Below are 288,358 nucleotides of genomic sequence, written 5' to 3'. Positions count from 1 at the left end.
ATAAACTGAAAAGAATGTGCAACATTAGTTATCATATCAATTCTATTATTTTATGACAATAGTTAATAAATAGTTGGATGCAAGCAGCCCTGCCATGGTTATCCCTTTATAAGAAGATGGGAGCCCAGGCAGGACATCTCGGCTTCCTCTGGTGGTCCCCCACTCTACTAAAGTAGACAATTGGTTAAGCACTTTGATGATAACAGGAGGTTTAAGGAAGGAAAAACTGACCCATTCAGGTCACCATGGAGTGACAGTCGCAGAGGATAGGGAGCCTTTGGTTCAAGGAACAAGAAGGCATTGTTTTGTTTCTGACTTAGTGACTTGTGAGGGACTGAGATCGGGAAGCAACACCAACCTGCAGTGGAAGGCTGTGGGTGCTGTAGAAGGAACAAAGGGATCAGGACCTGATTTCAGATGTGTCTTTGGGGAGTAAACTAACCTCTCTGTCCCTCAGTTTCATCATTAGTAAAATGAGGATGAGATGGCATCTCATTTTCCAGGAAACAGAATCCTGGAGCACACAATGCTCTACCCCTCTCAAAGTCTTCCGTAGAGATCTAAGCACAGAGGACAAATTCAGGCAAAGAAATCATTATTAGTGTTGACACGTGCCTCCAACTCTGTGTCCTGCTCTAGCTCTGGAGGGCGGGGCTGGATTATGTGTGAGGCATCATGATGACTCTGAGCTCTCCGCCTCAAGGCTTAGGCTAAAAAAAAGTGGAAGGGGACTTCCCTGGTGGCGCAGTGGAAGAGAGTCCGCCTGCCGATGCAGGGGACACGGGTTCGTGTCCCGGTCCGGGAGGATCCCACATGCCGCGGAGCAGCTGAGCCCGTGAGCCATGGCCACTGAGCCTGCACGTCCGGAGCCTGTGCTCCGCAACGGGAGAGGCCACAGCAGTGAGAGGCCCGCGTACCGCAAAAAAAAAAAAAAAAAAAAAATACATAGCAGGTTCTCAACCTCACTGACCACTGCCCATTCTGCACTCCCAGCCTTTGATAAACAACTCTGACAGTGATGATGATGGTGTGGATGCAGATGACAATAATTCTTTGTTATCTTCCTAATTATGTCAATTTTGCCACCTTACTGCTCACAAAGAAAGAATTTTCAAAAACAAGGACTTCTACAAAAAGAGGCAGTTTTGGTGATGAGGCTAACATTTATACCTTTCTCATCCCAAGCTCAGGAAGTACCTTAAGAAAGCATCCAAGTGACACCATGGCCCTCAGCCCTGTAACTATCTGGCTAGCAACTCTGCTCTGAAGCTTCTCCAGATTCTTGCTGTGTGATTTTGCCCTTTTCATCTCACCCTCTTGATGCTTATCTTGGAGAAATGAAAACTTTTGCTTCTCTGGTACTTTCCTATTTTTGCTCTCAGGTATGAAAGGTTCACTTACTACCTCTCTCCTCATTAAACTCATTATTGTCCTGAAAGAATTTGAGGCTGCAGTCTTCAAGACAATTATTACTGCAGAACCTCAGAGTTAGACATTTAGGTTGAGGCTTATTCTACTGCTATTCCCATTGGCACCACCTCTACTACAAACAGTACCATTCCCACTTTCAGTGAGATTCGTGGTGTTTCCCTTCATTTAAATCAAAACTTTCATAGGCTTCCAAAAGTCACATGGTCTACTGCTAAAGGCATGCCCATCAACAAATCACTGGATTACAAAAGATATGGTGTGTATATATACAATGGAATATTACTCAGCCATAAAAAAGAATGAAATACTGCCATTTGCAGCAACATGGATGGACCTAGAGAATATTATGCTTAGTGAAATAAGTCATACAAGAAAAGACAAATACTGTATGATATCACTTTATGTGGACTCTAAAAAATACAAATGAATGTATATACCAAAGGGAAACAGACTCACAGATATAGAAAACAAATTTGTGGTAACAAAAGGAGAGAGAGAAATGGGGAGGGACAAATTCAGGGTATGGAATTAAGAGATACAAACTACTATATATAAAATAGATAAGCAACAAGGATATACTGTACAGCAAAGGAAAGTACACCCATTATCTTATAATTAACCAATGATGGAGTATAATCTGCAAATGTACTGAATCACTATCCTGTACACCTGAAACTAACAATATTATAAATGAACTATACTTCAGTAAAAAATAAAACAAAACCAAACAAAGAGACGTACTTTTAAATTCCAGTCTAAGAACATCACTTGAAAAGATTCCGTCTGTTCATTCACTGACTCAACCTAAGGAATACACTTGAAAATTTTTATTATACTCCACAAATACTCATGGATCATTACAAGTGACAAGACCTATGCTAGGGAATATAAGACATAAATAAAAGACATAAATTGGACAAGATCCCAACCTCAAGTTGCACACATTCTAGCAAGCCACCAAATTGCAGAGATGAACAGAGGCTTATAAACAATACAGAAAAACTCTCTGATTTTCAGTATTAGCAAGTTCACTGCAGAGAAGCAAATTAACTTGTCTCAGGCCACTTATATAATGGATGGTAGAGCCAGGACCAGAACCCAAGCTTAATATCTGTCTAAATTCTTCTGTGCAATCTCTCTCTAAAAATTTCTTTCAATATCCTAATCAGCTCAGCTCTGTATGATTTCACTTTTAGTACCTGTGTTGCCAAAGTGAGCACTGACTTGGCTTTTCATAAGCCACCTCCTCCCGGCAGCATCCCTCCCCATCCAGGACAGATGAGTGATCTTCATCAGTGCCCCTGAGACCCCGGGCTTCCCCTGTCATAGAACTCATCACATGGTTTAGGAGCTATCTGTCTCCCCACCTGACTATAATGTTCCTAAGGGCAGGGGCCAAATCATATTCATCTTTAGCTCTCCATTGCTTGTTAGTGAACTTGGCACAAAGGAAGTACTAAGTCATTTCTGCTGGATGAATAAAGCACATGGATGAAGTAAAGTCATACCAATCCTGAAACCCACTTTGTGCATGTGCACGTGTGTGTATATAAATATAATAAAGATATATGTATATACAGAGAGAGAGAACATATCCATAGATATCCATAGATAGATACTATCTAGATATAGGTATAGAGAAATGTCTACAGATTTATAGATAAATATCTTCCTGCTAGTAATGACTTTACTGACATGGTGATGGAGGGTCCAGATAAAAGAGCTCATCGTATAATGTCTTCAGTTGCAATAAGTATGTGTTCCAGCAGGATCAGGGTTGGTATTATTCCATCCATAGGATAAAAAAATAAGAGCTAAATAAAAAATGTTATAGCCACACCAGGAGGTTTATTTTTAACTTGCTCTGTTTATTTACATCCTGCATCTACTGTAAATGGAATGAAGTGAAGCCTCAAGATGCAAGACTTTGTATTTTATTCTTTCATTTTGCTTTCAAAATGAGGAAGAAAAAAAAAGTGAGGGAAAAAAAGAGAGGCCAGATCTGAGATTATGTATGGCATTTTGATTCCAGCAACTTTACCTGTTATAATAATGATTAAGAAAAGACTAAGTTCGGAGATCAGAAGACCTGGGTTCTATGTTTCACTCTGCTACCAATTTGCTTGATAACGAGCAGGGTATGAATTTCCTCTCTTAGGCCCTCAGTTTCTCAATCTGTCAAATGGACAGATGGGGGCATAGACTAGATCAGATACTTTCTAAATCCCTTATGAGCCCTAAATTTCTAAGCTCTCTTCAGTGCCTTCCTTTTTTAAATCTTTTTTTAATTGAAGTATGTTGATGTCCAATATTACAGTATAATATAGTGAGTCACAATTTTTAAAAGTTATACTCCATTTATAGTTATTATAGAATACTGGCTATATCACCTGTGTTGTACAATATATCGTTGCAGCTTATTTTATACACAGTAGTTTTTACCTCTTAATCCCCTATTCCTATAGTGCCCATCCCCCCTTCCCTCTCCCCACTGGTAACCACTAGTTTGTTCTCTATATCTGTGTCTGTTTCTTTTTTTTTTGTTATATTCACTAATTTGTTATATTTTTTAGATTCCACATATAAGTGATACCATGAAGTATTTGCTTTCTCTATCTGACTTATTTCACTTAGCATAATACCCTTCGATCCATCCATGTTGCTGCAAATGGCAAAATTTCTTTCTTTTTTATGGCTGAGTAGTATTGCATTGTGAATGTGTGTGTGTGTGTGCGCGCACGTGTGTATGTATATATCACATCATCTTTATCCATTCATCTGTCAGTGGACATTTAGGTGGCTTCCATATCTTGGCAGTTGTAAATAATACTGCTATGAACATTGGGGTGCATGTATCTTTTTGAATTGGTGTTTTTGTTTTTGTTTTTCAGATATATACCCAGGAGTGGAAGTGCTGGGTCATATGGTAGTTCTAATTTTAGTTTTTTGAAAAATCTCCATACTGTTTTCCACAGTGGCTGCACCAATTTACATTCCCATCGGCAGTATACAAGGGCTCTCTTTTCTTCACATCCTTGCCAACATTTGTTATTTGTGCTCTCTTTGATGACGGCCATTTTGACAGGTGTGAGGTGATATCTCATTATGATTGTGATTTGCATTTCCCTGATGATTAGTGATGTTGGGCACCTTTTCTATGTGCCTGTTGGCCATCTGCATGTCCTCTCTGGAGAAATGTCTATTCAGGTCTTCTGCCCATTTTTTTTTCTTTTTTGGCTGTGTTGGGTCTTCGTTTCTGTGCGTGGGCTTGCTTTATTTGCGGTGAGTGGGGACCCCTCTTCATCGCGGTGCACGGGCCTCTCACTGTCGCAGCCTCTCTTGTCATGGAGCACAAGCTCCAGATGCACGGGCTCAGTAGTTGTGGCACATGGGCCTAGTTACTCTGTGGCATGTGGGATCTTCCCAGACCAGGGCTCGAACCCGTGTCCCCTGCATTGGCAGGCAGATTCTTAACCACTGAGCCACCAGGGAAGCCCTGCCCATTTTTAATCCATTTGTTTTGGGGTTTTTTTTTTTGATATTTTTAATGAGTTGTTTATATATTTTGAATATTAATCCCTTATCAGTCATTATCATTTGCAAATATTTTCTCCTATTCAGTAGGTTGTCTTTTTGTCGATGGTTTCCTTTGCTGTGCAAAAGCTTTCAAATTTAATTAGGTCCCATTTATTTATTTTTGCTTCTATTTCCTTTGCTTTAGGAGACAGATCCAAAAAAATATTGCTATGATTTACGTTAAAGAGTGTTCTGCCTATATTTTCCTCTAGGAGTTTTATGGTTTCTGGTCTTACATTTAGGTCTTTAATCCATTTTGAGTTTATTTTTGTATGTGGTACTTGAGAATGTTATAATTTCATTCTTTCACATGTAGCTGTCCAGTTTTCCCACCACCACTAATTGAAGAGACTGTCTTTTCTCCATTGTATATTCTTGCCTCCTTTGTTGTAGATTAATTGACCATAAGCACGTGGATTTAGTTCTGGGTTCTCTAGTCTGTTCCAATGCCTTCTCGAAGCTGGAATCACTGGGAGGCAGCAGCCCCTGAGGCCACCCGAGGGGCCAGTAATAATGCCTCTCTTGTTTCTGTTGTGGCCGTTGTGAGTAGCCTTAGAAGGAAAGTCCTCCTGGTTCCTTTGATCTGGTAAAATGAGCAACTTACTTTATTAAAAACAAAAATAGCTACCATTTATTTAGCCCTTCACTTATTGTCAGGCACTACACTAAGTACCTTTTATGCATTATTTTATTTAATCTTCAGAACTACCCCATGAGCTAAACTCTATTTTATTCCCATTGAAGGAGAATTATTCAAATGGGGAAATTAAGACTTGAAGAAGTTAAGTAACTTACCCAAACTCTCAAAGACAGTGTCCAAGCCAGGACTGGAACTCAGTGCTCACTGATGCCACAGCCCTTGCTCTCAACATTGCATTAAATTCTAGGTGTTTGAAGCTGAGTTATCTTTTTAGGGCTACATCTCCTAGCATGGGAACACTTTGTATGTATGTCTTATCCTGGGCAATAGAGGCTCACTCTTTTTTGCCTCCCGTAGTTGGGAACCAGGACATGGAAGATGTGCATGCCAGGTTGAGAAGTTGGGATTTATCTTGACGGAAACAGGGAGCCTCCAGAGTTTCTTAAGATAGCCATATGTCAAGATTTTCTTCTACCTTTACCATTAACAGTGGTCTTCCCAAGAAAGCCATGGAGCTCTTCAACTCTCTACACCCCCATTTTGAGAAATATTGAATTGACTCCCCTTCTCCAGACAGCCCTTGTATTTCACCACCTCTGTCCCTTTGTTTATATTGTCTCCTTCCGTGCTCATCCAAAGCCTACACAAGAGGCCTTCAAGGTCCTCCTCTGTCATCTTCCCCATGAGCCTACCTCGGCTTCACTGAGAAAAACTTACTTCGTGGGCTTCCCGGGTGGCGCAGTGGTTGAGAGTCCGCCTGCCAATGCAGGGGATGCAGGTTCGTGCCCTGGTTTGGGAAGATCCCACGTGCTGCGGAGCCTGCATGTCCGGTGCCTGTGTTCCGCAATGGGAGAGGCCACAACAGTGAGAGGCCTGCGTACCGCAAAAAAAAAAAAAAAAAAAAAAAAACTTACTTCTCTCCTGGGTCCCCACAAAGAAAGAGGGAGAAAATGTTTCGGGTAGGTAGGAAGAAAACTAATCTTCCTCAGTACCTGTTACATGTTGAGCACTATGCCAGGTGCTTGCATTTACTGTACTTTCTTTAATTTTTTAACCACCCTGCAAATAGAAATTATCCCCATATGTGATATGAGACCCAGAGATGATACAATGTGTCCAGGACCATTGAGCCAAATTTACCAGTGGGTTCAAGATTCAAACATGGTTCCATTTGACTCCACACACATATGCCAATGTGTAAACCACACACATATCACATTACATCTACAGATACAATTCATTTCCACCATAACCTCGCAAGGGGAGTGCTTTATTATCTCTATCAATCAGACATGAAAACTTGGATCTGAGAGTTATCTTATCCAGACCTACTCAAGGTAGTAGATTCTATGACTAGTAGGACCAAGCAAGTCAGAAACTAGAAAAGGTTATACTTCTCCTGTTATATACCGGGATGGTATTGGGCATTAAACTCCATGAAGTCCCAGACATTTCCTAGTTTTCTGACCAGACTGTACATTTCTTGAGGGCATGTATGTGCCTCGTTTATCTTGTATCCAGGATATAAAAATCTTAGTAGCCCAATATTTAATACATAATATTCACTTAGTAAATATGAACTGGATTATGAAATGAAAAAAGGGATGCTTCATTCATCACTTTATGTTTGCATGGACTTTTAGGTTCTATGGAGTTTTTCTCAGTTAAAACTCATCAGATCACCTTTCAGGAGCTTCAATTTCCTGATCTGAATGGCAAAGGCAATACCTTCCTGGGTTTCTGCTGGATTAATTGTGCAAAGTGAGTAAGTGCTGGTATATAGTAAATACTCAGCAAGCAACAGGTAATATGAGAATGTGATGAAAAGGATGATTAAAATCCTCACAAATTAATGGCTCAGGCAAGCCCAGAGAGCACAGTCCGCATTTAGAGTGAGGGAAAGGGTCAGAAAGGCTGCCACTTGTAAAGTCTCCCTCCCTTCCCCCCCCCCACTCTCTCTCTCTCTCTCTCTCTCACACACACACACACACACACACACACGTCTGGAAAAGTTGAGTTGCCAACCCAGGATTTTTGATGCACTGAGCTCCTTACTCATCATTCCCCATGTGCTCACAGTACCTTCCACCCAGAAGGTGTGTTTGTTTGCAGTCTTGGGCTAAGGAATCCTGGTGAGGAAGGTGTATAGGGAAAAAAGAACCTCAACCTGTGTGAACAAACCTAAGAATGCAACAGGTGAGCACTTCAGGAAGAGACCAGAAGGCCAGGGCTTCGCATGGGAAGGGAATAAAGGCCCTGGGATGATGGAATACTGAAGACACTGGAAAGCCTTCATCCAGTCTTCACCTGGAAAGTTAGAAACTCTTCTCAAGAGTAGTAAGGAGGTCTCTTTGTGGTGATGGAAGAATACGGGGTATTGCCTCCTCTACCACTTGGCAATGGAATAAGGAGTGCCATTAGCTTGTTTTGACTTGCTGAATGCCTCTTCAAGCCTCCTGAAGGAATGGAAATGGGGACGAGGATGGTTAAAGCATGTGGAGGGTTGAAATAAGTGTCTGTGGTTTAAGAGCTTCCCTGCAGTTTGGTCCTGCCATCAACTGGCTGTGTGCCTTTGAGCAAGTGACAGCTCCTTCTGAAAGTGATGGACAAGATCAGTGTTTCCTTGGGAGGAGTTGAGTGCCTCTGGCGGTGAGTGTGGATAATTTCAGATGTTAAAATCCCTTGACCCATATTAAATTCTCTTTTTTTTCTCCCCCTTTCGGATTATATCAAGGAGGAAGGCTCACTTTGGAGCTACTGTGATTTCAATACCCTTCTATCATGTGGGTACACCCCCTCCTTTGCTTTTTATTTTTTTAAATAAAGAAAGAACAGATATCAGGCTCAAGCTTCAAGCAACTCTATCTGTTGAGTAAGATAATTCTGCTGTTAATGTGTTTATCTTTCATGATAATTGCTTTTTCATTTATTGCAATGATATAACTTAAGTAACAGAAAGTGAGTCATTTTCAATATAATATTAGGTCAATATTATAGATGGAATTTGAATGAATGAAGTTTGGGAAACATGGTGCCAGGTGTTTTTTAAGACCTTGCTGTTCTAAGTATGGTTTGCAAACATGCAGCTCCTGGAAGCTTGTTGGAAATGCACAAAATCAGGCTATTCCCCAGACCTACAGGGTTGAAATCTTCATTTGAACAGTATCCCTGGGTGATTCATGAGCACAGGAAAGTTTGCAAAACAGTACTCTAAAGGCCCTTCTAGTTCTTTCTAATTCTTCCTAAAATGATTCCATCACCATAAAAGAGTCTGAGGGTATCCCCTCACCCAGATTCCTTGTTCCCTTTCTATTTTGTTGAGTGTTCAAAGGAAAATAAATAAGTAAATGGAAATAAAATGGAACTAATTCTATTGTCGCTCTAGGGCACGGGCTTTTGGGTCTAGCCCCTTACTCTGCCACTTAGCAGTCATGTGTCCTTAAGAAATGCACTTCACCTGAGTTTCTTGATTTTAGCTTCATCTATAAAATGGGGGTTGTGATCCTTTATTTTCACTGTGATTGTAGTGCTCATGCACGCATGCGCGCACACACACACACACACACACACACACACACACATAAACACGTAGTTAGTTCTCATAGTACCTGGAAATGTAGCAGGTCCACAAATAGTCACAGAGTCACTTTCCTTCACTTCCCATCTATGCCAGCAGTTCTAGGCCTTTCACCTTGGTGGAAAGGAGCACATCCCTCCCATGCCAGCGAGGTGCCTTGAATCTCTAATTTGGGTTGGGAGTGACAGATAATTTAGTTGACATCAAATCACAGTACTTTTGTGAGTGTGTGTCCCCGTTAGCAGATCAGCTCTCAAAGGGTCCTGGCAGTTCGAGCACTTCTATCTTGTCTGCATCTGTCCAGGTTGCCAGTTCAGTAGGAACCAGTTTCTAGAGGAGGCTGGGCTTGGGTGAGCAGAGGAAAGGGCGGGAAGATGTACAGGACTGCTGGCTGCTTTCACACAGTTCTGGTGGTCCATGCTGCATTTCTTTTATCTTAGCCAGGACCCCGTGGGCCTGCAAACTGAGTCTTCATGCCTTTTTCTCTACTGCCTTGGGCATGAGGAGAGAGTAATAAAGAAAAAGTGAGGTTGGTAGTCACGGAGGCCTGAGTTCCCACCCTGGCTCCCATCCTGAGTTTCCATTTCTTGAGATCTTGGGCAAGTTACTTCAGCTTTCTCTGCATCTCTATTTCCTCAACTAGAAAAGCAGAGACTGTCATCTCGACTTCACCAGGATGTTATGAGGATTAAGTGAGACCCAGTCTGTAAACACAAACACTCCCAGCATGATGCCTGAGGCTTGAATGTCATGGTGAGGATTAAGGGAATGCGAGCAAAACACCTGGCCCTTGGGAGACACAGCACAGGTATTCATGCAGGCAACGTTGAGGTTAGCCCTTAATATTCAAGGAAGTTGAGCTCAAGCCTTACTTCCTCTGTGTGGCCTTTTATAATCCCTCCCCTTTGCTGGATCCTCATTTCCTAAACTTTTGTACTTGTCATTCGCCAGCACAGAACCTCTCCTTTCCCTACACTCCCTCCCAAGGTGAGCTTCTGGAATCCCCTGTTTTAAATGCCATCTACAGCCAATGATTCCCAAATTAAAATCTCTAGCCTGGGACTCTCCCTTGAACTCTAGACTCATAAATCCAAATGCTTGTGTAGTATCTCCACTTGGAAATTATAAAATCATCTTAGATTGACTGTATCCCAAACTGCACTCTAAGTCCTGCCTGCATCAGCACCAGAGGGGCTCTGCTGTCAGTCTTCCCCCTTCTCGGTGTCTCAGGCCGGAATCACTGGAGCCAACTTGGCTTGCCGCTTTCCTTCACACTCCACGTCCAGTCATCAGCAAATTCTGTTGTCTCAGTCTGCAAAGGACAGATATTCCAGAGCTCAGCCACCTCTCACTATCCTAGTTCAAATCAGAATCATCTCTTTCTGACCTTGGTCCCCTATAACCTATCTACAAACCCAGTCGGGAAGGCCCTTTGAAAAAGTAATTTATTTCTGGAAATGCTGCCATTTGAAACTCTCAACATCAATCCAACTCAGAATAAAATCCAAAGTTTTCACCATGACCCACGAGGTCTTACATGGACCAGATCCCCCCATCCCTTTCCCCCCAGCTCCACACTGCCTTTCGGAGGTTGCCTCCTCCCACTTTCCGGCCCTTCTGGCCTCTGCATAGTGCTTTGAACATGCAAGCTCCGTCTCACTCAGGGCTTTTGATTTCCTCCTTGCTCTGCCTAGAATATTCTTCCTCCAGTTATCTGTATGGCCTGCTCCCACATGTCATTTCAATTTCTGCTCCAATGTAATGCAATTAAGAGACTTTCCATGACCACCTTATATAAAAGAGCACTACCACCTCCCTGCACTGGTGTTACCCTCCTTCCAGTAAATTTATCTCCACCCAGTATACTCTAGTCTCTCCATTAGAAGCTCCTTGACAGGAGAGACTTGGTACCTAGCATTGAATACCTAGTAGGTATTCAGTAAATATTTATTGAATGAATGAATTCTAATCCTGTTTTCCTCATCACATGAACACTTTGGCATTTATTACTCATAATTCTACTTCAGTTGTCTACAATTATAGAAAGGCTAATATGCATAAATTGCATTTGTATAGGATTCATAGTTTACCCGGCCTTTTTTGCAACAGTTATTGCAAGTATTACAACTATTACATTCATTGATCCTCATAACAACCCAGTGAGAGAAAGGGGTGTTCCACCATATTTATAGATGATGCAACTGAAGCCTACAGTAGTTAATTTTTTGTGTGTGTGCAGAAAATCACACATATAATATTGAAAAAATCAGGACTTGAACTCAGGTCTTATTAGTCTTGATCCAAGATTTTCTCTATGAAAGGAAGATACCTTGTATTTACTGATTTACACTGTTGCTGCATTGATTCACCTTGAATAATATGTTTCTTTCCTGGATGAAAGGATCAGTTGTATATATTTCTTTGCCTAGGACAAAGTAAAACACATAATAGGAGCTCATGCAATAATTGTTGACTGCAAGTATGAATATACACACCCACACTCAAATGTCATGGAGGTGGTTCTTCCCATAATGTCTCACAGACTCTACCTGGCAGACTTTTATCACTTTGTAGCCACAACTTCAAGGAGGACTTAGTCCTCCAAGAAAAAATATGGTGGAAAATGGAAAAAGACAAGATAAGAAGGGAACAGGCACAAAAAGATTAAACAGATAGGCAACTAAAAATATAAAAGAGTGCTCAAAGGGATGTAGCAAGTCCGGAGTTAATTGAGAAACATCCAGATCTGGGATACGGTTAAGAATTTGGGGTAGGATGAGGCAGTGCAAAGCATGAACAAGCCTTGTACCTGTAGACAAGTGGGTGTCACTCTCCTGACCAAGTAGCCAGTTTGGCTTGGACCAGAACAGTTCCCTGGAGAGCTGTGCCATAAGAAAATGCTGGCTGAGCCAAGCAGGGCATGCTTGTGTCCAGGGTGGGGCTCTATTCCCAGCAAGAGAGCTAGGGTGAAAGTTGGGAACTGAGCCAGAAGCCCAGCCATAGAGCTGAGGGTTTCCCTCATAAGCAGGTCAAGGGCACGCCAAGAAATGCCAGATCACACTCCTCAACATCTATCTCCCTCCCCCAACTCCAGATGGCTTCAGGAAAGACTGAGTAGGTCTGAGCCTACACTCTTTATCTCAGGGGAACCCTACAGAAAAGGCACCGGGCAGGCAGATAGAAGCCTGATTCACTCACCAAGAAGCCTGTCTGCCTCTAAGTCCTCCCTGCCTCCCTACCAGCTGCCATCCAATCTTCTCAATCAACATCCTTCCCTACCTAGCGCTATCAGTTTCCCAGGAGGCAGAGCAGCTCATGCGTGGGCTCATGAGCTTGGCCAGAGCTGCGAGCATCCGCGTCCAGCAATCCGGTCACCAACAAATAACTTCCTGCAGTCCTATTTATCTTCAGTTCCAGCACAGCGGAACCAGGGTCTATAAATTGTAGTTGGGATTCAGGACTATTTTCTAGGTCAGGGGTGCGTTGCATGTCAATAGGGGAGCCAAGTCTCAGCGTGATCTTTTCTGCCCAGAGTCCATTTGTCTGCTGTAGCTTGCTCAGCGGGCAGCGGCCCCTAAGGTGAAGCCGGAGCCCGTAAACCTCCGCAGTGGACGGAACCGCAGAGATCAGAGACAAATGAAGGGCTGCTGAGCGGGTCCAGAGCTTCTTTTACAGGCTCTGAAAGCCTCTGCGTGCAGAGTCGAAGCTGAATTTTGCTAAAGGCAAATCTGGTGCTTATACTTGGCTTGGCGCTGTATTACAAGTATGTTTAAGGATCTGGTGTATAAATTGAACATCGTGGGCTTTCTGGCCCTACACAAACACAGAGGCAGCAAAATCAGAAGCTTCTGGGCTCAGAACTGGTTTTAAATCCCAGCTCTGCCTCTTACTGTGGGACTTAGGGAAATTGTTTAACCTGTTTTCTCATATGTAAAAGGACCCCCATGAGGTAACTTTTATTACATGGATAAAACAAGATGAATCAAAGTGTCTGATATTCAACAATGTGGGGCTTGTTTAAAATTAGAAATACTTGTGTGGAAATGACAAGAAGGATTAGACTGGCAGAATACCATGGGGATTTTAAAGGAGAAATTTGGAATCAGACTCAACCATGTGTGAATCTTAGTTTTTCCATTTATTGTACAGCAACCTTGAGTGTGTTGTTTACTTTTCCATGAATAGGGGATAATAGTGTTGCCCATGTCATAAAGTGGTTGATCTAACTAGAAGATGTGATGCCTTTAAGTACAAAGTGTGGGATCTTTTGCATAGTAAGACCTTAATAAACGTGAGATATTATTATATCTTTACTGGGTAACCAAACTCTTAAACTCAGTTTAATGAGACATATTTTAACAGGCTAACCCGTGTGCATGTAATTTACAGTTGTATATTTATTACTGGGGAAGAATAACATTAAAATAATCTTTGGTTGAATTGTTAATCCAGTTGGGTGGAACCTGGGTTTATTGGCTCTTTATTAGAAGTGTGGGTGCTACATGCTGTGATGGATACAAAGATGATAAGGAAGGAAAATAAAATTGATATACCAAGCACTGTGCTAAGAACTCTCAGACCATCTCATCTGAGCCTTTCATATAATTTATATTAGTTCTGGGAGGAAGAATAATTTACAGTCATTAGGGAAAGGTTGAAAAGAGAAAAAAATATTTTAAGAGAAACCACCCCTGTCATAACCACTGTTAGCGATTTGCTGTATTTCCCTTCTGTCCTTTTTTGGTGCAAAGTTCATGGTCTGTTTAAGCCTTGATTCCCTTATCTGTAAAATAAGAAGAACAGTCCCAACCCCCGGGTAGTTAGAAAACAAATGAGACCCTTTAAGAAAAGGATCTCAGTGCCAGGCATTTGGTAAAGGCTCAATAAATTGCCACATCCTTTAGATTCTATCCTATGTGACTGGTTTCACAGAGCTTTTAAAACGAGCATAGGCACAAGAATATGAAAACATGAGGTGGTCTTTCAGAGGGGTTGCAAAGCCCAGAGATAGATTTGGTGCATCTTTCTAGAGTGCCAGTTTACTCAAAGCGTTTTAGTGGGTGGTCAAAGGTATCATTTTTAAATTAAAAGTCATGTAATTCTTGGGATGCAAAATTCTTCCCAATTTTTTAAGATAAGAGACCACAAAGAAACATGGTACGTGTTTGTGGTAGGCCAGCTCAGACTACCATCCTGGCCCATGGGATGTGTTTCCATTCCGTCGTGATGGACTTTTCCATGGCAAAGTTCAAGAGGCACCGCTAAAGGATCCAGAGTTGTGGAGGGTTTTAAACAGAGAAACTAATGTGGTCTGTGTTAGGTGTTAGATCACTTTGGTGGTTATGTGGAAGATGGGTTGGAGGGAAGAAAAAGCCTGCTATGAAGCTAGTGCCATGGGCTGGGTAGTAAGTGGTGAGCATGAGAACTAGGAAAAGGGCAGTGGGAATGATTGAGGAGAGGATGGAATTGGAATATTTTGAAGACAGAAAAATGAGAAATTCACTGTTGTTCACACGAGGAGAAAATTGGACGAGAAGAATCCTAAGATGATTCCTAGGTTCTCATTGGGTGAATGGTAGACCTGCAGGAACCATGGACTCATAAAACTGATGCAGATACACACAACTATTGGTAGTAAATAGTAGAGATCTAGCTGTTTTGCAGTGAAATTTCTCAGCCACCTTAATTGAAATGAAACTGAATTCTTAATATGTATTCCAAATAAATGAAAAGCCGAAGTTCCTCTTTCTTGAAATGATTCCTGTTTCCGTGGAAATCCTTTGAAGAATTGTACTGTCCTATATAGGCCAGAAGTCAATAATTGCCTACGTTAATCACCAGCTCTTAGGTAAGGAGGAAAGTGTGTGGCTTTGGGGAATCCTTAGGCAAAGACGGCACGTTCTCAGGGCCTCTGTGACAGTGTTTGCTCTTGCTGCAGAAATGAAAGCAGAGCCACATTTTGGGACCAGAGCCCATTGATGTGAGGGCATGTTTTCTCTTTGACAACATCAGGGCAAAAATTCAACATTCATAATGTGGTAATTAAGAGCTGAACAATTTACTCGAAACCAGTAAACTAGATGTTGGTAGTGTGATAGCTCCAGAATGAATCACAGGAAAAACTAACACTGTTCATTAGCTATAAAACTGGACTATGCAGTGAACACTGAACACATTTCCTCTGTTATGACTACAGTTTGGAAAAAGAATGTCCCCCCAAACCCACAGGCGTTTATCCAGAAATCCAGGGCACAACATCCCAATCCCCAGTGATGAGCTGTGTGACCAGGCACAAGTCACTCAACTAATTTGTGCCTCAGTTCCCAAATCTGACACTGGGCATAAGTTCTGTCAATAATGTAATTTCACATCTAAAAGATGACAGTCTGGTCTTCTCACACCAGGCACACAGTAGCCTTGCAGAAAGCCTAATGTTGGATTCTTTCAAGATGTTCACCACTGTGACCACTCTGCAATCATGCTGGTCTGCTTTCCTGTAACACTCTGGTCACTGGGACAAGGGAAAGAAACTATCTGATGAAGCAGATGCATTGGGAAGTCTATCAAACATTATAAATCCACTTAGCAATCTCTGACAATCACAGATACCGTCAGAGTTCCATCACAATCAAAGATAAGTTCAGAGCCCATCAAAATTACAGGTAGAAAGCAGATCGGAGGAAACATAAATGCTTTCCTTTTATCCTTCTGTGAGAACTCCCAAGGTTCCTTTGGTAGGTATGGACCATGTTTGTATACTGCATTCTTTTAATTCACCATCTTGCTTTGAAGCTCCCAAGAGTGTACCTCTTTTGGAACCCAGGTTCTCTGTATATCTGGAAAGTACCCTGTTTGACCATTCACTAGGTGATCCAAGCTGTGCAGCTAAGGTTAAAAGGCAGGCAAGTGCCACCAGTACATGAGTCAAGGAAAGAGACTCGTGCATGAGTCAAGGTCACTGAGCACAGAAAACATGCACAGCTAGCTGAGATGGTATAATGTTTACTTACAGCAGCAGGAGAGAAGGAATGCACACAGTCCAGTCTCTTGCAACGTGTTGGTCCCCCATGGCCAGCAGATCCACTCCTCAGCCAACACAGGAGATGTAGCTACACACAGCCCACTTCACACAGCCGTAGAAAGACCTCAACTCCACCCCTGTGGGGTCTGAAATACAGAAAGCTGGGGGCGTGCCTGAGGGCCAAGTGACACATGCACTTAAGCAGAACAAAGGAGAACATATCAAGTTTGAAGCAGGGACAGACATTCTCACACAAGGCAGAAGCCCAGCACAGGCTGTGTGGGGCTCTTATCTCTTGGTTAGGAGTGTCCCAGACCCAAGGCCCATTCTTATTGCAGCTGAGTGGGTGTTGAAAGGCTGCACGCATGAGACCACCTTTCCCAACATACCCTAAGATCCTACTAGATCTTTTCTACCTTCCCACAAGTAACGCTCAACAAAACTCAGACAGATACAAGATGAGAGCCCTATCTCTCTGGGCTTTGCTCTTCATTCCTGTTCATTGAAAAAGACAGCACTGAAGTCTGGAGTCCTGAAGAAGGGTCCTAAGACAGAACTGCACTGGGCCTCTGCCCTAGAGCATATTCCCTGTGGGTTGCTCTGAGAATTATGTACATAAATACTGTGTTTGGTACCAGTGCTTAACCCAGAGTCAGGGTCAACATATGACATTTATGGAGGTTGTCAGTATTAAAGATTAGATGTTGTAAGGCTAGACAGATGAGTGAGGCTTGGCCCTGCTTCAGGGAACTCAGTCTAGTGGGAGAGACTGGCTAATAAGTGACTAAAACAGAGGGAGGAGTAAAATAAACAGTTTTACACACACAGAAGCAGGGAAAAGCATTCAACTGAAAATGGGTGTGTTTCAATAGATGGAGCTTGAGTGTTGAGCTTTTCTAACCAGACGAAACAGCATGAACAGAGACACTGATGAGCCTGTGGATGTAGTGCTGTGAAAAAGTCAGAAGCCCCTTGTAACTGGAGCATGAAGAAATGTAAAGAAATGGTGAAGGAGAGGGTAGGCGGGCCCAATCCTGGAGTGCCTGAAACACCAAACACCAGACTAAAAGTCTACCATGTCACGAAGAGCCCTTGAGTTTTGGGGAGGAGGGTGAGGGTGTGACCCAGGGAGGTGAATGTAGGTAGAGGTCTCCCTTCAAGATTCCTTCGGGTCATCTTCAAACCTCCCTACTTAGCTCCTCGAATAATCTGCCAGCCTCCCTGCTGGAGTTCTCTTAGCCCAAATGGCACATAGTGTGTGCACAAGAAATATTTATTGAATAAATAGTTGAATAATCATCATTGTCTTTTTTTCTCCTCGGTACATCAGGAAGAAAGAATATCCCATATGCATTAAGTGGTTGGTTTGGGACCGAGAAGGGCGAATTCCAGTTCCAGCTCTGAGTTCTACATCTGCTGTGAGGTCACCTAACCTACCTGGGTCCATTAGCTCTCAGAAATGGAGGAAATAAAGACAACTTACCTGTGAGAGTTTTAGAGTGAGGAAACTAATTAAAATTTGTTTGCAAAATCTAAGGGAAAACACTAAAAGCCAGTTCTCAGGATCCAAGGTCAGATACATTTATATATATATAAGCGTGTGTATAAGTGTGCATATGTATATCAGTCTGGTTGAGATGGCCTAGACTTCTCACCTCATCTGTTTTTGTGCCTGCTCTCTAAGAGAGGGGAGGGAAAGACGCCCTTCTAATGTGTTTCTTGCGTGCTTTTAAAGATTTTATGTATCAAATAACCTGCATTTATTTAGCAATAACTAATTTGTCTCATTATTTTTTGTTAATCAAAGGAACATATCAACCAATCAGAATTTATGATGTACCAGAAATAAATTACCACACATTAATTTGATATATTCCAGCCAAAAGCAAAGCAATTTGTCATTTTAACTAACCTTAATATGAGTAATTGTATTATTTGTTAGCCTTTTTAGAACGTAGAAAATAATTTTCAGTTCCCATTACCGTCTTTAAAAGTTCTAATGTATCTTGGAATTCTCAGTTGAGTGTCAACAGTAAAGGGCTCAGCCATTCTACTTGTACACAGTAGAAGAGAAAGGAACAACCAACTCAACATTGCCACACTTAGCTGAATGTTTTAGTAATAAACAGTGTGCCTCTGCCTTGAAGAACTTAGTGATTTGTTCATTCATTAAGCAAATACTTCTTGTGCATCTGTTGAATGTCAGGTGCTGTGTGCTAGGCACTAGATATCAGAGATAGAAGATGTTCTTTCTATTGTTTAGTGCAATAGTTCCAAACTTCATTCACACAACACAACCAAAGAACATAAAGCACTCTTATCAGCATCACAGACTTCTTACAACAAGAACTCTTGTAGCAGGAACAGAGGGAGAGGTAGCACCCCATCAGGGAATCTCAACAGTGGATTGAGAGAAGAATGGCTCAATTAATTTGTGAAAGTACCCGTACCGCACAGACATATATAATCACCTGAGGTGATTCTGATATGGCCCCAGCATGACAAAGAATCACCAGTTCAGTGTGAAAGATGGTCATAGAAGGACTTTTCCGAGGACATTTGAAATTAATGGGGAGACTAGAAGGGCAGGGTCACTATAATCCAGAGGAAAGGTTCTGTGTCTCTGGCTTATGAGAGTAGGCATGAAAAGGAAAGGACAAATATGAAAGACATTTCTGAGGTAGGATGGAAATAATTTGGGACATGAACGTAGAAGAAAAGAAGGTGGTTTAAAGCCTCGATGTCTGGGAGTTTGATCAGAATTGGGAGTTGCCTTGATCAGGATCCAGATTGGGAGCTTGGGAGAAGGAAGAGAGAGAGGAGGAGATGATGCGTCAATTTTTAGATGTGTTCTGTGATGTAATGGACCTGTCATTTTCTGAGCATGGTTTTTCAAGGCAGAATCAAATCACGATTCTGACTCTACTGTCTGAGTCCTTGAGCAATGTACTCTGCATCCAGCATTCAGATAATGTTCCTTATCCATAAAGTGGGGTCTATAGGTTTTGCCCTGCAAGGGTTCCTATATGCAAGGGTATAACAAGCTTCCACATAGCAGCTGCTCAGCAAACATCTCTTCCCTCCCCCTTGTTACTGTCTTTCTAGATAAGCATGCTTAGAGAATTAACCAATATCTACATGGTTGTACTCCACCAAGACTTCTTGAACTCCTGGCAATTCCCAGCCAGACTTCAGAAAAAACACCATGTTGTTCATGTCTTTGTCTCCAGTCTCTATCCAGCTTCTCTCACAGGAATCACCTGATTGCCCAGCAAGGAATAAGTTATTAAATATCCCCAAAGTTATTTTTTATTATTCCTTTTGGTGCATTTATGGACCTGTCAAAGACAAATGTACCTTCTGCCATTCTAGTCACTAGGAATGTGTCTGAGTTTTGATGGGCCGTTCCAGTAAGTTACCTGCTGTGTCCACTTCCAAATGAGGCCTTGTTGACATAGCTGTTGAATTAAAGAATTTCAAACACCAAACCTAATCCAGGTGGGCTGCAAAGAAACTGGAGAGAAAGGTGTCAGAAGAGTGTTTCTGCAATGACCATATCTGAGGACTTGACAAGAAATAACTATAGGGCTTTGACTTTGAAATTCAGAAGTTTATTGAGATAAGATGAAGTGAGGCAGATCACCTGCTTCATTTTTCCAGTCATCTCCTGCTTTCTCTTGCTCCGTGTCAGCTCAAATATTTCCAACAGTAATGCTATGCTCCTCCTTACACCTTCTTTTTTTTTAAGTTGAAATATAGTTGATGCACAGTATTACATGTTACAGGTATACAATATAGTGAGTCACAATTTTTAAAGTTTATACTCCATTTATAGTTATTATAAAATATTTGCTACATTCCCTGTGTTATACTATATATCCCTGTAGCTTATTTTATACATAATAGTTTGTACCTCTTAATCCTCTACCACCTTATTGCTCTTCCCCCTTCCCTCTCCCCACTGGTAACCACTGATTTGTTCTCTATATCTGTGCGTCCTTACAACTTCTTTTAGTTACATCATAGGTGTTTGGGCTGGATAGTTAAGAAGTTGGTTGTTATTTATATGCAAAAAAATTGGGAATAAAATTGGATTTGGAACTAAATTAGCTTTTCAACTTATTCCCTGCTTGCCCTGGAGCAAGTCACAAAGTCCGCAAGATGAATGGTGTGTTAGCTTTCTCATCTGCAAACTAGGAATAATAACCAAGTCTACTCCCTGAGGTGAGCATACTTGTTATCATACAGTTGTCATACCTATATGATGCTTTATCTATAACTATATCTTAGGTTTCATTCATAATGTTTTATGTGGTGCTTACTTTCTAATTTTCTTGATCAAATCTGGTAGTTCTATTTTATTGATCTTTTTAAGAACTAACTTTGTCTTTCTTATTTTCTTTTCTGGAATATTGTCTTGTCTCATCTCTATCTTTACACTTTCTGATTTTTTTCTACTGTACTTCTCGTAACTTCTAAGGTAGATAGGTAGCTAGTTAATTTTAAGCCTTCTTTTCTAATGTAAATATCTGAGGCCAAAACTATCCCTGTAGTACCAACCTGCAAAATTTTATACATAAGATTTTAATTATTTGTCAATTCTTAATATATAATGTGTTTTATATATTTAAAATTTTTTTCATTTTATCGTCTTTGTCCCATGAGTTATTTAGGAGTGTTCAATTTTTAAATTTCAAATATATGGGGATTTTATGTTTATATACTTCCTTATTGACTTTTAATTTAATTGCGTGGAGGTCAGACACCATGTTCAGTATGACATCAATTACTTTTAATGCAGTAAGATTTGTTTTATATAGTAGTACATGGTCATTTGTTTATCTCAGTACACGGTAAGATTTGTAAATATTTCATGGGTTTTTGAGAAAAACGTATATTTGCTAATAGACTTGATAAAAGAATTTATACATGTCTTTTAAATCAAGGGTTTTAATTATCATTTAGTTCTTCTAAATTTTATTATTTGAGCAGGGTTTCCACCTGATCTATCACTAATCGAGAGAAGTATGTTGAATTCTCTCATAATGGTGGTGGAATTGTCAATTTCTCTGGGTATTTCTACTAAATTTTGCCTTACATATCTAAAATTATTGAGATATATATACAATATTATATATTTTATTATGTGCATACAAGTTTAGGATTTTTATATATAACTGGCAAAGAAGGTTTTGTCATTACATAACCTTCTCTGTTCTTAATATTTCCCCCATAACTTATATTTCATATTTTTTTGGTGTATGTTCATCAAATGTGTTTTCATCCTTTTACTTCAGCCTTTCTGCATTCTAACACTTAATGTCTGTCTCTTAAAAACAACATATAACTGAAAGTTTGATAACTCCAACTTTTACCTTGTTCAGGTTCATTGGGGGTTCTGCTTATTTTACCTTTTTTTTTTTTTCTTTCCATTTGTCCTGCTTTTCAGATCTTCATTTTTTCTTACTTTTGTTCTTTGATTGGAGGACTTTGTTTGTTGCTTTATTTATTTATTTACCTACCCCACTTTCCTCGCCCTCCAATGCTCTGGAACATATATATCTTAAGTAGTCAAATTTTATCGTGAAGATTTAATGCATTGTAATGTTACTATTTAAATCCTCAGGGAAAACAAGAACTGCACAATATTTTATTTTTGATAACCTCCCCAACTCACCTGTTATTATTGTCTACTACTTTACTTTGGCTTTGTATAGCCTCCAAAATCATACTTTATTTTATCCAGACAGTTTTTCTGTTGATATATCTACATATTTAACCATTTATTTGTTTCCATTTCTTCTCACATCTCACACCTTCCCTCTAAAATCATTTTCTTTCCTACTGAATTACAACTTTAGAAGTTCTTTTAGTTAAGGACTGTTGCTCAGCGTTTACTAGCACACTCGGCTCTTGTTTCTCTGAAACTGTCTATTCTAAGGTAGTTTTCCTGGTTACCAATGTCTAGATTGAGGTTTATTTCCTCTTAGCATTTTAAGGTTACTGTTTCACCTGTTCAGGCTTTCATCATGTTTTCCATCTGTCTGTTTGCCATTCCTCTATGGGTGATCTGTCTTTTTTTCTTTAGTTGCCTTAAGATCTTCTCTTGATCTTTGGTGTTATGTTATTTTCATGTCATTATGGCTATAGGTGTGCTTCTTTTTATTTATCCAGCTTGATAAATGTTATACTTCCTATATCTGTGAATTTGTATCTTTCACTAATTCTGTAAAGTCTGGTCATTTTCTCTTCAAATGTTTCTTCTCTATTCTCTTTATTCTTTCCTTCTGGTACTGGGCACATTAGATATACTCATTATGTCTTCCATATGTCTGTACCTCTCTTCATATTTTCTCCTGTGTCTCTCTGCTGCACTCTGGGTAGCTTCCCCAGCAGAGAGAGAACTGGCCGTGGATTAGTTCTCTAGGTGTCTGGTAATCTTCAATTGAGAGCCCACATTTGATTGATCTTAACCTGTGGAAATCTCGGAGGCGTTTGTTGGGAGTATTTTATTGCAGCAAGGATTTGATTTGCTTCTGCTTGGACTACTGGGATCCCTCTGCAAGGTCCCTGGAAGTTACCCTACCTGCCACTGGCCCTAAACAGCACTGTGATTTCAGTAGAGATGAAGTTACAATACTTTGGATTTTGGTTCCCTCAAAGGGAAGAAAAAGGTTGGTGGAGTCTGGGTCTTTCCTCTTTAATTTCTGAGAACCCAGAAATGCCTTTCAGTGGAATATTTTACCTAGCTTCTAGTAGTTTTGAAGTAGGACCTTTGAGGGTATCTGGCCTACCATACAGCCAGGAGCAGAAATCTGAGCTTAGCATTCTTTATATAACCCAGATAAGGCAGCATTTGGGTTCTCCAGGAAAATCTTAACAGTTCTGAGCCATGGTTTTATATTTGTATCCTGACCCCCATGTTCTTTTGAGACTAGATACCCCTGGAGTGTTAATGGGAACAATTGGAAAATGAAATCCAGAACTTCAGTTGGAAAAAAACTTAAAGACCCTCAAAGCGAGTCACAACATGCTTTTTGAACCCCCTCTACAGCACGTTCAAATGGCCTCCTAGCCTCCCCTCCCAGTCATCAGTGACAGGGAACTCACTATTCATGAAGAAGCCCATTTATTCATTTCTTAATTCAGCCATAGCTCACTCACTCTATCTAACTATCTATCCATCTATCTATCTATCTATGGAGAAAGAGATTTATTGCAAGGAATTGGTTTGCCCAGTTATGGGAGCTGGCTAGACAAGGCCAAAATCCATAACACAGGCTATCAGGAAAGGCAGTCTGGGAACTCTCAGGTAGGAGTTAAAGTTTCAGTCCACAAGCAGAATGTCTTCTTCTACAGGGAAACCTCATCTCTGCTCTTAAGGCCTTTCAACTGATTGAATCAGGCACATCCAGATTATCTAGGATGATTGACCTTACTTATAATCAACTGATGATAGGTGTTAATCACATCTACACAATACCTTCACAGCAACACTTCGGTTAGTTTTCAGTTGAATAACTGTGGATGTGGGCCTAGCCAAACTGACACATGAAATTGGCCTTTACAGGTGGCTTCTCTGCCCTAGGAACTATGTTAGGCATTTTTGCATGTTATATCTTTATACCCTGTAATGGTCCTCGAATTAAATATTATTATTCTTATTTTAAGGTTGAGAAAATTGCAAATCAGGAAAATTAAGCAATTTAGTGCTGTCTTTGTTATTATTAATACACATGGGGAAAATAGAGGCATGGAAATATAAAATAACCTGTCTTCAGTATACATGCAAGGCCCCTAGAAAAATGCCTACTACATGATAAACCTCAGTAAATATTGGTTCCCTTACAAAATTGTTCTTGAGTCATCTTCATTTTAAGACAGCTACTAGTAGTTTTGTTTTCCACTGAGAGAGAAATGTTTCACACATTCACTCAGGGTATGCACATCAGTGTGTGTGTGTGTGTGTGTGTGTTTTGGAGGAGGGGGCTTTGCAGGATTAGTGCTGTTGTGATAGCAGCTAGAATGGAAGGCCATATTAGTGCCCTCACCGCAATGCTGTTCCTGTCTTCAGAAGTACTTTGAGTCCTTTGAATTAAAATATATGTTATTGCATTTACTGAATTTTTTGCTGAGAGAAAACTCCTCAGTGACCTTTTTTCTCCCAATACCACGTCATTCTACACATGCATAAATTAAGATAGTTGGACTACCAAATCATAAATTCTGATATCTTGTATGCATGTTCTCTTGAACCCTTGGGACACATGTCAGAGGGCAGCAGGGATGATGCCAGTGTAAGGTTGTGTTAGTATTGGGTTTGAAGGATTACAGGGGCAAGAAGAGAAGGTAGTACAGACATCTCTGTCTTAGCTAGAATCACTTGGGTAAACATGGCCAGACTTAAGTGGGTTTCTTCAGCCCAAGCAACTTATGCAGCTCTGACTGATTACAATTTTCATAATAAAGATGAATATTACAAAATACCTTTGTACATATTGAAATATATAGGCTTTCTGAAATTAGGATCCCCATGGGCCCTGTGATTTATTAGTCTCCATAATAAAATTTTCTTTTTATATAAATTTTGACATAAGCAGTCTTTGAAGGAAAAACCAAAATTGAAACACATGATTCTATAAATATGTGAACAATAATATGAACAACACCTTTTGTATAATACTTGACAGTTTATAAAACATCTGTACAATGTGGTGGAATGGGAAGGACACTATCTTTGGAGCTATACTTGGTGTGGTAGGTTGTATTATTGTTCCTAAGTTTCACTACTTTGCCTGTGGGTGAAATCTACTTGGCCATTTCACTAACCCCACACAGTGATGCAGACTTGGCCAGGTGGCTCGCTCTGGCCTAAGAACTATATGAGGAAGTAAAGCATGTGTGTCTCCATCTTCTGTCTTCTCTTTCTGCCAAGAGACAAGTAAGGGCTGCCCTTCTAACCTGGTGCACAGAATGTGATGTGATCACACAGATGTGATGCTGAACTACAGACAACCTGCAGGGGGCATTAGACTGAGAAAAGCCTTTGTGTGTAAGCCCCTAACTTTGGAGCCATCTTTTACCACAGTATCATTTAGTGTAAACAGAGGGACACATCTGGGTTTGATTTCCAGCTCAGGCACTTATTAGCTGTAAATCTTGAGGAATATATGAAACTCTATAACAATCAATTCCCTCATTTATTTGTATAGATGGTAACTAATACTTTCTGTCCTCAGTAATTGTGAAAAGTAAATGGGAAAATTATGAAAATGGTCTTGAATAATTCCTGCAACATAATAAATAAAAATTAACTTCATGTCTGGCACATAGTAGGTACCCCATCAAAGCTAATATCTTTCTGTCTGGAAAATTCCAGCCATCCTGTGTATGGCTAAACATCTAAAAGACAAAGGATATATTTTTAACTTTCTCTTTCTCATCTTTTTTTTCTGATCCTTTACTTCTTTGAGTAAAACAGAACTTTCTTTAGGGATGGACTAAGCCTAAAGTCAGGTCCTTTAAAAATAGACATTTGGGGCTTCCCAGGTGGCGCAATGGTTGGGAGTCCACCTGCCGATGCAGGGGACACGGGTTTGTGCCCCGGTCCGGGAGGATCCCACATGTCTCGGAGTGGCTGGTCCCGTGAGCCAGGGCTGCTGGGCCTGCACGTCTGGAGCCTGTGCTCCGCAACAGGAGAGGCCACAACAGTGAGAGGCCCACGTACCGCAAAAAATAAAAAAAAAAAAAACCAAAAATAAAAAATAGACATTTGTTCAGAGGTTAAAGTTTTATGAAGGACAATTTTTTGTTTATTTATTTTGTTTTTTTCAGAGAGTAGCACTTTTAAAACATATTAAATAATTAGATCCAAATCTGAAAATTAATGGTACATCAGGTTTAAAATAAGCCACAGGTCAGAGTTTAAATTGAATGATCAAAACCCTCATAATTTTAATTGTGAGATGTTCAGGGTTAAGAAGTAACCTCCCTGGAAGAATAATAAACCCAAGGCTACTGCGTTCTATACATGTTCTCAAGTATGAACTACTCAACCTAAGAACAAGGAAGTGGCAAATTCACGGACATATTACATTATGCAACTCATCTGTTGAGGAACCTGTTATAGAAAACCCAGAGTACCTTGAAAAAGAGCCCACACAAGCTGGACCTGCAGAAGAGAAAGCCAGCTTCTTTCTGCTCTCAGGAAATGCAGAGGAGGGGTTATCATGTTCTGGTTTCCTTGGAGATCCCATTCTGTACTCTTCCTGAGATAAGCTCCTTTGCCACCCACCCTCAGCTAGAGCCTACCATGTGGCCTTGCCCCAGGTCACACAGCTTGCGTACAGCCCCAGGCTTGAGCCTCTGATCCCAAACCCACCTGGAATGGAAGGAGGACACAGGAAGGGACAACTAAGAATGGCCCATGTGCCTTTCCTTCTCTATGTGTGAAATTCTCAAGATTTTTGCTACTTAGACCTCATTTCCCAGAAGAATCTGCATCTTAGAGAGCCCAGGAAACGTTCAAACATATCACAGCTACTGGTTGATCTTTTTAACATTCTTTTACATCTGGGCTTAATTAATGAAAAACAACCACAAAAATTGTCAAGCAGGCAAAATTTAAAAATCCTATTAGCTACTGCTGCTTTAAGCCTTTGCTTCGAATCTGGTATTTTGAAGAAGTAATCTTTAATCTTCACAAGAACCCATCTTACAGATGACAAATCAGAGGCTTAAAGAGGTTAAAGACACTTCCCCAAGGTCACACCGTGAATAAGAACCACAGCCACAGTTCATACCCAGGTCTGCTGTGGCTTCAAAATGAAGGCCCCTTCTTGTATATCCTATGGGGCTGCAAGGCCATCCTATCTGATTAACTACTGCAGGAAGCACTTATGAAACCAGTGAGAGATGAACTTCATTTGTTTTTCCTGAGGTCTGCTAGAGGCAGCAGGTTAAACGAGGATCTAAACACCGTCTCTTGTGAGTTGTTACGCATTTCGTTTTAAATAAAGAATTGGCTTATTTCTGTAAATAGTGTAAAGAAGTATTTTACTTTCGTTATTACTCATTAAATGTTCACTGAAAGGGAGGCTGGAATTCTGAACCTCTTCTCCAGGGAGAAAGAAGGCTGAGCCAGTTCACCCGAGCTCCTACCGTTCAGCCAAATTTTTTTCATTCTGCTCAGACAGGATCTACCCCCATAGTCTCTCTAGTTGCTCCCCGAGGAAAAAGCTGTGCCTGCCTCTGTGCAACATTGATTTAAAGAAGTCACTGAGGGCCTCCCTGGTGGCGCAGTGGTTGAGAGTCCGCCTGCCGGTGCAGGGGATACGGGTTCGTGCCCCGGTCTGGGAGGATCCCACATGCCGCGGAGCGGCTGGGCCCGTGAGCCATGGCCGCTGAGCCTGCGCGTCCGGAGCCTGTGCTCCGCAACGGGAGAGGCCACAGCAGTGAGAGGCCCACATACCGCAAAAAGAAAAAAATAAAAATAAAAAAAATAAAAAATAAAGAAGTCACTGAGTCCTCAGGTCTGGCCCAATGCCAACAGGGCTTACTTTTCAGTAAGCACATTGGATGCCAGTCTTCTTGTCTTAAAATTTCCAAAATACCCTTTTCTTAACTTCTCCAGCAGGTACTTGATCCTGCATCTTGGGAGAATTACAAGGAAAGGTGGACAATCTCCTGTCCTGACTCTGAAGAATCACGGAATCACTTTCACTTGCCCCATCAGCTCCACCCTCGAAGTGCGTGGGACCTCCTGGAGCCCTGGGGTCCCATGAAGCTCGCAGAGGCTGGAGCTGCTGATGGGTTGCCATACTCCTGCCTGCCCTAGTTCAGCTACTGAACACACCCAGTTTTCAGATTGACAATACCCTGTCTTTTGTTCAGGATCCTTGAGGAAGGCAAGGGCCGCAGCTTCCACAGGCACCTTGCTGCTTAAAGTTGATCTGTGCGTGCATTCACAGCATCAGTGTCACCTTTGAGCTCATAAGAAATACAGAATCTCTGGCACCCCTCAGAGGAGCTTAATCAGAATCTGCATTTTGACAAGACACCCAGGTAATCTACATGCACATTCAAGTTTAAGAAGCACTGAGTTAAAGAGCAGTTATTGATTTTGACTGCATGCTGATATAATGGTGTTACCAGGAAGTATTAAGAGTTACTGATACCTGGTTTCCACCCCTAGAGATTCTGATTTAACTGGCCTAGAGTATGGCCTGGGCATTGGGATTTTTGACAGCTCTCTGGGTGACCTTAATGTGTAGTGATGGTTGAAAGCCACAAGTTCCTAAACAGACCAAGCATTGGTATTAATTATTTTTAAAGAGAAAATTATCTGGGGCTGAGTTGGTGCCTGGTCCTTTTTTCCATTGGCAAAAGGGGCTCATGCCATAGGAGAAGTTTGAAAGGGGAGAGAAACTCAAAATCTCCGAGGAAAATTATTCATGTAAGGGGTTCTGATGGTCCAACATCTCCAATCAAAGAAAATCAAAAATAAAGTAATTAAGGAAATGAGGAATAGGAAGGTTGGAGTTGAAACCTACTAGTAAGCTTCCATTCAGTCTTTTCTCATTCCCATGACCAACAGCCAGCCAGCCTTTAATTAAAATATTTCTTCTAGTCTGTAAAATATTCCTCATAGAGAAATTCTTACCATCAAACATTATCATAACAATATTTCTTTTCTTTTCAAAGAAATGCCTGCAATGAGAACAAGTATGTGAGAAATACAGGTTTTTCTGTCATCCAGCCCAAAGTTTAAGACATATAGTACAGCCAAATGGATGCACTAAGGAAGTGAGAGTGAAATGGAGGAAAGGTGACCTGCCTAATTTTGAGGCCCAAGGGGATCCCATAACAGGGAGAAAACAGTAGTGGAATGCCTCTCTGACTGCTTCATTTCCCTTGGACCAACGTTGGCTGGGTGGCCCAGCCCCTTTAACAAATAATCTCCTTGAATACGTTTTTGCTAGAGTAGAATTTGTGCATCAGACTAATTCCAGAATTAACTTGTTGGAAAAGGTATTTAAAAAGGAATGCAAGGGCCTCCCTGGTGGCGCAGTGGTTGAGAGTCCGCCTGCGGATGCAGGGGATACGGGTTCGTGCCCCGGTCTGGGAGGATCCCATATGCCGCGGAGCGGCTGGGCCCGTGAGCCATGGCCACTGGGCCTGCGCGTCCGGAGCCTGTGCTCCGCAACGGGAGAGGCCACGACAGTGAGAGGCCCGCATACCGCAAAAAGAAAAAAAAAAAAAAAAAAAAAAAAAAAAGGAATGCAAAAAAAAGAGAGAAATGTCTTTCCTGTTTATTTGACTGTGTATAGCACTAAAGGGTCCTTCATAATCAACAGGACACCTTTTGGAGACTGCCAAAGACATCTTGGGCTAAGAAAATTTTGAAATCAGGGGGAACTGGATACTCAGATGCAGAGAAGTATAAGCCAAGAGATAGCATGGGGCTGTAAATTTTCCTAAAGTAAGAAGATAATCACCCTCACCTCCCCAACCCTGTCAAGAAGACATATGAGGATGCATTTTTCAGAGGGTTGAACTCTGAAAACTCTTAAGATCTGTTCTCCCTCCTCACATATATGTAGAATTGGGTTCAGTCCTCTATATAGGTTTGAATTTAATGTAATCCTTTTAGGAGTTCATGTATTGTTCTTGCAACTTAACTTTGTAAGTTTAAAATTATTTACAAATAAGAACTTTAAAATCCTAAGTAAATGAATGAAAAGTAAAGTATGACCCCTGCTCTTTCAAAACTATGCTGCATTTTGGCAGATCAAGAACAGCTATAGCCATTCTTACGCTAGAATCTAGAATGACCCTACACTACCACGTGCGCTTAACTTTTTTACATCATTGATGAATTTATCTGAACTTCTACTAGAGTATGAACCTCTCCAGGGCAGGGACCGTGTCTGACTCATTTTGTATCACATGTACGTAGAAGAGAGTCTGGCACAGAATGAGTGTTGTTTATATAATCACCTCCCCCCACCCCCCTACCCTGACACACAAAACATGGGTAGTGGACCAAGGCAAAGAAATCAGAATGGTGACATTCCTGAAATTCTGCTTATGAAGAAATATGCTGAAATTGGAGTTATTCAGGAAACCTGCATACTTTAAACTATTCTATTTATTTAATGATTAATAATTTATTCAGGTTTCTATTGCTTCTTAAGTCAGGTTTAGTAAATTATAATTTTCTAGAAAATTGTTTTCCCTAAATTTTTTAATTTATTGGCATAAAGTAATTTTAAATCATATTATTATGATTTAAAATTTCTCATAAATCCATAATTTTCTTTTATTACTAATCTATTTCTTTGTGTCTTCTCTTGTTTTCTTGATTAATCTTGCCAAATGTTTATTTTGTTGCTCTTTCCAAATAGCAAAATTTGGGCTTTTTAATCCTCTCTATCTTTATTTCCTATTTCATACATTTTTGTTGATGTATTTTATTGTTCTTTCTATTATATGCATTTACTCTCTTGTTTTTGTTTCTTTCCCTAATCACCAAGGTGGTATGCTCAGCTAATTTTCAGTCTTTTTCTTTTCTACTATAAGCATGTAAAGACCATAAATTCCCTCTGAGAACAGCATAAACACTATTAAAATGTATATTAAAATGTATTATTTTCACAGACACCCACTTGTAAATATATTCTAATTTCCACTCTATTTTACCATTAACTCATGAATTAATTAGAAACATGTTTTTTTAATTGCTGGGAATTTCTAATTGTTCTTTGCTATTGACCCCCCTCCCCCGTTTTTTTGTCATTGTGGCAAGAGAATGTGCTCAATGATATTGATTGATTGGTATGTATTGAGATTGCTTTCTTTCCTACCTAATACATGACAACTTTTTGAAATACTGCATGTGCGTTCAGAAAGAAAATATGTTCTCTAGTATACTCAGATCAAACTTGTTAATGTTCATCACTCCTATATTTTAATATCTTTTGATCTTGTATCTATTATAAGAGATAGTTGTGTTAAAATCTATCAACTATAACTGTTGTCACTTTTGCAGTTCTATCAGTTTTTGCTTTACATATTTTAAGGCTATGTTAGTAAATTATACAAATTTGTAATTGGTACAGCTCCTTGAGAAATTATCCTTTTATACATCATATGATGACCCTCTTTTTTCCTAATAATGCTCTTGCCCTGAAGTCTACTTTATTCAGTGTTTTATATCTATACCAGCTTTATTTGATTAGCCTATCTTTTTTCCCAAGTATATCTTTTTCCCACCCCTTTATCTTAGCCTTTTTGGGTCCTTATACTTTAGATGTGTCTCTAGCTAAAAGGCAAGTTTAGACTATTTACATTGATTGTGATTATTAATGATTTATTTGGATTTTATTTCTATCATCTCATTGCTTTATGTCTAACATGCTTTCTCTTCCTATTTTTTTTCTTTTTGCTTATCTTCTATTAAATTAATCAAATTTCCTTTATTCTACACTTTGTGATTCTTCAGTTTTTTAGGAAATTATCATTCTACCTTCTACTAATTTGTTGGCTGCCTTTACATTTTTAAAGCTAATCAATATTGTCATCCTCCTTTCTAGTAACACAAGGTCCTTAAACACTTTTCCCAAGACACCCCCTTCCACATCACCTGTTATTGTCACCGAGTGTTTCAGTTTCATCTTGTTTTCACTCTCCCTGAATTAGATAGTATTATCACAATTTATATAATCAATGTATACTTTAGACTTATCCATGTGTTAACCAGATTCCTTATACACTGCTTCTTCATTCATCCCATGCCTTCATTTTGGGTCCAGCTTTCCTCTTCCTCAAATAGATCCTGTTGTATTTTCAGCTAGATCTCTTAAGTGGTAAATTCCTTCAGTTTATATCTATTTAAAAATCTCTATTTGTCTTCACTATGGGATGATACTTTAGCTGAACACAGAACTCTAGAATGATAGTTTTATTTTCTCAAGCCTTTGAGGATACCATTCTATTGTTCCCTGACCTCTTTGCAGCTAATAAGAAATGTGATTTCAGAAAAGGCGTAATTTCTTTCTAGGTTATCTGTGTTTTCTCCATGCTATTCTAATGATCCTCTTTCTGTTTGGGTATTCTGTAATTTTACTGTGATGTTTCTAAGTCTAGGTTTACTTTGTTTATTCCACACGGAAATCATTGTGATTTTAAACCTGAGGAATTACATTTTTTGGTCCATTTTTTAAATTTCTTGGTAATGATTTCTTTAAATATTGCATCATCCACACTCTCACATTCCTTCTGTTTTATCTTCCCAAACTACTATTAGACATATTTTGGATCTTCTTATTCTATTTTCCATATCTAACCTCTTTTATAGTTTTCATCTCTTTTCTTTAAGTGCTCTATTCTGGATAATTTCCTTAAATATATTTCAGTTCAGTAATTCCTTCTTATGTCTAATATTTTGTTTAACACATTATTTCACTAGTCTTTCATTTCAATTTTTTTCATGTCTAGAAGTTTTTCTTAGTTTTTTTCATCAAAACTGCCTGCTTGTTATTGACTTATATTTTCAACTTATTCTTTTATATTTATAACTATTTAAACGTACTTAATTTCCAACTTTCTCGGGTTCGTCTATTATCAAAGTTCTCAGTTACTGAGAGAGTCTCTCTCCAGAAATGTTTTGCATCTGTTTCTACCAGGCACTTAGGGAGCATCACTAAACTAGAACCAATCTTATATTAATTTCTCAACTTGGAGTTTCCTGATATATAGTTGACCCCTATTTTAAATTTGAACTGCAACTCCATGTGAAGCACAGATCCAAGATTAAAATATTTGTCTTCTTTCCTTAAGCAAAGTTTAGACACAAACTACAACACGAACTTGCATGCAATGTCTTTGCCATCTCCCCCTGATGGAGGAAGATTGTTCTTTTTTTATCCTGTCCTCTGATGATCCTGGATTTATATGGAAGTCTTGGTTAAAACTGCCTGTCTCTTGGGGCTTCCCTGGTGGCGCAGTGGTTGGGAGTCCGCCTGCCGATGCAGAGGACACGGGTTCGTGCCCCAATCTGGGAAGATCCCACATGCCGCGGAGCGGCTGGGCCCGTGAGCCATGGCCGCTGAGCCTGCGCATCCGGAGCCTGTGCTCTGCAACGGGAGAGGCCACAACAGTGAGAGGCCCGCGTACCACCAAAAAAAAAAAAAACTGCCTGTCTCCTGCAGGACCAAGATATCATCTCATGTCTCCAAGTTATGATAAAATATTATAGAAATCGATCTTCATTCTCACCTGTGTCCTGACTCCAGGCAGCTACATTATCAGCTCTCTTAGACTACATGTTTAGTTCCCACTTCATTTCTTGAAACAAAGAATTATCTTTCTTTATTTCAAACTCAGCTTAAGCCTTAAAAAGATTTTTTATTATATTTATTACAGTTGTATAGGTGCCATAACAGGAAGTGCTAATAACAGGACATTCCTCAAATTATATATTTTGCTGTACATATTACCCAAACCAAGAAGGCCTTTGAGTGACTTTGCCATTGTCCTCCACCTGCTCCTGTATTTTGAATGTGGGGAAGGATGGAAATGGAGAAAAGGAGTGGGGGGAGGGAAGAATACCAAACAGGAAATCATTAGCCACACATAACAGTCCTAGCTTTATCTCTACTTTGCCATGTTGCCCTTGGCAAATTCTTTCCTCTTTGAGTCCTGTATTTTCTATCCATAAAATAATGGGTTTAGATAATAAAAGATAATAATGACCCTTGCTGAGTCCTTTTCTGAAGACTCAAGATATGCCCTGCACTCTTCTGTATTCATTATATTATCTACCTTATGTTATATACTCACACAAAAATCCATTAAGAAAAGTATTGTTGCCTCTGTCTTTTAGACAATAAATTGCAAATACGGAAGTTTATATAATTTGGCTAAGATTTCCAAGCTGCAAGTGGCAAAGTGATGATTTGAACACAGGTCTGTGAGTCTAAAGCATGTCTCTTAAGCTCTAAGTTACTTTCCCCCTTATTTTCTGCTTGATGATCATGAAGATTCCTGTCATTTCTAACCTTCTTGGAGTCTCTAATCAGCCTTTAATTCCATATGTATGTTGTAACTTTCATTTCATTTTTCACTCAGCCTTGTTCAGGGTCTCAATGTTCTCATCTCTACAGATCGAATCCACTTCTTGTCCTTCTCACCCCAGGCCACTGACCTGACCTGTATAATTATTGGCTGAATTAGTATTATATGAGTGTTTTATACAAGCTTCTTAAAATATGGTTTCTGTAGGGCTGGAAATAATTCTACATATATTCATACACATATATCACAGCAAGACCAGACATGAGGTACAGGGCTCACTGCCAAGAGCTCCTTTACAAGAAAAGATTTAAGTTGTTTTTTTCATAGGAACTTCCAGGGAATGAGATCAAAGATACATTTAATTTCCTCAGAATGCAAATGGCCCTAGCTCTGTATTTAGATGGTTTGTAATATAGCCCCTTAGGCAGTAAAGTCAAATTGGGCAGAAAAAAGAAAATAAGTAAAGCATATCAGGGCCCTAGTGTTTTTACTGTGTAGGTTCATCAGATTTTTCTAGTTCATTCATTGCTGCAATTCATATATTTATTAAATAAGTAGTTACTGGGCAATCACTTGTTTGCTAATTATTTACTGAGCTTATTATTTACCGGGAGCTTTGCTAAGCATTGAGGATAAATTGATAAATAAAATAGACTGAACACCTGTCTTTGTGGAACTTAGAAACTGATAGAGAGGTGAAGAGTGAACAAATAATCGCTCAAAAAATATATATGTGTACACATTGTCCTGGTGGATGTGAAGAGAAAAATTGGACGGTAGCAGAGGATAGCATTTATTTATTTTTAATTTTTATTTTTTGTGAGTCTGCTTTTTTTTTATTCACTAGTTTGTTGTAAATTTTAGATTCCACATATAAGTGATATCATACAGTATTTATCTTTCTCTGTCTGACTTATTTCACTTAGCATAATGCCCTCCAAGTCCATCCATGTTGCTGCAAGTGCCATTATTTTATTCCTTTTATGGCTGAGTAGTATTCCATTGTATGTGTGTGTGTATATATATATATATATATATACACACACACCACATCTTCTTTATCCCTTCATCTCTTGTTGGACACTTAGGTTGTTTCCATACCTTGGCATTTGTAAATAATGCTGCTATGAATATTGTGGTACATATATCTTTTTGAATTAATGTTTTTGTTTTTTTAGGATATATACCCAGGAGTGGAATTGCTAAGTCATATGGCAGTTCTATTTTTAGTTTTTTGAGAAACCTCCATACTGTTTTCCACAGTGGCTGCATCAATTTACATTCCCACAAACAGTGTACATGGGAAACTTTTCTCAATATCCTTGCCAGGATTTGTAGTGTTTTTATTTTTTGGATTCTGTGACTTGATATTTACTGATAGTTTTGGAGAATTCTTTGCCATTATCTCTTCCACTATTACTACTACCCCATTCTCCTCCTTTTTGGGAACCTTACATTGGAGGCTAGCATTTAGAGTGGGGAAGGGGAGGGAGGGTCTGGGAAGTCTCCTTTGCTGAAATGACTTGTAAGCTGAGCCCTAAGTGTTGTCAACGGTGGGAAGAAGAGTATTTCAGGCAAATGGACAGCAGATGGAAGGTCCTGAGTGGAGGGAGAGAGTGGAGAGTTCCTTAGCACTTTCAAGGAACTGGAGATAAACTCAAGTGTGACCCAAGGTGAGGCTGAGTTGCTAGGTAAGAGCAAGATCACACCCTGGTTCTTTAAGCACCTTAAGGATTTGGGTTTTCACTCTAAGAAGCACCCAATAATAGTTTATGCTGGAGTGGTTTGACCTGTTTTATGTTTGTAAGGACTTCTCAGACTGCTGCACTGAAAATAAACAGGACAATATCAGAGTAGGAGGGAGAACAATTTGTAGATGGCGGCAGTGTGTCAGGAATGGAATGGTGATGGCTCAGACTACAGCAGGGAGTGGTAGGAGTGAAGGGATATGACTAAAGACTATTATGGAGTTAGAGTGGAGAAGAAGGATGCTGGATTGGATGTAGGAGGTAAGGGAGAGGATGCTTTCAAGAATAGGCCCCAAGTTTCTCTTCTAGACAATGGAGCAAATGGAAACACCATCTACTGATGTTAATGCATCAACTGTAGGTCAGACCTTAAGCTCAAAGCAAGTACTAGCAGTTTAGGCTGGCAGTTCTAAAGCAGGGTCTGGGTATTTTAGTTTTGTGTATGCATAGCAATTTTAACAGCTAATATTACTGAGTGCTCACTCCATGCCAGGACTGTTTTAAGCCTTTGTATATGTCAACTCATTTATCCTCATCACAACCATCTGAGGCTGGTAATATTATTATCTCATTTTAAAAGTGAGGAAACTGAGGCACCGATATTCTAGGTATCTTGCCTAAAAATCACTCAACTAATAAATGCAGATGTTGGATCTGAACCCATGTAGTCCTGAGGCAAAGTCCATGTTCCTGGACCTAACTGTTCCTTTTTTTCCCCAAGAATCTCCTAGTCTAGTTTGGAGGAACACACAATAACCAACAATATGAGAATAATGGAAGAAAGGCTATAATAATCATCGCTAACATTTGGTAGTAGAGTATGGGGATTCACAGTGTGCTGAGGGGACACAGAGCAGAGAGGTGTGAGCTTTCATTGAGAAAATGGCATTTAAAGGATACTTTGTAATATAGTAGAAATTTACATGGAACACAGGCTCTTACTTAAGAGTAAATGTCTTTGAGACAGTGTTGTGCTCATCTTTGTAACTCCAGGACCTCACCTTGGCACATGGTAGGTGCACAGTAAATGTTTCATGAAGCCACCTGAAATGAAACACATTGCAAACAAGGACACTACCTCATGACACTTAAACTGCTCTGCTCTTGTCTTTACCAGGAACTTTTACTTTCCCATCCTCCTTTAACAAAGAAGACAAAGACAATGGCTCATACGCAGGAAGAATAACTTTGCCAGGTTGGCCTTTAAGTCACAGTCTTCAGGAATGTGTTTGATCTAAAAGCAAGGACTGTCTGCATTTTCAGTGAATTTGCCTGCAGAAATCTTTAATGAGTTTACCTATAAACTAGCATGGCTTATTACTTGCATTATTAGCCAGATTTCTAAATGCTATTTTAAAAAACAGAGTGCGCACACATATATGTACAAACAATGTCTGTCTCTCCGGTAGTCCCTGCATTTGAATTAGGCTTTCCAGGAATCTCCACTCAAAAGATTTTACATTATCTCTGCCGTGTGGGTGGTCAATTACAGTTCTGCCAAAATCGAAACAGAAACTTCAGGAGAATTACTAGATGTTTGTGTTCTCTCAGTTGATGGTGCCCACTCCCTCTCCAGAAACTCCGGGAGGCCCCCTATGTGAAACTGACATGTTTTGTCACATTGTGGCAGACCTTGGCTGGCATCCCTTACCCTCTGGGCTTCGCTCTACCTCCTCCTTTCTTATTCCCAACTTCCCACTTCTTAAGAGAGGTCTATTGATTTTGCCCCTGAAATGACACAGTCTTACTTTCAAATGTTGGGGATGTCTCTGCAAGTGATGAGCAAGGAGATTGGGGACAAAGTAGAGTGAAATTAGTATTGAATTATTTTGTTCAATCAAAACACAAAACAAAGACATACACTGAGCACCTCAGTGCCTGGAAGTATGCTGGGTGACGGCGATGCAAGGTGAATAAAATACCCTCCTTTTATGGAGCTCTCAGTCTAGTAACATCAATGGCATGAAAACAAACAATTTTATAAACACAATGAAGTGCAGTGCTGGGGTACATGTAGGGTGTTGTGGGCATATGCCAGAGTGCTGGGAATGGTAAAGGCTCTCTGGGAGAGGTGATTCCTGAATTAAGTCAAGAAAAAAGAAAAAAGAGCAAGCAGGAGTTAGGCAGGTGATGAACACATTTCCAGGTGTGGGGTTGAAGGGAACATCATGTTCCAGGCTGAGGGAACATCCAGATACGACAGACAGCAGGATTTACATGGGGGCAGCTCAAGCTGGAGTGTAAGGTGCATGCAGAGGGAGACAATGAGGCTGTAGGTTGGGCTGGTGATTAAGGAGTCTGTCAATTCTGCTAAGGAACTTGAACTCTATCTTGGGGATATTGGGGAGCCATTAAAGGAATTTAAGTAGGGGAGTATTGGGGTCAGATTATTGTGTTTAAATAAGTGCCTCAGGTAATGGTGACTTCTTTACACAAGGCCACAAGGGGCTTCTGAGTCCTCACAGAGATTGGAGCACTGGAAACAGGAAGCCTATGGACTGTCCAGTCAGAGCATTTGGGAAACACAGGAGCCTTATCTACAAGATTTCAGAAGAGGGGAGAAGGAAGACTAGGGAAAGCAACTGCCAGTCTTTAACCTTCTTTTCTTTAGAGCATTTCTAAGTTATTTCTCAGAATAATTGTTATCTCATTCCTATCAATATTTTATGAGTAATAGAGCGATTCCTTGAAAAAATCTCAGGTCTAAAGATATATATTTTTGTCTAAGTTATGTTACATATCTTATGAGTCTACCTATTGGGCCAAACATATCAATATCATGCCAAAGCAATTGCAACATATTTTCCTTATAAAAATCTTTCAGTTTTTCAACAGAGCATCTTTAGTGCCCTTGACAGACATCTAATGGAAACTATCATAATTTATTTTAAAATATATCATGGTATTTCTCACCCTCCATGATCTGAAATGATATTCCCAGAACAAGGACTTAACTTTATGGTTCATATTTTTCTCATTTAAATTCTGTTTACTTTTCATATTGTTATGTATTTTTTACTATTCCTCCACTGGCGCATTGTAATAACTGACCATATTTGCTTAGCAGGAGAGTAAATGTTCATTTGCATATGTCTTGTTCCTGCTAGAAGCTCAAAGGTGGCCTTGCCCTTTTGCAAGCTGCTTGGTTACTGTTGTCCAAATGAGTATATGTTAGGGAGTAAAGGGCAGTGTCCTGAAGATGCAAAACTTGTCTTAATCTTCATTCTCAACTCCATTCCCAACCAGGTTTCTAGAGCTATAATCGAAATAAATGTAGGACAGGGTGGGGGATGAGACATTTACTCTTACTTTAAGTACTGATTACATTTTTTCATTATAGGAAAATCTTTCTAAAATGGCCTCAGGCCAACATTTGATAGGGATATATCCTGGCTTTGGGGAGAATAGGGAAGTAAAATTCCCCTAAGTCCTTCTGGAAGTCTACTTTACTAAACCGTGAAAAAAGGCAAACCAGGAAATTTCTTTATGCATCTTCACATTTTAAGATGTAAAAATGCCTGATAGGCATGGCAGACCTGTTAGCTTTGGAAGTTAGAGCCATTATTCTATTCTTAATTCAGGTAATAAAAGTGCATTGCTGGGCCTCCCTGGTGGCGCAGTGGTTGAGAGTCCGCCTGCCGATGCAGGGGATACGGGTTCGTGCCCCGGTCTGGGAGGATCCCATATGCCGCGGAGCGGCTGGGCCCGTGAGCCATGGCTGCTGGGCCTGCGCATCCGGAGCCTGTGCTCTGCAACGGGAGAGGCCACAACAGTGAGAGGCCCGCATACCGCAAAAAAAGGAAAAAAAAAAAAAAGTGCATTGCTTTGGGATATATCCTTATCTATCTATAAAATACATATGTGTGTACGTGTGTGTGAGTGTGTGTGTATACATACATATATATATATATATATATATGGCAGAAGTGGAAATCCTTCTTTTCCTGTTTAATTGCTAATTAACACTGTATATAAGTATGAATTTGGGAATTTGTGAAATTTAATTTTTCACACTGGTGGTAAAGCCTGGAACAACCTTGTGCAAAAAGATAAGAGAGCATTTTCATGCTGAGTATTTGACTGGTTTTAATACCATTCAAGGCATGTATGTCTGTTTTGAATTGCCCACTTATTTCATTTTACATCCAAGTGTACAACATGCTCACCAGCAAATGATAATAAGGTAACAAAATAGAAATAAGCTGTGGTCATTCGTCATTGTTTTATATCTCCACTTGGATTTCTAATAGTCATCTCAAACATAAGTTGATTCTACTATCTTTCCCAAGGCTGTTCTCCAACCTATCTCTCCCTAGTCTTTTCCATCCCAGTAAATGGTATCACCACCCACCCAGTTGCTCAAAATAGAAATCCTCCCTCAGGCCAGCCTTGACTCCTCTCTCACCTTTCATCCAACCATGGATAAGCTTCATCAATTTTACCTTCAAAAGAATTTTGACACCATCATCATTTCTTCATCCCCATGGCCATTGCTTTATCATTTTTTAGTGCTTGTCTACTGCCCTTAAACTAACATCCAAAGTCCTCCCAAAGGCTCTATGTGAATCTCATCTGCCACTCACCCTGTTCTAACTCTGAATAGGTCAAGATCTTCCCAGTATCATGGGCTTCGTTCATGCTTTTCCCTCCTCTTGAAATGTTTGTCCCTTGAACTTGGCTCTTTCTCATCCTTCCAGTCTTAGCTTAGAAGCCACAAGCTATGCTCCCTCTACTCACCCTATCCCATTATAGGTTCCTTATCAAACAGCACTTATATTAGTTTGTAATTGCTTTTTTTTTTAACTTGTGAGTTTTCTGTTTCCCCTGATAAACTATCAGCATCATAGGGTAGGGATGATGTTTATCTTGCTCCCCAGAGCATGTCCCACACTGTATGTTGTACCTAGCAAATAGCAAAACTCAAGAAAAATTTGATTGAATACATGGAATATGCTAAAACTGAAGATAAAAGAAAGAACAGGACACAGTCCCTGCCCTCATAGAGCTTGCATTCTAATAGGAAAGGCAGAAAAAAATCAGATAATTACAATATCTAGAGATAAGTGCTCTATAGGAGCTAGGTACAAAGCACAGTGATGGGGGAAAGGACTGTATGAATGGTGTAAAGATTTTGGCTAGATAAACTTGGTAGAATCTTCAATTATCATCAAAATTTTTTTACCATTAAATAGCTCTGATGATTTAGACAGGCTACTTCACACCTCTGATTCTTAGTTTATTCATCTGTTAAAAAAAAAAGAGGTAAGGATGTTTACTACTTCAAAGAGATACTGTGAGGATTAAATGAAATAAGCCATGTAAAATGTTAGTTCCCAGAATAAGAAGGTAACCACTTTAAGTAAGTAGATTCACTACCACCATCGAGTGATGTTAATTAGTCAGTGTATACCTGGAGCTCAGTATGCTGTTGAACTCAAGTCTTTTACTCTCAAACCAGTGCACATGTTCTGCTACATGGAGATTGATATTAAATAACTCAACTCAGATTCCTCCCTCTCCAGAAATTTCCCTAACCATTTCAAGACAGTTCATCACACGCTCCTCTGAGTTATCTTTGTGCCTTATAATTGGGAGCATGTTGATATTTTAAGGGGCCCAAATAACTATCACTGCTCCACTGTGCCCTAATGTGGAACCACATGAAAGGCTGACTGAAGTGGTAGCTTCGTAACTGAGGGAGAAGTTGAGGATGCGGTTCAGTGTGTTAGCCTCACAAATCTCAGAATAAACATGCAAAAGAGGTGCTGAACAGCTGGAGGCCTTTCAAGCTTCTCTAATGGTAGGGAACAGACTAGAGAACAGGTGGATTCAAAAGGAAGAGGAGGGGGAGAATGGCTGAGCTAGGCATTGCACAGTCATTCCACAACCCAGGGGCATGGGTAGGGTATAGGAAGAATCCAAAGATGTTACACTAATTGGCATACCCCCACTTGGAATCACGAAGCCAGTGAAGGGGTTCCTCTCCTCTGCCCCACCACCATCAGAGCCACTCCAGGCTCCAGAGCTAGCAGGCCTGGGTTTAGGCCCTCACTCAACCACCTATAAACAGGAACACTTCAATCTCTTAGGCTTTGTATTCTCAAATGTAATATGAGGGTGATAATAATAGTGTCTACCCCATGGTATGAGGCTAATATGAAAGACTACAGTAAAGTGCTTACCACTGTATTTGGCACATAATAAATGTTCTTTTATCTTGGCTAGGATTTTACTCTCTTTGAAATTGCCATTGCAAGAGATAAGTAGACACATAAATGAATAAATGTATGCCTTAATTAAAACGCAAGAAAATGTCTATCAGGGAAGATGAAACTTGGGCAAGATTTTTAAGAACAAGCATTACTTCTCTATGTGGGCCATGGGCCTTCCAAGAAGAGGAGGGACACAGGGCTGCAGTATAACTTTCATGGTCCCTGGGCACTTTTGCCTTCTTGAGTTTTGTCTTCTGTTTAAAAAAGATATTAAATATTATATTTTATGATTGCATTGCTTTAAAGACAAATATCATCTATGCTGGATTATGTTAAATTTTTTCTTCTAATTTTTTTTCTTCTACTTAAAGCTTTTTTGTTAGTCCCAAAAAAGTAACATGGTTTCTAGACATTATACCTATTGTTCTTGATGGATAAGTCAGAGATGGGGAAAACAAAGGACAGAGACCCAAGGAAGGGCACAACTTAGAATGTTTAGAGAACTATAGAAAGTGTCATGTGATGGAGCCTCAGCAGTTTTTGCAAAACAATCTATGTAAGAAATAGATGTTATAGCAAAGTCAAGATTTATATGTAAAAATACATAAAATTAAGATAAATTTTTAATTATACTTACCTTTACCACTACCTGTGATACACTCCAATATTTTCTATCATGTTTTTTTTTACACTGGTCATAACCCACTAAATTTATTATTTCATAAAAGCTTTCACTTGTCATTTGAAAATCCCTGGTGTAAGAGAAAGAAAGAGGAAGAAGGGTGGAGAAGCAGCCAGGACAGGGGCACAGAGGTCCGGCACTTCATGTCAGCAGGTAAACATATATAATATGCCTAGCACACTGCCTGCATGCAGTGAGACACAGAATAAGTGGAGACTATTATAAAATATATTTTGAAAATTATGTGCTTATCCTATAAGGACATAATTTGGGGGGAAAGGTGGTAAACCCAACATTTTAGTGAAAAAAAAAAAAACCCTCTCTATGACTTTGAATTTGATGGCCTCTCTCTGTCAGGAAACCAAATTGTGTAATTCCTCCCAGCTGGAGGTGTGTGTATGCATGTGTATGTGTGTGTGTGTATGCATGTGTGTGTGTGTGTGAAACATTTCATTAGCTTGGATTCATAATGTTTATACATTCCAGCTCACTTCTATCTCTTCGCCTGACCCTGTTTATAGAATCCTGTACCTTTAAGTCGTCTTCCAGGTCCTGCTTTTTAAAGGTTGCAAAATGTGCCACTATGGATAAGTAGCAAGTACTAGCAACCATTAGACTCTTGAGTTGTTTCTAATTAAATCCTATGGATTTAATGTTTTAGGTTATTTAAAAATCTTCCATCAAGGGCTTCCATGGTGGCGCAGTGGTTGAGAGTCCGCCTGCCGATGCAGGGGACACGGGTTCGTGCCCCAGTCCGGGAAGATCCCACATGCCGTGGAGCGGCTGGGCCCGTGAGCCATGGCCGCTGAGCCTGCACGTCTGGAGCCTGTGCTCCACAACGGGAAAGGCCGCAACAGTGAGAGGCCCACGTACCACAAAAAAAAAAAAAAAAAAAAAAAAAATCTTCCATCAGGTTCTCCTGAATTTCTTTTGATCCCTTTTATCCTTCTATTTTACTATTTTTATGAAGAGAAGGACAGGGGTGTGCATACATACATCCAAAGTCTTTGAAATGTCTACCATCTTCCTAGGGCTCCGAGTAGTGTGGTAATGAATGGCTTTGAGGTTATCTGACTGTCTTGTTATGAGAGATCAAACCTGAAAGTATGTGTTTGCTTCCAATTAACACCAACTGTTGGGATTTGAAAATCATGTATTTCATTCATTAACCTTCAGAATGGCATTCAGAGAGGAGACTGTTTGAATTTACAACCTACAAGTTATAAATTTATCAAAAGCAATAACATTATTGTAATGCTCATGTTAAGGACCATTCGTATTCTTAGTCTCTACAGTAGATCATGAGGAGACCGTGTCTACCCTGAGGACATATTCTCTAATAACAAGAATCTTTCATCCTCTGCAGTAGAGAGAGATATCGACATGACTTTTCTCTTGTCATCTTCACCATAACCCTGGAAGAAAATAGGCCAGAGGTTATTATTCTTATTTGTTGGATGAAAAAGCTGAGTCTCAAAGAGATCAAGGGACTTGCCCAAAGTGACACTTTACAAAATGGTAAAGCCAGAACTTGAAATCATAATTTTTTCTTCTTAGTCCTCTGCTCTTTCCATCTCCCCAGGTTGTTTTCCCCAGTATTGAGATGCACAAAATAAAGAAGGCCATTGTCAGGTCAAAGTGTGAAGTAGGCAATTTTATTTCATGGCCCACCGCCTCTTAGACATTGCTTTCCCTCCCCAGGACACATCCACCAATGTTCCAGGGACACACATGTCTGACCCTTCTTTGTCCTTCAGCTTCACCATTGCACAGACCAATGGGAAGCAGCAGATACATGGGGTGGGAGGGTGGGCAGCACTGTAGCATATTTTAGGAGATCTGAGATTTCAACATCAGACACATAAAAGTTCAAATCCCAAATCTGAAACTTTCTACATTTGTGGCCTTGGACACGTTAAATTATTTGTTCCTTAGTTTTGTCATCTGTGAATGACCACAATACCTGTTTGTGAGAAGGTATCATCTAGAATGATTTCATTTTGAAAATGATAGAATGATAGATGATAGAATATGTGACTAAATGTGACTTCAACAATAAGAAACTTTCATTATCTCACTTAACTCCAAAAGGAAGCTTTTCCAGGTTGATTAACCAAGCTGCTCAAGGATATCCAGGTTCTGGGCCAGCTTCTTACCCAAAGCAAGAAAGAAAGTGTTGGGCATTCTCCTTATGCATCCTTCACTCTCTTTTTATCATGGCAGAGAGGAGGAGTCTTTTCCAGAAGCAAACTTCTCTTTCACTTGGTTTGCCAAACTGGATCACATGCCCATTTCTACACAGGCAAGACAACTGCCGGGTTGACCAGCTGTCCCAGCTGACTTGGGCCTTGGCAAAAGAGAATGGGGTTGTTGTGATGAGTTTAGACTACCCATAGGTTATCCTCTAGGGCTAGGACTGGAGTCCTCCTTCCTTAAGCACATCGCAACTTACATATGAGAAAAAAAATATGTGGGATCCATGAGAAAGCTAGAGGGTGGGTTGGTGACTCCTGAGAAGGTACCCAGTTGGTCTGCCACAGAAGGTTTTGTGTTTTGTGATCATTAGAAAAGTTGAAAGTAAAAAGCCTAGCATAGCACCTGGCACATGAAATATCTCAGTGAATGTCTTCACATTGTTACCAAATTTGCAAGTTACCAGCATCCACTCATTTTTTAATTTGGGACATGCCACTTAACCACTGAAAGCTGGTTTCCTTTTCTTCAAATTGAGGATAAGTATTGCTACTCTAAAGGGTTGTTGAAAAGGTTAAAAATAAAATAATATCTGGGAAAGAGTTTTTAAGCTGTTAAGTACTATGCAAATGTAAAGTATCATACTTACCATTTAGTGTCACATCTGCAAAGTGGCTTACAGCAGGGTCAGACTGCAACATCACGACAGATATTTGTGAAAAGCTTGTAACTGAGTGTAAGTTTTTCATGTGTTTCATGCTGATATATAGAACACCAGTCATTTCATTGTTCTGAACATTTAAAAATAAATTCCAGCTTTTGTTCCAGACCACCTTGTACCTAAATATAGTGCAATGAAATGCAAAAAAAAAATCCAGTGCATTAAAACTGACATACAAAAAAGATTAACTTCTCTACTGCTTTCTTTATCCAAATTCCCCCTCACAACCTAACACCTGAAACTGCTAATGACGTCAGTTGACTCTGTGTTCCCCAAGTCCTTGTGCTGCAAGTCCAAATGAAAAGGCCAAGGTTTCTGATATCCACTTTCTTTTTTTGAATTTCTGACATCTACTTTCAAGAGTACCTACTCTGTCCCAGATGCCTTAAATGCATGCATTTCCTTTAAAATTCGCAACAATTCTACAAGATGCTTATTACATTCCCATTTACCGGGTAGAAAAACCAAGGTTCACTGAGATTAGATAATCTGCTTACATCTCATAGTTACAAATGAGGGAGCCCAGATTTTGACTCGGTTCTCCCCAGCTCTAAAGCTTATGGTATTTCTACTATTTCTCTACTTTACCAGCTTTTCCATGACATCCTTTCCAACTGAAAATCATGAGAGTGAGGTTTTACCTCCTCACTCCTTTTCCTTGCTCATCTATATGACCAATTCTACAAACACTCAGCTTGTTCTAGAATTCCATTCAAGAGAATCTCTAATAGTGTCACCGTCTGAAGCTGGGAACACACTGTAGAACAGCCATGTACACCCATACCCTTGAGGCTTAGGATGTAGAAATATTTATTGGAACATGGTCCCTAGGGCAGAAACACAGAAATCTATCCTATAATGCGATCTTAAAATTAATATAATCAGTCTTTAGTGTTTCTAAGAAATAATAATATCTTACATGCTGAACTATTGCCTTTAATACCCAAAACGCACTGCCCATTTTATAGATTTTAAAAATACAACAATGAAACTCAGAGGTACCGTGTGATATCCCCAGTACCACTCACTTTAAAGAATGTTTTAGTTATCAGTTACCACACTAGTGCAGCCTAACAAAGTAACCTCTAAATCTCAGTGGCATACAATAGTAATTGTTTATCTATCATGTGCCTGGGTCATCTGGGATTGACAAGATGACCTTCCTGAACCTGGCTGGGCCCACTCTATATCCAAGAGTTGGCTGGCTGGTGGCTGATCTAGAAGGAAGTACAAAGTTACATGGGCAAAGGGTGTGCTTATAAAGGAGCATAAAAAATTGGGAACATCGTTGCAATTCACCACTAGAGATTTTTTAAATATCATTAATGTTTTCTACATGATTTTGTGATAGATATACCCCTGCAATAAAAAGCAAGGTCATCTCTCTAGTAATACTCCAAGTTATAAAGACTTTAGTAATGTGACTGCCAGACTACCCTGCGAAGTTTCTGAGAGCTCCAAAGCCTCACATGGGTTTGTGCTCATGATGTCTTTTGCCACAGTGAGACCAGTGGCATCCATCCTGTTGTACCTCTTCTTTAAGCCAGCTAAAGAGCCTCTATTGCTACTGCTGAGCATATGCTTTATCACAACACCTGGGTTTCTGGCACGAGTGCCCTGTCCTGTTGCTCTAAAGATGCCACTCCCAGTTATGTCAGACAGGTGCCAGGGTCTGCCCAGAGGTGACATGAAGGCACACTCTCCAGCTCTGTGCTACACTTCTGGGTCTGCCTAGGACCTTCTGCCTCTCCTTCCTACTCATATGCTGCAAGAATTCCATAAGAAAAAGGGAAAGAGAAAATAAGTAAGCAGCTTCTAACCACAGTTCAAGCTTAAAGACACAGTGTTTGATCCCAAATGCAACAGCTGCTTTCAGGTCTTTGGTAGCTTCAAGCTGTCCCAAGACAAAGGGTGGGTGTCTGCCTCACATCTGCATTACTAAAGGGCCTATTTAATGTGTGGTTTTAAATATAATACCTACCTTGGAAAATCCCAGTTTTAAACCTGATGCATTCTGATAATTTATTGTAAAGCAAAAAGCAAAAAAAAAACCTTGTCCCTGAAGTAGTGTTCCACTTATAGAGACTCAAAACTTCAAATTTCACTTAGCTATTCTATCCTAATATATCTTTATTCCATCTACATTTTTCTTTTTCCCAGTTACATTCATATCAAGTTTTCAAAGTTGTAAGGTTCAATCTTGACTAAGATATCTATTTCTGAATGATAAGAATATTGGTAATATTTTGGAGATGCAAAGCCAAGTTTTCATCATGTCCTTTTGCTTGGAGGTCCTCATGAATTGTATCAGTTGTATTTGTTGCTCTGGCAAGAAGACCGTTAAGAATGTATCTACTGCACTTCTAATTTTCTGCGGCTGAAGGTTTAGAGGTTGACTTTGCTAACCTAAGAAGTTGGAAATGGATGCTGTTGACATTGGTTCAATAGCGTCATGTTGGCCTCTCCTTCAGTATTCCCCAAACTGCTGCTCCAGAATTCAGCATTCCATCCTTATTTAATTCAGGAAGGAAGTGGGGAGGAGGTGCCAGCCATATCTTTCTTTTTTATTAAGACAACCAAAAGCTTTCCTACAATACCCTGGCAAACATCCACCTATGTCTTGGTGACCAAAACTGAATCCCTCAGCTACCTAAGGCTGCAAGGCACTGAGGGAAGGTGAGTAGTTGCCTCACGTGGCCCTTAAATGGAGGCAAAGGAGAAGTTTGTGAGGATTGGATGCTCAGGACACAGGGCCAACATCTTCCTCAAGGACTGATATTACTGAGAACAAAGGGTTCACAGCTTAATTCTGAGTTTCAAACTCAGATTGTTCCAAGTTCTTAACAAGACAATAATCTTCATATTCAGATTTTTTAGAAGTAAAAAAAAAAAAATTATCAAAGTTTTCCATTTCATCCATAGCAATACCAAAGCTTGATCAAGTAAGATAGATGTTTTCAAGGAAATAAATGTCCAAGCAGCAGAAAAGAAATTTAAAGGTTAACCTAATACTCCCAACCCACTGGGCCTTGGCTAAGGTTGCGGGAAGAGAAGAAATGTTGGAAATGGAAATGTTGAGGGAAAGTCTAGATAGGTCAAGGGATAATCCTACACCATCTGAGCTGGTACCTGTAAGTTGGCCCTGTTTAGATGGCTGTACTCCAGCCTTTCTGTGCCTCAAGAGAAATGTCTGTGCAGGCTCCAGCCTGGTCACAAAGACACATGTGCTGGCACTGATGGTGTGGGAAGAAATTGTAGCCAGGACCAGTTGTTAAATGTAGTTAGACTTGTTAAAAGTAGTTTTCACAATCTCATAAGATAATGCTGGGGTTTCAGGGTGGCATAGTGAAGGGTTAAGAGTCTTGGTAAGCTTCTACCTGGGGCTTCTGAACTGGGTTGAATAGTGTCCCCCCAGAATAATTAATGTCTTTCTGGAACCAGAATGTAACCTTCTTCTTTGGAAATAGAGTCCTTGATGATATAATTAAGATGAGGTCATCTTAACCTCATCACGAGGCCCAGTTAAGATGGGCCCTTAATGCAATATGCCTGGTATCCTTGTAAGAAGAGGAGAAGAGACACAGAGAGTGACACCCACAAAGGGAAGTTGATGCGAAGATACACAGGGAGAACACCATGTGATGACAGAGGCAGAGACTGGGGTTATGCAGCAGGAAGCCAGGACTGCTGGCCACCGCCAGAAGCTGGGAAGAAATAAGGAAGAGATTCTTCCCTAGAGTCTTCAATGAGGAGAGCACGGCCCTGCCAATCTTGATTTCAAACTTCTAACTTCTAAACTGTGAGACCTTACATTTCTGTTGTTCCAAGCCACCTTGTTTGGGGTATTTTGTTACGGCAGCTCTAGGAAACTAAGGAAGCTTACTCTCCCTCTCTACTGCAGTTGGCAAACAGTGATCAGTAAGAACTATTGTTTCTACCTCCAGTGTTTCTCTTCTAACTTCCTCCCCCCTCTGCCCTCTGCTATTTCCCCGTTTAAGATCCTCATTTTTTTCTTACTCCTAATGGATCTCACTGACTCAATTCTCACTCCTCCTAAAATGGCCCTCTGCACTATGCCCAGAAAAATCTTTCTATAACAATGTTTTTATCATGTGATGTCCTGGTGCAAAACCCTTCAGTGCCTTCTCATTGGCTTCAGTTCAAATCCAAACACCTTACTTAATCTGAGTCAATTCATCTTCCACAGGAAGGAGACACCAGGAGAGAATTAGAAATGTAAGAGATTGGTGGAAGGAAAAACCTGTGAGGGATAAGAGGAAGAGAAAGTAGCATGGGCTGAGAAAGCTCCAGACTCTGGTGCCAATTTGACACCTGTGTAGGGGGAAGGAAAGAAAGGAGGATTGGGTAGGAAGTACTGGAGACTCTAGGGCAGCTCTGAAAGTCATGGCCAGGCCAACTGGAGAGCCCCAGTGCAAAGACTGCCATTTAGAGGAATCTTGTGCTGGACAGAAATGGCCCAGCTCTTGTACGCCTGCCATGCTCAGACACTGCTGGGAGAATCTCTGGGAGAGGAGGCCTCAGTGTGAACCCCAAAGTGTGGCAGCTGGAGGCTGTCAGCTAGCTAATATTTCCTGCAGAAGGTTCTCTCTTGAAGAGAAAACCGAGTGGCTTGCTCACAGTGTTGCCCCAAAGTCAAACAAGGGTCTCCATCAGCTGGTCCTTACAAATGTCTCCAAACTCACCTCTCTCAGCTCCATGATATGGACCGTGGGTCCAGCTATGAAGCAGCTGGCATGGGTTACATTCTCCTGCTCTGATGTCTGTGTTCATACACTTCTACTCCCCTGGCCACCTAGTTAACCTGGCTAACACTTCCTCCTATATGTCTAGTTCTGTTTACATGTCTATTTCCCACCACTACACTGTAAGTTTCTTGATGGCAGGGGTTTCTTTGTTCATATTTTCATTCCCTACTGAAAACTACAAGTCCTTAAACTTGGCGAGAGTTCAATAAATGATGGATGGGTGGGTGGATGGATGGATGGATGGATGGATGAGTCATTGGGTGGATGCACGGGTGGATGGATGGAAGAGTGGATAAGAAGACATCTTCTGGAATATCATAAAGTCCCAAAGCCAGAGGAAATGTCATAAGTAGCATAGCCGCTAATCTTGGCAGAAAAGCCACTAATCTATTTTGGACAGGTGAGAATTTCTGAAACATTTTAACACTGACAGAGATAAAGATTTCTCCAGTGCTGTCAGTGAGCGTATTTCTTAATGTCTAACTTCAATCTCCACTAATGCTGTTGTGAAGCCTAAGAACCAAATTAAGAATAATGCCAGCAATTTTCAGACAACAACTTATCGCACTCATTCGAAAGCAGGAGATATATCCATTCTCCTTGAAATTCAAGTAAATGGCTGACCAGCATAATTGTATCTGTCTACACAAGTGACAAAATTAAAATTAATGTATCACCATAGCACAACAATTAGCTTAGTGTGAGTAAGCTGGGTTACTTGTATATTTCTGCTGTCAGAGACAATCATCCCTTGTTTCCACAATTGTCTTCTGCCTCCTTTGAAGTCATCAGTGCCATCAGTAGCTAATAATGTGCTAGAAGTTTCAAAGTAGGCTTGCTTTTTGAAACATCAGCCATGCTCCTGCACTGGTATCAGACGCCAATATAAAAGCTAATGAAGGATAATCTTCCTAGATAAACATATAAACAGAATCATGACAAGGAATTTTGTTCATTGTTCTCTGTAAGCATTAGAGGCTATTCCTGAGGACTGTTTCTTCTTTAGCTAGAATCTAGCCCCAGACAGTATGCCGAGGTGAGTGGGATCCGGAGGAGGACAGATGCATAGAGGAGGTCCAGGACTGTGATTGCCTTCGGTTGTGGACACATGGAAGGTACTACTGGGGAACTTCAGAAGTTATGCGGAGCAACTGGGGAGGAGGCCATAGAACTAATGAGATTTCATAAGACCTGGATTTGAGGTAAAAAAGAAACAAACAATAACAACAACTACAACAACAAAATCAGAGTAAAAAAGCGTATCCTTATTTTAGTCCTAAATTGGTGAGATCTGAGTTATGCTTTCAAGACTTCTGGCTGTTTCAAATGCTACAAAACATGAGAGCACATTCTCTCTCAACCCTTATTTTTGCAGATCTTCACCCAGTGATGCCACTGCCAGTGGCCAGATGAATAGGGCAACCCAGAGCTCCACAATTGGGCAAGATGACCAGGAAGGCTTCTTAAGCAATTACGGATGAAAAGTTGGAACAAGTACAAATTGGTATTATGGCATTAGAAGGAAATCAGAAGCACTAGATCTAAGTGAGAGTGCATCTTTTCAAAGGGCCTGCTTTGTGATCAAAGGAAAAATACACAATTCCCTGCTTACAAGTTCTTCAGACACTTTTTTAGATGTTAAATGCATTTCTGTGTTCACCAGTGTCCATGAGAATTTGTTCTATCTGCCTCTTTCTTCCTGCCCTCCCTTCTCTTTCTTTCTTTCCTTTTTTCCCTTTTCCTTCCTCCTTGTCTCATTCCTTTTTCCTTGCTTTCCTCATTCCTCTTCAAAATTCCAAGGCTCTATTATTTTGAAAGTATCAGAAAACCAGCTCTTTTGGTAGAAAATATTTATCAGAATGTATTTCTATAAATGTGTAAATATAGCAATAGACTCCAAGAAGAGGGCTTTGTAGCATCCAGAATAGCCACCAACCAATTGAGCAGCTGTTGGGTATCTGGCCCTGGGCTATGTGCTGGGGCATGGAAATGAGTAAGAGCTAGTCCATGCTCAGATATTTGTATGTGCAGTGAGACGAGGACTATGTTAGAAGTACACACTGCTATGTTGTGTGTATGGGGAAGGACATAAGAGTTCTAAGAATTACCTCTTGGAAGTGATATTTGAGGTAAACCTGGATTTAATTAAGAGTAATTTGCAAACAGAGAAGAGAGAGTCTTGGGCCAATGGAAAAGGTGCAGAGAAAAATAAGTAGTTCAATATAAATAGCTTGGTAAATAAGGAATTGGTAAACCTAGACTGGAAAGGGAGGCGGGGTCCACATCATGAAGATTGTTATGGTTCTCCTTATAGGCTTGAAATATTCAGTAGGCCATGAGGAATCACTGAAGCCTTTTAAAAATAAGAGTGACTTGTCAAGTTATCATTGTAAAAGGATAACTCTGGCAACAGTAGGATGGATGGATGGATGGATGGATGGATGGATGGAGGGGGAAGAGTGTAGCATCTCAGGGGTGCAGTGATACCACTGAAGGAAGTACTGCAGTAGCCCAAGGAGAGATAATGATGTCAGAAAGAAGCAGCAGATAAAGGATGGAAATAATTTGAGAACTTTCCAGGACTTGATGACTAGTGGATGTGGAGCTGAAAGAGGAGAGGGTTCTGGTTTGGGGACTGTTTACCATGATGCGAAATTTGGAGTGAGAAAAGAGGAGGGAGATGAAGAAGTTAAATTTTGTCCATGACAAGTATGAAGGAGGAAGGCCAAGTGGAGAAGTCTAAAAGGCAGTTGTTATTTCAGCAGCTTTTTTCAGCAGCTGAAAAAAGAAGACTAATTAGGAAAAAGAGATTGGGAGTCATCAGTGTATACATGGCCTTGAAGCCCTGAGGATAGATGAGTCACTGTGTATGGAAATCATTGCCTTCTTTCATCTCAGGTTAAACACAAACAATTCCCTCTTTCTCATTTTTGATAATCAGTAACATGTGCCGAGTCCTTAAGAGCCCACAAAGTACTTTCACAAACCCTTATTTTATTTGAATCTTGTCCCTTATACCACTCTCTCGTATGTATTATCCCATTTTGCACACTAGGAAAATGAATTTGAGAGGTCAAGGGGTTTTCTCTGTGTTCACAGCTAGTAAGTGGAAGAGATAGGGCAAAAAAAATCTGGTTCTCTGGCTCTAAATTCTTGACAAGTTTAAGTTTCATTTGTGTTGGTTTCCCTCCTAACACCATAAGTTGGCAGAAGTATCTTGTGTAGCACTGAGTTATGCCTAGCACAATGTCTAGCATATAACAAACACTCAATAAGCAGTCATATCATTTCTTGTCATTTTAAAACTATATCCCTAAGCTAATTTTCTCTACATTTATTTTATATTAAACAGTTTCACAGCTCAAAGGGATAGTAGCCTGAGTTAAACTAGTTGCTTCTTCCTCTATGTGTAGATGACATGTTTTATTTTTTTATTACAGAACTTGACATACTGAATTGTGATTATTTGTCTGTGTTTCTGCATTAAACTGTGAGCTTCTGGAAGGCAAGGGGACAATACATTAATAATTCAATTGACCTCTCATTTGTTTAGTTAAGGGATTGTCAATGGCCATGCACCTCCTTCACCCATTCCTGTCCACAGCCACTCTGATACTCTCTTCTGAAACTTGTATAAGCCTCTATTGCAGTAATTAGATATTAGAGTATAACTGTCTGCTTGCACCTCCCCTACAGGACTGTGAGCTCCTCAAGACAGAGATCTTGCCATTTTATATCTATGTCTCCAGTGCTGAGGTGTAAACAAACAACTATATGGCAGCAAGTTAATTACTGCCATGAACACCTATGCCTGGGATGAAATCAACACTTATTCATTGAATAAATGAATGAGCAAATACAAGATACATTTAGTTCTAAAATATCAGAATGAGGGCTTTAGAAACTATTTTGTTCCTCTTCTTCATTTGAGATGAGGAATATATGACCTAGCAAAGATAAGAAGATAATGTTGCAAGGTCCCTAACATCTGGTCAGTGGCTCCAACACTCTTCCCCCTGCAGTATGTAGAGAGTGAACCGAGGCATAAGAAACTGAAAGGGAAGAAGTGCATATTAAAAATGTTCTATCTCTGCAGCACCTCACAGGGCATACAGAGAAGGGAGGAAAAGCTAATATAAAGTGTGGCCATTATTGTCAATTAAGCCAAGGTGAATGAATAAAGGAATTCATCATTTTATGTTGAGGCAGGCTTGGGCTGAAAGAGTGGCTTGAGGCTTTAAAAGCATCTCCAAGATGTATATCATTATAGCAACAACAACAACAAAACCCAAACAGCTTTCAGTGTTTACATTTCAACATAGAATTAGAGGGAATATTTAAATATTGCAAGTACCAGCAATGCCAGCAGCAATTACAGGCTGGCTTTCTTGCCTCATCCTTGAGGCTCTTGGGAAGTGGAACATCCAGAGCCAGAAAAATTAATAACAGTAGCCCTCAAAACAGTGCATTAAGTGCTCAGTACATGCCAAGCAGCATCACTAATTCAACCTTACAGAGACCTGATGGAATAATATTATCTCTATTTCATACATGAAGGAACTAAGAGCCAGTTTACCCTTGGTCACACAGTTGGTAAATGTGGAGCAACAGGATTTACTCCTAAATATTTCTGCTTTCAAACCCACACTGTAAACCACCCTAATGATGCTGAGGACTAACCATTCCTGCCTGCCAGAAACCCAGTTCATTGGCAGAAATGCCTTCCTTGAGTCATCCCAGCTTCTTTCTTTTTGCAAAGGGAACATTGATATATGTTTCAAGTTTCTGGGAATGGCACTAGGCAGTTTGGACATAGAAACATTTCAGGTATATTAGAAAAGGGAAGAGAAAAGAATGAAAAATGATCCACAAGTCATATATATATATATATGTCTCTGGTAATTAAGAACAAGGTAATAATTAACTTTTAGTGGAGAACTTTGCAGCCTCTGAAGGAAGGACTATCCAAGTTAGAATCCCATTTCATCCTCACAGCGAACTGGGAAGAAGAGAGAATGGGTCTTCTTTCCCCATTCCAGATAAGAGAAACCTGAAGTTAGTGGATTTAAAATCTTGCCTAGCTTGAGTTAATATAAATGGGACTTGACCTCAAGTCTTCTGGACCCACAGCCCATACTCACTCATTTCTGCTACCCAGAGCATTCCCTTCCTAGTGTTAAGGAAAGAAAAAGAAAAATTAGTGTATATTGAATATCATTTATCTGACAAGGGCTTGACTGACCCACATTCCATAGGGTATCCCATGGAATGATCTCAAGTCTCTTATTGTCCCTGTCTTATGGATGAGGAAACAGCTCATAGCCACTGCACTCTGCTTCTCCAGCAGTCAGCTTCTCCTTTCCATCAAAAGAATGCACAGCAGGTGGCTGTTCACTTCTCACGGGAAACACCCAGGACTCTGGAGTTGGGCGTCGTTAATGGAACCATTGGGATTTCCTTCCAGAGCTGTCTTTAGGAACAGTCTGTTCCCTGCTTTTGTCTATACCTTTAAAATTTTATTCTCCTCCTACTTCTTCCATTTCTGCAGATAGTACTTTTAGTATCCCCATTTTATGGAAGATGGAATTAAGGTTCCAAGAGATGAAGTACCTGAACTGAAGATCACTCAGCAGGTGTGCAGCAAAATCAGGGTTCATGCCCCAAAGTCCATGGTTTTTCTTTTATACTATAAAAGCCAAATGATTATCAGAAGAATGCCTAATAACCACAGCAATGGAGCAAGATATTTGAATGCCACTGAAGAAAGTTTTATCCAAGCTTAGAAGGCAATAGAATAATCCTAGTTGCTCTTAATATTTACCTTTTCTGAGTTCAGAAAAATCTACCTTTGCTGAGTTCAGTTTCTTGACTCTCTTCCCAGCTCAGGGTATAATTTATCCTGATGGGATTCTGACATTTCACAATCACTCTACATGCTTAAAAAAAGAAATCAGTGACTAATTTTAGTTAAGACAGTGTAGCTGCTCTAACAGGAACCTCCACATCTTAGGTGCCTAACATAATAGTTTATTTCTCCCATAGGTAACATGCAAAGAGTACTTGACTGGTAAGCAGCTCTCCTCTAAGTGGTGATTCAGGGACTCAGGCTCCTGTTATTTTGTTCAACGTGTGGCTTTCAAGGTCACCATGTCCATTCACCTGAAGCCAGAAGAAGAAGAAAGAACATGGATGATAGGATTTTTATGGTCCAGCTTAGAAGTGGCAGACGCTGCTCTAGGCACATTCCATTGGCTGAAACTCAGTCACATGCCCACATCTAGCTGCAAGGAAGTCTGGGAAATGTAGTCTAGTTGTGTGCTCAGGAATATGAGGCTATGCCCCAGTGACCATAACCTTCCTCAAGCATGTTGAACTTGGGTGAATCTGTTACAGTTTCCTTTCTTCAGTCAAGGTTCAATCAAATTTTCTTGAGGATAAGCTCTCTTCTTCATAAGCCATCTACTAATGCATCGCTTTCCTTCCTGCAGGTCCCTAATCTCACCACCACACTGTTCCCTCCATAATCCATGAGTTCGTCCCTGAAACTTTCTAGTTAGAGAATTTGTGGAAACTTCATGGGCACAAGAAGAAAAAATATTTTTTTAATGTATATGAATAATTTCTTTTATAAAAATTTTATTGAAATATAGTTGACTTACAATGTTATGTTAGTTTCAGTTATGTAGCACAGTGATCCAATTATACATACATATATATATATATATATATTCTTTTTTTACATTCTCTTCCATTATAGGTTATTACAAGATACTGAGTACAGTTCCCTGTGCTATACAGTAGGTCCTTGTTGGTTATCTATTTTTTATATAGTAGTGTGTATATGTTAATCCCAAACTCCTAATTTATCCTTCCCCCCACCTTTCCCCTTTGGTAACCATGAGTTTGTTTTCTATGTCTGTGAGTCTATTTCTGTTTTGTAAATAAGTTAATTTGTATTTTTATATTCCACATATAAGTGATATCATATGATATTTGTCTTTCTCTGTCTGACTTTCTTCACTTAGCATGACGCTCTCTAGGTCGATCCATGTTGCCGCAAATGGTATGATCTCATTCTTTTTTATGGCTAATATTCCATTGTATATACGTACCACATCTTTATCTATTCATCTGTCGATGGGCACTGAGGTTGCTTCCATGTCTTGGCTATTGTGAATAGTGCTGCTGTGAACATTGGGGTGCATGTATGTTTTCAAATTATGGTTTTCTCCAGATATATGCCCAGGAGAAGAATTTTGCTAGTATAAAATGGCAGAAAGTGGGACAGGTGTATTTATTCCACACACTTAACATTTGCCAGAAATGTAAGATTTTCTTTTTTTTTTTTAAGTGATCAGAGCAACCTTTATTACCAAGAGTAACCAGAAGGAAAGATTTTTTTTGGCTGCATTTGGTCTTCGTTGCTATGTGAGGGCTTTCTCTAGTTGCAGCAAGTGGGGACTATTCTTCATTGCTGTGCACTGGCTTCTCATTACGGTGTCTTCTCTTGTTGCAGAGCACAGGCTCTAGGCACGCAGGCTTCAGTAGTTGCAGCACGTGGGTCCTAGAGCACACGGGCTTCAGTAGTTGCAGCACATGGGCTCAGCAGTTGTGGCACACAGGCTCTAGGGTGCACGGGCTTCAGTAGTTGTGGCACACAGGCTCAGTAGTTGTGGCTCACGGGCTCTAGAGCACAGACTCAGTAGTTGTGGTGCATGGGCTTAGTTGCTCCGTGGCATGGGAGATCTTCTTGGACCAGGGATCGAACCCATGTCCCCTGCATTGGCAGGCAGATTGTTAACCACCATACCACCAGGGACGACCCTGTAAGATTTTCTAATGTTAGATTTTTCTAATGTTAGATTAAATGTGACTTTGATGTCATCCCACCACACAGGCAGGAAAGTCAGCCCAGTCATTTTGAGGGTTTCCTCTCCCCTCTCACCTGCTCTCTACTATCTTTACTCTGGACCATTACAGATGCTTTCTAATAGTCTCCTTGCTGGAATCTTGCCATACTTAGGTCCATCTTTTAAACTGCAGCTAGAGGAAGATCCCCTTATCAAAAGCCCTTACCCTCCTTATCTCCCCAGATTATCTCCTGCATCTTCCTGCCTTGCACTTTATGTTCTAGTAATACCTGCTTGTACCCCCCCATCTTCCATGCCTTTGCTCATGCTGTTCCCTCGCTAGGCATGACCTTCCCATATGTCTTCTTTTGCCTAAAGTAAAGACAGTACACCATGGTGACTAGAAATTCTGTCGTCAGATTGCTGGAGTTCAGATTCTGGATCTACCACTTACTAGTTATTTGACCCTAGCTAAACCATTTAACCTTTTCATCCTGTGATTCTATCATCTCTGAAATGAAGGTATAATGCACACTTTTTAATGTTTACATGGCAATTTCATGAGCCAAGACATGTAAAAACACTTAGGTTACAGCTTTGCACACATTTAGTGCTAAATAAACCTGTATGTCAATATTAACTCTTACTCAACCTGCAAGACTATATGAGACATCATCTCATTCAAGAAGTCTTCACTGAATTTTCATCTCCCGGCTCTTATGCCATGCAGCTCTATTAGGTGGTGGAGCCAGGCCTCAATCCCAGATCTGTCTGACTTAAAGCCAGTGCACAGAAGGCTTCCCAAGAACAGAGCTAGGCTGGCCTTAGCGCCCTCTAATGAAGAAGATACTGGCTGCCCAGTGTGTGGAAAAACTAGCCTGGCTTAAAAGCACAAAGTCATGGGCAAAGACTATAGGTTTGGGAACACTGTCTAGAGGTGATGCATGCTTACATCCACATAAACCAGAGGTCACTTCCTGAAGCTAGATTTGACCTAAAAGTGAGTTTTATTTGATTCATAAAGGTTTTTAAATTTATTCATTCACTATTAAACAATCAGGCAATATCACACAAGGTGTTATTTATTTATTTTTTTACATTTTCCTAACTTTATTAGGGAAAAAAACAAAAACAACTGGGTACACTTCAGAGCTGATTTATGTTTATGAGTCTTCCTGGTCTCCTACTTGGTAATGGCAGAAAAGCTCCCAAGACCTAGGTCAGGAAGTAACTGAGATTTGTTCTAATTTTCAGTGATGTTTTCCAACTCCTGGTGTTTTCTATCCCTTTCTTCACTTGACTTTCTTTATTTTTTTATTAATTTTTAAAAACTGAAATACGGTTGATGTATTTAGTTAGTTTATGTTAGTTTCAGGTGTGTTCCATAGTAATCTGACATTTGCATTCCTTATGAAGTGATCACCATGATAAGTCTAGTAATCATCTGTCCACATACAAAGTTATTACAATATTATTGACCCTATTCATTAAGCAAGATCACACAAGGTTTTAGATTTCCAGTGTCTCTTGAGAAAGCCAGAAGGTTTGGCAACACTAAGCCCTCCACTGGTTAGAGCTGAGAAGCAGCTGCCCCTTTGAATAGGGTGTGTTTTCTCCATATCGCTACAGCCCCCTCCATTCCCTCTTGTATCCCCGATTTAGTTCTGCTTGGGTCATTAATACTCCCTGCCTGGCCCTCTTCAGCATTTGAATTTGAGACCCACAGAAATAGACCAATAATACACAGTATATACGAAACACTAAAAAGTCTCCAGGTGTTCCTGCTTCTTAATAAAATGTCTAGTTATGCTGTTTTTACTGTTACACTTCAAAAATGGCTATATATGAATATAAAACACATGCAAAATAAAATGCCAGTTTTAGCTCTGGGGGTTTCAAAAAAAGTGATACATTTTTAACCCAGCACTTTCAAAAATGTCATCAGCTGTTTCAAGGTTCACATACAGTTAAGGCAACCTGTCAAATGCAAGCCCCTCCTTTCACCCTCAGCCCTCCCTGTTCCTCTGACCTCATTTGCTGATAGTATAATTTGTCTTACAACCCTACATAAGTTGACTACATAAGTAATTTTCCCCAAAGGCTATCTTCCCATGAACCATGTGCAAGTAAATTGCTGATTTTCTTTCCCCAATGTAGAGCAGAGGTCACCATGCCTTCCTGTGCAATTTCAAGGCAGAGCAAGTGGTTCTCTCTGTAACTTCCTTAAATGAGAACACAAGTGCTTTTTCCAACTATACTTTAATGTCACCTCTGTCGGCCATTCCCATCCAGTTTACCGGAGCCAGCCATTTATCTGTGACCAGAAGGGGAAACCCATTGGGGTGATGAATCCATGTTCTCAGGTGACCTGTACCCCTGGAGTAGGGTGACCCGCTTCATAGGAGGAAAGGAAGAGACGGGACAACCACCTTTACATTCAGTGAGTGAAGGAGGCATATTGCAGGGAGACATTGGGCTGGGTCATCTCCCAACAAAATTGTGAATCTGATGTATAGTGTCTGTGTGTGTGTGTGTGTGTGTGTGTGTTTATGTTTTTTATACAGCAGGTTCTTATTAGTTCTCTATACATATTAGTGTATATATGTCAATCCCAATCTCCCAATTAATCCCACCACCACCACCACCCACCACTTTCCCCCCTTGGTGTCCATAAGTTTGTTCTCTACATCTGTGTCTCTATTTCTGCCCTGAAAACTGGTTCATCTGTACTATTTTTCTAGAATCCACATATATGCGTTAATATACGATATTTGTTTTTCTCTTTCTGATTTACTTCACTCTGTATGACAGTCTCTAGATCCATCCACATCTTTACAAATGACCCAATTTCGTTCCTTTTTATGGCTGAGTAATATTCCATTGTATATATGTACCACATCTTCTTTATCCATTCGTCTGTCAGTGGGCATTTAGGTTGCTTCCATGACCTGACTATTGTAAATAGTGCTGCAATGAACATTGGGGCACATGTGTCTTTTCGAATTATGGTTCTCTCTGGATATACGCCTAGGAGTGGATTTGCTGGGTCATATGATAGCTCTGTTTTTAGCTTTTTAAGAAACCTCCATACTGTTCTCCATAATGGCTGTATCAATTTACATTCCCACCAACAGTGCAAGAGGGTTCCCTTTTCTCCACACCCTCTCCAGCATTTGTTGTTTGTAGATTTTCTGATGATGCCCATTCTAACTGGTGTGAGGTGGTACCTCATTGTAGTTTTGATTTGCATTTCTCTAATAATTAGTGACGTTGGGCAGATTTTCATGTGCTTCTTGGCCATCTGTATGTCTTCTTTGGGGAAATGTCTATTTAAGTCTTCTGCCCATTTTTGGATTGGGTTGTCTGTTTTTTTAATATTGAGCTGCATGAGCTGTTTATATATTTTGAGATTAATCCTTTGTCTGTTGATTCATTTGCAAATATTTTCTCCCATTCTGAGGGTTGTCTTTTCATCTTGTTTGTAGCTTCCTTTGCTGTGCAAAAGCTTTTAAGTTTCATTAGGTCCCATTTCTTTATTTTTGTTTTTATTTCCATTACTCTAGGAGGTGGATCAAAAAAGATCTTGCTGTGATTTATGTCAAAGAGTGTTCTTCCTATGTTTTCCTCTAAGAGTTTTATAGTGTGCAGTCTTACATTTAGGTCTCTAATCCATTCTGAGTTTATTTTGGGGTATGGTGTTAGGGAGTGTTCTAATTTCATTCTTTTACATGTAGCTGTCCAGTTTTCCCAGCACCACTTATTGAAGAGACTGTCTTTTCTCCATTGTATATCCTTGCCTCCTTTGTCATAGATTAGTTGGCCATAGGAGCATGGGTTTATCTCTGGGCTTTCTATCCTGTTCCCTTGATCTATATTTCTGTTTTTGTGCCAGTACCATATTGTCTTGATTACTGTAGCTTTGTAGTATTGTCTGAAGTCAGGGAGTATGATTCCTCCAGCTCCGTTTTTTTCCCTCAAGACTACTGTGGCTATTCGGGGTCTTTTGTGTCTCCATACAAATTTTAAGATTTTTTGTTCTAGTTCTGTAAAAAATGCCATTGGTAACTTGATAGGGATTGCATTGAATCTGTAGATTGCTTTGGGTAGTATAGTCATTTTCAAAATATTGATTCTTCCAATCCAAGAACATGGTATGTCTCTCCATCTGTTTATATCATCTTTAATTTTTTTCATCAATGTCTTATAGTTTTCTGCATAGAGGTCTTTTGTCTCCCTAGGTAGGTTTATTCCTAGGTATTTTATTATTTTTGTTGAAGTGGTAAATGGGAGTGTTTCCTTAATTTCTCCTTCAGATTTTTCATCATTAGTGTATAGGAATGCAAGAGATTTCTGTGCATTAATTTTGTATCCTGCAAATTTACCAAATTCATTGATTAGCTCTAGTAGTTTTCTGGTGGCATCTTTAGGATTCTCTACGTATAGTATCACGTCATCTGCAAACAGTGACAGTTTTACTTCTTCTTTTCCAATTTGGATTCCTTTTATTTCTTTTTCTTCTCTGACTGCCGTGGCTAGGACTTCCAAAACTATGTTGAATAATAGTGGCAAGAGTGGACATCCTTGTCTTATTCCTGATCTTAGAGGAAATGCTTTCAGTTTATCACCATTGAGAATGATGTTTGCTCTGGGTTTGTCATATATGGTCTTTATTATGTTGAGGTAGCTTCCCTCTATGCCCACTTTCTGGAGAGTTTTTGTCATAAATGGGTGTTGAATTTTGTCAAAAGCTATTTCTGCATCTCTTGAGATTATCATATGGTTTTTATCCTTCAATTTGTTAATATGCTGTATTGCATTGATTGATTTGTGTGTATTGAAGAATCCTTGCATCCCTGGGATAAATCCCACTTGATCATGGTGTATGATCCTTTTAATGTGTTGTTGGATTCTGTTTGCTAGTATTTTGTTGAGGATATTTGCATTATATTCATCATTGATATTGGTCTGTAATTTTCTTTTTTTGTAGTATCTTTGTCTGGTTTTGGTATCAGGGTGATTGTGGCCTCATAGAATGAGTTTGGGAGTGTTCCTTCCTCTGTAATTTTTTGGAAGAGTTTGAGAAGGATGGGTGTTAGCTCTTCTCTAAATGTTTCATAGAATTCACCTGTGAAGCCATCTGGTCCTGGACTTCTGTTTGTTGGAAGATTTTTAATCACGGTTTCAATTTCATTACTTGTGATTGGTCTGTTCATATTTTCTATTTCTTCCTGGTTCAGTCTTGGAAGGTTATACCTTTCTAAGAACTTGTCCATTTCTTCCAGGTTGTCCATTTTATTGGCATAGAGTTGCTTGTAGTAGTCTCTTAGGATGCTTTGTATTTCTGCAGTGTCTGTTGTAACTTCTCCTTTTTCATTTCTAATTTTATTGATTTGAGTCCTCTCCCTCTTTTTCTTGATAAGTCTGGCTAATGGTTTGTCAATTTTGTTTATCTTCTCAAAGAACAAGCTTTTAGTTTTATTGATCTTTGCTATTGTTTTCTTTGTTTGTATTTCATTTATTTCTGCTCTGATCTTTATGATTTCTTTCCTTCTACTAACTGGGTTTTGTTTGTTCTTCTTTCTCTAGTTCTTTTAGGTGTAAGGTTAGATTGTTTATTTGAGATTTTTCTTGTTTCTTGAGGTAGGCTTGTATTGCTCTAAACTTCCCTCTTAGAACTGCTTTTGCTGCATCCCATAGGTTTTGGATCGTCGTGTTTTCATTGTCATTTGTCTCTAGGTATTTTTTGATTTCCTCTTTGATTTCTTCAGTGATCTCTTGGTTATTTAGTGACGTATTGTTTAGCCTCCATGTGTTTGTGTTTTTTATGATTTTTCCCTGTAATTGATTTCCAGTCTCATAGCATTGTGGTCAGAAAAGATGCTTGATATGATTTTAATTTTCTTAAATTTACTGAGGCTTGATTTGTGACACAAGATGTGATGTATCCTGGAGAATGTTCTGTGCGCACTTGAGAAGAAAGTGTAATCTGCTGTTTTTGGATGGAATGTCCTGTAAATATCAATTAAATCTATCTGGTCTATTGTTTCATTTAAAGCTTGTTTCCTTATTAATTTTCTGTTTGGATGATCTGTCCATTGGTGTAAGTGAGCTGTTAAAATCCCCCACTGTTATTGTGTTACTGTTGGTTTCCTCTTTTATAGCTGTTAGCAGATGCCTTATGTATTGAGGTGCTCCTATGTTGGGTGCATATATATTTATAATTGTTTTATCTTCTTCTTGGATTGATCCATTGATCATTATGTAGTGTCCTTCCTTGTCTCTTGTAACATTGTTTATTTTAAAGTCTATTTTATCTGATATGAGTATTGCTATTCCAGCTTTCTTTTGATTTCCATTTGCATGGAATATCTTTTTCCCTCTCCTCACTTTCAGTCTGTTTGTGTCTCTAGGTCTGAAGTGGGTCTCTTGTAGACAGCATATATACAGGTCTTGTTTTTGTATCCATTCAGCAAGACTGTGTCTTTTGGTTGGAGCATTTAATCCATTCACTTTCAAGATAATTATCGATAAGTATGGTCCTATTACCATTTTCTTAATTGTTTTGGGTTTGTTTTTGTAGGTCCTTTTCTTCTCTTGTGTTTCCCACTTAGAGACGTTCCTTCAGCATTTGTTGTAGAGCTGGTTTGGTGGTGCTGAATTCTTTTAGCTTTTGCTTGTCTGTAAAGCTTTTGATTTCTCCATCGAATCTGAATGAGATCCTTGCCAGGTAGAGTAATCTTGGTTGTAGATTTTTCCCTTTCATCACTTTAAATATATCATGCCATTCCCTTCTGGCTTGCAGAGTTTCTGCTGAGAAATCAGCTGTTAACCTTATGGGAGTTCCCTTGTATGTGATTTGTCATTTTTCCCTTGTTGCTTTCAATAATTTTTCTTTGTCTTTAATTTTTGCCAATTTGATTACTATGTGTCTCAGTGTGTTTCTCCTTGGGTTTATCCTGCCTGGGACTCTCTTCACTTCCTGGACTTGGGTGGCTATTTCCTTTCCCATGTTAGGGAAGTTTTTTACTATAATCTCTTCAAATATTTTCTCTGGTCCTTTCTCTCTCTCTTCTCCTCCTGGGACCCCTATAATGCAAATGTTGTTGCATTTAATGTTGTCCCAGAGGTCTCTTAGGCTGTCTTCATTTCTTTTCATTCTTTTTTCTTTATTCTGTTGCACAGCAGTGAATTCCACCATTCTGTCTTCCTGGTCACTTATCCGTTCTTCTGCCTCAGTTATTCTGGTATTGATTCCTTCTAGTGTGTTTTTCATTTCTGTTATTGTATTGTTCATCTCTGTTTGTTTGTTCTTTAATTCTTGTAGGTGTTTGTTCTTTAATTCTTCTAGGTCTTTATTAAACATTTCTTGCATCTTCCCTGATCTTTGCCTCCATTCGTTTTCCAAGGTCCTGGATCATCTTCACTATCATTATTCTGAATTCTTTTTCTGTAAGGTTTCCTATCTCCACTTCATTTAGTTGTTTTTCTGTGGTTTTATCTTGTTCCTTCATCTGGTACATAGCCTTCTGCCTTTTCATCTTGTCTATCTTTCTGTGATTGTGGTTTTTGTTCCACAGGCTCCAGGATTGTACCTCTTCTTGATTCTGCTGTCTGCGCTCTGGTGGATGAGGCTATCTAAGAGGCTTGTGCAAGTTTCCTGATCTGTGTGTGTGTTTTATTCATTCATTTTTTCCTCAGTATTTTTATTTAACATCTACTGTGTGTAAGGGAACATAGCTGGTACTATGCCAAGCCTTTTATGTGTATTAACATTTAATTTTGACAGAAATCTTATGTTATATATTCTCTTATTATTTCAATCTGAAAAAGAGGAAATTAAAACTTAGAGAGGTTAAACAATCTGCCCAAAATCACACAGCTATTAAGTGGTATGAAAGGAATTTGCACACTCGCAAGCTGACATAAATGCCTCCAATCTTAGCCACTCTACTTTCCCTCTCCATTTGTGCCCTGAGGCATTTATAAAAGATAAATGTCCCTGGTCCCTGGTTGCTGGGTGCATTGCCAGTGTACTAAGAGTGTGAGAATTCCTCGCCTCTCCCCTTCTCTCAGGAGACCTTAGGGTCTGTATTCACCTTTTTGTCCCAGTCCCTTTCTCCCCAACCAAAACTTGCCTCTTATCCTGCTCTGAGTACACTGAAAGCTTCCTATGAATCAAAGTTTTGAATGCTGTTGATAAGGTCACTGTTAGCAGCCCATTGGAATTTAATAGAGGATCACGTTAATTCACATCAGCCAAGCACTTTCCTATTCACCCTCGCTTACATTTTTTATTCTTGCGGCCTCTTCGTTAGGTGGGAATTATTATTATTAATATTCTACCAGAAAAGATTTGACATAGAAGTAAAGTGACTTGAAAGACCATGGTACTTGGGGAAGCCACCAGTTTTTAGGTTCAAAGAAAAATATCATCTCATTCAGAAATGATCTTCATGAGAAAGGCTGTCCTTTTACCATCCAATCATTCTCATTTTGATGATCTAATACTTCAGAAGGATAACGGTTTTTCATTCCATGAGCTCAGTAGCTTCTGGGTCACAAGGTGGGCATGTTAGGTACATCAAGGTAATCTCCAAACATGCTGGGGCTTTTCCCTGTTATTTGCCTCCATCTGTCTGCTATTTCTCCTTCTTTCTTTCCTTCGTCCTCCCACCTTCCCTTCCTTTCTCTGACGGAATTCAAAGTCCAACCTTTGCTGAAAGGAACAAGTGTAGTGTTGTAGGAAAGAGCATGAGTTTTTGGATTCAGGTGGGTGCAGGTCTGACTCCTGGTTCGGCTGAGCACTAGCTACAGACACTAACCTCTGAGCCTCTAAGACAGTGGTTCTCAAAGTGTGGTCCCTGACCCAGCAGCAGCATCACCTGGGATCTTGTTAGAGAGGCAAATACATAGGCCCCATGGCACACCTAATGGTCTTGTTAAAAATGAAAATACTGGGCCCTACCTCAGACTTCAAAATCTTCTGGGTGGAGAACTCAGCAATCTATAGATTAACAAGCCCTCCAGGTGTTTGTGATAAACACTAAAATGTGAGAATCACGGCCCTAAGAGATATTCCATCAAATGTGTATAATAATACTTGTATCACAGAGGTTTTTTCTGAGGGTTAAGTAAGATAATGCAAATGATGTGCATGCAAGATACCTGCCCCATAAGAGATGCTAAAATAGTGGTAGTTTTTAGTAGTGGTTGGAATAGACAGGTAATAATGGGACATTAAATGCATTCTATAGGGTGTCAGAGCTCCCAGTACATCATGTGTGTAAGTGAATGTTAGCTCACTTCTTTAAGCCCCCAAACCCACTTCACACTGCTGCCCCAACACAGATGCTCAGAGACCAATGAAAAGTTTGTTTCTTCCCTAAGTTTCTTTTCCTTTTTGATTCTCAGCCCTGCAATTCTATCAGATCCTAGTGACTAGGTCAAGACTCACAATCATCTCCATGTGTGCCTAGTTACTTTGGTTTTGCAAAACATAATCATTAAACAAGGAAAATCTGATTATATCCAGGTGCAAGGAGCCTTGCCAGCAACACCGCATCAGAGAAGAAAATCTAGAACTCTTGTGATGCAGGCCACATATTTCCATGGCATTCACCAAATAAATGGCTTCCCAGGGGAGGACAGAAAAAACAATGAAACAAAGTAACCTGTGGGATTTGAGGGGCACTAGATGAGAAAAATCATACAGTGGATAACATTGCCAATAAAACATGCACAATCTAAATCTTAAGAAATATTTTTAATATTTATATTTTAAGTCTCCTTATGGCCTGATGATCTGCAAAAGATTTTCATAATCCGCATCTCATTGGACTCTCACAGGGTCCAGAAAGGGAGAAATATTCTGTATTAATATTTTACAAAAAAGAAATAAGAGAGAAGATACCTAATTCAACAAAGACCACATGGCTGTCGTAGGGTCAAGAATGAAACAGTTACATCTCTAGGTTCTGTTTGGAATAACCTCTGCAATTATCTCCTGACTCTAGTCTGACTAGATCCTTCAGGAGCAAACTTAAAATTCTACTTCCTCCTCAATACCCCACCTAGTCTATTTAGCACAGGGCATCTGTCTTTCCTCTCAATGTACAGAGGTTTCATTCCCTCTCTTTATGTATTAATTCTTTCATTCCTGCAGCAAATACTTATGGAATGCCAAGTATGACTGAAGTTCTGTTCTAGGCACTGAGGCTGTGTAGAGTTGACATGCTGGTGCAAGAAATGGACATTAAATATGTAATGTACAGAAAATTACATGGCAACGTATGTGATTACAGTACATAGTACGTGCTATGAAGGAGAAGCAACATGCTAGAAAGGGAAGTAATAGAAGTCCACTTGTTTTTAAAAAAATTTTATTGAAGTATAGTTGATTTACAATATTATATTAGTTTCAGGTATACAGAAAAGTGATTCAGATATTTATATTTATATATATATTCTTTTCTCAATTATTTTCCATTATAGGTTATTATAAGATATTCAATATGTGCTATACAGTAAATCCTTGTTGTTTATCTATTTTATATATAGTAGTGTGTATCTGTTAACCCCATACTGCTAATTTAGCCCTCCACTCCCTTTCCTCTTTGGTAACCATAAATTTGTTTTCTATGTCTATGAGCCTGTTTCTGTATTGCAAATAATTTCATTTTACTGTTTTTTAGGTTCCACATATAAGTGATATCATATGATATTTGTCTTTCTCTGTCTGACTTACTTCACTTAGTATGATAATCTCTGGATCCATCCATGTTGCTACAATGTCATGATCTCATTCTTTTTTATGGCTGAGTAGTATTCCATTGTATATGTGTATATCACATCTTCTTTATCCATTCATCTGTTGAGCACTTAGGTTGTTTCCATGTCTTGGCTATTGTAAATAGTGCTGCTATGAACATTGAGGTACATGTATCTTTTTGAATTAGAGTTTTTGTCTTTTCTGGATGTATGCCCAGGAGTGACATTGCTGGGTCATATGGTAACTCTGTTTTTAGTATTTTAAGGACCCTCCATACTGTTCTCCATAGTGGCTGCAGCAATTTACATTCCCACCAGCAGTGTAGGAGGGTTCCCTTTTCTCCATACCCTCTCCAGCATTTATTATTTGTAGAATTTTTGACGAGGGCCATTCTAACAGATCTGAGGTGATATCTCACTGTAGTTTTGATTTCCATTTCTCTAATAATTAACAATGTTGAGCATCTTTTCATGTGCCTGTTGGTCATCTGGATATCTATATTTAACATGGGAGCTAGGGAGCTCTCCTTGGAGAAAGAACATTCTAGCTGAGAAATGATGAACATGTAGCAGTCATCCAGGTAGCTACTGCTGGCAAAGAATTCAAGGCAGAGGGAATAGCCCTTGGAAGTCCATGAGGTACATGAAAGGAGCCAGAAGAAGTGGGGGCTGGGGAACAATGATTAAGAGTGACAGGTAAGCCAGTGGCTTATAGTGTGCACTAATGGGTGCAATGAGGTATCACTAAAGATTCTTAAGCAAAAGGGAGACATAATCTGATCTGTATTTTAGCAAACTCACAGTGCTCAGGGTGTGAAAAATGGGCTAGAAGGAGCAAGAATGGGAATGGGGATACCAGTTGAGAAGTTATTGAAGGAAGTATGGACAAGAAGCTTAACTTGGGTTGGGAGACAGAAGGAGGAAAGTGGATGACTCTGAGGCATGTTTTGGAGGTCAGATAGGCAGTACTTGGTGATAGATGTGATACAAGGGTGGGAGGAAAGGAAGAAATCGAGAATGACCACAGCATTTGGCCCTAAGCTAGTGTGTGAATGGATAGAAGTCCTTGTACCCACATGGGGGAAACTTGGGGAGAAGGGAGCTATGAGGAAGACACTTAACTATTCCTCCCTATGGTGCTAATCAGAGAACATTTTCTATGTTATTTATATAAATGTATATTTTATGTTTTTATAATATCCTAGAGGACTGAGTCTGGATGGGCTTTATTCATAACTTATCTAGCCACCAAAATGCCTAACACAGTCACTGGGCCATGATATGAGTTCAAGGAATATGTATCGGTTGGTTGGTTGGTTGGTTAAATAAATGAATTCAAAAAGTATTCAGCTTAATGCCTGGAAAACGACAAATGCTTAGTGAATGCTAACTATTGTTATTTCACAATAACAAAATGCTTTTTACAAACTGACCCTGTCTCCCAAAAGCTTCCAGAAAGCTTAAATGCAAGATGGTTTAGTGTATAACCAAATCCCCAGGTCCTGACATATTTACAGTTTAACAAAACACTGGAGCTCCTAATTAAAAAATAATAAGCCTGTCTATTATGGCGACACAAGCGTGACGGAGCAGTGGTATGTGCTACAGCTGTTACCCTGCTCTGCAAGCTTGGCCCTCAGAGCTTTCAGTTAAAAGCAGCACTGAACTCGCTCCTCACGCTATATGCAGATCCTCAAAGCCTTTTCTTCTTTCTTTGTGAAATGTTAAATGAAAGACAGAGTAGAAAAGGAACACACACACACACACACACACACACACACACACCACATTCAGTAGCCAGGAGTTTATAACCCCTCCTTTCTACCACTCTGTTCACCTTGGCCCTCGATTTGCTGTGTGACCTTGAACAACTTACCTGATATTTTTGCACTTCTGTGTGTAACTAAAAACAAAAATAAACAACAACAACAACAAAAACAGTGCAAAAACTGGTGTCAACCTGCCTGACTGAGATTGGGTTTAAAGTAGTAAACGCTATTCCCTAACACTTCCAAAGTAGCATGCTGAATGTAACTTTCAAGTCTTTACTAACTATACAGCAAATTGAATGCCACAGTAAGTTAATAAATTTAATCCTATCACACCACCAAACACTTGCAAGTTTTCTAATAGAGACCATTCTACCCTGAGGAATACAAGAAGCAAATTCTATATTAACTCTGTAATGCAGGTTTATGGTTATTCCAGAGAGTATGCTGATTGTATATTTCTATAACTTGAGTAGTCCTATAAATGGGGCTAAACCAATCTAACATGGTTTGAGAGGTCCTGGGTCCTACCCTACTCTTGAGAGCACTCTTTACCACAGCTTGTCATACCGTCCTAAGGTCTGCCTTTAGAAATTTGAGTTGACATTGTGAAAGGACTGTGTACCATCTACTTCTATTAGCAAATGTCACACAGAAATGTCATTGCTCATTTCCATGACAGTCTCAGGAGATTTTAAGCTCCATGAAGTCATGGACAGTATCTGATTTGTCTCACATCATATCTCCAGCAGTCAGTGAAATACTTGCCACATAGTAGATCCTCAATAAAATGCTGTTAAATGAGTCAGTGCATTCATGAATGAGCATGACAGGTGGAGTTGACAGGTGTGACTTCAAATCCCAACTCTACCACTAACTGGTCATGTGACCTTGACCAAATGACTTATTCTACCTGGAATGTACTTTTTGAATCTGGGTTGAATATCATTCTCAAAGGTCTGGAGGATCAAATAAGAGAACATGTGTGTCAAGCATACCATATGCAGGTAGTAAACTGCCTCCCTTCTACCCACTCATCTGATTGTGGTTCAGTCAGAACCAGTTGAGGAGATAAGTTATAAACATGAGATTTTTAAATCCTTACTGCCCACAAACTCAGAGAAGAGAGGACTTTGACCCAGGCTATGTACTAGGAGAGTCCTGCTCTGGCCCTCATCTGGCTATGCCCTTCCTCAAAGGGTGAGGATTCTGTGAGGCCAAGGGGACATACATGCCCAGAACCCATGTCCAGCTTCTAGCCCATGCTCTGTGTAATCCAAACCCCAAACTTACTTGCCAACACAGCCTAAAACTTTCTTCCTGGGCCTGTGCGGGCCTCTTCTGGTATATCTTCTTGAGTCAAGACTGCATGTCAGTTGTGTGGACCCCTTCAGTATGAAAGATGGTCAAGGGACAGGAATTTTCAGAGGATATGGTAGGGCTTGGGCCTGCAGGCTGAGTTGTCCGAGCATAGGCACGCTCATGCAGGGCCCTCTCCTTGAAAGGGTTATGTAAGATAATGATTATGAAGTTTAAATACAGAGGACGGTACACTGTAGGAATTCGATAAAATTGTAGACAAGATTAAAGATGGAGTGTTCTTATCAAGTAAAATCCAGAAGAATGGAAAGGAGCAAGAGGTGGTGGTGAGGAGGTGGCATTTGAGAGCTGGGGAGACTTTGGACTTATGGAGATGGGGAAATGAGCAATCCAAGTTAGATGTTCAGGCAAAATACAAGAATCTAAAAATGATACAGCATTGGAAGAAGAGTGTACAATATGTTCTGGGTAGATACCCTAGAAGATAAATTTGGAAAAGCAAGTTGGGGTAAGTTGTATTCATTTCCTATGTTGCTATAACAAATTACTACAACCTAGTGACTTAAAATGACACAAATTTATTCCGCTACAGTTCTGGAAGCCAGAAGTCTGAAGTGAGTCTTACAGGGCTCAAATCAGAGTACAGACAGGGGTTCCTCCTGAAGCCTCCAGGAAAGAACGTGTTCCTTGCCTATTTCAGCTTCTAGAAGCTACCAGTATTCCTTGGGTTGTGGCCTCATAAGTCCAATCTCTGCTTCCACCATCGCATCTCTTCTCTGATCTGTGTTCTTCCTGCCTCCCTCTTAGAAGGACCTTTGTGCTTACCCTGGGCCCATTCAGAATACAGGATAATATCCATATCTCAAAACTCTTAATGCAATCATAGCTACAAAATACCTTCTGCTGTGTAAAGGAATCCATTCACAGCTTCTGGGGATAAGGGCATGGACATAGTGTGAGGATATTATTTAGTTTTCACAATTGTCAGTCCTCAAACACCAATTAAGAAGTCTGGATTTCATTCTTAAGAGAGACATTTCAATCTCACTAGTAGCAATCAGCCTGTGAGTGAAAAGTTTGCCAGTGAATGCACACACGCCTCCATCGTGTGGGGAGGGACTCTGATGGCTTCAAGGGCACACCGATCACTTACAGAGCCCCACATTACTTCCAGCTGATTGTTGCTATTTGGGACTTTTGGTATAGTGGCATCATATTTTCTGATTTTTCAAATCTAGAAATATGGATCTTTACAATCAACTTCCCAATATTTGAATATTGATTCCAGGTTTGTTCAGGTATTTCTTTGTTTAATTGTTAAACCACAAACAATGCATTTCTGTAAGGTGGGTTTGGTCTGCTGGCCACAAACCCAAGGATTCTGATATGAATAATGCACCCTTAAAGTTCTTTTTTTTAACTTTTTATTTTATATTGGAGGACACTTGATTAACAATCCCTAAATTTCTTAAGTAAGGAGAAGACAAGGTTTTAACTGTGTGTTAGGAAGCCCATTTGGAGGCACCATGAGGATAGACTGAGAATGTCCAGTTAGGAGGCTGTTTAAAGAATCCATATGCACAGGGCTTCCCTGGTGGCGCAGTGGTTGAGAGTCTGCCTGCCGATGCAGGGGACGCGGGTTCGTGCCCCGGTCCGGGAGGATCCCACATGCTGCGGAGCGGCTGGGCCCGTGAGCCATGGCCGCTGAGCCTGCACGTCCAGAGCCTTTGCTCCGCAACGGGAGAGGCCACAACAGTGAGAGGCCCGCGTATTGCAAAAAAAAAAAGAATCCATATGCAGGATGCTGAGCATCTAAAGTATGCCAGTGATGCTAGAGATGGGGCTGAAACAAAGGAGGGTGGGATATGAAAGGGATTAATAAGGTAGAATTAACAAGACTTAAGGGGCTGACTGAATGGAAGACAAATGAAAACATGGGTTGAAGATGACATCGGGGCTGTAAGCCCAGAAGACGGGCTAATTTGATTCCCCTTTTCCTTCTCTTTGGGGGTAGTGTGTTTGGGATCCTTTTCAGGAATAGCATTTGTATGATAGCAAAAATATGGGTGTCCAGGAAACCTAAATCCTGCCTTGTCCCTGCCACCCTTCACTATGTTGAGGTTCCTGGAATAAACAGATGTGTAAAGGCAAAAGAGGACAAAACTCTGCTTTAGTATCATCTGGAGCTTTGGCCTCAAATTTCACATGGCAGAACATAGTAAGCCAAGGCAGACCACAGAGAGAGCTTTTTGTTCCTTGCCTATTTCAGCTTCTGGAAGCTACCAGTATTTCTTAGGTTGTGGCCTCATAAGTCCAACTAGTCTACTGGTTAAGGTTAAATAGCCTTGAAACTAAGCAGACCCTAAACCTGTTCTATTTTCATGCGATGTGTAGACCCAATTATCTGTATAACCAGAGTGAGAGACTAAAAGGCCACATCTACCAACGTTTGAGAAAAAAAGCAAGCAAAGGAGAATAAGGTATTCGTAACATAGTCCAGGGATCCTTTTATCACTTTAGTGATATGGAAGACTCAGCCTTTAGCCATATACCTGGAAGGGACTAGGACAAGGGAGAAAGAGGTTGAGAAAAAAGAGTACAGTCCGTAGCTGTGCTATAACCATTACCACTAACACCTTGAAAGAACCCCTGCAACAACTGTTGACCAAGTCCAGTGTTCTGGGTACCAGAGGAACTTGGCAAACCTATTGAAGATCCTCCCTCCATAGGGTAGAGAAAGAAGTCAGGGCAAGGACAGAGAGACCAGAGGAGTTTTAAGTGCACCCCAGAGATGGTATTTCTTATCTGTCAAACACTGGAAAACCAAGAGGGATAAGGTTCTCTGCTCTCAACAAGGTCAGCCTCATGGAGGAAAGGCCCGCAAGAGTTTTACAACCTAGGCACAGGTAAAGTATGGTGGGAACATTCAACAGTGCATTCTTCTGAGATGTGCCAGTGCAGCTTTCATGTCTGAGTGGGATCTTGAAGGATCTATTGGAATTCTCCAAGGTTCAGATGCCAGGCAGGTAGCACATGGTAGGCACGGAACAATCAAAGAAAACATGGGGAATTTTTAGCAGAAGCTAAATGGTGACTGAAGCTAGAACAGGATCTAGATCACAAAGGACTTGGGGTAGATTGGAGCCCAGAGGCACCAGGAGGCACTGAAAGGGTGTCACTCGCACATGGATAGTTTAGAGAAATGATTCCAGAAGACTTTCACAAACGATAGAGTCAGGTGCTTATTTTTGTCTTTTAGACTGAACTTCTCTTTAGGTAAGCAGTCCCCTCCCATGTCAGCTCTGGTTCTGGGGTTGATATGCAGGATGCCCAGGGGTTCTAAAAGGAATGTTGTACCAGATGGCCAAATTTGGAGAGCCCTGTTCCTCATGAACGGCTCTGCAAGGCCATCTTGCAGAGGTAAGGTCACAACAGTAAGGTCACAACCTTTTTTTGAGCCTTTCCACATGAGCTGGGCTTCAGGAGCCTTGTGTGACCCTGGAGGGAGGATGTGCCCTGTCCACGTGTGCCCCAGGGCTGGGATTGGCTAGCCTTTGAAAGACAGTGCTACAGAGTGGGAGGTGAAGAGGTTCTAAGAGCTTCTGGAGATGAACCTTCAGAATCTGCTGCATTGTTTGAACTTGGTCTTCAGAGCTCAGTCACAAAGAACAGAATGTTCTGCAGCCCTCTCACAGAGAAGCAGTGGGATGGTGGAAGAGCAATGAAAAAATTATGAGGAAGGCTCCACTTGCATATTCTTTCAAAGTAAAATTTGTCCTTGAAATGTATGTTATCTCCTTGTTTTATTTTGCTTCTGATCTACTTCAGAAGGGGGCAATTTAAACATGTTACATTTAACTAAGTAACAAAAATGGAGGTATGAAAAGCAGAGGAAGAGGAGGAGGATAGGTAAAAGAAGAACCAGGGAGAGAGGGAAGGAAGAAGGAAAAGGAAATCAAAGAGAGCAAAGAGCAACATTTATATGGGTCTTGGCACTTTATGAAGTGCTTTTACAGATATTCCTTGATCTTTACATACTTATAAGATGGAAATTTTTCATTTTACAGTCAGGGAAACTAAGGTCCAAAGAAGTTAAGTACTTAGCCAAGATTTCACAGCTAGTAAGTGACAGATCCAGGAGTTAAATTCAGGTCTTTCTTCATTCACCTAATATGTGCCTGGTACTTTTTTCTCTACTGAGTATAAAAAGATAAAAGAGGCAGTGCCTGCTCAACAAGAACTGTCAGGCAGCTGGGGACCAGAGAAGAAAACAGATCATTACTATGCAGTAAGCACTAACACCACAGTGTCTGGTAGATAGTAGGTACTTGACAAATTCATGATGAATTGCAGATAAGTGAAAGATAAATGAAAACATGGGGTTCTATGGAAGGCCAGATAAAGGTGTGGTTTACTACAGCCCCCTTTTACTTTCTCTTCTAAAATTCTAACTCCTAACATCTCCCTGCCTCCCACCCCCAGGGATGAGCACGGAGTCCCTCTAGGGCCTTACTCTTGCACAGAAGTTTAGGTTGCAGCCTGGAATCTCAGCTCTGTCTCCTCTATCTGTTAAACTTTGGGCCAGTTACTTAAACGTTTTGTATCTCAGTTTTATCATCTGTAAAATGCAGATGTAATAGTACCTACAAATTCACTGCCAAACTTTTGAGAGGAAGAGATGAAGCAATACATACAAAGCTCTCAGCACTGATGCCTGCAACATAGTAAGATTTCAGTGGGTGTAGCTATTATGGCTATTTTTATCTGGTGTCATCCCCTCAGCCATTACTGCCAATGCTGAGTCACTACTGAAAGAGTGACCTAGCTCAGGGAGAATTTCTTGCCTTTCCCAGAGACAGCCCTGGGGTCAAAATTGCCTCCCCCCTTTTTTTATGAGAGACTTAATTCTGGTCACTCTGGTGCCTGATAATTAGATCCTAACTTTTTTTTCCTCCCTGCAGACCTGTCTTGATATTCCACAGTTCCTGATGCAGTAGGCAAGCTAGTGTCGCTAAGGTTTCCTGACAAACAAAATAGGAATGGCCTAACACACATCTAAAGCCAAAGTGGTGACCTTTCTTGCTTCTAACTTTTAAAGTCTCCCTTCTTCTTAGGAAGTTTATAAATGAGAAAATTCCTCCTTTTCTTTTTAACAATAAACAAAGTTCTCTAAGCCTGGATTCTTTTTTTAAAATTTATTTTTTAATTGAAGTATAGTTGATTTACAATGTTGTGTTAATTTCTGCTATGCAGCAAAGTGACTCAGTTATACACATATATACATTCTTTTTTATATTCTTTTCCATTACTGACTATATTCAGTATCTTGGGATAAACCATAAGCCTGGATTCTTAAAATATACATTTCACCAAATTTTAGTTTATAGACCCTATGTACCAAGAACGAGTGATAAAAGACTAAAAAGATTTAAGATACCATCTTGATCATACTGTAGAGTTCTACATGTAGTTTTGTCTATTTTGGGAATTTCTATTCTACCCAATTGTTATATCCATCTATTAATGTGCTGATAGCACATGTTTTAATCTTAGACACTTTATGTTTTATCAGGGCTAGTCGGTGAATGGACTTGGGATAAATGGTATTGAGACAACTGGAGAGCCATTGAATAAAGATGAAAATATATCCAATTCTCACACCAAACACAAGAAGAAATTCCAAATGGGTTACATATCTAAATGTAAAACAAGGAAATAAATATTAAGAGAAAACACTAGTGAATAATCTACAATATATGACCTGGTTGTAAGGAAAAGTTCTATAAAAGTGATTCAAAATATGATGCAATAGACTGGTTATTTGAAAAAAAAAGACAAAAATTAAATCATGCATGAATCAAGAAAAAGAAGATGAAAAGGACATGTTCTAAACCCTCACAGTCCATTATAAGAACCTTCCTCTGGGGTGTAATTTCAACTGAAAGATTTACTAGTTCATATTGTGTTTATAATAAGATGTCTCAATTTGGGGGGGGGAAGACAAAATTAATAAATTAATTAATGAGACATAATACAAAAGTGGTTTGAATCACTGGCTTCTTAGTCAGCTGGATCTAGGTTGAAATCCCTACTCCAAAAATAACACATATTACCTTGGGCAAATAGCCTTTTAATCCTCAGTTTCTTTATCTGTAATATGCAGTAATAATACCACCCACAGGATTGTTTTGAGGATTAAATGAGATAATATGCAACTTTAAGACAGCTCAATAGGAACTAGATATATAATTACTATCACAATTATAAACTCATAAATATAAGCTTTAAACAAAAAAATTGCAGTAAAAATCATAATGGAGTCATATGCTACATCCGTAGAAGAGGTTCAGAAATAAAGATTTTGTGTTCTTCATTTAAACAATAGTTAGGACAAGGGCAAGTAGCTCCTCCTCTCTGCAAGTGAGGCAGAAGAATGTGATTCTGGGAAGTCCCAAAGATAGAAATGATGACAGGTATTTGTTCAATTACCACTTTAACTGGGGGACACCTCAATAGACAGGAAATACAGCTGGAAAAACACTGCTACTGTACTAATTGGCTCTCCATCTATCAGTCATGGCTACATATTTTCCTAGGCCCTTGGGGCCAGAAAAACACTTGGAAGAAATTTATTTTCCATTTTCTTACACAATAGAACATGTCCCACTTGGGGATAATCCACTGGCATCTGAGAAGGTGGTCTCCATCACTTCTGGAGATGCTCTGGGTTATATATGCAGATTGAGAGTACATTCTTAGAACTTAGACTCTCAGAATATAAAATAAAATCTAATTATGCACAGATAAACTTTGAAAAAAGTTTATTGAAGAATAATCAAAATATAATAAACTATACTTTTTTAAATTGTACACTTTGATAAGTTTTAGCATGCATAAAAACCCATGAAACCACCATTACAGTTCAGATAATGTACATACTCATCACTACAAAAGTTTCCTTGTGCCCCTTTCTAATTCTTCCCCACTGCTTCTCCCTCCTATTTCTCCATCCCAGGAAACCACTGATTTACTTTCAGACATTATTCAGTTTGTACTCTTTTTGGTCTTTTTTCTTTCACTCAGCATAATTATTTTGAAATTCACCAATGTTGATCCATGTAGCAATGATTAATTTTCCATTAATGGTGAGTAGTATTCCATTGTATGGATATACCACAATTTGTTTATCCATTAATTTGCTGATGGATATTTGGGTGCTTTTTGTTTGGGACTATTACAAATAAGTCTGTTACGAACATTAATGTATAACTGTTTGTATGGATTTATGCTCTCGTGTCTCTTTCTTAAGTACCCTGGAGTAGAATGGCTGGCTCATATGATAGGGGTATATTTATTTATTTGGAGCTGCCAGACTGTTTTCTAAAGTGTTGGTACCATTTTATATCATCACCACTTCCAGTTGATTCACATCATCACCAACCTTTGGTAGGGTCAGTCTTTTAAATTTTAGACATTCTAATATGTATAACCTTGTGGTTTTAATTTGCATTTCCCTAATGAATAATGATGTTGAGTATTTATTCCTGTGTTCATTTGCCATCCATATATCCTATTTGGTGATAGGAATGTATAAATATTTTGCCATTTTAAAAATTTTGGCTGTTTGTTTACTTATTACTGAATTTTGAGAGTTTTTTTCCATATATTCTGTATACAAGTCTTTTACCAAACATACACGATTGTAAATATTTTCTCCCAGTTTTTTTTTTGTGTGGTACGCGGGCCTCCCACTGTTGTGGCCTCTCCCACTGTGGAGCACAGGCTCCAGAAGTGCAGGCTCAGCGGCCATGGCTCATGGGCCCAGCCGCTCCATGGCATGTGGGATCTTCCCAGACGGGGGCACGAACCCGTGTCCTCTGCATCCGCAGGCGGACTCTCAACCACTGCGCCACCAGGGAAGCCCCTTTCTCCCAGTTTTGTCTTCTCTTTTCCTTCACTTAAGAGTGTCTTTCAAATAGCAGAAGTTTTTAATATTAATGAAGTCCAGTTTAGCATTTTTTTCTTTTATGAATTGTGCTTTTGATGACTTAAGAACTCTTTACCAAACCAAGGTCATAAAGTTTTTTTTTCCTTTTAGAAGTATAATCTAAATATAATAAACTGCACATATTTGTTCCCAATAATTTTTTAGCATTTTTATGTTTTACCTCTTAAATTTAGATCTATAATCCATTTTGAGATAATTTTTATGTGATGTGAGGAATGGAACAAAGTTTAATTTTTTGCATATGGTTATGTATCATTTGTTGATGAAACTCTCTTCTCTCCACTTAATTGCCTTTGCATTTTTGTCAAAAATCAATTGACCATATGTGTGTGAGTCAATTTCTGGATTATCTTCCAATTCATTGATTTATTTGTATATCTTGATGCCAGTACCACACTGCATTCATTGTACTGATTTACATTGCTTTATAATAAGTCTTGAAATCAAGTAGTGGAACTCCTCCAACTGTGTTCTTTTTCAAATATGTTTTGGCTATAATTGGTATTATGTATTTCTGTATAGATTTTATAATTATCTTATCAATGTCTACAAAAGATTCTGTTGAGGTTTTGATTGGAATTATGTTTCATCTGTAGATCAATTTGATATCTTAACAACTGAGTTATCTAATCTATGAGCATAATGTTGCCCTTCATTTATTTAGATCTTCTTCAACTTCTGCAATGTTTTATAGTTTTCATTATATATTTATAGTTTTCATTATATAGGTTTTAGACATATCCTTAAGCCTTTTATATTTTTGATACTTTTTGAAATAAAATAAAATATTTTAAATTTATATTTCTTTTTAATTGTCAATATACAGAAACAAAATTGACTTTTATATTGATAATGTACCCTTCAACTTTCACTAAATTCATTTATTAGTTCTCATATCTTTTTATAGATTCCAACAGATATTCTACATACAGAGATGATCATGTCTTCTTCAAATAAGACAGGGTAACTATGTATTCTCAAACCTGGATGCCTTTTATTTATTTAATTTTTATCTTATTGCATAGGCTAGAACCTCTATTACAGTGTTGAATGGAAGTGGTGAGAGTAGACATCTTTGTCTTGTTCCTGGTCGTAGGGGGAAAGCATTTAGTCTTCACCATTAAGTATGAGGTAGTCTTAGGTTTTATTTAGAAGTCTTCTGCCTGTTTGAGGAAGTTCCCTGACTCTGAATCTACAATCTGTTCCACTTATCATTCTCTAAATGATTCCAACTGCTAAAGCATATTCTCTTCCTTTTGAAGGCACCACCTTCTTAAAGTACACAGGACAGTACCTGGAATATACAGAAATTTGTTGTGCCTCCATCTTTCTCAGGGAAATGAGTAGAGGGAGAAGAAGGTTGAAACTTACCCTAGAGTTAGAAAACCCCAGTTCCCAAAGAGATTAAACCTTTTTCTCTTTTTGTCTCCTCATATTCTGATCACATCTTCAACATTTCCCCCAATCTCTTCCTCGCTAGCCCCACCCCTCAAAAACACATGTATCCAGTTGATCACTCTCAGGTCCTAGTATCAATATTTTACTTACTATCTCTCTCTCAGTTCCCTCTGCTTCTCTCTGTCCTGCCACATCCCTTATTGTAGCTGTCGTCGTCTCCTACCTGGATTGTGCAACAGGCTCCTTACTGGTCTCCCTACTTTTTGCCTGCCTCCCTCCAGTCTTCCATCCTGCAAAGTCAATAATATTTCAGGAAAGAAAACTTGACCTTGCCACTCCCCTGCTTCAACTTTCATTGGCTCCTCCTTAGAATAAAGCCCAGCATCTTCACTGCAGTTCTTAAGGTAACACCCAGTCCGGTTTCAGCCTCAGTGGAGAACTATTTCCTTTACCAGTACTGTCTGCCTTGATGTGTACTTCTCTCAATAGGAGACCCATCCTATCAGCAGCTTAGTACAGTAGAGAGAGCTGTGGGCCCTGGAGTCACACTGCTTAGGTCCAAAGCTTTGATCCACCAAGCCATGTGATGTTGAGCCCTTTCTTAAGCTTTTCATCAGTAACCTCGTTTATTTAAAAAGGATAAAAATAGGGCATAACTGACAAGGCTGTGTGAATTACATGAGATTGGTCACATAAAGCCCTTAAAGCAGGGCCTGGCACATAGTCAGAGCACTGTTTATTTAAGTTGTTACTATATTTATTCTTTTAGTGTTCATCTCAGATGGGCTCCAGGAAAAGGTGTGAGAATTAAATAAGGCAATGTAGACAAAATTTCTAGCGTTCTGGAATGAGGTTGGCCCTCTCTAAAGGGCATTTTCTTTCTTTCCTGTCTGCACTCATCTCCACCACAGGGCCCTATTTTTGCCCCAAAATTAAACAGTTCCTTTCTGCAGTCACGCTCACTTCTTTCAAAAGCACAGATCAAGGATCACGAGTTTGAGAAAGTAGTAACTTCATCGGAGTTTGTCACTGTGAATTTTATTATAAGTTGGCACTTTTATTTCTAAAGTAGAACCTCTGTTTGGTTGTTGTTTTTCCCCTATTCTCAGTCTCTTTTCTGTGCAATTGCAGCTCTTAAAGGCTTAATTAGAGTGATTAAAAAAATATCAATTTTTCCTTTTCCCCCTTTTTAATAACAAGTAAAAGTTGAAAGCCAGCTGTGAGTGAATGCTATTTGAAAGCTGCTACCAATCTGAAGTTTCATTTTTCGCTGCTTCGAGGCACATTTGAAAATTAATGCTGACATGTGCAAATGAGTTTGTGATGAAGGGAAAAATATATAGATATAGCACAAGGTGCTCTGAAGGCTATTGTGAGGAATAAGATGACTTGTGGGGGAGTTTCTGCTTCTTGTCTGGAGGGTGAATAAAAATCCTGATTCTCTTATCAGTTTTTCTACTCGAGGGACTATGACATTTCTTAGGAGAGAACCCCTAGCTGTTTGGAGTCTTCCTTGTTGCTGTCCTATAGCGCTCTGGCCAGTGCAGGCCTCCACATCTTTCACACAGTGGGTGTCTTCCTCGCTGGTAATCTTTAGTGGAGTGTTAACATGGAGCTGAAATTTTGCCAGTTTAGATAACGTCCTGAAGTAGGTCTGCAGAGTGTTTTCTTCCTTAAAGTTAAAATAAAAACTTAAAACTTTTCAACAGAAACAGACTCACAGATGTAGAAAACAAATTTGTGGTCATCAAAGGGGAGAGGGAAGTGGGGGACAAGTTAGGGGTATGAGATTAACAGACACAAACTACCATGTATAATGTAGATAAGCAACAAGAATATATTACATAGCACAGGGAATTATAGTCATTGTCTTGTAATAACTTATAATGGAGTATAATCTGCAAAAATACTGAAACACTATGCTGTATACTTAAAAATAATGTAACATTGCAAATAAACTATACTTCAATAAAAAAATTAAAACTTTTCAAACTTTTGCTTCAACTCTCTCGGGTGAAGAAGTATCACCAGCAATTGGAGTCATGAGACATATGCATTTTTAGAGACACTCGAAAGAAATGGAGTCCAGCCAAGGAAGGGTGACAGAGATGGAGAAGAAACTGGAAACTGCCAGAGAGGTAAAAGGGAGGAATTGGGGATGTGAAATGTAGAAAAGAGAAGAATGGAAAAGGTCACTTCAAGCTGACATTGAAGGAATGTGTTAGTGAAGGCCTCAGGCCTTTCTGTCTGGCAGCTCCTGGGCCCCCTCCCAAATCCAGGCACCTCTCCAGCCTCCCTATTGGTGTCTGCAGCAGGAATTCCATCTGCCATCATCCTCTCCCATGGCTGCCCCCATCCTCCCCCCACCTCTCTACTCTCCCAAGCCCTAACGCCCCATACACTGCAACAGTGCGGTAGTTAAGAGCAACAGCTTCCATGTCTCATGGTTCAAGGCTATGCTCCACCACTTACTGCAGAGGGACCTTGGACAGTCCCTCCATTTACCCATTTATTTAGTCATACGTTCATTCAATTAACAACTGTTTATGTAATCTTGCTTTGTGCCAGTCACTTACTGTCTCTTAATCTCATGTTCATCTAGGGGTAATGATAGTCCCAATCTCACCTGTTGATATAAGGGCTAGAACTAAACCATGGGAAGAACTAAGCATCATGATTGGCACATGAGAGGTGCTCCTGAAATGGCAGCTATTATTTATGTTATTATTGTCATCACTATTATTTTTTCTGTTTCCAAAGAGGGGCATATACGTCCCATGTGTTTTATAGGTTTTAGACATGATCCTTCCTAAGAATGGATGAGATGTGATAAAGCAAGTGAATTACTCAGCCAAATGAGCAATAATGTGAAGGAGGGAAAAAAGATTTGGTGGAAATGCAAGGAAATTGAGGGGGCAGGGAGGCAGAGGCAGGCACCCCAGGCAGCTAAGGACACGCTAAAGCTGGAGCTCTTCATCTCATGGTGCTCCAAGTTTTTGCTTTGTTGTGTTTATTTTTGGCATGGTGGAAATTTTTACCATTTGTGTAAGAGTTACAGAACAAATCGGCCTGTGGATTTTGTTTTGGAGTTACTGACTTTGATCTTATATCCTTTTAGTGGTCTGGTGATCTTTCCGTAGTGGCCCTTTCCCTGTCTGAAGCACTGTGATGTGACATCGGATGTCAGGGCATTCCACCCACCTAACCCCACACCAATCTCTTTCTATTGTCACATGTGTCTTTCCATGACACCCTGGTCCCTCACATCACAGGTCTGCCCTATTTTATAGTAACTTGTACACTTTTCATTGTTCCTCCCCACTCTGAAGCCAAAAGTGTGAGAGCAAAGTCTTCAACCTGTTCATCTCTTCATTATTGCCCAAAGTTTCTATGGTTGCTGTATTAAACTGCAGAGAATCAAATAGGCTAGGAAAGGATAGAATAGTACAGAAAAAATAAAACAGGAAGGTCAGGATAGGATAAGATAGAGTAGGGTGGGGTAGAATGGAACAGAATAAAATCAGAACTGGCAGATATCTATAAAGTAGAGCATAATGATATTGAAAACTAAAGTTTGCATTAAAAAGCTTTGCAAAAGTTTTAAGTGGATTACTTATTGGATTGGAACTGGTGAAAATTCTAACAGAAAAATAACTATATTGAAAACAGGAGTTTGGTTTGTTCTGTTGTGTTTTTGTTTTTGGCATCCATAGGTTTGAGGTGGTGGTGGGATTTTTTAAAGCATTTGTGTGAGCCTATGTAAACACCTAGACAGTATCTAAACAGCCAAAGAGAATATGGATTTTGTAATGGACAAGCTGCTAACCAATATTGCCCTTTAGCCATGCATTCATTTTATTAGAACGTAATAAGCTCAACTAAAAATCTTTTAACATGTCTGCATTACTTAACAGCCTGGGAATAATTCTAATTATTACTGAGTTTATCATTGTGACTATGGTGCACTCTTTCTTTGAATTCCTGGAGACTATTTAAGATGCAAATGATGCTAGCTTTATGAATAATTGTTGGGATAGAAGATTCATAATTAATTTGACCCCTCCCTGCCAAACACACACACACACACACACACACACACACATCATAAAACAAAATAATTTCTTAAAAAGGCAAAATGATTTACGTGGACATGGAATGAATACTGTAATACTTAGCAAAATCAGTATTGGCAACTGTGCAAAGCATGCTGGGTGAACACAGAGTTTGGCCTCACAGAGGCAGCTGGGCAGATGAATGCTCAGTGCCCACTGAAGGGTGTCATTGAGAAAACTGTCTATATACAAGAAAGATTAATCACAAGAAGGGGACAGAGGCAGGAAGAGGAGGGGGAGACCATAGGTTGAACAGCAGTCTAAGCAGCAGGTGGTAAGTGAGGCCAGGAGGATAACAGCAGATCTTAAGCAGATCTCCAGACAGTAAGTAAGATGCCTGTTTCTAAGCAGCACAGGATCTAGCAGGTTCCAGCTCTGGGAGTGGGAGTTACAAGGACCTAAGAAACAAGTAAGTTGGGTCTCAGGGTAGAGGCAGTTCTAGGAGAAACCGGAAGTGTTAGAGAGGAGAGGGAAAGTCCTGTGCTACCTGAGCCATAACCCAGGTATTATTCAAGCCTGAGATCTGATGGGGTCAAGGTTCTGGCTCATGAACTCTATGCAGGGTGGAACTTGCTTGCATGTAGTTGTATCAGAATGGGGAGATGTGAGAGAGGGCCTTGTAGAAGGCAACAGCTGGTATGAACTTGAAACCCTTATGTCTAGTCATTCAGCAATTCCCAGATCTAGTTGATCAAAATGACCACACTTAGTCCCTTGGTCTTTAAAATGTTCCTCTCAGATGATGCTACTGATCAGCCAGGTTTGCAGTCCCTGCCCAAGGGGAAAACCCATCCTTGTTACCTAACATCTGGTGGGTAGCGGGGCCAACAAGTTTGTTTCCACATCTGCCGGTGAATCCTACAGTTATTTTACTCTTAGGAAATGTTACAAGAGGGAAATAATCTGAGCAGCATAAAGTTTTGTCGAGCAGCATTCTTTTTTTTTTATTGAGGTATAGTTAATTTACAGTGTGTTAATTTCAAGTGTACAGCAAAGTGATTCAGTTGTACATACATAGATATACATATATATGTATATATATTCTTTTTCAGATTATTTTCCATTATAGGTTATTACAAAATATTAAATAGAGTTTCCTGTTCTATACAGTAGCACCTTGTTGTTTACCTATTTTATATATTTTATAGTAGTGTGTATGAGTATCATTCCTAAATGCATCAAAGGTACATAGAATCAGAATTCCTAGAGATGGGGCTCAGGAATTTTTTTTTTAATTTATTTATTTACTTTTTGGCTGTGTTGGGTCTTCGTTTCTGTGCGAGGGCTTTCTCCAGTTGTGGCAAGCGGGGGCCACTCTTCATCGCGGTGCATGGGCCTCTCACTATCACGGCCTCTCGTTGCAGAACACAGGCTCCAGATGCGCAGGCTCAGTAGTTGTGGCTCACGGGCCTAGTTGCTCCGCGGCATGTGGGATCCTCCCAGACCAGGGCTCGAACCCGTGTCCCCTGCATTAGCAGGCAGACTCTCAACCACTGTGCCACCAGGGAAGCCCGGGGCTCAGGAATTTGAATGCTGAAACTCCCCATGTGATTCCTACTGAAAATCATGGTCCAGAGTACGAACTTTTTGGACATGGCAGGAACTTCCCTATAGCACCTAGCACATGTAGATGCAAATATCAGTTTAATTGATTTTATGTATTGTATTTTACCTTGTTTATAATGATTCATTATTTATATTTTATATTTGAAAGCTTACATAAAAGAGTTCAGAGAGAGAGAGAGAGCTGGGACCCAACATGCACATGATGTCTATAATATGCCTGAGACTGAACTGGGTGATTTATATACATTCTTACCACTAAACTTTCATCAACATGTCCAAGACAATGCCTGGCATGTAGAGGACCTCACTGATGTCTGGGTGATAAGCTTACCTAGACAGTAAAAACCATATAATTAGCCATAGCACTTCCTCTAGTATGGTTAGTTTTAATTCAATAAATAATCAATAACATAAGCACTTACTATTATTTCTAGGCATCACACTAGATGCTGGGGATAAGACAGTGCATCGTGTAATCGTGAGCTTCAGTCCACTAGGGAGACAGACATAAATCAATCATTGCACAATTAATCAACTAAAATTATGACAGTGCTACAAAGAGAATGCACACTGTGCTTTGAGAACACAGACTAGGTGTACTGACCTAGTCCAGAGATGGTCAGGGAAGGTTTCCATCAGGAAATGACATTAAACAAATGCCATTGTTTATTATAATTAGGAAAGGAAAATCCATGTTCTGACAGCGTTTAAGAGAAGATACTGAAAAGAATGTTCATTTTCATTTGATTTCAACATTTTCCCACCTAGAAAGGGGCCAAACAATGGTTCTTTTAACATACTTCCTCTATTGAAGAGGTTATTTTTACAGTAACGTTTTCCTGGTCTATTCTCCCACAACTCCTGGGTACCCCCATGACTGTAATAAAGGAGACTTCCGTCTTGCTCACTTGCCTCCCCAGCTTCTCTGGGGTCTCATCCCAACCCACCTTCACATTCCCAACAGCATCTGCTGTTTGAACCCCTTCTCTACTTCCTTTATGTCCTTCCCTCCGTGAGGTCATTCTAACTCCATGTCTCAGTTTCTCAGATTCCCATTTCTGCTCAGAAGAAGTTTAATTCCATCCCATTCAGTGCAGCTAATATTTGTGAAGCCCTCCGGTATGCCAGGTTAGGTATACTAAGATAAAAGCATAGTTAAACTCAAAGATTTCCTAGTTTAAGAGAGGATAGATAGATATAAACCAATAAATTACAACACATATGGAAGGTCTAAATATAAGCAATGACTGTGATGGTGATAATTATGATGATAGCCAAAAGGCACTACCTACTTACTCAACAACAGATATTTATTGAGCATCTACTATGGAAATGATTTAAATTGTTGGATAAAACAAAAAAGCTTTATACTCTTGGAGTTTATAAGGGGAGTGAAAGACAAAACAAACAAGCAAATTCATAATTTTAAACTATGGTAAGACAAATGTACAAAACCAATAAGGAGCAGTGGCTAAGAGTAAAGGGGAAGGGATACCTACTCAGGTAGGGCAGTTTCTCTTAGGAATTACAAATCCTAGGTAAAAATTATATATCTGCAACTTCCTAGATATGTAATCTTAAGCAAATTACTTAGAGTCAGTTTCCTCAAAATGGCTATAATAATAATATGTAGGTTTAGTGTAAGAATCAAATGACATAATGATTATAAAATTCTAGAGAATTTCTGGCCAGTAAACACTCAATAAAGCTTGTCATTGTTATTTTTTATATTATTACATCATCTGTTAATCTTTCTGAGCTTCCAATGTCTCTTCCCTAATGTGAATTAACAACAAACTCAGAGGACTATGCATATGTTATGCATGATATCAGCTGTTACATCTGTTAATATGATTATGAAGGTATTCATATGACTATCATTATAATTCTTGATGTTGTTTAAACTCAAAGTTGTCTTACCCATAGCAAGTAAACTGTGAATGAAATATATTATAAACGTATATTTCTTCTTTAGGAATAAATTCACATAAGGCTGTGGTATCCAGTACAGTGGCTGCTAGCCACATGCATCAGATAGCATAAACAAGGCAGATATAGAATATTTCCATCATCACAGAAAGTTCTATTGGACAGAAAGAATATAGGAATTCCAGACATCAAAGAAATACATTGAAAAGAAGAATTCTATACACCAGATATCAGGAGTCAGATAGGCCATTGAGGGCCAGGTAGATCATTCCTCTGGAATATGTAATATTAACAACCCCTCACATTTGAGCAGCATCTGCAGGCTTCAAATCACTTTCACATCCATTTTTTCATTTATCCTTACAAGTACCCCTAAAGCAGGCGGGAAGGATTATCTTCCACTTCCACTTCCACTTCCATATTATCTCCACTTTACACTGGGGAGAAATAATTAACAGGAGTAGTAGTAGTGGCTGCTGACACGAAAGTTCACCTATGATTGTATATTGAATAAAGCTAAGTGCTTTAGTGTTTTTAATGAAATCATGGAACTCAGAGAGGTGAGGTGACTTACCTGTAGACATTCAGTAAATCGGGGATGTGTTTTCCAAATCTAGACCAGTGCTTTCCACCACCCCTCTCTATTTCTTCTTGCGCAGGTTGAGTTCCAGTTCTCTATTATTGCAGAGACAAAGTTCTCCCAGTCACTAAGTTGTCAGAGCAGGATGTGCAGGGCACGTCTCATTGATCATCCTTTCTGTGCAACTTACAAATGGCTGACGCTCTCTGCTGCTGAAACAATGCAACGCATGAAGATGAACTTTAATTCACATTCAGCCTCTGTGTTCTTACCAACAGCTGCAGGAACAGCTGTTCCCCTCTTGGTGCTACCCTCTCCCCCTTTTCCCCAGCTAATTGCTTCCAATTAGTGGAGTAGAGATGATATTGTAGGCCTGGTCCTCTTCAATGGCCTCTCTCCACCTGTTATTATTCCAGGCCCTTCTTGTTCAAGGATTCAGGATTGTTCTGTTAGGATGATTAATTCTAGAATCTAACTTTTGCCTATTTCACAACCCCATCCAACACACAAGTCACTGTTTTATATATAACTCAAAGCCCTACTAAGCAGATATAAGCCTTAAAAATAGTAACAAATAATCAAAATATGTTTATTGAAGGTCTATTATGTGCCTAGTCCTATACTGGGCACCAGGTTGACCCTGAATTTTCAGGCTCTGTGGGAGGCTTAGCCCCGATGGAGGACCACATATCCTATGGCTAAATACTTGTAGGTTATAAAAATCAAGCTGTTAAATATGTTCTATCCTCCACCTGTAACAAATCTAAGTTCACAAAAACCCAGATGGCCAGGTTCCACCTTAGAATCCTTGGGCTTCTCAGAGTTCCATGCTGGACTGTGGCTGTGTAGACCCAGCACCCAGCATACACAGTCTCTTATCCATGTTGCAAGGGGACTCAGTTCACAATCACATGGACACCTCCACCCACATGTCCAAGCTCATCCACATTTCACAGGAAGAGACTCCCACGACCACTCCTTCAGCCTAGGGAGTATCCAGCAGGGGCTCATCTTCCACTCTCGAACGGATGGATATGGGAGTCACGTGAGCAGGGAAATGTGGATCTATGTAATGCCCAGCAGGACATCAGGTATATAGCAAGACAGCAGTCAATAATAGCTATTATTCCTACTATCATACATGGAATGAACTACGTAAAGTTCATTTAAAGAACTACATAAACCATAGTATGTACAACAAAGAGAAAATAATACATCATGTGGGTCTGACATTACCTCAGTACCTTCTCACTAAGGACCTAGAAAAATCCTTACCCGGGAATAGCCAAGTCATTAGTCCCTTTTCTCTTTTTCGTTACCCTTGTGCTATCTTGATCCTTTATTATAGTTGATCTTCCTCTCTGGTCCTTGCCTGTGAACATCTCTTTCCTTACCTCCGTGGACTGGTCCCATTCTGGCATTAAAGTTGTACACCAGTTACAGCTAATTCTCTTTCCTGTTTTCAATTGCCCACGTTTTCACTTTAAATAACAAAGCCTTTCTCATGTGCACTAATACAGCTCTAGCTAATACTGTTTCCCATAGCACGAGTGCTGGGCTGGAGGATGAGAAGTCCAGCTCCGCTCAATGCTCACTGCCACCCCAGGCATTTTCTGTTTCTTTAGAATGCATCATGAAAGTAGGTTGTCCGTATTTATATATTACAGCTGTAATTACACATGGTGGGAGGTGTGGGGAGGTAAAGGTTATTTTTCTCTAACCTCTTAACCATTCTCAACAAAATATTTTTTTCTGTGGTAAATGTTCCAGTCTTAGCGAACTTTTGTTTTAAAGAATAGAAACACGTTCAAATCTTGTTTTAAAAGTCCTTTATTTGTTTTTAATAGATAGAGAGGGATTTCCTGGAACCTAGGTATAGAAAATCTCTCCCCTCCTCTCCCCTCCTCTCCCCTCCTCTCCCCGCCCCTCCCCTCCCCTACCCTCTCCCCTCCTCTCCCCTCCCCCTCCCCTCCTCTCCTCTCCTCTCCCCTCCCCTCCCCTCCTCTCCTCCATTCTTCTTCTCCCCAGGCAAGACTGTTAACCCCTGGTTCCTAGAATATCAGCCTTCACGAGGCTTTGGGTTGAAGAACCGACTGGGGCCCCATCTTAACAGTACTGTTTCAGTGCCCAACACCTTCCAGCTCCAAGTTCTTGAAAGAGAGGATCTCATTGGCCTGGTTCACAGGTTCAGACATCCAGCTATGATCTGATCAGCTCGGGTCATGCCAACTCTTCAACTGTGACTGTATGGTTTTAGAGAAGGGACTTGACCTTGTAGAATGAAGCCACCTTTCTTATATGTGAAGTAAAAATAATCATTCTTAGCTGTAGCAAGGCAATGGGATTGATAATGTTATCCTTTTCCTTTGCTATGCTATTCAGCTATTCATTCATTTATTTTATCCAGAAAAATGGATATTCATCATCTGCTTTTCTTAGATTGTACTTAAACTATTTTTTCTCAAATTTTATAATACTTTTTGGAAAACTAAAAATATTAAACCACAATATTCCAAGAAAAGTATAACTATGAATGATTTTATAATTGTAAATTAGCTGAGGAAGAGAGTAATTGTAATTATTAAATTAAACAATCATTAATAATTTGACTTAATTGTAGGTCCTTTAATTTTCTTATGGGAAAGCTTATTTTAACAATTTCAAACTCTTTTCTGTATGGTAAAACACACATGAACTACAAAATCATATGACTTTTTTGTCAGCATCTCTTGGTGTATCCCAAGACCTTGAATCAGTGGGGGAAAGAAGACCAGTGTTTTTCTAAAACCTAACATGTTCTCAGCCCCAGTCCATAAATGCTACACCTGCCATCAACTTTAATCCTCTCAGCAGCCTGGGAAGGAAGGCAGAGAGTTAGAATCCTTGTGAAAGATGATGAAACCAATGCTTCTAAAAATAGAATCCTTGTGAAAGATGATGAAACCAATGCTTCTAAAAGTTCAGCTTTCTGTCCAAGGTCACATCCCTTGTGAATGGCCAGGCAGGAACTGGGATCTAGCTCTGTCTGCCCATGAAAAACTGGCTGTGATATCGTACGGCATCGCTACTTAGAAGTTCTTTGTGATACTCTCATCTTCCTTTTCAAATGGGTTATTTGGTATCAGTTAAGTCATGGAGGTATAGCAATGACAGAAATTATCTGAATAAAAAATTTAGATTTTTCTTTCATAAAGGCTAGATTTTACCTTATTCCATGCTTTAAAGTTAATCTGTTCTAATATAAGAAAAAGGAGAGAATCCTCTAGAATACGGGGAGGTGACTAAAAAAATATGACTTAATGCAGTCTGAAATGGCCACTGCACCTACACCTAGAAATGAGACATCGAATCATGCTTCGTCCTTTACTCTTCTGGAAAAAAAATCTAAACATTGAATTTACAGCTTTTCACGGAGTACCTTCTCCCTGCCAAATGCTGTGCCCGCCATGAAGTAAGCCCTGAACCCATGGTCTTGCGTCCAAGCATTTGCTTGAATAATGAGAACTAACTCTGGATCATTTTCTCTCTTTTGCTGATGAAGTTCTACAATTTACAGAATTTATTAACATTCTTTACAAGTCTCAGGAGGATAAGAAAGTGGAGTTCAATGCAGAATAAATAGCCCCGCTCTGCAATATTAAAAAATGATTTCCAGATTTATTCGTGCTGTGAAAAAGTGGTGGTAAAGGGGCAGTAAATGTTACTTACTGAGCACTCTTTGCATGTAAGTGCTTCTCCCGCACTACAGAGTAATGCCCACACAGCCCTGGCAGCACCTGAGAGTGTTAATTACTATTTTGAAGTCTCTGGGTGGGGATTCTGAAATGGGGAAGGGGAGGAGTGGGGTAGTTAGTAGATACAGGCAATGTGGTTACTTGATTTACTCCAGACTCCAATCCTGGAGACAAGTTCTCAGGCTGGGCCTGAAACTGTCATTCTTTTCCCCTCAAATCAATATTTTTGTTTGTTTGTTTGTTTAAAAAAAATACCCACAGGCAATGTTGATATCTTCACTGCAGTCATCCTAGTACATGTTGTATCTGAGACAAGTAAAGCAGAGCCATTATAGTTTTCTTCTTTTCATGCTGAGGCTTTAAAGAGAAGGAGGTAAAGAATTAAATGCACTGTTGATCCCAGAGCACCTACCAGACATCATTCTTCAAACACAGGCACTGCCTAAAGACTCAAGTGCAGGAAGTGGCTGGGGTGACTGCCAGTTATTTGCTGTGTGACTTTGGACAAGTCTTGCACCCTCTCTGAGCATCTGTCTTTTCATCTGTAAAGCTATGAAACTGTCTTGATATAGGAAGAGGGAGGATGTGAACAGAGGTGAGACTTAAAAGATTTAACAGTTCATGAAGCATGAGAACTGAGTAATCAGAAAGGATCGGGACTTTAGCCCTAGAGCAGGGTCCAAACGCATCTGCCATGCCATGTGTCAACACTCTGGGTGCTGAATCAAGGAGAGGTTAGGGGGTCCTAAAGAAGAAACAGGGGGCCAGGAAAAGGGGTAGCAATCAGCTGTCTTGGAGCAACAGCTATTTACCCATCTCAGTAGAATTATTTGAGTATCTTAACAACCAATACTGCTATTTCTGTACATACCAGCTAAATAGTCTGGGTTTGAAGATTACATTAGCTCATCTGTGTAAAGTGTTTAGCATTTGGCCCCTGCTCAGAGAAGTAGGCACCCAGCAGATGTAGCTTGCGTCTTTCCTCTCCCTCCCTCTAACTGTCCATCTCCCAGCCCCCATGGCTCCCCTCTGCTATACAGCATGATCATTCCGCAGACCCTGGGCTACATAGCCTGTCTCCCTTCAAAATGGATTTTTGTAGGCAAGAAAAGTTTCAGGTTGATTCTCAAAATGTCTGAGTCAAAGTTCTTTTCCATGCCTTTGCAATTACAGTTCCACACGGGCTTTGGAATTGGTGGTGTGGTTGAGATTGTCTGAGACCAGAATTCCCAGGGTGTGTTGTGGCTCTGAGATGGTAGGGAGCAAAAACCACAGGCATCACAGACCTCAGTTTGTACATGATGATGAGGCTTTGGTCAAGCTGGTTCCCCACTGAGCCTCAGCTACTCATGTGAATAGAAGGTGAGGGGTGGGGAGGGCCGGGGGGAGGGGAGGGGGTTGACTGAGATCAGTGGTTTTCGACTTTGGCTGTACATAGAACCACCTGGAAGATTTAGAATACACTGTCTGTGTGCCACTCACAGAGACTCTGATTTAAGTAGTTTAGGGTAAAGTCTGGACTTGGGGATTTTAAAAAGCCCTGGGCTATTCTAACGTGCAGCAAAAATTGAGAAAAACTTCAACAAGATGATCTTTAAGCTCCAATCCTGCTCAATTAGCCCCTGATTCTGTATGTCCTTAAAGCCCATCAGAAAACTGCATTCCTGTAGTGTTTTTCTTAATGATCAGGCAATAAAAGCCTGAGAGCTGATGAATAAGACAGCTTTAGTGTTTACTATATTGATACCTTCTGCTGTATTATCACCAGAATTTATTTGTGTTTGTGTTCGGGATTTTGGTTGTTTTGTCTTATTTTGTTGACATTTTGTGAAAGCAGACAATTTCTCATACTGAAACTAAAATGATGATTTAGAGTGATTCCAACATCTCCAAGGAATGACCAAGAAAGAGCAAAGTTAAATTACTATGTGCAGTTGGCCTGACAAAATTGTCTTCTCTTGGATAAACTGTTCTCGTTAACTCCAGCTATTGCTGATTCCAGGGTTGTGCAAGGCTTTTTAAACAGAATTAAATAGAAATTCTTGTGCCTGGTGGATAATTATAGAGGGAAATGGTGAGATATTAAGACTGTAAGGCAAGCTGGTCTCTGATGATATTAAGTTCAACATGTGTTGGTTTCTCAAGTGACTTTTATGAACTACTAACCAGCAGGGTGGTAAAGGACAAGGGCCAGGTTCCGATGCATCTCTGCATTTGCTGTTCTGAAAGCAAAGGACCTGCCCAGTGCTAGTCTATCCTTTGATGTTACAATTAACACATCAGAAAATATGAAACAGCAGCCATGAGAAACAGGAAGAATCTCAGAAGAGGAGACGGAAAGGCTTAGACAGGAATCTCATTTGGTCCTCTCCTTTCAAAGACAAGGAAGCTGCACCCAAGGAGTGGAAATGACTTTTACAGTGTTACACAGCTAGTTACCAGGCTGAGCTTGAACTCAACCCAAGGTCAACTGGCACCCAGCCCAGGGCTCTCTCCTGATATCACAACAAGCCAAACGGAATTGGGATTGAATTAGCTGCAAGAAAACCCCTGCTGCAGTGGCTTAAACAAGTCAGAGATTTGCCTTCTGAATGTAACCTGATCAAGGTGTCAGGGGCTGCTTTTGGCACCCGGTAATGCTATCAGGGACCCAGACTCTTCTCATTTTCTGCTCTGCCATCCTTGGCATGGGTCTTGGAGCCCAACTACCTGGTTTCAAATTCTGCCTTTATCACTTAACTATGGAACCTTGTACAACACTTCATCTTTCTATACCTCAGTCTTCATTTTATTCAGCCCTTGACCCCAAAAGGTGATGAATGGTAAGGATATGAGATAATGGTGTTCCAGATGAAGGGACAGGGATAGATATAACTCATTGCACAGTGAGAAAAAGCAGGTTATCCCAAGATGCCAAATTCCACCTGAACCTTCTCCTCACACCAGGTGTCTTCCTGTGGCTACCGAAGGGAAAATCTTGTGTGCAGAGGGTCAGGGCGGACCAGCCAACATTGTGAGCAGTGGTACAATGGGAAATTATCATCATATCTTTTTGTGAGACCCATTAAATTAGGATTTGTTCTGTAACTCTTCAAAGCATAGGAAATGGCCTTATCCTCACTGAAAAGAGCAAAAGATTCTCATTTTCTGACAGTCAAAATGATGAGTGAGTGATGCTATGGGATATGTATAAATATGTCAACAAGTCTCTGAATAGTTTCATGTAAGCATGTTTTACATTACTCGTGAGCATAAACTATCAGTGTTTACCTATTTCTTCTCACTGTGTCTATTTCACTAATATATGTGTGTGTGTGCATAAGAACTTGTAATCCTACAGTCAAATTATTTTCAAACATTATTAAATCCAATTCTCAATATTTAACTATCAGAATTCTGTTACTGAGCCATAAACTGAGTGTTGCTTGCCTGGGACATAATGACTTCCCCATCACTAGAGGAATTCAAGCAGTATCTGAAAATCTACTTGATGGAGCCATGGTTGAAGCAATTCAAGTTTCAGAGGCTGAAAAGGGGTGAGGAATTGGGGAAGAACTAGATTAAATAACCTTAAAGAGGATTTTAAATTTTTGAATGTGTAAATGTGTGAAATACCATCTCTCTTTATCATATAGATATAGATAAAGGTCTAGAATTTTCATTTAGTTATTTTATAGAGTTTTCAATTTTCTGCTGAAATTCTTACTACTATTTTTTTATTTCCTTGAATGCATTAAGCATAGCTGTTTTATTTTTTTAATTTTTAAAAATTTTTATTGGAGTATAGTTGCTTTACAATGTTGTGCTAGTTTCTACTGTACAGCAAAGTGAATCAGCTATATGTATACATATATCCCCTCTTTTTTGGATTTCCTTCCCATTTGGGTCACCACAGAGCATTGAGTAGAGCTCCCTGTGTACAGTAGGTTCTCATTAGTTATCTATTTTATACATAGTATCAATAGTGTATATATGTCAATCCCATTCTGCCAATTCATCCCAACCCCCCCTTCCCCCTTGGTATCCATATGTTTTTTCTCTGCATCTGTGTCTCTATTTCTGCTTTGTAATTAAGAACATCTATACACATTTTTTCAGATTCCACATATATGTGTTAATATACAATATTTATTTTTCTCTTTCTGACTTACTTCACTCTGTCGATAGTCTCTAGGTCCATCCACATCTCTACAAATGACCCAATTCTGTTCTTTTTTATGGCTGAGTAATATTCCATTGTATATATGTACCACATCTTCTTTATCCATTCCTCTGTTGATGGACATTAGGTTGTTTCCATGTCCTGGCTATTGTAAAGAGTGCTGCAATGAACATTAGGGTGAGTGTAAACAAACAGCTCATGCAGGTCAATATCAAAAAAACAAACAACCTAATCAAAAAATGGGCAGAAGACCTAAACAGACATTTCTCCAAAGAAGACATGCAGATGGTCAACAAACACATGAAAAAATGCTCAACATCACTCATTATTAGAGAAATGCAAATCAAAACTACAATGAAATGTCACCTCACACCGGTCAGATTCCATTCTCTTTCCCCTCCAGTCCAATCTTTATATTATGGATGCATACATTTATAAATAATAAAATCTGATCATGTCACTTCCCTCTTTAGAAATGTTTTGGCTCCCCACTGACAAAGGATGCTTACGTTTGCGCAGGCTAGCACTTCCTCTACTCTGTGCTATCTCCCAGCCCCATCTCCTGTACAACTCTACTGATACCCTACTAGCCATATTCAGGTTTTTCTAAATACGCCATGCTTTGCCACACCTTGGCACCTTTTCAGATTCTCCTCCTTCTCTCTGGAATTCCCTTTCATCTTTTACATACACAGGAAAAGGTTAACTCCAACGTCTTGCTCTCAGGTTGCACATTAACTCTTTTGAGAAACTTTCTCCTACACGCTTTACCACCCCCCACACAAACCCCATACGCAGGATGCATAGTCAATTAGCCCTTTGTTTACATCACTATTATTCCTTATAAATACCTCTCAAGTAGCCCTTAGAATACTGTGCATTATAAACTTGTAAATCTGTCTTCCCCACCATTGAATTATGAGTTTGTTCAGGGCAGGAACTATGTCTTAATCATACTCCCCACTCCTATGCCCAGCAGAATACCTGGCACAGAGATAGTGCTCAAAAATAATTTTTCAAAGAGTAAGTTCAGTACATGTTACCTCTGCAAAAATGCTCCCATTACAAGTGTTTTCAAAACAACCTCCAAGTCCCCAGGACTGGGAATTCTTTAAGAAAGTTCCGTTTGGCCTAGATTTAGCATTCAAATTTCAGACTTAGCATACTGAAACTCAAGGGGGAAACAATAGAAGTTTGAGTTATTTGATGGAATTTATAGTTTGGGCAACAGTTTTCCCTTCAATACCTAAAGCCATTTGTGTTCTTCAGTATATGACTTCAATGAAAATTAGACGTTACTGGGAATTTAGGCCCCTGAGCTCTTCACAAAACGTGTACATTTTGGTAAGCTGATTAGACAGCTCCCATCAAAACAGGCAAATGTTTTGCACTGAGTTTGACCCCTGGTATGGGGCCTTTCATGTGTTTACTCTTCATACAGTCCCTCTGAAAAACTATACTTATTTTTAGACAGAATTTTGGCAGACAGGATTCTAACCCTGCTAATAGAAAACCTAGAAGAAGAAAAGTGCAAGTGATTTATTTGTTTTAGGCAAATGAATCTGCATGCTTACCAAGGAATATTTTATCACCCCAAGTAGATATTATTTTCAGCTATTTCAATGCCATGTAGCACAGGACCTGGGAGACTGTAACTACACCAGCTACGATTGTAATCTGTGACTCATCTTCTCCCCTAAGGGGCTCTGGTTTGCTATACCCCAGTGGCTTGTCCATTTGGAGCCTACTGTGATTGGATTCTATTCCCAACTAGATGTTCCCATCTAAACAGCAAAGACAACATCCATCTCCTCACATGGCTAGAGACACGATAATGCCTATGGTAAATATGATTTTAGTGTTATTCATCTGAATTCAATGCAGCTCTCAGAATCAGAGGGGCCTGGAATGGCAGAAACTTAAAGACCTTAACAGTTGTTGAATTTTCTCTACAACATCCCCATCAAGCGGTCATGCCACCTTTATTGGAGCATCTCCCATGATGGGCAGCTTACCATCTTCCCTGATGTAATTTCAGAAGTTCTTTCCTTATATCATTTAGGAATAAACATGTTTATTGGTTGTCTCTACATAGGGACCCTAGGAGGAAATTTAATCTTCCTGGGGGTTCCTATCTTCCTTTTGCTCCTTCCTTTTTAAATACTTGAAGAGTTCTCTCTTACATGTGCTGAATCATTCATCATTCATGCTCCTGTCTAAAATGTCCATGCTTTTAAATTCCCCTCAAAGAGCGTGGTTTTGAGTCTTCACCATATTGGTCATTCACTATCTACATTATCCCAACTCTTACCAAAGGGCCCTTTAGATGGATTCCTTGTTGGATGTATAAGAACCAGAAAACAGGAAAGGAGGAAGCAGATTCTTCCATTTTTGCTTCCTAAAATAGCCTTTAATAATAGATTCTTTCTATGCATGCACAGAGATTCCCAAAACCCCTTTATTTACCTCTTCAGAGGGATGACCTTTTCCCTCTACCTTACTATGATCCTACAGAGACTGCTTAAACTTTCAGTCTCTTAAGGGGCTTTCTGTGTGGGTTTCTATGAGCTCTTGAATAATACAAGGGAATTGGGTGACCATGAAGTAAAAATTTCAACAAGCATGGGTTTTGGAAGTTTGGTGTTTTGGTGTCAGTTGGGTCCAAGTTCACGTACTGATTTTGCTTCTCGCCTATTCTGTGTTCTTAGAAACATGACTTTGTCTCTTTCAACAGCAGATTCCTTGTCAACAAAATGGAGGCAATCCTGATTATCATAATGGCTTATTATAAATTAGTGATAATATAGTGTGGAACTTAATTCCTAAAACAGCAGATGCTTAATAAATCGGAAATTTAATTATTTAAAGAATGTTCTTCACCTTGTAACTCGGTTCCAATTCTGGACCTCTTACAAGATGTAAGGTCTTGGAAAAGCCATTTAACACTTATTCCCATTTCTAAAATTGCATAACAATTGGACCTATCTTCTAAGGTTGTTTTGTTTAATTAATTGAGATAACATACTAAAGCACCTCTCACAATTTAATAAATATGATAGCTATTTCAGAAGTGAAAATTCAAGAGGAAGCTCTTTGTTTAATTTAGCCTCATATTCCCACCATGATGTCTGGCACATAGGAAGTATTACTTTCTGTAATACTCTCTCCATTACCCAACTCAAAATGTTAGTAGCCATCTCTCTTTTCATGTCAGCCCACATGCATGAGCAGGATACAGGGTGCAAGTCCAAGGTGAGGGGGGCCTGTGGAGATAGAAGTGGGCATAAGTATGGAAAGTCCCTCCTCCAATACCAGGTCCTGCCTGCAAGGACTTCCCAGTCCAATGGGGGAGACATGTCAATATCTAATTGCATTGCAGTATTAGGATAAGGATATGTGTTAGAGATAGTAGCGTTAGGACAGACATAGTCAGCTCATGGGAGGGAAGCCTGCGGAAGGTAGGAGTGATCAAAGAAAGCATAACGTAAGGTCTTAAAAAATGAATAGGTGTTGGCTAAGCAGATCAAATGAGGAAGGGCGTTTTTAAAAAAAGAAGAGAACTTTGCAAAGACAAGGAGTTGAAGGAAACAACATTATTCATTCTGGGACGAACAGTTTCATAAAATTAAATGTGGGAGAACATGAGGTAACAGATACTTATGGGGCCAGATATGAAGGGACTCATATTCTCTGTTACAGAATTTAGATTTTATCCTGTAAACAGTGGGTTGCTGTCGAAGGCCTTTAGTCAAGAGTGAATGCATCTGATTAGGATTTTCGGAATACTTTGCTAGTGACTTTGTGGAGGATGGAATGAAGCAGTGGTAAAATTAATCACCAGAGGACTTCAATTAGGACTATGTTACTTTACCTCCTTCTGGCTTTTACTCCTTTATGCACCTTAATCATCAGCGCAGAAATACAGAAGGTCAGCCGTTTGGCAGTAAAACTCCAAAAGGAATCAAAATGCCTGGAGAGACCATTGTTGCATTTTCTTTCTTTTTTTTTTTTTTTTTCGCTGCTACTTTGGCAGGCCCCAAATAAATAGAATCCAGACCCTGGAAATCAGTGAGTAGCACCCTTGCCCATTTTCTCCTCTGCCTCTCCTACAATGCTTGCTCTTTTCACTGTAAAGACTGCTGGAGATTCCTGGTAATTAGCCTTGGCTTCATTGTTAGAACACCCCACCAGATTGTGTGCTGTCTCCTTCAAAGCAACTTCTGTGTGTGTGTTCATAGAAGTCTTCCTGCCCAGTTTCCCTGGAATAAAATGTGGGAGTGTGAGAGTTGTTTCCATGGCCACAAACTTCCAAAGCCAAGAATGGCTTATTCCAGGATGTTTCTGGAAAACGAGGTGATCTACATAAGGTGTACAAGTTATGCTTGAGTTGCAAGCTTCGTAAGCATGAGCATTGCAATTGGGCATGTGTGGCAATTCTTGAACAAGGCCCAGAGTTAGTGTACCTGTCGTATGTGATGTAGATGCTGCATTGCATCAGGACCTTTCTCTTGCCAGAAACATGGTTTGTAGTTTAGCAAAAGTTGTCTCTAATGGTCTTTCCTAGAACAGAAGGTTTTTTGTGTACTCATGTTACATGGAAGATAAATTCATCCAGCAAACCTGTTGGAGCCTCCTATGTACTGGAAATATGAAGGTAAATAAGACAATACATTATCCTAAACAATAATGACTAGCCTACATTGAGTGCTTAGTATTTGCCGGTTACTCTAGGAGATGCTTTCTACTTGTTACCACTTCAATCCTTTGAAAAGCTCTATGAAAGAAATTCAATCATTAATGTAATTTCATAGAAGGAAGCTGAGGTATAGAGAAGTTCAATAACTTGACCAAGTTCACACAGCTACTAAGTGTCAGAGCTGGGAATGTACACAAATCCATAGGATTTAAACGTCTGTGTGATTTTCATTAGGTTTCCTGACTTCAGATGCAGTCAGTGAAGTGTGTAAACAGAGAAATACAAGTTTAAGTGATAAATGATGATTCCAAAATGCCAAGAAATCATAGAGGAAGCAGCCTGGGATATCAGAGAAGGCTTTGATGAGGGGAAGATATTTGAGAATTTTACCTAATAAATGACTCTGTAAAAAGAGACAGGGGGTGAGCATTTTGAGAAAAGGTGTGGAAAGAGCTGAAGTTGTGCAAGAACAATGCCTTCTACATGGTGGATGTTCCATTGGATGCTACTAGGAGGAATTGTGAGATGTTCAGGCTGGCAGGAATGTATGCTGTTTGGAAGAGAGTGACCGATGAGACTGGAAAAGTAGTTTGTGGCCAGATTTTGAAGGATTCTATACAAGATGATAATGAATTTAGATTTTATCCTGCAGCCAAAATTTCTCCCATGGATTGGTTGCAGAACCATCTGATAGGCCTTTTAAAAATACAAATATCAGGGCTTCCCTGGTGGTGCAGTGGTTGGGAGTCTGCCTGCCAACGCAGGGGACACGGGTTCGTGCCCCAGTCCGGGAAGATCCCACATGCTGCGGAGCGGCTAGGCCCGTGGGCCATGGCCATTGAGCCTGCACGTCCAGAGCCTGTGCTCCGCAACGGGAGAGGCCACAGCAGTGAGAGGCCTGCGTACCACACACACACACAAAAATACAGATATCAAACCACAACCCAGAACATACTAATTTATTTGGACAGTGATTATCAAATTTCAATAATATTAAGAATCACTTGAAGTGCTATTACAAAAATACAGACATCCTACCTCTTTATTTTTACCAAGTTTTCCAGACATTTCTAATACACTCAAACATTTGAGAACTACTTGTCTAGGATAAGTAAGAATCTCTGTTTTAAAAAGTTCCCCAGGTGATTTTTATATGCTGCCAGATTGGGGTATTTACAGACCATAAACAGCAGAAAACCAATACAAATCTTGCTGTTATAAAAAGTGAAGAGTAAAAGTTATTATGATAAGTCATTAAAATACTAACATCATATTAAGGTTAAAACAGTGTTAAGGTCTGTTGTCAGAGAAAGACTCCCAGAATATCAATGTACCACTGCAGACACCATCTCCTTATTTATAAAATGGAAATAATAATAGGGCCTATCCCGTACAGTTCTTGCAAGGTTAAAAATAGGGCCACACCCCAGACAGTTACAGGTACACTTTCTTTCACTAAAAAAAGTTTGCATTCAGAAAATTTTTAGGGCTCCCCTGGTGACACAGTTGTTAAGAATCTGCCTGCCAATGCAGGGGACACGGGTTCAAGCCCTGGTCCGGGAAGATCCCACATGCCGCAGAGCAACTAAGTCCATGCACCACAACTACTGAGCTTGCACTCTAAAGCCCGCGAGCCACAACTACTGAGCCCGCGCTCCACAAATACTGAAGCCCACGCTCCTAGAGCCCATGGTCCGCAACAAGAGAAGCCGCTGCAATGAGAAGCCCGTGCACCACAATGAAGAGTAGCCCCCGCTCCGTAACTAGAGAAAGCCCGCGCACAGCAATGCAAACCCAACGCAGTCAAAAGTAAATAAATAAATTTATTAAACAAAAATTTTATATAGATGGACTTACATAGAATGTGCTCTTTTTTCAATCTGGCTTCTTTCTCTCAGCTTGGGTGTTCTGAGATTTCTTCTTGTCTGTACATATATTGGCATCATTCCCTTTTGTCAGGAGTGGTATTCCATTGTACAGATTTATGCCAGGGTTTGTTTATCCATTCATGTATTGGTGGACATTTGGGTTGCTTTCATTTGGGGGCTATTTCAAATAAAGTTTCCATGAACATTCATGTAAAAAGGAAAATGACCATATGTGTGTGTGTGTGAGTGTGTGTGTATACGTCCCTGTGTACATGTATGTGCATATATACACAGAGTAGTTGCTCAAAGACTCCTCCTTCTAACGCTTCATACCTACAACAAGTACTAGCCTTTCCTACTTCAGAATTGTCCCCATCCTGCATTGGGAATGGGCCTGCACATTACTATATCTATCTGAACATTTTTAGACTAAAAAATAAAGAATGAAGGAGCCACCACCCTATCTCTAAACTAAGGAAGTCCAACTTTGACTCTCTGGAGGTCATCACCTTCCCTCTGTCTCAGCTTCAAAACCATCGTGACTCAGCTTATTATTTTTTCAAGATCAGATCCACACCCCGTAGCCTGTTTGAGGCCTTCTGTGAGTTGACTTAGTCTGCCCCATGTTTACCACTCACTGAAACGTCCAACCACCCAGCTTCACCGAAATGCTTGCTTTTTCCTGAATGCCCTTCCTATCTGGTCTGCCAGGTGAATGCTTTGCTTGCCCTCCCAATGTCACCTTCCGTGTAGATCCTTACTGACTCCCCAGTATTTATGCACCTGTTCTTCTTTCCTCTTCTGCTGCAGTGCTGATTATGCTGCACTGGGATTGATTGTGATATATCTATCTCCCTCCCTGTCTTTCTCTCTTTGTATTCGCAGAGGCTTGTACAAAATAGAATATAGTCCGTATGCAAATACAAGCTCACTGTCAAATTTCCAGTTAGTTTATAAAACCTCAACTCCATCACAAAGATGTTGCAATCATGCTTAAATTTTGGAAAGAGCTGGAGATTTAATAAAACTAATTGTTGCCAACCTAAGCTGACCTCAGCTTCCTGATCTGAAATTGGTCCCTTTTCCCCTCTTTAGATGATGCTTTAGTTTCACTGGGAGGCCTTTGAGATTTCAAAGGGGGGCTCCCAGCTTGGCAAAGGGCCAATGTATATTTTGGGTGAGTCATCACATTTCTTCCCTCTTGCAGAACTTTTTGCCTTAACCGGGGTTTAGTTGTTCAGGTCAGCATGAAAAATATTTTTAAATCTTTGGCATCCAATTCAAAGGTCACTGAGGTCTTCCCAAACCAACAATTTCAGCAGAGAAAATCTAGGCAGTCAGTCGAGGAATATTTAATTATTAAGAGCCAAGTACTCTTCTAAGCTCTAAAACAACAGAGTAACAGAGGCAGTCCACATTTTCAAGAAACTTCCAAGGTCTGCAAGAGCATAGGTAAGAGATCAGTTAGCAGGTTAATGCCAGGGTCCAGTTGAGGCAAGGAGGTGGCTCTTAGACTAGGACTGTGGCAGTGGAGATGGTGAGAAAGATCTCATTTCAGATGTTTTTTCAAATTTGAGTCAACAGGACTTACGAATAATTAATAATTAGGTCTGCGAAAAAGCAATTGGGAGCGACTTCTAAATATTTTCTTCTGAGCAATTGAATAGATGATGTAGCAATTTACTCAGATGGAGAAGGCTTGAAAGAATCTGTTTTATGTGTTTGGGGGATGTGAAGAATCTCCTTCAGTCATGTTGTCTGAGATGCCTGTGTGACATCCAAGTAGAGATATCGAGTAGGCAAGTGGTAATCAGTGCATGACTGGGATTTAAAGGCATGTATAAAGATGAGATATGAGATAAAGATAAGACAGAGAAAAGAACATCATCTACAACTGAACCCAAGGCCTGCCAACATTTAGAATTCTGGAAGAGAAGGGGGCTCTAGCAAAGAAAAATGAGAAGCAGTGCCTTTGGAGGAGGATGAAAAACCTAAGAGTGTGGTGGCATGGGAGCCAAAGAAGAAACTTTTTTCAAAAATAGAAAAAGGACAACAATGGGAGGAAAGTGCTGCTGCAAATAGAGTAAAATAGAGGATTGACTGTTGACTGTGTAACGTCTAGATCTCTGCTGAATCTCAGTGCCGTAAATAAAAATATGATTTGACATTGTGATAAGAGCTACAAAACAAAAGAACAGTAAGCTATCAGAGGAATTAATGAGGCAAATTGATATTGGAAGAGGGTCAAAAAATTACAGGAGGGCTTCCCTGGTGGTGCAGTGGTTGAGAGTCCGCCTGCCGATGCAGGGGACACGGGTTCGTGCTCCAGTCTGGGAAGATCCCACATGCCGCGGAGTGGCTGGGCCCGTGAGCCATGGCCACTGAGCCTGCACGTCCGGAGCCTGTGCTCCGCAACAGGAGAGGCCACAACAGTGAGAGGCCCGTGTACCGCAAAAAAAAAAAAAAAAAAAAAAATTACAGGAAATAATATACAAAGTGGGATATGAAGCATGAACAGAATTATCCAAGAATATACACCAGATAAGAGGAAGAGCACATGTGAAAGCTACAGATGGGAAAGGGATTGGTATATTCCAAGACTAAAAGCTCAGTATGGCTAGGCTGTTTGCAGCCAGAAGTTAAGTAGAAAGGGATGAGATTCTCAAGATAACAAGAACCAGATCATGTCAATCCTTGTTTGCCACCTTAAGGAGTTTGTCTTTTAATCTAAATGCATTTGATGATTTTTAAGTACAGGAGATACATGGTCTGATGTATAATTTTTAAATATTCTTTTTTAAAGTAGTATTGCTGCTTTGTGGAAAACAGGTTTTTAAGAGGCAAGAATGGAAGTTGGGAAACCAATTAGGAAACTGTATCAGTAGTCTAGACAAGAAATGATGGTGTCCTGGGCCACAGCACTAGTAGAGAAGATGTAGAAAAGAGGAAAGAATCAAATATATTTGAAAGCTGAAATGCAGATAATAATACCAAGCTCACATAGGCCTGTTGAAGAATAAAGGTGATAATATAAAGGCAATCATAGGATCTGATACAAAATAATCATTTAATGAATTATGAAATTTCCTTTCTTAATTCATGTATCCTAACTACGTTCCAAACATTATACAGAGCCTCTGAAGTTCACAGAAAGTGTACAGATAATCGGGGCATATATAAATGTCAATGAAGCAAGATGGCTAAGAGAATAGGTTTGGAAGCCATGCAGATATGAAGTTAAGTCCTGATTCTGCAACTCATTAGCTCTGTACTTAGAAGAGAACCTTGCACATAGCAGATTTACATTAATTTTTTCAATGGCAGTGTGATTATGTGACCTTGGACAAGTTCTACAATCTCCCTAAAACTTAGTATTCTTATCATTAAAATGGAGATAATAATAATAATACTGCCTCATGGAATTATAGTAAGGAATAAATGAGACCAGACATGTGATATTTACTGGAATATTAAATGAGGTAATGTATGAAAAAAACACCTGGCACATAAGTGCCCAAGAAATTAGCAGCAGGTGTTACAACAATTGAGGTTACAACTACTACTGACACTGGTATTAGTATTGATTGGTAGTTAGCAGAGAGAAATGTCACTATAAAAATATGCAGATTCAGATTATGAAGGGTTTTATATGCTATGGTGGAAACTAAAGTCATTGGTGTGGGACTTTCTTTTCTAATATAGGTGTTTACTGCTATAAATTTCCCTGTTAAGTCCTGATTTAGCTGCATTCCATAACCTTTTAATGTTGTATTTACTTTTATTCAGTTAAAATATTTTTACATCATTTTGATATAGTCTTTGACCCATGGGATATTTAGGTGTGTATTATTTAGTTTCCAAATATGGGGGGATTTTCCAGAAGTCTTTATTATTGATTTATAATTTAATCCATTGTACTCATAGAATATACATGGCATGATTTGAATCCTCTTATATTGATTGAGACTTGTAATAGGGTTTAGAATATGGTTGATACTGCAAAAAGTACACTTGAAAAAATGTGTATTCTGCTCGTCACATAGTGAGTCTATAAATGTCAATTAGGTCAAGTTTGTTTACAGTAGGCTGATCTACTAGATCCTTACTGATTTTCTTTCTACTTCTTCTATAAAATACAAAGAGCAGAGTGCTGGAATAGCTGACAATAATTGCAGATTTGTTTATTTCTCCTTGCAATTCTATTAGTTTTTTCCTTCATATATTTTGAAGCTTCATTTCTTAGGTGCATAAATATTTAGGACTCTCATGTCCCGTTGATGAAACAGCCCCTTTATCATTATAAAAAGTCTCAGTCTATCTCTGGTAATCTACTTCTTCTGATATTAGTATATACTATACTTTCACTACAGCATCCTTTTGATTTTTATTAGCATTGCATTTTTTCTATGCCTTAAGTTGTAACGTATTTGTGTTTCTAAATTTAAAGTGTATTTCTTTTAAGCAACATATAGTTGGGCCTCCCTTTTTTATCCAGTTTGATAATCTCTGCCATTTAGTTGACATTTAATGTGATTATTGACCTGGTTAGGTTTAAATCTATTAACTTGCTATTTGTATTCTATTTGTCTAATCTGTTCTTACTCCATTTTTTGTCTTTTTCTGCCTTCTTTTAGATTAATTGAATATTTTGTGATTCCATTTTATTCCTTCACTTAGCTATAACTCTCTCCTGTTATTTTAGTGATTGCTTTGGATTTTACAGTATACATCTTTAAGTTATCAGTCTTTCTTGATGTAATATACCATTTTACCTAGTATAATATATATTACCTTGTATATGATTGATTTATTTATTATTTCTTTATTTTTATGCCTTAAAGGATTTTAAAAGTAGGGAAAAAAGAAAGAGCAAAGCACTTTTTCCAGTGCTCTTCATTGATAGATGCAGATTTCTACTGGGATAGTTTTCCTTTTGTCTGCAAGACTTGCTTTAACATTTCTTATCATGCAGGTCCATTGGCAACAAATTATTTCACCTTCATTATATCAGAAAAAAATAAAACAATATTTATTTTGCCTTCATTTTAGAAAGATATTTTTACTAGATATAGAATTTCAGAATGAGTTTTTCATTTCACTACTTTAAAGATGTTCCATTCTCCTGTGATATCATTCATGTCAGCGTTCACCTGTATGTAATGGTCCCCACTGCAACTCCTTTTAAGATGATCTGTTTATCTTTTGTTTTCAGCAAATTGATTAGGCTACATCTTGGTGTAGTTTTCTTCAAGTTAATTCATTTGGGGATCATTGAACTTCTTGGATCTACGGTCTATAGTTTTCATCAAAGTTGGAAAATTTGAAGGCATTATTTCTTCAAATTTCTTTCTGCCCTGCTCCCTTTCAAGGACTGCAGTTACACATATATCAGGCCACTTGAAATTGTTCCACAGCACTGATGCTTTGTTCATATTACTTTCAGTATTTCTTTCTTTTTGTGTTTCATTTCAGATAGTTCCCATTGCTATGTTTTCAAGTTTACTAATTTTCTTTTCTTCTGAACTGCCTATTTTTCTGTTATTCCCATTCAGAGTGTGTGTGTGTGTGTGTGTGTGTGTGTGTGTGTGTGTTTAAATCTCAGACATTGTTTTACTTGTCTCTAAAAATTATATTTGAGTTTTTTATATCTTCTATGTCTCTCGTTAACATTTTCATGCTTTCTTCTACCTTTTTGAACTCACAGAATATCATTATACTATTTTAACATTTTCTCTACTAATTCTATAGTGTGATTTCTGCAATTTCTGTAATTCTCCTATCATGTGTGTTAGTTTTCATCGATTTTTCTCTTATCATCAGTCCTATTCTCCTGCTTCTTTACAGGCATGTTAATTTTTATTGGTTGCTACTAGTCATTGTGAATTTTGTCTGGTTGGGTGCTGGATGTTTTATATTCCTACAAATATTCTTGAACTTTATTCTGGGATGCAGAATAAAGTTAAATTCCTTGAGCACAAACCTAATACTTTCTAGTTTGCCTAACAAGCAGGACCAGAGGAAGCTTTCGGCTAGTGCTAATTTTATCTCACTACCAAGGCAAAATTCTACCAAGTACTCTACCTGCTATTTTACCGATTATGAGAAATTTTTACTCTAGCTAGTGGGAACAAGAACTCTTTCCAGAACTATGTGAGCTAAAGTGATTATTTCCTATTTTGGGGTAGTACTTCCCCTGTCCCTGGGTAGTTTTCCCACATGCATGTCCTGATCAGTACTCAGATAAAGATTCAAGGACCTTCTGTAACTGTTTGGTACTTTCTCTCTGAGTAGCTTTTTTTCTGATACTCTGCCTTATAAACTCTCTATCAACTCAAGTTGTTCTCGGTCCTTTGCCTTAAGCCCTTTCCCTGTGCTGTGACCTTGAACCTCCCTCCAGACAGTAAAGTCAGGCAATTGTAGGGATTCCCTCTTTTGGATTCTGTCTATCAGGGGTCACTCTTTAGCACTGCCTCCCTGATGTTCAATATCTGAAAACTGTTGTTTCTTATACTTCGGCCAGCTTTTTTTTTTTTTTTTTTTTTTAGTTATTTTGGACAGAATGTTATACTGGTCCCAGTTACTCCACTTTGGCCAGAATCCACAGATTTGAATTTGATAGTCTTAAACACTAAGTGAGGAGTTTACATTTTATCTTTTAACTTTTTAATGCAGTCAATGGAGAGCAGTTGAATATTTTTCAGCTGGGGAGTAAAATATATATCTTAAGAAATGAACCTGGATAATTATGGGGAAGATAGTTTTAAAGGGAGAGAGGCTAGGGGCACAGTGAATATGTATGGTAGATTTTAAGCTTTCTGTGCAAATCTAGGGAATAAGAACTTGGACATGTTAGCTTTACCTTAGAGTGAGGAGGAAAGAATTGTGTTAAGTGCCTTCATTGATTGCCTTCCTTTTGCATGAAAGAGTATGAGAGGAAAAATAAATAAATAAATGAGAACAAATTAATAGAAATAGGCCTGAGGCTAATATGTGTTAAATTCACAGCAGGATAATTTTCCTATTTTAATGAAGATTTTTATTATTATTATTACTTTGAAATATCAGTGGCAATTTCACAAGGGTTATCATCTCTTCTTCCTCCTCCCATCTTGAAAATGTGAGGGGAAAAAAAGCTGGAATTCTGATGTTTACCAAGTTCTGTCTATTTCAGATCACATGTAGCCTCACACTTTCCTTCTGCACACATAATTCTTAAGAAGATCATGGATAGGAAAAAGAATCTACCACACTAATATTTTCTTATTCACGTCTGAGCACTGTTCCCACAGACCTTAAAATTGAGCTGGACAGAGACTAAGAGAAACTGCACTTGTGAACAGGCCTGCCAGGACCCCTGGGGAATAAGCAGCTGATCTATTATTTATACTTTTTACTTACATTATTTGGATTTGCAAGATGAACCCAAATTCAGTGGCCTCTGGGCACTCAAACACAGGAAAAGGCAATGACTTATTGACAAATAATGTTAACAGCACAAAGATAGTGTAGAACAAAGATGGTGATGGAGGTAAATAGACAAACTGCAGACCACTGGGGACAGTGTATTGGGAAAACAGGAACAAATTCAGGTTGTTTTCATTACATACAAACAGAGCGGACACCAGCCTAAGAACAGGGAGTCAAAAATGTGGTATAATTTGGGGAGAAAGAGACAAAGAGCCTTTGAACATCACAATTAGAATACATGTTGTCTAAATCACAGCAGTCATTTACAGATCTCTTTCACATCCATCCCCTCTGCAGAGCCTTACAACATAGGTAAGGAAGTTTTTCCCAGTTGCACAGAAAAGGAAACTGAATTTTATAGATAGTAAGTGACTTGTTCTAGGTCTCATCTGTCTTGTGCTCTGGTACACAGGCCCTTCCCCTTGTGGAGCACAGCCTCACACCTACTATCAAAAACCCCTGGGCTTCCCTGGTGGCGCAGTGGTTGAGAGTCCGCCTGCTGATGCAGGGGACACGGGTTCGTGCCCTGGTCCGGGAAGATCCTACATGCCGCAGAGCGGCTGGGCCCGTGAGCCATGGCCGCTGAGCCTGCGTGTCCGGAGCCTGTGCTCCGCAACGGGAGAGGCCACAACAGTGAGAGGCCCGCGTACCGCAAAAAAAAAAACAGAAAACAAAACCCTATGGTTCTACTCCTAGGGCCATACAGATTCTCTCTGTGGGGTCTCTCATGCTCTATTCCAAACCTTTCTGTTTTATTTCTGAGACTCCAGTTTATGTCCAGATACCTCTACTTGGACTGGCTCTTCAGCAGAGCTGTCTCTTTAATCTGATTTAACCCTGAGCTTACATTCTGACTTTCTGTCCTACAAAGACATCCAACTCACCCCTGTGCTGAGCTCTGACTCTCAAGAGCCCAACCTGGGTTCCGCATGACTACAAAAGGATTCAGATACTTGGAGATATTCTATAAATCTCTACTATATCTGCAGGCTACCAGAATGGACTTCAGAGCCAAGACCAAGCTATGTTTAATCTTGGCTTACTACTTCCTAGCTGTATGTACACCTGGGGCATGTCACTACACCTCTTTGAACCACTAGGCTCCCCTCTGTAAAACAAGGGTGGCATCTACCCAACAATTATTGCAGGGTTACTCAACCCTGGCACTATAGACATCTAGGGCCAGATAATTCTTTGTGATGGCAGCTGTCCAGTGCATTGTAGGATGTTTAGCAACATCTGTGGTCTCTATTCACTAGATGCCAGTAGCCCCACCATACCCCAAACTGTGAAAATCAAATGTCTCCAGACATTGCCCAAAATCCCTTGTATGGCAAAATTGCCCCTGGTTGAAACTAATGGGTTATTGTCAGTATTACAAATAATGTATATAAGATTCCTTGCACATAGTAAGTGCTCAATAAAAGGAAGCGGTTATTATCAACATTATTGTTACCAGGATGATGCAGCTAGGAAATGTCAAGGATGGGTCTCAAAATCATAGTCTCCTGCTTCCTGGTACAGGGCTTCTAAAATGAGGGATACACATCTATTTGATGAAGTCTGCAAAATCAGCAATAAAGTACTGGGCTGGGACAATTGATTCATTTTTTAAAATGGGCAGTTGAAAGATACTTCAAAAAAAAAGACATACAAATGGCCAAGAGGTATTCCAAAAAAAGACATAAATTCCAATGAAAAGGGGCTCAACATCACTAGTCATCAGGGAAATGCAAATCAAAACTACATTGAGATATCACCTCACACCTGTTAGGATGGCTATTATGAAAAAGACGAGATAACAAATGTTGGCGAGGATGTGGAAAAAAGGGGACCCTTATATTTGTTGGTGGGACTGTAAAATGGTACCACCATAATGGAAAACAGTATGGTGGTTTCTCAAAAAATTAAAAATTTAACTACCATATGATCCAGGAATCCCACTACTGGGTATATATACAAAAGAATTAAAATCAGTATACAGAAGAGATATCTGCATACCCATGTACATTGTAGCTCTGTTTAGTGCTATTCACAATAGCCAAGATATGGAAGCAACTGAAATGTCCTTCAGGGAATAATTGGGTAAATAAAATATCTATATACAGAAAAGAATATTATTCAGCCATAGAAAAGAAGGAAAGCCTGCCATTTGAGACAACACGGATGAATCTGGGGAGCACTATGCTAAGTGAAATAAGCCAGAAAGACCAATATTGGATGATATCACTTATATGTGGAATAAAAAGAAAAGAAAAGAAGAACACTGATCTCATAGAAACAGAGAATCGAATGGTGGTTACCAGAGGCTGGGGAAAGGGAAATGGCATGATGAAGGTCAAATGGTACAAATTTTCAGTTACAAGAAGGATAAGTTCTGACGATCTGATGTACAGCATGATGATTCTCTCTGTTGCTTCTCTCCTCTGGGCCACTTACATCTGTTGATGCAACTGAGACCCCTTCAGTTGATTCAGAGAAACTTAAAGGCAAAAAACACTCAGAACCAGAAATTCCTGGTCCAGCTTCCAGACTAGTTTTACTAGTCCAGGAAGGCATATGTGAACGTAGGAAAGGGCCTCTGAGTATATGTGTTCATGCCTGCAGAGACCACCTTCATGAAATATACCCCAGCCTAGAGAAAGCAGCAACCAACATGTGGAAATCACAGTCTGGCTACACAGGGGACAAGGGCTTCCACTGGGTTTGATAGAACAAATGATAAACGCTGCTTTGGACTGTTGCTCAAGCTTTTGTTCATCACTTCAGTTTGGTAGGGAAAGCATGCACCGGGCTCTACAAAAGTGATGATCACACTGAGTAATCCACTGAGTGAATGGAATAAGATGGAGGGTCACCCAGCATTTATAGCACTCCAACATCAGTGGGAGGCCTGGACGGTGCTGCTGCTCTCCTTCACACCCTACCTGCCTGGTCCATCCCACAGCTCATTCTCACACAGCTCCAGAATATAGTGAGGAGCTACTTACCAAGGAGGCCAGCAGCTAACCAGGCAGCAAGCCATCAGGAGCCCTCCCAGGTCAGATTGCAGGATGGATCAACACCCAAACACCATTTGGAAGAGAGATGACGACAGGGGAATGTGGCTTATTTTAAAATGAGGAGGAAAAAGAGAAGAAAGGGAAGCAGTAGCAGCAGCACTGAGCAAAAAATAAATGTTTTTGAACTCTATTGTTTTGATTCACTATATATGTATGAATTTATTGTTCTTCTTTTAATTGAAGTATAGTCAATTTACCGTGTTATATTAGTTTCAGGCATATACATAGGGATTCAATATTTTTATAAATTATACTCCATTTAAAGATATTATAAAATATTGGTTATATTCCCTGTGCTGTACATTACATCCCTGTATCTTATTTATTTTATATCTAGTAGTTTGTATCTCTTAATCCCCTTTCCCTATCTTGCCTCTCCTCCAGCCCCTCTCTCCACTGATAACCACTAGTTTGTTCTCTGTATCTATGAGTCTGTTTTTGTTTTGTTACATTCATTAATTTGTTTTATTTTTTAGATTCCAGTGAGGGAAAACTTACAGTATTTGTCTTTCTCTGTCTGATTTACTTCACTAATCATAATACCATCCAGGTCATCCATGTTGTTGCCAATGGCAAAATTTCCTTCTTTTTTATGGCTGAGTAATATTCTATTGTATATATCTACCATATCTTTTTTATCCATTCATATGTTGATGGATACTTAGGTTTCTTCCTTATCTCAACTATTATAAATAATGCAATAACATTGGGATGCATATACCTTTTTGAATGAGTGTTTTTGTTTTCTTCAGATATACACCTAGGGGTAGAATTTTCTAGGTCATATGGTAGTTCTATTTTTATAGTTTTTTGTGAAACCTCCATCTGTTTTCCATAGTAGCTGCACCAATTTACATTCCCAACAACAGTGTCACTTTTCTCTACATCCTCGCCAATAATTACTATTTGTTGTTTTTTTGATAATAGCCATTCTGACAGGTGTGAGGTGATATCTCATTGTGATTTTGATTTCGTTTCCCTGATGATTAGTGATGTTGAGCATCTTTTCATATTTTCTTTGGAAAAATGTCTATTCAGGTATTCTGCCCATTTTTAAATCAGGGTTTTTTTTTTTAACTATATTGACTTGTATGAGCTCTTTATATATTTTGAAAATTAACCCCTTGTCAGACATGTTTGAAATTATTTTTTTCATATTCAGTAGGTTGTCTTTTCATTTGTTGATGGTTTCCTCTGCTGTGCAAAAGCTTTCAAATTTAGTTAAGTCCCATTTGTTTATTTTCCTTTTTGTTTCCCTTGCCTGAGGAGACAGATCCAAAAAAAAATATTGCTAAGACTTTTGTCAAAGAGTCTACTGCTTATGTTTTCTTCTACATGTTTTATGGTTTGCATTCTTACATTTAGGTCTTTAATCCGTTTTGAGGTTTTCTTTGTATATAGTTTGAGAAAATGTTCTGATTTCATTTTTTACATGTAGCTTTCCAATTTTCTCATCACCACATATTGAAGAGACTATCTTTTCCCCATTATGTACTTTTGCTTCCTTTGTTGGAGATTAATTGACCATGTATGCTTGGTTTTATTTCTGGGCTATCTATTCTGTTCAATTGATCTATGTGTCTGTTTCTGTGCCAATACCATACTGTTTTGATTGCTGTAGCTTTGTAGTCTGAAGGCAAGGAGCCTGATATCTCCAGATTTTTTCTTTTTTCTCAATATTGTTTAGCTATTCAGGGTCTTTTGTGGTTCCACACAAATATTAGGATTATTTGTTCTAGTTTTGTGAAAAATGTCATGAGTATTTTAATAGGGGTTGCATTAAATCTATAGATTGCTTTGGGTAGTATGGACATTTTAACAATATTAATTCTTCCAACCCATGGACACAGAATATCTTTCCATTTATTTGTATCTTCTTCAATTTCCTTCATTGATGTCTTATAGTTTTCAGAATAGTTCGTTCACCTCCCTGGTTAAGTTTATTCCTAGGTATTTTATTCTTTTTGATGCAATTGTAAATGGGATTTATTCTTGCTTTCTCTTTCTTGTAGTTCATTATTAGAGTATAGAAAAGCAACAGATTTCTGTATGTTAATCTTGTATATTGAAACTTTACTGAATTTATTGGGTTGGCCAAAATGTTCATTTGGTTAGTAAATACATTCAATAAAGTTCTTCATGAAAATGAAAAATGTGTCTTTTATTTTTACTTAAAACTGAACAAACTTTTTGGCTAACCCAGTACTTATTCTAGTAGTTTTTTGGTGGATACTACCATGTCATCTGCAAATAGTGCCAGTTTTACTACTTCTCTTCCAACTTGGATAGCTTTTCTTTCTTCCTCCTGTCTGATTGCTGTGGACAGGACTTCCATTACTATGTTAAATAGAAATGGCAAGAGTAGGTATTCTTGTCTTATTCTGATTTTAGAGGAAAAGCTTTCTGTTTTCACCATTGAGTAAAATATTAGCTGTTGGTTTCTCAAAAATGGCCTTTATTATGTGGAGATATGTTCCCTCTATACCAAGTTCATTAAGAGTTTTTATTATGAATGGATGTTAAATTTTTTCAAATGCTCTTTTTGCATCTAATGAAATGATCTTGTGATTTATATCCTTTGCTTTGCTAATGTGATGGATCACATTGATTGATTTGTGTGTATTGAACCACCCTTGCATGCCTGGAATAAATTCCACTTGATCATGGTGTATGATCCTTTTTATATATTGTTGAATGGGGTTTGCTAATATTTTGTTGAAGATTTTTGTATATATATTCATCAGATATATTGACCTGTAATTCTCTTTTTTCATAGTGTTTTTGTCTGGTTTTATTATCAGAGTAATGGTGGCCTTGTAGAATAAATTTGGGAGTGTTCCTTCCTCTTCAGTTTTTTGGAATAGTTTGAGAAAGATAGGTATTAACTCTTCGTCATGTTTGGTAGAATTTTTCTATGAAGCCATTCAGTCCTGTACTTTTGTTTGTTGGGAGTTTTCTTTTTTTATTAGTGATTCAATTTCAATACTAGTAATTGGTCTGTTCATATTATCTATTTCTTCCTCATTTAATCTTGGAAGATTGTATGTTTCTAGGAATGTATCCATTTCTTCTAGGTTATACAAATTTTCAGCATATAGCTGTTCATAGTATTCTCTTATGATTGTTTCTTTTTCTGTGATATGGTTTGTAATTTCTCCTCTTTCATTTCTTATTTTGTTTATTTTGGTCCTCTCTTTTTTTCTTCATAAGCCCAGCTAAAGGTTTATCAATTTTGTTTATCTTTTCAAAAAAACAGCTCTTGGTTTCATTGATCTTTTCTCTTATTCTTGTCTCTATTTTATTTCCTCTGTGGTCTTTATTTTTTCTTCCCTTCTGCTGACTTTGGCCTTTGTTTGTTTTTATTTCTCTAATTCCTTTAGATGGAAGTTTCGATTATTTATTTGATATTTTTCTTGTTTCATGAGATAGGCCTTTATTGCTATAAACTTCCGCCTTAGAACTGCTTTTGCTGAGTCCCATAGATTTTGGAAAATTATGTTTTTGTTTTCATTGGTCCTGTGGTATTTTCTGACTTCCTCTTTGATTTCTTTGTTGACCCATTGGTTTTTTAGTAGCATATTGTTAGCATATTGTTTAGTCTTCGCATATTTGTGTTTTTCCGATCTTACTTCCTGTAATTGATTTCTAGTTTCATACTGTTTAGGTCAGAAAAGATGCTCGATATAATTTCTGTCCTCTTAACTTTGTTGAGACTTGTTTTGTGGCCAAGCATGTGATCTATCCTGAAGAGCATTCCGTGTGCACTTGAAAAAAATGTATATTCTGCTGGTTTTGGATGAAAATGTCATTATCTATTAAATCCAAAGGATCTAATGTGTCATCTAAGATCACGGTTTCCTCACTGATTTTCTCTCTGGATGATCTGTCCATTGATGTAAGTGGTATGTTAAAGCCCCCTACTATTATTGTCTTATTGTCAACTTCTTCATTTATGTCTGTTAATATTTGCTTTATATATTTTGGTGCTCTATGTTAGATGCACATATGTTTACAAATGTTATATCCTCTTCTTTGATTGATTCCTTTTTCATTATATAACTCCCTTCTTTGTCTTTTACTGTATACTTTGTTTTAAAGTCTATTTTCTCTGATATGAGTACTGTTGCACCACCTTTTTTTCATTTGCATTTGCGTAAAATACCTTTTTCCATTCCCTCCCTTTCAATATATGTGTGTCTTTAGCTCTGAAGGGAGCCTCTTGAAGGCAGCATATAGATGGGCCTTTTTTATTCATTTAGTCACCCTATGTCTTTTGACTGGGGCATTTGGTCCATTGACATTTAAAGTGATTATTCATAGTTATGTACTTATTGCCATTTTATTATTTGTTTTCTGATTGTTTTTGTAGTTCTTCCCTGTTCTTTTCTTTTTCTTTTAGTTTCTTCCTTTGGGGTTTCATTATTTTCTTTAGTGTTATATTTGTATTCTTTTCTCTCTGTTTTTGATATATATCTTGTAGGTCTTTGACTTGTGGTTACCATGGAATTCGTATATGTTGACTATAACCATATCTGCTTATTTTAAACTGATAGTCATTTAAGTTCAACACACTCTAAAAGCTGTACACTTTTTACTCCCCTCCTCCATGTTTTGTGTTTTTGATGTCATATTTTATATCTTCATGTCTACCCCTTAACTGTTTATTGTAGTTATAATCAGTTTTATCGTCTTTTGTCTTTTAACATTTGTACTAGCTTATTTAATTGAGTGATCCACAGGCTTTATTATATGTTTGCCTTTACTAGTGGGATTTTTTCCCTTCCTATAATTTCTTGCTTTTTGTTGTAGCCTTTTCTTTTCCACTTAAAGAAGACTCTTTAACACTTCTTGTAAGGATAGTTTAGTATTGATTAATTCTTTTAGTTTTTGCTTGTCTGAGAAGCTCTTTTTCTCTCCTTCAATTCTTAATGATAACCTTGCTGGGTAGAGTATCCTAGGTTGCAGTGGTTCTTTTCTCTCAGTGCTGCAAATATTTCACGCCACTCCCTACTGGCCTGCAAAGTTCCTGCTGAAAAATATACTGATAGCCTTATGGAGGTTCCCTTGTATGTGACTCTTTGTTTTTCTCTTGTTACCTTTAGAATTCTCTCTTTATCTTTAACTTTTTCCATTTTATTATGATATGTCTTGGTGTGGGTCTGTTTGAGGACATCTTGTTTGGGACCCTCTGTGTTCCCTGTACCTGGATATCTGTTTCCTCCTTCAGGCTCAGGAAGTTTTCAGCCATAATTTCATCAAATGCATTTTCTACCCCTTTCTCTCTTCCTCTTATTCTTCTAGGGGCCTTATAGTATAAATGTTATTATACTTGTTAACCTAGAGGTCCCTTAAGCTATTCTCATTTTTTAAAATGTATTGTTCTTTTTGCTGTTCTGAGTGGGTGGTTTCCACTATTCTATCTTCCAGATTGTTTGTGCTTTTTCTGTATCACCTAATCTGATGCTAATTCCCTCTAATGTATTTTTTATTTCAGTTATTTTATTCTTAGGCTCTGACTGGTTCTTCTTTATACTTTTAGTTCTTTGTTAAAATTCTCACTGTTCATCTTTTCTTTTCCTCAGTTCAGTTAGCATTCTTATTGCTTCCAATTCTTTATCAGATAAATTATTTGCCTCTGTTTCATTTAGGGTTTTTCTCATGGCTTTTTCTTATTCTTTTGTTTGAAACATATTCCTCTGTCTTCTCATTGTGTTTAATTTTCTCTTTATGAAATTGGGTGAAACAGTTACCTATCCCAGTCTTGAAGGAATGTCCTTGTGTGGAATCATTCCTGTGTACTCTGTGTGCATCCCTTGGCTTTGACGGGAGAGCTGAATCTGAAGTGAACACAGGCTGCATCTTTCCCCAGAGTGTGCTGGAAGCTACTACCTTGGTGGGAGGTAGGGCTGGAGTTGGAGGGGCCAGAGCCAGGTACAAGCCTGGGTTTTTCCTATGCTCAGTGGACATTATTGCTTTATCACAGGGCAGGACCCAAGGGGCTGGAGCAGGTGCCCTGAGGGAGTTGGGTTTCTCCCAGGTGTTACGGCAGTTCCTGCTTTGGTTTGGGATGTGCTGTGGCTTCAGGGCTTGGAGCTGCATTTCTGTGCTTGGGTCACTTTTTCCCCAGTATGTACACCTTGGCCAGCGGCTGGGTGGAAGTAGAGGAGTTGGTGCCACATCACTGAGCTGGCCCTGCCTCCTGCTAAGTGTGCACAGTGATGCTTGATCTGGAAGTGGCTGTCTCTGTCCTGGAGCTAGCCTCACTCCCTTTCAACTGTGTGTACCACAGCATGGGCTGGCAATGGCTGCCTCTGCCCTGGTCAGAGGCAGGGCCAGGCTCTGAGCCGGCTCCATTCCTTCTAAGTGTACACACTCTTGTTGGCAACAGCAGCCTGCACCTTAGTGGGGAGCAGTGCCAGAGCAAGAGGGGCTGGAGCAGGAACCCGGTGAGGGGTGGGGCATGCGCTGGGGTGGTCCTGGCAGGCCAACCAGAGCCCCAGGCAGTTTCCAATCTGCTGCCTCTGCACTGTGACTGAGAGTAAGCAAGTCTGTGTCTTGTTCTTTAAGAGCAGAATCTTGGTTTCTCACAGCCCTCAGGTAAGTTCTGCTGGTTTTCAAACCAGCTAAGGGAGCTCATCTTCTGGTGTCAGACCCCAGAGCTGGAGTGCCCAATATGGAGCTTTAACCCATCACTCCCCAGGGAGGAACCCTGGGCCTTGTGATATCCCCCTCCTCTTCTGTGTCCCTCACTAGGGATACAGGTCCCAATCAGATTTCTTCTCTTCCCTTCCTATCAGACCCCATGAGGATCTTTCTTTACAGCCTTGACTGTAGAACAACTGTTCTGCTAGTCCCCAGGTCAATTTCAGCAAGAGTTGTTCTATATGTAGTTGTAGTTTTGATGTGTTCGTGAAGGGGGTGAGCCCAGCATCCTCCTACTCCACAATCTTGATTTCTAAACTCTGTTCTTTATAAGTTAAAATATAAGTGTTAATGTCTAACAACATGTATATCTAAAAGCATGTTTTGCACTCAGAAGAATCCTGTTCTTTTCAAGCTGGAAATCATAATCCTCTGACTCAGCCCACTCACTCCACAGATGAGGAAACACAACCAAAGAGATGGTTGACTGAGGTCATGGAGAAGCTTATGGCAGAGCCAACACTGAGACCTGGATTTCCTGAGTACCTATTCAGTGCCCATATGTCCCCAAATACTGGGGAGAGGAGCCTGCTGTAATTGATTTAACTTCTGGTTTATTAAAAGTTGGAATTTTAAAGTGATTTACCCAAGAAAGAGAATGGTTTTTGAAGTCAGGAGACTTTTGGCCAGAAACACTAAAGTAACAAACAGGAAGGCTTCAGGCAGGTTCTTGGTCTCTTGCTTATCAGTTTGTGCATTTGTAAAATGAGAACTCCTACTTGGTGTGCCTTGTGACAGGACACAAGGTTTTAATGGAGGTCATAGAGAGGAAACCTGCCTTGCCTGTCTCTTCCCATGCCGTTTCCCTGGAGGAGCCTCATGAGCCCAGACGGAAGCCGGAAAACTTGAGATGTCAATCATTTCAGAAGCCCCACTGGTACCTTCTATTCCTAGAGAACTTTTGGGTCCTTAAAAAATCTTCCAAGAAGATGCATCTAGACACACACACACACACACACACACACACACACACAATTCCTCTGACCTAAGATAAAATTTCTCACTTGATGATAATTGTGTCACCATTTTAATTCATTGTTTTACTTGCCTTTTTATAGGCTCTGACCTCTTCCCTACTTAACCTCCTGAATGTAGTGATAACAGCTAACATGTGTGCACAGTCCTACATCTCAAAAAGTGCTTTTATACCTGTTATGTTGCATGAACTTGGTAGACAGTCATCTTAGGTCTGGACCCCAAGTTCACTCTTAAATATTATTACCCTCTGAAAGCCTCAGACTCCTCATCTATCAAAACACAGAAAAAAATATAAAAGTTACACTGACCTCAGAAAATGGTTATTAGGATTAAATGAAAACAATATAATAATGACTAACATTTCTTGATAATGTATTCTGTGCTAAGAAGCACCATGCTAAGAATTTAGGGGCTTGGGGTTATCTCTTTAATTTAAATAGGAATCTCTAAAAGTACTCAGCATAAGTACTCAGCACAGTGCTTGGAATGGAGTATGCAATGGACAAAGGTTATCAGCTCATATCTTCTCTACCACTGATAACAATGGAACTATTACGTTACAAGAAGAGTCTGAGGAAGGTGATGATTTTCAGAGGAAGAAACTGATTTTCTGAAAAGTTGCTTGCCAAAACCATGTCTTCTGCAAAAGAATTGAGGGGGATGCCACAGTGCAGGAGAAATGAATAAAGGAAAGGGAACAGGGAGAGAAAAGTTGTACTCCCAAAGAAAAAGTCATGAAGGCCAGCTGACTGGCAAGGAATGAACCTTAGGAGTTCAGCATACCTCGGGTTTACTGTGGGTGATTTCCTTTGTAGGAGCTTTCTCTGTAACCCATGCGGACAGCCTCCCTGTGCTCCTACACACCAGCCCTGTCAGTAAATGTGACAAGAGAAGTTAATTTCATTTATGTCCTCAAATGGCATTGTTAAACACTCAGCTGTGCTGAATTTAACTCTGTTTCCTTGTTGGGACTTTTCCCTTGAAATTAATTGCCCTGCTGAAGAGCTTTTTAGCCTAACACACAAAACCATCTTTTTCTACACTAGATTCATATAACTCTGACTTATTCTTTACACAAATGTTTACCGAACATGAATTGTGTTCCAGATGCTCTGCTGGGCATTAGCTATCAGGAGATCTAGGTCAAGCCCTTGAAGACCTCAGAAGCTTTTAGACAGACATGGGGGCCTATGTAATACAATGGAAAGCACTTTGGCTGCTAACCAAGACATTGGATGTTAATATGGGGCAATAGGAAGCCACAGATTGATTCTAAGTGGGGAATTATAGGGTCCAGTAGCAGGGGTGCCTCTGGAGACATAAGGAGGCTCTGACAGTGATCCAGGCAAGAGAGGACAAGTGAGGAGACAAGGGAGGGACATCTAGGAGAATAAAGCTTGGTGATCAATTGCATCTGTCCAGGAAGGAAGGGGAAATAGTAGAGGAAGTCTGTAAGGAGAATCCCTTGTACCTTCAATGTAGTCATTGAACAGATATTCTCTAAGTACCTACTATGTGCCAGGCCCCTTGCTGGAGGCTAAGAATAGAGCAGTAAAGCTCAAAGACAAATGCCAGGACAGGTAAAGGAATGGGCCATGGAAGCATAAAAGAAGGGTTCCTGCTCCTAAAAGGACATGATATCCAGGAAACATCTGAGGGATGAGTGGAAATGAACTAGCCGAAAAGACAGAGAAAAAAGAGAGTAGTGCAGACAGAGAATACAACATACATACAAAGATCCTGGACCCCGGAGTTCAATGAGTGCTCCAGAGACTGGATGAAGCTCAGTGTGGATCATATGGAAGAAATGGAAAATGAGGATCAGAGGTGTGTCTTAGGGAAGGCAGGGAAGCAGAAAGAGAGAATTACCTCCATTTTCCCCACACCCCTTCCCATGATTGGGGGAGTCTGGTATTCTCAAAGAGAATCTATCTGGGGATGGAGTTGGCTCCCCCCTTCCTCTCTCTCTCTCTCTCTCTCTCTCTCTCTCTCACACACACACACACACACACACACACCATGCTTTTTCTCATCTCTAGGCCTTTGTACCTACTCTTCTCCTTGCCTGCAATGCTGTTTCCCCCTTCTCTGAAATCTTCCCAGACTCTGAACAGTCTGAGTTAAATGCTTTCTCCACTACGTTCTTATAACATGGAATTCCCATTCTATCATAATTCTGGTTTATCTATTGGTTTCTCCCTCTAGACTCAGAATTCCTTGTAGGCAGAGGCTGTGTCTCATATGTCTCTGTATCTTCAGTATCCGACTCAATGCCTCACATAGTTGATGTTTATAAAAATGTCTGTTGATAGAATGAATAAATCCACAACTCATGTTTCTAATAAACATAGAAAATACTCTATTATCTCACATAAGTCTTGAATATCCCAGGGTCACAGGCACTACTAGCTTAGGATATGCTGTTTAACTACCCTAGACTTATACAAGGATAGAGCTTACATTACTGCATGTTTACTGCATGCCAGACAGACTTCTAAGTGCTTTATATTTAACTCATTTAATTCTCACAAGAACTCCATATTCATTTAACAGGTAAGGAAACCAAGGCACAGAGAAGTTAAGTAACTTTTCCAAGGCCACACTAGTAAATGGTAGAGTGAGTAAATGCTGGAGGTAGGATTCAAACCCCAGCAATTTGACTCCAGATCAGTGTAGCCTTATCAAAGCAACTTCATATCCATCATCTGTCCCAATTCATTCATCAGAAAACAACAATACTTATGTCTTTGTTATAGATGAAGAAATCAAGGGTCAAAGAAATTAGGTTTGTTAATTGTGGTGTCCAAAGGAGAGGTAACCAAGATACATCCCCATTCAGCCACCTTCTGCAGCTATGCTTGGTTTCTGTATATGCCTGAAGAAAGCACAACTTCCCCCAAGATTTTAGCCCCAGGTCCTCTCCCACACGCCCTCCTGGCAATCTTCTGGAGGAGGAGATAATGACATCTAATACTTGCTCAATATACAACATAGAGGCAGAACTAGGTGCTCCATTTTCCTTCTTTGGACCCCACCATGGTTCCCTGTTGCTTTCCAAAGTTGGAAGCGGGTAGCATGCTCCAAGAAATTGGTGCACCCCACACATGTACCCTCCCAGCATAGAATAGAAAGAATGAACCATCATAAGCCAAGAATTGTTTTATTTCTGCTGTTAAAAAACTCCATCCATTAGTATGAGAGCTTGGTTATCTCCTTGAGGTCGCCATTTCCTCTAATCCATATGTCTGTTTCTTGAGGATTATTTCTGTTTTGAGGAGGGAGTTTTGAGTGAGCAAAGCATTGCACTGTGACCAATACCATTGATCTCACCAGGGCCCTGCATGTCACCAGACTTCTTGTTCCTCTGAGTACAGTACAGTCTCTTTCTTTCTTTCTTTCTTTCTTTTTCTTTCTTTCTTTCTTTCTTTTTCTTTCTTTCTTTCTTTCTTTCTTTCTTTCTTTCTTTCTTTCTTTCTTTCTTTCTTTCTTTCTTTCTTTCTTTATTGTTTTTGGCTTCCATTGAAATTCATATGAAAAGAGGCAGGGTCAAACTCTTTCCAGATGTAATCATTGGAAAGAAATACTCTTGTCTCAATGTCTTTAAATGTTAACAGAAATATAGTTTTACCATAGAGGAAATTTTGGATTGAGGTGCTAAAAAGGAAAGTAGGGAAATGTAACCAAACATATTCTTCATTTCTATTTGTGACTTGGATATGAGCATTGGCTTCAGGTTGAAACTTGGCAGTACAGAAGTGTTTTAACAAAAAGTAATTTGAAGCAATAAAGAAGGCAGTTTGCCATTTTTATATAAGTAATAGTAATTTTAAAAAGGCAACTAAGAAAAAAATCGAAACATTATTAGTTTGGGGATTTTTATTGTACTCTCATAACTAAAGGAAGAAGAAATTCCATTTTTCAAGGGCAAAATCTCCAAGACAGTTCTAAGCATGAATGGCCACAAAAAAGCCGATAGAAAGATGTAAGATGAATAAGTCTGATTCTCATGTCTGGAGCATGGAGTTAATAGTAAATAATTAAAGCAAATCATGTTCACGTGTTCTAAAACCAGCATGTATTAAGCATTCATAATGCACTAGGTGGTAGAGGACAAGACAAAATATAAAGAGAAAAAAAGAAGATATTACTTTCACTTTCAAAGGAGGATAAAAGCAATACACACAAATAATATAGGGCACAGAAGTAAAAATGAGCAGTGCTAGGTATGGGGGTGGAGTGAAAAGAGTACCAGCTTTGGAGTCAGAGAGGCTTGGCTTAGATTTCCAGCCTGTAATCCTGTATGATGTGGACAAATTATGTTAGATCTCTGAGATTTCACACCTACAAAATGGGATCATGTGCCTGGCAGAGTTGTGAAAAATCAATAATATGAGATACATGTAAAACACCTTTACCTTTGCCTGGCTCACTGCAGGCAGCCAGTAACATTTCTCAACCCTCTGCTCCCCTGTGATCTGAGTATGGAACTAGCTACTACGATGTTCAAATAACGTTCTTCTCCTCCTTGCCATGGTGAAACAGAGGCCAAAAGAGAGAAAATCAGTTTTCAGGGTGGCATGACTCTGTGTCTAATGCACAGTCACACAATAGGTTAATTTCTTAGAAAGAGCTGGGTTGGATTTGAGCCTGTGTTTATCAGAAGGCCTCTCTACATAACAAACAAGGCCTTGATACTCAATATTGTAAGAAACTACCCCCAAATGCCACAGTTAATAGGGAGCAATGAAATATTTGTATTCTTTTTAGTATTTAATATTGTTTTCTAAGCTTTGTATAAACAATACACAAGGCACTACTTTTACTCTTCCTATCAAATGTCATTGTTTACTGAACGGATTCTTTAAGAGAAGGCTTTTTCATGGAATTAAATAGGAAGGGACTGATGAGAGGCCATAAGGAAACACCTGGAGCTTCCCCAGAGACAGCCTGCATCTGAATTCAGGAGTGAGAGTTTACCCAGGAGAAGAGAAAAAACAGAGCTGAGGAAGAATCTCTGAAGCTCAGAGGACACCTAGGTGCCAACACACACTAGAGATCCACAGGAGTCTGCACCATCATGCAGTTTTCCTGCCGAAATGGCCATAAATGATGAATGACATGAAGGTAATCAAAAAAGAGCACTGAGTGTGATTTGCCATGAGGATCATCATTAGGGGAGCCCCGCGGGAATACCTATAACAGCAGCAACTGGTGAGGTGCCAAGCAAGTGCTTTATATAATTTACTGTGTATGTGCCAGGCACATGCATAGTGTCCTGTGAAGCAGGCAGAGAAGAAAACTCGAGAGAGGAAATAGAAGAGGCAGCAGTCAAAAGCCAATTAGACAGATGTGGAATGCGGATGTCTGCTCTGCCACTTTCCATACATGTGAACTTGCTAAGCCTCAGCTTCTTCATTTACAAAAAGAAGATACAGATGATTACACAGCAATACTGATGTAAACATTAGAGATGGTGAATGTCATGTCTAAGACAATCTTTGGTTTGCAATAATGGTAGATGCTCTACAGAGATGCATAGTAGGTAAACTAAAGCTATGGATGGATGGATGGATGGATGGATGGATGGATGGATAGATAGATAGATAGATGGATAGCCAGCTAGACAGAAAGATACTGTAAGTTAGGTAAAATACAAAAGATGGCAGCTGAACGTTCAACTAGGGGGCCTTTCCTTTTTCATTTTACCTTTAAAAGAGCCCTGAAAGAGATATAAGACATATATGATTAATCCCATTTGAAATACAAATCAACCTCAAGCAGGATTTCAAAGAATTTTCCACAAGTTCATTCAGCTAATTTGATAATCCAATGAATACTAATTGAGCACCTACTCTGTGCCAGGTACTGTTATAAGCATTGGGGGTACAGTATGAAAACAGACCAAAAAGAAAAAACCCTCCCCACATTGAGCTTACATTCTACTGGGAGTAGGAAGGAATAGACAACAGACAAAACAATTAATGTATGTACTCGTACCTTGAGGAGCTGGCACAAGGGCAGTCATCCAAATCCCTGAGGCTGCAAGATCACCTTGACTGCCCTGGAATCTAAGACTGTGCTTCCCTACTACCCACAGACACCCAAGTAACAGGATAGAATACCCACAGCTTCAGCAACCACTTTCTGAACCCCATTTCATTTCTCTTAAAATTGCACATTTAACTGTGGCATGCATGTGGCAGGGATGGTACCAAAGAGCAGAGGTCCCCCACTCTGTTAAAGCCTGATCCCTGAAAAGAGCTGACCTCAGGACCTTCAGATCAATGTGAAAACTGAGGTCAGTCTTTGGTCTATTGTGTTACATTAGTTGTGCTGTGGTTTGATAGCTTCAAGGAAGTGAAGCAGACAGAGTCCCTGACCTTGGGTGTTAACAAGCTAAAAAATAAAAAAATATACCCTGGGCTACATGTGGTATCTGGCTAATATCACAGCAGAGTTAAGGGCCTGACCCTGGCCAACATTCAAAAGCAATGACAATATATTTGCACCCATGTCATGATGATGACTCTTCTGTTAAGTGCTTAGTCTACACCCAGGCCTGTAATGAGGGATCCAAACCACAGAGAAAACATGACCTGAACCATCTGTAAACCAAAGATAGACTTAAAATTCTTACCTCCTAATTATCTCTTAATCTGTCCATTTCTCTCTATTCCACAGCCATTACTGTGGAATTCAAACCTCCATAATCTCTCACTTGACTGTTTCCACAGCCCTCTAACTGGTCTCCAGGCTCCCTTCAATGGTTCCCACTGCTCTCCAAAAAAGATTACACCCCCATTAGCATGGTAAACAAAACACTTCACGACCTGACCCCTTCGAGACACCAGCCCCACCACTTGCCTTTCCCCTCTTTGCCCATGCCACAGCCATACTGAACTCCTTGTAACTCCCCCAGATATACCAGGTTCCCTGTAATGGCCAGAGATCTGTGTATGTCGTCTCCTCTATTTGGAATATTCTTCCTCCTACTCTTCAGCTAACCAGCTCATACTCATCCATTCTCTCATCTGAAATGCTACCTCCTAACATTTAATGTTACCTCCTTAAAGTCTCAGACTAGGTTGATGGTTCTTCCCAAGTACTTTCATATAACTTGGCCTTCCCAATCAGTAAACATTAGTTGAATTATTAATTGAATGTACACATATAAATGAATCAGACTGTCACCCAGAGACTCAGTGGCATAGTTGCATCCTAGAACTTATATCACTAATCTCTCTCCTATTCACCCCAAAATTAGATCTGCCCAAGTAGTGAGTGTGCTCACTCACATTTAGGGGTGGTTGGATGGTGCCTTTGCCCTGAGCACTGTGCTACCCACGGGCTTTTCCCTCCTAGGAATTTATTCCCATCCTGGGGTTGTATCTGTACATTTCAGTCAGTAGAGCTGAACCTCTACAGATGATTTCTTGTCCTTTTTGCTCCAACTCACAACTCACAACTAGGGCTTCTCTGTGAATTTTGCTTCCTGGGAAAAATGTTTTGACTCTTTCCTGATAAGTTATAAAAAACACAAGACTCTGTGTCATTTTCCTGGTAAGGGCATCAGGGTAGAAGTCTAAGCAGTCCTCTGCTACTATATGTCTTCTAGACATAGACTTACAAAATCTTAAAGTAGTCATGGTAGAAAGACCCTGAAGTTTATTAAAGTCCATACTCCCTTATTTTACAGATATAAAATTCCTTTCTTCCTTCCTTGTTTTCCTCCTTCATTCCATCCTTCTCTTATTTTTCCTTCCTCCCTACATTACCTATTGTGTATCAGGCAGCGCTCTCAGAATTGGAAATTTAATCAGGCAGAAAAGATCAGTAAGCTTATCTTATGAAGCTTATAGTCCATCCAGGCCTTCCAACAAGAAACCAGACCATCATGACAATGACACTGTGTGCTAGGCGAGAAACTGTTTATTCATTTGGTTAGCCATTTCAGGAAACGCAACATGGGAATAAGAAGTCATGGGCTCCAGTTTTTGTGAAATAGTTGTGCTCTACTGAATGATTTGTCCTCATTTGGAATGTCAATTAAGATTAAGAAAATCAAAGTTTATGCTCAGTAAAGTTAGTATGAGAGAAGTTAATATGTTTTATTACTTGATAGTGTGGCATTGGGTCCAGCAAGTAGTAGATGCTAAATAAATATGTTAGACAATGTCACCTTGTTTTAAACACTATTTCTCACCTTGTTTGTATTTACTAGTCTTTCTTCCAAACACCTTTTGGCTTGACCAAAAACATAAGTGTATCATCACAAGCCAAAAAGAAAGAGAGCAAACATATATTAAGTGGCAGATATTACACCAGGCCTTATGCTACTTACTGTATGTCATTTATTCTCACTAAAATCCTCTAAGTTGCATATACATCATTCTATTTTTCAGATGAAAGAACTTAAGGCCTATAGAGGTCCTGTGACTTTCCTGATGTCACACAGCTGATAATTGTGTAGCCAGCTGGGGTCTGTCTAAAGCACTCTTTAATTGTGTACCATGGGATCTAAACAACCAGTGCTCTGGAATTGTTTTACACAGCTTTACAGGCATAAGAATCCCACCTTTTTAGGTGACCATTTTAATGAGTTGGGGATGATTTTTATGTTTAAATTCTGGCCTTCCTGTTAAAGCAATCAGTCTCATTACTTTGAATGCAAGACCAGTGTGCAAGCCAGTATCTTGAATTATACCTAAAGCTCACCTCAATTTTTTTTGTAAATCTACATCTCTAAGGCTCTTTCTCTTTCTCTGATTAAGAAGGCTCTGGGCCAACTCTCAAATTCTGACAGCCCTTATTTTTTATTACCTCTCATTTTCAGGTTTTCTTTTAACTTACATCAAGTTTGAGCATATGATTTCCCCTTTCACACAGTAACTCTAGTCACCCTCGCTGTGAGACCATTATACTTGGATTTGTTGAGGGGACACCCCTAGTCTCCTTCTCCACCTTCCCATCCCCAGCATATTAGTTTGGCCACTTGATTTTAGATTACAGAAAGCAGCCTGAGGTAGCTTAAGCAAAAGAGTGGGATTTATTATAAGAAAAAAATTCTCTCATGAAAAACAAGGTCAGGATTGGAGGTGAAGCTCAGAACGCTGCCTGGACTTCTTCCATCTCTCATCTCTGCCCCTCTCTACATGGCCACTTTCTTCTTCTCTCCCAACGACTGGCTTTCTCTGGTCTCTGGTCTCTTGTACACATGGAAAAAGACATGGTCATTTCCAGCTTCTAAATGTATATATTACAATACAGCCACCTAAAAAAATCTAATTGTCTTGGTCCACCTTCCAGACTGCTGGAGAAAGAACTCTGAGTAGCAAGATGGCAGCGCTTGGTCCAAGCAACTGTGGCCAGGGAGGTTGTATTCTTATTCAGAGTGGCCTCTACGGGTCTACTCTACAGAAGCAGGAGTGGGCTTAAAGAGAGATCATTGTAAACTGACCAGACGCTGAAATAAGTCTGGTACTTTCCCCACATCAAATTATCCTTTTTTTCTGCAGTCTGCTGACAATGAGGAAGGTGAAGCCAGAATCAGACTTAAAGATCATAGTGATCATTTGCAGAAACTGACAAGGGGAGTTTGCAGTAACTACCATGAGGGCGGGGACCACACCCATGTTCATAGCTGTGTTCTGAGTGCCAAACGTGGTGCCTGGAACTCAGTGCAAATGGGAGATCTACTAATTAAAGGATGCAGAAACTTCAAGGGGAAAGTATTATTCATTGCACACCCAAACTGGTACAAAAAGAAGAGTAAGAAATGAAGGAAAGGAAATGAGGGAAAATATTTCCCAGGTTAACATATCAGAGATAGCACAGGAGGATATTCTCTGCCAGTCTTGCTCCAGTGAGGGATAGATAAGCATTTTCAGTGTCCAGGATTTTGAAAGTGGTACTAGTGCTTGGAGAAATCTTTTTAAAGATTTTGAGGCAAATCCTGCACATAATCCAAGAAGTTGTGCATATTTTAAAATATATGTGTTTGCAATGGAATAGCCTTTCTCATATAGGCAAGCTTGAAAAGCTGAGCAATTCCACAAGCTTTAAATAATTAAGACTATTCTCTATATAGAAATCTTCATATTCTAAAAATCCACACCCCTTTGATTATTTCCTCTAGTAATCTAAATCATTGAAATGGAAATATTTTCAAAATATATCTACTTGGGAGATATTTTTTTGTTTTGTAGAGGTTCTTAATTTGTTTTATTTTCTGTTATGTTTTAATCACTGTGTTTATTTGGAACGTATACACATTACTCACCTGGACTTTATGTGCCTCATTAAATGGACAGAGATAGTAGTTCTGGCAGGGGGTGGGTAGAAAAGGAAAGTCATAAAAACATCCTTTGGATTGAAGTCTGGTGCATGAGTTCTCCTGCTAAGTTGCTATTTGTTCCCAGTCAAGTGACTACTTATAATGAGAGGTTGGATTCAGTGATATCTAAAATGTGCTTATATTCTATTATCTTACAATTTTTCAACCAAAAATTATTTATTGATGAAGAATAATTATCTGGGAAGAAAATCTTTAAAATAGTTCTAAGAATGAGAGTTATGGGGGGGGAGTAATCTTTCTGTGGTATTGTCTAAGATAGAAGAAATATAGAAATAACCTAAATATCCAATATCAGAACACTGACCACATAAATGGATGGTCTTTCCCAGAGATAATATGGTAACATGATCTAAAATTATGATGTGAGAACCATGTAAAAACCTGGAACTTATAAGTAACCATGCATTGAAAGGCTGTAAGCAAGGGCATGACATCAGGCGTAATGTAACATTTGACTCAGTAAAGCGCAGTATCTGAAAGTAGGAAGGAGGTAGTGCCACTCTGTCTTGGGGCAAACCACACTGGAAATAGGAACCAACTGGATTATATTCAGAGAAGGCACAAAGGATGGTGAGGGAACCAGAAATAGCATCACACGAGGAAAATCTAGAGGAACTGGGGATGTCCAACTGGAAGAAGAAGAAGAAACTCAGGGATTCAAACTTCTCAAGGGTTGCCATGAAGAAAGGGAGTAGACTGGTGTGTAGGGTCACATGGAAAGAGTTAGGACCAATGAATGGAAGATGCTAGAGGATCAATCTTAACATGAGATGTCAAAGAATGTTTTTTATAACTCAGGAACAGAATGTGTTACCTCTGGAGAAAGTGGGTGCCCATTGTTAGAGATGTGTGGTATGAGTCTGCAGAGATGGAGATGCAGAAGAGTCTGAAGGACTGGATAGGGGCGATCAAGGGAGAACCAAGGAACTTTAAAGTTCCTTGCAGCCAGCCGTGAGGCTTGGTGGTCTCAAGAACTCTGGGCAAAGCAGGCTAAAGGCAGGAAGTCAAAGGAGAAGAACTCACATGACTCTTTTTTCATAGGGTAACTCTCAATGACTGGTTTAACCTCATGGTCTTCCTATTCTAGACCTACTAAAGCCACCAATGCAATCTAGAAGCTATCTGCTTCCCCTGATAGTTTTATTTGTACGACCAGAGTTTCTGTTCACCCTTATATTTTTACCATCTCCCTTTACAGAGAAATTCATGAAAAAGAGTCTATAACCTCCATAAAGAGCTCAAATGAGTAGATAGACCTAGGACAAATGGGTAAAAGTCTTTACATGTTTCTTTTTTTTCACTTATAACTAAAGAAAAACATTAAAAAGTCTAGAAAAATAAAAAGGTTTTTTTTAAAGTCTATAATTCAAATATACCAGTGACCAAAGAAAGTTAACATTTGGGATTTTCCTTCTTGTCTTGTTCTTTGCTTTTGTAGCATAGAGATTCAGTTTAACATAAGAGAGATCTTTCTGTGTTAGATCTTCCAATAAATAATTAAACAATTTAAAAACTTCTCTTCAGTGAAAAGACTGAATAACCATGTCTCAGGAAGGTTGTAGAGGGAGGTGCCATCTTTAGATGAGAAGATATTCTAGATCAGGAGGTGACAGACGTTTCATGTAAAGGGCCAGATAGTAAATATTTTAGACTCTGCGGGTCATACGGTCTCTGTTCCAACTACTCAACTCTGCTGTTGTAGCACAAACTCAGCCATAGGCAATATGTAAACAAATGGGTATGGCTGTGAGCCAATAAAACCTTATTTATCAAAAGAGGCAGTGAGCTGGATTTACCCCATGGGCTATAGTTTGTCAACCTCTTAAACTAAACCAGATGGCCTAACTAAACCAAATAGCCTATTGGGCTTTAATAGCTTCAAAGCTCTTATCTTAAGAAAAGAACCGAAAGCCTCATTCAAAACTAAGAAGAGTTCTGGCAGACCCTCAGAGTCAAGTTCAAGAAAGTCCACTAAGACAGGTCTCCTCAGGCAAACTCCAGATTTGGTAGTTAAGCCAGGAACCCAAGCTAGAAGGCTGAATAACAAACAGTCTTGAGTATAGAATAGGTTTAGAGAATCAAGACAAATCATTTGTACCATTTGAAGACAGAATCTAGGCAAAAAAAGAGGGAATATATGTAATGAATTTAGCTCAGTACCTCATATATAAGTACTTGATAAATAGTGACTAAATTATTTACTTGTCATATGTTTATTCATTCAGTCTGTATAGTTATGCATCAGACACATATTGAGCACTTGTTATATGCTAGGAACTCTGCTAGGTACTGACAGTATGACAATAAGTAAGATATATAACAGTACAAAACAATAAAGACCAGATTCTTTGATAAATCCTCACAATCTATGCTGTTAAATGCTAAGGTAGAATTAGAAATAAGGTGGTGTAGGAACAATGGTAAGTGTGCCCTTGAATCAGCTTTAGGTGGTCAGGAGAGGCTTTCCGGAGATGATAACTGAATGAGTTCTGAGCGTGAATGAGGTCAGGCTGGTAAGAGGTTTTATGGGAACTGGGGAGGCATGTTTTTCAAGGCAGAGGGATCCTCATACTCAGAGGCCTATGGGTGAGGGTGATTGCTTGACTTTCTAAAGATACAAATGAGTTAGTAAGGCTGGGAAGGAGACAGCAAGCTGGGAAGGCAAGGAGGCTAAAATCAGGTCCTGAAGGACCCTATAAATCCTGGTGAGGAGTTTTGCCCGGACCCTCAAAGTGGGAAGCTATTTTAAGCAGAGAAGTACCTTGATGATATCTGCATTTTAGAAAGACCAGCAAAAGTGCATTTAATGGTACATTAAGAAGGTATTAATCAAAACCTTGCTAGTTACTTCTTGCTGAGGGTTGGAACTGGCTTCAATATGTGGGCCAGAGGGATGTACAGTAGACATATGGGGTTTGGGTTGAAGAAGTAGCAGGAAGGCAGTTCTAATATTCGGTCTCCCTTTCCTTCCCATCATGTACCCAAGTCTGCCTTGCAATATGGCTCCGTCAAAATGTGGTCAACTGTATTCCTTGCTCATAGATGTCTCCACTTCTACAGAAGTGATAACACTCCTTTCCTCTTTCTCTTTACAGGACTGTCATTGATAGAGCTTGGATTTGTCACGGGGTCCTTCTACCCAGATAACAGTGGTGTTGGTGAGTTATATGGTTCTTTACTTCCCATTGGTCACCTTTGGTCATGAGCTAAGTTGTGGTCAAAGCTTGACTTAAATGGTACTTTTTATTCTTGAGTCCTTTTGTATTCATGATTCTCAAACCTCCCAGGCTTGTAGCTTGGATACTCTGCTAGGCATATAGGTATTCTATACACCTTTAGAGGTAAACTTTCTTTAGGCCACCGGTGCATTGCTGAAGAGTTGTGTTTTTATCTGAAAAATTTTTCAGATAAAAAACAATTTTTATCTGAAAAATTAAACAATCACTCCTTTTTTGTCTTCTTCAACAAGCGATAATTTATTCACACTGGAAGTGTATCTTCTGTTCAACAATGAAACTTTGCTGTCTTGGTTTGGTTTGATATGTTGTTGATATATCTGATATAACTTGATATATGTTGATATATTTGATATAACTGCTTTGGTTTGATATGTTGTTGAAATATTGATGACAAGATACAGAGTTTGCCCCAGATTGAGAAAAATCAAAGGGTAGATATTAAAATGAGATATTTCAAAACTGCTTGAAAAGAATTCTGACCTTTACATTAGCTACATTCCCATGGAAGAGCAGAATATATTTCCAGACATGTTATCTATTTTGGTCTTTTCTTCAGAGCATGTTTTATAGTTTTTGAACGATTGGGATATTGTTCTAGTTTTTTGTTCTTTTTTTTGTTCTTTTTTTTTTTGAGGGAGGTTGATTTGCAGTTTTGTTTATTGGGAGGCACCTAGAGGTGTGTGATAAGAAGCTTGACTTGTTCCTATAAAGAAAAGGGTTCATTCTGGAGACTAAGTTGTTTCTTGCTTTTTGTGCAAGATATTTTTTTGATGCGTGAATTGGGAATAATAAATGTACTCAGAAGGCACAGTTAACATAACACATTTTTTTATACCCACACATTTTGCCTGTACTACTAGCAATAATTTGGGGAAAACAGAAACAGATTTGAAGAATCTAATTCACTTTACAATAATTGGTTCTTTTTGTGGTTTTCTTTCCCTGTATTAAGACTTTGTCAATGTTTCACTACTTCTTCATGCACTCCTAAAGCAACAATATTTGGATTTTCTGGGGCAGCCATAACTTTCTATCCTTGATCTCACTGATATATTTGGAGTCTTAGACCTTGCGTTTTGATTTTTGGTTCAGAAAATAAAATCATTATATTCCTTCTACCAACCTGATCATATATTCCTCCATCCCTTCCTCCATTCCCATCACCACATGTCACAAATGCCTTACTCTTTTTACTTTTGGTTCTAAGCCAATTCCATTTCTATTTTCCCATCCAAGTACAATATAATCACTTTTGGATTGTTGGCACATTGTTGAAAACATTGGCGTACTTGAAACTTTTTCTTTTTTTTTCTTTTTTTTTTTTTTTTTGCAGTACGCGGGCCTCTCACTGTTGTAGCCTCTCCCGTTGTGGAGCACAGGTTCCGGACATGCAGGCTCAGCAGCCATGGCTCACGGGCCTAGCTACTCTGCGGCATGTGGGATCGTCCCAGACCGGTGCACGAACCTGTGTCCCCTGCATTGGCAGGCGGACTCTCAACCACTGCACCACCAGGGAAGCCCAACTTTTTCATTTTTTAACATCATAAAAAACAAAATCAGAATTTCAATTACATTTGAAAAACATGTTGTGTGCATCTTAAAATCCCAAAATGCCATTGCAAGGAACTTTTCTGGTGTGTCCCTCAACACACCTGTAGGGAATTATTTTCATCTCTACAATACTATTGAATCCAGTTCAGTTGCTAACATTAATATAGGACAGAGCATCAAATGTTTTAGTGTAAATATTTATGTAACAGGGAAATAATATTGTACATTAACCTCATCTGAAGTCAGTTTTTACTTTTAGGGCAAGTTGGATAGAATGATTTGTTCAAAATCGCAACAAAAATATTTCTGTAAATATTCTATGAAACAATAGAAAGATAATAGTACCACAAGAATTATTACCCTTTTCGATGATGTGTTTAGGCCTTTTTCCTCAGGTTTTTCAGTGTTCTGGTGGATTCTAACTTTCCCATGCAAGACTCTTAAAATCTAAGAGAAATCATCTAAAAAGAACAGTCAGTGAATATTTTGTTTCACTTTCGGACTAAAGTTTACTAACTTGGGATTAAGGACAAATAAATCTTTTCTCATCTGGCATTTACCTTTAATGTTAAATGTTACAGTAGCTACTCAATTGGCCTAATATTTTAAATTTGTACTGATGCAACATGAATGCTACCAAAATTAAATTATCCTAAAATATTCTGCCATGGTGTTGCTATCATACTCAATATATTTTTCTTAGTTCAGACACCTTGAACCACCGGTATCTAGCTTTAAAATGTATACCAATAGGGCTTCCCTGGTGGTGCAGTGGTTGAGAGTCCGCCTGCCCATGCAGGGGTCACGGGTTCGTGCCCCGGTCCGGGAAGATCCCACACGCTGTGGAGCAGCTGGGCCCGTGAGCCATGGCCGCTGAGCCTGTGCGTCCGGAGCCTGTGCTCTGCAACAGGAGAGGCCACAACAGTGAAAGGCCCGCATACTGAAAAAAAAAAAAAAAAAAAAAAATTTGCATACCAATGTCAGGGATACAAATTTTTCATCTCAGAGATAAACCCAGTTCTTGGTCAGGTAGGTCTCAGCTCTAGAAGACATAGGGTTCTAATTACTACTCTTGTGTCTTTAAGTGATTCCCACCAGAGTAGGCAACTTGAGTTTAACCATTTGTTAATGGAGTCACCAGAGACCAGGATTAAGGCAGGTGTGGAGGTGGCAACTATCTTTTTTTTTTTAACTTTAAAACAGAATCAACTAGGAAATAGACCATTAATTCAGGTACAGTGTTTGGGGGTAGTTATTGGTATACAGGGAGTGCACACTTATTTATGTGCAAATTAACTTTAGAAAACATAATAACAACATCAATTTATCTACTCATATACACACCATTTATTTTAAGTGTCATTGTGAAAATGGGAGTCCAAACCTTCTTAACACTTGGCAATTCTTTGGAATATTTTGGCCATGAGCAGTCATGTGTTGCATCATGGGGCAAGCCTAGCTTTCGTCCTTTTTTTTTTTTTAGAAGATGTTGGGGGTAGGAGTTTATTAATTAATTTATTTATTTTTGCTGTGTTGGGTCTTCGTTTCTGTGCCAGGGCTTTCTCTACTTGTGGCAAGCGGGGGCCACTCTTCATCGCAGGCTTTCGTCCTTTTTAACACCTTTGCAAAGGACAGTGTGATTTCACAGCAAATGGAAAGAGACTACTGTTTGATCTACATCAGCTGTATGGTTAAATTCATAGCTTTTTTTTTTTTTATTGCTTAATTGAACTAATTATCTCTAGAGATTCCTCTTAAAAGTCAGCCTTAGCCTCTGAGAGATAGACAACAGGCACCTAAGTGGTAGGTCTTCTTGAAACATGACTTGTCAACATCTACCTCTATTAGATTTGAAAATTCTGTGAATCACTTGAAGAGGTTTGGTGATTTCCACTGCCTTTAATTGCACTGCCTGGAAAGTGCAGATCATTCTCTGCATGTTGTAACTTTTTGTTATAATATGACATTGGAGTACAACCATTCTGGGGACATTTGAAACAATTAGTATATATCAAAATTCAAAATGGGGTGCTACCACTGCAAATATCTCACCCAAGATGTCAGTCTGAACAGATGTACCTTTTACCCGCTGCTGAGTTCATACGCATACAGGCAATGACAACTCTGTCACAAATTGTTCCTCTTCCTAGGAGCAGTGAAAAAGTTCTTTCTGGCTTCCCTTGTAATTAATACACATTCAGATTTCAGAATCATTAAAATACGAAAAAGTGTCCCTCTTAGATTTAAGGAAATAGAGCATTTAACATTCCAAAGGACAAATTTCTTCTGTATAAACATAGAAAAAGACCTATGCTGTGAGCATTCCCTCCAGTACCTGTAGAGGCAATTACCTACAATGTCTCTCTCTTCTTTCTCTTCCTCCCTTTTCCTCTCACCCTCCTGTATAGTTTTATGTGTATGACTCTCTCCCTCTATTTATCTTTCTCTCTGGAAGAAAATAAGTTTATTACTGTTTGTGTGATGATTTGTATTACAAACTGTAATGGGACAGCTTGGGGTTAGAGTATCTATTCACTGTGAGTCTATGACTAGGGCAACCATACATCCAGCCCCAAACAACATGTGTGTGCCTCTTGTCCCCATGTAACTATTAACAGGTCTCTGTTTAGCTTGCAGAAGTATCCAGGTTTGACTGATAAATTGTATGAATGAATAAGGAACCCCGATCAAATCATAAAAGGCTGCTTCTGAGCAAGTGCCTGTAAACTCTGTATGTCCATGAATGCAGGTGACTGAGGACTGTGGAAGAGTCATTTTCTTCATGACAGAAAGAGAAAAGGAAAGTGGGTACAAGTTACTCAAGGCAACTAAAGATGGGGATTTGGAGACCTCAATCGGGAAGGTGATGTGGACTCTTGCAGACAGACCTGAGGGGCAAGAGATAAAGTGATGGTGGCAGGAGAGGCAGACCTGGAGCGGAGAAGGCAGGAAGCCAGGCCAGAGTCCCTGGGTGTCCCTGGGCTTCCCTCCTGCAGAGGCAGAAATCTGTGTGTTGTAAATATAACAGTGGCTCTGGTGCCCCTATTTGCCTCTGGGGTTTCCGTGAGTGCTTGGCAGTGTTAATATGAGAGATGTCATGTGCTCCACTACACAGCTACACACAGGCTTTTCTCTACTCTGAGGCTAGGTTTCAAAAGCAGAACATTATACTCTTGGGAACCAGGATCACCCCAGGGGCATCAGGGATCAAAACCCACAGGGGAGGAAAAACTCACCAGGACACAGTCCTGGCCATTTAGATACTTTAAAACTGAGCCAGATTCCATGCATTGTTTAATGAGCAGAATATTCCCTTACGGTCCTTCCCTCTACATGTGCTTTCCCTCCCCCTACTCTCTCCTCCACATTTTTTCTATTTCATTTTCCAGCCTCATCCATTCTCCTACAAGCCCTCTTTCTCCGCTAATTGCAATACATCGTACATAGAATTTGATGGCCCTCTCTTAATTTTAAAGATAAGAAACTTGAGTATCTTAAATTTTCTCTAGATGGAATCAGAGGGAAAATGATGTTGATTTTGAGCTCAAATATTTAAAATTTATTTTACTTTAAATTCATGTCACTAACTCTCTACATAAAACTTACTTCTGTTCTGGTGTATAGGCCTATAGTGATTATCTCTCTCTCTCTCTCTCTCTCTCTCTCATAAATTGGCTACAATCTCTAAGCATGAAGCTTGACAGCCAAGCTCCTTACAGAGGAGGTAGCCAGGCAAGATGTTGGCTACTCGGTATGTGCTGCATATTGTAATGGGGGTGGTGTTCAGATGGGCAGCAGGTTGTCCTAGAGACCATTCAATCATCTCTTCAACAAATATTTACAAGGTGTCTACTGGGAACCAGAAGCTGCTGGTCCCTGGGTGTTCAATGATGAAAAAGATGATTAGGCAGAACTCCAGGTTGGCGCTTGAAAATCAGTGAACAACGCAGGTGTGGGAGATGGAGAAATCGGGCTTCAGAGCCTGACTCTGCCATTTACTTGTGTAATCTTAGAGTGGCTTCATTGCTCTGATCCCCCACTTCCCTAGCAGGGAAGCACGTGGCTACTCAGGGAGAGTTAAATGATTCATTTGAAATAATGTTGTATATCGTGAGAAGTAAGGATGGAGGGTCACAGTGGGTTTTTTGTTTTTTACAGACATCTAGTTTTTCTAGCACATTTGTTTAAAATGTTTCCTTTCTGGTGCCTATGTGACCAGCTCCCAGTAAAAACCTTGGGTGCTGAGTCTCTAATGGGCTTCCCTAGGCAAAAACGTTGCACATATGTTGCTGCATTTTCAATGCTGAGGGAGAGGTGTGCTCTGTGTGTCCCTTCAAGGAAGGGAGAGAACATAAGGAAACCTACACGTGGATTCCTCCAGACCCTGCCTGCCTGCCCTTTCCCTTACGATCCAGCTGTGTGTCCTTTGTCACTATAATAAGTCTTAGCCATGGGTACAACTAAAAAATAAAAATAAAAATTTTCTTTCTGACTACTAACTGGTGAGGATGTAGAGAAATTAGAACCCTTGTGCACTGTTGGTGGGAATGTAAAATAGTGCACTGTGGGGAAACAGTATGACTATTCTTCAAAAAATTAAAAATAGGTTACCATAGAATTCAGCAATTGCACTTCTTGATATATGCTCAAGAGAATTGAAAGTAGGATCTTAAAGGGATATTTCTATACCTAGGTTCATAGCAGCATTATTCACAGTATCTAAAATATAGAAACAAGTGTCCATTAATAGATGAATGAATAAGCAAAATGTGGTATACATACCATGGAATATTATCCAGCCTCAAAAAGGAAGGGAATTCTTTTTCTTTTATTTATTTATTTGTTTGTTTGTTTATGGCTGCGTTGGGTCTTTGTTGATGCGCATGGGCTTTCTCTAGTTGCGGCAAGTGAGGGCTACTCTTCGTTGCGGTGCACAGGCTTCTCATTGCAGTGGCTTCTCTTGTTGCGGAGCACGGGCTCTAGGCACATGGGCTTCAGTAATTGTGGCACATGGGCTCAGTAATTGTGGCTCATGGGATCTAGAGAACAGGCTCAGTAGTTGTGGTGCACAGGTTTAGTTGCTCCACAGCATGTGGGATCTTCCCTGACCAGGGCTCAAACCCGTGTCCCCTGCATTGGCAGGTGGATTCTTAACCACTGCGCCACCAGGGAAGTCCCAAGGAAGGGAATTCTGACACATGCTACAACATGGATGAACCTTGAGGACACTGTGCTAAGTGATATAAGCCAGTCCAAAACAAAAAAATTACCCTATGATTCCATTTATATGAGGTACTTAGAGTAGTCAAATCCATAAAGACAGAAGTAGAATAGTGGCAGCCAGGAGCTGGGGGGAAGAGAGAAGAAGTTCACATTTAATGGGTACTGAGTTTAAATTTTGCAAGATGAAAAGAGTTCTGGAGACGGATGGTAGTGACGGTTACACAACAGTATGAATGTACTTAATACCACTGAACTGTCACTTAGAAATGCTTACAATAGAGCTTACCTGGTGGCACAGTGGTTGAGAGTCTGCCTGCCGATGCAGGGGACGCGGGTTTGTGCCCTGGTCTGGGAGGATCCCACATGCCGTGGAGTGGCTAGGCCCGTGAGCCATGGCCGCTGAGCCTGCGCGTCCAGAGCCTGTGCTCTGCAACGGGAGAGGCCACAACAGTGAGAGGCCCACGTACTGTGGAAAAAAAAAAATGCTTACGATAGTAAATGTTTTGTGTATTTTACCACACATTTTTAAAACTTGGGTAAAAGTCTTTTCCCTATTGGACTGAGTTGAGGTCTTTGTTGAAAAATAAAATGACAGTACAAATGGGAGTCTATTTCCATCTCTCTATTCTGTTCTATTGATCTATTTCTTGATCTCTATGTCAAAACCATATTATCTTGAATACTGTAGCTTTGAGCAAGTCTTGAAGTGAGGTAATGTTAGCTCTCCAACTTTGTTCTTTCAAAATTGCTTTGGATATCTTTGCATTTCTATATAAATTTTAGAATCAGCTTGTGAAAGTCTACCCAAAAAATAATCCTCTTGGGATTTTGACTGGGATTGTGTTGAATCTATAGATCAATTTAAGATGAGTTTACATCTTAAGTAACTGAACATGGTATATTCCTCCACTTATTTAGATCTACTTTAATTTCTCTCAACAATGTTTTATAGTTTTCTGCATAGAGATTTCCCACATATTTTGTTAAATTTATTCCAAAATGCTTTATGTTTTATAAACACTGTTTTAAATGAAATCTTTTACATATTAGCTATAAGGATATATGACTACAAGTAATTTAGGCATATTAATATGATACCCTACTATCTTATTAACTACATTTATTAGGGCTGATATATGTATTGTAGTTTCCTTTGGATTTTCAATGTAAATGATTATATTATGTGAAAATACAATCAGTTGTACTCTACTGCAATCATCTTCCTTCCTTCCTCCCTCCCTCCCTTCCTTCCTTCCCTCCTTTCTTTCTTTCTTTCATTTCTTTTGCCTTGTTCCTTACCAGTGTATCTCTATTACTCTCTATTAGGTATGAAGTTTGCTGTAGGATATCTGTAGGAGTGCTTCATCAGGTTACAGAAATTCTCAACTATTCCTAGTTTTCCAAGAATTTTTCCTTATCATGAGTGGGTTTTGAAATTTGTAAATTTCTTTTTCTGCATCTATTAAAGTGATTATGTAGTTTATCTCCTATACTGTGTTAATATGGCAAATAACATTAATTGATTTTTAAATGTTAAAACAGACTTCCATGATTCAATTTGCTAATCCCTCATTCAGTATTTTTGCATCTATGTGCAACAGTGGTTAGTCTAATTTTTTTTAATATTTTGTCAAGTTTGGGTACTATAGTCATTCTGACTTCATAAAACAAGTGGGAAGTTTTTTCTTCTCTGTTTTCTGAAATAATTTATCTAAAACTGGCTTAACTTCTTTCTTTCATTTCTGATAGGATATTATTTCTTCCTTTGGTATCTGATAGGATTCCCCAGTCAGAACTTGTAGGTCTAGAATTTTCTCTGGGGGAGTATTTGATAATGAATTCAAATTTATTAGATATAGGACTATTCAAATGATCTGTTTTTTCTCAAGTCAGTTTTGCTAAGTTGTATTTTTCAAGAAATTTGTTGAATTCTTAAGTTATGGATAATCCTTCGAATGTCCTTTAAATGTGTGCAGCATCTGTAGTAATTATCCCTCATTTATGACTAATATTGGTAATTTCCATTCTCTCCCTTTTCCTTGATCCATCTAGCTAGACTTTTACTAAGTTTCTCAGGCTCTTCAAAGAATGGATTTTGGATTTTGTTAACTTTCTTTATTGCTTACCAATCTTCTATTTCCTTGATTGCTACACTTATTTTTAAATTTTTTTTCTATTTACTTTGAATTTACTTTGCTATTCTTTTTGTGGCTTCTTAAGGTTAAATAAGAGATCATTGATTTTTTTAAGCTTTCTTTTTTTTTTGAATACAAGCATTTATATCAACAGTTCCCTCTAAACACAGCTTTAGTTCCATCCTAAAATTTTTGATATATTGTATCTTTGTTAGCATTCAGATCAAAATATTTTCTAATTTCTTCTTTGGTCCATATACTATTTAGAAGTATATTAATTATCAAATATTTTAGATATTCCTAGATATTGTGTTGTTACTGACCTCAATTTAATTCCACTGAAGTCAGAGAACAGCTCTATGTGATTTTGATCCTTTTCAATTATGGCCTATCTTGATGAACACGTGCACTTGAAAAAAATAGCATTTTGCAGTTGTATAGTGTTCTACAGCTATCAGTTAGGTCAAGGTGGTTGACAGTGCTGTTCAGAACATTTATGTCTTCACTTTTTCTTTTTTTCTAGTTTCTGAGGGAAGGGTGTTAAAGTCTCCAGCTATAATTGGAATTACCTATTTATTTCTTTAATTCTCTCAATTTTAAATGTCTTCTCACCAGTGTCCTTTTATCATTACAAAGGGTCTTTCTATCCTTGATAAAGCTCTTTGTCTTGAAGTCTGTATCAGGCAGGGTCCTGAGATCACACAGCATTTGAAGAGCAAGTTTCATGTAAAGAATTATTAATTAGTAACAGAGGATTCATCACTAAGGGGAAAAGCGACCTCTAAGGAACACAATAATAGCTGATGCAGGGAGCAGCCACTACCTCTGGGGCAGAGGAATAGTACTCAAGGAAGAGGACCCTAAGCAAGAGACTCAGACCTTGTTGGAAAGTGTGTGATTTGACAAACTGGTGGCAGAGAAAGTCAATGAGGTGCCACAGACCGCAGCTCTCATGTAGGAAAGAACACACTAGTGAGCTGATGAAATTCACTAGGAAATTATCTACTGAGGTATCACTGAGACTCACTGAAAGCTACCTTCTGAGGCACCAAATGAATGCTCCCGGAAGACACAGGCTGCTTCTGAAACTCACGGGGAAGGTGCCTAGGAGGCACCTGCAGGAGTCACTGGATTGCCAGCTCGGGTGCTGGTGTCAACTTGCTAAGAAGCCACCCACAAGGATGCCACTGACAGTCCATGGGGAGTGAGCATCACTGGAGGTCCTGCACACACACTGGACCACCACATGCCCTGGGAGAGAGTAAGGAGAAAAGCACACCAATCAGGGAGAGAAGCCTTTTCCTCCTGCAGTGGCCCTACAGCGCCCTCTACTGACAAAAGTTAACAGAACCGGCAAAGGTGAAATATTTACAGGGTCCACCTCCAACATCACAAAGCAGGCCAAGGAGGATGGATTTGGAGATGAGAAACAATAAATTATTTACTGGCAAAAGGTGTAATTTGTTTGATATCAAATCAAGCAAGTCCTGCCTCTTTATGTTTACTATTTGCATGGTTTATCTTTTTCTGTCCAAATACTTTCAACCAATCTGCATCTTTATATTTAAAATGCATTTCTTTTAGACAGCATCTATAGTTGGTCCTTGTCTTTTTTTTTTTTTTTTTTTTTTTTTTTTCTTTTTGCGGTATGCGGGCCTCTCACTCTTGTGGCCTCTCCCGTTGCAGAGCACAGGCTCCGGATGCGCAGGCCCAGCGGCCATGGCTCACGGGCCCAGCCGCTCCGCGGCATATGGGATCCTCCCAGACCGGGGCACGAACCCGTATCCCCTGCATCGGCAGGCGGACTCTCAACCACTGCGCCACCAGGGAGGCCCGGTCCTTGTCTTTTTTTAATCCTTCTGTCAAGTTTCTGATTTTTAATTGGAGTGTTTACTTCATACACATTTATTGTAACTATTGATATGGTTGGTTTTAGCTCTACTAGTTTATTTTATTTTATTTTTTTTCCATTTGCCTCCTCTGTTTTTGTTTCTTTCTTCTTTACGAACTTCTTTGGAATGTTTTTTAGAATTCAATTTTTATTTTCTCTCTTGACCTTTTAATATATCTCTTTGCATTTTTAAAAGTGACCACTCTATTGATTACAATATACATTCTTAAATTTCCTCTCTGCTTAGAGTTAATCTTGCAACATTTGTCATAAAATGTAGAACTCTTGCAACCCCATAGGTCCATATATCTCTTCTCACCTTCCTTTGGGTTATAATTGCCCTGTTATTACAACTACATACATTATAATTCCCACAAGACAATATTACAGTTTTTGCTTTAATGAGTCCTATATATATGTGTGTGTGTTAAATAAGAGATTTAATAGAAAAATCTAGTCTATTATATTTACCCAGATACTTACAACTCCCAGTACCTTTTCTTCCCTCCCAAAGACTCAAGTCTCCACCTGGTGTAACTTCCCTTCAGCCTGAAGCCCCTCCTTTTATTAGTTCATGTAGCACAGATCTTCAATCAATAAATTCTCTCAGTTTTGTTTTATTTTAAAGTATCTTTATTTCAGCTTTATTCTTGAAAGAAAATATCAGTTGATATTCTTATTCTGGGTTGTTTTTCTTTTTAGCACTTTAAAAATATTTGCACCACTTTCTGGACTTCATGGTTACTGATGAGAAGTCAGCAATATTCTGCATGGTTATTGCCCTTTATGTAATGTGTCATTTTCCTTAAGGTGCTTTAAAGGTTTCTCTTCATCTTTGGTTTTCAGCAGTTTGATTATGATTTCCTTAGATGTGATTTTCTTTATATCTATCATGCTTGCAGTTCTCTGAATTCTTGAATTTGTAAATTTATGTCTTTCTCAAAGTTTGGAAAAGTTCAGCTGTCTTAGGGTTCTCCAGAAAAGCAGAACCAATAGGATAGAGAGAGAGAGGTATAAAAAAGGGGAAATTTATTATAGGAATTGGCTCACGTGATTACAGAAGCTGAGAAGTCCCGTGATGTGCCATCTGTAAGCTGGAGAGCCAGGAAATAACGGTGGTATAATTCAGTACATAGGAATCAAGGAACTGATGTCTGTGGGCAAGAAAAGATGGATGTCTCAGCTGAGGGAAGAAGTACAAATTCACCCTTCCTCCACCTTTTACTTTTATTCAAGTTCTCAGCAGATGGGACAATGCCCACCCTCATTGTGGAGGGTGATCTTCTTTCCTTAGTCAACCCATTCAAATGCTAATCTCTTCTGAAAATACTCTCACAGACATACCCAGAAATAATGTTTTACAGTTATCTGGTCATCCTTTAGCCCAGTCAAGTTGACACATGGTATTAACCACCCCATGAGCCATTATATCTTTAAGTAATTTTTCTGCCTATTTCTTTCCCCTCCTTCTGGATATTCAGAAGGAAACCTTTTGTTATTGTCCTAGTTCCTTTGAGTCTCCTTTCATTTATTTCAATATTTTTTCCTCCCTACTCTCAGTTCAGATAATATCTAGACTCTTTCCTCCATCATCTCCATTCTGTTAAGTCCACCCAGGGAATTTTTATTTCACAGATTGTATTTTTCACTTTGAGAATTTCCATTTGTTTATTAGATTCATTTCCTTCTTTATTGAGATTGTGTGTCTTTTCATTCACCACAACCATATTTTCTCCACTTCACTAAGCATAGTTAAAATGGCTTCTTTAAAACCCTTGTCTGCTAATTCCAACCCTTGGGTCATCTTAGAGTTGATTTCAGTGGGTTGTCTTTCCTCTTGCAACTGGGCTACAATTTTCTGGTTCTTGGTACATCAAGTCATTTTGGATTTTATTCTGGTCATTGTGATTATTATGTTGTGGAACCTCTAGATTCATTACAGTTCTGAAGAGTGCTGATATTTTTGTTTTAGCAATTAACTTGGGGTCTCAGTCAGGGTTCTCCCAAGAAACAGAACCAATACATATGATTATAATAAAAGAGATGTATTTTAAGGAATTAGGTCACAAAATTACAGGGTTGGCAAATCTGAAATCTGGAGGCTGGAGGCTGGAAACTCAGGCGGGATCTGATGTGCAGTCTTGAGGCAGAATTCCTTCCTCTCCATGAAAACTCAGTTTTTGCTCTGAAGGCCTTCAGCTGATGGGATGAGGCCCACCAGCATTATCAAGTGTAATCCCCTTTAGCTTAAGTCGATCCATTGTAGATATTAACCATGTCTACAAAATACTTTCACAGCAGCACCTAGATTAGTATTTGATTAAGTAACTGCAAACTATAACTTAGCCTAATTGACATCTAAGACTAACCATCACACTTGGTTAGACTCACACTGCAAAGCTGCACACTTGTAGTAGATGTACATTCTTTAAGCCTTAAGTACAAGCTACTTTCAGCTTGCCCCACACATGTAGGAATAAGCCGGAGACTTGGAAAGAGTTTATAAACACACTTTGGCTCTCTTTTCTGAGATTCCTCTCTCACTTTTCGGGGGCTGTGGTCGCCCTGAACTCTTTTACTTTGTTCTTCAAGCTGGAAGGACTGGGTGTTTTGTATCATAGGTTTACCCACTCAGCATAACATCAGTTTGGCTTGTCCTCAGGTTAAATGCCATAAAAATGAAAAACATACCCCAGACTACACCCTTATTTCAAATTTTTTGTTTCCCTCCAGAATCCACCTGCTATTTTGTCACTTTCTAGTGCCTGGACATCATTGTTTTGATTTTTGTTTTTGCTTTTGCATTTAGCCCACAGTTTACAGATGTGACCTGTGGAAGGGTAGGATCTGGTAGGAGTTTACTTGGCGATACTGAAAGCAGAAACCTCACAGACATTGTGACTATTAAATGAGACAATGAAAGAAAAAGCGCAGCACATTTCTGGCACGTGGTGAGTGATCAATAAATGATAGCTATTATTATTTATTAGGATGAGCAGCTAACAGAGTAGTTGTTCTCGTTAAACATTTGGTTCAAAGCCAAACTCTAGATGGCTCTAAAGGTTCAGGGGGCAGCAAATCTCCAGATTCCTCAGGAGGTTTGCTGAGGAAAATTAAGAACAAGGCAGTGTGTCAGGGTCATAGCCAAAGTTATTTTCCAAGGCTGTTTCCAGCTCCTTCCAGGAACTAGTGCTAATTGGGGAACTGAGGCAACCATCCCACTGTAAAACTGAAACTAATCCAGAAATTTTTCTAAAAGCAATAAGAGAAAACTGGGGCTTGGCAAGCACTCAAGACTAGACTATGCGCCCACTACTATAATGCAAACTTCATCAGGACAAAGATTTTTGTCTGGTTTATTAATGTATGTATTTCCCAGAGTCCAGCCCAGTGCTTGGAACATAGTGAGCACTCCATAAACGGTCGAAGGAATGGATGAAAATTCAGAGAGCAAGACTTCTTTGAACTTCTACTGGATGAGTTTGAATGTGCTCTTCTGAAGGAAGATGTGCTCAGAGAAGAAGAAAGCTGAGTCTGTGGGTAGGACATACCACGCTGAAAGGGCAGATAAAACCCTTCTCCACAGATCCTCCCTCAATCTGCTCAGCCAAAGGAGTGACCTTCCATCTCAGTCTGTCCTGGGTCTGCAAAACATTAAGACCGAATGAGTGGCCTGTGTACAACCTCTATTTGAGGTTTCATCAACATCTTGAAGCAGTTTTTGATCATTTAGGGTTTGGCACCCATCAAAACACGGGCTCTGCCAAACCCTCACTTTCTTTTACGTTTCAGCTCTAACACCCTGAAAACAATCTTGAGCCTGTTGATTCTACTTCTTCAGTTTCACTGTGTCATCAAAACATTCACTTTAAACATGTCACTGGCAGTCAAAGGAATCTTCAGCTATTGGTCGGGGCAATGAGTCAGCTAGATCCGGACTGTCTTCCCAGCCATGCCCTGATCCTTCTGTCATTGTCACATCCCTCAGTCTGTCCCAGCCACAAAAATCTTTGCACTGAGCCAGCAGCATTCACTATTCTTTAAAGGAAGCTAATTTTTAAAAAAAATATATATATATGGGCTTATTGGAAGATATCAGGGGAATTCAGATTAATATAGATCAATCTAAGGAAAATTAGATCTCTGACCACCCAGAGACAAGCACAGTGAACACGAATCCTTCCATTCCGTAGTTTTTCTCTGCCGTATATCTTATGCAATTGGGATGATGGCATAGCATAATTCTCTACCATTTCACTTATAGAAAGGGAAATTTCATGTTATTAAATATTATGCATCTATACAATTATAACGCCTATACGTATCCATTCAATCAAGAAATGTTTATTGAACATCTGCCAGATACCTAGTAGAGAAGACAAAGGCCCTGGCTTCAGGGAGCTTGCCGTGTTGTGGAGGAGACACACAATAAGAGAATCACTTAAGTTGTAAGGGCAGTAAGGGAGACTGAGTCAGGGTAGGGGGCTAGCGTGCTGTCTGAGGGGAAGTCTGTCTGAGGAGATGCAATTAAGCAAAGATCTGGTTAAAGTGAGCCTCCATAATACTCCATGAGATGAATGAACAATAATAATTCACAGAACCACACACCTGATATTAAACATGTAGTTGCTGAAAATATCTCATGATCAAAATGTCACTGCTGAACGCTTTGAAGTCAGCGAGCATTCTGAGCTGAGCCCACTCATGGCAACTAAAGCTACCAGAATGAATGAATGGAGTTAAACAGAGGAGAAAAGGAAGAAGGAAGGGAACAGTTCCTCAGGGTTATCTGAGAGGCTGTCTCCTGGGTTATAGTCTTCAGTAAGGTCCCCAAATAAAACTGAAACTCACTGCTGGAAAAAAAAAAAAAGAAAAACAGGAAGAAGGAAAAGAAAAGAGCAAGTCACAGGGAACAGGAGGAATACAGAGAAGACAGAGGGGAGGAGATGATGTACATGCATGTGTGTTCGTGTGTGTGTGATGAGATAGTTACTATGGCCATAGGTAACACCAGATAAGAGAATGGAGAGAAGACGGTTTTCTACGTGACCAGAAGTATCAGCAGAAAATCCTATTTTATTGGCCAATAGAGGACTAAACGTAAAGGAATAGGGCTTTCTGATAACAGCCTAACATTTATCTCTGGTAAATGTTCTATTTTCACCAATATTGCCCTCTTGGTGGCCACTGGCTAGCCAGAAGCAATTACACCCTTCTTAAATTCCCATAGAATTTTATCTGTGCCAAGCATAGTGCATGGTAATTAGAAGGGGTGAAAAAAACTACTTCCTGAATGGAAAAAACACCTTAAGAATGGCACTTAATATAGCCTATCCCATGTTATAGTTACAGACAATTTTGTCCCTGAGCTGTTGTCAGGTCCCTAGGAAATAGTCCTTCATCTTATATATTTACAGTATTTGGTGCAGTAAAGAATATGCTGTTGGGCTTCCCTGGTGGCGCAGTGGTTGAGAGTCCGCCTGCCGATGCAGGGGACACGGGTTCATGCCCCTGTCCGGGAAGATCCCACATGCTGCAGAGCGGCTGGGCCCGTGAGCCATGGCCGCTGAGCCTGCGCGTCCAGAGCCTGTGCTCCGCAGTGGGAGAGGCCACACCAGTGAGAGGCCCGTGTACCGCAAAAAAAAAGAATATTCTGTTAAGGAAGATAGGAAGAAAGGAGGTAGGTAGAAGACTCAGTAAAAGCAGGAAAAGCAATTAAACAAAAGCCATTGCAACAGGGACCAGGAATTCCAGAGGAGCCAAAAAAGGAAATGAAAAGGTAAGACAAAAAAAAAAAAAAAAAGGAGGAATTGGGCAAGAGGGAAGAAGCAGGGGCAGCCACACTCGTAGTAGACAAACCTTAATCTCAAGCCATCCTCTGAGCCAACCAGAAGCAACTTGTCCACTCTTACTAGGCCAGCCATGTGACTTGGCAAGTTTGAATTGGATTCAGAAAAAAAAAAAAAATGCCAAGGCCTGTCTGGTTCCAGTGCAAAAGACATAAGCATTACAAAAGTAACAGTAAAACAGCAACAACTACTACCCACAGCATTTCCACCGTCTTTGAGTACCTACTATGGGTATATCAGGGGTTTGACAATTTTTATCTTATTTAATTCTCACCACAGGATGGGGCATGATTATTCCTTATTTCAAAGTGAGGAAAATAAGGCACAGAAAGTTTAAGTAGCAAGACCAGAATCGCAGAGAAAAAAAGCTGCAAGGCATAATTCGAACTCAGGTCAGTTTCAATATGAAGTCATGCTGTAAACTAGCCCATGGAAATGCCTTTCTGTAGAGTAACTGATACCTGTCTAGTGCTTCAGAAGTTGTTGTATGCTCTTAACCCCCCTCCCTGCAATCAGAAGCCCTCTCAGGTGGCCACAGTCTCCCTGGGGCCCCGCAGCAACAGACACCCTAAGGAGTATCTGATCAGCTTCATTTGCTGCCTGGCTTGTACAGTCCAGGCAAAAAGCTGGGCTGCATCTCAAGGTTTATCTCTGCTCAGCAGCTGCTCGGGGCTGTGTGACCCCCCAGCCCACACTTTCCTCTGTTCTGTGCCACCATCATGGGAGAGTAATGCGCCATCATGTATGTACTGCTGGCACTCCTTATTCAGTGCATGTTCAGATAGGCTTGAACACTTCTGGGTGGAGGGATGACCTAGAAGGGGATTCTAGGCATGTGATTTTAAAGAGCTAATGTGGACTACACACAAAATTTGTCAGTGCTTATTTATAAACTGCTTCTGCTATTTTGTATGAGTTTCTCTTTAGGCTTCTTACTGAATCTCAGAGAGGCAATTCCATGGACTAGTCTATAGCATGGGCTTCCCATTGAAACAGGCCTGGGATTGAATTATGTCTTTGTAGCTTCTCTGCTCTGTGAGTCTAGGCTAGTTACTTAACCTCTCTATGCCTTCTTTTTTTTCTTTAATTGTTTTTATTGAGATATAATTGACATATAGCATTATATTAGTTTCAGGTGTGTAACATGATGAGTCAATATATGTGTATATTGCTAAATGATCACCACAATAAGTCCAGTTAACATCCATCACCACACAGAATTACGCATTTTTTTCGTGCAGTGAGAACATTTAAGATCTACTCTCTTAGCAACTTTCAATTATACAATGCAATATTATTAACTGGAGTCACCATGCTGTACATTACATCCTCAGGACTTATTTGTTTTAGAACTGTAAGTTTGTACCCCTTCACCCATTTTGCCCAACCCCTATCCCCTACCTGTGGCAACCACAAATCTGTTGTTCTCTGTGCCTTTTTTAAAATTCCACATATAAATAAGATCATGCGAGATTTGTCTTTCTCTCTCTGACCTATTTCACTTAGCATAATGCCCTCAAGGTCTATCCATGTTGTTGCAAATGGCAAGATTTCATTTGTTTTTATGGCTGAGTAACATTCCATTGTGTGTGTATGTGTGTGTATACATATATATGTGTATGTGCGTATACATACACATATATATGTATATATTTCTCACATTTTCTTTATCCAATCATCCATCAATGAACACTTAGATTGTTTCCCTATCTTGGCTATTATAAATAATGCTGCAGTGAATGTGTGGGTGCAGGTATATTTTTGAGCTAGTGTTTCATTCCTTTCAGATGAATACCCAGAGTGGAATTGCTGGATTATATGGTAATTCTATTTTTAAATTTTTGAAGAACCTCCATACTGTTTTGCATAATGGCTGCATCAATTAACATTCCTACCCAACAGAGCACAAGGGTTCTCTTTTCTCCATGTCTTTGCCAACACTTGTTATTTCTTATCTTTTTGATGATAGCCATTCTAACAGGTGTGAGGTGACATCTCATCGTGGTTTTGATTTGCATTTCCCTGATGATTAATGATACGAGTACATTTTCATGTGTCTGTTGGCCATCTGTATGTCTTCTTTGGAAAAATATCTATTCAATTCCTCTGCCCATTTTTTAATTGGATTGTTTGAGTTTTTGTCATTGAGTTATACAAGTTCTTTCTTTATTTTGGATATTAACTCCTCTGTGCCTTATTTTCCTCATTTTGAAGTGAGGGATAATAATGCCCCATCCCGTGGTGAGAATTAAATAAGATGAAAATTATAAAACCCCTAACATACCCATAATAGGTACTCGGTAAATGATGGAAATTGTGGCAGTAGTGGTTGTTGCTGGGGTTTTTTTGTTTTTGTTTTTGTTTGCAGTATGCAGGCCTCTCACTGTTGTGGCCTCTCCCATTGAGGAGCACAGGCTCCGGATGCACAGGCTCAGCGGCCATGGCTCACAGGCCCAGCCACTCCGTGGCATGTGGGATCTTCCTGGACCGGGGCACGAACCCATGTCCCCTGCATCAGCAGGCGGACTCTCAACCACTGTGCCACCAGGGAAGCCCCTGTTGCTGTTTTTATTGTTACTTCTAAAGTTCTTATATCGTTTGCCCTGGAACCAGACAGGCCTTGGCTTTTTTTCCTTCTGCATAATATAAATCTTCAGTTCCTTAATAAGCTTCCACCATCATCTTATTTATTCTTCAAAATAACTCTGAAAGGAGTTGAGAAGAAGATATTAGCTCTTGATTTGGAGAGAGACAGAAGGTCTTTCTGGAAGAGGTGGCCTTTCAGCCAGGCTGTAAAGGAAGGTTTGATTCCATATCAGGGCAAAGTAAGACGAGCAGGCCAAAATGTTGGTTGCTGTGGAGGTCCCTTCAAAGTCTCCACGAGCACTGCCTAGGAATACAGTTTGCATACTGATCTTCATCTTGGGAGATCAGCAAGCTTGGGGAGGGTCATTAATGCCCTTAGAAATATGGTGTACTTGAGCACATTATAAAGTTCATATAAAGGGTCTACAACAAGCTGGTGATGGCAGGAGAGTTTAAGGATGATAAAGATTGGTTTGAAGTAAGGTAACTAGAGGTTTGTGGGCTGCAGGATGCATTAGTAATGTTTTGGGTGGAAGCACCGTTAGTCACAAGCTACAGCTGTACATCTTTACAGTACTTAACAAGCGTTCTCCTAATGGGACTTCACCTTAGAATCAGCAACTTTTTTATGGTCCAAACCATCTGCCTCTTAGGCATGCTATGTATCACACACACACACACACACACACACACACACACACACACACACACACACACACACACACACACACACACACACACACACACACACACACACACACACACACACACACACACACACGATCAGGCCTCAACATCAAGCGACTTCTTAATACTTGACTTTTTCTGATAGCCCCAACTGAACTCGTGTACCTTCCTTCCAATTGAATGGGAGTGTCCAACAAAAATCCATATATTTCTAAGGTAGAACAGTCAAATCCTCAGCAAGTCAACTGAACTTTGCTCTGGCTGGTACTCTGATTTCTGCTTATGAAAGCTTAATTCATTTGCAAGTATGTATTAAGGGTAATGTATGGCAACTCACAATTAAAGGCATGCTAGGGGAGTGCCTCTCTCCAAATATTTGTTTTAAATTAAATGAACCATGTTTATTTATCTGAAGTTTCTTATCTTTTATACTAGAAAACATGGAAATATTTTTGCCACACATGCAAAGCAATAGCAGATATTTGTGCATCCTTTGGGTTCATAAATCTGATTGTTAATGGTTTTATACCAAATGAAGATGGTAGAGGCAAATAAAAAAAGCTTTGGATTGAGAACAATGAGAGTAAACATGAGCAAAACCCTTATAATCTGTTGAATGATGGTTGGCAGTAATAATGGTTAATATAACTATTTTATTTTTAAGCTAATGTTACCCATGGCAAAAAATTTAAAAATCTAATGAGGGTAGAATAAAATGAAAATTAGCTGTCTCTCTCTTTACCCACTTTCCAAACCCTACTGCCCAGAAAAAGCCATTTTTAATTGTTTCATTTTCAGAGCTTTGGCAATTACCACCATATTGCTAAATAATACCGTTATGTTTTTACTTTTTGATTCATCCACTGCAGACTATATCTTGGGCTCCTTTCTTTAAAAGAAGCATTTGGTACCCTTTTATGACTTCCCTCCTGCCCTGCCAGCCTCCTGGGGGTTTTATTATTATTACTATACTTTCCTGATCAGTTTTTCTACTGGTTATCTTTATAACTGCAGATACTAAATTTAAACCTCTGTTTCTTTAACCCTCACTCTAGGTGGTATCAACTGGTTTGCTGCTCTGTGAGATAAGAAAACCAGCTCCTCTATACTTTCCTCAACCTTTCCTTCTGGCTTTAATCATCCATTATTTTTATTTTGTCAAAGTTTTAGGCTTGCCAGGTAAAATTCAGGACAGCCAGTTAAATGTGAATTTTGGGTACATAATGAAAAACATTTAGTATAACTACATCCCAAATATTGCGTGGGACATAGTCATACTAAGGAAATATGTGTTGCTTGTCTGAAATTCTACTTTAACTGAACACCCTAAATTTTTATTTGCTAAATCTGGAAACTCTACATTTCCATTCTCTTCTGAAACTGAACACAGTGATTTCCTGATTTATCTTCAGATTGGTTTTAAAAAACTCAGCACCATCATATTTCACGATGTTGCTTTCCACTCCATGATAAGGAGTTCAGCTCAGGGCATAGAATCCCAGGACTGCTAAGGCAGAATATAGCTTGCATATGGTTTAGTTGATTTACTTCATTTTAGTGAAGAAAAATCTCAGACCCAAAGGGATAATGAGCTTACACAAACCCAAAACAGAAATTGGAGGTAGATATTTTATTCTTCTTTTTCTCTTTCCCACCATTTCTTCCCTTACCCCAAATCTAATTTTTCTGTCCACATTGGTATCTAAAGGCTCTGAATCAGGGTCTTTACTTTGCAGAAAGGGAGATGATATTAACAACTTGCATGCATTTCTCGTCCTACAATGATGGATCTGCTGTCCTCAGTAGTGTACTCACTAATGCGGAAGGCTTTAGAGCTGGACAGACTGGAGTTCAAATCACAATTTCACACTTACTAACGCTGTCACCTTGAGCAAATCCCTAAACTCTCTAAACCTCAGGGCCAATAAAACCTGCTTTGTAGTTGTTATAAAGATGGACTGAAACGGCATATGTGGTACCCTGAGCATCATGCACGATGAACCATAACAGCAGCTCCACAATTTGGAGTGGCGGTTCTTAAGGAGAGGATGAGTCAAATCACTAACCCCTGCCTTACACCTGCCTGGGCATGAGACTGACACTAGCACCACGGAAAGCTAACCGACAACATTTTCATAGTCCCTCTGACTAGACGCTCACCCTCGCTCTGTACTTCCTTGTTTCTCATGTCTTTATGCATTTATTCCATCGAGTATGTGCACTTCAAATTCTACGAGGTGCTGGAGTATTTAACACATCTTACTTTTGTCTCTTAAATTTTTGTTTAAGACACTCATTCATTCTCGGCCTATTCCCTGTTTCTTTCTCTGAATATGTGCTGGGGCATCTGGTGGGACGCATGGGTAACCAGCTTGGGCTGGGGTACAGACTGTTCTCTTGGATGAAACCTGAGGAAGAGCTCACAGTCTCTCTCAGGTGGTTGCAGCAGCCGCCTGACTTGTCCCTTTGCCTCCTGTCTCTGAGCTCCCGGGCCAGCCTCCCACAGTCCCCTACCACTCCCAGGGAGATGCGTCAACAGTGCAGATGCTACCAAACCACCTCTCTGCATAAATCAGCCACAACTCAGCAAGTCCCACTACGAGGGTCCAGATTCCCTGGCCCAGCATTCAAATGGCCCAAAGGGCCCTCAAACCTCACCTCCACCCCGCCCCTGACCTCACTCCTCACTCCCTCACACCATGCTTTGCTCCAGCCACATTATCACCCTTCTCCGAGGGTGTCAGCTTCACACTTGCTCTGCCCAGAAAGCCCTCACTTCTCTTCCCCACAAGAGGAGCCTCTCTAAATACTTTATACCCTATTTAAATAATACATCTTCTGGGGCAGGGTTAGTAACTCCCTTTTCTACAGCTTTCTGCTAATACATTCAGATACTCAACGGTGCCTCTGAGATATCATTCATCAGGTATGCATCGTGGCTGTTAAAAGTCACTCAGGGCCAAAAAATGGGCTTCCGGGACTTCTTCTGGATCCAAGTATCATCAGCTTACTTCAGTTGTGGATGCTCAGTGCTCTTCCATCCCCTGTACACAGATTACAGCATATTCCACCCAAATCCAGTCTTCAGCCTCTGCTGCTTCCCTACCATCACCATCCAGAGTGAACCAGGCGCCTTACTCTACAGATCCACTACTAATTCTGAATTCCATCCTGCCAGGTACCACACATACCTCTTTTGTTTCACTTACCACTTTAAAAATTTATCTTCTTTCCACCCTTGCTTTGCCTACTAGACTGAGAAGTCCTCAAGATCAAGGATTGAATAGAAACGTATTTTTTTATCCAGTAAATGCCTAGCAGAATGCTAGGTTCACAACAGAAATGCATAGTTGAGTGAATGAATGTATGAATGAATGCATATGTAAAGGTTATGGAAGGTCTGACCAAATATCCAATACATCATAGTGACACACCACGCAAGCCTAAGTCAGCAGTTACACGTCCCCAGGCAAAAGAAACAAGAACGTTGTTTCATGTCATAATAAGTAGAGCATGTCAGAACTATAATCTGTCTTTTCTACTAAAAAAAAAAATCTTTAATAAAGAATTTTCAGAGCTGTCTGTCAGAAAGGTGACCCTCCTGATAGGTAATGAGAGAGCAGTGGCACAGTTGTCAAGGTGTCAGCCCCGGAGTACTGGGCACCAGAAGGACTGGAGGCCCTTGCAAAGCCTCGGTAACCAGCACAGGGTGATGCCTGACAGGCGGTGTCACTCAATGAACAAAGCAACTGTGGATGGTGGGGCCTGGTGAAGCCCGAGGCTCCTTCACAGGCTTATGCCGGGGGACCCGACAAAACACACGAAGGCTGGGTTGGCCTTGAGAGTCTCTTGGCTTACATATGGGGGTTAAGGACTGTATGTTGCCCAGTCATCAAGAGCAATCGGAGACGCTGATAGAGCTATGGTTTTTGAGTGTCTGCTGTGTACATCATTTCATGTCCTCCTTGCAATGACTGCTCCCCAAAGATCAGTATGATTTGTCCCATTTCACAGCTGAATGGATTACCCAAACTATTCAAAGCTGAGCTTCCATGTTATCTGAACATGCTACATGCATGTGATGGTGCACAAGAGTTGAATGCAGGAGAACAGTGTCCTAAACTTGGGCTGCTGTTTACCAGCTGAGTGATCCAAGGTCTCTGAGCCTCAGTTTGTCCACCTGTAAAATAAGATTGCATTAATAATACTTATAAACCGGTCCTTTTGAAAATCAAATGAAATTTTATATATATATATATATATATATATATATATATATATATATGGAATTTCTTCATAAATGAGTAGATGTTGTCATTGTTATCAGCCTTATAACTCAGCATCCACATTTTGGAACCTGTAGAGTTGAAAGAGATCAGACGTGTACAGGAAAATGCCTGACACATAATGGCTGTTATTTACCTCGCCAGAGTTTCTCAGCCTTGGCATTGTTGACGTCTTGAGACAGATAATTCTTTATTATGGGAGGCTGTCCTGTGGATCGTAGGATGTATAACAGCATCCCTGACATCTACCCACTAGATGCCAGTAGTACCTACTGCCCCCAATCCTACAGTTGGGACAATGTCTCGGACATTGCCAAATGTCTGCTGGGCAGCAAAATCACCCTCTATTGAGGACTACCAGTGTAAGTATTCATTATGTGTCAGATTGTGCTAATAATTTTATATGTGTATCCACTTAAGCATCATACCACTCCTAAGAGTTAATATAAAGTAAACAGTACTATTTTCAGTTGATAAGTGAAATGAAATTTCAGATGTTGTAATGAACGTATCCAAGTTCATGCAGAAGATGAGGAGGATAGGTCTGGGCCAGGGCTCTGGGACCCTCAAGTCTATGACCTTCACTGTGCTCTACTGAAAAGGACGGAAGCCCGGCTTGGGTGGCTTTGGGTGAGCTAGCTGACAGACAAAAGAGATGCCAAGTGTTAAAACTGGCCAGCCCCTTGCAGCGCAAATAAATTTCACTACTAGCTGATAATAGGGCTTACTCTTATTCTGACACATTCCTCCCACGATCAGGCTTCAGCTCATGAGGATGACGATATTTATAGCGCTGACCTTTAGGCATATCCTGGTCTTCTGGACCCCAGACACTGTGGCAAGAGTTTCAGAACCAGCAAATGGGATTCAAGCCCTCCTATGTTGACAAAACCCAATTTTTTACCCACCACAGATGGCTCTTGACTATTTAACATTTGACTTTTTAGCAACCAGGACTTTTCCACTTCATGTGCTGCTGTCATTCGGTTGGTGAAATAAACACTGTGAACACGGACACGCTGACCCCTAGACAACAACAGTGTCCCCTCCCTCATCTGTGACAAGAATAACAGCAAGGACAGTTATAATAGCTAAGTGACAGCTACAGGAAGTGAAACCGGTCTTGTTACCTTAATACAACTGAGTCAAGGACGGCAAATGTTGACTGTCCAAAAAGTAAACTCCGGCCTCAGTTGGACGCATTTTAGGCTGAAACTGTCCAGCTTGTGTTCATTTGTGCAAGAGAAGAGCCAAATTAACAATTATGTATGAAATGAGCGGACTATATGTCAACTGTTATGTCTAAAAAGTAAGATAAGTTAGTGAATGTTTAATGACTTTTAGCTTTTAAGGGAATGTCCTTATTCTACAAGTTTTTTGATTGACGTTCTCCTGCTGCAGGTTTCATACACATTTTCAAGGACACACAAGTGAAAGTAGGGTATGCCATTCTCTCAAGCAGCCTTCCATCACATCTGGTTTAAAAGTCAGAGATGCAAGTCTCATACTCCCTTGGCTTCCTTGGTTAGTCATTCTCCCTCTCTCTCTTTACCCCTCTCCCCATCTCTCCTCCCATCTGACCTAAAAAGTGGTCAGCCAGCAGAAGACTTGGGAAAGGCTCTCGTGCTGACATCCAGAATGCATGTGTGATGAAATGACATCAGTCTGGTAACAGAGTCAGACTCTGCCTGCAGCTATGCAGAGATATTACATCTGTCAATAGGAGGAAAACTCAGTGATGATGGTATCGAGAATGGACAAAAATAGTCTGTGTCCCATAGAGAGGAAGGGAAGGAATGGCGGGCGAGCCAGAGAGATTGTGCCTCGGGCTCTGCATGAGAGAAAAACACACTTTACAAACCCAGACGTGGACAGTGTGACTCCATGCTTTGGGAGGCCCTCTTGTTTTGGAAGAAAAGAACATTCAAGCATGTGGCCTCCTGGTGCCAGGGCCTCTTTCAGTCAATGCCTCTCTGTTAGTCAGCCATGGCCTACTTCTCTTTGATGGTCAGACTGAATTTTAATTGGCTGCCCCTCCACCCCTCCTACGCCACCTCTTTTGGGAAGCTGGCAAAGAGGTTAAATTAATTCACCAAGGAAGTGACTGGTTTTACTGGAAAGCAGAGCCCCTGACCTGTTGAAATGCCCTCTGGATGGACCCTTCCTTCTCTTTCCCGGACTCTCTCCTCCTGGCCCACGCTTGTCCTCTTTACTTTGGAGATGCCATTTCAGCCTAGCAGTCTCCATCTGTAAACAGGGGGAGGTGGGAACAAATATTGATTCAAGGGATTAGACCCACAAAAAAAGAAAAGAGTCCCCTTGCTGCCAGCCAAACAGGGCATCATCTAAATACATCTGCCAGCAGAATAAGGTATAGCTTGTACCCAGTCAAGAGAGATAATGGTCGGGGTCTTTGTCATGCCACAGAGGAGGCGGCTTTGCGTCCCTGGGTCACCCTCTGTTAAGTGTGCTTGAATAAGCAATGGCAAGAGGTTGCTGAGTGGTGGGCAGAGTGCTGACTGTTGTGCCAGCTGATGCTAATGAACTCACTTCCAACAGAACGGCAGCAGGAATACACCGTGGAAAACATCCCTTCAATTCCGTGAAATTGACTAAGCATTGCGTGGTGCCAGACCCTGTGCTGGGTGCTAACCGCCTAATAGCAATGGCACCTTCTTCCTGCCTCAGAAGAGCCCACATTCTATTCCAAGAACCAGGGATAGGATGCAAGGGAAGGAGAAAAAAACCAGAGCGTGGGCACTTATTCATTCAACAAACACGAAATGAGTACCTCCCTGGGCCAGGCGCTAATGTGTACCCCAGGGATAGAGAAATGAACAATACAGGAACATGTAGAGTTTATTCTTTGCCTGGTACTCGTCTGAGCCTTCCAATGGTCCCTATAACATGCCTATGAAACCATTATTATTATTAGCCCCATTTTACACATGAGGAAAGTGAGGGAAGAGAATTAAGTAACTTACCCACACTCATAAGTGGCAGAGTTGGAATTTGAACTTGGACAACCTGGGCCCAAAGCTTAAAGAAGGGAGTAGGGTGGAGGGGTGGGATATTAGATCCAGGCCATTCTCAAGAGAGAATATTCGAGCTGAGAACCTGAATAACCAGAACGAGGCAGCTGCTGACCACGAACGAGATCTGTGCTGGGAACTTTAAATGTTCTCCCCCTTTATTCCCACAACAGCCCTAACAGACAGGTCATAGCACCCTCACTTCCAAAGAGGAAATGGAGGCTCACAGTTAGGTAAATCACACCAGGATGCATGACTTTGACGTGGCAGGGTTGGGATTTGGGGCCAGATATTTCCAACTCTAAAGTCTATGCTTTATCCGCCAGCCATGCTGTGCCACCAGATGGAAAATATTGCTATAATTATATCTAGAAAATTGGAAAGCTCATGGGTATGGATATGTCTCACCTGGGATGGACTTCATGGGGGAAAAGTTACTGTAACAGAGACCTACAGGATGAGTTGGCCAGTTTTATGAAAAGAGGCGGGGCTGGGGTGTAGGAATTCTCGGAAGCAGCACAAGCAGAGGTACAGAGCAACTAAACACCAGGGCGTATTCAGGAAACAGTACTCGGGTGTGATTAGATATGTGCAAGAGCTGGAATGTTAAGAGAAGAAACTGGAAGGCAAGTTTGGGGCAAGTTTTGAAGAGCGTGGGTTGTTATATTAAATTGAGTGACATGCAGAATAAGCTATATTAAAATCATAAAATCTCACTATAACATGAGACCATGGAATGCATTTCAACCGGCATTTATTAAGCACCTCCTACATTAAGGTTCTAAATACGGAGCTCTGGTTAAAACAAATGGCTTTTGCTATCAATTCTTGTCGCAAAATCTCTGTAATGTGTATCAATCTGCTTTCTGGACCTGGAAGGTATGTTGCACCAGGCCTGACTCAGGCATTGTTTTCTGGTTGAGGATCCTGCCTTGGGGTCACCAGCTTGAGCATCAATTTTCATTTCAGAGCCTGTGGATCTAGGAGGAGAGAAGATTGGAATGAAAATCTGTATTGACCTCAGAGCAGTCTTTGGAAGGTGCTTTTCTAAAAAAAATTTGATATCAGCTCATTTTATTCTGCTTTGCCTTTTTTCTCAGGAAAAGAACAAAATGAAGCAAGTGCAGGGAACACATCCTGTAAATAGCAGGCTCTCTGGTTAGCTAGTTTCTGACCACCCAATTGCAGGTGTCTGTCTGTAGGCAGCAGCCAAGTACCCCAAGAGGCTTGTCCTTAGTCTCAGCCTCAGTTTCCTCATCTGCAACAAAGGGATAATAACAGAGGCTACATCACAAAAATAAATAATGTATGTAACATACTGGCATGTAAAGTATATGAGCAAGCACTCAGCATGTGTTGGAGTGGATTATAATTATCAGTAATAATAATTCTACCAAGTATTACTTTTAAAGTGAGAAGTTGGAAGGAAAATTTGTTGATTGGGGAATAAAGAGTCCCCTTATTGAGGCAAATGAACCACATTTCAAGCCCCTATCTAAGCCCCTACACACAGTGATTGCAGTTATTTCTCAAACAGCACTGAGAGGGAAGGATTATTAACCCATCTCAAAGATGAAAAACCCGAGATTGGGAAATTAAAGAACACCTGGGGATAGGCATTGTTTGACACTTGATTAGTACACGACATATTCACCTCTCATCTAACAAAATATTTTTGAGTGATTATAATCTTTCCTGCGCTGTGCTAGGCTCTGCTTGGTGTACAATCAACAAAGTTGACATGGAGGTTCGTCTAGTGGAACTCAAAGCCTAGTGACTTGCTTACAAAGAGGTAGTAACGGGCGGGGCTCATTTAGAATGGGAAGGTAACTTAGGGGGAAAGGGATCCGGGCAAATGAAATAGAATGCTTGAAGGACATGAAACTGGAAAGATTTTAGTATTTTCTTGGAAATTATAAAGGGTCAAGAGGGTGAAGCCAAATGCATGAGGCAGAGTGATAACAACACTCTGAGAAAACAGGGAGTGGCCAGACCATGTTAGCCTCACTAAGAAATGTGTACTCTGATTTAGAAAACTTACTTGTGGAACTTCTTCACTACCTTTTTGGTTGCTGTTGAATGTGAGGATCTAGTTTGGGGACTAAGTGGATGAAAGATGCCATCTCAATCAGGACTGTATTCATTTCTCATTTGCATAAAATCAGGTTTATAGCACTTAAGCAAATCATATAACCAGATTTTAAAATCACATAAGCAGAAATTTGTAGATAGGTCGGTGCAAGAATTGTCAAGGCCAGACTTTTCATAAATTTCTTAGCCTTTTCCTCATGCCCAGCATATGGCTGCTATAGCTCCAGCATCACATCTGCATTCAAGTCAGGAGAACTGGGGAGAATCATATAGATAGGTTCAACAATAATGGTGATATTTGAATCTGTAAGTAGGATTGTAGCTTAATGGTTATTCATTTTATTATCATGCTTTATAACTTATACATACTTTATTTATAGTCCTTTATTATATGTCTAATAGTATGTAATAAAAATTTTTAAGAGAAAGCAAGTTATCAAACAGCATGAATAAATAATATGAAACCATTTAAAATTTCTAAGTATGGAGATAGGGATATATGCAAGCATATAAAATACTGCATGTAAATTAATGGTAGTTTATGTATTCTTCTTCTGAGGCTTTCTATAATATTATTTTGGTAGCAGAAAATAGAAAAGAATTATTATCGAAAAATTTTAAAGCATGATTGTTTAGTTCATTGGTTATAAAAGGTGACAATTCCCATTCAGTTGTCACTGAATTTCTTGAAGTGGGCATTGACAAATATCCCTGAAAGTTAACAAATTTCTTTTAATCTGTTTAGTGGCTCCCCAGACATGTTATTCCATAGCTTTAATTCTCCCCCCAATCTCTTTCATCCATTAGAGGAAGGAAGTTTCTAAAATATTTTGGAGTGATGATAATAGATTACGATGGGTAAAAGTGAGAGCAAATAATGTTTTGTCTGGTTAAAAAAAAAAAAAGATCTTATTGCCTCTACACACTTTAAACACTTTCAGGCTCTTCTCATAGTATGGGGCGTGTGTTTATGTCATGGATGCTGTCTGTGGAGAAGGAAATAAATTAGAAAACTAGGAAACATGTTCATTGACTTTTTCCAGATATTTCCTACATCGGTGTTCATAACTATGGTTAACAAAGCCCTTCCTATCTGCAGGTGAGAAAAACTGCATGTTCTTGCTTCCTGCATCAGATCCACAGCCTTCAGAGGCAAAACCAAGGCTTGAGGCTCAGTGATTTCCGATTTTCCCAAGAACAAGAGCTTCTTTCTAGAGTCAGAGTATGACACACCAAATAATTTTATTATCTTTTGATTGGAAAAGAGTCAAAATATACATACCAATTTCAAGAGTGATTTGAGAGTCTTATATTTTATCAATTATAAGCACAGCTCCATATATGTGAAGACATAATTCAGATACGCACCAGAGATACCAGTTTTTTAGACATCCAACAGTGTTTGTTACCCTTGTGGATTCCAGATCCCTTGCAATGGCACCCTGAAATGTGGAACCATGCATACAAGTTGGCATTCACTCTTCTAGTCCAAACCATTCATTCTGAGGACGTGAGGCTTAGAGAAAGGAAGTGACTTGTAAAAGGCAGCCCCACTAGTCAGTGGTGGGGCTGGGATGGAAACTCAGGTTTTTTTATTTCCAATCATGCATCCCCAAGGTATCACAAGACCTGCATAAACATCTCAGCGGCTTCCCTCTCTGTTTCTGCAGGCATATTGAATGACTTCCTATGTGATTTATAAAAAATAACACTGCATGATTCCTCTTGCGTGAGATATCTAAAATAGTCAAACTCATAGAAGCAGAGAATAGAATGGTGGTTGCCAGGGGCTGGAGGAAGGGGAAATGGAGAGTCACTGTTCAACAGGTGAAACGTTTCACTTAACCTAGATGAGCAAATTCTAGAGATCTGTTGTATAACATAATGCCCACAGTTAACAACACTCTATTCACACTTAAAAATTTGTTAAGTATAAGAGGGTAAATCTCATGTTAAGTGTTCTTACCACAGAAAACAATAATTAAAAAAGAGACATAGGCATAAAGAAAGTTTGGGTGGTATTGGTTATGTCATTGATTGTGCTAATGATATCATGGGTGTTTGCATATGTCCAAGCTCATCAAATTATACATCTTCAATATGTGCATTTTTTTTTGTAGATCAATTATACCCCTAGAAAACTGTTAAAAAAAAAAAAAGGCGGTCTTTGCAGCTAAGCATGAACTGTCTCCCGTTGACTGTGGGAAACAAAATGGCGGTTATGAAAACGAGTGCCATCTCTACTCCTTCCTTCAACAAACATTTATCACACACTGGAGGTGGAACTGCCTTGGTGACTGAAACTGTCTTGAGGAGCTAGCAGTCTAGAAAGGGAAAGAGAAATATGCAAATAATGACCATATAAAGTGATATGGGACAATTGGTACAATTGGTACAAATTCCGTGGGACCCCAGTAGAAGGGATGAAGAACTCTTCCCTGAAACAAAGGCCACCAGATGAAGTGATAGCTGAAAATGGCCAAGTTCCTCTGAGGCTCCTTTTCTTCAGAGAAAACTTCCCTTAATTTCTTCCTTACGAACTTGGTTTCCAGAGTCTCCTCTAAAGGTGATCCAGTTTGTCTACACCTCTAACAGGAAATAGACCTCTTATGTTCTGGCCTGAGTCTAGGAAAGAGAAATGGTCATCTCTCTGATTCTAGATACACCCTTTTATCAGTGAGGAATTAATAAATACAATTTAAAAGATGAATCAAAGTTCACAGGAAAAAGGTCAGTGCAAGCAGAAGGACTATTTTTCCTTGCTGCTGGCATTCCTGAGCCACTTCTGGCCCCAGCCCTACCTCCAAGGTGAATGTCCAGTCATACCCTAGTCCGTGATGAGTCAGGGTTCCAGTAGGAAGCAGAGGGCATAGTCAAAATGGAATGACGGAGGGGAGTTGAATAAGGGGGTAATTTTGAAGGTACAGGCAGAGTGAGAGATCTAACAAGGGCTGGGGAAGTGTCCCAGGGTGAGTCTGAAGGGGCAGTATGAGCAGTGGTTCTCAAAGCTGGAAACCTGTGGGGTTCCTGAGTCTCTGTTAGAAGTCCACAAGGTCAAAACCATTTTTCCAGTAATACTAACATATTTTTTGCCTCCTTTGCTCTTATCCTGTCATGAGCGCTCAGTGTAGTTTTCCAGAGGCTACATGACTTGTGATGGTGTCCTCACTCTGATGGCTTACTGGAATGTATGCTTGTGGATTCTTGTGTTTGAGAATTTCTCAGTTTTAATTTCTAACGTGGTAAGCACTGAGAGAGAAACAAAAGCTCTTTGGGGGATCCTCAACAATTTTTACGAGTCTAAAGGGGTCCTGAATCAAAACATTTGTGAACTGTTGGGTGACTGCAATTTGGAGAGAGTCACTGTGAAGATGGCCACCTGGCAGGACCTGGAAAACCACCACTGCAACCTGGCAGCGACCCAAGGTCATCCTCTCCCTCCCTCCAATCTGCCACCAGGTCCTCCCATTGGCCAAACAACACTCAAAGCCAGAGTGCAAGGGTGGCTGTTCTCTGAGGCACAGATCAGGGTAGAAAAGAGTGAATATGAAGGAGCCAATGGAAAACATGCACACATTCGGATATTGGAAGGAAATTTAAAAGACAAAACAGAGGGGAAGCAGGGATCCTTCAGAATGGGATCCAGAGAGAAAACCTCCAAACAGCTCCTGATCTCTTTTTTTTTAATTGGAGCATAATTGCTTTACAATATTGTGTTAATTTATACTGTACAGCAAAGTGAATCAGCTATACCTATATCCCCTCTTTTTTGGATTTCCTTTCCGTTTAGGTCACCACAGAGCACTGAGTAGAGTTCCCTGTGCTATACAGTAGGTTCTCATTAGTTATCTATTTTATACATGGTATCAATAGTGTATATATGTCAATCCCAATCTCCAAATTCATCCCACCACCCCCTTCCCCCTTGGTATCCATATGCTTGCTCTCTACATCTGTGTCTCTATTTCTGCTTTGTAAATAAGATTGCCTATACCAATTTTTTCAGATTCCACATATATGTTTTAATACATAACATTTGTTTTTCTCTTTCTGACTTACTTCACTCTGTATGATAGTATGACCCAGCAATCCCACTACTGGGCATATACCCAGAGAAAACCATAATTCAAAAAGACACATGCACCCCGATGTTCACTGTAGCACTATTTTACAATAGCCAGGTCATTGAAGCAACCTAAATGTCCATCGACAGAGGAATCGATAAAGAAGATGTGGTACATATATACAATGGAATATTACTCAGCTGTTAAAAGGAATGAAATCGGGTCATTTGTAGAGACATGGATGGACCTAGAGACTGTCCTGAGCACTTTTTTCCATCCACTTAGCTGGCTAATGAGGAAGGATCTGAATTGAAATCCTAACTATGATTTTCTAAATATGAGCAAGTTAGTGGATCTCTCTGGGCTCAGTTTCCTCATCTCTAATATGGGATAACAATACCTAGCTTACAATGCAGATGGTAGGATTGACTGAGTTAATAGATACACAGTACCTAGTTTAGATCCTTCACTAGCATCTATTTCCCTTTGCCCCTTCTGTGCAAACTCCTGGGAAGAGGATCCAGTAACTACTACCTTGGACCTCATGAGGGGTTCAGTTTTAAACCACAAACTGGGACTCTGATCACTTTCCTCTCTTGCTGAGGGTTTACTGGCAGGTTCACTATTCAGAGCAGTTAGACATTTGGATGGAAAGAAAAAGGACACTCATAATAAAATGTCGTATAAAAGCTAATTATGTCTTATGAGAATTAGTCCTTTAAAACAATCAACTCTTAGAATCCTAAGATTTCATTGAGACCAAAAAACAAAAAAAACAAAAAAGAATTTCTGCAGGATTGCTGATCTGTATGCCTTCCACTACGTTTCTATCGCCTCCCTCCGAAGTTCGTGACAGTCTGCGCTGCTTGCGGGGAAGAGAGATTTGTTTAAGCCAGAGCAGACTGAAGCTGTAGTTGCTCTGCCCTGGTTTTTCTGCCCCTTTTTCTGGATGTTTCTATTTGTAGAGTCCCTCCACCAAGCTCCAGTCACTACAGCCCTTTGATTCTTCCATGGGATGTTCAACATTAACACATGTTTGAAACCTGATGGGAGCATAAGCCCTGCTTAATAGAAATAAAGGTGTGATAAAGGAGATAATCTGGTTACTGTCAGTCACATTTTGCAAAGTTATTACCTGGTTGCAAAACTGTAAGTTTTAGGGGCTTCACTTTTTTTTTTTTTTTTTTAATGAACATTCATTGCCTGTGGCCCCAAGTGAAAGAATTTTATTTTCCCATTCTAATTAGTGGTGTTCATGTCTGTGGTTTCACCCCTTCACTCTCTCTCTTCCCCGGCCCGTGACATTGCTCTCTCTCTCCACCACACACCGTCCTCCTCTCCAAACACACACACGCTACTATGTGGACATAACATAGATTTAAAATTGGAAACGCTTTAGTAAAGAAGCAAATCCCCCCTGCCCCCCTCCATGAAAAACAAGCTCTAGGCCAAACTGCAAATTTATGTTGATAACATGCAGTTATTCATTTAAAGATCAGATGGAAACCGGGCAGCCAATTTATCATTCACATTGATGGATGGGATAAGAAACGGCTGGACCATTGTCGAAATGCAAATGACTTTTAACAGAGCACTTGGGGAGAATGAGATTGATTATGAAGCTGGTTTTTCCTCCCATTACTCAAATGGGTAAATAGATGATAGATAAGGGGGATGGGGCTGGAGAGTGTCTGGGTGGAGATTTCCACAGGAGCTGCTGTCTTCTTGTCACAGAAGGCAGTTAGCAAATGAGTCTTTTTTATTCTGAGAACGCAGGTCTAACAGAGACTTAGGCTCTCCTACTGTATTTGGGGTTTTTTGTTGTTGATGATGAAAATGACAAATCAAGGGGGGAGGGTGACTGCAGAGGGGAAGGGGAGATATACATTCCTCAATCCATGATGAACTTGGATTCATCAGAGCTAGGATTGTTATCTCGACTCAGAGATCCCTTCTGCCACCCCCAGCATAGGCCCCCACTGCCACACACACACACACACACACACACACACACACACACACACAATGTAACCCCAAAGTTAGTGGTCAGAATTTGCACCCCCTGACACTTGCTCTCCCATGAGCTTTCCGCAGGTCTCTAAGAAAACTCAAATCACATTCTCCCCAAGACTGCTCCAGTGAACCATGCACTGCAGTGTAGTAAAAAGACAAGGGCTTGAGGGTTAGTGATGTCATCAACTCTGACAGGGAAGTCAGGAAGAAGAGCCAGATGTGGGAGGAAGACCATGACTTCAGCGTTAAAGCCACATGGGCATGTCAACCATAGTAAAAGTCAAGGGTTTGGGGTGCGGGGCACCCTCGATCTCAGGGCACTAACTACAGTTGTGGTTAATTACCTGCTCAGGGTCTGTCTTCTCTGACAAATATGAACCTGTCTATTCACCCTCATATCCTCAATTCCTGGCTCAGTAAATTGCGAGAAGGAGGGAAGAGAGGGAGAGGGGGATAAGGAGGAAAGGAAGAGAAATTGATGACCACGCAGGCATTCGTGATCATCAGCTTCTAGGCTATGGGCGTAAACTATAAATCACTTTCTCAGATTATTTTACAAATCCTTACCACAAAAGAAGCAAAAGGAAAGAAACTTAACACGTATTAAGTATCCACCGTGTGTCAGGGAGAATGAAGTCCTAGGATTTCTGCCTTCCTCTCCTATATCCACCAGGTATTGTCCAGCAGTTGCTAAAGATGCCTCACCTTGCTGGAATATGTTGGCCGCTCCATCTTCACTCCTTAGCAGATATAGGTGACTAAACGGAGTGTTCTAACTTGCTTCCCCCTGTTGCTTTACATTTCCCCTCTCATCTTCTGCTCTGAAGCTGGTGTGTCTCCTGTTTGTTTCTAAATAGATTACAGCACACACCTTCCTTCCTCTTCCCTATAAACAAACTCTCTCCGTTGTCCTGTCCTAACTACACTGAGAAGCCTCTTACGTTGTTCTGATGAGTCTCCACACGTTCACTGGTCGATCAGACTTAAAAATATGACTGACGACAAATAGGAGCCAGGCTGAGCTATCTCTGCCTGTGGGTCTAATATGGTCAGAAAATTGTTAAGTGGTGCAATGTAGCTTGACTTTGGAATTGTGCTTAAAATACTGGCAGGGAAGACCATTTGCAGGGGCTCACCAGGTAGCAGCCCCTCTGCCAGACACTTCTTACAGCTCACGCCTTGTGTGACCATACTGTGCAGTTTCCTCAAGACGGCACCAGTTTACCCTTCTTGTCCCAGCATAATTCTCAGCAGGACTCTCCCCACACACTGTCCCCGTTTGAACAATACATTTTACATGCACCCTAGTCACACGTCATTTATAGTCTCTCATTATCATCCTCTGAGTTGGTATCTCCAATAATCCCATCTGTAGACAACTGAGGCTCAGTGAGGTCACATCACTGGCCTGAAGTCTGACAACTTGTGTGTTAGAATCTAGATCCCAAGTTGGGAATGACTGGTTCTAAAGCAGGCTTTCCAACACACCGTGAGTAATTCAGTATGAATTGAGAATACGGTGGCCAAAGTTCTTGGTTTCCAAGCGAAGAACTTCTGGTGATCATAGCCCAATAATTCCCACTCTGCAAATAAAATGAACCTACGCAGGAATGTTTTCCTCTCTTATTGATGTACACCTGGCAGGATTTTGGTCAGGATCCGCCCATAATAGGATTGGCAAGGGTAGAAAATCTGGCTTTCCTGCCTGCCTGAACTTCTCTATTCATTCTCCCTCCACTCCCCTAATCCCATACTGCTCCATCTCCTCTCCAGCAAAACCCAAGGAAACATGACTCTGTCAGCACAGAGATTTGAATGCAAATTCCAGAGCCAGCGTACAGCTGTGTCAATGCAAACAAGTCCTATGACCTCTCTGTGCCTCAGTTTCCTCCTCTTTAAAATGAGTAACACTGTCTACTTTGTAGGGTGATAGTAAAAGATTAAAGCTGAGGACATAAGAAGTACTCCCGCAGGGCCAACTCACGATAGGTACTCCGCAAATACCAGTCCCCTTCCTGATCAGCAAAGATCGGATATTCTACCCCAATTCAAGGGAACAGGACTGTCTTCCTGGGTGTTTCCTAGCACTTACATCAAACGGTGAATAGAAAGACATGTCAAATATCCCGGACTAGTAGGATCTATGGGTGCTTGGGAAAGGGGTCCTTTAAGTGATTCACTTGTAAGATTATCTGCTGTTGTTAGTGCTATTTTTCACTTGTTGGTTTCCCCCCAGAGATTATAAACTCCGGGAATGCATGCTCGGATCATGTCATATACCCCCTGAGGGTGCCATTTGTAATGAGTCTGGATGAATCAATAGGCGTTTATCCAGCGAAGAACAAGAAAAAGAGTGATGTGTGATGGGCGGGTGCAAAGTTGTGGAGTGTGGAAGAAACCCAGGGAACAACTCAGAGAGGCTGCACTGCTGAGGAACTGAGATGAGACGAGTCAACCTACTGAGCACACACCCTCTGTTCCGCACGGCGCTCACCGCTTTACTCGGATTAACTCAGTTCAGCTTCCCAGTCACTCAGTATGAGGGATACTCTTACTATTCCATTTTGTGCATGGTGGATGAAGGCACGGAGGGATTGTTAGCAAGTAGCAGAACAAGAATCTTAACCCAGCCATTCTTTTTTTCAAATTTGTTTTATTGAATTATAGTTGATTTACAATGTTGTCCTAATTTCTACCATACGGCAAAGTGATTCAGTTATACATATATATATATATATATATATATATATATATATATACACATTATTTTTCATATTCTTTTCCATTATGGTTTATTACAGGATATTGAATACAGTTCCCTGTGCTATACAGTAGGACCTTGTTGTTTATCCATCCTATACATAATAGTTTGCATCTACTAACCCCAAACTCCCAATCCATCCCTCCCCCTCCCCACCCCCCAACAACCACAAATCTGTTTTCTCTGTCTGTGAGTCTGTTTCTATTTCATAGATATGTTCATGTGTGTTGTATTTTAGATTCCACATATAAATGATATCGTATGGTATTTGTCTTTCTCCTTCTGACTTACTTCACTTAGTAGGATAATCTCTAGGTCCATCCATGTTGCTGCAAATGGCATTATTTCATTCTTTTTATGGCTGAGTAATATTCCATGGTATATATATACCACATTTTCTTTATCCATTCATCTGTCAATGGACATTAAGTTGCTTCCACATCTTGGCTATTGTAAGTAGTGCTGCAGTGAACACTGGGGTGCACGTATCTTTTCGAATTATAGTTTTGTTTGGATATATGCCCAGGAGTAGGATTGCTGGATCATACAGCAACTCTGTTTTTAGTTTTTTGAGGAACCTCCATACTGTTCTCCATAGTGGCTGCACCAGTTTACATTCCCACCAAAAGTATAGGAGGATGAACCCAGGCATTCTGATCGCAGAGCCCAGACTCTCCACGAGGGGTTGAAAACAAAGCTGATCTTGAGTGTTGGGCTCAGCCTGGGGGGTTACCTGTGAACCAGAGGAGAGGGTTGACTTTCACTCTGGAGACCTAGGTGGTAGAAGTCTCCCCAGGTGCTGAGCTGAAGCAGGGAGAGTGTAGACAATTGTTGAGGTTAAAAATGAGTGAATTTCCTCGTTGATCTGAGCCATTCCTCTTTCTGGCTTTGTGGTATTTGCCAGTGCTTCTCCAGTTACTTCAAGAGCTGTTGTGAAATGCTTAATGTAATCTCCAAAGAAAATCAATTTAAAAACACATATTTGTTAAGTGAATTATTCATGAACGTTAATATACTTAACTATATATGCATTTAAATCAGTCTTACTTGGAATTTTTTACATACACAAGTTATTCACAAGTTATCTGTTCAATATTTATTGAGGTCCTACTATATGGTAGAAGGCATGTTAGGTGTCTCCCTTGAGACTAATAGCATGGTTAGTAATGATAATAACAAAATAATAATATTCCATTGGATGCATGCCACACACTGTTCTATATGCTTTCCATATATTAAATCATGTATTCCCCATAATACCTCTTTTACTACCATTATCCCTATTTGAAAGATAAAGAAACTGAGAAAATTGTCCCATGAAGCCCAAACAGTTTGTCCTCAGAGCAGATGCTATTAATCCTGATGGTACACATAGATCGTCATCACATGTTTGTAGTAAGTAGATTCTTACTTCATACTTGTTGAATGACTAGACCAAACATTGGAAGTACAAAATAATAATAAGACCTAACTTTTTGTAAGATTGTGCCAAATGCTTTTCATGCACAATCTCATTTAGAAATAATATATGTAAAGGCGCTTAGTTTCTATGAGAAGAGGTAAGATACAAACACCGACAACAAATTATTACGTAGTATTTGAAAATGTAATTTAAAAAATAGAAACCTAAGGTGCTTCAAACAGAAATTTAAAGAGGAGAGATTCATTGTACATGGAGGGATGGAGATGGTCCGTGGAGGAGGTGGCACTAGACTGAGGCTGGGAAGACTTATGCACACAGAGATGGGGGTTGGGGACACAGAGCAGGGCAGGAAGGCTCCATTTAGGGAGATTCCTGTAAGAGAAAGCACAGAAGGAGGGAAACACAGAGCCTATATGAAAAACATGGAACAGTTTCCTTAGCTGAAAGGTTGCTGCTCGAAACCACCTAGTGACTTTTTCTGCTGTCTTTCCCTTACTTCTTATATCAGTTAGGCCAACATTCGCTACAAGTACACAGAAAACCCAAATACAGTGACTTGGACATAAGGGTTTATTTTCCTCACAGGACAAAAACTCTGGATAAATGAATAGCTGTTGGCACTGGTGTACACTGGCAGCTCCCCAGCATTGGGCTGGCTGGCATCTTTGTCATTCTCTTAGCCTTTTCTTCATGGTTGTGAGTTAGCAGTCCCAGCCTCAGACATCATCACTGAATTTAAAGCAGGAATCAGGGGCAGAGGGGTGTTGGACCATCCTGACTGGGTCTCTTCTGTTAATCTTGGAAGTAAAAGCATTCCCAGGATCCCCCCAGCAGACATGTGCTCATGTCTTATTGACCAGAACTCAGTCACATGGGTACCCTAGCTGCAAAGGAAGCTGGTAAAAAGAGTATTTAGCATTTGTAGCTTCTATCATGTGAGAGGAAAAGAGGGAAAGGGGTGGGAATGGAAGTCGGGTCAGCAACCAGCAGTGTCCACGATGCACTAATAATGCTGATGATAACAACTCCCTCCTACCTGAGGACTTCCTCTGGGCCCATCACTTAACATACATTTCTCCCAGTGGATTTAAAGTTCATTACAACAGACCTGTGAGAACCATTATTATCTCCATTTCACCTAGTTCTCCTAGCTTCAGTTTCGCTCAAGTTCAGACAGCTGACAAGGGACAGCAGAGCAATGCTTCCAGCCCAGGTCTTAGCCAGGATGTCCTCTGTCGCCTATGAAGCTGATCACTAACTGATCACCTACCGTGTGACTACCTTTGTGTTTTTGTTGTTTCTGCTGATTTTCACAAAAGCCTATGAGTGCTCAACAGGATTACCACTTGACAGATGAAGAAACTGAATCTCAGTGAGTTTATATGACTTGCCAAAGTCACATGCCTGCAGGTGGCTGAGCTGACATTCAAAACTGAGCCTGCCTCATTCCAGAGCCCATATCCCTGCTTCTGTGTTTTGCCACCTTCTTTCAAGATTCCACTAGGGAAATAACTCTAGTTTACCCATCCGAAATACCTCCTGTCTCTCCCTCCTCTCCAGTCCACAGCCACTTCCCTGGCTCAGGCTCTGATCACCATATAATTAGACTACGCTAAGAGTCTACTATGGAGTCGTAAAAGTGAAAACACTTTTACTTTCTCCTACCAGATTTACATTCCCAAAACATAAGTCCTTTCATGTAGCCCACCCCTCTGCTCCATGGCTCCCCACCACTCAACAAAGGGAGTGCAAATTTCTTAACTAAACATGGCCCTCACCAACGTCCCTATTTTGCCTCCAATTATTAGTTATCCTTTACTTTTGACTCTTCCTCTACTATTTATTGCATGAAAGCTGGTCTCACACCAAGGTAAAAATTGGCATTAATTCAATTCAGTCAGTCCATAGGCCCAATCAAGTCAGATCTTGAAGGAAGGAAGGAAGCCTAGTTATAAGTGTGGAGAAAGGGCGTTCCAAGTGGGAAACATGACAGAAGTAAAGGCATGGGGGTGAGAGGATGAAGGGTTTTATTCAGTGTTCTCATTAGTCACATATGGCTGCAGGAAGGAAGGTTGCAGTAGAAAATCACAGTGGAAAGTTTTGCCAATTAATGTGTTCATATTCCAAACTGGGAGATGAAAAAAGAATCATAATCAGCCCTCTATTAGTATGTACCAATCTCAAAAGTGATTCTTTGGGTTGCTGTCATAATCAAATGATTTTGACTAATTCTCTAAGAAAATCACTCCTCTAGTGATTTTCAGCCTCTGCTTTCCAAGTCCCCCCCCCCCCAGTTAGAGAAGGAATCCAGTGTGGGCATAATGGAAAGTCTTTAGCATCAGAACAAACATGGATTTGAACCCTGGCTATGTGTGGCCTTGGGCATGTAACTCACTCCATCTTTTCAAGCTTCAGGGTCCTCATCTGTCAGTAGCAGATAACTGAGCTTCTATCTCAGTGTTGTCACAAGGCCTTGAGAAGTCCGAGGGAGGAAGAGTGGGAAGATCAGTGGGCAAGCACACCCAGCTCTAATCACTCTAAAGCCACATGGTTTTTGTTGGAGAAATTGCTGGAGACCAGCCTTTGCCAACCTGAAAATTGTTAGGGCAGGAGTCACAACCAGACTGGAAAGGCAGTTAAAAGATGCAGTTTTTTTCATCTGGCTTCATTTTGTCTAAACAGGGAGGGCACTCACATGACTAGGACACCAAACTGCTTGTGCGTGGCAGGATGTGGAATTAGTCAGTAAGAGTTACCTAATAGGACCAGGAATATGCTACACAATCGTCTCAATTGAGTGCCAGCCTTAGACAGCTGAGAACAAACAGTCCAGGTTCTAGGCTTAGCTTGGCTGTTAACTGGCTCTGTGACCTTGTACAGGTCATGGCAAGCTCTCTGCCTTCTGCACAGCATCTATAAAATGGACACAAAAAAAGAGAGGATGACTATGAGAATAAAAATGTGAAAATAATTTTAAAACAATATTCCATTTTCGTTATTTTGCCATAAAATCATTTTAAAATGTGAGGCAGATTATTGATGCTGTTATGTTGGTCCTTCACATGAGAGCCAAAGTCATGGAAAGGCCCTTCATAAATATTTCTGTCCTCAGAAACTCACATTCTAGGGGGGAGAGGCTGATCTGTGCATAAATCACTCTAATACAAGGTAAATAGTAGTAAGTACCGCAGGAAAGGTACAAGCCAAAGGCCCTGGGGACATGGGAGCTGAGAGATTAATTTCTAAGAGGGGGATCTGGGAAGGTTTCGTGAAGGAGACAGGATTTGGACTGGGCCCTGAAAGCTTGGGAGAGCTATGATTTATGCCCTCCTGTCTTGTGGCTCATGGAGCACACAGAGCTTTCCCCCCTCAGTCAACTCTGAACTCCTGAAGGGGGAGGACGTTGACTTTCATCTCCCATGGCCAGCTCCCAAGCATAGGATCTGGCTGCCAGCCAATGCTCCAAAAATATTGTTTGAGTCCAGTTAATAATGCTGATAAAAGGAGGCGGAGTCATACTCATTATGTTAGTAGTGTTTATTCTTTATCAAGTTCATGTTCTGTTTCAGATGATTTAATGCATCAACTCATCTGACCCTCCCAGCAACCCCTGAGCAAGGGGTTACCATCACACACCCTGCTCCCCAGCCTCTGTTTGATAGGTAAGGGGACTGAGGCCCAGTGGGAGCCCTGCCCACACTAGTAAGCAGCAGGGCTGGAGTCGCACTCAGGTTGCTTGAGTCCCGAACTCATGACCATGAGGTAACATAGCCAGAGAGTGAAGACAGCATTCCTGGAAAAAGTCTAACAACAATGAATTTTATGACATTTCTGGTGGAAGAATCTTTGAATCTAACAGACATATCAGTCAGCGCTTTCCAGAGAAACAGAACCAATAGGCCAGTTTCCATGTGAATCTTGAGGCAGAATTCCTTCTTCTCTAGGAAACTTCAGTCTTGGCTCTTAAGACCTTCAACTGATTGGATGAGGCCCACCCACATTATGGAGGGTAGTCTGGTTTACTTAAAGTCAACAGATTACAACTGCTATTCATAACCTAAAAATATCTTCATGGCAGCATCTAGACTAGTATTTGACCAACAACTGGGCACTCTAGCCTCACCAAGTTGACACATAAAATTAACCATCATAAGATATAGATAAACAGGGACCCCAGAAAGTTTTCATATTTACACCACTGCAGCCACCCCAATTTTTGTGGTTCTTAATTACATTTTAGAAAAAAATGCATGCAAACAACAAGAAGAGTTTGGAATTCTATGCATCTATGAAGGGAAAATATACTTTTATCATAAAGTGAAGAGTATTTTTAAAAATTCATACAAGGATAAAAGGATAACGAGAATAGAAAATGCCAAGGTTTGATTTAAACATCAAAATATTTTATGTGTGTTTAATTTTAGAGTTTGCTACATAAGGAAGAGTATTTGACTCTTCTGGTCTATGCATGCTGACCTGTTTCAAATAGATTTCTAGAAAGTCAGCGCTGGGAGAATATCTGGGGTGTCATTTGGTGCACCTTCTGGTGTTCCACATGGGAACCTGGGGACCCAGAAAGGGCATTCCAGGGGCACAGCTTGGCACCTCTAGCAAGTGCTAGAACGAGGACTCCTGACCAGTCTCTGGAGGCGCTTCATTCATCAGGCTCATTATCCAGTTTTACTGTCTACAGAGAAAAGAAAAATAAACACACACAAAGCCCACATTCTCTGCCACAGACTTGGGTGAGCTGTACCTCGGCCAGCTGTGAGCCAGATGTCTGCCCTCCCCAAAGGGGCTGCCAGGGATTCCCTGGCTTGCAATGAGCAGATGAGGGAGAAGATGCAGACTGCGGGATGAGGGGAGTCCCAGCCCCCTCGGGGACAGGCTGAGCTGTGGAATGTATTCAGTGCCACCTGGAGTGAGGGAGACTTGTCCCTGGAGAAGATCAGGCAGGCCACAAAGGGCTTGGAAAGAAAGAGGTCAGAGTTCTGAGTTCTCATCCTTGCTCCACCTTCTATTACCTGTGAGTTGGCTTCTCGGGGCCTCAGTCTTCCTCTGTATAAAATGGGGGAAATCACGACCTAACAATATGAAGGCAGATAAATCCAAAGACCCAGGTTTGAATCCTGCCTTTGCCACTTAACAACTGATTTCTCTTTGGGCGATTCACATAGCCTCACAAACCTCAACTCATACAGAGGGGTAATAACTCCTGGGTAGGATCTAAAAGAAGTAACTCATGTGAAGTGCCAACCACAATGTCTGTGCCACAGAGTCAGTACTCGATTCCTCCCCAATTCTCCCTTTTCCCTCTCCAAACCCAAATCCTGGAGACCTCTGCCTTCCCAAGCTCTCCAGTCATGCTCTTTCAGACCCCTCCATAATCCTCACTTTACCACCTCTCTGGCAGTCATTCAACAACTGTTTATTAAGGGACCACGGCAGTCAGGGACTCTGCAAGCCTTGTCCCTGCCTTCACAGAGCCTACACACACCAAGCCACCCACTCAGCCATGACCCACAGACTGGCTGTCCCCTGGAGATGCCATGTTTTAGCTTCACCTTGACGGCATTGCTGACATCATTTCCTGCCCCCAGCCCCCAGCCTGGGAGAACCTGCCAACATTCTCTGGTGGGAAGACCCTGAGCCTTGCAAGGAGGGGTGGAGGGGAAGCCCGGGGCGGGGTCCTGACAGCTGGTGCTACTGAAGTATTGATGACATCCATCCGCCCACACTCTGGAATCTAGGCGTGGCCACCTTTGTGTCTCTCTCCCAAAGAGTAACAGAGCTCCCCTCCTTTTCCTCTGTTGAGGGACCCAGGAGGTGAGTTTTTTTAAGATCTTCATTTCTGTTGGGTGAACTGGCAGTGGTCTCGGGGAGGCCCCAAGAACGTCTAGAATCCAGTACCCAGCTGGTCCCAGTGGGGGCCTGAGCCACACCTGTGCACTGTGTTTGCCCATGGAAACCCAGACAGGAGACAGAGAGCTTCCTCTGGAGCAGGCAGGCCTCACGTGCACAGGGACCTACAAAGGAGCCGATTATAATCTGCTGTCTGAGGCCTGGCAGCCCCAATGCTCTTTTGTGAGTCACTCTCAAGTCTGAGCTCATCCGAGGCATTTGTTTGCAGCGGGGTAAGGCAGGGAAATGAAATCACACCTGAAGTGTGAGCTGGGAGGGGGCTGAGGAATTGCCTAAACCCACCTCCTATCGTAGGAGCCTCTGGAAATTTCTACTGCTCAGCTCAGGGTCCTGCCCAGGCCTAGGTCAGCAATTGGCTTCCTTCCTGTCCCTCTCACGAGCCCCAGGGCCTCCTTCGGCTTCCTTCCCTCTTTATAGCACTACCACAGCCCCCTCCACCCCTGAGGGCCCGCCTCACCTGAGCCTGGCAGTAGAAGGTTTCAAGCAGTAGGGTCCCAGCGCCTACACGTCAACCAGCCCCAAACAGATAGACTACAAAGGCATCTACAGGTTCCCCAAGTGGGACACAAACTCAGGTAACCAGGAAACCACTGAAGGAAGCACCCGAGGCCTGTGGTTCCCAGCACCCTCCCTGTAAGGTACAAGGTCAGGGACACTGTCTCATTTTCACTTGGGAAGGATGAGGGCACCAAAGCTTCTCCCATCCTATGGACCTAAAATGACCTCTCTTTGCAGGACTAACTAGGTGAGAGGATGCCGTCCAGGTCAGAGAAGTGGTAACCTCTGACCTCCAGACAGACCTTAGCCTTCACAGTAATTATCACCTCTGAGCATCTTCTCACACCCCTGTTTTATATATATGACAAACTGAGGCCAAGTGGGCTTAAGAGGTTTGCCAAGGTCACACATTCTGTGGGTGCATAGCCCAGAATAGAACCATGGCCTTCTTCCTGCCCCCACCCCCACCCCTGTTTGCTTACAAGCAACTTCTCAGCCTGAGGAATCTCCAGAATCTATCTTGGTTATTTTCACTCAGTGCCCTAAGAAGACATCAACAATTTTGTTTGGCTTGGGGGATAAAAATCCCAAATACACTTTCCAGCATGGGGCAAAACACTGTCAAACCATTTAAGCGTAAACTCCCTTTGATCTCCTTTGAGTGCAGAATGACTAATTCTCAATATTCTTATTGTTCTGGAACCTCCAGATTGAACCAGTCTTGTCTAAACAAGCTGCTGGAACACAAACAGGGTCCAACCCTCAGAGGCATCCAGATACATCTAGCTCTCTCTGTTGGGCTCTAGGATCACAGAGATAGTGCCATTTATGAAAAACTGGTAGTGGGATAAGAGGACAGGGAATGCTTTTTGCAATTAAGTATGAACGTAAAGCTTGGCTGACCCTGGGAAAGTTACCTAATCTCTCTGAGCCTCCGTGTGCCCCTCTGTAAAATGGTGATAATACTACTTACCTCTCGGGATTATTGTGAGGATTTAGGAGGTAATGGAGGCAAAGCACCCAGCACCCTCTATGCACTAAACAAGTATTTCCTTACTTAGTTTTCCCCAACTACCCCTCTGTGGTTTTTTTCAAACAGTAATAACCTATTTACAAAGCTCACTTTGCTCTGTATGTGTGGTCTACACACAGCTATTAAAGGGGTACAGACGGCCTCAACAAAAAAGCCAGGCAGCTTGGCAGCAAGATCCCCACCCTTCAGATCAGAAACCCTGATTCCATCTGCCTCCTACCAGCTGCTTTCTCTACTGCAAGTCACTTACATGTCTACCCTTCAATGTCATCGTGTATAAAATGCAAATCATACTGCCTTCCGCACTTCCTGCTCTAACAGAATGTAAACTATGAGATAACATGCACCGGGAAGGGGTTATTATTTTCTAGAGCAGCACTTCTCAAAGGGTGTAGGGATAATGCAAAAAGTTTGGTTCCTTAACCAAATAAGTTTAGGAAATACCTGGCCAGAGAGGTTTCCTATTGCAGAATTCCCTGTGCCTTTAATCTGCCAATATGCATTAGGGGTCTCCAAGATTCAGATAGAGTGTGCCGTGTTTCCCAAGAATATTCAATCGCTAAACTTACCTTTCGAAGCCACGATCATGGGCCGAGTGTTCTATTGGAAATGCTTTGGGAAGCGCTCAGCAGACCTGCTTCAAACTACTTCCACGACCAGGGGAATAAGAAGTTTAATTGTCCCGCCATCTTACCTGGATGCAAGATGTGATAGAAAGAGGCACTTTAGTCACATAAAGGATAGCTTTTAAGTGCAATTCCTTCTGGTAGCAAGAGCCAGAGAGGGCAGGTACCAGGCTTTAAGACCCTGGAGCCCACTGTAATGGCATTAAATGAAGGTGCCATTGGGAGACCCCATGTGCCCCAGACAATTATGGGAGGTTTCAGGTTAGAGGTGGCACCCCCAGGGCAGCTAAGAAGCAATGGTTATGAAATGGCTGGATTTTTTTTCTTCTTCTTCTTCTTCTTCTCCTCCTCCTCCTTCCTCTTCTTTTTAAATGCTTAGCAGCAAGGGGGGAAAATGTGAAAGTCGGAACTTTTGAAACTATGGATGACTTGGCATGGAAGGCTGGTCAGGAAGATAAGTAGATAAGCTCAGCAACTTCTATGCAGAAAGAATCCCTCTGAAAGCCATTGTCCCCCCAGGAACACATGTGGCTGTGGAATGTGGGCCCTGTCACAGCCCTGGAATTTTGCACCAGCTATTTCCTCACCTGAAATATCCTTCCCCTTTATTCAGGTTTTGGGGACCGCTACACCCCAATACCCTGTTTCATTTACTTTGTTTTTTAAATTCAGCCAGTATGACAAAACCAAGTGTACTCCAAGTGTCTATTGTCTGTTCCTTCTCCTCTTAGCCCTGAACACCTGCTTCACCCCCACCACCAAATAAATACACTGTACGTAAATGTCAGGAACAATGTGAAATTTACTGAAGCATCCACAAACAAAACAATGGAGAGAATTTACGTGGCACTTCCACAGAAGACTGCTTAAAAGTTTGTTTGAAATTTCTTAAGTACCCTAGGTCCTCTCTCTGCCATGTCTTTTTGGGGACCCCTATTTTACCTTTTTATGCAGGATGCAGCCTAGCCATCACCTGTTTTTCATTCCCAGATCTTAGAGATTTAAACGCAGAGCTAGAGGCAATACGGAAGTGTGGAAGAAGCATAATTACTGAAGTCAATGCAGAACTCAGTTCATATCCTTGCTTTGCAACTCCCTGATTAAAAGATCTTGGTCAAGTCACTTCCTTTTCCTAAGACTCCATTTCCTTTGGGGGTATCTGGGGAAGACAATACTGTACTTCATGGCTGTCTCGTGAATGGGAGAAGAGGAATATGAAACACATAGCACAGTGCCCAGCCCAGAGCAGGCACTCAAATTGTAGGAACAATGATGCAGAGAGGAATTGAGAAGCGTCTAAACCCAGTTGGTGGCTGTTAGGATGGGAGAGGAGAGACAGGTGCATGAGACATTATGTCTCAACATAGACTGGGGCTGCACCGGAGTGAAAGAAAGTGATGACAGGTCTCCTTTAAAGAGATTAAGTGCTTGGCCTTGCATGAAGCTCATACTGCCGGTCGTGATGTGGCTTGACAGCTGAACATCAGGGACCGCTGTGAAAATAAGCCAGGTGTCTCCCAGGGCCTGTCCTGGGGATAAAGGGTTGAATTAATTAATTAAAACAATAGTTGCCAACCTGCTTGATGTCCAAGCAGATAAATGACAGGGCCACCTAACTGGTGAATGTAGATGGCACTGTTAATAAATGGCTTTTTGATTGTAGGTTCTAAAACACCTTTTAAAAAGTCATGGTTTTTTTAGATTTTGTTTGCAGATATGTGTGTGTTTCATGTTGCTTTATAGAGTGACCACTGAGGCATAAAGTTGATGTGCCTTGCTCTAAGTTTCAACCTGGCCACAAGTGACAAAGGACAGCATGTTGTAATACCTGGTTCCTCCAGAAAGCAGAACATGTCAGAAGAGTTGAAGGTCTTGGGTGCTAGCTAGCCAGTGCTTTGTACTAAAAAGACCTAGCCTTCAAAGTTAAGCAAAGAATGGTCGAAAGAAGACCCTCAAGAGTTTGAGTTTGGCCATATTATTTAACCTCCCTGAGCCTCAATTTTCTCATCTATATAATGGGTATGAAAATTCCTGCCTCTCTTAGTTGCTCTGAGGTGTACTTAAGACAGTATGAGGGAAAGTGGTGCTTGGCGTATGGCTGATGCTCCACGCGTGTTAATTCTCCTTCCTTAAAGATTGGATTTACAGGATATACGTTAGTGCAAAGATGGAGGAGACAAGAGACAAGTTTCTGTTCGGTACCTTATGTATGGCTTCAGCTGTCTACGCTTTGTTATTGTGAGTAGGGGAAGGAAACAAAGAAAACTTAAGAGTGTATACCAGGAACTCACATACCACTTGAAGGCTTTGGTGGGCTTGGTTGAATGACTGTAATATAACAGTGGAAAGAGATATGCTATTAAAAAAAAGAAGAAGAGAAAAAAAATAATAACTCTAATGAGGGGAGAGATGAAGGCTTTGGACTATCAAGCTGGACATCTACACAGTGTGGTGGAAATGTGAGCTAAAGCATTTAGGCTGTGGGTAAAAGAAAAGAAAGACACAGAATTGATATTGTCTCGGGAGTGAGCTGCCAACCATACACCCTGCTCACCTACAGGTAACTCTAATATGGAACCCAGAAATGGTTCACGCTTGAGCCATAGCAGACTCCCCAGAAGTTTCTTGGATGCAGGAAGGACCACCCACACATTCTTTTTCTTGACCATTTTATATTCAAAACGGAGGAGCCACAAGAAGCATTGCTCCTAGGCACCCTCCTCAGGGCTGAGTGGTACTGAATCATTGATGGTGAGGTCCATGAGACATAAGTTTTGGTAACAACAAACTGCCATATTGGAGTAAAACTAGGTTGAGATTTCCAGCTTAATCTAGCATTAGCCCTCATGCCTTCTCGACTTTGGGAAAACAGATTTCCAGAACTTCAGCATGACCCCTAGCCTCTGAGAAAACTGACTCAGGTTTCCAAAAGGGGGGATTCCAATGGTGCCATCTTAAATAGCCCAATAAGGCAGGAAAGTCTGCATGGATATGTGCATGGTCGCACAGAAAGCCCAGCTGCTGAGCTCATGACCTCGGAAATGTTGCTGTCATGGAAACAGCAGAGACTTCAGAGCTGCACATGCCTGGGTTTGAATTTTAGGCCCATCGCTATGAGCTAAGTAAGTTCTGGCAAGTTCTTTAAGTTTTCTGAGTTTGTTTCCTTATGCATCAAAAAGAAACACTACTACATATATTGCAGTGTTGATATAGGGTTGAATGATGTAATATATGCAGAAGAGGCTACCTGTTCCTGGAACATAGAAGCTGCCCGAGGTAAAATATGAGGCTCCTTCCCTTTGGCTAGGATTGTTTGACAGGTAGATTGGAGGAAAGCCAGGGAGAGTCAGATTTCAGAAGTGACCCTGAAAACTTTCCCCTGCCCTGTGGGCAAGAGGCTGGAAGAACAGCTCTTTATCCCAGAGAAGTATCTTGAATGGTAGAATTGGCCGTCTGTCTGGGGAGATTATTTTGGATATGTTAGACAGAAAAGGAATTTTTCCAATCACCCCATGCAGACAGCCACCAGTCTTGCTGGCCAGCGGCTGAGGTCCTGCCATGAAGGATAATCGAAGGCCTGCAATGGGGAGATGTCAGCAGGGCCAGAAGGACCCTCACTTGCTCATCAGGGAAAACTTACAGGGGGCCCAGATCTCTACTCTGACAGGCCCACCAGCCACTCTTCATAAAGCCTTGGCTTGGATATCCCTTTCACAAACAACATTGCTTTGGCAGAGAGAGGCCTCGCTGCATTTTATGCGTTTTGTCAGTCCCTTTAAGGAATTGGGAAAGCTTTGGCACTAAGTCTACAAATGCAACCTGGAAACCTAGAGCCCATGAAAATTTTGGCCTGAAAAGGCAGCCACTGGAGAAGGAGCCAGGGGCCCAGAAACTAGTCCTAATTCTACCAGCTTCTTAGCTCTGTGGTCTGTGCAAGTGGCTAGAAATCTCTGGTCCGTACTCTCCTCATCTGAAAAATGGGGGAGTACCTATCTTAATTCAGACTTTTGTGAAAGCCTATTCAAATGGGAGAAATCATGAATTACCAGCATGGCAAAGTTGAACCACTAGATAAAATGTATTGAATAGCAACCATGTGCCAGATATTATTCAAAGCCCTTTATGTTTTTACATCTTCAACCTTCGCCTCCCCATGAAGGAAATGTCATTATTATTCCCATTTCACAGGTGGGAACACTAAAACACAGAGCGCTTACATAACTTATCCAAGGCTGAGAGAGCTGCACAGAGCTGGCAGGTGCCAGAGCCAGAATCTGAACCTAGTCACTGGCTTCAGAGCCTTCAGTCTCTGCCACTGGTCTCTGCTTTGGAGTTGGGTGGGCCTGGTCATAATTGAGGTCCCCTCACTCATGATCTGTGTTGCACCAGTCATTCCCTTTAACTGCTCTGGCCTCAATGGCCTCATTTACAAAGTAGCCATGCTGTGTCCTACCTCAGCCTGCTGTTGCAAGCAGTAAGTCAGGACCCTATAGGTAGGAGGGTAAATGAATAGGAAATATGTTGGTGTTCCTCCAGGAAAGAGAAGCTAGCTATGTTTTCATAAGTCTTGGCTCTCCTAAAAGTAGACAACAAACCAAAGGAAAATAAACTAGTTAAAAAAAAAATGAATGAAGAAAATAGTTGTGGATTATGATATACACTAGGAAGATGTAATAGAGAAGAACAAGGTTATCTATTTGAAGAGGTGGTGGGTAAAGCTACGCTGAGGAGGAGATAAATCAGATGAAATACAGTGAGGATTGTTTTAATCATGTGGAGGGGTTGGGAGGGCCTATGATAATGACTGAGGCAGCTGGGAGCTCTGGAAAGATTTCACTGGAGAGAAAGAATGGAATGATGATGGCATTTCTTTTGCCTGAGGGTGGCAAGGCCAAGCATGCCATGTACATTTCCTGTGTAGAGCTTAGCACCATGAGTAGAACGTGATATGTCCAAACACATCTGGTCTCTTTGCCTCTCTCTTGTTATCATCTCCTACTATGTGGTAGCAGCCAAGGTAGGGCTAGAGGATTAAAACGTTCTCCCATCATTGGAAAAAAGAAATATGCCAGTGATGCAATTAGAATCAACACTTAGCTTTCTCCCTTCCCACCCAAAAAAAAAAAAAAAAAAAGGGGGGCTTTAATTTTAACATCAAAATTTGATGAGCCGAATATGCAGCATTGCCTGGGTCGATATCTACATTTCAAATGCATTTACTATCATTACTGAAAGAATCTCCACTCGGTGAACCATTAAGACCAAGCACTGAGTAAATGAGCTAAATCATACCTAGTGTAACCTCTCTGCAAGCCTTGTTGAGAAAAGATTCTCTTCCTGCAAGTGAGGATTGGTAAAGAAATGTTTCTGGGAAATGACCCTTCTAGGAAGGAGGAAGTGCTAATCAGAACACTAAATGGAGGCAAGGAAGGGGGAGCATAGCAAATATATTGGAATGTGAATAAACAGAGCCAAGTGAGCCTTGCCTCTGTGTCCCCAACCAGCTGTGTGACCATTTAGTCCACAGACAGTTGTTGAGCACCTACTATGTGCAAGACAGTGTTCTAGGCACTGAGGATTTAGTAGTTAACAGATGAAATAAACAGATAAACCCTTGCCCAGCTGGGGCTTGCAATCAGGTAGTAGGAGATTGTTACAGACTAAATGTTTGTGTCCTTCCCAAATTCATATGTGGAAGCCCTAAACCAGATGGTGTTTATACATGGGGTCTTTTTTTTTTTTTTTTGCTTTATAACAAATTTAATCAGTTATACATATACATATGTTTCCATATCCCCTCCCTTTTGCGTCTCCCTCCCACCCTCCCTATCCCACCCCTCCAGGCGGTCACAAAGCACCGAGCTGATCTCCCTGTGCTATGCGGCTGCTTCCCACTAGCTATCTACCTTACGTTTGGTAGTGTATATATGTCCATGCCGCTCTTTCACTTTGTCACAGCTTACCCTTCCCCCTCTACATGGGGTCTTTGAGAGGTAGAGTTGGATGAGGTCATGAGGTGGGGCCCTCATGATGGGATTAGTGCCCTTATGAGAAGAGATACCAGAGGCCATGGGCTCTCTCCTGCACACGTGCGCTCTCTCTCTCTCTCTCTCTCTGGCTCCCGTGCATGCAGGAAAAGACCTCACACTAGAACCCAATCATGCTAGCACCCTGATCTCAGACTTCAGCCTCAAGAACTGTGAGAAAATTAATTCCTATTGCTTAAGCTATCCAGTCATTTGTATTTTGTTATAGCAGCCCAAGCTAAGAGAAGGATGAACAGTAAATAAATACTTAAAAGTGTGTAGCATGCCAGCTGGTGGGAAATGCTCTGGAGTAAAGGGGCAGGAGGTTGTAATGCTGGCAATAGATGGTAGGAGGGGAGGAGCTGTGATTTTTAAATCAGGTGGCCAGGAGAGGCCTCCCTGAGCAAAGGGTGTTCAGAGCATAGAAGTTAAAAGCACAAGCTTATTAATTTTTTCAACTGTCACTCATGTGGTTCTAAATCTTAGCACCACCCATTACCAGCTGCATATTAGGCCATTGTTTCACAAACTGCCTTGCATAGAGTAGGTGCTCAATAAGTCAAATTTTAACATGCATCAGAATTGTTTGGAGGGCTTTAAACTCATATTTCTGAGTCCACCACCAGAATTTCTGATTCAATTAGGTCTGGGGTCAGCTGGAGATTCTGCACTTCTCCCAAGTTTCCAGCCAGTGCTGTAGGACTGGGGACTATACTAAGAGCTGTCACTCATCACCTTAGCTTCCTCAGCTGTAAACTGGAGATGAGAATGCCTCCATCACTAGGGGGCTGTCAGTGCCAGACACACGGTTAGTTCTCAGTAAGTGATGCTGCTCCTGGTGTTCTCATTCTTATTAGCAAAGGGTCAGCTCTGCAAAGGCTCAGTGAGGGGACCCCCACCTGTCTTGAGGGTTGGAGGGTCACAGAAAGATTACCAGAGATGATGCTTGAGTCTCAATGGGTATCTGTGCATTAGCTGAGATGAAGGATGGAGAGGATGACCTTGGGGAAGACCTTCTGAGCAGGGGTCCTGCAGAGGCCTGGCAGTGAGGAAAAGCACTGCATGTTCAGGGAGCCATGAATGTGATGTACGTGTTGAGGCCCACAGAGAGATGAAGCGCTTATGTGAGGCTTGGCAAAGCAGCTCGGTTTTACCCTGAAACCATGAGGCCCCAGTCAGGGTTTGAGCAGGAAGGCGTGTGACTATCAGATTCAGTGTGAGAGTGATTTCCTGGAAGGGTGTGGAGGAAGGTCTGGAATGGAATAGCTGTGTCTGGTGGCTGGGAGACCAGTGAGGAAGACAGGGCCACAGCTGATGTTGGGGCAGGTTGTACAGTATGCTAGAGTGCCTACCTCGGGGGAGTTGAGGGTCAAAATCAAGCCCCTGGTCCAGTCACAGAGGAAAGTCAGCTCTTTCTAATTCATATGCCCAGATGAATCACCATTTTCTAATTTGTACATGAACTAGCTGTGGAGGCTTGGCAGTTGTCTTAGTCTGTTCAGGCTGCTATAACAGAACATCATAGACTAGATAGCTTCTGAACAGCAGAAATTTATTTCTCACAGTTCTGGAGGCTGGGAAGTCCAACCAAGATCAAAGCACCAGCAGATTCGAGCCCACTTCTTGGTTCATAGACGGGCTGTCTTCCTGCTGTGTCCTCATATGGTGGAAGGAGGGGGGAAGGGGGCTCACTGGGGTCTCTTTTATAAGGGTATTAATCCCATTTATGAGGGCTCTGCCTTCATGATCAAATCACCTTCCAAAAGGGCCTCCCTTCCAAATACATTTGAATGGAGGGGACATAAACATTTAGTCAACAGCAGCAGTTTTTACCCGAAAGAGGCTAAATTAATTCATTAGCAGTGGAAATTGAAAGGAGAGCACTTAGCTGGGGAAGAGTAGAAATGACTGGACCAACCTCTTTTTTTAACAGATGAAGAGTCAAGGCCCAGAGATGCTAAGTAATTAAGATGACATCACACAGCTCACAAGTGACAGAGCCAGGATTAGAACTCAAGCCTCCTCTCTCTAGGTTCTAGATTCTTTCTATAAAGCCCAGACAACCTAACACAACTCCTCACAGGGTCTGAGCCACAATATTGATAATCCTCATTATCAATGAAGCCGATGCTGGGCCTCATTAAGACCTCTCCAAAATGACACCAGACTAGCCCCACAGGAATCGGCTTGCCCACTGTCATTTAATACCGTAATGATGATGGCAGACTAGAAAGAAAAAAAAATCACAGCCCTACTGTGTGCCAGGCACTGTATTGAGACGAATCATTGAATAAGAGAGACATAACCACGGGCTTCATTGCTCTTGATGTCTGGAAATCAAAGCCATCTTGAACAGGTAATTTCCAGTATTTACACTGTACAGTAAGTCCCCTACATGCAAACCTTCAAATTGTGAACTTTCAAAGATGTGAACATGCATTCATATGTCCCATCACTTAAGTTAGTTCACGTGTCTGGCGTACATTGTCACGTGCCTGCATCCTCTACAAGTGGTTGTGCTTTTGTGTACTTTACTGTACAGTACTGTATAGAGTACAGTAGTACAGTACCTTTATTTCAAGCCCAGGATGTCTGGAAGCAAGCTTAAAGCAGCGGTATATAGCCAATTGTGTTAGTTGAGTACCTAGGCTAACTTTGTTGGACTTACGAACAAATTGAACTTATAAACGCACTTTCGGAACAGAACTCGTTCGTATGCAGGGGACTTAACGATATCATAAACTCTCCAAGGAGAGGAGTCTTCATTTGTTTTGTTCACTGATATACAAGGGCAGAAGGGACCCATGAGGAGACACTTACTATGGTGAACATAGCTGAGTAAATGTGGAAAAACTAACCTCGCTGCACCTTTGTTGGCACAGAGTACTTACCTAATAAACATTTGTTTTTTAAAATAAATGAAAAGAAGAAATAACATGCAATTGGCATTTCAAACGGGGACATTCAGGGGACACACATATGAGAGCACAGAGCTGGGCATTTAACCTAGTCTTGTTTGATATTAAATGCGTTTTGATGTCTTCGAGGCTTGTACCACCAAAGGTCAGCTCTTGTAAACTCAGCAAACGAAAAATCAATCAGCCCTGCGAAATGTGTTGTGAACTTCACAAGCCTGGGTTTCAGCCACACTTCCCCAAATACTTCACACTCTTTTCGCCCGCATGCCCTTGAAATGGCCCCTTCCAGCTCCTGGTGTAAGTAAGTCTCCACCATCGCCTGTCCTGGGAGTCTCAGATTTATTCCTCTAGCCCCAGCCAATCAGTGCTTTCTCTGGGGAGCCTTCTGTGAGTCCTGCTCGCCACATTTGTTGTTTCCTTCTCTGGGTTTTCTCAACATCTCTCTATTGCTTTAGGTGTATTGTAACCTAATTTACCTGCTCATGTGCCCATAGCTCTCTATCCATCTCTGTATACACAGTGGCTAGAAGTGAGCCTGCCAGTAATGATTGGTTGCATAGATTGAGTGGATGGGTCAGTGGGTGGGTAAGTAGATGGATGGATAAAGCGTTTGCTTTGTGGTCAAAAAGAGAGCCATGCTGCTATACCCAGCAGGCCTTGAACATTTGCATGAAGAAGGTTCGAGGTGTCCACAAGCTCAGACCAAATCCCTGGGATTTGGTCACACCTTCCTCAGCCTCCTCCTCAGTCCTCAGTTCCCACCCTACTCTTCCCTCGCCTGTACCAGTCCTGTTCTACTCTCCTGGGAGGTCCACCTGGCTCCAGAATGCAGCGAGACACACCCCATTGTCTATCAAAGCACAATCTGATGCCCTGGACCAAAATGAACAGTGACACCCCTTCCACTATGGAAGCAAGACTGGACAAAGGAAGCACGAGAGAAAAGCCTACCGATACCAGCTCCCGCTTCTCCACACCACCGTGTCCCTGAGTCCTTCCCCAGCAGAAGTGCATTAACTAGATCAGCAGTCCCCAACCTTTTTGGCACCAGGGACCAGTTTCGTGGAAGACAATTTTTCCATGGACAGTGGTAGGGGCAGGGAATGGTTCAGGCGGAAATGCGAGCGTTGGGGAGCGGCAGATGAAGCTTTGCTCCGCTCGCCCGCCACTCAGTTCCTGACAGGCCGCAGACTGGTACCGGTCCATGGCCAGGAGGTTGGGCACCCCTGAACTAGATGATAAACTGGTTGCATAGGACAAGCATTCTTCTTAAAACCCCAGGAACTCAAGAATTCTGAGCAAGACTTGTTCTTCCCAAACACAGTGCGTTTGATAGCAATAGACCCAAATTAGTAGAATCACAAAAAATTTATCTTTGCAAGGACATGTAGAGACCAGTTCTAAAGTTTTGGACTGCATCAAAAGTGTTCATATGTTTGCTCACTTTCAATAAATAAATACTCAGTGGTCTCTACTAAGGGCTGAAAATACAGATACCAGCTCATTGAGTGGAGTCAACAGATCTAGCAACATGACTAAAGTGAGACAATGAGATTTACACTCCTAGGAACTCAGTAAATGTGTTGAATAAATTCATAAATTAATAAACAGTAAACAAACCAAATGAAATTCCAATATCTTTCTATAACATCACTGCTGTTTGACAGAATACATTGACTATTTTCTCTCACCCAACCAATAAAAATTCTTTTTTCTTTATGGAACACATCCTGGTGTCTTTGCCCCAAGACTTTTAGGCTCTTTCCTCCTCCTTACCACTGACCTGGTACATTCCTCCCATGCTCCAGTCACCTTACTCTACAGTAAGCGCTTGCTAACATGTGTCTTTTCCACTAGACTCTGAATTTGTTGAAAAGAGGGTTGGTCTCATTCATCCATCTAAGCGACTCCATGTTCTTACACAGGGCCTGGTCTAGGGCAGGCACTCAGAAAATGTTTTAAATTACTGTTGGATTTTTAACTCTCCTAAAGTATTAGGGAGGGAGGGAAGTGTTTGTTATTATTCCTAACATGGACATGAAAATACTAAGATGCAAACATCTCCAGGAGCATTTCCACCCAATTGCCTTGTGGTAGAGCAAGAAGCAGAATCCCAGTCCTGAGGCTGCGTCCAGAGGTCTCCACCCCTCCTCCCTGCTCGAGCCTGGGATCCCATCTCACAGAACACAGCTCTTTTGTTCAGGAAAGCTTGCAAATAGACCTTCTGAGGTGGAAACACACAAGTTCCAGAGCTTGCTTTTAGGTGGTCAGTGAGAGCCAAGTTGCTGTGCATGACAAAGTAACAGGATTTTTTACTTTTCTCTCCAGTGGTTAAGGAAAATAGGAAGTGGGGGATCTCAGGGGCTAAAAGGAAAATTGGAGATGGTGCAGAAGGAGGCTGGCTCCAAGGTACACTGACTCTGAGCAAAAGTGAGCCAAACCTCTGCTCCCCAGGTATACTAGACTAGTGCACATTGGATGCTCCCCAGCTACAGGCAGCCTGCAGCTGTATGTGTTCAGGCACAATGCACACAGGGAGAGGTTACATAAAATCCAGATTGCAGGCTCGTCTCAAAAGAGCAGAAGTTGTGACAACCCAGGTCTGCTGCACTGAAGCAGGGCTGTTGCTGCCGCCTTTTGTCTGTATGAGGCCTGCACTCTCGAGTTTGCAGCATCACTCCCTACCATTTCCTCATGCTACCCTGGCTCACTTGACTCATTTGCGCTGCCTACCTGACACCTGGAGGCCTTTGAGTTCACAACCTCTGCACCAGCGGCAAATGATGATCCCTGAAAGCAAAGGACAGAAACTTTAGTTTCTGCTCTCCTAGGGGCAGACATCTAGCCAGGCGGCAAATGTCGTTGCAACCTGTGAGGTCAGAGGAGGACAGATTATTATCCCATTTCTAAGGTTAATGAAACTGAGGCTCAGATAGGGTATATCTCATGACCATGGTAACAAAGCAAGTAAATGGTACAGCCAGGATTCAAATCCTGGTTGATCTGATTTCAAACTGTGTTCTCTGTCTGAAACTCCTCAAAGGGCATAGGGTTAATTCCTTCCCCACCCCCCACCTTGAATACTGACCCAGAAGATCTAACTCATTTGCATATTAATTGAATGTGGTCTGAGAGAAGGGTCACTGGTTCCCCTGTGCAGTCTAACGTCACATTTTTAAAATCCTAGATAAACCAATGTGTCATTTGCTGGTTCTTCTTGGTTAAGGGAAGGAGAAGGGGAAATAATGAAGTTACCTGGGTGCTTGGACTTCGATGTTCAGACTACTAATTTTTCAAGGCAGGGAACTGATCACAGAGGGGCAGGAGTGATGCTTTAGTACATGAAAACCCCCTGCTTGTTGCAGACATGACAGGGGAAGTTATATCTAAAGAGGAGGATGTGTATAATTAAATGTCAAAACGTATTGTGAAAAATGGTTTTTAACTCCTCAAATCTCCCGGCAGGATAAAAAAGAGAAACTCTCTAATAAAGCTGGTTCCGCCTCACAGGAGGCCAGGAAGTCGTTCCTGGCAGCTGAGACCTGAGGACAAGCAGCCTAACTGCTGGCAGCCTGTGCTTCTCCTTCCCAGCACATGAGAACAGCCAAAGGCAATGAGGCCTCACCACGTGTCAGGCTCACAAATGCATGTCCATACTCGGTCTTTGCAGTCACTATTCAATAGGTGATTTACTTCCATTTTACAGATGAAGAAAACTGAGGTTCAGAGAGCTTTAGTAGCCTACCATTTCCATTCCCTTCCCTCAACTCTCTGCTTTTGCCAATAGCCAGCTACTTCCTACACAGATCCCATAAGTCACAGTGGGGGTTGGGGGAAGGTTTAGAAAGAAACAAAACTGTAAACTGTGAAGACTTCCATAGACATGGGTTCAAGTCCTGGCACTCCAGAGGTGGACGCTTGGGCCATTTTCTCCAGCCTCTTTGGGACTCATCTTCCCCATCTGTAGAGCAGAAAGCTGGACTTTCAGAGTTCTCATGAAAAGTAAATGAAATCATATACATTAGTGCTTTAAGTGAAATCATATCTATGAGTGCCTGGCATACAGTAGGTACTCAAAAAGGGGTACTGAATTCCCATTACTCATTTAAAGTGGTTGCTTCTCAGATTTTCCCTGAGAGCAAGTGAGAAACTTTTCATTTCTTCTAGTGGAATGAATGACTTTGTCCACATAAATAGGGTCCCAGTCCTTGGCCAGCAGGAGACCGTGGCGGAGAGCAAGCCTGAGGGATGTCACGGCCTGATCCCTGGGCTGGGAGTCAGCTGGACCTAGGTGTGGGCCCTGCCTTTTCCACTTGGTAGCTGTGGGTCATGGGCCGAGTTCTCGTCTGAAACAGCAACCTCAGTTTTACTGAAACTGAGAAACCTTCATCTCTCAAATCATTCAGCAGAGCTAATAACTACTCCACAGGACAGTGGCAAAGATCAAATGAGATAAGACTCTTTAGTAAGAAATTGAGGGAAGGGATGAGGCCCAATGGAAGCTCTTCTCTGAAGACAGGGTTTTACCCCCTTTGAGGGAATGGATAGCAGTTGCTCTCAAGCTTTTGAGAGTCACAAACACTTTGCAAAACCAGGGCCAGTCGTGGACCTCCCCTCACCACACGTATGCAATGCATAGAAGGCATATGTGTACTATTTCAAGGGTTCGTGGGCCCCCCAAAACCCATCCATGACTCCCCAGGGGCACCTTTGGTTTGGCTCTGCTTCCCTCCCCATCGCACCTCCAAGTTGCCTAACCCCTTCCTCAGCTGTTGAGGGTGGGGACTGAGTAGGTCCCCCTGTGGCTGCTGATGCTTATTTTGGGGACCTGCTGGGATGCAACAGGAAGGTAGACAAAGCAACCACAGGTCCTCACCAAGCCAACTGCCCATGAGGGAGCACTGAAGAGAGACAGTGAGCCCTGAGAGATGTAATCCACGCTTACAAACCACTCTTCCCTCCATCCTCTCCTTCGGGGGTACTGTACCCAGAGAAGAAAGGACCAAGGGAGGGCTGGAGGCCAACAAAGGACTCATCCACTAGGCCTCCAGCACACGTACCAGAGCTACTGCCCAGAAGCGGAAGGGAGGTAGAGTTCTGGTAAACACAGAAACAACTTGAGCCACCAGTGCCTCCAAACTGGGAACTGTGCCTTCCTCCCACCTCTGTCCCCAGTGCCCAGCACAAAGGTACACAGAGTCAGTGGATGGAGAGATGACCTTCCAGTGAGATTAAAAATGTCTGAGATTATAGATCAGATTCAGGTATCAGAGATGAGTTGAACGAGATCTCCTTCAAGTCAAATTTTGGTTCCAAGAGTTGTGTTAAGTGCCGTCTTTGTCTAAATGACCTGGACCATCTTGCCGGACCTCACCCCAGATGCACAGAATCAGAATCCACTGGGGTGGGAGTGTGTGTGTGTGTGTGTGTGTGTGTGTGTGTGTTGTGGTGTAATTTTCCCAAGTAATATATGTAGCCTGGCTTGGGCGTGACTTCTCTGTTTATTTTGTGAGTGGAGTGTGTCATAAAGGTTTATCTTGGTAGCATGATGAATCTAAGTTCAAGTCCTGCCTTAGCCACTGAATAGCTGTGTGACATTGAGCAAGTTCCTTGAGATAACTAACCCTAACCCTAACCACACTTACCTCATCCATGCCATGAGGTAAAGACACAGTTAATACAAAGGCATTGTAAAGGTTAAATAGGATCCTGAGAAGAAAGTGTCCAGCCTCCAGCCTGGCACCAAACAAGTTTCCATTAAGTATTGAGTGTTACCGGCGATGGCAGGGCCAGTAGTAGAGAAATGTTGAGAGATTCACAGTAACCACAGGAAGCTGGCAAGCAGGTGGTCACAATTCCTATTTTAAAGATGAGAAAACCGATGCTCACCATGGAGATTAGGCTCAATGGTGGAGGCAGGACGTGAACCCAGACATGCTGGCTGGCTCAAGAGCCCACACTCCTGGCTGATGCTATTTGGAGCTGTTCCAGTAGGAACAGCTTGTTGGTGTCATGCATGGAACTAGGACCCCCACACACACCCAGGATGTAACTCAGACAGGCCTGAGGGGGACTGGCCTGCACACCCCAGGACACAGCTCAGATTGCCCTGGGGTGTGAGTTGGGCCAGACATATGGTGGGGGGGACCCTTTTCCACGAAGGATCCCCCTGCACCCTCGTGAGTCTTGGAATGGACTGGACTACTCATGTTAAGTGGAGTGCCAACACCACTTGGTGCAGGAAGATAGCTTTATCAGATGAAGGGTCAAATGCAATGAAATGCTTGGAGGCTTTGGAAAAAAACATTAGAAACATTTACCATGACATTATTGACAACCTGGTTAATAAGATGCCTGGACTAGAGTCACACTGCTGGGCTCAGCAGATTTCCCTACAGGGCTTCTCCCCGCTCCTCCTTCACTTGCGTTGCCAGTGTGTTTGGTGTGGGCCTCCTGCAGGATGGCTGTGACTCCACCCTACATCAGGAGGGATCTCCCCTTCCAGGCTGAAGCCTTATTCAAGGGCAAGGACTCGTTCCTTTCCATCTCTGTATCTCCAATACGTAGCACATGTATTGGCAATTGATAGTACTAAATAATGAATCACGTAAAGACTATTTCTTTTAGAAATTTACTTTCTTAAACACGTCTCCACTCATATTTTGGCTCCTTCCATTCTTCTCTTCTCTTCTTTGTTTCTTTCTTCTCTCCACTCTCACCCCAAAGGATCCATTTTCACTCTCCAGCTCTCTCTAACAAAATAATCTAATGAATTCACACACACACACACAAATTTTTAATTAAAAATAAACCTGGAGGGCTTCCCTGGTGGCGCAGTGGTTGAGAATCTGCCTGCTAATGCAGGGGACACGGGTTCGAGCCCTGGTCTGGGAGGATCCCACATGCCGCGGAGCAACTAGGCCCGTGAGCCACGACTACTGAGCCTGCGCGTCTGGAGCCTGTGCTCCGCAACGAGAGGCCGCGAGAGTGAGAGGCCCGCGCACCGCGATGAAGAGTGGCCCCCGCTTGCCACAACTAGAGAAAGCCCTCACACAGAAATGAAGACACAACACAGCAAAAATTAATTAATTAATTAATAAAAACTCCTACCCCCAACATCTTCTTAAAAAAAAAAAAAAAAAAGCGCTCGTAAGCCTTTATAGGAATGCTGCTTTCAATTTGCAGAAACAGTACACCCATCCCCCCCGCCATCCCGAGAGTGTACCTTTAAAAAAAAAAAAAAAAAGAAAAGAAAAAAAAAATAAACCTGGAGAGAAACTTTAAACTTCATTTGATAGTCCAATTGTTAGTAATAATATTAGTTTGATTATTTTTAACTGTTTTATGTATTACAGAGTAATATTTTATTTTATGTATTTTATGTATTATAGAATGATGCTAATACTAATGTTGCTGGCAACCACATTTTTAATGTAAGAAAAAAGATATAAAGGGTAAATTTCTAAAAGCTAGTAAAGATCTTGGCAAATATAAAGAGATTATATAATTTAAAAAAAAAAGAACTCACAGAGTAAACTCCAACAATTAAGTGAATCTGTCTGAATCTTGCAGGGTTACTGGGTGATGCTCCCCCATCCCCACTCCCTGGAACTCAGAGGACATATGTATTAGCAGAAGCATTCTCCTGTTAGACCGAAGGCTTGGGCTTATCCCTTTGGCCATGAAACTGTAACCATTTGTAGACATAATTCTAAATTCAAAGGTGGTGCTAAATTGGCAGTAATTGAGTTCACTATGATGGTGAGCATGGCCATATCTCTCTGGGCCTCCAGGTGCTGGTAGGTATAAATGGGGGTAAAAATAGTGCCAACATCCCAAGGCTGACACAGGATTGAATGTGATAAAATGATCACAGAATAGACTCGTAGGTATTTCTAAGGGAAGCAGTTCTAGCTTTTTCAGCTTTCTCAAATTCAAGGTGCTGCCTCCTGGGTGGTACTAATACATTGTTGAAATGCAACATTTAATTCATAAAACACATGTTGAGTGTCCAATGGGGGAAAGCACTGTCTAGGCACAATAGATAAGAGAGATGACAAAGAACATGGCCCTTCCCTCCAGCTACACACTGACTCTTAAAGGAGGAAAGAACAAACTTAAAAAAAAAACAAAACAAACAAAAATCTCTAATGGAGAGTACAGGGTGATTACCGCTTTGGAAATAAAAATGAGGGGTCATCTTAGAAAGAGCCGTAATACAGCTCTAGATTGTGTTGTCACTCCCAAATTTTCACTCTCTCTGCCTTGGAGGATTATACTCCCCCCACCACATTGATGGCAGACTTGGTCATGTGACTTATCTGTCCAAGGAAATGTTAGTGGAAGTGAATGTTCTAGTCCTAAGTAGAAGCTTTAAGATCAGTATGTGATTCACCATGTTCTCTTTTTCCTTCTGCGCTGAGAACTGGCAATGGAGCTGAGCTGCAGCTGACCTGCAATGGCCGTAGACGATGAGTGAGGAAAAGCAAACCCTTTGATGTCATAAGCTACTGAGATATTAGGGTCATTTGTTACTGCAGCATAATCTAGCCTATTCTGACAGACACAGAATATGAGACAAAAGAATCCCAAGGTAGAAGAAACCGCTGAAGCAAAGGCTTAGAGGCAGATGCAATATAAGTATCTCATGGACTGGTTGTTCAGACAGTCTATACTGGAAACGCAGTGAATAACTAAATTGTGTGTGGCCAAGAACACATACTCAAGGAGTTTTGACCTCATTCCGTACTCCGTGAGGAGCCATAAAAATCATTCGGACAGGAGGGTGATAGGATCAGGAATCCCTCCCCAAAGCCATAGAAAAACATATCCAGTGACCCTGCAACTGATCCACCAGCCAGAAGGGCTGAGAAGCCTGCAAACTTTGGAGTGTATAAACCATATCAGCTTTGAAATTATCAGCAGGGTAGCTCATACAAACCCATAGCAGCAGAGCCCAGCTTAAAACCTCAGCCCAAAGATATTTATGTGCATGCCCACAGTAGTCTAATTACTCTGTATCAAGTACCATGTATGAAAATACCCTTCAAGATTATAACAGGTTTAATTAAATGCACAGTGAAATCCACTTAAGATGAGCTAATTGGGTAGCACCTGATTTTCCTTCCCGCTGCATCTGACAGGCACGAGGACATTGCAGGGAAAGGGCAGCACGTAAAGGGATGTTGAAGGAGACAGGAGTCAGAAGTTGGTGCCTTAGGAGCCACAGCAGGACTGAGGTTTCCCGAAGGCAGCAAAGTGGAGCTGGGAAAGGCTGGGAACAAGCCCAATGACAACAATTCTCTCCCACCTTGGAGGGGACATTATTCCAAACCTACTCCCACCTCTATTCTTCCCCAGCTCAGTAATAGCAACTCCTACCTTCTATTCTTCAGGCCAAAGACACTGGAGTCCTCCTTGGTTCCTCTTTCTTTCCGTCACACCCCGCATTTGTTCTAACAGCCAGTCGCATCAGCCTGGTGTTCAAAACACAGAACACTTCTGAATATTTCTCACCACTCCATCACACCTGCCCGGGTTCAAGTCACCATCATACATCATCTAAATGACCGACACAGCCTCCCAACCAGTCTCCTGCACCTCCATCCCAGCAATCTACTCTCAGTACAGTAGCCAGAGTGACCCTCTTTTAGAGCATAAGTCAGTTCATGTCACTCATCTGCTCTAGGCCCTCTTAAGTGCTCCCAACTCATTCAAAATAAAATCCAGTGAAGGTGCTTACAGTGACTTGCAAGGCTATGTATTGTTTCCTCCACACATAAAGCAGATTCTAAAATGGGGGTGATTAGGAGTTTGGGATTAGCAGATACAACCTACTATATATAAAGTAGATAAACAACAAGGTCCTACTGTATAGCACAGGGAACTATATTCAGTATCCTGTGATAAACCATAATGGAAAAGAATATGAAAAATAATATATATGCATAACTGAATCACTTTGCTGTACACCAGAAACTAACACAACTTTGTAAATCAAATATACTTCAATTTAAAAATTAAAATTAAAATGGAGGTAAAGGTTCTGATGGATGAGCTGCTTCACCTTCCCTAGGTGAGGCAAGTCCTAGACTTCTGGACTAATACTGCTCTGAACTGGACATAGACACAAAAACAAGAATTTTTGCTCAGTAAGTTTCCAGTCTTGTTGTTGGCAAGAGAGAGACACATAAGCTCAGATATTAGAAAGCAGTGTGACCACTGGTGAAGCATCAAGTTTCAAGGGAGTGTCAAGAAGAAGCGCCTAATCTAGTCTGTGGGGAAATCAATTTTGACAGCCGTCAGTTTTGTTTAAAGTTGATCCTTTCCGCAGTGATATTCATTATGAATTAAATAAGAAACTAATCGATTTGTTTATTGTTTAGTTAATTCATGAGTAAGGTATAATACCTGTCAGACATTTCAGGATCATACTAAAGTCTAGGTCAGCCCCACTGCATTTCTAATCCAATCATTCCAACCCATTCTCATACTACATATAATAAGAATCCATAATGGGGAGTGGATAGGCTCTTCAATAAATGGTATTCGGAATCCACCATTTATTGTGCATGGAATCCACATGCAAGAGAATGAAATTGGACCCTTTTCTTCTAACACACATAGAAAGCAACTCAAAATGGATTAAATGTAAGACCTAAAGCCATAAAACTTGTAGAAGAAAACATAGAGAAGAAGCTCCTTGACACTGGCCTTGCCACTGATTTTTTGGATATGGCACCAAAAGTTAGGCAACAAAAGCAAAAATAAATAAGTGGTAATAAATCAAACTAAAAAGCTTCTGTACAGCAAAGAAAACACTCAACAAAATGAAAAAGCAGCCTATGGATTGGGAGAAAACATCTGTCAACCATGAATCTGATAACGGGTTAATATCCAAGGAGCTCATACATCTCAATATCATAAAACCAAACAACTCAATTTTAAAAGTGGACAAAGTACCTAAATAGACATTTTTCCAAAGAAGATATGCAAATGGCCAACAGGTACATGAGAAGGTGTTCAACATCACTGATCATCAGGGAAATGCAAATCAAAACCACAATAAAATATCACCTCACACCTAGTAGGATGGCTATTACCAAAAAGATAAAATGTAACAAGTATTAGCAAGGATGTGGAGAAAAGGAAACCCTTGTACACTGCTGGTGGGAATGTAAATTGGTTCAGCCACTATGGAAAACACCTCAAAAAACTAAAAATAGAACTAAGGTATGATCCAGCAATCCCTCTTCTGGATATATATATGTATATATATATGCACAAAAGAAATGAAATTAATACCCCCAAAGAGATATCTGTACTGCCATGTTCACTGCAGCACTATTCACAATAGACAAGACTTGGAAACAACCTAAGTGCCCATGGACAGCTGAATGGATAAAAAAAATTGTGGTATATATGCATACACCGCCTTAAAAAAGAAGGAAACCCTACCATTTGCAAAAACACAGATGAACTTGGAGGACATTATGCTAAGTGAAATGAGCCAAACACAGAAAGAAAATAACCGCATGATCTCACTTATATGTGGAATCTAAAAAAGTCACATACATAGAGGAGAGCTGAATGGTGGTTACCTGGGGTGGGGTGCTGGGGGAAATGGGGAGATGTTGGTCAAAGGGTACAACGTTGGAGTTCCATAGGATGAATATGTCTAGAGATCTAATGTACAGCATAACGACTATAGTTAATAATACTGTACTGAATACTGGAAATTTGCTAAGGGAGTAGATATCAAGTGCTCTCCCCACAAAAGAAGCAAAAATATATATATAAAACTATGTGATGAAATAGATGTGTTAATTGGCTTGACTGTAGTATTGATTTCACTATGTATACGTATATCAAATCATCGTGTTGTATACCTTAAATATATACAAATTTTATTTTAAAAATACAAATTAAAAAAGTAAAACAAGACAAAAACAAAAAAGCAGCAAAGGCAAAGTGTTCAGGCCCAGAAAACAAGATCAGAATGCCCTGCTTTCCGTTTCCTGATACATTTCTCTTATAACAGGGCCTTTTGAGGGGTCTGGCCAGAGAGTTGGGCAGGTCATGCCAAGCAGCTCCACAGTTCAGATGTTCCCTGGATGGCAGGAGAGGGAAATATACTTGCTGAAGCAAAATTCCATGAAGCCAATTACCCCAGAAGCACTTGTAAGGGGACACGGACCTCACTGTAGCCGGTATAAAGGGTTGGTCTTAGCACTGGACACACAGTAGATACTCACTAACTAGCTCAGAGTTGCACAAAAAGGGGCTCCCTTCCCAGTCTCCAGCCTTCCCCAAGGGACTTGGAGGAGTGTGGTCTGCATTAACATCAATTTATTCAGCATGAATATAAAATAAAATCAGTCACAGTCCCCCTGCCACTGGGCCCCTGACTGACAAACACATGAGCCACTGGAATGGAGATAAGATAAAAGATCAGCAGGACCCCTTTACCACATACTTGGAAAATCAGAAGCATGATAAAAGTGTTGCTATTGTCATTTTTTCCATCATGTGGTGTTTTGAGTTGTTGTTTTGTTTGAGTTTCTGCATAGTTTATCATTAATTATAAATCTGTAAAGTTTGGTAGAGGTACAAAAATGCTAACACACACACAGCAGAGGGAAGGGAACATTTTTTTAAGCTTCTTATTCAGCAAACTTGTATTGAGCATCTTTATGTAATATGTCAGATGCCTAGCTGGGCACTTTTAAATCTGAAACAAGGGAGCCATCGAACTTAGTCATCTAAACCAGGAAAATTTGTGGATAAAGGGGGCACTATTAATATTTACATCTGGGTGACTGGCCTAGACCAGGACTGTCCTGGTCAAACCAGAGATGCAGCCCTCTATTTGTATGTCAGTTACGTACTGTTACCCTGAACAAAGCACCGTTCTGCCTCCCATTTTACCACTGAAGATGCTGAGGCTCAGAGAGTTTGTGATGTCCTGGGTCACTTATTTGCAACCAGGATTTTCCCTCTAAAAGCTTATGCTGACTTCATCTCACGTGGCAAAAGTAACCATAATACAACAGAAAAGTGACAAAAGTTCAACGTAAGGTGACAAGGAAAGAGGAAATACATCTAAAAGAGAAATCAGAGAAAACATGATGGAGGAAATATCGTTTCTACCTGCTCCTGAGAGGTGGAGAGGATTTAGACTCACTGAGGTGGAGGTTGCACTTTCTAAGGGAGGGAGAATAGAGAAAAGGAGAAGGAAAGGGCAGGTGCTGGTGTATGTAAGACCTCCCAGGGAAAGCAGGTTCCTGCCACCCAGGATGGCCAAAGGAGGGGATCCGAATCAGTGACCTCTGACTTCTTCCTCGGTTCTCAGAGAAATAGAAGCAAAGTAAGCTACACAGTGTGCAAGGTCCAGTGCAAAATGAAAATGCAGGGCCTTTTGTTCATAAAGTACCAAGAATTTCAAGAGGGTGCCAGCAGAACATTAAACCGAGCTTGGGGTCCGTATAAGCACGGGGCCCACGAGACTGCACGCTTGCGAAGCTGACCTTCCATAGAAGGCTCGTTTTGCCTAAATTCTTACTGAATCTGAGCTGAGTAGAAACAGCCTGAAACACCCACTTTGGTCCAGGCAGCAGAGTAGCGAGGAGATGAAAACCCATCCTCTGCCTCAGATAGGAGTGGAATTCCAGAGATGTGCCCAGTTGCCAGTTTGGAAGTATTACTTTCCAAGGCCCCCTTCCTCCTTTCCAGCCCTGACAAGTGAAGAGGATCTTCACAGCACTATTTTTCTCATTATTTCCTCATCTCCTTTCCTTTGGTTCACTCCCATTGTCAGTCAATATATCTTTAGGATGCAGTTTTCATCTTGAGATCTGGGGTTTCAAAAGGGCCTTTTCATGGGTACCTGGCTCTTTTCTTCTTCCCTCCCAGTCCTAACAAATAGGCAGTCAGAAAGCTGCACTTGACATCAAGAAAGAGACAGGGAAATGTATCTGTCATAAAGCAGAGGCAGATTGGGCTCTGCTTCTGATCCCCAAAGTCTGGGCTGGACTCAGAGGATTCTCTGTGGGTCCTGGCAGACAAGCCATGGGCATTCCATAGGGCAGTACCACTTTCTGCCATACTCACCATGAAGAGAAATTCAGATTTGCTGCAGAGCTCGTCTGCAGTGCCTGCCATTCAAGGGCTTTGTGAGCCAGCTCGGCATCACCTGTCCTTGCTTCTCCCCTGGCCCTGCCTATGATGGATCTCAGGATCCACCCAGATATTTATCCCCAATTATTCCTTATACTCTGGGCTCATAACGTTGCTCCTGTTGTGTCCTCTTCTGGAATTGCTTCCCCTACTTGATGGACAAATCCTCTTTATCTCTCAAGGCCTGATACAAACATCTGCAATGGAGTCTGACCTGAGTGCTCAAAGTGATCACTTGCATTGATGGCATGACGTAAGCATTTCCACCTGCTTCCTGAGCTCTTCGCTGAAGTGATCACTGTCCTGAATTCTCTCCGCATCTCTCGAGAATCTTCCTTCTTTATAATGTCATGGGCCCGTGCCTCTATCAGTTGGAAATCTCTGTTACAAATGACTGATAACTCCAACTCACGCCACTGTCAGCAATAAAGGGAACGATGCTGGCCCTGAGCTCAGCTGAGGGCAATTTCTTGGCTGTCCTTCCTCTGGGTTGGCTCCACTCTCAGCCTGCCTCCCTCATAGTAGCAGAAGCTCCAAGTCTCATATCCTTACTTCCAACGACAGTGCAAGCCAGGGTCCCCTCCAGCACTCTCCCCGCCAAGACTTAGGGCTCATATTTTCTCCATGAATCAGTTTCTGGACTGAGCTCACTCTCTCCATAGCCAGGGGTGGATCCCCATCCAAACAACTTGGCCTGCAAGTAGGGAAGGATAGAGTCCTCTTGCTCCACAGAGAAGATGGATGCTGGTCAACAACACGTAATCTATCTCCATTGCTGGATAGTAATCTCCTTGGGATAGAGAGCATAGCTCTCACCTTGTATGCATTCACTTTATTCAACAAATATCTAAGGAGCCCCTACTATTTCCACACAGCTTTGTAAGCACTTGGGATTTTTAAAACATTAGACATAGTCTCAATATTGCTAGAGCTGAAAGGCCATCCATTCAGTCAACTACTACTTGTTGAACACTTACAATGCAGCCAGGCCATGTGCTAGGCTTTGGAGATACAGCAGTTAATCTAACACACACCATCCCCACCCTCGTAGACTATAACCTAGACACCAAACCAAAAATTACAAATAAGCAAATAGACAGTTGTCCAGTATTATGATGAAGCAAGGTCCAGGGCAGTTTGGGAGCACAAAGTCTCTTGACCCAGCTTTTTGCAGGGGTGGGGGGTGAGAAGGTGGAGCCAGAAAGACTTCCTGGAAAATGTACCACCTGCACTGAATTATGGGGGATTTGAGGTAATCCCCAGGGTATCTTATTTACTGTCTGGCATGGGATAGGTTTTCAATAAGTGATTGATGAATGAATGCATTAATATAAAAAATGTCCAAGCCTTTCCTTCAGGAAGGACAACTGAATTAATGAAGCCCTCATCACAGTGATCCACCCCAATGAAAGGGAGAGCTGTTGCTTGAAAAATCTGCAAATCATTTATTTTTGGTTTGAAAATGCATCATGATCCCTGTGCATCTGAATGTTTTGCCTAAGCTAACATTGAAAGGGGTTTGTGCGTTGTGTCCTCACTAGAGTTGGTAAGAAGCAGCCAGAAGTAACTTAAATGAAAGGAAAAGATCAGTCTTGAACTGAAAGTGACGTGAGTAATAGATGAAGTGGATGGATCGGTTGGGATTCACTGAAAGTTAACTGTATTGGGGGGAAAAATCCCCACAAAGCAAAACGAATTGTGTGTTATTGCCTCAACTGTAAAATCGGGATAATATCTACTTGTAGGGTTGTGGGAATTGGAGGCTACTGAGTGCAAAGCATTTAGCTCTTGCCTGACACTTACTATTTGCTTGAAATATCACACCTGCTATTGCTGCTGTTGTTATTGTTGCTTTTATTGTTGACGACGTTGCTCTTGTTGTTCCCAAAATGTGTTGCGTTCGTTCTTCCCTCCATCCCTTTATCCACGATGTCCCTTCATGCAGAGCTCCTTCCACCGCCAGGTTAATTCCTATTCATCCTTCAAGTGACATTACCTCCACTAAGCCTTTTCTAACCATCCCCTCCCCCAGGCTGGTGAGATGCTATCTCTGAGCCACCCTTGGACACAAGCACTGATCACTCTGGACCCTTACTGCCTGGGCATGGGTTTATCTCCCCCACTGGTCTGGGACTTCCTCCAGGACAACTAGTGGATGTATTTTTTGAGCTTTATCTCCAGTCGTGAGCACATATCCTGTGCTCTACACATGTTTGCTGAGTGAATGAAAGAATGAATGAATAAGCCACAGAAAACTATGTATTCATAAAATATTAGAACTAGAAGAGGCCTCAGAGATCATTTCATCCCGTTCATTTTAATTATAGAGAAGGAGAGGCAATGACTTGCCCAGGGTTACACAACAGGAAGGAGGACGGAACTAGACTTAAAACATGGGTCCCCCTGGGGCCCAGACACCCAGTCCAGGGCCTCTCTACTGCATCACGCTTGGTCCTGAGCCTCAGGAAGACTTACCAAGGGTTTGAATTCATTAGGTCAAGCCTAGTGTATTATTTCATCCAGTATGATCTGCTGTACACTCGCTCTGGGAGAAAATAATTATGTAGACAAATAAGTTTTAGTTATGTAGATAAATAAGTTAGACAGTAAAGAGCCCTGTCTAATTTTGTTTAACCCAATTTGACCATAGGATCCCTCCTCCTTAATATTTCCTTTGTCTGCTTTTATTTGTTTCATTCTGACTTTTACTTGATACATATTAGCATCCATGGAACAATATTTTGAGAAATGTTGACCACGCACAGATAACCCTGGATGAATTGTCATTTTCCATTGTCACAAACCATTATATCTGAAGATAACCTTAGGGAACATCTCTTCCTCCCTCATTTTACAGATAGGCAAACTGAGATCCAGGGAGGCAAAACAGCAGTACCTGAATCACAAAGCACAAATAGTGGCATATCCACGTTTTAATTGGTTTGGTCAAAAAGTGGTCTATTAATGTCATAGGGCCCAAAACTTTCCGTAGATTGCTAAAGGCTTAAACAGTGATGGTTTTGGTTGTTGTGAGGTGAGTTTCAGGACTGGGCTAGGTGTCTGCTGCCTGATGCAGAAGTGTCTCTGGTAGGTATGTGAGAGTCAAGTTCATTCCCCTCTCCCTGCCATGGTGACCTACTGCCCTATAATAGCAGCATGGGCCATGCTGCTATTATTCATTACAATATAACTCCCCAGTCTGACAGCATGCCTTCCCATCAGTGACTTCTGATTGCTTTTTTCATAGAGTCAGGCTTAACCTCATGACAGTTCTTAAGACCATTCTTGACAGTTGAGGAAAAAAAGATTAAATAAAGAAGGCCAACAGCCTTGCCTAACTAAGGTGTCACATTTAGTCAAAAAAGGAAGTGGGAAAAAAATTCCTGGTGTCCTGGAGCCACGTTTAAAAGGTCTTTCCAGTCTCTTCTACTCCTGTTCCCTACTCACATTGTCTTCCTCTTGATTTGTTTCTGAACCAGAATTAGATGTGTGCTTCCCAGACTCTGTTGTTCCCCTTGACTGTGTGCCCTTTCCTTTTCTGAGTTTGCTAAAGCCTTAACCCTATTTCAAGACCTCATTCAAAAAGTCCCTTCTCTGTTAAACTTCACCCCAGCCATGAACTTGGCAGCTCACCTGCCTCCAGGTTGAAACTGATCGCATCTTAAAATTTCTGTTCACATCTAAGTCTTCCTCTCACAACTGTTTTCTTGGGGGCAAGATCTTGTTTTATCCTCTTCTGCAGCCTCTCTAAAACAGTGCCTTGGAATTCAGTAGAGCTCAAACACCACCTTTGAACCAGGAAGACGGAATGGAATTCTAAGTACAGCACTGCCTAGTCATTACCTTTCTGAATCTCAGTTTCTTCAAAGGCAAAATGGGGACAACCTTGCACAGCCTGCAGGGTAGTTATGTTGCCCAAATGAGACAACATGGGCGACTGATTTGCAAAGTGCTTTGGAACACACTGGGCAGCCAATGACTAATAGAAGACTAGTGTTAGCATCATACCCAACCAGCACCGTCATACATATATGTGCACATAGCACATCACGTCCTCTACCCTGACACCACCTTACGACCCTTACCCTTCTCCAAAGTCTTTGGAGGACCCTATGCGTTTCTCAGTTTAACTCTATGCCAGAAGCCCCAATGCACTTCCCAACCTTCTTTACCTTAAATACCACTTCCTCCCAAGGGTCCCTCAGCACAGGTGTCAGAATTCACCAGTCAGTCTATCCTCTATTCTAGGTTTTAACTATGTTTAAATAGCTAGTTTATGGGTCTGTCATCCTCCTTGGATTAGGTGTTTACAGCATGGTGACTATCCCACTGTCAACACTCAGTAAAGAATGAATGAATGAATGCACTTAGTTTTTTTATTTTGAGAAAAAAATCCACAACTCCTCACAAAATAAATCCCATTTAAAATTGTTTCCTCCAAATCATGGATTTTTAAAATCTATTTCCTGCTTCAAAAAATGTTTGTCGACAGGGTCGCTTCTTGGTAGAGCATTTGGCACACCTTCCATGCTTTTGTATCCATATTTGGATGTAGTTGTGCTGTAACACCTCTCTATTTAGAGATCAGAGATCCCCAAACCCCAATAGTCTGAGACGTACTCTCAAACTCACAGATAAGAAGAAAAAAGTCTCTGGATTTTTCAGGCTTCAGGTGTAAGTGAAAGGGAACTAAGGTTTGTGGAGCCTCTGCAGGTACCATCCACCGGGCTTTGGGGAAGGAAACAGTTTGCTGAACACTTCTCAGGTCTCCAGCCCTGATCCGGACATCTTCATATACACGATGCTTTAATCCTCACAATAATCCTGTAGGGTAATCATTATCCTGTTTTCCTGATGGAAAATAGAAGCCTGAAACAGTTCACAGGGCAATTAAGTGACTGACCCAGCACTTGTATCCAGGGCCAGCTGTCCCTAAAGTCCTTGTCCTCTGCCTCTCACCATTGTACTTCTGATGTCAAGAAATTCCACTTTTGTGCGATACCACCTCCTCTGACAGCACTAGACACATGAGGTTGTGTTATACATATACTCCCACACAGCTGCAGCTGCCCTTGCCTGTGATACACCAAAAGGAGAGACCCATCCCTGGATCATAGGCGTCCATTTCTCACTTCTAATTGAGAATTGCCTTTCATGTTTTTCCCCACAAGATAAAATTCCTCTATATTTATTTCATGGTTATTATCATTTTCATCATCCTAACAGTTATTCCATATATACTAGGTGTCTCTGCTGAAACATACAGGAGATGAAAAATCCTTGGGTAGGTTGGCACGCTTCAAATTGTTAGTGTATTATTCATTAGTGTATTAATATTGCATGGACTGTATTTTTTATATGCAATTTAAAGAACAGGTTGCTTAAAATGGGAATGAGACAATATGATTGGATCAATCAGAAGCTTGAGCTTTCACTCAGAGCTTTTAAATGATCATTCCAATCTGTTGGGTGAGAGAATGTGTTGTCAGTATGGTGATGCATCTGCAATGGCTCTTTTCAGCAAAGGAAAATGCTTCTCAGCCTAGAGAGGGTAGGACTGTGAAAATAAATGCTTTTTTGCAGTATGCAAATGCAGGGAAATTGAGTCAAGCCCATGGTCCATCCTAGCAGGAGGCTGTCTCAGGCACGGGTGCCACAAGGAGGGAGGGTGGGTATTGAGGTTGCCATGAGGGCTTTTGCCTTGATATTCCCAAGTCTTTCTTGGTAGAGAGCTCAAAGTGTTCATGTGCATCTTCCTATAAATCCCCCATATTCTCCACCTTTGCACTGTCCTGAAAGCAAGAATGCGTGTAATGATTTCAATTTGGGAGATTAGAACAGTAAGATCCAGTCAACCCACTGGCCATATTCAGACAGTTCCAGGGAAAATGTCCCTCAATCCTGAGTACCTTGAGGCTCCTGTCCAGGCACTGTTTTACTTAAAGCCCTCAAAACTCTTCAAGGTAGAGAGCAGATTAGGAGCATCCATTTTTATAGAGGAGGAAACTGAGGCCAGTACCATCTGAGACATGTTGTTTGTTCTAAGTCTCTGTTCTTCCCATTAAAATCTACTTCAAGGAGAACTCTACTTTCAGACACCCCCCAGGGTAGCTTATGTCAAAGGGCTGCCCATCCCTGTCACATACATACTTGAGCTGTATCTCTAGATCGCTGTGGAAGAAAAAGCCTGGGGTCAAGAGTCAGAAGTTCATGTTGAAGCCCCTTGTTGAAGTTACCTTCGCTCCTTCTTAGTTGATAACTTGTGTATAAAATAAAAAGACTTTTCTTTCAAGAGTCACAGACTCGAAGGCCTTGAGGAGCAGATTGGCGATAAGAATTAGTAAATCAGGAAGTATGTTAAGATAATAAGGGATTTTAAAACATTTAAGAATGAGGGCAGCCAAACAAAACCCTTCCGTGGCCAAACTTGGCCAGTAATACATCAGACTATAAGCTCTAGACTAGAAGACCACCGGGGTTCCTTTTAGAATTAGTTCTGCTCTATGTAATCTTAGTCACCAGCTGAGCTTGTTAAAGTAAGTACAGCATCCATAAGCATCTGAGGGCTCCAGAAGGGACTTCCAGAAAACCTGCACAGGCACTGTCTCTTGTGGGTATTCCTGACCCAAAATCAAGCTAAATATTATACTCGCTTCAAAAAGATCAATACAGACATAGGATTTCAAAAGTGGAAAGAGTCTTAAGTGTCATTGAAGGTAAACTTCCCATTTTTTTGAAGAGAGAACCAGAAAGAGGATGGACATGGCAAAGCTCATACAGCTAATAAATCCTACTTATTTGTCTGGGAAGTCGGGACCCTGCTCAAATGATCCAGCGGGCCTAGGATGTGCTGTGGTAGGCAGTGACAGCCAGCCCTGCCCTGGCCTTCTCCCCCAGCACAGGGTCCGTGAGGCCCACAAATACAGGCATCAGCAGAGATGTAAGTGCGGCAGGAAATGGCTGCCCTCTGAGCTCCATAAATGTTCCCAGAGAGCTGAGAGACTCCAATGACCCTCTTGTCTAATTACTGCTGGCCGTAAAATAATCTACCATTTATTACTGCCTCTGATAGCAGGAAGCGAGTTCTCTTAGGTACCATACTTCCTGAGTCCAGAACCACACGGCTCTGTTACAGTGGACCAATACCTGCAGGGATCATCCATTTTGACATTGTCCCCATTAGCCTTCAGTAGTTCATTTGCTCACTCATTGATTCATTGACTTGTGAATTGTTGTGTAAGTACCTTCTTTGGGTCAGGACTCATGCTTGGCTGTGAAGCATCAGAGATGAATGAGACAATGACCCTCATTAGCAGCCAAGAGAAACAAACTTTATATTTACTGAACATCTACTCTGCGCCCGGCTTGGTATCAGCTCACGCTTATGTAATCTCAAAGTGCGAATCATTAGACATCTTACAGACAGGAGTCTGAAGCTCCTAAAACCCTTGCTCATTATCATCCAGCAAGCAAGCGACCAACTGAGCAAATTGCAGGTCCACCTGGACCCCTGTCTCCTGCTGGTTCCATATAATACTACACAGACGCAAAGAAATCTCTACACGTCAAAAATGCTCACAAAGTTTCCTTAAAAAACTACAAATAGAGCTACCATACGACCCAGCAATCCCACTACTGGGCATATACCCTGAGAAAACCATAATTCAAAAAGAGTCATGTACCACAATGTTCATTGCAGCTCTATTTACAATAGCCAGGACATGGAAGCAAACTAAGTGTCCATCGACAGATGAATGGATAAAGAAGATGTGGCACATATATACAATGGAATATTACTCAGCCATAAAAAGAAATGAAATTGAGTTATTTGTAGCAAGGTGGATGGACATAGAGACTGTCATACAGAGTGAAGTAAGTCAGAAAGAGAAAAACAAATACCGTATGCTAACACATATATATGGAATCTAAAAAAAAAAAAAAAAGGTTCTGAAGAACATAGGGGCAGGACAGGAATAAAGACGCAGATGTAGAGAATAGACTTGAGGACACGGGGAGGGGGAAGGGTAAGCTGGGACGAAGTGAGGGAGTGGCACGGACATATATACACTACCAAATGTAAACTAGATAGCTAGTGGGAAGCAGCTGCATAGCACAGGGAGATCAGCTCGGTGCTCTCTGACCACCTAGAGGGGTGGGATAGGGAGGGTGGGAGGGAGATGCAAGAAGGAGGAGATAAGGGGACATATGTATATGTATAGCTGATTCACTTTGTTATAAAGCAGAAACTAACACACCATTGTAAAGCAATTATACTCCAATAAAGATGTTCAAATAAATTAAATAAATAAATAAAAGAGAAATGTTCACAAAGAAGTGTAGTTACAAGAAGGAGTAGGGGGTGGTGATCAAAAGGGGGCAGCCAGCCTCACCCTCTCCTTACTCCTCTCGGTCCCCATCTTCTGTCTCCTTGCCCACTCCCACGTCCCGGAAGCCAGCTAGAGCACATCATGTTCACAGAGCAGGGCCTCTCTGCCACTGGGAAAACTGTTTGTGAATTTCTCAGAGTGTTCCTCATGGGCTGCAAAGACCGTCACCCCATGACCTCACCTGCCATGAGACGGATGATGAGAAAAACAAACACTAACAGCTTCTGTGTGTTAAGCACCTTCTTTGTTCCAGGCGTGTTACTCGCCAAACATTCTCTCTGAACCTCACGGCAACCTGACATGGAGAGCTCCCATCACAGATGAGGAGACCAGCCTCCCTTAGCATCTGCAGGGTCACCAGCTAGCCAGCGGCCAAGCCTGGATCCGGGCCCCTGTCCATCTGACTCCCAGTTCTGCCTCCTCCCCTCCATGCTACGCTGCCTCTTATGCAGTAGGAGCAGTTGTCATGTATTCAGTGCCAACTATGGGCCAGTCATGACATGCATTTTTTCCGAATATCTACGACAAGCCTGAGGAGTGGGCATTAAGTGTCTCCATTTAGTAAGTGTAACTAAGGCTTAGACAGATAGGACCACAGAGCTAGTCCCCTGGATTGTGAATCAGGATCTGCCTGTCTCCAGAGATGATACCCATCCAACACAGAGTCCTTCCTTTCATCCCTTTCCTGCTGTCTTGTTTTAGAGATCAAGTGCTCTGCCCACAGGCCAGACTCGGACACTCTCTTACTGTGCACAGTACCCCACCCCCAGCCTCTTAGCACACCTCAGTGAGTAGATTACCTGCTCACACCGGCACCCTTTCTGTGAATGAGCTCAGGTGTGTCCAAGCTTAAACCTTCCCTCTGCCTGGCTACCATCTCTCACCGACCTCTCAGCCCAGAGCTTGCAGACTCGGTGGGTTCTACTCCTCCCCGCTACAATTCCTGCCATCCAAGGGCTCTTACAGACCATCCAAAGCTGCTCCCTTACAGGCCCCAGTCACCACCTGCTCATCAAAGATGGGAGCCTGGAGCCTCACCCTAGTGCCCCCATTGTGGCATGGCCTCTGCCTGAGCCACTTCCGCTTCAGGAGTCTCCCCGTCATCACTTTGCTGTGCCCTTGCACTGTCCTGGTTTGCCTCTAACCTAACCAAGGTTTCTTCGAGCTAGAGGGGTATTCAGATGTCTTCAATTAAATCCCCCAACCAGAGCGGGAATCCTGACTTCCAGCCCACCAGTGTCTTCCAACTGTCTTCCTGGGTGGCCAGCCCATTCCCTGGGTCTGTTTGCTAACTATTATACTTTATTCATTCGTTCTCATTCTGTATTCCCATTATTTCAGGTTTTTTAAATTATGAAAACAATTTATGTGCATTCCAACTAACGATGAAAAAGTGAAAATCTAATATCACCCGCTCCACTCCCTTTTCCACACCTTTCTTTGTAGCCATAAAAATATACGTATGTGTACAAATAGCGTTGTTGTTGTCATTTGTTTTTACCCTCAAAATTATAACATATACATTATGCTTGCTTTTCTCATTTAGCAGTACCATGTGAGAGTGCCCCAAGTCAAAATTTATACAAAGATGCACAACGAACTCATAGAGCATAACTGCGTAATATTCCATAGTATAAATGTACTACTATTTATTCACAATTTTCACATTAATGGGCATTCAGATTGTTTCCAGGTCTCTTTGGTAATGTTTTATGTTGTTTGCTGCAAAAAAAAATTTGTTAAAAGTAAATCCTTACATACCAATATTTTTAGGTGTAGGATGGATTTCTAAATCTGGGGTCAAATGGTTTGTGTGATATTAATTTTAAAAGATACTGTAACTTTCCAAAACCATCACTAAATCATACTCCCACCAGCCATGCATGAGACCTGCTGCTGCCCCACGTCCTCTGTGTAAATAGGTGCTTTTGCCATCTGTGGTGTTTGCCAGTCTAGATGGTGAAAAGTGGCATCTCACTGTGGCTTTAATTTCCATTTCTCTGGCTTCTAGCCAGATTGAGCATCTTTCACATGCTTATTGGCCATTTAGATGTTCTCTTCCATTAATTGCTGTGTATAATTTGTGCCCATCTTTAAAAAATTAAGTTGCCTGGCTTTCTTCTATCAACTTGTAAAGGCACTTTGTCTACAGGCACATTAACCTAGGACCCTATATCCTTATTTCATATGCTTTGCAAATATTTTTGCAGACTATTGTTTGGGGTTTGGAGGTGGGAAGCATGGTGCAGGGTTTGGCCTTTGTTTATGGTGTCTTGACGTGCACACATTTTCACTGCTTATATATTCAAATATACTTATTTTTTCCTTTTAGGCTTCTAAATTTCCTGTCTTGTTGAGGAAGGTCCCCCTAACTCCAAGGTTATACAAATACTCTGCTAATTTCCTTCCTTTTTCCATTTAAATCGTTAATGCATCTGGACATTATTGTTGTGTATGGTGGGAAGTAGGAGATTCATGAGAATACTGATTATTGGGGTGGAGTCTAAAGCTGCCTCCCTATAATCTCAATCCTGGGTCTTGACCTTGACATTTACACTGCACAGCTCAAGCTAACACTGTGGGGCACTAACGCTGGGCCACCTTTCTCCACCTTCTTCCACGTAGGCTGAACCCCCAGCCTTTGACAGGGTTCCAAAGAATCCTACTTGGGAAGACTTAGGACATTTGATTTTAGCTGTAGTCCAGTTTGTTGTTTTGCATTGTATTGTTTTTTTTTTTTCCCTATCTCTTCCTCTAATTGTGAGTTCCTGAAAGGTGTGAATTTCGCCTGAAGCTTAGCAAATACTTGTCAGGTTGAATTCCCATCACTACACCTCAGATGGCAGCACCCTTCACCCCCAGAGGTCACCACACCCTCCCCTGTGCTGTCTGAGGCCGGAGCTCAGCAGAAGTGTTTTGTCCCATTTGTCTGGGGATGAGCACAAGGGAAAGAGCCACACAGTTAAGCCCTTTTTGGGTTTCCTTGGAGCACTTGCCAAGATCATAATTGCATATTAATTTACAACTCAACTGGGTTTCCTTGATTGCTGTGGGGGACGGGATCGGAGTCCAGGTACCACCTGCATCTGAGGGAAGAGGGGATGCTGCTGAGTCACAAATTTCTCCAAGAAGGGAAACGGGAGCCTCACAGAAAAATCCTCATTTCATCAGCCCCCAAAGGCCTGATGGGTATCATGGCGCCTCCTTGGGCTTGGCTCATTTTCATGCACATGCCTGCCTGGGAGCTCTAGGAACTAGGATTCTTTTTTCTTGATGCTCAAGGTAAAAAAAAGAAAGAAAACATACACACACAGACGGAGAGACCAGAAGGAAGAGTTCAATCTGCTTCATCCTTCCCCCTCCCCTCCGATTTAGTCCAGTTAATATTTAGTTGGGTGACTTATGACTTTTGAGGTCTGAGTCCTACTAATTCATTAACATTTACCCTCTGTAAAATGGGAATGGTAATTCACCAACTCATGGCTGTAAATGAAATGAATCATGTAAAATGCTTTGCACAGTGTCTTGAGTGAGTGCTCAGTAAATGACAGCTACTATGATCATATCATTATTATTATCATTATCATCATTGTTACTATCATTATTTGGTTCCAAGTAATGTATGAGCCATTGAGAATAAAGTGATGAATGACAGAGGTCCTGCCCTCAAAAAAACAAATGCCTGAAAAAGAGAGAAGAAATTCTAAGTAGAGGCAGGGGTTTTATGGAGGAAATGGGTGTGAAATATGAATTATTAGCAGGACTGGGAGAAACAGAGAAGAAGGGGAAGTGTAAGATGATTGTCTATATGGTGAGAGGAGGTGTTGGAGAAGGAGAGTTGAAACAGAGTGTGAATATTTGGGACCCAGAGCAGGGACACCAGAAATGAAAGGAAATTCTCAGCTCTGTGTACTCTTTCAACACCGACTGACCATTATGGAGTGGCTCCTTGCTGAGACCACAGGATATGGATCAGTCATGGCTCTGCCTATGGAGACTAAGTCTCTGATGCACCTGAACTTTGAAGATAGGACCAAGCTACACAACCTCTTCCCGCAATTCACCCTTCTCTGTCCACAGCCCAGAACATACCTGAGTTTGGGACTGCAACCACAGCAGCCTGCTTTCAACTTCTGAAGGGCCCCAAATGTCAAGTCTAAGCTGTGGCTGTTAGGGGTCTCCCCTCTTTTCTAAGTCCCCTCTGTCCCTAGAAGCCCTAGTTCCTCTCTGACAAGTGACATGCTCAGAGTACCTGATCTTGAAAGTGTCTTCAGGATCTGCTCTTCTGGGAATTCTCTTTCTGGATGCATTTCACAAGAGTGGGAGAATAACCATCCATAAGATGAATCAGTGGTTCCTTTACCTTATTCAAGAAATATTTATTAGGCATCATGCACTCTTCTAGAAGTGGGGTTGCTGCAGTGAACAAATCAGACAAGTGCCTGCTCTCAGGAAGCTCACATCTTAGTAGGAGAAGAGACAGTACACAGGCAGAAGCCCCTGAGTGCCAGGAAGAAAATAAAGTAGGCTACGGGGAAGATGGTGAGGGAGACACAGTGAATGGTGGCAGGAAAGGCTGGACTGAAAGACAGTGTTTAAGCAGAGGAAGGAGAAAGGGAGGAAGAGAGGGAAGGAGTCAAGGGGTCACTATTCCTCTTGAGTTGGGATAAGCCTGGGCCACCGTCTGTTCATCCATGGCAAGGAGAATCTCTGTGACCTGGCCCATGTTGTGGCCTGCCAGCTTCTTAGTAGCAACCTTCAAGACTTCTGTGTCTTTGTCTGACACAATCCAGAAGGAATCACTTATTCCTAATAATGAGGCATCAGATCAGAAATTCTGCAGCTCCTGAACGGATCTCACCAGTGTTTTCCCTCCCCTCTGCATGCTGCTTACAATTTACTAACTCTTGAACTTATAACTCTTATTTGACACTCACGGGAGCCCTGCAAGGTAGGTCAGGTTCATTTTATGGCTAAAACTTGCCTCACAGCTTCTCTGGTCCAGTCCCCTGCTATTACAGATTATAAAGAAGAGCCCCATAGAGGGAAAGAGGTCCATAGGGGTCCAAGGACCCACAAGTGAATGATCGGTAGGAGGACCCAGACCTCATGACATCCAGTGCCATGCTGTTTTCTTCACCACCACCCAACATCTTGGTCAGCATCTAAAGATGATGGGAAATGTTTGGCTTTTTCTTTTATAGACCAACAAACAGTACCCAACGAGCTAAAGAAACCTGTCCAGAGTTACGCATCTAGGTGCAAGTCTTCTATTTCTTTGCTGTTTTTCCTTCTCACCGCCTTCGCTATCTATCTCAGTCATGGTATGATAGAGTACAAGCTATATTGTCAGACCAACCTGGATTTGTATGCTGGCCCTGCCCATAACTAGCTCTTCTGCCTCATTAGGCCTTGATTTCATAATCTGTAAAATGGGATCATAATAAAAACTATCTGCACTGGTCAGAATAGGTCGAACTTTGCTGCAGTAAGAAACATCCCCCAAACCTCAGTGGCTCATTACACTCTGTATTACTTGCTTGTGCTAATAAGTCTGATGTGGGTAGGATAAACTTCCTCTGTATTTTAACTACATTTCTGGAACATATGGCCTCCAAGTTTGCTGTGGCAGGGAAGGAAAGAATTGGAGGATTAAACAGGGGCTTTTACATCAAGCCTGGAGGAGATATAACACTGACCCACCTCCCATTGGCTAGAACATAGTAGTATGGGCCCCAACATAACTGCACGTTGGGATGGGAAACGTCTTCCTTGTGTCTGGGAAGACATACAATGAACACACAGCAATGTCTTTACCATCCTGCTTCATCGTGTAAATGTGAAGGTTAAATAGGGTCAGGTTGTCAAGGTGCAGCACATGAGGTATCAGTAAATGGCAACCACTCATTAAAATGCAGCCATTGTCAGCATGGCATCACCACCTAATTTAGCTCTAGGCCTGGCCAGGGCTGGGCTAGCCACCAGCACTCAAAGCTTTCTCTCCTCTCTGGGCCTCAGTTTCATCATAAGAAGAGTGAGTGGGATTGGAGTAAGTAATCTCTCAGGCTCCTCTCAGCTCCCTGAAAACCTTGTCACTTGAGTGGTCCTTCCTCATACTCAATGGTTCTGAAATATAGACAGAACTCCCCTTTGTAGTGATGACTCTAACTCTCCTTTACAAAGCTTAGAGGCGTCCTGCTAAACGGGGGATGAGTCCCCTTGAAATGCCTGAAGAAGATCTAATAGGAAATGGATGATCCCTCACCTGGGCCTACCACCTCATAGCTTTTCAGACTCGGGTGACATCAAGTTTCCCTCTGTTAAGCCTTTGCAGGAGGACGGACTCCGAGAGTCTCCACTACTAAGGAGGCTTGTGGTCACTCACACTGCAAAGAAGTTTTGGTTTGTGTCATTGTGGGAGAGGGGAGGAGTTGAGTATGGTGGCTTCTGACACCCATTCCCCTCTCTTCGTGGTTTTACATATTGGTCTTCTGTGTCGAATGCTTCTTCTAGGAAAATTGGTGTTCACAAGAAAAACTTGGAAAGCTACTGCTGTGGAATCCAAGAGACCTGAACTTCTGTCCACCTCTTAGCACCATCCCCACCCCCTTATCTTCAGGTGACATCTATTGGCAGCAGAAGCTGAGTCTCTCCCATCTCCCTCATAGGAAATCTCCCTAGTCTCTGCTAGCAAGTCATTAAACAAAATAACGCAACCCCATGTTATTTATGTAGCATTTATTCATATTCATGTGAATCCTGCCTCTTAGCCCTAAAAGTACTTTTTAAATTTCACTTTCACTCTCCAGACTCAAATCAAGCTTTCCTTTCTCACAAACCATGATGACATAGCATTTCCTCAGGCTGATACCCACTCATGACCTCCCCATGGGTACAGGTCTTCCTTGTCCAGAAACTGGAGTTAGCAGCAAAGACCAGATGGAGCCCAGTCCCAAAGGATGGACGTGGAGTTTAAGAAAGTTCACTGTCTACCCTATAGCTATTTTACCAGGAACGTTTGTTTCTATTTAGTGATGTAATTTTCAGGCAGCCTCACCATCCACAGTGGGAGCAGGAAACTTAGAACAATAACAGTAGTCACTAACATTTTATATATTGAGTTCCTACTTAGTGCCAAGCATTGTTCTCAAGTTCTTTACATGAACGCACTCATTTAATCTTTGCGGCATCTGTAAGAGGTGGGTCCTTGTTTTTACTCCCCTTTTAAGATCAGAAAACTACCTCACAGAGAGGCTTCATAATCTGCCCAAGGTCACTTAACTTGTAAATGACTGAGACGTGGACCAGGTAGTCTCCTTTGAGAGCCCTCATTCCTAACCTCAGTGCTATCCAGATACCATATATAACCCCTGTGGTTGCTGGTGGTGGTGTTTTTTCCACAGTTCCTGATATTTTTTATGATTGCAGAACAGTGAACCACATGCACATGAGAAGGAAAATTTAGGTGGGTGTTTAATGGGCACAAAGGTGGCAGCTGCAGTGATGGCTGCAGGCTGTGTAAATGACTCCACTCCCCACCAGGACCAAAGTTTGCCCAGCCCCATGCATCATCCCTTCTCTTCCTGAAGAAAGAGTTCAACCAAGAAGGTGGAGCAAGGTAGAAGTTTTGGCCTGTTTCCTCTCTGTCCCATGTGCTCTAATGGCCTATGGGCAGCTAGCTGATGGCTGGATCTTCTGTGGGCAAAGGCATCCAGGGAAATCCCAGCATCTGCAGGCAAGCTTGCTAATGCCAGGGCTGCCCTTTGAGTGGCTGGTGAGCCAAAGGAATGGCCAACAGCTTTCAGGTAGTCGGGCCCCCATCTGCCTTCAGGCCATTCAGTGAGGACCATCCTGACACTCAAAAATGGCAAAGTTAATAAGGAGGGTGACTTCCGCTGACATTGGCCTAGTGAGGTACTAGTCATGAGACACTTTCAATTTCATTTCATTTAACCTCACAATGCCCCTTGGAAGTTATCTTCAGGTTTCTTTTGCAGATGAGAAAACAGAAGCTTAGAAAGAATTCACACTTACGCAGCTGGAAAGTTGCAGCTTCTCTAGGATCAGGTCTTTGTATTACCAAATGACTAAATCCTAAATATTTACACATTCATATAACCAATCCATAAATATCAACTGTGTGAGTATTATATGCCAGACGCTAGAGATATATAGTCAACTTGAGACCTGGACCCTAACCTCAAGACACACAGAGTCTGTATTATATCTTACAGGGAACCTTCAGGAGACAGTGGCCTGATCCAGAGGTAGGAATTTCTGGAAACAAATAGCAGGGCAAATAACAGGGCAAAGAATGTCAATTTGGCCACAGGGGAGGCCCAAGTTCTGTTCTCACTCTTCACTAGGTGACCTGGGGCAAGTTACTTCCTGTCCTGATTCGCATTTCCTTCTGTGAGTCTGGAGCCGAACTGCCTGGGTTCAAGTCTGTGTAACCTGCCTCAGTTTCCTCATCTGTAAATGGAGAGACTATGAGTACCTACCTTATAGGATTCTAGTGAAGACTAGATGAATTTCTAACTCAATTATTATCACTGATTAAATGAGTTATTAAGTCATTATCATTGAGTGATTGCATAGAAAATGCTTAGGATGGTGCCTAGTACACAGTAATCAATCAATTAATGTTATCTCTTTTTTTATATATAAATTTATTTTATTTATTTGTTTTTGGCTGTGTTGGGTCTTTGTCGCTGCACGTGGGCTTTCTCTAGTTGCGGCGAGCGGAGGCTACTCTTTGTTGAAGTTCGCGGGCTTCTCATTGCGGTGGCTTCCCTTGTTGCAGGGCACCGGCTGTAAGCACGCGGGCTTCAGTAGTTGTGGCACCCGAGCTCAGTAGTTGTGGCTCACGGGCTCTAAAGCGCAGGCTCAGTAGCTGTGGCGCACGGGCTTAGTTGCTCTGTGGCATGTGGGATCTTCCCGGACCAGGGCTCGAACCCGTGTCCCCTGCATTGGCAGGCGATTCTCAACCACTGTGCCACCAGGGAAGTCCTGTTATCTCTTATTGTTACTAATATTTTCATTATTATAAAGATGGAGATTGGGCTGTATAATCTCAGAGCTCCCTACAGAAACTCATTTAGCCATTTCCCATTGAGTCAGAAGTGACTTTGAAAGGCGATGCCTGCTCCTGAGACAGTGCCTGGTTTAAGGGTTGTCTAAGCTTGCAGGACCCTAAACAGGCCCCTGGCACTTGTGTCCAATCACAAGTCTTACTCCCCCAACCTTCTGATGGTCTTGAGGCAGAAGCTGTGCCTTGCATCTTTTCTCCCCAAACCAAGCATAGTCAGGCACATGGGACCCTTTCAATAATTCTTTATCCAATGAATTAGTGAATGAGCAAACCAACAGGGTTGAAGAAGACTCTGTGCCCTGATGAGCTAAACATGTAAGGAGGGATTTCAATGACATCTGTTGTCTCTGTCCTGGTAACATGCTAATGAGCTGGAGAGCACTGGCTAAATTGCGATTTCCCAAAATGAGTTAATTAACAAACTGATTTGGGGATGATAATCAGGGGGGCACAGTTAACATGATTTTAATGCGAAAGCATCAGTGAAGCACAAACTCAGTAGTGCACAACTATTTCCTGCCCCCGGAAGCCTTGTCACATATTACTTTTTATGGAGAAAGCAGCAAAAACCACACTGACGAGGATTGGGCTCCAGAGCAGCTGGGAGTCCCTAAGGGCAGCACACACTCAGTAAAAGGGATCCTCCATGGTGGGTGCTGACAGCATCTCTTAGAAGTGGATTCTCTGCTGATTCCTCTTTGATTTCAGTAAACTGTCAATTGCTAATAAGCATGCTTCATGCTTTGAGTCCCATGGTACTGATATTAAAGAAGAGGAACAGAAAATGTGTATAAACTAGCTCTGGTTGGCTCCCAAACATTAAAAATACTCATGGTAGTGATGAGTACTATTATAATAACTTTTACACAGCACTTTTCTTTCCTTATGTGTAAAAATGGAATTATAATCTTATTTCAATTTTCAAGGGTTATCATGAGATTCAGCACTGATTATTAAAAGCTGCCATTCTCTGAGTGCCCGTCTGTGCCAACTACTACATTAAAGCATCTTCACTGAGGATGACTTAACCAACCCCTTTTCCAGATGAGGAAACTGAGATTCAGAAGGGTAAAGAGAATTCACACATATAGAAATAGTTCATAAAGCCCCATTTACGTATATGGTGTTACTCTAATCTTCTGAGTAGCCTTAAGAGATGGATCTGAAAGGTGTTATCTTCCTATGTCCCCATCTTCCTGGTAAGGACACAGAGGCTTCAGGAGGTGATGACTTGCCCACTGTCCCAGGGCCAACAAAGTGAACATTTTGGATCAGCTTTGGAAAACAAACCCTGTGTTCTTGTCAAAACATTCTACTTCTTGGTATAGATGCTGTCCATATAGAATGTGCAAAGCAAGAGGGTGCTACATGTCTCTGATTTGAGGGAATGAGATCATAGTTAACTAGAGATTAATAGAAGATTCTGTGCTAGAAATTGGGTAAAATCAAAATTCTGTTCTGCATAGAACAGAAGACCCAGTTTCATCATTTTGAAAAGAATTATTTGAACTATGGAGATAACTAGGCAGCAGATTTCTGAATTGATTTGGATTTGTTAATGATACATGGCAGAGGGAAAACCGACTTGGACACCTGCGATCTGGCTGGTGTAGCAGAGGGAAAAGCAAGTGGCCGTGGAGTAGCAGAGAAGTGAGATCTTCTTAGCAGACTGCTAGTTTGTCCTTAAAGAAGGTCTATGTCAAATCAAGGATGCTAACGCTAGACGGACAAATTCCCTAACATCTGTTTTAAAAATGAGAACACTGACATCTAGAAAGGTAACGTACTACATCCCCTGGTGCACCAGGAGTTGTGGCTGAGCCCGCATCAGAATTCCCTTACCCCGGCATCCAATGCAGTCTCCACATTAATTATTTCCTTTCCACAAAGGAAAAGAGGAACAAAAGAGACTAACTCTTGTTTAGCACTCACTGGGGGCCAAGCAAGCACTGCTAGGTGATTTTAATATGTGATTTCATTAAATTCTCTCAATCCTGAGAGGTGGATGGTATCTTCCCTATTTTGCAAGTGACGCTTAGGAAGTGATTTGCCTAAACTAGTCAGCGGCAGAGCAGGAATCCAAATCTTGATCTGCCTAATTCTAAAATTCATGTCCTTTCCACAATACGAGGTCATCAAACACATCACTGAGTACTAAATGCCAACCTGTATCTGTCCTGTCAGAGACTGACTTTCTAGTTCCAGAGAAAAGTTGAGATGCAGACTTTTTTCCCTCTAAATAAAGGGCTTTACACAAACACAGGATTAAAACCCCTCTTGTCTTCCCCAGGCCCCAAGAATGAAAAAAGGAGGCTCTCTTGCCAGAAAAGAGAGTCAAGGATCTTGCTTTTCACACTTCAAGACACATACTGCTCACTCTTGCAATAATGAAGGGGCTGTGGAGATATCCTGGCAGTGTGCTTGTCCCCAATACACTGTCAGCAGGAAGGAAACTTCTGAGGGCTGACTCTGAGGCAACAGCCACAGCTCAGATCTAGTGCACATCTTACAGCTCAAGCAGCCTCAGAAAGGTGGCCATAACACCCTATCTATTCATGGGAGGCCTAGGTGTGGTTTTCATCTTTGTAAAAGCATTCAGGCATCAGGACTGAATGTCCCAGATACAAGTAAACCCAACTCCATGAAAACATAGAGCTATAGTCAATTCCTCACTAACTTTTCAACATGTATTTTTCCTACGTTCAAATGACTGCAATATAATTTGTTGCATCAGCATCAGATATTACGTCTATAGGCTCCAACTAAGTCAGAGAACAACTAGTGACAGAGAAAGAAAGCATCACTACAAAGTGTTCTGTTTTTTTGGTGGGGGCAGGGAGATAGGCAGCAAAAGGGGTTTATCTGGGGATCTGAACCAAGACATAGCCCTGAGCTGAATGCTGGAAGGACACAGCCATAAATTGTCTGAGGTCAATGGGCTCAAGGTGACTTACAGGAGATATGACAGGGACACAAATCCTGCTAATTCATGGGAGAAAGCAACATGAATCATGAAAGAAGCATAGACAGTGTGTTACAGATGTGGAAGATCACAGTCAGCCATGTATGATTGTTTAGTTTAGTTGTTGTGGTAGCCGTAGTGATGGGAGGTGTAAGCTACCTTTTGTTGAGGGCTTAATCCTGGGCCGAGCTCCCTGCCATGAGCTTTACGTGCTTCTCTTGTTTCATCCTCACCACAGCCAGACAAGGTGACTGCTAACATTAGGCCTACCTTACAGAGGTTCAGAAAGATTGAGTGACTGGCCAAGGCTTCCAGATCTGAGATGTGAACTCAGACATAGATTCCCAAGCCTCCCCATTTGGCCAGTCTGTTCAACACTGTGTGACCAAGAGGTCCTCTGGTGGTCTCCTGGCCCCTTAACATCTCAAAATCTCATTCTAAATCCTATGGAAAATCCAACATGTTCACTCAGAATGTTGCAAATTCCATCGTCTCCAGTCCTACCTTTAGTCCCTAAAGAAGTTCTACCAGGAGCCACCTTGCACTTGGACTATCACCACCTGTGGAAACAATTTTCTCTGGGTCTCCTGCCGAGCAGAAAACCTATTTCCAGAACTGTCCTGGACCAATTATGGCAAGTGGCCGGTAGAGTGAGGTGCATGTGGCATAAAAAAAAGCTCTCTTTGAGTTCTCTATAATTCTGCAAGTCAAGGAAGTGATTGTATAACTATTCACAGAGATAATTTTGACATTCCACCTAGGAAAAGGGCAACTAAATGTGTAAACAGCATCTAAGGCTGGTAATTAGACTCTTCTTTCAATGGTTGGAAGACTGGACCTGATCTGTACTTGAATTTTTCCACCAAATCTCTACAATAGCCAAAACTGTCTCCCTCTAGATATCGGCAAGCTTAGCTCAAGGCAACTGCTGGAAGCTTCCAATTTCTTTGAGGTTTCCTTTATAGATCTTAAAATGTCATGTAAATTTTGATATCTACTACCTAAAGCATGTCTTTGTTTTGGTATAAAAATAACACTTCGATTACTTATCATTTAAGTTATTTAACTTCTTTCCCAATCACGGGTTCGGGAGTGGGGTGGTATATGTCAGGAAGTGTACTTAGAGCTTTACAATGCCATTTGGTATTATTCCCACAACAACCCTAGGAGAAAGGTATTAATATTACCATATCTTAGTTGAGGAGACTAAGGTGTGCACTGGTTAAAATGCTCACCCATTGTCATGTTACCAAGTCCAAGCTCATACTGCTCGCCACACAACAGGCCAATAAATTGAGAGACAATTTGTTGGGGCAAGGAATAGTGACTTTATTTGGAAAGCCAGGAGAGCGAGAAGATGGTGAACTAGTGCCCCAGAAAACCATCTTACCCAAGTTAGAATTCAAGCTTCTTTTGTACTAAAAGGGGAGAGGGTGTGTGATTGATTGTTGCAAACTCTTGGAATCCTTCGTTTTCGCAGGTGTCCATATAGGTCAGGTCATGATGTTCCTGTAAACCTCCAAAAAGACAAATTTTATTCTCTGTTCTGCAACTTTTTATCTCTATATGAAGGGGAAAGTGTTACACCTTTAAAGGTCAGAGCCTTGAAAATCGACTATCCTGTATATTTCAGGCTATAGGCAGCATTCTTAACTTGTAGCAAAAGCAATAGAGTAGAAAGATTCAAAGAAACGTATCCAATATGGAGTCAGATTTGTTCTTCCCTGTTACAGTCACACAACTAGTAAAGGGAGGAGAAGGATTCTAAGTCCAGGTTGTGTGACCCTCAAAGTCTAAGCTCCTGAACAGCGTGGCCCCTCTGTTGACTTTACATGGTTTGCTGAGTACCCATCTATTTACACACCTTTATTGAAAGAAATGTCCACATCCAGTTAATAAAGTCACACCGAGGATGGCACTCAATTTAGGAAAAAGTAGCATGACAACTCAGCCTGCCAGCCCGTCGGAACCCAGAAGCCCACGGAATCTAAAAGATGATTACATCATATAGAAGGAGGTCTCCCAAATTCATCCCCAGAGACGCTCTATCAGGAGCCCCTATGCACCTGGACTAACAACGCCTATGGAAATTGCCTGTCTCCAGCGCCTCTGCAAGCTGCCAACCCAATTTCCCGAGGCATCACGGGGGGCGATTAGCCTGAGCTGTGGTGGAGTGAAATGCACCTGATAAAATAAAAAAGCTTTGCACAAAAACACCCCAAATCAGATAATATGAATCTCAGCAAGCTGTCTGGAATCCAAGTATAAAAATAGCTCAAGCAATTTGGCTACAACTTGCAAAATGAAACAAACCCTATGACTGAAGACAGATCTCTCTCTGCACATGCCCAAACCCACTTCTTGCTAGACATTTGAGGATCACTTTTCAAACTCATCAGAAATGTTCCAAACTGAAAGAGAGTACAGTTTCAGAGAAGCAGACACTGTGTTCACTCTCAGGGTTGAGGTTGATGAAGGTGTGCTGGGAATTGCCAGTGAATTTCAGTCCCTTAGCCCACTGCTCCCTGCCCCTCACATGTGCCATGGGTGTGAGAATGGGCCCCAGATTCAGCCCTGCCACTTTCATGCTTTGCGCTCTGAACAAATTACTAGACTTGATCCCTATTTTTTTCCTCCCCTTAAAATAAGGACAATGCTTCGCTAGCAAGACGACTGAGAGCATGAAATGCAGTAACAGATATAAAGCTCCTGCACGTAGTAGGTACTCATGAAGTCCAGTTCTCTTCCTCCTCTAGCTACACATCCTATATTTTCACACCTGCATAACTTTGCACAGGTTGGTTCTTTTGCCTAGAATGCCCTTCCTCATTTTCTGCCTAGAAAAATTTCCCTGATCCCCCATGGCCCATTTCAGAAGTCGTGTATTCAAGGAAGACTCCTAGGTTCTACCTCGTACCCTCAGTCATGGATGTTACAGCTTCTCCTTCCATGCTCAGTGGCCATCAGTCCATACTTGAAGCAAGTGCTGATCTAAGAAAGCACGTAGGCACCAGCAGGACCAGCAGGTTAGTCTGCTCATCCTGAGGCATATGGTGCAATGGCTGACAGGGAAGTTGCTGACTGGTGCAATGGACCCAGACTTCTGCAATTCCTGTGTCATTAATCCATCAGTGCCACAAATAGGGATTAGAGACCTACTATGGGCAGGCCCTGTGAAAGATGTACAGATGAATCAGTGGAAAACTCAGCTCAGAAAGAATCCATTGCCTAACAGAGGAAAATACATGGACAGAGAGACTATAAAATTCAGATAGAAAGCCAACCAAGTCGCATAAGTGACTCAGATAAAGTGCTGTGGAAATTGGGAAGGGAAGTGAAATAAATATGCACACGGCATCCAGTTTGTGCCAGCCACTGTGCAAAGGACATTTACAAAATCATCTGCCCAACCAACCTGAGAGGAAAGCGTTATCATCCCTATTTTAGCAATGATAAATCTGAGACTGAAAATGGATTCGGCAAACCACTCAAGGTTATAAGGCCAGTGGGGACTGGAATTGAGATGTGAGCCCATGCTGACTCCATGCTGTCCCCCTTTATTCCCCAGTTTCCAACTCGCACGTGGTCATGGTAACCTACAAATCTAAAAGACACTACTTCCTTCATATTTGAAAGGACAGCAACATTTCATCCCCAGCCTTTACACAGAGCATGTAACAGCCTGTTATTAATAGGCTGATACCCTACAGTAGGGCCTCCAGGTCAATACTGGCTCATTTTTTCATAGTAAGTGAATGCTCAAGTCAATGGCCAAAACCCCCATTGCCTAACTCTCTGCCTGTATTAAGACAGAGCTGATCACTTTCTCTAAGGCTGAGCACTAGCCCCACCCCATGTATGTAACTGTTACATAGTTAATTGCCTTCCACTTCCAAAGAGCCAGGAATTGGGATACCCCTTTTGCAATGGTTCTTCGGTATTTTATCTTTCTTGACAGCCAGCCAATCCAACAAGGGACCCCTCTCATAATTTGTATTGATTTGCATTTATCCACAGCAAAGCCCATTTGCAGACCATCACTGGAGTTCTTGGTCAACTTCAATGATGAGGAAAACCATCGTTTGGAGTTGACACAACTTCAAAGCACCCATGTGAAACTCAAGGATGTTCATCCCACTCACCTTGAGGGCCCCCAAATCAGCCCAATATCAGTGGCTTTAAATAATTTGGCCACAAAGGCAATTGGAACTTTTCTCTTGCTCTGCAAGTCTGAGCCACTTGACCCATGGTACCATCTCCAGGGTGGCATCACAGGGATGAACAGCATGGGTCACGAGCTGGCAGGCTGATGCCTCATCTGGCTCACAGAGGGGATGTGTTTGAATCATGCAGCATTTTTAATTAGAAGTAGTTGGCAACATTCAAAATTTTGTGAGATGTCATTCACAAATCAGATTTTCAACTTTCTCTGGAACCTGCAGACTGGACTCCCATGCTCACCTGACAATTGTCAGCTGAGCTGTTTGGTGCCTTCCTCCTGGATACGCAGGTCCCCCCCCACTTCAGATTATATTTCACCCACATGCTTTGGTGCTTATGTAATCTGCCTGGTCCCTTTGGACTTTTGAGTGTGTGGCGTATGATTTAAATATAAGAGATTGATGTTCAGGTCTTGATTCCTCTGGCAACCAGCTGCATGGATTTGGGCAAGACCCTTATGCTCTGATCTTTTTTCCCCTCATTCATAAAAATGAAAACGTGATGCTATTCATTCTTTTCTAATCTGGGCTAGACACTCTGCTAAGGTGTACTAAGGATACAAAAACAAATTAGAGGTAGTACTTATCCCCAGGCTTATTATTTAGGATAACAGTTTAAAATGTTATTATGTAGGCTTATTATTTGGGATAACATGTAAAAATATATTTCAAAATCACGTGTCAGCATGCAGCAATGCAGAAAAGTGCAGAGTGCTAGCAGGCCCATAGAGGCGTCATCCATTGCAAAGATGAGGGAGACCAGGAAGACTGTCCAAGGAGTGATGCTGGGCAAGGACCACAAGGTGGAAAGAGTGTGCCCGAGGCCTGTGCAGGGAACAAACCAACATCCATCCTTGACTTAAATCAAGAGAAGAGACAGAGAGTTGAAAAGTCTTGAATGCCTTAATCTAAATACTTTGGTCTATGGGCATTGGAGAGCCACTAGAGATTTTGGAGAGGATGTGGGAGGGATATGACCAAAGAAATGTATTAATAAGGCCACTTTGGAAGAAATTGGGCACCCAGGCGCTTCCAGCCTGCATGAAACTCTTGGGTTTGGTCCAAGAAGGCTGGGTGAGTGAAGAGCTACAATTCACTCTCCGAATGGAACCTACCAGATATCTGATATCCCTAGCCTCTGACAGATCTGATGGAAACCCCAGGCTGGAAGCCAGCTGGAAGGGTATGTTGGGTGTGTACCGTGGGAAAAGATCATCAAGGGTAGAGAGGCATTTGGATTATAAGAAACTTCAGAGATCCAGGCTGCTACGAGGGAGATTGTCTCACCTGTGCTGGATGGTCCAAACCACCGACAAACACTGAAATGCCAGCTGTCATTCACCTCAGAGAAGACCACGCATGGAATTTCTAGCATCCATCTTGGTTTTTGTTTTACTTTTCAGAGGTATAGGTGATACAGTGGTGAACAAGAGAAAAGCAATGGGTCTTACATGGCAAACATGAGAGAAAAGCAATGGGGCTTACGTGGCAGATACTTAACAAGTAAACAAATCAGTAAGAAAAACAAGTCAAGCAAGTGAAGCAAGACATGAAGAAAATAAAATAATACAACAGAGAATGGCCAAGGAAGACTTTTGATATGGTGCTGAAAGAGAGCCTTTTTAAGGTAGGGTCATATGAATTAAAATCTGAAAGATGAGGGAAAATCAGCTCTGGAAAGACCTGAGGAAAAATATTGCAGATCTCACAATCTACCACGACCTGGTCCAAGAGCACTGAGGGAGGAAACTGAGCCCAGAACAGTGGAGCTGCTGTTTTTATTGCTGTGACTTTCAGCAAAATAAGATGCAGAATAGTGCCTTTGGGAAAGATCTCAGAGCTATGAGCCCAATAACTGAATAGAAAGAGATCTTCTTTTCTGATTCTCCAAGCTATTAATGGACACTTCTATGCTCTGTTTGAATTATGAAGGAATACCAAGACAAAGCACACTCAAGCAACACTTTTTTTGTAAACCCCTCTGTCCGTCTTCCCATCTCCCCATCCAGCATCATGTTTATATCGAGGCCATCCAGGCATGAAGTGAATAGAGAGCCTGGCCAAACTCAGGTCACATCTTAAGGATAAGGATAGGCCTGCCTCCATTTCACTGATTGAGGATAAAACAGATAAGAATGAGCCAGGATGGGAAATCAGTCCATGGATATCAGGTAAATGACTCATACACATCACCTTCACCTCCCTTGCACATGGCAGACATTATTAATAGATCATGATTCTCTTTCCTGCTGAGACCAAATGTGACTGCAGAATCCTTCCCAATTCATGGTTCCAAGTACCACAATAAATCGACCAAATTTGGAACAAGAGATGAAATCTATTTGTCAACCCAGAACTTCAACTATTCACTGAAGCAAAACAAGATATTTTGATGCAGCTACATGGAAATGGAAAAGCTAATTTACCAAGTAATATATGCAGAGATATCTTTGTTCCCCATCCCAACACACACACACACACACACACACACACACACAGACACACACAGCTCTCATTACTGATTTATTAGCTTGAATAAAAAATGGTCCCATGACAAAGTAGCTGTGTGGAGTATTTACCATTCTGACACCTCTAGGGAGGGGCAGTCACTAAGCCTCACTGAGTCCCCATATCATTGAGTCTTACCATCTCTGCTGCTGGTGAGGAGGACATAGTTGCCCAGTCAAAAGGCTACATCCAGGAATTCAGGCTCTGGAGCCAGAGACCCAGGTTTGTATTGGCTCTGCCATTTAATAGTTGTGTGACTGTTATTCAACCTCACTGGGCCTCAGTTTTCTCATCTGTAAAATGGATATAACAAGTATGGCTACCTCATATATCTGTTGAAAGGATTAAATAAGTTAATACGTGTAAGGTGTTGAAATCCATGCCCAGTATGTACCGAGGGCTTAATAAATGTGAGAGTATTTAGACAGATTAAGACAAAGCAAAATTCAGAGGCAGCTGAGACTCAGAAAAGCAGGCAGCAAGTTTGTTTGTCTTCAAGCAGTGAGTGGTCCTGTCGCCTGAGAGGATAACCAAGAAGAGGAAGGCAGGGTCCAGACCCAGGAGGCATGGGCTCCCCTGGAGCATGAACTGGACGTGGGCTCTAGGGCTGGGAAGAACCGGGTGGTGAGCTCAGCTCAGCAGCTTCTCAGCTGAGTGACCATGAGCAAATCACTTGCCATCTAAGAGGTTTAGTGTCCCCATTTGTGACGTGGGTACAGTTAGTAAAGCCTGACTCACAGCTTTGATGTGAGTATCAAACATGGGCATTGTGCCCAGCTCAGAGAGCGTGCTCAGGAAATGTGAGTTACTGCCCAAAAATGGGGGTTCTCAGGGCCAGGGATGAAGGGGCAAATGGAGAGGGAGAAGATGAGGAGAGGGGGGACGTGTTCTAGTGCCTTGATGGGGACTCTAGGTGGAGACTAGGAGCCAGGAAGTTGGAGATTAAAGTCAGTTGCTGCAGACGCCCCAACATGAGAGTTTGCAAAGTCAGAGCCAGGCCTGGAGCCAGGGCCATATGCTGCAAGTCGTAATTCCCACTTTGAAGATAAGGGGATTGACAAGGGATTGGCCCAAGGATCATGCAGCTGGAAAGTGGTAGATTGGGACTATTGGTTGTGCCACCATTTTACCATGGTGGATCCTTTAAGTAGGATCCTTAACCTCTCATGGCCAAGGTCTAAGAGGGTCTTAGGAGAGGGGAAAGGCCCTGGATGTGCAGGGCCTGGAGAGAGGAAGAAGGAGGCACTGGACCAGCAGGGCCTTACAGCTCAGATCTGCTCAGCCAAAAGAAAGCCAAGAACCTGGATTCTCTAGAGCTGTGGTTTTCAACCTGTTTTCTCAGCATCTGAGGGAAGGTCAGGAGAGTCGAGCCCTGCACATTAGCCAGAGTTGCTTCAGTTTTACTTGTTTTATAAATTGGGATTACATGGTGTTTTGTTTAAAGGTAAAGTTACGCTGCTTTTTACAAAGGGTTTCCAAACCACTCGTTTGAAGCCTCGAAGTCTTGACTTTTAGAATCAGTCTCTTGGGAATTAAAAAGCCATCTTCCTTGGCAGTTGAACTGAAGAGAGGGACACACAGGGATTGAGATAACACGCAGGAATCTGATCCATCATGCCCTTCTCTAAGACTGAGAGTGGAGAAGCTCACAATAGCTGCTAGGAACTCTCTCTACAGGCTTCATGCATCCTGCAAGACTAAACTTCCAGAATCTTAGCATCCCGTAGAGTAATGATTTGAGTCTGTGTCCTCCACTAGACATGAGCTTCTCTAAGCAGAGGCCTGGTAAAAATGGTGACAGAACCAATCGTCCCAATCTACCACTTCCCAGCTGTAGGATCCTTGGGTGAATCCCTTGTCAATCCCCTTATCTTCAAAGTGGGAATTACGATGCCTGTCTCATGGGGATTATGGTAAGGATTATATAAGTGTAAGACTCCCAGTGCAGTGCCCAGCCCAAAGCAAGCAAGCAATGGATGGGAAATCCTTTCCCTTTTCCTCCTCCAGGACAGCAAGCAAGACTTACTGGACTTGTTTCTTTAACTAGTTCCTAGCACCGAGTGAGGGCTTCATAAATGATTGGTGAGTGAGTGAGTGGGTAAAGCTTGGCATCGTGTTTGCTACCTTTGCACCAACTACTCAGAGCCCCTTGACTCACCTTTCTCCTCCCCTGCTTCTCACGGTGCATCATTTCTTTTGGGAACATGAGGTGCAGTCTCGATAACTGATCTGTGACTCACTGTGCAGAATGAATAGAACACTGTTCTATCGCGGGTGGTTTTGAGTGGTGCAGCTGCAAGTTGAGGTGGAAGTACAGGGTTTAAAAAGAAACCACGGAGGTGTCTTTTCATGGAGCTCTCTATTTTCTCACATTTAATTAATACAGAAGTCAAAGAGTTTGGGAACCATTTGTCATCACTGGGTAAAGTGGCCTGGGAACTTCCACTGGAGCTGATAGAGCCTGGGGAAAATGAGTCATAGAAGGTCTGAATCCAGAGTGAGAAGGAATGTCAGCGATTGTCCTCACGACAGTGATGTGTGACTTGCAGAGTGCATAAAATGTCATTGCCACTTAATCACATACGTGCAGTATATAGGGTCTACCCCATCATGGTCCAAAAATAAATATGTAAGGTAGTACATACATACTTGCTGACATTTATTACAGGATTATATTATATGAGACACTGTGATAAGTCATTTGTAAGTAGCATATCATTTACTCCTGGCAATGGCCTCATGACGTAAGTACTACTTTGTACTTATCATATAAGCAATTCTACTTGCGGACTTGCAATGCCTAAGTGAAGACTTGGAGTCATGATAGCCCACCGGTAAAGAGTGTGGGCTCTGGAGTCAGAGGAGCTGGAGTTGCTTCCCTGCTCTGCCAAGTCCTAGCCCTTGACATTGAGCAATGGCATAAGCCTCTCAGAGCCTCCATTCTCTTGTGTGCAAAATGGAGATGATAATATCATCCCCTCCTTATCAGATTACGAAGACTCATTGAGATAATCCAAACAAAAGCTTAGACTAATGTCCGGCACGTGGTACATGCACAATGACTATTAACTATTGTTATTAAGTAACTTATCCAGGACCACACAGCTAGTAATTAGTGGGAATCAAACCCCAGGCTTCCTGAGCTTGAAGCCACACTTTCCCTGCTAGGTCATTGCCTCTTCTTTTTCTCCCCACAGCCTCATGTGATCCTCATTCTGTCGAGTGAGAAACTTGATATGCAGTGTGCGTGGGTGTATCGGGGGCAGTTAAGAACCTGCTCAGGGCCACTGAGTTGGTATTTGACAGGGCCCACAAAGAACCTAGAATTGCTTGCTTTTGGTGACACCAACCCGCCTTCCCAATCCTGAGGCAAATCCACATTATATGTCCAGAAAAACCAAGTTTCAGAAAGGTTCAGCCACTTGCTGGTGATGCACACATTCCAGTCGTTCTCGTTCTTTCTCAAGTATTCTCTCCTGTGCAGTAGACACTACTGCCTCTCAGAGAGGTTGAGTGGTCAGAAGACAACAGAGAAGAGGAGACAGACAAAGGGGCAGACACAGAAACAGAGACAGGCAGGAAGAAAAAGTAAAGAGAAAAAGAAAGTCAGAGTCCTAGAAGCTAAGAACACCTTTTCATCTTTCTTCTTCCTTCCAAGAGGTCCTTAAAATGATGAAAAGTTGGTGACTTTTTAAAAGAGGCGGGTGAAAAAGAATACAGATCTTTGGCAAGTCTGAATAACTCAGGAGCATCTCTGAAACTGTTGAAAACTGAGAGGAAAATCATGGCTCTGACAAGCTTCAAATTGTTCAGTCAAATATTCACGCTTTCCGCCCCGCTTCCCGCTCCTGATCTGTAGGAAAAGCTCATGCTGCCATGAGGACTATCCAGGTGCCCCTGCACAGTGGGAGATCTGAGAATCAACTAATTAAGCATTCCAAAAGTAGAGACAAGCATTTTGCAAGTACATATTCCCATCACTTCTTGGAGTTACCACGATCTCACCTCTACTTGTTGAATATCAAAAGTGTCCTAAACAGGAAAGCCAGGGGATTTCTAAGCTTTTGTTGCACTGATGCAGAGCCCACCAGAGGGGAGAGGAGAAGCAGTGATCTGGGTAATGCAGGTCATTTAAGCACTGCAGAGGAAAATGAAACCTAGGGGTGCTTGAATTGTATCTCATCTGAAGGTGCCAGTGTTCTTCCACCCAGGACAATGATTTGTCTTCAGCTGGTCCTGACACGATGCTAGGCAAAACATCTCACTCATTTTTGCAGGCAGACATATGTTCCCACCCGTTTATCTGTGTGTATGCTTGTCCCTCAACCTGATCTGCTCTTCCTGCTCTTCCTGCTCAGCCCCATCTCCAATCCTGGCTTTTACTATCAGGGCTCAGTTCAGATACCCTTCCTCCAACAAGATTCTCTATTCCACAGGCTAGAATCAATCCCCCCTTCTCTGAACATGCATAGCGTCTTCAAGTTTCTTGTGACTCTTGTAACTTTATTTTCCATGAGACTTCATAAGGACAAAAACACTGATTGACAGTCCACACCAATTCAACATATGTGGGCTTACCATGCCCAGAGACCCCTTCTAACTGACTCAGTCCTTCCACTGCCCCCAGCTCAGGAAACAAAGGCAACTGTTCTTTACAAGAAGTGACCACTGACTGGCCCAGGGCAAGTAACTAATCCAAGAATGAGTTCTTCATTGACTATCTGGAGAATCATTCATTAATTCAAAAAATGTTACTTAAGTGGTGATTATATGCCAGGCATTGTTCTAGACACTGGAAAGATGGGTGAAAAGAAAACAAGGTCCCTGTCCTCATGGAGTTTACAATTTGGGGTAGATAACAATAAATTTTAAAATAATAATAAATAAATATATAATAAGTCAGGTTAGTAATAAGTGCTTTGGAGAAAGAGAAAGCAGGGCAAGGGGATTTGAAGGACCCTGAGAGAGGGAAGGAGTATCTTTATATATAACTGGCTGAAGGAAGTCTTATTAAGCAGTATTTGAGCAGAAACCTAAAGGTGAAGGAAGGAGTAGATGATGAACTTTGTGTGTCAACCTGCCTGGGCCATGGGGCGCCCAGATAGTTGGTCAAGTTTTATTCTGGTTATTTCTATGAGGGTGTCCTTGGATGAGTTTAACATTTAAATTATTAGATTGAGTAAAGCAGATTGCTCTCCCTCATGTGGGTGGGCCTCATCCAATCAGTTGAAGGCCTGAATAGAACAGAAGGTTGATCCTTCCTCCAGTAAGGAGAACTCCTCCTGTCTGGCCACCTTCAAGCTAGAACTGAAACCTCAGCTTTTCCTGGGTCATGAACATATAAACCCCCTATACCATTGGCTCTCCTGGGTCTACAGCTTGCCAACTGCAGACCTTGGGACTCATCAGGCTCCATAACCACGGGAGCCAATTCCTTGTAATACATCTCTTTCTATACATATAAACATCCTATTGGTTCTGTTTTCAGAATCCCGACTACAACAGTGAGCCATGTGGATAAGAGGAGAAGGAGAGGTGCAGGCAGTGGGAACAGCAAGCAAAGGCCTCGAGAGAGGAGTGTGGCTGGTGTGGCAGAGAAACCATGAGAGCAGGGGAAGTGGGGTGGAGAGCTGCAAGGCCTGAGGTCAGAGAGGCACTGGGTCCAACCTGTAGGGCCCTGAAGGCTGTGGAAAGGCTTTGGGTTTCACACTGCATAAGATGGGGATTCGCTGGAGGCTTTTGAGCAGAGGAGTGACATGGTCTGATATAGTTTTAAAGGATGACTCTGGCTGAAATGAAAACAAGAGATCTGTTAAGCGGATATTACAGTGATCCAGGAGAGAGGTGATGGTGGTTAAGCAATAGTGGTGGTGGAGGTGGTAGGAGTTGTTCATTTCTAGACATAGTTTGAAGCCAAGAGTACCTACGGGTGGTTTGGAAATGGAGTGGTATAAGGGATGACTCCAAGTGCTTGAGCCTGGGTATCTGGGAGAATGAAGCTGCGATTTCCTGATGTGGGATAGGCTGCAAGAAGAGTGGGCTTGGGATGGGAACAGGAGTTTGGTTTGAGATGCCATTGGGCATCCAAGTACAGATGTCAAGTAGGCCATTGGCTGTAGGAGCCTGGGGATGCAGGAGGAGGTCCAGGCTTTGGTGTGAATTTGGGTATCATCTGTATCATGAAGCTAGAGGAGCTCACCAAAGGAGAGTGTGAGAAAGAGAGCAGAAGAGGGGCCAGGAATGAGCCCCGAGGCCTTCCAACTTTTGGATCCGTGTTTTTCAAAGTGAGGGTTTCTACTCATTAGTGGATCATGAAATCAATTTGGAGGATAATGATCCGTACGTTTTCTAATACGATAAAAAAAAGAATGGAAAATATCAGAGTACTTTGTATATAGTGTGGTTTGATGAAATATTTCTCAGTTATATATGTTTCTAAAACAAACATATATGCTTATATATGTGTGTGTGTATATTTATATATCTGTGTGTTTTTGTAAGTAGTACATATAAATTTATATCTTTACCTCATAATGTGTGTGTATATATATGTGTGTGTGTACCTACTCATGATGTAAAATATACTTTTTACAATAATGAATTTTTTTTTTCCAAATATGAAAGTCACTGTTTTCAAAGCCCAACGAGTTATCTGAGCACCTGAGTCCTGCCCAACTGGCGAAGGGGCAATGGCTAAGCTACTTCCACTGGCCCCTCTGGGTACGGATGGGGAGAGTGGAAAGAGGTGGCCAGTCAGCATGAGGGGAGACTGGGGTAGGTGGGCAGAGAGCATGGAAGTCTACATGAAAAAGAAACAGATGCAAAGCCTGAATGCTTTCTCTCTGAAGCCACCTTTCTTTCCACCAGCCTGTGGCTCCATTTCAGGTCCACACATGGGTTTATTCACAAAGACTTAGTTTTGGTATCTTCCTTGCAACAAGCAAGCTCACCCCAGTAAAGAGGTAACCGCAGCAACTCACTTTGTTTCTTGAGCTTTGCACTTCTATATCAGTAAGACGATGCTAATACTATCTTCCTGAGGCTGTTATGAGGACTGAAAAGCAACAAGCAGTAAATGCTTCACGGAAGTGGCGCTTTATGGAAGAGGTGTGCCCTGCAGTGCTCCTTCAATGCTGCTCCGTGCCCGGGCATCCACCCCATTGGTGGTACATTCCAGGCGCTGGGGAAGCCAAGGCCTCCTCCCCATCCAGAGGAGGAGCCCGGAAGTGCCCTGCACAGGCGCACACAGTGAAGCCTCTTGTAACAAGGTGGGACATTAAAGGAAAGGCAGAAAGGGACCATAAAAACAACTGGACTGAAGCTAGATTGTCTTCCCTGCGTGGCTCGTCTTCCTGATTGTCTGAGCTCCCTCCTTGGCAGCTCGCAGGGAAGATGGGCACAGGGTTGCCCTTACAGGGGCCAGAACAGAGCAGAGGAGAAAAGAAATACAGACAGGGTGGATTAAGTGACTCTGAACTAGGTCTTGAAGGAACAGGATCGAGTCATCTTCCCACTCCCTTTTTCCTACAAAACAGTGATGCATTATTGAGGTCAGGAGGAACCCAAATGGGGCCCAGATTGGAGGAAAGGGGTCAAGCAACAGGCTTCCACGCCTTCCTCTTGTCCAGACCTGCAGCTAGAGATGACTGAGGAGCTTCCGAAACTCACACGTGGTTCTGCCGTATTACCAGGTTGGCAGACTTTGGAGCCACACCTCCTGATTTCCCATCTTTGATTTTTATGTGACGCTGCTTCAGGTAGTTCTAACACCATCATTTTAAGGAGGAGCTTCCATGAATGTGTATGTTCGCCTGGGGTGGGGTGGGGGGGTCCTGAGGGCTATTGTCCTCTCTGCAGAGTGGTCTGTACATGGAGGGTGCTCAGAACCTCCCAGAGGCCACCTGACCCCACGCCCCAAGCTCACCACCATCCCAGTGCTGGATTCCCACCAAGAGTCCTTTCCCTAGTCAGAGACAGCATGCAAGCTGCCACTGCTGCCCAAGTCCAATGCAGCCAGATTGAGGCCAGGGCCTGAACTGCTACCCCTGCTGCTTTAGCACTGTGGCTGCTTCTGAGGGCAGGTAGCCTTGCCTGGTGCCCAGTGAAGTGTGTGCCTTCCCACACTATGGGAACTTGACAAACCAGGTTCCAACTCAAAGCTTACATCTAGGATGAATTCTTTTATTTGTAATTAGTTATATATGCTTTAGTGTCCAAGCTCTAAAACTCAGCCAACTGGGTTTCAGAAGGCAAGCCCTGATAGGACACTTGTTATGGTGCTCGATCAAGACCAAGTGGTTATCAGCTGCCCCAAGCCTCACACACTCTTCAGTCTGGATCCATCCTCTTTATTGTGGATAAATACTGTATATTTTAACTTGATCATAGTGAAAGAAACTACGGCTTGTATAATCAGATCATACCCCAAATATCAAAGGACTAGGCCAAATCTTGCCTTCATCATCCCAGTCATACAAATTTTTCTCTCTTCTAAAGTATTAGTGGTTCACTTCTAAGTACTGACTTACTACCTCGTGGTTATGTGTCTATTCTTTATGTACGTGGTAGCCATCCCCACTCCTGGGGCTTTCATAGTACTTACACCCACCTCTGTGATTCCATTGATGACACTCTGTTTTATGTTTTATATATGTATGTCATTTCCCAAAATAACTCCAAGCATTTAGAGGGCAGGATCTAGAAGCTACTCTTTGCACCTAGCAAAGAGTAGATCTAATAAATATTTGTTGGCTGAATGAATTTATCTGTTCAGTCCAGAAGCATTTATTGAGCATGTACTATATACAAGTCACCATAATAGGTGCTGAGGACACTAATAACCTACTTTTAAGTATCTCACACTTCAATAAGGGAGAGAAACATTGAACAAAGAAACACAGTGTTGAGTGTGAGAAGTGTGTTCAACATACAGAGTTAGCCCTATTTAAAGGAAGGATTAATTTTTTTTATGAAAGAATGGAGAAGCTTCTGGGAGGCGGGGATACCTGAGCCGGGCTTTAAAGAATAAATAGGAGTTCAACAGGTGCACAGTGGATAGGGCTGGGTGAAAGAGGGAAGCATGATTAGACAAAGTAATAACGTTAACAATCAGGGAATGAATTACCCCAGTTGCAGCAGGCCTATCGTCAGGTCAGCAATGTTTCTACAACGCTGTGAGCTTGGTGCCAAGCCGTCAGTACATTCTCAGGGAGTGCTGGCTGGTGACGGCGAAAATTGCTTAACCCTCCTGCACAATTACAAAGCAAACATGCCTTGGGAGCTGTCAGCGGTAAAATAAGGCAATTTTGGAAGATCGTGGGTATGAGGACAATTGATGTTCATCTTGTTTTTTTTCTTTTTAATTTTTCTTCCTAAGGACGGTAGAATCTAATTTAACATGTTAAGCAATCTGTTCAAATGAGCCAGACTGCCTTCCAGGGCCTAGGGGAACTCCAGAGGCGACATTACAGAGGAATGTAAGTGTAGAGCAATCCAGTTGATCAAAAATGAATTAGCCAGAGAGTGCCATGAGTTATGGGATCAGAAAAGATGCTTCAGGGGAAGATGAGGTAATTAAGGGTTTAGTCATGTAAATGGCAGCCAGGGACCATGTAAGCTAATGTTTCAGTCCCATTGTCCAAACATATCCAGGCATTCATGGGGGCCCACTTGCTGTGTGCAAGGCCGTCCCTGTGAGGGCCGTTGAGATGCATGACGTGAGGCCTGTACCTTTAAAGTGCTCATGATCAAAAGAAACAAGTATGACTGTCAAGAAAGCAAGTATTTTTTGAGTACCCACTCTATGGCAGCCACTGTAGTGTATCCAGACCCAATAACATAACTCACCTTCCTTTCAACACTGGGATGTATCGTAAGCCCCATTTTACAGATGAGGAAACTGATAGACGGATACGAAGAAGTGCCAGGTGAGCACAGAGACAGGAGTTACAAACTCCACAAGGGGCAGTCTGGAAGTATTCACAGAGGAAGTCATATGTCGTTCACTCAGCCATTCACTTAAAGGGCATTTAACGAGCTGTGAGCAAGCACGGTGGTAGATGCTGGGGATACATTCATGAACAGTGAAAGACATGGCCACTGCTATCATGGTCCTCACAGTCAAGACAGGGCATGGATTTAATCAGTAAATGTGTAACTGTAAATTAAAATAAGTGTTCTGAAGGAAAGAGGCATGATTTTCTGAGAGCATATGACAAAGGACCTGGTCACCAAAGGGGGTATGGGGAGGGGGTATGGGAGCAGCAAGGATCCCCTGAGGAAGGGATGCTTGAGCTGGGGAAGGGGGGAGATGTGCTTCATAGGGCATGTGGGTGGCAGCATTAAGAGCTGTAGTACAGACCAAAAAAAGCCCTACAGGAGAGAGCACAGCACAGTCAAGGAACTGAAAGCGGGCTAGAGCCCAGAAAGCCAGGGTAAGACAGGAATGGGGTGGAGGACAGGTGCTTCCGGGCACTTCCCAACAGGGAAGGTTTGGTTCTTGTCCTAAGAGAAGTGGGTTATAGTCAGAGTGACATGAACCCAAGGACATTGTGAAAAGACAACCCTGGCTGCCTTACCATGTGTAGAATGGCCTGGAAGGGAGGCAGCGTGGATGCAGAAAGGCCGAGGACGGAGGCTCCTGCGGTATCCAGGCAACCTGCAATGGAAACATGGCTCAGGGCGAGGGACACAGATGCAAATAGAGCGAATCCGGAGCTGCCTGGGAGTGAAGTGGCCTGTTTGGTGATGGATTGGAGGAAAATGCGACCGAGCAGGAAGAAATATCAGGGCACGTCAGGACAAGTGCACAAGCGAGGACGAGGTTTCTAACTAGTGCCCGCTTCTCTGAGATGGGGAACAGGGCAGGAGTGCTGCATCCTAGAAAATGGGCAGGAGAGTCAAGCAAGGACACTGTATTTCAGAATTCCAAAGTGAAGAAGACTTCCCTGAGGCCCCACTTCAAGGGGCCAGTATTGTTCCCGGAGAAAAGCTGCTGAGCCTCCACTTCAGGTGTGCCCTAGACATAGAAAAACAAGTTCCCCTTTATTTATGTACCCATCCTGTGCCTACTTGTACACTAACAGACTTCCTGGAAAGTTGCTGCTTATTGGAATGAAGCTTTGGAAGTGCAGGTTCTTGAACTGCCCCCAAGCACCTGCCATGTCCTCTTCTCAGTGTATAACTGACCAAAACCAAAAATACACTTGTGAAAGCAAAGGAGGGGGCTGCTTGCCAGAGAACTGTAAGGTTTGCTGTCTCCCCAGCACAGCCTCACCGCCCTGCAAGCTGAGGCAGAGTGCCCAGTGACAGTGTTGGATGTCCACACGAGTCTAAATACAGAATGAGGGCATAGGAAGAGACCGCCTTCTCTTAGCAGTTTCTATTATACATGGGAAGTTCTAGATGGATCATTGCCTTCGGCACTGCTCCATCGAATACTGCAGCTGACTGGAAGTCAGGAGACCTGGGTTCCCAGCCACTCGCTCATTGGGGGCCCTTAAATCAATCTGTTGGCCTTATGCTCCCCATCTGACAATGAGGTGGGATGACTCACTCCTTCCAGAGTGAGGGTTTCCCACCCACTTCGTGTGACAGGAGGCACACTTTTGTCACACGTAGCAGAAACATAAGCTATATTGGGGGTTACCCACGTATGTGTTTCTCATCCCTCTGCCTGCTGTACCAGGATAATGAAACACCTTCTTGGTGGAGGATGAAAAAGGAGACAAGTGTAGGGACAGGAGATTCTGAAGCAAAGAAAAGCCTTGAGAAAGACTAAGCAAGTCTTCAAGATTGACTCCCACAAAGGCCCCAATGTAGTACTGTTACTGGAGTCCGTGGAATGGCTGAAGAAGCCAAGCTCCATGATGGGGAGTGGATGGGGGCAGAGGGAAGCAGGACAAGCATCAGTTGTTTTTTCTGATCATAATAATCCTCTAAGCTCTCTATCAACATTCTGTAAAGTTCCGAGAAATACTGAGATGCAGGGCAGAAAGAATTCCTCATAATTCCACTACCCAAAGGTAAACTCTCTTCTTCCAGCCTTTTTTTAAGTAGATTAGTTATGTTGTTGAGATCATACTGTATACACCTTTTGCGTTCTATTTTTGTCAAGTAACATGGTATCTGGCTCGCACTTGTTCACGAGAGCCAAAGCTCATCTCTTTCCAACTCTGAATTCAGTGACATCACATTGGTAGTTTGAAATCAGCCACAGTGGGAATATTTACACCACAGAAATTGGCAGACACTACAAAGCAGGGCTGTTTTGTTTTTATTTTTTCAGACAGCCTGTGGTTAAACATTTACTAGCAAGCACATCACTGATTATATCATGAACATTTCTTGGGTCTTAAAAAATTGAAAATGTTAACGGATACATGATAATCTATTAATGATAAACATGGTAATCTTATTTCCAGACATTAGATCCAATTTTTCACTACTATAAATAATATTAATATACTAATACGAACATCTTAGGGCATAAATATTTTATATTTCTTGCTGTTTCCTTAGCATAGGTCCCTAGGTAGGGAAATATTGGGTCAAAGGATAGAAACAGGTTTCAGGGGGAATTCCCTGGCAGTCCAGTGGTTAGGACTCTGTGCTTTCACTGCCGAGGGCATGGGTTCAATCCCTGGTCAGGGAACTAAGATCCCATAAAATGTGTGGCACGGCCAAAAAAAAAAAAAAAAAGAAACAGGTCTTAAGTTCTTGAAATCTATTGGCAAATTGCTTTTCCTGAAAAGTTAGATCAATTATATCCCACCAAAAAAAGTGTGTGAAAATGCCCACTTAATTCACTAGCATTAAACATGATATTAACACAGAAAATGACAATTCAATGGAGCAAAACACCCAGCCAGAACAAATACTAATACATAAGGACTACATAAAAATGAAGTTTCCTTTAGTGCCACAAATAAAATTGAGATCAACAACAAACTAATCTAAAAATGTGATAACTTTGGCATATGGTGGGTTATTATCTTTAATGTAGAAAGAGTTTATGCAAAGCAATAAAAAAAAGAGGTTATAACAAATAAAAGAGCTAAGAACTTGCACATACTACGGTTCTAATGCATCTTCACATCCGACTTTGAAGACTACAGTTTTCAAGTCAGAACAGGAGCAGATTTAGCCTTGGGGTGACAGGGCTTCCCGGCCGAGTCTCTAAAATGTCTGGTTATGTGAGGAGAGCGCATGAATGGGACTGGAGTTTACTAGCATTTGTTATAGTGTGAATAAAACCAAATCCCCCCTTCTACTGAAAAAGCCACACTAAAAACAACACAAGGATCGTGATATAAATAGGCCATGTAGTTTACCGCTCAAAAAAGAGAGAAAAAGAAATTCAGAGGATGCGACAATCTGAGAACAATTCCAGCAGAACAGATGGCTCTTCTTTGGTGAAACGGAAGCTCTGTTGATGCTGCTCACCTCCGAGGTTCCTGGAGTGGAGTTCATGGTTCCTTGAAGATTTTAGCTGTTTCTACAAAGTTCTGGCTCAGAGGCTGTGGAAAACTGAAGGAACGTGGAGGATGGGGGGAAGCACCCAAGGCAATCATTGTTTCTGGATGCCAAACTGCTGTCAAGAGTCTGGTCTGTGTATAAGTTCGAGAAAACTAGTCTACCGGCAAGCAGATATCAGACCCAGAGAGAAACACATTCTGGTTTGTGATATTTACATTATGTAAATTGCATAATACCATCTATGTAAGCCTGTGCTCATTCACCAAGCATGTGTGGAGTATCCTTCAGCATCAATCTAGCTGTGTGGGGAATAAGACAGGAAGGCCATGATCTCTGTTCTCAAGGAGCTCCGCATCTTTCCGTGAAAATTGTCTGGAAATACAACCAGAAGTAAAATAAGAGGCTAACTTCTGCCAAGCAGGCACAGAGCTGTTGGAGTTCAGAGTCAGGGAAGAGAAGAGCAACACAGCATGTTGTAGCAATCCCAGAAAGTTCCATGAAATAAGTGGAGATGAGCTGGGCTTTGAACTAAGGATAAGGCCAAAGGAGGCTACTACCTGTCAGTATTAGGTACCAGCACCATCTTTATTTCCAGACCAAGAGCAGCACATATCTTATTTCCCCAAATAAACTAAACAGCATCCTGAACATACTAAACTGTTTGGCAAGAATACAAAGTCCCCAGTCAATGCAAAGGCTGACCCAGCCTGGTCTCTCCTCTAGGATATCGAAAATGGAAAAAAAGAAAAAAGATATGTTTTTGGCTCTAGCCTACCAAGCATTAATGAACAATCAGCTTTTATTTCCCCCTATTTTTTTTATTGTGGTAATATATGCATAAGATGAAATTTACCACTTTAACCATTTTTAAGTGTACAGTTCAGCAGCATTAAGTGCATTCACATTCTTATGCAACCGTCACCACTATCCATCTCCAGAACATTTTCAACATCCCAAACTGAAACTTTGTAACCATTAAACAATAACTCTCATTCCCCTGGTAACCACAATTCTACTGCCTGTCTCTATGAATTTTACTATTTATTCTAGGTACCTCATATAAGTAGAAGCGTTCCTTTTTTTTTTTTTATGGTAACTATCAGTCAAGGTCCCAGCAAGAAACAGATGACACACTCAAATTGGATAATTGATGAACCTAAGAAAAGATTTGGACAGGACTTAAGGCAACTACAAGGGAGGATATAAACCACGTGACTGGTAACATCAGGGAGTTGTTATCACCCCCAGACCCAAAGGGACAGTTACCAGAACCAGAAAAGGTGGCTGTGTGGCCCCTGACAGGAGCTGTGGTCTTTAATGGAGGGCTCTGCAGTGACCCAACAGGAGGGGAGCCAGGGGAGTTGATACCCTGACCCCTACTCTCCTCCCGCCCTTTGACCTCCTGCCATTGCCTCCCATTGGCTAAACCCAGTAAAACACCAGAGTCAAGAAAGCCCACGGATGTAGAGCTGTCGCTCTATGAGTACAGGCAGGGTAGAGGAGAGTGGAAACTGGATCTGGGGGTCGAATGAAATATATCAGCATGGTGACCTCCTTTGACGTACACTGGGCATGTGATTAATGTGACTGAGCCAGAGGCTGAATATGCAGTAAATTAAGAGGAAGATGATGTGGAAAGAAGGAAGAAGCAAAAGCTGTAGTTTAGAATTTTTCAGACAATGGGAATAAGCATCTCATCTGTCAAAACAAAATAAACATCTAAGAGCAGGTGAATAAATGGGTCTAGTATTTGGGCCATGAGTGTGAAGCCCATACAGCAACTATTGCGTTATCACAGACTGTCAGAGGTGAGATTCCTAAGCTTGTCCACTTGGATCATTTCATGTATGAAAACTCTGAGATGCAGAAGGGGGTGGTCTCTACATCCTGTGCCTCTTCAAAAACTCCCACTTACTTGAAGGTGTTTAAATCAGTGGTTCTCCTTAAGCTCCTGTTAGCCCTTAGTCAGCCTAGGTGTGACTTGGAACTCATCCATCACTTTGATCAGCAACAAGCCCAGTATCTAGAGGGTGGCTTTACTCTCCCGACCTTCGATCTCCACATGTGTGGCAGGGTATTTTTCAACTCTGAAGCTCCAGATGAATATAAATGATGTTAAACTCATCATTCAATGTGAAGAAAACATGGGGAATCCCTGGCAGATGATAGTATAAACTAGACAATATAACAAATCCAATTAGCTTTGGAAGGGTATGAGGGAAGGCAGAAAAGATCATTTTGTAAAGTCTAAAATAGTCCATTAGTTTCTTTGCACTGGACACTGAACTAAGTGTTATAGAGTACAAGGAAGTATGAGAGGTAGCCCCTCCACGAGGCAGGAGCTTCCAGTTGGAGAAATGATCACAGGGATGAGCAGGAAACTCACATAGCAACAGGAAGGGAAGGTGAGTGTCCTGTGAATGTCAGAGCCCAAGGGACCATAGGAGAGAAGCCTCTGAGCTATGGGCTCTCGGTGTTCATGGAAGGCTTCTTGGAGAAGGAGGGAGTTGAACCAGATCCTGAGGGGAGGACAGGATTTGGAGAAGACCAAGAGGGCATTCCAGGTTGTCAGTGAGTGTTGGAACCAAACATACACTTACGCCTTTATTCACGGAGTCAAAGTGTATTGTGTCTGTGTTGGCTACACTGGGCTCTCAATGCTTCTGTCCAGGAGCAGTCAGTTGGATTTTCCTTCCCCCCACAAAGCATCAGGCTGAAGTGGAAAAGCCCCTGCAACACTCCAGCCACCTGGTTTACACAGAGGCTGGAACCAGCACTCAGGTGGCTCATCTTGTTCCAGCACTCACCCCACCCCCAAACTCCTTGGGCAATTCCAGAAAGCTCCACGGAGCATCCAGGTGCCTTCCCTTCTCTGGGCCTCAGTTTTCTCACGGATAAAATAACACACTTGGGCTAGATGATCTCGAAGTTTCCTTCCATCTCTCTAAGTTTGTGATTTTTGCTTTGGAAGACTAATTTTTTTGTGTGTTTTTTTTGTTGTTGTTATCTATTTTATATAGAGTAGTGTGTGTATGTTAATCCCAAACTCCTAATTTATCCCTCCCTGCCATTCCTCTTTGGTAACCATAAATTTGTTTTCTATGTCTATGGGTCTATTTCTGTTTTATAAGTAAGTTCATTTGTATCTTTTTTTTTTTCTTTAGGTTTCCACATATAAGTGACATCATATATTTGTCTTTCTCTGTCTGGCTTACTTCACTTAGTATGATAATCTCTAGGTCCATCCATGTTGCTGCCAATGGCATTATTTCATTCTTTTTATGGCTGAGTAATATTCCACTGTATATATACACCACATCCTTTTTATCCATTCTTCTGTCGATGGACATTCAGGCTGCTTCCATGTCTTGGCTATTGTAAATAGTGCTGCTGTGAACACCGGGGTGCATGTACTGGGTTGGCCAAAAAGTTCGTTCAAGTTTTTCTGTAACATCTTAAGGAAAACCCAAACGAACTTTTTGGCCAGCTCAATATCTTTTTGAATTAGAGTTTGCTCCGGATATATGCTCAGGAGTAGGATTGCTGGATCATACAGTAGCTATATTTTTAGTTTCTTGAGGCACCTCCAGACTGTTCTTCTGAAGACAAATTGGCTGATTCCTATTGTTTACCTTTTCATCATAACTACCTACTCTTAGATTTTCTTCTTTGAATGAATATTCAAGCTATGTTCCAGCAGTTCCCTGCTTCTTATAGATTTCCAGAGACACACTGTGCTCTCAGGCTTTTACACAATCCATTTCAAATGCCTGGAATTTGTACCCACCCTCCCCCCACCTGGCTGGGATGGAGATGCTCCTCCCTCTGTTCCTATGTCACCTTTTACATTTATGCATTTTGCTACTCACTGCTGAGCTGTGTCATTGCCCCTTTACACATTTCTCTCCCCCACAGGACAGTGAAACCCTAGGATCAGGGATCTTACCCTGATCACACCTGTATACCCGCAGTTAGTCTAGGGTTTACCGTAGACCTGTTCAATGCACAAACGCATAAATAAGGCTTTTGTAGTTCGTGGAACAGGCATCCTCTCAGGGTCTGCAGTCTGTCATCAGGATGCCTCCCTTCTGCACACGTCTGACCCATCCTTTCCTTCACTCTCCCTCTGCCCATGTGTCTCTGTACCACGACTGCTACTCGCTCATCATTTTGCTCGCATCTGACTTCAGCTTGCATGTAGCCCATCAGTACACCTCCCCTCCGGTCTCTCTCCATCTGACATTTCAGCTTCAGCTCTACGGTGGTAGAGGGATCAAATGTTTTAAAGGGATCAAATGTTCTAATCTCTGATTTCCTAAAATTGCTCCCAGAAATGAACAGCCTCGTTCCCTGGGGATACCTTAGTTCTCATTCCTAAGACAGTAAGTGCATTGACCCAGCTGACCTTTTAGCACCAGACCACATTGTGGGTCACACACCAGCCTGTAGATTGACTACTCTTAATGATTTCAATCAGCGCTGTCCAGAGGGTAGGGTTGTATATATAACTCAGGGATATAGAGGGCCATGACCTTCAGCTTGGGCTCCAAACAGAGCAAGCTTGACTCTAGAAAAGATCCACGTTGACCCATCAGGGCTGACTTTCACCTCTGACTTCAGGCTAACTTCCTACAGAGTACTGGATCGTGATCCAGCCTGCAAGTCCCAACTGAGGATATGAATATTGTAAGTGATTCCCAAAGAAGAGAAATCCCCGGATAGGACTGCCAGAGACATCACTGGATACTTGGAGGCAAGAGGAATGAAAGCCAGTTTCCACAAAAGACCTCATTGATAAGAAGCCATTGGGCAGCACCATGAATATCACCCAGATACCAGCCATGCTGGCTACAGCCCTGGGACATGCCAGGATCAAATGTTCTCATCTCTGATTTCCTAAAATTGCTCCCAGAAATGAATAGCAGCATCTACTTCAAGCCCTGGTGAGGCTCTGGCCAAATGTGGCTGGAATGCAGAGGCGTGGGTAGCGGGAACAGGATGTTGCCTGCAAGCTTCCTCTGCTCTCAGCCCGTGGAGCAGATTCGGAGATTGACTTAGAGAGGGCCCTTTGTCATAAATTGTTCCTTTCTTCACTCACAGCAGGGGGCCAGCTGCTGCCAGCACTCCCAGCTTGTAGGGCACAACTGTGGGTTTAGAACACGAGGAGAACAGATGGGCGACCTCTCAGCATCTTGAGGAGGGCTGCCAATTTGGGTTTGTGCTGCCGCTTGATCTATTTTCTTTCTCCTGATGTTCACCTTTTGCAATGTGTGGGGCTGTGTGGTGTCTGGGAGAGAGCACTGGACCAGAGGGGCAGGCTGGCTCCCCCAGTGTGTTCCTGGTTGCTCCTCACAAAGATTTGAGTTCCACTCTGCAGCGTGTCTTCCATTAACCCCAGTGGGCTCTGTCCCCTACCCCAGAGGAGCTCACATTCCAGTCAGGGACGGACCCGTAAACAATCACCATCACACGTTGCAGGTGTGATGATAAGTGCACAGAGCCGGGAGAGCTACTCCAGAGCAGGGAAGTGCTATGCATGGAAGGCTCCCTGGGCGATGCCTCGAGAGAGGATGGCAAGGTAAATAAAAGGAGGACCTGCCAGACGGAGAGGATGAAATGAACAAAGGGACAGCCACACACAAAAAGCATTTGTCCAACATTTGTTCGATCAGTCAGTGTACAGGTGTAGAGTCACACGCTCTTCTGCTTTACTAGAGAAAAAAGAATAACGTGATGAACAGCAGGAGAATATTCTGGAACTGTAGGCAGGGGCCAGCTCATGCAAGACTGTGAATGTCATCCTTCATTAAGAGTGTGTACAGGTTGGGGGGGCTTCCCTGGTGGCGCAGTGGTTAAGAATCCACCTGCCAATACAGGGGACATGGGTTCAAGCCCTGGTCCGGGAGGATCCCACATGCCACAGAGCAACTAAGCCCATGCACCACACCTACTGGGCCTGCGCTCTAGAGCCTGTGAGTCACAACTACTGAGCCCGTGCACCACAACTACTGAAGCCCACGTGCCTAGAGCCCATGCTCCTCAAGAGAAGCCACTGCAATGAGAAGCCCGAGCACAGCAACGAAGACCCAACACAGCCTAAAATAAATAAATTTTTTTTAAAAAAAAGAGAGAGAGTGTGTGTACACGTTGGGGATCATCAGTGGGATCCTCAAGTGAGTAAGTTGCATGGACTGTCCAAGACTCAGTTTCCTCCACTGTGTGATGGGGGATGATACAAGGTCGCACATTCACTTCGCAGGGCTGCTGATGGGATCATTTACTCCTCATCAATAAATACGCATTGAGTGTCCCAAGTATGCCAGACATTGCAGGAAGGCTGCAGGTGCAAAGATGCATAAGAAGACATTATTACTGCCTTTAAGTGTCTACTGTCTAGGCTGGAGGTACCTACCGGAAGAGCTAATTCATCAATCAGTGAAGTTAGGGCAGAGGGCAGCCAGATGAGGAAGAGGAAGGGTAAGGAACTAGCACTGTGCTAGATACTGGGGGATATTATGCTATTTAGTCTTCCCAGAAGCCCTCTATGGACAAATGGAAGGCACAGCTACCAGAATATCCCATCTTAGTGGAATCACAAATTTCATGGGAGATGGAGGCTTTGGTCCAGGCCTCTGGGTCAGGCTTACCTGCTTAACCATCCAAGGCTGGAAAAGTGAGCCCTTAAAAATATCCAACCCAACTCTTTCTTTTTATTCTAAGCATTTGCTTTTTCACACTTTAAAAGAGAATATTCATCTGCTCTCCTGACTCTGATGAGAACTTGATTTACAGGTCTCATGAAGAACTACTTGAATATGCTTTTGAGGCTGGGTATTTTGGGGTAGAGGTAGTCTCATGCTGAGGTACCTGTTGGCAAGAATAATTCATGCACAGAAACATTTTTCTTTTTAATTAGGATTTTGTTTCCCAGAATATTCATCACATTCAAGTTTATATTTGCATTATTTCCTTGTCTCATTGACGATCAATTGTGAAAGAGAATTGGGCTATTGGAACTCTAACAAGAACAACCATTATAAAAGGAAAATTTAATAATTAACATCATTAATGATAATGACAAATGAAGTAGCTTTTTCATTCATGAATTTGATCGTTCATGCAATCACTTGACAAATGTTTACTGAACACCTAGCATACATTAGGTACTACACTCATTCCACGCATATGGTAATAAGCAAGACAGACATGGTCCCTGCTCCAGAAGGATCTTACCGTCTACAGAAAGAAGACAGTAAACAAATGAACAAACAATAAAACCATATAATTATATGATTGCAGTTGACATGTATATCATATGCAAATGATCTTATAATTGATATAATATAGAAGTACAATATACTTTGAGAACATAATGTAGGGGGACATAACCTAATCAGAATGTTTAGGAATGTTTTCCTTGAGGAGGCTGCCTTTAAGCTGAGCTCTGAAAGATGAGGAGGTGTGAGTGAGGTGAGGAAGGGAAGGAGTACTCCAGGCAGAGAGCAGTGCACCAGAAAGTCCCGAGGCAGAAAGAGGCTTCCATGCATTTGAAAGACAGCCAATGTGGCTATTGAGTAATCAAGAAACTGAAAAAAAAAAGGGCCCTGTGATTGGTGCTAAGCGGTCAAGATGGGCTGGGGGAATGAGACAAGGGAGAATAGGATAAAGGAGAACAGGGTGTTATAGGCAGGCCCACAGAGTCCATTGCCACTATGGCCAGCTAGCCAGCCACCAGGTCTAATGTCTCATACTCAATTTCTACCTACCCTTCAAGGCACAGCTTCAATACCACATCCATCTACTTTGGAAAATGGTACCTTACAGTTTCCTCCTCAGAGGCTCACGATGCAAATTAGGATATCGAGAACTCTGAGAAATCCTGTAAATGAGTCCCAGAATTTCCTAAACATATTAGACTACAGGAACATATGAGACACTGGTGTTCCAAGGAGCACGATTGGGGAATTGCTCATTTAGTGGACTGAGTTGTCCAGACTTGGACTGAATTCTGACTGTGATGTTTAACAGCTGGGTATCTGTCCGCAAACTCTTCCACTGCTCTAAGTCACAGAGTCCTCACCTATAAGATAGCAATGCCAACAACTGTTTTGAAGATTTTCTATAAGGATATAGTTAATAGCACATGAAAATTCTCTATTTCAATGACTGACACATAGTAGCTGTTCAAACATTAATTGACTTCCATTCTTTTGTGTAGAGTAAAACAGATTAGGCCAAATTTTAGGGAATCTTTCCACCAGAAATCAATGTAAAACAAGAAAATTTCCCAGAACTAAACAACATGTGTCTCCAATTGAAAGGATTCATCAAGTTCTGAGTGCAATGCATGCAAAAAGACTTACATCAAATCACATTATCATGAACTTTCTGAACTCTAAGGATAAAAAGAATATCCCAATGCTTCCAGAGCGAATAAACGGTCACATACAAAGAAGTTGGAATCAAATTGGTCTCAGACTTCTCAATACTAAGACCAGAAGCTGGATGACAATGGAGAATTGCTTTCAATATCCTGAAAGAAAATTATTAATTTAAAATGAGAAATTTATACCCAGCCAAACAATCACATAAGTTTAACTGAGTAATAAGACAATCAAAGACTCAAAAAATTTTATAACTCATATACTCTTTCTTAGGAAAGTAAATTGAAAAATGAATCACAACATAGGAAGCTATGGGCTGCAGGAAATGAGAAATCAACACAAGAGAGCCACAGAAGGACTTCTCAGGATGATAATCAGAAGAAGATCCCATGCACCAGCTGTGCAGCCATCCAGGAAAGCAACCAGTTAACACTGGAACAGAAGGACAGATGGCTCCAGAGGGATAATCTCTAGGGAAAAGAAAAACCAAAAACTAGAATTGATATGTTTGAGTTTATAGAAAAATTCCTGATAGGTGAGTGACCCAGATATGGGAACATATAGAGAAAGTTAGAGATAGAGTAGAAGAAAGTATGGAAATAAAAAAGCAAAGTAATTATTACCTTTCAAAAACCAAAGTATAATCCATTTAACTTGACTCTGTACAATATCCACAAATGCATAATAGAAATCCTCATGACTTAGGGACCAATGAATGATATAACCATGCTGGTGGTAGGGAAGGGAAGAAAAGGGAGAGAGCAGATCTTCATCTACCACTCAAGGAAGTCAACAGCTAAAACTGATCACTCAAGAAATAGCCATATAGTGGAATTCCCTGGAGGTGCAGTGGTTAGGACTCCACACTTCCACTGCAGGGAGGCCAGGTTCCGTCATCCCTGGCCAGGAACTAAGATCCCACAAGATGTGCAGTGTGGCCAAAAAAAGAAAAATTGCCACATAAACATATGATTTAGTAATTGGAGATCAATGTCAGAAGAGAGAAAGTATGACCCGGGATTGGGGTTTTCTAAGGCATGTATTTTACACTATGTGGCTTTTTAAAAGATGTACTTGGATAAAAATGAAACTTAATCTTAGAAGAATACCAGAGCATAGCTCTACAATAATTAAAGTTTCAATTATGTAAAGATTATGTATACACATGGGCTTGGAAGCCTGGAAGAACACAGAGCAAGTGGAAAGAGTTTGATTTGTTAGGCTAATAATATCCAAAGATAGGGAGAGCCTAAGCGTAAAAGTCAGACTAACTTACTAGAAGCTATTAACTTGTGACACAGCATCTCTTTGAGTCTTGCTTCCCTCTTCTGTAAAATGAGAATAAAATAGAACCTGTTTCATAGGAGGGTTATAAGGGTTATATCAGAGAATACATATTAAGTCCTTGGCACAGGTTTTAGACCATGTGATCACTAACTGGCGATCGCTTTTATTTAAGAAGGAAGAAAGGAAAGAAGGGAGAGAGGGAGAGAGCAAGATTTTGTTCAACGTAAATCGCGGGAGGGAGTGCCATCTACACAGCCTTGGAGCGTGTCTTCTGGGCAGGCTGTCCTCTTAGTGACCATCTACTTAAAGGGACTTTGTCAACATTAACAGGCTCAGTTTAATATATATTAAAAACAGACTTAGCTTGTTCCCTGTGTTCCAAAAAGGCTTTCAGTGCCTGAGAGAGGGTCAGCTTTCCCACAAGGTTAAAAGACTTGCTCAAGGAAGACATTCCCATGGTCCAGCACCTCCCTAATCATTCCATTTTGTTTTTACAGCATCCAGGTTCTCACTTGGAAAATACTTTTTGCCACACGTACGCATCCTTGAAGGCCTGAATCCCACCAGGTGAAAGTTATTCTCTGGGGATAATTAGGCTTTTCCAGGCAGGATTAAGTCTTCCCTCCCACAAGGTCCATGCTGTCAGGCTGCTTTCTGTGTGCTCCGAGTGGCTAACGGGGACCAAGCATTTGTGCCCCAAGGAGCAGTTCTCCCTCTGAATTCTGCTGTATTTGCTTGCATAAAGCAGGCTACAGCACAGAGAGAGCCTGGTATAGCAGAAAAACATGGAGAGTGGAAATCCATACATAGCCAGATAAGTTTTGAAGTCAAGATTCAAGACTGGGTCTGGGGCATCACAAGTCCTGTGCTTGTATCCAAATACCACTCAACCTGGCTTTCAAACAGGGCACTGGGCAGCCTGGGCAAGTGGGAAGAATTTATATGTGTGACCCCAGCCTTTTCACTTCTTAATTCTGGAAGCTTGAACAAGGTTCTTGATACCTGTGACTCTCAGTTTTATCACCTATAGAAATAGGATAATCATGTAAGTGGTCCTTGCCTTGATGACCTCATTGGTCAGACTCACCAAAGTGGGTCTGAAGTGTACAAAAGCAAACAGTAAGGAACAATGTTAATGGTCATAGAGCAGATAGTAGCAACCTTCTTCCTGGGCCTTGACATGGCTCAGGCCCGCCCTACCTCATGCCAAGGAGAGTCAGGCACATCAGAGCTAGTCACTGGCAGCAAGCCCGGGCTCACCTGGAACCACCCTCCTGCTGACTGGCTTTGATGTGACTTCACCGCTCACATCTCCCTGGCTCTTCCATTCCCTGGCTCCATGCCCTGCTTACCTGTGGCTGCTCTCTCCTTGTTTACCAAGCCAACGCGACTCCATCTCCCACCATGTGATGCTCAACTCCACACAGGCCCTGGATTGGGGCAGCACCTACCTCTCCAAGTTAAAGACATTTCTCCCACCCCTTTGATGAGTTAGAGCTCAAGTCAGAGGATGGGAGCAGGGCTGCAGATGCCAGGTATGGGCCAGGGGCTCCTTCCATCTGTTCATTGCTGCCCTTCAGAGTTTCATGGCTCACCCTCAGCAGCTCCTGCCAACTTCCCAGCTCACAATGATGTCAAAGGAAAGTTTTCTTTCCTGGGGCTCCCTCTTTTGTTTTCAGAGTGACCACCCTGTGACCAGTCCTTCATCAAAAATGGATGAGAGGGCTTCCCTGGTGGCGCAGTGGTTGAGAGTCCGCCTGCCGATGCAGGGGACACAGGTTCGTGCCCCGGTCCGGGAGGATCCCACGTGCCGTGTAGCGGCTGGGCCCGTGAGCCATGGCTGCTGAGCCTGCGCGTCCGGAGCCTGTGCTCCGCAATGGGAGAGGCCACAGCAGTGAGAGGCCCGCGTACCGCAAAAAAAAAAAAAAAAAAAAGGATGAGAATGGGGAGGGAAGAAGGGAAGTGGGGGATTGTTTGGCAGAAGGGATGGAGATGAGAGAGAAGGGAACATGAAGGATGAGGAGACTAGGTTGTGAAAACAGAAGCAGAAGGCAGGCAGAGGAAAAGAAGGAAGGGGGAGCAGATAGATGAGTGTGTTTGTCTTGCCTGGCAGTCTCTGTGCCCCAGACTCTGGAGCTGCGATGTGACACTGGGACATAATGCAACAATCCTTGGCTTTAGCTCAGACCCGAGATCTAATCCTGTTTCAGCAAGTCTTTGTACAAAGGGGCAGGGTACTCTGAACCTTGCAGTCCCCGTCTGTAAAACCAGAATAATACCACCCGCTGTGCAGGATAGTTTTGAAGGTGGAAAGTAACGTGTGAAAAGCAGGGGCACAGTATCCAGCCCACAGGAAGTACTCAGTAAACGGTCATTATTATGAGGAGTTTTAGCTCCTCAGCATGGGGCTGCTGTATTGATTATAGTGCCCTGTAGTTCTCACGGACCCCGTGTTGTTGCTATTGACTGCTGCTAGGGGACAGCATGGTTTCAACCCGTCCTACTCATTGTTTCCTCTTTGGTCAACAGGCTCTGCCCTCTAATCAAATTTCCTCCTGTGTTTCACCTCTTTTCATTAGTTTTCTTAGAGTTTCTCGGTGGTGGTGGGGTGAGGAGGGGGGACATTTTAAAAATCCTGCAAGCTTCTGAATTAGCACTTGGAAACCATTGTAAATTCATAAGCCAAACCGTCACAAGAAGTGCCACCATCTTGGAGGACATGCTCCTAGAGTATCTGCCTCTCATCTGTGTATACACACAAACCTGTGCTTGGGTGAGGCCTGGGTGCCCTAGAGACCACATGCACGCCCACAGGTAGATGTGACATCTGTAACTCCAAGTCCACTTTACTCACCCCATCCTCCAAGGAACCCTTCCAATTCCTAGCTCCTGTGTGCAATTAAGTATATTAGATCAGCTGCTGTAATTGTGTTCAGTTCAATTTCTCACTTCAGACTTGGAAAATTATGTGTAAGGAAAGACCCACATGCCTTTCTAATCAGCCAGAGGTGACAGGAGAATGAAAAAAAAGAAAGAAAACTTCTGATCACTCAACCATTAAACAAACACCGGCAACAGCATCACTCTAATTACTAGGTTACTGTGGGCTTCTGGTATTTTTAAAAATAACACCCTAAGTCGACAGGCCTCCACACTCCAGAAGTCAATGGCTTCTCTCTTTCACCCCCTTCACTTCCGCACAGGGTGCTTGGGTGCCAGTCTTAGAGGAGACTGGCTCCTGAGTGGGAGGTGTGCCCTGACACACAATGGCAGTAGCTCTGAGCACATTTTGTGAGCTCCCACCACAAGACTCCATGCATTTTATTACCATTTTCTCCTTTACTCCTTCATTCTTCTTCTGATGGTAGGTATTTAAAATACACAGGAAGAGTTCATTGAAGCATTATTCACAATAGCCAAAAGGTGAAAGCATCCTAAGATGAATGGAGAAGCCAGCTGTGGTATATCCATACAATGGAATATTACTCAGTCATAAAAAGGAATAGGGTTCTGACCCAGGCTACAACATGGATGAACTGAAAACAGGATGTTAAGTGAAAGAAACCAGACACAAAAGGAAAGACATTGTAAGATTCCATTTACATGAAGTAGCTAGAATAGGTAAATTCATAGAGACAGAAGGTAGATTAGAGCTTGCCAGGGGCTAAAGGGAAGGGGAAATGGGGAGTTATGGCTTAATGGGTACAGAGTTTTTTTGGGGGGTGATGAAAACATTTTGGAACTAGAAATTGGTGACAGTTGCACAATGTAAATGGATTTAAGGCTACTGAATTGTACACTTAAAATGGTTAAAATCTTAAATGGTTAAAATGGTTAACATTTTATGTTGTATATATTTTACCACAATAAAAAAATAAATATTAAAAAGAAAAAAAAAACAAATACAGAGGAAGAAAATGAAGCTCATTTAGGCCACTGTGTCAATTAGGATTCTACTGGATGTAAAGGACAGAAAGCCCCGTACAGCTGGCTTAGGTAAAGGGGGAATTTACTGGCTCACATAAACTGAGCAGTCTAGGGGTAGGACTGGGTTCAGGGTTGTGCAGGATTGTTTCGCTTTTCCCCTGCAGATCCACTTGCTACCCTTCCTCTCCCTGCCCTCTGTCCCTGGAGCCTGTGCTACCTGAGCCATATCCACGGGGCTTCCGCAACCTCTGGCTGCCAGGGTAGCCAATGGGAAAGGCCAGCAGAGGTTTGAAGGGAGGGAGCGAAGGGAGGCCAAGGTATTTATTCCTCGGGCTCCCCCCTGCAGGATCACCCCAGGCTGGCTCTGTCCTTCAATTCGAGGTCATGGTTTTTCTCAAGGTAGCACTCTCTACATGACCCTTTTCCTTGCAGGTTCTGGAAACTACCCCCTCCCACATCCCTTTGGACCTAGAAATGGTAACAGTTCACTGCGACTGGCCCTGGGTCCCTGTAGTATGTTTGCACTAGGTGGTCCAGCACCCTGCATCTCTGCCTGCAGTGAACTGTCCCTTTAGTAAACCTTGCTGATATCATCTAGTTCAGGTGAACCATCTATTTCCTGTTAGACCCTGACTCGAAAGAGATCTCTAACGTGTCTTCCTTGTTGGGACCTGACTCTCCGTCTCTTGATCCGTTTTTGCTGAACTGACATTAGTTTCAGGTTCGCAGTAACAGCTGTAGCTCCTGCCTTCTCTTAGTTTCAGGACCTTGGGAAAAACAGATTCTCATTCCAAAAAGGTTTACCAAAATTCCCACTTCCTCTCAGAGGCTCAGAGTGTGCAATGTGCCCCTCCCTGAGTCCAGGACAGTGATCAAAGGGAGTCTCTGGGCTGACTGGCTTGAGTCCTATGCTCCATCCTTGGTGAACGGTGTGGGATAGAGCAGTTCTGCAGGGGAGAGTCAGGGGGCCTTTACTGTGGTATGGTGATTTATAAGAAATATGTACCTGGTCTTCATCCATGTTTCTGGTGCACAGCTCCTAAAACCCTTGGAATTTCCTCAGTAAATGGGAGTGATTAAGGTGTGTTTTGTTATGTTAATGGGGTGACTTTTGGACTGAATCTAGGATGGGGTCTGGCTGCCAGCAGAATCAACCTTGTGATTAGAGGGTTGGAACTTCCAGTCCCAACTCCCTGACTTTCTGGGAGCAGAGAGAAGGGCTGGAGGTTGAATTAACAGTCAGTGGTCAACGATTTCATCTATCATGCCTATGTAACAAAGCCTCTGTAAAGACCCTAAAGGACTGGGCTCAGAGAGCTTCCAGGTTGGTGACCACATGGAGATCTGGGGAGAGTGGGACTCAGGGAGAATAGGAAAGCTCTGTGCCCTTTCCCATACCTTGCCCTGTGCCTCTCTTCCAGCTGGCTATCCTCAAGTTACATCCTTTTAAAGTAAACCAGTAATCTAGTAAGTAAAGTGTTTCTCTGAGTTACTGTGAACAGCTCTAGCAAACAAATAGAACCCAAAGAGGGGATCATTGAAACCTCCAATCTATAGCCAGTCAGTCAGAAGCACAGGTGACAAACTGAGCTTGTGATTGACATTTGAAGTTAGGAAAGGGCAGTATCGCCTGGGACTCAGCCCTCTACCTGTGGAAGCGGATGCTATTTCTAGGTAGTGTCAGAATTGAGTTGAATTGTAGGACACCTAGCTGGTGTTGGAAAATTGCTTAGTGGTAGGGGGGAAATAAACCTACACATGGTAATGAGTGCAGAATATTAGTTACCCAAAGGAGGGTACATGGAAACCGAAACGGTGTAACTCAGATTGAGACTTGAACCCACACGCCGGAACTCGAACCCAGCTAAAACCCAGATTGGGACCTGAACCCACGGTCTTTTAATTGAAATCACACACCTGATCTCAGGACTTAATGAAGCTCAGGTTCTTGATGTCTCGTTGCAGAAAGAATTCAGTGAGAGACAAAGTGATAGGTAAGAAGTGGATTTATTTAGAGAGAAACAGACTTCACAGAGTGTGGGCCACCTCAGAAGGCAGGAGGCCCTGATATACGGGGTGGTTAGTTTTTATGGGCTGGGTAATTTCATAGGCTAATGACTGGGAGGATTATTCCAGCTATTTGGGGGAAGGGGCAGAGATTTCCAGGAATTGGGCCACCGCCCACTTTTTTTTGTTTGCTTTTAGTTTTGGCTGCATTGGGTCTCTGTTGTTGCGCGCGGGCTTTCTCTAGTTGCAACGAGCGGGGGCTAGTCTTCGTTGCAGTGCACGGGCTTCTCATTGCGGTGGCTTCTCTTATTGTGGAGCATGGGCTCCAGGTGCCCAGGCTTCAGTAGTTGCAGTATGTGGGCTCCGTAGTTGTGGTACACGGGCTTAGTTGCTCTGCGGCATGTGGGATCTTCCCGGACCAGGGCTTGAACCCATGTCCCCTGCATTGGCAGGCGGATTCTTAACCACTGTGCCACCAGGGAAGCCCCACCGCCCACTTTTTCATCTTTGTTGGTCGGCCCCGGATATCATGGCGCTGGTGGGTGTGTCACTTAGCTTATATTAATGTATTACAATGAGCATACGATGAGGCTCAAGGTCCACTGTTAGTCAAATCTACCACCATCTTGGAACTAGTTTGGTTCTAACCAGTTTTTGTCATGTCCTATGGCTGTGTCATTCTTTTAAAGGTTGTGCCCTGCCCGCTTCCCTCCTGTTTCAAAACTGCTTGGGAAAAAAACTCGGTTGCATGGCAGTCACTTTCCTAAGGTCTCACAGCTGAGAGGGACTCACATTATTTGCCTGACTCCAAGCCCCAGCCCTTCCCAGTACTCTCCATCCTTTCCTCGGCCCCTTTTCCCAGGCAAACCTTCTGCCAGGAAGCTGGGCCTAGGCTCAGGACTGAGGTTCCTGTAAGCGTTAGAGCAGGAGTGATCCTAAGAGCCATGAAAGGCAGGAGACGGGGCAGCCCATGTGCTGGGGTAGAGAAGGAGGATGGTGTGAAAGAAGCACCCTCCAGGTCATCCAAGCTTGATCAGCTCTGTCATTTTTCACTTCCTGAGACATGGGAAAGCATGACCAGGTGGAGGTAGGTAAACTTGGGTAGATACATTCCTGAAGGCTCCACCTGATCTGTTTACTCTCGTAAGGAACGAAGTAATCAGAGTGGTGTGAGCCCCCCATCGCTCAACATTATCACCCCCCGACACCCCGGCCCCCCGCAACCTAGCAGTGTTGGCTTCTCCAGATAGCAGGCCTGGATTTCAGGATAAGTCACGTGCACAGCTCATTTGGTCATTTCTCTGAACGGTAAGTAAGGCATCTGCCACAGAAGACGGGCAGATTGGACAAGGTGGATTTAAGGACTAGCCCAGGAAGGAACCAATGTGGCAGGAACATGGGGAGGAAGTTGAGTTTGGCAGGCTAAGTATGACTTCTGGAAACCAGGGCAACAGTTGGCTTTCAGGGTGCAACATGGGAGTAAGCAAGGATGAGCCTGCCTGGAAAGTCCAGGAAAGCCAGCAGGGCACGAGTCAACCCCAAAAGGAGCAATTTGCCTGGAAAGCTATGCTTGAAAACAAATCCCAGAATAGTTATAATATTGACTGTATTGGAACTAATCAGGATCAATTAGAAGTCTTTCAGAAAATATTTATCGGCTAGGCGCTAAGTATAGAATGAATGAGTGCATATGTGAATGAATGAATGAATGAATGGGCTAAATGATCTTTAAGATCTTGCTCATCCCTAAAATGCCACAAAATCCTTTAGATGCTAAAGCACAGTTGAACCATGTGAGGGAACAGAGCACGGGAAGAAGTGCCTGACTTGAGCCAGGAAAGGCTTCTTGGAGAAGATGATTCTATAGCTTTCAGAATATCACTGCTGATACCATCTTTATCTGGCCCTTAAATATAGGACTTAAATAAAGGACTCTTCTGATTTGGTTGCTGTTAGTGCCAAGAGCCTGCTGCCTTTAGGCCAAAGTTACAGAACCAAGGGCCCAACAGACATCCAGAGCAGTCATGATTTCAAGGGAGAAAATAGCTCTTTAGTTCTCCTTCACTGTACCCCTCTTTTTTAATTATAAAAGAAGTACATAATCATTATAAACAATTAGAAAATTCAAGCAAATGTTATCCCATTCAAGAGTCAACCACTGATAACATGTGGGCACATTCTTTCCAGAATATTTCTTAAGCATATTTTATCTTTACATATTATTATTGATATTTTTTCCAAAATTTGTTCTGCTTGATTTTGCTTAACAGTACATCGTAAGCATGTTGAAAATACCTATGTAAGCATCATTTTAAATTACTACAGGATGTTTTGTCCTATATAGATGAGTCACAATTTACATAACTAATCCCAGATCAGACACTGAGATTATTCACAACATTCATTATAATAATAAGCAGCCCTGTGATAAACATTCATGTACATAAAGCTCTATTTGCAATTCTGATCAGGTCCCTAGGCCAGATTTGAGGAAGTGGAATTACTGATCAAATGACATGAACAGTTTTTAAGCTCTTGTTATTCAAGGCCAGGTTATTTTCCAAGTGACATTGCTCCAGTGTGGACTTCACCAACAGAGCATAAGGAATTGAGCATAGGTCACTCTGTCTTATTTTCTCTCTCCCTCTCTTAACTTCACCCATTTACCCAGTTATTCCTTTGCCTTCATCTGAACCTGTCTTCCAGGTCAGAGAGACCTGGGGAAGGAATGGAAGGAGGGCTAGATTAATTGCATTTAGCCCCTTTTCTTCCTACCCAGCAGGGAAAGCAAAGCCACCTCAGGCTCTGAAATTTTAATCAACCTCCTAGCATCAGAAATCTGATCCCTGAAGTTAGTCATTGCTCTGAGCTCAGTGCCAGACCGCCTAGGAGAAAAAGAGAGAGCCTGTACAGGTGATTTACAGCAGCTGGATTTGATCCTGTGTATAGGAAATGGTCTGGGGTGATGAGGTATGGTCTTAACCTTCTGGACAAGGAAGTCACATGACTTCCTTTAGCTCACGAGCAGGAGATGAAAGAGCCCATTAGACATATAGAAACATATTCAACTGGCCTTCCAAGAGCCTGCATCAGGAGCAAATATCCTCCGTGACATATGGCAGTTCAGACCTAGCCAGTCTCCAGCCTAAGTGACTTATGGAGGTAAAAGGCAGGTTCACACACCTGTACCTTAAGTAGGGAACAGAAGGTGGGATGAAGCAACTTTCTCTTACTTACCTGGATTCTGTGTCATCACCTCCACCTTGAGCATCTCAAGCTAAGTACAACGTCTAACAGAGATATGGATCAGCAGCCTAATAGATGACCGCACTTCACAATTACACAGCCCAGGCACCCAAGTCCCAGCTGCACAGCAGGGATAGACCGAGGACATGAGGAAGGGAAGGGCCAGAACATTTTTGGTCTACAAAATGAGGTGGGGACACAGGGCATTGCTATGGTTTGTTGGAGCACAGTCAAGGGGGAAAAATGCAGGAAAAAAAAGCCAAGGTCTCAAAGGAACACATATTCTCAACCCATTGTCACACCACTCACCTTCATCAGGAATGGGGAAAATTGCAATAAAATGCCTTTGTTGCATTTTGCATTTTTCTCATGTGTTTCCACATCCATGATGCATTTGGCCTTCAGGTAAACCCAAGAAGGAAGCAAGACAAGACTATTAGCTCCATTTCCTAGTGTGTCTTGGAGGCTTGAAATAACTTGCCCAAGATCGCATACTCAATGGCAGAGTTAGGCATGGTTGTCGTGGCTGTCCTGTTTGTCATCACTGATTCTCTTTTAATAAGCACATCTGATCACATTGTTGTCCAGTCAAAAGCCTTCGATTATCTCAGGAAAACCTCTAAATCTTCCATGATCCCTGCCACTCACTGCAACGTCCAGCTAATCCATGTTCCAGAATCGGCTAAATGTCCATACATCACACCATTTCACCCCCACATGATGATGTTCCGAATCTGATGTTCCTCTGTCTGGGATGACCCCACCAACACCACCAATGTCCCCAGGATCTCTAGGACCCCCTGCACTTTGAAGACCCAGCTCATTCATCTCCTCTTCTCAGTAGCCTTGCCACTTTCCTTCAGTTAGACTCACTGGTAGAAAGTCTTTTGTTTATTTCTTTTTTCATATTTGAGCTAAAATGTAGCTTCCACTCCTCAGTCTCTTAGAGGACGTATACAATAAGTCTTCACTCTCTTTCCTCAATACTATTCAGTATTTGAAGACCCCAATATTGTCTCCCCTGAGTATCTGCTCTTCAGATTAGACATTTCATCTCCTTTCAGAACACAGAACATGGATTGAAGTCCCTCATCGTCCTGTTCACTTTTCAGAGCACATGCTAAACTATTATAGCATTTGAGCAGAAAGGAACAGAATATCCAGGTGTCTCTTAACCAGCACACAATGTTGGAACCAACAGGGAACGATATGTATTGAGCTGGATCTAGCATTCGGCCAGCTGCTTTATCAACTTTATCTCATTTTAATCTTCATTGAATAATGTAATGGTGTCACTAATACCATTTACCAATAAGGAAACTGAATCTCAGAAACGTTAAACCATTTGCCAAGCACACACAGCTAGTAGATAGAAGAGCAGGAATCTAAACCTTCATCTGAACAACACCAAACCCATGCTCTTTCTACTATATTACCAGATCACTCCTATTCCTCTAGATATTTCACTTCAATTAATTCAGCTGCACGGGAGAGTCAAACATAAAAGCTACAGCCAATTTTTTCCTGCTCTGCCAAGTGTCCCATGATCATCTTGAATTACCTAGATTCCAGATAATTTTCTGATTTGTGAAGGTCAAAACTGTAATCTCAGTTCCCCTCTTCAAGAAAATTAAAATAATTGGTGTTCTTCATCTCATCTGCTCTTCTGCACCTCTCTCGTTGTGCCAGTTGCTGAACAAACATGCCAGCTAAAATAGGCACATCTTCACAATCTCCATCTGCTTTATTGGTTTCTTTAAATAAAATATTCTTGTGATGAATAATACCATCTAATTGTAAATGTACACATCGCTGCTCAGCTCCTACTACTTTGAATGGCTTCAGTGCCCTGATGGGGACTACAGACCTCAATGGATCTCAGAAGTAACCACGAAAAGTCATTTGGACAGGGACCACAATCCACTTCTTAGCCACTCAAGACCCCAGTATCAGTGCCCCCTACTCTCTGTTACAGCCAATGCCATCCAAGGATTCAACTCATAGGGTATGGATGTGACTACATCCAGGCACTTCCCACTACACCACAGTCACCCAATTCAAGATGAATGGATGGGTTAAGTAAGTAAGTAATATAGGTATGAATAGATGAAGAGTAGACAAGAGGATGAGTGAATGAACATCTGGTGGTTGGATAGATAAATGGATACGTCAATAAAAAGATAGGATGAGTGGTAGTTGAAAGAAGAAAGGCAAGGAGAAGAGACAGGAAAGAAGAGATTCAGACCAAAGCTAGGGCATCCATGGAAACTTACAATGTAGAATTTAAAAGGGCTACTTGATAATATTAATAGTAACAGAAAACTTCGAATACTTACTATGCCCCAGGCAGTATGCTAAGCATTTTATAAAATTATCTCATTTACTCTTCACAAGTAGCATTATTATCCATGTATTAATATAGATGCAAAAACTGATAAAATAGACCATAATAAATTTCCTTCTCCATAGCCACCCTGATCCAGTTCTGTTATCTGGAGTCACACAAACCAGGTGTGCCCCCTTTTCCCAACAATACAATATTTAAAGTCAAAAAACATTTATTGAGTTTCCATACTATTCAAGGAATTATAGTTAATGTTAGGGATTTAGGCATGACTAAGACTGGGTCCCTCAGAAAACTCATGGTGAGACAGGAGAGACAGGTAGGTAAGCAAATTTGTAGGTTACAGTCTGATCTGTTAAACAGCAACACACCAAGAATGTTTAGAGTTTCGAGAGAAGATATGAGGGTTGACCCTATGAAGGGAGCATAATCATATACACCCACACCCAACATTCCCTTCTCTGGAAAGAATTTCCTGTCCCTCTTTTCCAGGCCCCTCACCAATCTGACCACCATCCTCTGGGTGACTCCCGTTTATCTGTCTTTCTCTGAAGGTAATTCCTGGAAGAATCTGATTGGGGAAGAGAAAGGATAGTTTAGAGAAACATTTTCTGCCCCATCCCATGTCTCCATCACTGGAATAAAATTGTTAAACAGAGAAGACCATGAGGACTAGAAATTCTAACCCCCTTCCTGGATAGTACGCTGGTTTGGTCTACACAAGCACTGCTATTGGCCTCCATAACCAGCTGCCTGCACTCTGCATTGCTAGGAAACAATAAGAGCAAATAATATCATGTAGCTTGTTTTTACCCATTCATTTTGTCTGTTTCTATTTTAGATAAGGTTTCCTTTTTTGATTTCTAACCCAAATATGACTTAATAAAATGTGTTACATTCAAATCAATAACCAAGTAATATCACTCTACCCTGTAGTGATGAATTTCTAACAGTAATGCATTGTTAGAAAATAAAAAGATTGACCATGCATTCCCAATCAGCTGATGATAGCTGAAGTCTATGTCTGCACTTCTTCACATTAACGAATATGATCTAGTTAAAGGCACATTGTCTCAAAGCATTTATTATCAGATGTCATATTTTTCCCATACTTAATTTACAGGGTCGTGTACTTATAAGAGGGTATGGTGACTCATCTCTTGAAATGTGAACTTTAAACAGTATAATGATAACATTCCTCATTTGTCTGTGTTCCCTGAAAATCCTTCAAAGCCCAGCTCAATCCTTCCTCCTTTCTGAAGACTCTCTAGATCAGTGGTTCTCAAAGCATGGTCCCTGGACCAGCAACATCAGCATCTCCTGGGAACTTGATAAAAATGCAAATTCTTGAGCCTTACCAAATCAGAAACTCTGGAGGTGGGACCCAGTAATGTCTTTTAACAAACCTTCCAGGTGATGCTGATGCATACTAATGTTTGGAAACCATTGCCCTAGAGTGACGACCCCTGGGGAGTACACAGCTCGATTCAAACCACAAACATTTATAGAGAAACTACTATGAGGCAAGTCCTGAGCTAGGCATTGAGGACTGGGGTCATAGAGATGAATAAGACACAGAACATGCCTTTAAAAAACTAACATCCCATAGAGACTACAAATGTGGCTAACTCAGCAGAAACAGAGTGTAGCACTGTGCTGCCTGACCAGAGCTGAGCAATAGAATAGTAGGTAGGTAGGTAGGTAGGTAGATAGATAGATAGATAGATAGACAGACAGACAGATATCACCAGAGACTGAGGAAGTCCAGCATAGATACCAGGAATCTCACCCTGCTTTGGAGCACCATGTAATGTTAAGAGCCCAGGTCTGGAAGGAGACTCTGGTTTAAACCTTGCCTCTGCCATTTGTTAGCTGTATGATCTTGGGCTGGTTGACTGTTCTGCTCAGCAAAAGGGTACAGTGTAGTGATTCCAAGCATGCAGTCTAAAGCCTTATTGCCTGACCTTCAATCCCAGATCTACTGCATACTAGTTGTGTGACCTTGGGCAAGTGGCTTAAAACTCTCTATGCTTCAGTCTTCCTATCTGGAATATGGAGCTACTTCATAAAGTTATTCCAAGGATTAAGTCATCTATGCAGATGACTTAGAACATTGATACAAGCTATGTAGAAATGGTGGTGGTAGTGGTGGTGATGGTGAAATGGAAAACAAAATAATAGCACCTATTTTACAGGGTCAGTGGGGTAATATTAAATGAGAAAATGCAAAATTAAAGAATATTTTATATGAAACATATTTACTCCAGTTCTAACTTAGGGTTTATCTTGTTTTGTTTTTTCTCCTTTGGGTATACAACTCACTGTAAATTTACAGTGAGGAGAAGTGGCTGTTCAAGGAAGATCCTGGTATCCCTGGATCTCCTAGCCAAATAGCATAACAAGAGCATCTTAGTATCACGCTTTAATGTTATTCAAACTCCCCATGACTTTTAACTCTACTGCATATGCTGTATCTCCTAAACCTTGACAATTCAGTTACAAGCATTAAACTTTTGAATGTGCCCCTTTCTACCTTACTTTGAAGATTTATTGTGCATGAGAATCACCTGGAGATCTTGTTTAAAAGCAGGTTCTTATTCAGTTAGGTCCAGGGTAGAGCCTGAGAGTCCTCATTTATAACAAGCTCCCAGGTGTTGCTGGTCCATGGCCCACACATTGAGTAGCAAAGCTGTAGATAGTTCTTACCAGGCTTTTCTGCACAAAGTTCCTTAATGCTCTCCAAACTTCCACAAGTGGAATCCCAAATGCTGTCAGACTCTTCTTTGAAGGTTACCCCAGCATCGGTTCAGAGCTCCTGAGAATGTAACGGAACCCTGGAAGGAGCACTGGACTGGGGGAGTCAGGAGGCCTAGCTTCAAGTTCTGCCTCCCCTCCTCACAAGCCATGCGACTTGAGAAAATTACAACCTGAATGCTTCTAAGACTTCCCAACTCTACCTGCTTCACATCCTTCATAGGGTGTCGAGAGTCAAATGAGATAGCGCATGTGAAAGCACTTGGCAAACTGAAGAGCACAGCACAAAAAGAAGAGGTTATTGCCAAGTTTCAGTAAAAAGGGATATATCATGTAGGGGTCAGAAAACTGCAACCCATGGGCCAAATCTGACCCACTGCCTGCTTTCGTGAATAAAATTTTGGGGGTTTTTTTGGAAAATAGCCACACCCATGGCTGTTACCATCATCCTACAAGGCAGAGTGGAATAGTTACAACAGAGACCATGTAGCTCACAAAGTCTAAAATATTTACTGCCTGGTCCCTTACAGAAATTTTACTGACCCCCTGGCTTATAGGACCACTGAGAGAGCTGAAGAAATTGACTCTAGGCTGAGCTTCCAGGAATAACCCTCAAAGCCACACAGCAGAATTGAGCTTCCAAGAGGGCTGCTGCCCCTGCTGTCATCAGGAAGCAGTAGAAACAGGAACTTGCCTAACAGAGTGGGAAGCTACCACTGCATGTGCTGGCTCCAGAGCAGTGCCTACTTTGCTGATAGAAATGCTCTCCCACTAGGGACCTCTGCTAAAGCCACACAGAAAATCAAAGCCTCCATGACTATCCTTGCCAGCAAAAACAGTAGAAGCCCAGGGCAAAAAGTTCCACTGTGGATGGGTGTATCTTAATAGGGAAAACTAAATTACATGTAGACCCCAGACATACAGCACTCTGGGAAATACCATTTTTAGCTTTCCAGGTTCTACATTGTAGGCAGACATGATAGAAGGAGAATTGAAATGGATGTAGAGCAAACCAGTATCCAGCACAGTCCTCAGTCAGAAGATACAGTCTGGGCTTCATTCCATTCCATACGATCCACTCGTTTTCTAGGCTTCCCAAATGAGGTCCTGGCATAATGATTCCAAAATTGTTTGGGTCTGTCTCCCTAACAGCACCCAAAAGGTATCCTATAAAATCAAGGTTTTATAAGCTCAAGGAATTATTTCTTGAGAACCTAACCCATACTCTGGAAGGAACCACCCAGAGCTCATTAAAGGATGGCTTAAGCACAAATAAGTTGGTGCAATTGCAAATCACTCAAGGGCCAGCCCACACATGGAGGGGAGCTGGGCTCATATCCTGCGAGGCCATTTGGAACCTGTTGAGTGACTTGGGGAAGCACCTCCTCTTCCTTTAGGCTTTGTCTCCCTAAACTGGACATTTTCTGAGTCCCCTAAAAGTCTATGATTCTCAAAACACTTTAGCTCCCCAGAAATGACAATGGGATAAGAAAGCATGTTGATAGGAGGTAAGTGTGGCAAACATCCAGGGTTCCATTAGCCTGAGATAGAGGAAGAGGGGCCCTGGGGCTTCAGCATCATGTGAAAGCCAGACTCTGCACACCAGATTAGTCAGGGCCTGTCTCCTGGAGATTACCTCCTTAATTCCTGCATCCAGAACAGCCATTTCTGAGGACACACTGACCTGTCACCCTCACCTGGGGGCTTAGCCACCCCCTTCCCAATGCCTCTCTCCCCCTCTGTCTTCCCTCAATTTCATTTTGACAACTGAAAAGATGACAGTGACAAGATGAATACAGCCCAGGAAGATAAAAACAATGTGAAATGCAGAGATTGGAGCTTATCAGCCAAACAGGACATGGGATATAAAAAGTAATCAACCTAAAGCTCTTATCAAAATCTCTCCCTGGGAAAGGTTTTAAAATTCTGTCATTGCTCAAGGAAAAATTATCGGATTATTATAAAGGAATTTTACTCACTATTCATTCTGTACACAGAGAATGCATACGTTCATGCTAGAGGCTACGGGTAGTTTATGTCTTGAGAATTATATCTGGGAATTTTAGGGATCACATTCTTTAAGACATAAATGACATACACAGGCTTACCAAGCCCACTCCCATTATAATTGTAAGACTCCCTATAAAGTTCCTAAACTTGGTACTTGATATAGCATGTGTGTTGTTCCATGTATTCCACTCAATAATTCTATCATGCTTGATATTACCATGTCCATTTCCCAGATCAGGAAACTGAGACTCAGAGCAATTGCCCAAAGTCCCACAAGTAAAAGTGTTAGAGCCAAGTTTCAAATCCAGGTGAGGGCCCCTCCAAAGTCCAGGGGACACTCAGGTAAATCAGAACCCTTCTGTGGCTCCCTTCTAGCTTCGGAGTAAAATCCAAACTCTCCCACCCCATTGCTTCAGGAAAGTATAGTATTAAAAAATATGTTTTACTGACTCTCAGTTCTACCAAAGGAAGAGGAAGAGGCCCAGGGTGAACCCTGAGGACCACAGAAGAGGGAAAGGGCCAACCAGGCATTCGAAAGAGAATCGCCAGCTGCAGACCCTCCTAATTAAGGCTTATTTCTCACCATTCACCCTCCCTTCCCCACCTTCAAAATATTTTTAGATAGTGGCATGACTTGAATTACAGTATCTAATTTATGCACTCGGCTAGTTGCCCCTATAGGGCAATCTATCCTCTTTAATTGCGCAAAGCACACCTAATTCAGTCAGTGTGTTCAAAGTAATGTTGTGTTTGAGGAAAGCTGGTTTGGAAATTTTCTTAACTCCCTATCAGCAAACCTATCCAGGCGCTTTACTAGAAAGAGCAGGGCATAGGGCAGCATCCTGGAGCTAGAGAATACCTTGGAGGGCATACAGACCAGACCTCTCCATAAAAATGAAGAAACTGAGGGCCCGTGAATGGGCGAGACCAGATCCGCTTCACCAGCAAGTCAAGGGCAAGGTCTCCTGGTGCCCATTCCAAGGGCTCCTACTGCCTGGCCAAGGTTCATGGATTGCTTTTTGCCCAGACAAAGCTTTATTCAGGCAACCTGAGACTCAGCGAAGGGAAAGAAAGATGGGAGTTGGATATTTTTAATGGTATGGGGAAATGCTTATAATATTAAAGGGTAAAAAGTAAATTTCAAAGTTGTATTAAAAAAAGACTCGATTAGGTTTTTTTTAATTAGCAAAACAACATACAGGAAATATGCCAACACATATATAGTGATTATTTCAGAGAGATGAGGTCATAGTAAATGTTCCTATTTGCTAACAATTTTTAATATCTTCCAGATATTCTGCGATTATGTGTGTGTGTGTGTGTGTGTGTGTGTGTGTAGTACAAATTTAAAACCAGAGAAAATAGAATGCCTCGCCCCCAAAAATACAGTGATAAAAACTGTCAGGAAGAAGAATCTCTTATGAGAGCTGAGGCTTCCTCAGGCAACTCCCCTCCCCCAGCGAGTGTCCCAGAGAGACAGGGCTGCACAGAGCTCTGGCCCTTGGCTTACATTGTGTCTATGGCTGTTTGTGCTCTGCCACAGCAGAGTTGAGGATGTGCAACAGTGACCTTTTACCTGAAAAAGTTAAAATATTTACTCTCTAACCCTTTAAGAAAAAGTTTGCCAACCCCTGATGTATTCGTTTGCTAGGGCTGCTATAACAAGCCATCACAGCCTGGATGATTTTCAGAAATGTATTTGCCCACAGTTCTGGAAGCTAGAAGTCCGAGATCCAGGTGTTGACAGGGTTGGTTTCTCTTAAGGCCTCTCTCCTTGCTTGTAGGTGGCTGTCTTCTCTTTGCATCTTCCATGATCTACTCTCTGTCCATGACCATGACCTAACCTCTTAAAAGGGCATCAGACATATCAAATTGGGGCCCACCCTAATGGACCTCAGTGTAACTTTACCCCTTTAAAGACCCTGTCTTCAAATATAGTCACATTCTGAGGTACTAGAGGTTAGAACTTCCAACATATGAATTTGGGAGAGACACAGTTCGGCTCCTAACACTGTGGTATAGACACTCAGTACCTATTACATGAGCTGAGTCTTTTTACCCACAGGGTTGGGCACATAGTTTGTGCTCAATAAATGGGTTTCATCCCCCACTACTCCACAGCAGTCCAAATAACTTCGTTAAAGTTACAAAGGTTCATGAGGGCAATTCAAATACCAAAATGGAAATTAAAAATCTGTTTATTTTAGCAACTTTCCAACATTCATTCACTGGCTTCCGGAAAAGTCTTCCATACCCTCAATTGTGATCTTTCATATGTTGGGGAGTTTCTGTGTTGTACATTCCCCAATCAAAGAACCTCTTCTTGTATTTTGAATACTGACAACAACAACATGGAAGCTGAAAAAAAAAGGCATGAAGCCATAATGGAAATGCTACCACAAGGGAGCCATGCCCAAACACCAACAAAAAGGGTGTGATGTGATTTGTATATGTCTTAATTGTGAAGTGCCAAACCCCCCAAGGAAAGATGATTGTCACTCCCCTCCCTGACAGAGCACAGCCACAAAACACACATTTCCAAAGCCTGACCTAGAAATTAGGCAAATGGGCGAGGGCAGATGTTGCACTAACCCCCAGCAGAGGGATGCTCATGCAGAGATGACAAGTCCAGGTATCAGTGGCATCTTGGCAGGGACTATCTGACCCCATGATGCCTCTGACTTGCCCTCAGTAGAACTAGCCGCTCTTGACTCTGTGCTTCCATAGTCTGTATATCTCCAAGGCCTAGTGTGTTATGGACCAAATGTTTCTGGAATGAATGACCCCAGGGCATCATGAGCATACCTTTGTTATATCAAGCACTATTTTGCATACCCTAGATGTCGGTCCTCTCTGCTGGAATGTGACTTCAACAAGATAGGACACTGGGGTTTTCTGTCTCCAGGACCTAGCATTGGCTTGTTAAAAGGCGAATTTTCTTTGCATTTATAACCTCTTGTGATTCTATGGCAGAATCAAAGAGGGGGTGTCAGAGAGAGACATGGGGTACTAACAGGTATTTAGCATGTTTTCCTTGAAAGGTGTAGCTGGGTTTGCAGATACTAATTGCATATGCCATTCATTGACTACATACCTACTACCAGGCATAGTGCTTAGCACCTTATAAATGCACTACTGTTTAATCCTCCCACTAACCCTATAGGTTTGGTACCATGATCCCCTTATGGGGGTCCACGTTGCTCAGTATTTAGGAGACTGGGTCTTGGAGTCAAACAATTTGGGTTCAGCTTCAATAGCTGAGTGGCTTTAGGTAACTCAGTTGGTCACCCTCTACTTTAATTTTGTCATCTGTAAAATGGTAAAAATAGAACCCAATTTATAGGCTTATCATGAAGAATAAATGAGATAAGGAGAAAATATATAAAATGTATATAAAACAAATAAGATAATGTTACCAAACCAAACTTGGGTCCACTCTCCCACATGCAGTAAAGCCGATCTACTGACGCCAGTTTGTGGTGAAAGAAAGTGCAGCATTTATTGAAGGGTGCCAAACAAGGAGTCCAGGGCAGCTAGTGCTCAAAAAGCCCAAACTCCTTGATGAGTTACAGCCAAGTATTTTTAAAGGCCAGGTGAGGGAGGGGTCTCCCATGGTATGTGATCAGCTCACATACAGTTCTGACTGGTTGATGGTGAGGTAACGGGACAATGTCGTAGTGGTAACATTATCAATCCTTAGGTGCCAGAAGGTCTGGGGGCTACATTCTCATGATCATCAAGTAGTTAATTTCTTCTGCTTGGTGGTGGTTTTAGCATCTATAAAACAACTCAGGAGATGTGCATCAGATACTGTTATCTAGGTACTTCAGAGAGGAGCTAAAGCAGAGGATATGGGGGAGGGGTCTGTCCTGGGAAGGCCCCAAAGGGCCCTGTTGGGTTACAATAATGCATTTATAAAACTCTTTGTACATACTAAAAGCTCAATAAAGATAGCTATTATTCTTATCACCTATTTATAAGTAGTCAAGCCAGGTTTAGGCCCAGTCTGCCTGATTCCTGTTAACTCATCCAACTCTGCCTCAGTAGATGGTTTGTTCAACTCCCAACCCTTTTAGAGAAGGCAGTAAAAAGGACAAGAGTGTTCCCAACTCTTAAAACAGCATGAGAAGACATGATTCCTCATCTATTCTTTTGGATAATATGGATTTCTTTCCAATTATCAGTTAAGGAAACTTGTTCCCACACCAAATTACTTCTTCAAAAGTTATCCTGTCTGAGAGAATTAAGATCTCAAGAGATTTAGTTTCATTTTCTGCTTCAGACCAGTTTAATACTCAAGGCAAAGAGGCAATGATGGTTTCTAATTGGGGTGACCATAGGACCCAGTTTGCTTAGGACAGTCTCAGCTTACTCCAGTTACCCCAGTGTAATTGGTGATAGCACTCCCTTTCACTTTCAAAAGCATCCCTATTAGGATGATAAATTACATGTCCCTTATTTATAATAGAATATGCAAAGATTTTCAAGTCATGGAGACCTGGGTTCCAATCCTGACTCCATCACTTACTAGCTATGCTCTGTGGTAATTCATCCAACCTCTCTGAGCTTCACATTCTCCTTCTGTAAAATGAGGACAATACTGCATGTTGTCGAGGGTGTTGTGAAGACTCAGAAAATGAGCTAACTTTGGAAAGCACACTAGTAAATATGCCATAAAGATGAATTATCTTTTCCTTACTCTCTTCCTTCCATTTTCACCTAACCCTATATGAGTCAGAAGAATGTGGATTCTTATTTTATAGTCTCCTAAGGACCTCTTTTGGTTATATATCCATTTCATAATTCAACTCAACACCTATGAATGGAGAAGAACATTCTGTACCCTAAATGTGGTACAGGCATTTTCACAAATAGCTCTAATACAAGGCAGCTTATAATAAGCCCTAGAGAGGAAACACAAAATACCACAGAGTTCTGAGAAGGGAGTGGTCACTCTGATTGGGTGTTCAGGCTTCCTCCAGAAAGTAGCGCTTGGGAGAGATTCTCAAATGATGGGTGTAATCGCAACAGATGTAGTTAAGTCCGGACACTCCAGGCAAAGGAAATAGCCTGAGGACAGGAAAGTCTGGAGGGTATTCAAGGCATGCTAGTAGTCCAATTTAACTGAAATTTGGGGTAAATTGGGAACATTCTGTAGACCTTGAAAACTAAAGCAAGCAATGGGGAACCACTGAGGGTCTGTGAGGGGGAGGGCTGATCTTACCACTGCTGAGCTTTAGGAATGGTTCTCTGGCTGCTGTTGAGTAGAACTGATTGTGGACATCACGAAGAGGCAAGAGGCAGGGAATCCCAGTAAAGGGGCTATTATTAGAGAAGTGTTTAGTCAACTTTATGATCAAGAGTTCAGTTCACCTGACCCTCATTGCCTCCTGACCCTCAGATCCAAAGAAATCAAGTCTCTGTGAACAGGATTATATATACTAATTTCCTTCTTTGTTACCTGGCCATCTTAAGAAGAAATTAAATTGCTTTTTCCAATTTCTCTTCATAAATCTAAGTTGATTTCTATACAACTGGTCCCAGGAGAAACTTTAAGGAGCTCACTTATCTCTAAACTCCATGATCCAGTATTTCATATGATAGAGGACATGACCTTCCTTTTCTTCCTGGAATTTTCTCTCATTTTTCACATCTCTTTCTATCTATTCTTCTAGTCCCAAAAGTGCCTTCTTCTCTAGGAGACTGACCCCAAAATGCTGACCTGCTGTGCTCTCAAAATTGCTCCCTATGAGTTGCTCCTCTTTGTAGGGAGGCTTGGCCTACACTCCTCCCAAAGCAGAGTCTAAGACCATGTGTGTGGGTCACATCTGGGAATGTGATCCCAGGGAAGGGAGAAAGAGAGAGCAAAAATAAGGATGTGACATTGAGTTAGTCACCACAAAAGCAACTGGTTCTCAATCCTGCCAGGACCTTCCCATAAATCTTATGAAAGCAACTCAGAATTAACTGCCTGAGGAATGAGAGGGAGAACTTATCCTTTGGGCATCCTCATTAGTCAGGTTTGCCCCATAGGTGTTAACTCCCTTGAACTTCCTAATTGCTGTATGTGAGTAGAGCAGATTCTATAGGTATCCCACCCTGTGGTGTGTGAGAAGTCCCAAGGAAGGAGTGTAAGATACATGGCATGAGGCCCAAGGCAAGGTACTGTCCAATCATACCTACCCAAAGTAGCCAAAACCTGCAAAAAAAGGGTCATCAGAGCAGTGACTAAAATAAGGAGTTAAGCCTAGAGAATGTTGAGATGAACCCCAAGAGGCATCCAGTACATAAGGTTAGTCTAGGAAGAAGCCACTCTACCCTGTGCTGATCACACTGGGCCCAAATTTACAGAAGTCCCCTTTGATGGCCAGAAATCCCGAAGAGTGAAACTCTAGTTATATATCTCAAAAGAATTGAGGACTGTGGGTTTCTAATTGATGATGTCATAAGCAGTATAACATAAATATATGTTGCCTTGAGTTGTGAACTTCTTTTTGCAACAACACCAATCTTCATCTTGCCTTAGTGAGCACAGTGACCATCACTGACTCTTTCTGGTGCATATCAGGATAGTGCTATTATTCTAAACACCAAGACTCACAGTTTCTTCCTCTTTCCATATTAATCACTTATTAATATCAACTAATTCTATCTTTCCAATGTCTTTCAGGTAACTTACTTTTCATTTTCTCTGATACTCAAATACAGACCCTTATTAACTGCTTTGTTGAAATTTTTTTTTTTTTTTTTTTTTGCCTTTTGACTTTGGTTGTTATCCCCTTAGGTGTCCGTGGTCCCCCACCAGTGCCTGGTAGGTGCCCTAGCTGTGCAGAGACGCAAATTCCTTTTCCTCCTAGTCCGCCATCTTGACTCCAACCCCCTGCTTAATTGAATTTTAAGGAGACTCCTTAATTCCATTTTCTCTTACTTTCTAATTCAGTTCTGTTCATCGGTAAAATGGGAATACCAATAACTACTATTTTATGAGATTTTCATGGCACTAAAGTGAGATTTATGAAATAAAGTGTATGAAACACTGAGCTTGTGCTTGGCATATTGGAGTACTGAAGATTGGATCTGGCTGCAAGCAGCAGAAAGGCTGAAAATTACACTGGTTTAAACAAGATACAAGTAGACATTTCTTGTTCTCTTTCTTTTACACATGAGTATAATCTCATTTCCACTTATGATGTGATTACTGGTACTAGACTAGCCTTTGTACCATAAACAGCTAGAAAGCTGAACAAACTATATCAAACAACTATTTTTAGACACTGGATAAAAGGCAGTGCATGTCCTGAAATAAGGGAAACAAAAAAGGTGAGACTAATGAGTGCCCCAGATTTCTACCTGGAGGCTTTCCCCGTGGAACAGGGAGGGAAAGAAGCAAAGCACAACAATCTTGCAAAAATAGAGTGTTCAGGGAGGCTGAAGCAGCTGAAATGCAGAGTATTTTACCAGAGAAGAAGGAGCAATGCAGGAAAAGAATTCCAAAAACTCAGCATAGGGATCTCCTTGAGTTTTAGGCTCAACACTAAGTTTCACATATGTAAGATACGACTTCATGATGCCAGGCAAAGAATAAATAACAGAAAGAGAATAACTGGGAAAGCTGTAAGTCGAACAACTCCCAGAATTTGAAACACATTGAACACTCAGTTAATTTTCAGTAGAGACTCCAGAAAGATCACATCTTAGGAAGAGAACTAAACTATCCTTAGAGTAAAACCTCTTGACCTGCCCTAATAAAACTTCTTTTAAAGTCTCAAAAAAACAGCATATCTGTAAGTAAATTAACTGCTTCCCAAAATCAAACTCAACACTCAAAGAGACAACAAAATCTAGACATTCAAAAACATAGCATGCATAATACCCAGAATCCAATAAAAATTGCTAGACATGTGAATAAGCAGGAAATTGTAATCTATAATGAGGGGGGAAATTAATCAATAGAGTTACAGAATTTATCAATATTTTTGAATTAGCAGAGGAAGGTTTTTTAAAAGCTATAACAAATATTTTTGAGGATTTCAGGTGAAATATGAACATATGGAAGAGAAAAATGGAAACAATTATAAAGAAGGACAAACAAAACTTCCAGAGCTGAAATCTACAATATCTGAAATAAAAATTTTCCAGATAGGCTTGCCAGAGAATTAGATTCAGCAGGAAAAAGACAATCAGTAACCTTGAAGACAAGACTATAGAAGTTATCCAACTGGGTCATATAGAGAAAGAAAGCTATAAAAATAATACAGAGCCTTAATGACCTGTAGGACAATAAAAGTCATCCAACATGCATGTAACTGAAGTCTCAGAAAGTGGGAGTTGGATGAAGGGATGAAAAGAATTTTTAAGGTCATAATGCCTTAAAATTTTACAAGTCCAAGAATTTTACACTCCTCCAGAAGGATAAACGCAAAGAAAATCACACCAATGCACATCAAAATCAAATTGCTAAACGTATGCAATAAAAAGGAAATCTTAAGAGCAGTGAAAGAAAGTGACACATTACATAGAAAGGGACAAACATAAGAATGACTGCAGACTTCTCATCAGATGCAATCCAAACCGGAAGGCAATCGAATAACATCTTCACAGTGCTAAAATAAGTCTGGAGACAGTTCATTCCAGATGTGGTGCTCCATAGCATCAGGCACCTGACGTCTTTATCTCTTATTGATTCACCATTCTCAGTGCAATGCTTTCATCATAATGAAAGATGGCTGCTCGAGCTTCAACCATCAAATCTACATTCCAGGCAGCAGAAAAGAAAAAGGGAAGAAGAGTGGCACATTCCCTTTCTTTAAGAACCGTTGCTTTAAGTAGCATACAACCACTGAGTGGAACTTAGTTACATGACCCACTCAAAGGCAAGGGAGACTGGGAAGTATAGTCAATTCTAGTGGCCAATACTAGTCAATTCTAGTGGCCATTACGCCACATAAAAATCTGGGTTCCGTTACTAAGGAAGAGGAAGAAAGTGGATATTAGGTGACAACTAACAATCTTTGTCATGGTGCATAGTCGATAAATGTTCAATTTCTTTCCTTTCTTGATGCTGCTCTTAAGATGTTGTGTAACCTCGAGTAATCAACAAATTCTCATAGATACAATCAAGGACTTGGAATTGGATTGTAAGAGTCCTTCCAGTTCTGATCGTCTTTGTTTCTGTCTTGTTGCTGGCATAAGATGATAAGAGTCAGCAACTTATAGTTTACAGGCCAAATCTGGCTCACCACTTGTTTTTAGAAATAAAGTTTTACTGGAACACAGTAATACAAATTCACTGGTACATTGTCTATGGCTGCTTTCATGTTACAACAGCAGCATTAAGTTATTACGAGAGATTGTATGGCCACAAAGCCTAAAATATTTACTATCTGGCCCTTCACAAATAAAGTTTGCCAGTTCCTGCTTTAAACAAATAAATGAATCCATGTGACAAAGCAGTTTAAGAAAAGTCTGCTTTCAGCAAAGTTTGTCTTTCTTTTCTTCTATGCACTCCTTTAGCTTATTTTCTGTAATTTGAAAATGAATGCAGTATGGTCTTGATTTTTAAAGATTTCAAGGGAAACAAATGCAGATACTCTGCCAAAGAAATAAGTGACAAAGTGTTTTCTTAATTCTTGAAAAAACCTTCATCTGCCCTTAAAATATCAGATTTTGAACACAGTAATCTCCTTCATCAGAAACTACACTGGAGAAAGTTGTTTTGGACCGTATCCCAAGAAACGTGAGCACGTAGGGGATAAAATCTTGGTAAAAATGCTCAGAATAGTTCTGCATGGTAGAATGTGCTCTCACATCAGTGAAAAGGGTCATAACCCAGGGGACCTGAGAAAGAAGAGTAAGCCATGCAGGGTCTGTGTGGAACTCACACTAAAGAAAATCACTAGCTAGAGGACTGGCCCCTGAAGCAAGTAACCTGAAGTTCAAATTATATGGGCTAAAAAAAAAAAAAATATGGCAAAGCTGGGCCTGATTCATGGTGGTTGAAATGTAACAGCCAAAATGCCTATCGGTAGTGATGCACAAGGTTCAGAAAACAACAGTTGTCCATAAAACTTAGAGAGGACTTATCTTGGGGGTTTCTTGGGTAATGATGGTTAGGGTCCATCACCCCAGGCAAGATTCTGGAAGAGAGCAGTCAACATGTTCTTCCAACAGATGGCTAGAGCATTAATCAGGAACTGTGAAAGAGGCCCTAAACTTGAACTGAAGCCAAGAGACATGCATTTGGAGTGGGCTGCTTCTTAGTGACCACACAGAAGCCCAGATTTCTCCCTCAGAGGTACCCGTTATAGAAAGAAATAACTCTCTGCAGTCAGGTAGATCTGGGTTCAAACACCTGGTCACCACTCCCAAGATGTGAGGTCTAGGATGATACATTTGTCATCTTTTAGCCTCAGTTTCCACATTTACAGAACGAGAGTGCTGCAGTATTGTCAGGACTACTGCTGAGTAAATGCTTGATAAATGGTAGGTGCTGCTATTGTCACTACCATCATCATTATCATTATCGTCGTCATCATCGTCATCACCGTCATCATTTTGGTAGTCAAGATGCCAGGTCTAATGTATCAAGGTTAGTTCTTCACTTCTGGGTCAGCCCTTAACTAAGACCAGCTTGGGAGCTGAAAGGACTCAGCCAGAAGGCTGAAGACATCATTGTCTATAGAGAAGTGGAACTGAAAAATGGCAGAACCCAATGGGTAAGAATTCTGTAGTGTCTGAGCTCTGTAGAAGGACTCTGTTGTTGCCCTGGTTAAGAGTGTCCACAGAACTGAGTGGACAGCAAAAGCAAACAAGTGTGTGAGGGAATACAGTTGACAGTCCACCAAACCAAGTCATTGGCCATTGACATAAGGAGAAAATGCAATCATCCCTATCATTCTCACTTTTAGATGTATACACAGTGTGTCCAAGGCTCCCTATTAGCTCTCTACCCTTATCTCCTACTGCTCTGCCTCTCGCTCAGTCTATCCAGCCACCCCTGTCCTCTGGCTCTTCCTTGAATTCATCAGATTTGCTCCTGTCTCCTGGCCTTTGCTGTTTCCTTAGATTGAACGGCTATTTCTTCAGATGTCACCATACCTTGCTCCCTAACTGTTAAAGTCCCTGTTCCAATCTCCTTTTCCCAAAGAGGCCATCTGTGACGTGAAATGAAACTCTTCCTCTAACCTTCAACCTCTGCCCCCTTACCTTGCTTCCTTTTTCTCTTTGGCTCTCATCATTTCCCTATATGTTATACATTTATTTTCTTATGGTCTACCTCAACCTTTTAGAATGTAAACTCCATGAGGTCAGAGATTTTGCTTTGTTATTAATGTCTCTGCACCTAGAAATGTACTTGAAATATAGTAGACATGCAATAAATATTTGTTAAATTAAATATTTATTGCATGAATATAACCCCCTGCCTCCAGGGGAAAAAAAGAAATAATTTTGTTTAAAAAGAGTAGGCAACAAATCTACAGAGAGTAGAAAAACAAATATCCTTAGCAGAAAGAAATTGAATAATGATGGGGGAAGGGGAAATAATTATCCTAGAAAATGTAAACTATGGGCACTATTGCAGTTGAAAACATCATAGTTCTGAGCATCTTTGTGGCCAAGGCAAAAAAGAGAGAAGTAAAGTCAATGATAATCAAAGAAGAAGGCTTTTTTAAGAAAAAAAAAAGCACATCTTAAGTCACTGATTTTCAAACATGTTAAGAGTGAAGGGCTTCCCTGGTGGCACAGTGGTTGAGAGTCCGCCTGCTGATGCAGGGGACACGGGTTCGTGCCCCGGTCCGGGAAGATCCCACATGCCGCAGAGCAGCTGGGCCCGTGAGCCATGGCCGCTGAGCCTGCGCGTCCGGAGCCTGTGCTCCGCAACGGGAGAGGCCACAGCAGTGAGAGGCCCGCATATTGCAAAAAAAAAAAAAAAAAAAAAAAGAGTGAAAAACATTTTCGCCCAATGAAATCTTATCAAGAGCCCCAATAAGAAAACCAAAAGTCTATTTAGCTTCAATTTATTCTTATGTGAAAAATGTAACATTGACTTATAAAGTCAACGAGAATAATGAGGTTGTGAAGTTACAGACTTACATCAACCTCCGCATTCATTTTACTTCTCTACGTTGTGTCGTTCTGCCAGTCTCCAGAATACCCTTCTTTGCACACATACGTAGCTACAAATGGCACGTTTTTAATGGCTTGTCTTGCAATCTCAGGATGTTCCTCAAATCATCTGATCCAACAGCCCCAAAGAGCAGCAGCAGCAAACTGTTTTCAAACTTGAATCACTAATGACCTCCAGCAACACCCTGTATTTTTTTACATACATCTGAAATAGAGAAAGGGAATCCCCCAAAGTTACAATAAACAACAAAACTATTCCTAACTCAATATCACCCCAAAATACAATATTTAAAATGTGATTGCTACTTTTATCCAACTGTGTGCACTTTGTTCTTATGGAGCCAAGAATAGAGGCGCAGGAGCCATGCTGGGAATAGGTCACAGCATTCTCTTCAGCAGACCCGGGCTGGAGAGTTAATAAATTCCCATGAACAACATGCACAAGCCTGATTTTTTTTTTTTTTTTTTTTTTTTTTTGGTCATGAGGCATGGGGGATCTTAGCTTCCTGACCAGGGATCGAACCTGCACCCACTGCATTGGAAGGTGAAGTCTTAACCACTGGACTGCCAGGGAAGTCCCAAGCCTGACTTTTAACAACCAAAAAATGCAGAGCTGCAACTGGTCTGATCAATGACACATATGCAAGAACTTCCAAGTATGCACTAAAAGCTCTGTATAGACGAAGGAAACCAGTCCTTCATCTATCATGTGTGCTGTATGTGTGCATGTCTGTGTGTATGTGCCTGTATATTCACACATATTTTCTAAATATTTAATTTATGTATTTATTTATTTTTGGCTGCATTGGGTCTTCGTTGCGGCAAGCGGGGGCTACTCTTTGTTGTGGTGTGCAGGCTTCTCATTGTGGTGGCTTCTCTTGTTGCAGAGCATGGGCTCTAGGTGTGTGGGTTTCAGTAGTTGTTGCATGCGGGCTTCAGTAGTTGCGGCACCCAGTCTCAGTAGTTGTGGCTCACAGGCTCTAGAGCGCAGGCTCAGTAGTTGTGGTTCACGGGCTTCATTGTTCCACAGCATGTGGGATTTTCCTGGACCAGGGATCGAACCCTTGTCCCCCGCATTGGCAGGAGGATTCTTAACAACTGTGACACCAGGGAAGTCCTAAATATTTATCTTTAAGGCTTAATTTTTTATTAATCTAGAATATATTTTCATGTAATGAATGAGGAAGGGGGTCTAGCTTTATGTTTCTGTCCTAATGGCTAGACATTGGTCCCAAAATATTTATTGAAGAATTTATCCTTTTTTTAATGCCACCTTTAATTACTTAACAAATTTTCATCTGTTTAGGTTCTATTTCAAGGTCTCCTTTTTCTGTTCTCTAGAAAAAAATAAAACTTTTAAAATTCAAATTCAAGGGGACTTCCCTGGTGGCACAGTGGTTAAGAATCCACCTGGCAATGCACGGGACACCAGTTCGATCCCTGGTCCGGGAAGATCCCACGTGCCACAGAGCAACTAAGCCCGTGCACCACAACTACTGTGCGTACACTCTAGAGCCTTTGAGCCACAACTACTGAGCCCACATTGCCACACCTACTGAAGCCCATGCACCTAGAGCCGGTGCTCCGCAACAAGAGAAGCCACTGCAATGAGAAGCCCACACACCGCAATGAAGAGTAGCCCCCTCTCGCCGCAACTAGAGAAAGCCTGCATGCAGCAACGAAGACCAAATGCAGCCAAAAATAAATAAATAAAATTAAATTTTTTAAAAAATTCAAATTCAAATTGAGCATTTGGAGGACCCTGCAGCACCTCTGCATGATTCTGAGGTTTCTACATTAGTTTTATATTAGTGCACTTAATTGAGCTGATGTCATAGGCAGGTGTAACAGGGACCTCTGTTCTCAGCAATCAAGTATACCACAAATTCCAAACCCCTTCTACTTCAACTTCTCACCCAGCTCAGGAATCCCAGCCACAGCATCCCAATCAGAGGGCCAACCAGCCTCTGTTGGAGCATTTTCAGAACAAGATGCTCAACACCTAACACAGTTGCCTATTTTATTGTTGGATAGTATTGACAGCTAGAGAATTCTTCCTTTTATCTGCTTCCTTGAATTTCCACCAATTGATCTAACCCTGTTATCCACAACCTCACAGAACAGGCCTAATTCCTTTCCCATCTGCCCTTCTACTTGAAGACAGAGAGAATATCTCCCCTTGGACTTCTCTGATTCATGCTCTTAATCTCTAGCTCCTTCAAGGGGTGCTGGGAAATCCCAAAAGATGGGGGCAGAACTTTTAAAATTAGGTGTTTGTAGTGGAAAGAGTACTAAACTTAGGGTCAGAATAGCTGAGTTTAAATCTCAGCCATGTGACCTTGAATTGATCTTTCAAATTCCCTGAGCCTCAGTTTCCTTACCTATAAAATGGGTATGATGGTCATTATTATGATTATGATCAACATGAAAGAGATTTGATACTGACAACTACAGCATCAACAATATGGTGTGACTTTGCGCTGGAGGAATTGTAAAGGGTGAGAATAGATCTCTTTCTCTCACCTGCCTCATCCCTACCACCTCTACATCCTTAGGCAGATTCTTACTGCTCTGACTTCATGCCCAAGTAATATTTTTTACTCCAATATTCAAAAGGGGAAAACAAGTCACAGCCA

This window comes from Mesoplodon bidens, assembly GCF_964165515.1.
Source record: "Mesoplodon bidens genome assembly, chromosome: 7".
Classification (NCBI taxonomy): Eukaryota; Metazoa; Chordata; class Mammalia; order Artiodactyla; family Ziphiidae; genus Mesoplodon; species Mesoplodon bidens.
This window is presented reverse-complemented; position numbering follows the sequence as displayed.